General features: G+C 39.8%; 2 protein-coding genes and 2 non-coding genes across 6 annotated transcripts; 2 read left to right on the plus strand and 2 right to left on the minus strand.

Annotated features, from left to right (window-relative positions):
* Positions 1-5174: 5174 nt before the first annotated feature.
* GPD2 (glycerol-3-phosphate dehydrogenase 2) lies at positions 5175-149195 on the minus strand. Its single transcript, XM_068968988.1, has 17 exons — positions 149075-149195; positions 114962-115071; positions 92248-92419; positions 69244-69368; positions 67843-67940; positions 66677-66840; positions 34216-34380; positions 33280-33424; positions 26560-26753; positions 17472-17606; positions 17033-17208; positions 16343-16474; positions 15132-15290; positions 8630-8742; positions 8462-8540; positions 8174-8272; positions 5175-5300 (listed from the first exon to the last, which is right to left on the minus strand). The coding sequence occupies exons 2-17, from the start codon at positions 115061-115063 to the stop codon at positions 5175-5177; spliced, it is 2184 nt and encodes a 727-aa protein (XP_068825089.1). The 5' UTR covers positions 115064-115071; positions 149075-149195.
* A 40234-nt stretch (positions 149196-189429) lies between these two features.
* Positions 189430-189500, plus strand: TRNAG-GCC (transfer RNA glycine (anticodon GCC)). Its single transcript has one exon. It is a non-coding gene; the product is annotated as a tRNA-Gly (tRNA).
* A 265-nt stretch (positions 189501-189765) lies between these two features.
* On the minus strand, positions 189766-189837 carry TRNAA-CGC (transfer RNA alanine (anticodon CGC)). Its single transcript has one exon. It is a non-coding gene; the product is annotated as a tRNA-Ala (tRNA).
* A 59799-nt stretch (positions 189838-249636) lies between these two features.
* NR4A2 (nuclear receptor subfamily 4 group A member 2) lies at positions 249637-257695 on the plus strand. 3 transcript variants are annotated; one of them, XM_068969548.1, is made up of 8 exons: positions 249637-249819; positions 251499-251622; positions 252107-252972; positions 253754-253883; positions 254298-254461; positions 255355-255557; positions 255953-256131; positions 256258-257695. In XM_068969548.1, the coding sequence occupies exons 3-8, from the start codon at positions 252109-252111 to the stop codon at positions 256512-256514; spliced, it is 1797 nt and encodes a 598-aa protein (XP_068825649.1). In that variant the 5' UTR covers positions 249637-249819; positions 251499-251622; positions 252107-252108; the 3' UTR covers positions 256515-257695. The 3 variants fall into 3 exon arrangements, 2 of the variants coding, with proteins under 2 accessions (XP_068825649.1, XP_068825650.1); XM_068969549.1 differs by lacking the exon at positions 251499-251622 and having other exon boundaries at positions 252285-252972; XR_011144693.1 differs by lacking the exon at positions 249637-249819 and having other exon boundaries at positions 250782-251622; positions 256074-256131; positions 256258-256286.
* The last annotated feature ends 30663 nt before the right edge of the window (positions 257696-288358 follow it).

The following is a 288358-nucleotide window of genomic DNA, read 5'->3' on the forward strand; positions in this document are numbered from 1 at the left end:
GTCAGGTTAAAGGAAAGTGATCTGTTGATCGAGCTCATTACATTGACATCGCTTAGACAAACAGAGCAAGGGAGCTTTTAAAGTGAAATCATATATGCCTAAGTTGGATTTTTTAAAGAAATCTCACATACAGTAAAAGTTAGAGCCAGTTTTATAGTATGAGGTTGGATAAAGAAATCCTATGAGCATGAAAAAGCAGCCTCCAATTCAAGATTCTCCTTTTACCTGTTTTTTCAATAGGCACCAGGGCCAAAAGAAAAAAACAACTTCTACAGCTCCCAACTCCTTGAAACACCACACTGTAGGAATTCCAGCAAGCAGCCAATGAAGGAGTGAACCCTGGCTCCACAGGAGTTCCTGGAGGATGAGCGCAGAAGTCCTGAGGAAGACTCAACACAGCGGCCCTGAAAGGCTCAGAAGTGGATGGAACCAGCTGCATAGCGTGCCATGTTCTACCATCCAAGTGAGACTCAACCCTCCCGTCTCTCCACTGAAACATGAACTATTATCTGTGACTACAGGATACACACCTAAATCTACATGGATTCAAGCAACCCCCTTGTGAATACATGCAATGACAGGGAACGGATGGGGAGGTTTGTTAAGCAATGCAATTTGATGCCGCGGGCGGAGGACGAAGATAGCCTAGATCATTTTGCAAACGTACTTTGTTTAGGTCAAAGAAACCTTACTGTTCTGGATCAAGTATCTAACAACGTGCAAAGGCATATTTACTGATTTTTGCCAAGGGTCCACAGGACCTGCAGAACTACCTTTGGTGTCATTGTGGCTGGCGTATCTCTTTTCCTCTGTGTGTGTGTTTCACGCAGAGGGTAGTTAATCAGAGGCCTAAAATACAAGGTACAGGCACAGAGGGCTCATTGACTCCAGCTCTTGATACAGAACTTCTCTAGTTGCAAGGGTGCCACAACAATTGAAAATTTCTGTTGTCTGCTTCCTTCCTAAGTCAAATGTCATCAGGTGAAATCTGCCACGAGTGATAATGCAGTATTGACCAAGATTGCCAAGTATTGATGTAAGTATCTATTTCTCTTCCTTGGATTACCCAAAATTTTACACATTTTGAAAACCAGGAGCAATGTATTTTGACAAATCTTATGTTGACAAATTTTAAACTGCTATGAAGTGTGATGAGCTAAATCAATAAACAGCATTTTGAGCTGTTAGATATTTTTTCCAGGCCTTGAACAAACAGTTCATTGTTCCAAGTCTGTCTGGGGACTAGTGTTCTGTGTTATTCTATATGATTTCAAAGAACCTCAGAAGCTCACACAGGCCTTTAAGCACGCAAAACTAAGAGGCAGCGCTTCTAAACCACAAATGGAGACAATGCTCCATATATATGTGTAAACTTAAACCTATAAAATAACATAGGCATTATAAAATTTGTGTTAAAACTGGTAACAGCTTTACTGATTTACTGACAATGAAAATATATAGCATTTTTTCTGTCAGAGCATTTATCAACACTTGGCAACCCTACACTAACTTGACATGTAAGATGATCAAAATGGATTATGTAATCTTTCCCATTCATTTCTATTGATTTTGGTTATGATAAAATTCATCAGTGTGCCTGGGAATGCTCAGGCTAAAAGGCTCTGGTTGACAAAAGGAAAAAAAAAAAAGGAAAAAATTCAACAGAGTTGTAATTGGATGCATGTAATTTTAGAATAGGATTGCACAAATACAGAAGTCATGCCCTAAAGGCTCCAGCAACAAATTAATACAAATAAATCTGGCAGTCTCATAAAATTACATCAGTCTATGCAGGGATTCACTTTTGAGATAAAATTATAAAATTGCAAGCGAAAAGTATTAATGTGTGAATGCAATTAAAAATACAGTTTGTGAAAACATTTCCAAACTTTTTTTTTAACTACAAGTCATCAAAGTTATTTCTCTGACTGCAAGGTACATCAACATGCCAGTAAATGGACCATTTTAATCAGCTTTATTGATTCATGCTTTCAGTTCTTATTCAGTTAAAAACAAGGCACATTAAATACATCCTCTTATTGCTCTATAAATGCATGCAGCTCATTCTGTATATCAAAAGTAATAAATAATGGCGATAAAACACCAAGACAGTTATAAAAATGACAACCCAGCCTCAAACATAGTATTTAACAGTCCAATCTAGAATAACCCAACACAATACATAAAAAATGCCATATATGAAAACATGCAGTGTGTATATCGACTCCAGAACTGGGCTGATACTTGATATTCTTTCAAAGCACAGTAGGGCTTTTTTACTCCCTATAAAGGGTTGACATAATGCAAAACAGTGCAAGTTATTAGTGTCACTGACTTCAATATTATTACATTCATATGCCAAAAATCTTTACAAATACATAAAAAAGGGAAATACGATCAATGTTCATTCTTACAGTATCTTCAGTAAAAGAATGAAATTTTGTTGTTGTACAAAAGAGCAAACTACATACTTGGAAAAAAGACAATACAAAGCTAGAAACTAAAGCAGAATAGGGAGCATGCATTTAGTAGTGGAAATCCTAAAGTTAAACTGATTGAAAGCAAGAATATTGCAAACAGCAAGACGGCCATGAGGCAGACAACCTTGGCTTAACAATCTGGCATTATCGCTGTTGTTATGACTGTGCGAAGGGCTACTGAAGGGAACACTAAGCTCTCCACCACAGATGGGGGTACCTTCACCTGAACCCCATTAAAGGCTCTTTACACAAACTGCTTGACGACAAAAGACAGTCTCCTACACACCCCACACCCAGCCCAGCAGAATCAGCTAATACTATATTATACAAAAAAGAAACAAAATTCTTTTGGCGCTTGGAATAGATTTTGAATCACACTTACACCCAACCCCCCATTTCTTCTCTCCTTTTCTGAAATCAGGTAAAGAAGCTGCACAGGTTTAATTAAGAACTTTATACAAAATGCGGGGGTGCTTTATTCACAGTAAAGACTTGGAACCAGCTCATTTCCAAGACGAGACTCTGGGATTGGTGAAGGAGCGTATGTTTTAGAATTAGCAGATTTTAAGCAAAGGCAGATAAACTCAAAGGAAGAAAAGTGTGCTTTTCTTTGTCCTTAAAGGAACTTCACTCAAAGCAAAACGTGCACAAACAAGGCCTCTTTTCAAACACAGTTCTGCCCAGGCCACTCAGGTCATAAGCCCGGTCCCTACTGTAATGGATTCAGGGGGGATACAAGCCATCGTTATCTTGATTCAACTAGAAATGAAGAGAAAGAGAGAGAGCACAAATGTATAATACTGTGGTACATCATCTCTGATGTTTTAAAGGACAGCTTTCTATTAAGGGTCGCTGGGCTCTAAACAGTGAAATTGCTGTCTTGATAGAAAAACAAAATTACAAAACCACATGCGTCTATTATTTTAAAAAAAGAAAAAGGAAAAGAAACCAGTGCAAAAAAAAAAAAAAAATCACACCTTAAAAGAAAAAGTTCACAGTGATACTTGGGAGCCTCACTTGCTCTGTTTTAGGTTTTCCTTAAGGAAGTGGCAAGTCTAAACTTCATTTTAAAAGCAAAATGAGTTACCATGCTACCTTATCTGTTTCCGAGGTGAGGGTAGGGGCTTAGGTGAGTTAACCTCCAGTGTGTACATTACGACAGACAGGCTCATGTCCAACTCGAATGAGACATAAAGATATTCTACAATGTTGGCATATATAGAAATAACAGCACAAAAGTGTTTTATGTACCAGTTTGAAAAATTAAGTCTGCACAATGAACACCTGACATTAAAAAAGGGTCACATTTCCTATTTTATACACAACATGATCTTAAACATCAGAAGAAGCAGGTAGTTAACTTCACAAGAGGAAGCATGAAGAAGACATATTCAGACGACTGGCTATTACAAAAGGATGCCAAAATGGCCCTTTAAATTCAGTATATTATGTATTTACTAAATTCTGGGCAGATTGATCTTTTTGTCTTTCTGTGACTGTGTATGTGTGTGATGGTGGACATGTGTGAGTGTGTGTCAAGTATGGTTTTCTTTTTTTTCTTTTTCTTTTTGGTTGAGAACTTTTCCATTTAGTACACTAGGAGAAAGGCTTTAAGCAATTAAAATGACCATGAACATTGTAATTGTGTGCTTTTTACAAATAATTATAATTAAAGTTAACTAATAGGCTATTTCTATTCTCTTTTACTATCTGTTTATAAATATTCCCTCCGAATGATACAATAACCTAAGCAAAATAGGCCATGTTCGATGGTATCACATACTCCAACATCTAGGATTTGAGAATTGAAAACTGTGCTATTTATGTGGATATATGAACACAGGTTTTTTAATCCTTCAGTTTATTACAACTGTAAAGATTTGAGAAATCTAGTCCCATCCCACTGTATCCAACTTGCCACTTAAATGCTGGTTTTAAAATAAGAAAAGCAGGGATCTTCCTGGCAACTGTAATAGTCAAAGAAAAACTAGCAGTGACTGGGGGGAAAAATGAACTGCTGAGATGAAACTATCACTGTATCTCCCAGCAAATGTCAATGCTATCCTTATATCTCATACCTGTGATTCTGGAAGCTTTAAGAGATTCTCTTTGAGACTTGCTGTTATAACCAGATCTAAACTTTTTTTCCCTCTCCAGTTTTACCAGTCATGCTCTAGATATAAAGTCTGGATAAAGAAGGCAGACAAGCTGAAGGAAGAAGGGGGCTGAGAGGTCTCCAGAAATGCTATTGTTTTAATAGGTCCCACTCCATTTCTTTTAAGAACAAATACTATCAACAAGCTTAATGTCCAGAGCTTTGTGCATCTCACAAAATGCTTCCAGCTTCTCATTTCAATTTTTGCCAAAATATTCTGTCTCTCAAATTGACTTAGAATAAATGAATATACAAAAAGGGAGTATGTCCAGTCTAATAGATCACAAAATGAAGGCAAAACATTAAATCAGTGTGCACTGAAAATGAGAAAAGATGATAAAATACACTTTTAAGAAGCTAGACTGAGTGGCAAATACCAATAAAGGGTCTACATCGACATCCTAAAGCTTTGGAATGTTTCCCAGTGTTAAAGCAAGGCAGCTGTGTCTACTGTTTTGGAGTGGTGTTAGTCCTCTCTGGTTTGTTACAGGATCATTTGTTGTTCCTATGTTTGTCGGCTGTGGGTTCACTGCTCAGACTCACAATCCTCCACAGCTTCGGTCCACAGGGATGGGAACTCTTCTGTCGAGGTTTTCTTCGGCAGTTTTCATGAGTATAGCGAGCCGGCTTCCAGACACCCTTCCTTTTTGAATAGCACTCATCAGCTTAAAGAGAAAATAGGTAACAGATTCAAAAGGCCAACCAGCTTACTCCTGGTCTTCACAGCATTTTAATAGTAACCCTGCAGCAGGTGAGGATAATCAAGTGCCCCCATCAAAAACCATAGCAGGTATTACAGTTCACAGAAGAAACTACAATATTCAAGCATTTCAAAAAGGGGGGAAGGGGCAGGTATTTTGCCAGGGCTGCAAAAATTAACATCTACCTAGCAAATCAGTCTGCCTTTAAAATGCAGATTGAATACATCACATTTTGCCCCTTAATGAGCTCAGCACATATACATTTTTTTTGAGCAATTCAAATATTGAATCTTTAATTCCATTTTAAAATCTTAAAAAGGAATCTCAGGGATTGAACAAAGACAAACCATGACATATTTAACTACTCTTTTTTAGTGTTATTGTACTTGACAACTTCAAGTCCCCCAAATCCAAATTCCTTAAAGACTTTTAAAAATCATTTACATTTAAGTCCTTGAAAATGGACCCAGAGATCTACCTTAAGAAGTAAAAGCACTCCACAGCCCAGATTTTAGCTAATTCATTTTTATCCAGTGGATAAAATCAGAATTAGTCTTGAAATTACATGCAGTCGGCGGGCAAAGGCCTTTAATCTGGAAGGCACTGTGCAATTATGAGCGTGGGGATTTTTTTTTTTTTCCTTTTCAAGTTGATGTGGTTTTAACTATTTGCTTTTCTTGATCTCACTTCTTCAATATTTTTTATCTATTTTTTAAAGAACTGATTTAGTCATTCATCAGGAGTGTATATATATACATATGTAAATCCTCAAAATATTTTCAGGGTTATATTTTCTAGCCTACAGAGATACATTTCTTAAAAATGACTCTGAATAAGGGTCAGAGGCATCTGCCAAGGGGCTGGATCAGAATTTCATGACCTTATTAAAAGCTGTTTCACAAGCTATTGTTTATTAGAGATGGACTCCTACATACAGAAGTGTCATTAGAGTCCAAACCTAAAAATAAAGTCATGTAATGATGCAGAATCTACAGAGATCTTCCATGAAGATTATTTAAAAAGATCTATATTCAAAACTGTCTAATGGGATACACACAGGCTCTTCATCTTCAGAAAGGGAAACTATTTTAATAAAAATGAAACAAAACCCTGAAAAGATACTCTCCATCTATGAATGGTATAACAAAGAATGCTGACATCTAAAGACAGCAATGTCTTGTTTACTGTTTTGTCTGATTCAATGAACACCTTCAAAGTTTATCAGCACTAACAGAACTGAGAGAGCTGGAGTTTTGCTTTTGTTTTTTTTTTTTTAATCCATAAAGGTTGTGTGATGTATCAACTTTTAACAAATCAAAGTTTTCTTCAAACATTACATATATCTGAAAACCATATTACAAGAAAAAATAGCATTTGGATGTGAATATATTTCATAAGAAATATAATCAGCATTTTTAAGTTGAAAATTATACTATGTATGCACTTAGTAAAGCATGAATAGTCTCTTTCACTTAGAATTGGACAAGAAATAATTATATTAAAAAGACTATAAGAAAACTTGCAGGTGGTTTAAATTATTTTCTATTTGTTTAGCTCTACTGCACTCAAGAAAATTACTTAACACCCAAAATCCATATCCATAACATTAGACTCTTATTGTTTCTAAGACCTCAGGTCTTTGAACCCTAAATGCTGTTGTTTATTTACAACCTATATGAAATGAAGCATTAGCTATTTATTTGAAGAAAAGTTTTCTAAAACCCTGAGACAGACAAAAAAATTTCTCAAGGAAAATAACCAGACAAAAAATGTATGAAATGGTTTCTAATTTCCAAGCATACATTTTAAACTCAATTTCAAATGTCCACCTAGTTAAACAGTAAGCTAAAGAAGTACCATTCTTTTTTGTAATGCTGGACACAACCCGTGAAAATTTTCTGCATTTAGATTCAACAATGCTCTTATCTGCTGCTCATCTCCAGAGAGACAATTACCATTTCCTTTGCCTTGATCTTGTTTGTTTAACTTGACACAGTGAAGAAAGGGCTGACATTGACCAAAATCCCCAGCATTAATTTATTTCATGTTCAGCATTCATCATTGCCATGGTGCAAGCAAGACCTGGCATTCATTTGAAATACCTGCCCAAGAAGCACTACAGAAAAAACCTGGCCTGTCTGGAAACCAATACATTCTTATAAGAGCAGAGTTCTATGGACAGTTACAAATAATGTATGAGGTTGTTGAGTTTCCTTCTTTTAAGGAACTTTTAAGGATTCATGTGTAGCATCCATTTTGAAGTAACAAAATTTACTTTCTTCCTGGTTATTGTTAAACAACTGAACCTTGAATAAGTGGAAAATTAGAAATAAAGATGCTTGGATTACATGGTCTTGACCCTAGAATATAGCTTTCCTTTCTCTTGCTTTTCAGGTTTGTTATAATGTAGGAATATAACCATTGCATTTTGGGTTCTCAAGTGAACATGATTCTCAAATGAACACAACTTTGATTTCTTTAAACTTCCTCTATTAAAAATTAACTTTGTGCTTTAGAAGTAAAGAAGTGTTCAGCAGTGGTCTCCCACAGCGTACTTCTTTATAAAGCACATTTCTGATTTATCCTTTTAAGCCATAATCAACCTAGATTTAATCTAAATTGCCCAATACAACATAATGTATCTTATAAAAAGCAAAAGAACACACACCATGCAAAGTCATATCTTTTAAGACATATCAACCTTCGCTGCCTTCAGGCTTTCTTCTTTTTCAGAATGAGGTGACAACTGTACTGACTTTGAAATCCATTCCCGAGCATCTATTGATGACCAATAGATAAAAAGCAAAATACACTTGTTTCCTTTCACCACAACTCACCTGCAAAAATTCATTGAGTTCAACCTGTCCATTTTTATTCAAATCTACTTCATTCAGAATTTCATGTAGCGTATTTTCATCCATTTGGACGTTGATACTCTAAGTAAAAGGAAAGCACAAAATAATGAAGTTTCACTAAAAATTATGCATTTCCTTTTATTAACATTACTAGCCTTTCAAAAATTCAGAGAGAAATATTACTTATAGATAGCACTAGATGAGAAAAAAATTATCTAGGATAATCTTTACATTCCTCTGCTATCAAAGATATTGAACCATAAAAAATACCTCTAATACACGTTGAACATCAACAATGGTAATAAAGCCTTTCTGGTCTGCATCGAATTTATGAAATCTCTTCTTGTACCTGGAACACAATGTTAAATAATGGAAAAATATACTTAGGTAAGTGAAGACAAAAAGAGAGAGAGACACATAGAAACTTATTAGAAGTACCTGTCAATGTCTGAAGGCAGTAGGCTAATTTCAGACCGATCTGTTAACTGTTCTGATCGAGATTTATAGCCCATTTCATAATATAGAAACTTCCTGGCTGTTTCAAGTTCTTCCTAAAACACAGACACACACAAAGTTCAAAGATTTATGGAAAGAATTATTGATTTTTTTCTCCTTTTTTTCCACTTGGTTTTCTAAAGAGAAAGTTCATCCTCATTTTTCTGGCCAGGACAATTTTTTATTTCCTCAAGTTTTACTGAAGTATAATTTTATTCAATAAAATTCTGATGTATACACTACCACGAACAAGACAGAGAGCATTTCTATCCCCTAAAAACCTTCCTCATTCCTATTCCAATTGATTCCTTCCCTTGACTTCTACCCCTAGGCAACCACTGATCTGATTTTGTCATCAGAGTTTTGTCTTTTCTAGAATTTCATATTAAAGGGTTCATATAGTATATAGTCTTCTCTGAGAGTCATTCATGTTGTTGCATGCTTTAATATTGTTTGTTTTTATTGCTGAATATTCCTCCACAGCATTGACTAGCAAAATCTACAGGACCAAATCTTTGTGGTTTGGTGACCAAAGAGCAATTAAAAGTAAATAACTATTGTTATGTGGCATGCTGTATCAAGACAGACATCATGGGTTAACCAATTCTAACATTTTGTGACTTGGATGCTGCTAGTTGGATGGAAATGACAGAGCTTTGAGGAAAAGATAAAAAAAAAAACACGCTAGTCTATCGAATAGTTACTTTTCTTGTTTTCAGTGATCCCAGCCTCAACTGATACTACCTATTGCTGTGAACACTGCAATTCTACCAATTTGTATGGGATTAGTGAAACTTTCTGAGAGTAATTTTTTTTAAGTCAAAAGATTTTTTTTCCTGTCTCACACAGCACAACAAGTATTGAGTTGGCAAAAAAGTTCGTTTTGGTTTTTCCTAAGCTGTTTCGGTAAACCCAAACAAGCTTTTTGACCAACCCAATAGAGCTTTCCTTAACAATTTTCTTACTCTCCTGTATAACACATGATTTTAAATCCCTTCACCATGCTGGATAATTTCTTCCAAACCACAGCTAGTCTGTCATGTAATAAAATGGTCAGAACACAACACAATACTCCAACAGAGATCTGGCAAGTACCTAGAAAGAAGTTAACAATCAGCATCATTAGTCTCGATACATGATGTCTTTAGGAAGCTTAAGATTGTAATTGCACTTGGGGGCAGCCATGATCCACTGTTACCTGCTATGCATTTGCAGTTAACAAAAAATATATTTCTTTTTTGCATATGCTACTGTTGCTGCTGCTGCTGCTAAGTCGCTTCAGTCATGTCTGACTCTGAGAGACCCCATAGACGGCAGCCCACCAGGCTCCCCCGTCCCTGGGATTCTCCAGGCAGGAATACTGGAGTGGGTTGCCATTTCCTTCTCCAATGCATGAAAGTGAAAAGTCAAAGTGAAGTCACTCAGTCGTGTCTGACTCTTAGCGACCCCATGGACTGCAGCCTACCAGGCTCCTCCATCCATGGGATTTTCCAGGCAAGAGTACTGGAGTGGGGTGCCATTGCCTCCTCCGATGCTACTGTTAAGTCTTGTCAAATCTATCATGAATGGATGGCGTTGTTTTTCTGCCTAATACAAGGTCTGCCATTTGTCTCTATTAAATTATACCTAATGTAACTGCAATTTCACCCATTGCTTCAATCTATCACCAAGCATTTACTCTTCCTCCAGTTTCTTATGAGTACACCAAAGATGATCATTTGACTAGTTACAAATCCACCATTTTAAAAAGACATCACAGGGGGCTTCATAAAATGCTTTACGGAATCCAACTATATTATGTCTATAACATATCCTCAATCTAACCATCATGTGCTTTTCCTGAAAGGATATCTCTGAAGTGATTTTTTCTAAGTGATTAATTATTACCTTCCAGAGATCACTGCTGCTGCTGCTGCTGCTAAGTCATTTCGGTCGTGGCTGATTCTGCGACCCCATAGACAGCAGCCCACCAGGCTCCCCCGTCCCTGGGATTCTCCAGGCAGGAATACTGGAGTGGGTTGCCATTTCCTTCTCCAATGCATGAAAGTGAAAAGTCAAAGTGAAGTCGCTCAGTTGTGTCCGACTCTTAGCGACCTCACAGACTGCAGCCTACCAGGCTCCTCCATCCATGGGATTTTCCAGGCAAGAGTACTGGAGTGGGGTGCCATTGCCTTCTCCCCAGAGATCACTACTTCTTGCTAAATACTGATAAAACAAACTTAAATGCCATAACCTACAAAACAGCCCAAGACCAATGCCAAGACCACAGGCTTATAGGTTATAAACTTTATTTCTCCGCTTTCATTAGTTACTCAGGACCCAAGCAGCCAACTTAAGAATGTGGTACTACATTTGCCCACCTTCTGTCTTCTGATTCTATTCCTATTTGCCATATTTTAAACCTCAACAAGTAGTTAAATAAACCCCATCTGCAAATTCTCTGAGTACCCTGAGGTATATAAAATTTCTGAGTTGGCATAAAAATGCATTTAGAGCAGTCTCCTATTTAAATGTCTATTTCCTCTTATCAATATTTATTTTGCTTTTCTCACAATGAAGATCACTCTCCTTGACAAATAGGAGAAAAAGGATAAACAGATTGGAATTGAACTATGAGTTGAAAGGTTCCCTCCCTTCTCTGGCAATCAAAAATCTGGTGCTAGCTACCTTTGAGCAAGGATCTAGGTTAGACTTTCTTTGTTCTCTTTTCTAGTTTTAAAAGCTATTTTTAATGTTTTTAGGACTGCTGCCAGTTGCTGACACTATTCATATGCATTCTTATTGTCCTGGGTACTCTTCTGCTGCTGAGTGCCTATCTTCCCTCTGTTTGATATTTGGTGCTTATCAGTTTGCCCTGTCCATGGTCACTCCATTTCTTCACTTGCTTCCTCTTTATTCTTGCTGGAATCAATTTTGAAATAATTTCCCTTTGGGAGAGCCCCTCAATCTACTGAAGTGGTCTTCTTTTTAAAGTCTCTCAATGAAATGTATGTTTTGTCTGCAGGTTATAAAGTCTACATTACCCAGTATTACTGCAGCATTTCCCAAAATACATCCTAAAGCAATACTAGTTTCCCTTTCCATCAGCCCTTCCAACATATGAGAGTTGGCTCTGTCCCCAAATAAGCTGCCTTTGGGAAACTGACAATGCACATAAGCACTTTAAAGGCACCAAATTATCTGCACTAGAGAAAATGGTTTTATTTGCTTAACTCAGAATTTCCCAAACTCTTTTGACCATATAGTCATCTTTTCACTGTTATTAATTTAGACACTGATTATTTATTTATAATTATGTATTATTTTTACATAGAGCTTCCCAGGTGGCTCAAGTGGCAAAGAATCTGCCTGCCAAAGCAGGAGCCACAGGAGATAAGAGTTTGAGCCTTGGGTCTGGAAGATCCCCTGCAGGAGGAAATGGCAACCCATTCCAATGTTCTTGCCTGAAGAATCCCTTAGACAGAGGAGCCTGTCAGGCTATAGTCCAAAGGGTCGCAGAATCAGACACGACTAAGCACGCACACACACATATTAACATATATATTTAATTGTGTAAAACACAGTTTGGCAGTGTTGCATTCCTAAATATCTTCACCAACTCCTCTATCAATCCCCAGCTCTCCTAGATAATGCCTTCCTCCTTAATCAGTTCTAAGTTGGCTGCCTTTGGTCTTAAATAACAGTTCTCCAAATCATCCTATAAATTTTGGAAAACACACACATTTCTGAGGTATATTTATACATATATATGTTGTAACACTTGATTAAATTTGAAGATCCTTGAAACTATGAGCTATTTATTACTCCCCTAAAATATTTAGTATAATGCTCAGGATACAAGTCCAGTAAGTATTGACTGGTAAAAACAACCACAATTCATCTACAGAGAGTTATTTATCACCCTGCTCCTCTTTCACTTTTGCAGGTTACATAATCCCAGTGCTTTCAACCTTTTCTTAGCAGTCCAGTAACCTTTAATTCTTTCTCCCCTTCCTTTATTCTCTCTAGACTGCCTGCTGTTCTCATGAAGACTCCTATGTCTCAGATGCTGAACAATAACTTCAGGTTTCTTATTTCTGTTATTTTGTTTGTTTAGGGGACTGGGAGAATATTTCTGAGTACATAAATCTGCTCATAAAACCTAAACCCATGTAAATCTAGTTTCCTCGGGAGGGCTGAACACAGCCAGTTTACAGAGTTTTCTTCCTTCTTCCTACCTCCTACAGCCTGCATTCCTGGCACCAAGCACCTTCCTGCATGTTCAAATCACTCCACCATAATTTTTGCAGGAACACATTATCCCCAATCCTTCTACATGGTAGAAATGATTGGCAGTAGCACAGGAGTAGGTGTCACTCTAGTGTGGCCTCACTATATAGCTTTAAAACTGGCCAAACCCAAACTCAAAACCAGAAGAGCTATATAAACCAGTCCCGCCAAGGCAGAGGCAACAGGGCTGGGTAGGAAAAGGGTGTCCGGGATCTGGACACCTGGCTTCAATCCCAGTTCCACAATCTACTAGTTGTATGAACTCTCACCGAGACTTTCTCCCTGAGTCTATTTTCTCATCTATAAAATGAGGGTAAAGGTTATGCCTGACAGCACTGTGACCAGGATTAAGAAGTTCTTTTCAGTGATTTCTACCATCAGTACACTACACATGTGGCATGAAAATGACTGATGGAGAATATTTTAAATGTAGGGCTATGGCTTCACCCCGAAGAGTGATTCTAACAGTCTAAGTGTTAGTCGCTCAGTCATGTCCGACTCTTTGCAACCCCATGGACTGTAGCCCACCAGGCTCCTCTGCCCATGGAATTCTCCAGGCAAGAATACTGGAGTGGGTTGCATTTCCTTCTCCAGGGGATCTTTCCAACCCAGGGATAAAACCTGGGTCTCTTGCATCACCTACATTGACAGGAGGATTCTTTACCACTAGTGCCACCTGGGATATACTGCATGGACCGAATTGTATCCTCCCAAATTCATATGCTGACAGCCTAACCTTCAATATGACAGGATTTGGAGATGGGACATTGAGGAGGTAACTAATTTTAGATAAACCTTGTTGGGATTAGCACACTCAACAGAACAGACCAGACAGTGCCCCCTACCTGCATCTCCTCCAGAAAGTAGCTGTCTGAAAGCTAGGAGGAAGGCTCTCACCAGAACCCAACCATCTCACCCTGGTACCCTGATCTCAGATTTCCAGCCTCCAGAACTGTGAGAAACACATGTATGTTGTGTAAGCCATTCAGTCTGTGGTATCCTGTCAGAGCAGCCTGAATAGACTGAGACAGGCGGTGTTTAGGAAAGAGGGCGGAATCAACTATAGGAAGGCAACCACCTGGCTGACTAAAAGGATGATGAGAGCCAAGAACGCGGAGCAACGTGGCTGGCAAATGTGGCCAGGGCCACTGGCAGCAAAGCGGCCACGAAGGAGCCTGAATGGAGCGGGCTCAAGAAAGACTGGGCGAGAGGCCTAAACCAATGAACACAGGGAACAGTTTCTGAATAAGTAAAAGAAAATGTCTCTGCCTGAAACTTTGGTTTAATTAAAAATCGTGACGATCTGTTTATTACAAGAGGCCCTGGGCTGTATATGTGGACATCTGGGCATCGATGGCTTTCTTTTTTTAAATTTGGATATAAAGTTTCAAATGACACAAATCAATAAGCATTTGTGGTCAGGCCATAAAATCACGATTTCCTACCAAAGGCAAACTTGCAGGAGTGTGAATTTCACTGAAGAATACATTCTAAGAATGTTTTCAATGAAAACCAGAAAAGGTTCTACCCACAATCATTATTATCTTACTTTTTCAGGAATTATGACCACAAATTTTAGAACATTTTTCTATAAGGGATTTTCCAAAAACAACCAAGAATCATATTTGGTTACAAGGATATTTGTTACCAGAATTTGTTATGATGACATATTTGTTACAAGAATATCTTCCCAGTTTCCTAAGGCCTAGTAGTATTACACACACAGAAATTGGCAGGAATTATAAAGTCACCATCAAAATCTATGCTAGCCTCTGAACCTATTTTCTGGGCAGGAAAAGAGACACAGATGTAGAGGACAGATATGTGGGCATGAGAGGGCAGAGGGCTAAGGGGGAGGGTAAACTGGAAGGTTAGGTGTGACATATATACCCCACCATGAGTGAAACAGACAGCCAGTGGGAAGCTGTTGTGCGGGACAGGGAGCTCAGCTCAGCGCTCTGGGAGGGGGTGGGGGCTGGGAAGCAGGTCCAAGAAGGAAGGGGTGTATATATACATAGCGCTGATTCACTTTGTTGTACAGCAGCAACTAACACAACGTTGTAAAGCCACTGCCCCCAATCAAAAAAAGAGAAAATAACCGTTAGCCTCGACTAACAGATTAAGACATTTCATGTCTATAAAGGCAAATGTGGTTTTAGAGACTTCTATATAATACCTCTTTTTTAGAATCGTCCCAATTCAGTTCTCGGCCCATCAATTCAACAATCCTGGGTAGGGCCTCCTCTGCCGCCTGCACATTTAGGAAGGCCAGGCGAGTACGACGTGAAATCATATCCACAGCGGTACAAGCATACTCCTTAATCCCGTATTTCACCTAGGTTTGAATTAAAGTAAAATGATTAATTTAGGCCTTTTTTAAAAGGAGGGAAATAAAGCTTCACTTAAAATCCATGCTTAGGTACAGTGACATTTTTCTTCACATACTCTGGTTCCCTCTAGCAGGCATGAAGCAAATAGTGACATCACACAAGTTCCCCATTTTTCTGCCTGCCAAAGGAGATTTGGAAACTGGAACAATTTGGATGAGAGTTAATGTCTTCTCCTTGAATAGAAACTGGCCCAAACATGTAAACTGCATCACTTCTCAGTTACCGTCCACAGTAATCACTTCTTTTGTTTATGACAAGGATGTTAATACACATAGCTGAATAGGCAAAGAATAAGTTTAAAGTTAAAATTAAAAAGTTACAGTCTCATCTCTGAAGGCTGTCCACAGTTTTATGTCTCAGAGTAATCAGATGACGGAAGTCTCGCATTCAATCAACAACAAAATGCTTACTGGACACCCATGTTTAAGATGTAGTGAATTATAAATGTCAAGTAAAGACATATCATCAGGGACTTTCCTGGTGGTCCACTGGTTAAGACTCTGCCTTCTAATGCAGAGGGTGTGGGTTTGATCCCTGGTCAGGGAGTTAAGATACCAAACGCCTCATGGCCAAAAAACCAAAACATAAAACAGAAGCAACACTTGAAAAATTCAAAAAGACTTGAAAAATGGTCCATGTCCAAAAAAAAAAAACAATGTCATCAGGCAGAACATAAGTGGTACAAACTTGAGGAGCTACAAACTCTCAAAAGGGGCAAACAACTGAGTCAGTAAGACTTGGGATAGCTCTGTGGAGGAGAAAGGAATCCATATTTTCTATGATTATTGTTATCACTATCAATATAACTTCAGAGATGAAATTAAAATTAGGTAAATAAAAGGAACAGGAATGTGCTGGGCAGACATTTTGCTCCAGGTTATAGGTGATGTTTCTGCATTAACACTTAGCTATGTATAATTTCTAAAGAGGACAAAGAGTGAACAGATGAAAAGTATCCCAGGGCAGATGGGAAACTTCCACAGGGTCATTCACCTACCTCTGCTTCAATGTACGGAAATTCCGACACAAGACGCACTCCAACAATGGGCCACCGTTTTCCCGTCACACTTGCCATCTTGGCCACCTCAAAAGCCTTATCACCATAGGTGGCAGCAAGATGCTGGGCCACCTAAAGAAATGAAACTGCATTAGGCAGGTCCTCTGAAGTATCAATAGCTTCTGGATACAAAGCAAAAAAATGTACCTGCTTATCTCGTCAGGTTGTCTTTTTTTTTAACAGCCTGTAACTAATAATCCTAGGAGAGCATTTGATTTTGATTTCGTGGGAGGAAACCACATGGGCTCTGAATGCTTAGGCCAGCACAAAGTCTACTATACATGTATCACTGTACCAGTGACTGATGAAGCTTCAGCTTCATTGTGCTCCTGATATCACTTCTGAAGAACAGCCTTCCTTATGCTCAAGGGAGAAAGAATTCGGGAGGTCCTGTCTGCTAGGAACAAGCCAAACAAACGCTAGATTCTAAAACAGAAAGCAAAACATGCATTGCTTTTTAGCAACTAAAGCAAAATATTTTTTCCCATTAGTTCACTCCCACAGTACACTGTCAGAAACAAACTGAGCTATAGGAAACTCGAAATCACGGAGGCCCCGTGGTTGCTAATCCTGTTACTAGTAACAGTAAGATTAAGTCAAGAGTAAGATGATGTGGCAATGCACACCCACCTCACTTTCAAGTCCATAGTCCTGGACGAGCCTGATGTAGAGTGTGGGGCTCCAGTCTTTGCCCCCCTGAAGGAAAAGCCCAACTGTTCTACTTGGTCCTGCTTTCAAATTGTGTGCCTTGACTGCGGCATTTATAGTATCTTCTGCCATAGATCGATAGGTTGTCCACTTTCCACCTACAAATACATTGATAAGTCATTCGTCAGGTTACTACCCATTTGTCTTACAGTTAACCATTTCTCAACTTATTAATAAGAAAATTCACCTGTTGTTTATAACAAATGTGGTGAAACCATGGCTAAGATGTTACTCAGAATGATTAACGATAACAACAACAAAAAAACCCTTCTGTTCATTAGCATTACAAGAGATTTTGATATGAGAATTTAACTCAAGTTGCTATCTAAAGCACATCCAACAACAAGGTAGCATCCTGTACCTGCTATAGTGATAAGACCACTCTCGCTGATGTCCACGACATGGTTTCGGGAGATGGACTTCGTGTCTGCAGACTTGGGATCTGTCACAAGGGGGCGAATACCACTCCACGCAGCCAGGACATCCCCTCTTCTCACTGGGAAGGATCAATGCCAAGAGTTAAAAGGATGACTCAAAGACATCTCAACAAAACCATGAAATAATTAATAAGCAGAGAATAGTTCAGTAAAAGGAACACATAATATGTACTTTAAAAGGGAGGAAAAGCCCTTAAATATAAGAGCTAAATGAGTGGTAAGTTACAACGGGGATGGTGATATCCCCGGCATTTCAGTGGTTAGGCCCTTGGTTAGGTCCAGGGGTTAGGTCCGTGATTCCACCGCAAGGGGCACAGGTTTGATCTCTGGTAGGGGAACTAAGATCCTGCATGCTGTGCAGAGCAGCCAGAAAAATGGTAAAGGAGGTGAAAAAAAAGAAAAACACTGGAAAAAATCACTGATATAGGTTCTCAGAAACAAAACAAAATAAATGTTAGCAGCCCTCAGCTGGGACAATCTGCAGTAGTTACAAAGAACAACAACAGTAAAGCAGAAACAAAACCAAACCAAACCAACCAAAAGATCTATGAGTCGTGATATCTCCTCCAAGAACATATCTTGCTATCTCTTCCCAGAAAAGACAAAAATACTTATTAGGAGAAGAGGGCAATCTGGATTTCAGATCCCATTCACATCTGAATTGTGTGTTCTTATATAGTGAACCTTTTATATATTTAGACAAAGCAGACTTTGAAAAATATTTAAATATACATCTAGCGAATTCTTGTGTAAAGAATCACAAAGACTTTGAAATGACTAAATATTAGACTAGTCCAAAAAAAGAGCACATAACCAAGTACAGGGAAAAGACCCTAGGAAGTTATACTGGATGACAGATAATCTCTCCATCTTGATCTCAAATGAAAGATAGATGTCTGGTAAAGATAACTTCATCTAAGGCTAAGGTAATCTGACATATTTTGGTATAGCTCATTAAGGGCCACACTCTTCATATGACTACATCTCTACAGGGGTGTTTAATTAAACCCATATTCCAACACTGAATCTAAACAAAGGGAGAATAAAACTTATAAGCTAGTGAGGAAAACCTAAGGCTTCCAGTCTTGTTAACTGGTGACCATGAGGGCATCTTGATGCTGGGATATCTTCCCTAGATTTGCCCCCTTAAGGGGGCATCTTCTTAACAGGTTTAATCCTGATGGTTTCCATGGAATGGGGGTTAATTCTCACTCCACACAATTCCACAAAAGTCTTGTAAAACCTCAACACAAATCATGCAATATTTTAATCTTTACAAAATCTTAACTAGGAAATTACCACTATTTTCCATTAGGGTTCAAACTGCCCTCTGAGTCAAAAATAAAACTTAGCCAACCACTTAGAACGTCACTGTGGTCACTGCAAAGTCTCAAAGTGTGTCTCTGAAATTCCTCAGGCAGCCACACTGATCAGGAATTTGGTTTCAACTCTCACAGCCTTCTGACTGATCTTAAAATTATTTGGTGGAAAACTAAACTTTCTAAAGTAAATTTAAAGCACATGCAAATAATCCTTGTGACAAATGCTTTACCATTTCTGGTATAACAGGCAGAAAAACACATCTACGAATCTGTACTATCTGAAACAAAAAGACCAACCTAAAACATTTGAGTTTTTCATTTAGGGAGGAAAACTAAATGAAGCACAATATATACTGATATGATTTTTTTAATCCTTATTTTTGAAATTGATACTCTAAAAACAGAAAAGAAACATTATCAGAAAGAGTTCATAACAGGTCAAGAACCTTAATTTATTTTGCTTGATATCTTAGCATTCAGTTTTTTAGTCTGAGAATTATATCAGGTGAATACTGAGATAAAATTTACTTAAAAAGATACATTTAGGATAATCAAATCTTAGATCACATTTAAAGTAAGAATCAGGTTTTATGGCCTACAGCATTGTTATATTATTACATTAGAGTGTGGTTGGATCAGGGGATCTACTGTCTATCAGTTTTCTCCCAACCTTGAGATTTAATGACTTGTATGGATTATTCAAAATGCCATTTTGCAGGGGGTGGGGGAAGTTGATGAAGAATAAAGCACTTTTTACCTCTCTACCATCTAAATTAAGCAGTGACCAGTCAGGGCTGTGGGTATAATCTAGGCCCACAGGGAACAGCATAGCTAAACACATGAAACATGAATTCTAACCTCTTGTAGGAAAAACAGCAGCAAACTGAACCAACGTGTTTCTCTATTATTTATTCACCCACAATGGAAACCTTGTACACTGTTAAACTCTAATTAAAGTTCTCTTTGGTAACAGATTCACGAGCAGTGGACAGATAGCATAGAGGACCTTCCAAAACTGCTAGGAACTTCTGCAGCCACATTGTAACAAAATGGGAAACAACTGCAGGGCAACAGCAACCTGGAGGGTGGTGGAGTGAAAAGCAATAAGGGTCCTGCACTGAAGATTTTGCTCAATCACTAAATTAATCACCTCTTGAGACTTCTTATATCTAGAGATCTTCTTTTACAAGATAATATATTCTTTATTTTATAACAACAAAAAATACAAATTCAATGACTCTAATAAATTGAGTATTTACTCCTAAATTGTCTATGTAAGTACCTCTAGCTTCCGTAGAGTTGTTGCATAGACTTTTCTGCAGTGATGGAACTGTTTTGTACCTACACTGACTAATTCACTAGCCACTAGCTGCATGAGCTTATGCAGCACTTGAAATGTGGTCCATGCAACTGAGAAACTAAAATTCAAACTTGATCTCATTTTAACTAATTTAAATTTAAATAAGCACATGACATGATATTCACACATATAGGCTATAATTTTGCACAAGGCAGTTCTAGAACAAAACTGTCAAGTAGTACACCTCAGACTTGTCCTGGAAAATTGTCAAACTGGGTAACTTCCCCATGGCCACCTTGCCCATGTCTCCAATGGAGCAACCATTCAGTGAAATCTGACAGTGAGAATATAATCTGCTGTAATAGAATGTGACTCTCCAAAATACTTTACTGTCACAGCATGTTCCATAATTATCATTTCAAAGTATCCTTCTCTCCTACTAACCTCATCAATTCAAAGAAATGAAAATATTTTTACTAAACTAAGTACTCCTACCCTCAAGCTCTTACCCAGAAATTGACCCTATCATTCCAGCTATAGCCAAGAACGTCATCTTGGCTGTAGCCAAGAACTCACCATGGTACAATATGTGAGGAAAAACCTCAACTCTAGCTTGTATGCTTCAGAACTCAAAGATTCTATTCACCTTGATTTTCCTGGTCCTCATGCTGTCAAGATAGCTAAGCAAGATGGCACTAGTGTTGCATCTTTCTCATGTTGAAAGTCTTTGGCAGCGTCAATTCTAGTATTTCTCAGTACCTCAAATACTGTATCAAGTAGAAGTCATGAATACTGATCAATATATATGAAATGGCATATTAGAACATTCTCTGAAGTTTTTATATCAAACAAGAGCTGACATTACAAAATCAAAAGCAATAACATTTTGGCCTCTGAGCCAATATGCTACACTTTAGGTTTCTAATGATTATATATTTAAATAACTGGATATCCTCTTTTAGAATAACTGAAAACTTTAATAAATAAAGTAAATAAAAAGCACCAGGGCTTCCCTGATGGCTCAGATGGTAAAGAATACACCTGCAATGCAGGAGACCAAAGTTCTGTCCCTGGGTCACAAAGATCCCCTGGAGAAGGGAATGGCAACCTGCCCCAGTATTCTTGCCTGGAGAATTCCATGGACAGAGGAGCCTGGCGACCTACAGTCCATGGTATCGCAAAGAGTCGGATATGACTGACTGGTGACTTGCACTTAATAAAGCAAGATGAGAGGAAACAACACTACTATTAAAACTGAAAAAAAATTCTTGGTAAACACCACTTATGAGAGTAGCTCACCCAGATGGCACCTAGTTGATTTTTAAGTGCCAATTCCAAGTACTTCTGGAGTGTATAAAGGTTCTTGTCAATATTTTCAGAAGGATAGTAAAGAAATAACATAGTCCTTCTAACCACCATGGTTAAGAATTCTTTTTATTATATTATTTTTATTGTAAATAACTCATTCAGGTTTTAGTGTATAAATTATATAATGACTAAAATACAAATACTAAAGTTGAATAGACATTTTCACAGCTGGTTGAAAAGACTAAGTGCTGTGCAATTGTTTCCAATTATAATTAGTATTTTTATTCTTAAAAACTTGGCAAGAGAAGCGCTGGTTTTAAAAGCCAATAGAAAAGGCAGCCCACAGGAAGTGATAATTAAGAGCTAAATGTGAGGTTTTGCTTCACATCAGTTATTTAGCCATACGTTTTGGGGTGCTCTTTCTCATGTTTGCCACTTTCAAAAAAAATCAATAAAAAGCATGTGAAAATACCTAAATGAACACAAGGGAAACAGCGTCAGAAATCAATACTTCTCTACCAGCGTGTTTAACCTGCGGAAATGAAGTGTTAATCACAGAAATAAGATACCATATTACATTTATAAACTAATGAAACTAGAAAAAGCAAAGCGCGTGACACTATAATTAAACAGCTGGAAAACATCCAAGCCTGTGTAAGTTGATAACCCTGGTACAATCTCTGGCAGTGAAAAGGCAGGTCTGCAGTGAGTTGATACGGCCAGCTCCGTTGTTAATTGAATAACAGGCAATCTATAAACACTACTAATTGCATATGTGAAAGCCTGTGTACAACTAGAGAAGCTGCTTAGAGAAGCACTCCAGAAAACCTCCATGGATAAAGCACTCTGCAGATCCTCTGTTCCCCGCACCCCTTTAAGTCACAGCTTGGTTCGCCACTGCATCCTCCTGACCAACCTCTACACAGCAGACTTAATGATACATTTTTCAGAAGATCATTTTTCCTCCTAATCCAATACACACCGCACAACTATCAATTACCCATTTCAGGAAAGAACAAACAAGTAATCTAGAAAATTCAGCCTGTGAATGGTGAGCTTTCTAAATTGTAAAAGAAGACATGGTCTCCTTCCCAACAGACAAAATGCTTTTCAGAGTTGTTCCGACGCATTTTGCAGAAGTGTGGCAGCTGCTGTGAACAGCATGGAGTGTTAAGATTTGACACTTTTTTTTTTCTTAAGGATATAGCCATTTGGGGAGGCTCAGAAACTGTTGTCAGAAATTTACTTATCCATCTAATAAATCGTTTTTAAATGATTATTTCAATCCTGGTGAATACTAATCGTTTCAAAAACACGGCTCTGGGATCTACACAAAGTTTCTAATTTTTTAAATCTGTAGAAAAGACTGCTTGGCCCAAGGGACTGGTTATGAGAAATGAAACCTCTACTTTAACAGTCACATCCAAATAAGGCCAGTCACTTGAGAGCAAAGGTCACCGTCACTCTGAAGGTGTCTACCAGCTTCTATGAAATGAACTGAGAGAAGTAACCCACTCTCTAGTGGATATAATATCACACCATGCAACAAACCCAGGACTACCAACTGGAATATGCACAATATTTAAAAGCACAAATATTAGGGCTAGACTGACATACACAATATCAGGCTCCAACATGAATGACCTATGGGAAAGAAACTTAAGTCACTGGGCCTCAGTTTCTTCACCTATAAAATGGAAATTACAAAATAAAACTAATAAGGTTGTTATGAGGAATCAGACAATATAAGCAATAGGCTTAGCAGAACGTCTTGCATAAAAAGCTCTCCATGATGGTAGAGTTTTTAAAAATAAAGCACACATTACCTACTGAGGAAAAATAAGATTAAAATATGTGCAGCAACAGCATGTAGCCAAAAAGACTGAATGGGGCCTGAAGCTGAGTTTCACTTTCACATTTCATCAGTATAGAAGAGAATATCAGGTTTCACCAAAATTCCTTAGAAAAAATACAAATGAGAATGTCTTTACTTTGGAAATAGACATACTTTAGCTAACTAGGACTCTACCAAGACTGAGGGTACTTCATATACTCTGAGGACTTCAGTTCAATAAATAAGAATGAAAAGAAACCATGAAGAATCATTGTGGCTGAACTGCTTTTAAAAGGATAAGCTGATAAGGAGGAAAGGTGTGATAGATGGTGAGCACGGGGAAATAAATGAAGTACAAGCAAGAGCTGTCACTTCTGCTTTTATCCTGGATGTTTGCTACCTAGAGAATTCTTAATCTCAAGATTCCTGAGACCACCAGTGGAAAGGCAATTTACAGTGTCCACATGTTAATGTGATTTATAGTGTCCACATATTAATTTCAATCCACTTTTACAAAAAAGTCAAAGTTGACAAAAATTCTTGGTTAGTTTCACCAATTAACCTGACTACCAAAAGGTATGTTAACTGAAAAGCCCTCTACAGACCAAGGAGGTCCTAGCTGGTATTACCAAGTCCTCTATTTATTAATAAGCAGAATAAAAGTGAGGGGTATAGGCTTGGTGTCTGTTCTAGCCCAAGGCTCATTTCACTAGTGGAAATTCCTACCCATGATATGGGCACAGCAGCTTCTTGGAATCTATACCTGTTTCCAGCACATCCAGTCTCTGGGCACATATAAGCAGTTATATTTCTCATTCGTGCGTCTGAACTTTAAGAATTTGGAACCTGTCAACTATAGCTCTCTGCTCTTGAATTAATTTTGTTTCTTGCTCTAGCAATCTAAACTTTCTTCTCTTGGAATCCAATATAAACCCACTTTTAAAAAATATATCCAGGTAAATGTGAAATGAAGCAGGATTCAGTAACAGTAATCAGTTCATTAAAGTATAGTCATACCCAGGTAAAACTCCTTCTATCTCACAAAATGAGGGGAAAAAGTATCAAGCTGAAATGGCAATGGATATTAAACTGGGCATAACTATTTCTTAAATAACTGTGTGTGAGTGTGTGTGTGTGTGAAAGAGTATAAATTTAGCCACATAGATTTCAATTACATGTACTTAATATATTTATACTATTATTACAGATATCCAAAGAGACCCTACTCAAAATGAAATTACAACCATTATTTGAAATTAGAATAAACTAAAACTATATAATATGGATCAATCAATCAAACTAGGAGAATCCGCTAAACCACTTTGCAAAGCAGTTTGTTTTGTTTGATTGTAAATGTGTGATCACATAATGAAAAAAATTCCGTAGGGAAAAAGGATTCACAGATGCTAGTGAGTCACATTAAGACAAAAACTGTGTCCTTGCATGGCCTCCATTGAAGCCAACATTATAGGAGATTCCTGATATAAATAGATGATGATTATTTTTCAAAAATCTTAAATTTTGTACTTTCATATAAAAAGATTTTCAAATCGCTACTACTGCCGCTGTGTCACTTCAGTTGTGTCTGACTCTGCGCAACCCCACAGAGGGCAGCCCGCCAGGCTCCCCCATCCCTGGGATTCTCCAGGCAAGAACACTGGAGTGGGTTGCCATTTCCTTCTCCAATGCGCGAAAGTGAAAAGTCACAGTGAAGTCGCTCAGTCGCTCTTCGTGACCCCATGGAATGCAGCCTACCAGGCTCCTCCGTCCGTGGGATTTTCCAGGCAAGAGTACTGGGGTGGGTTGCCATTCAAATTGCTGCTAGCATCAAAAACCTTGTAAGTACCTAATTCGTTTTGATTTTAAATAATTATAAGTAGCATACCATATATATATCACAAGCTTTGAAACTGAATAAAGAATCCTTACCCATACGGAGCTCCAAGTGAGAATATATCTTACATTATTACATATTATACAGTGTTGTGATATATTAGCTCAGATCTAAGGGACTACAAAAGATAGGCAGCTTCTGAAGTATAAATAATATTTTGCCAAAATGAGAACTTGGGGGAAAGACTATCCAAGAGCAAGATTTCGACCTATATAAATAAAGCATGAAGATTTAAAAGTGCATGACCTGATTTGGAAATAATAAGTCATGCAATATAATTAAATGATTGAATGCACAGAGGTGGAATAGCTGAATGCAAACCTGCCAAGACAAGTCATGAAAAGCCTTAGATTCCGTATGAGATAGTTTAATAACTTTGCTAAAGTTAACGATGAGATATCAAAGGGATATTTTTGTGTAGGGATGTGGTGATCAGAATTGTGTTTTATAGAGTTCTGATGGAAGGACCAGACCAGGTGAGGACACAGACCTGATGCACAAAAGCTAGTTAGGGGGTCAGTGCAACTATTTAAGTGAAATATGACACAGGTTTGAACCAGGGCAATGGAAGCGAGAGGGGATTTACATGATACTTCAGAGTAGGCAGAGATGGGAAGTGGACTGAATGTAGAAAGAGAAGGATCAGCAAAAATAAGCATGCCATTCCAGCCTGGGTGACTAGATGGATGGTGAGGTTATTAAGGGAGATAGGAAATAATGTTGAAAACTTTTGAAACTACCATGGATTTAAAAAAATACATTATACCATATATATCGACTGGAGAAAATACTATGACATCCAAGTTAAAAGAAGGCATGTTCAGGTTAGCACTGGAAAGAAGTGAACTTTATCTTTTTCAATTAAAACAGCATACTTATTAGCTAAATCCACAGTTAATATTCCAGTTTCCACATAGTAACAGCTCACTAAATTTCTTAGAATACATTCCTCTATCCTCTCATTTCTCAAACTAATTCTTTCCTATAGGTATCCTAGATTTGTCAATCACACCTTCTCAAGCTCTAGAAATTGGTGATGCAAACATTTCATACTCTCCTAGAAAAGCATGGGTGCCGGAATGGCACTCCAGTCTTGCTATTAGAAATGACCAGAAGAGGATGGTATGCGTTTCATGTGGATATAGAAAGTGGAGGTGGAGAAAAAGGCAACTTCTTCCTATTGTGTTATGCCTCGGCCTTAATAAGGCTTCTAGAAGAAGTGGTCAGTGCCTAAGAGTCAGAGCCAGCCGGCTGTGAAGCTGAGTCAGTGGGGGCGCATGGCAGTTACCTAGTGAAAGCTGGGATGGTTTGGGAGACATAAGAGGGAGAGTAAACTTAAAGGAATGCATGTTACCTTCAACGTCACAACTCAAGTAGTTACGCACTTCATTCAAAATGAAGTTGATGTCTTCTTCGGAAGGAATGGGATGGTGTGTAACATCAGTTGGAGTGTCGGTAGTGCCAGCTATAGTCATCTTTTGCCAGGGCAAGAAGAAAATAACTCTCCCATCACTGGTCGCTGGGTCAAGAAGTCCCATGCTCTCTGGGCTGGGGTGAAAAGAAAGGGTCACATATTTCTGAAGTCAGCCAGAGTTTGATCTTAATCTGCATTCTAAAACATTTTATTCACTAATTCTCATATAAGCAAACTAGGAACACACGAACTATTACTTTGACTGCCGCTAACCTAATCTAGAAATTCCTATAAGAAAAAAATGGTAATACAAAAGGAATCAAGTAAGTGTTATTATAATAATATTCCACAGCAAACCAGCAATGCAAGGTGAGTTAAGTAGGTGGACTTCAATTCCAATTGTTTGGGTCCTTAGATCCCTTGCACCATTCACATCAGATAACATTAGCAGGATAAACGCCTATAATTTCTTTCATGATGGTCACTTAAGAATAGTTCTTCAACCTTTTTTCAAGCCCATGGAAAGTATTTTCCTGGAACATCTGACATTTGGTACATCTTTCAGTATAAGGTCTGAGAAGTCTGTGAGAAAAGTGAAGGGTCTAACTTTCTAGAAACTAAAATATAGTCCAAAAGTTCTTTACTCCTTTGTGCCTGAATAAGCTTATACCACTTCACCAAATATGAGATTTCTTACTTTATTTCAATTTTACTGAAATCTCAAGAAATGCATCCATGAGAAAAGGGCTCAGTTTTCTACTACTACCTGGATAACAGTGTACTTGGATAAGATCAAAAAGGAGAGAAAGATTTTAGCAACGAAAATCTTTAAATAGGCAGAAGATGCCAGTGTATTACACTACTAAATTAACCTTTAAGGACGCCTCTTCTGCCAGACCAAAATCTTCAAAAATATTAAGAATTTCTCTAATACCTACTTCATATTCTAAAACCAAATTGTAAAACACACTTGCAAGAAGAGGCAACTGAAAATAAACACTGACAAAACCTGCCCAGTTGTGTTATTGAATCATTAGTAACTGCTGTTTTAATGGATTCATTAACCACTCTAAAATTTTGGAGACGTTGTTAAAATGGCAGGAGGAATCCCAAAGTGTCATTTTCAAATAGATAGCTGAATATGACTGAATTCTCATAAGGAACCAATATTAAAGATATTTTCTGTAAATATATTTTCAGCTTCTATTAATAATATTTCTTAAATAGGAAATATAATTCTATTTGGCTTCAACAAATTCCAAAAATCCCTGTTATGCTCACACATTTTAAAAGACATACAGTCAACTATTCATAGTTGTCTTTCTCTTAAAATGAAAAAACCAAGAAACTCAAGATTCAAATGTGTAAGGATGAGAGTTTGAATATGTTTAAAAGCAAACCAAAAATGACTTTTTTATGAAAAAGAAATCCACAGTCAGTTTAGTTAATGCATCTTCTTCACTGAAACTACAAGGAGTAATAATATTTCTTTGCAAAGACTCGTCAGCCCCATGAAATGCCTGCCATGTCCATACAGCCTTTGTAGAAAGAAATCACTATCTGTAGTCTATGTGAGACACAGGAGAGAGTAGGCTTCAATTCTCCTATTTAGCACATGCAAAGTGAAGTTATTCAGTCGTGTCCTACTCTTTGCGACCCCATGGACTGTAGCCCACCAGGCTCCTCCATCCATGGAATTTTCTAAGCAAGAGTACTGGAGTGGGTTGCCATTTCCTTCTCCAGGCAAAAATCACCCCAAAGTGCGTCAGTCATTTAAACCTTCAGTGAGGATCTCATCTTCACTCAGGGTTACTTAAAGTAATTTTACTTTCAAAAAATACACTGAAAGCTATAAACATCGAGTATTTTCAGTCTCTGTATACCTAAAGTTTTCCTTTGTACTTGCCATAAAACTTGCTAAAGATCTTAAAAGAAACTAGTTAAAATATGGTTTGTATGCACCTAATTTGATCCTGGGTTGATATGCCCTTAGATTAAACTTGTCACTTTGTGATAGAAATTAGCTCATGAGTTCAAACTTTCAATTTGGTAAATAGTCCTATATTGAAACAAAAGGATAAATTCCATATTCTAAATTTTAAGGAACAAATTACATGTTGGTATAATATATATATGACCATTTTATGGGCCAGATACTATGTGATGTATCTAAGCAACTCAATAGACTTGATCAACTTCAGCATAAAATTATAATATTCAGCAACTGAGACATGAAATGCTGTTGGAAAAGCACAACTACTGAATCTTTTAAAACCTTTCAGTGCAATAAAAAGCAGTTTAAAGGGTGAACGTGATAGTTACCAACACACACATAACTGGAACCTGTAGAGAATCAACTGCTTAAGTGAAGACATATGTGTCAAACATAAAATTAACAAGCACAGAGGGAAGACAAAGCTATTAATGAATGGTATAAAAATTTAAGAATCCACTTGGAAATACTTCTCATCAGTTCTAAATTACCTAATTCATAACTCACCCTTAGGGAAAAGTTTGTTTTCTTACAAAGAATTAATTCTGCAAGGTCACACAAAAGTTTGAAAATGCCTGTTAACAATAGGGATGGTATATACAATGCGGTGAGGCATAGTCTAATTCACTTGACATCAGCAGAAGAAGCTTGCTGCTAATTTATGTGTGTGTCTAGGATTAGATGTAATGAAAATTTTTCTCATGCAGACCATTGCCATCCTGAAGTACCCTTATTTAAACTGAAATCAATTTATTGCTAACTACTCAGCAATCAGTGTTGGAGCCAGCAGTATGCACACATATTACGGGGAAAAAAAAAACTGACCTCTCATCATTAGTAAAAAAGCATCTGTAGGCTAAAAGGAGGAGACAACTATTTTCATGTATTTCAGTTATTTGATGTATTGTAGTTACTTTTTAAGATCATCTACCCACAACTCCGATGAAAATTCCAGATTTTTTAAAATTGGAGGATAATTGCTTTATCGTGTTGTGTTGGTCTCTGCCATACAACAATGTGAATTAGTCATAAGTATATATATGTTCCCTTCTGCTTGAACCTCCTTCCCAATCCTCTAGGTTGTCATAGAGCAGCACCTGGTTGAGTTCCCTGGATTATACAGCAACTTCTCAGTTCTTAATGTAAAGAGTGCCTTCAAAAGTAAATGATTTCTGTGTGTTGAGTTTTCTGAAAATAAAACAATCCAGAGATAGAAAGAAAGCTGCTACGATGGCATTAGATAATTCCACATGTGGAATGTTAGTTAGGGTCATAATAAGCTGAATAAATGCCATGAAGACTGCATACCTGGTCCTCATTCCCCATTTAGCTGCCTACACTAAATAAATCAGTGGCTCCTGAAGTCACTGTATTGTCAAACTGATCAGGTTCTAGTTGAAATGCTAGGCCTTAAGTTATTTTCAGCTGGCTTACAAGGGCAGCACCATGAGGTCTTACTCATCTCTGAGGACCTAGTAGAACCCTTGAGTTACAGCTGTTGAGTGAAGACTGACTGAGAAATCCAGAGAGCTATTTCAGTCTGAGATCTCTTGACCTCACCCACCCAGGAGAACAATTTGATATGGAGAGAAAAACCGTCCCTCGGATGCCAGCGATACAGCTGCTCAAAGTCAGTACTGAAAGAGGGACCAAACACTTAACCCAGACTGTAATCCCAAACCAAGGGACTCATCTGCAAACAGGGACTGAACAGGAACTGGGCTGCCAGATCACTCCTCTATGGTTCCCCACAGGATGTTTAGTGGTTGTGGTTCAAGGTGCTAAAAACGGAGATATTAATTTCTCCCCAAGTAGAACGAGATCACTTACTGCATCTTAAACAGACCCAGCTGTGACTAACACTTTTACAACTTACAGGCATGGGTCTGAAACTAATGCCTAATTTTTAGGATTAAGAAAGACTTTCTGTTTTGAAAGTATTACATGCAGGTGATATATATGTATATCTCTTAAAAACCACCTATCTGCTCTGTTGTTAGCATATTATAAAGCATAGTATAGAACATATGTATAGCATGAGTTCCTTCATGAAAAAAAGTTTAAAAGGATATACATTTGTGCAAGCATAAACATAAAATTTTATGGAAGAAACCAGAAGGAAGCATTATTGAAAACAAGCTGGGGACATGAGGAAAAGAGGGAGACTTTCACTTTTCATTCTATATCTTTCTATTTTTCTAAAGTGATTACTTTTGTTTATTTTTGTCTACAGGAGTTATCTGGGCAGTAGAAAGATAAATCATATTTTGTTTTATATTTTAATATCTATATATTTAAAATTCCCTTATAGGTATTAGATTAAAATTTTAATTAGAAAAAGGAACAATATCAATTTGGGCAAGTTAACACAAAAAGTTAGTAGAACTCATCAAAAATTTACTAGTCATTATTATGTACCAGACAATGTACTAAGAGCTGCGGATGTAGCAGTCAAGAAAATAAAGAGAAAATAAAGGAATACTGTTAAAATGTACACAAATTAGGAACTACCATGAGACAAGGAACCAGAAGCTGAAAATGAGCAGCTTCCCAAAGCTGCACAGTTAACAAGGGGTAAAGTGATGAACAAACCAGGAAGTTCTTTACCAAGGTATCACCTTATCTTACTCTTCATACTGTCTTTGTCTACTTCAAAGAGTAGACTGTCTTCATTTTAATGACAGGCAAACTAAGGTTTACAGAATGAAATGGCTTGTTCCAAACAGTGTCACTATGAAGTGGCAGAAATAACATAGGGAGTAACACGGACTACTACTGTGTCCTCTGATATCATGGGACAACAGTGAAGAAGACATGAAACACAGTGCTCAAGTAAGACCTAAGCAAATGTAAGGGTTGTGGTGATGCGTGTGTGTCTGTACTTTAGGTACTACATCTGTACTCTAACAGATGTTAAAAAAAAATGCTTCCAAAACCTTACAAACTAGCTGACCTTGCAGATTTTTATCCGACACAAAATAAATGCATATAATTGTGTCTGAAACTATATTTGAAAACCTCTATATACAAGAAACATTTCCAACATGTACATATATTTACTTCTCTCCTTTTCATTTGAACTAAACTTCTGCTTAACAGTTTTTAAAACTCTATTAAGGACCACTGCATAAGTTTTTATTATTGAGGTGCGAAGCACCATGGTCTCTATAGTTCTAAGTGAAAACACTAATGACTATCTATTAATTATATGTAGACATTTAGAAAACGACAAAGAAACCTTGGAAGCTGGTGGATACGAAATTTTGTTAATATTCTTCTTGGTAGCAGTGTGATATCTTTCTCATTAGAAGTGTGCTTGGTACAATATCTTGGACTCTTTTCAAGAAGACTTAGTGGAAAACTAATAAGGCAGCATCATCTATTACATAGTGGGATGGGATTTTAGAAGAATGCAGATATTAAATGAAATATCATGGATCTGTATATCTGTTTTATCAAATATTAAAAATATGTCTTTTATGGAAAATTATTAGAATATAGAAGTGATAACTCCCATTCTAACCATGTTACCTAGAAATTATAACCTTTTACTCATAATCATATCACCCAGAGGCAATCACCATTGATATTTAAAATACTTCTTTTCATCTTTTTCTAGATATTTATATAATGTTTGATCATGTTACACATACAATCTTGTATCCTCCACTCTAAATTAACACTGTATCTCTAAGGTTTTCTTAGGACACTAAAATTATTCAGAATTTTTAATGGCCATATAATACTCCCTGTGCAGATACACCATAATTTACTTATCCATTCTCCTAAGGTTAGAAACTGATGTGGTTTCTAATATTTCTCAACTACAAATGATGTCTTAATGAATACCTTGAGCATAAATCATGATTTCACCAAATTATGTACTAGTTTGCCTATTAGATTACCACATATGGGAATAAAAATGTTCCATATTCATTATGGACACATGAACTTTTCCCTAGATATCTTGAAATGTACATTACGGGTAATCATTATCAGTTTCTTGGGATCATGTTTGTTTTCAAATTTATTAAAAATAAAAAATACTAAAAATTCAAATGCACATAAAAATTGCAGTTTCATGTGCATCACCCCACTTAAAGGATTTTCAATTAATAGCTGTTCTTATTTCATCTCTATCCCTGCCCATTTCTCGACCTCTGATTATCTTTGCCAAAATGATAAATCAGAAATTACAAATTATTTTTCAAAATATATTTCAAAAATTATAAACATAAGAATACTTGGTCCTCATTTTCAGATTCTTCAGAATCAAGTCTGGGTATTTTATAAAATGGGCTTTTTAGTGTTTTCATGTAAATGTCTTATGGACATTTTTGAAAAATTAATTTTAGAGTTTTTATGAAAATTAAAATTCAAAAATACTAAAACTTAGCCTCTGATGATGAGTACACTGAAAAAAGGTACAAAAACAGATTCCAAATCACTAACTCATAGAAAGGAGTATTGCCATAAAAACTACGAAATTCTCAAGCCTGGTTTGCAATTTGTGTTTTGGAAGAGCTTTTTTTTCAGTCATTTCTCCTCATTTTGAACAGTGAGCTAGACCATCTATTATTAAGAAAGGTATGCTATAAGAATACGTGTAGACAGTTTCTTGCAGCCCTTCTTCTCTGGTGACGGTGCATGAGTGGGAACACGGGTACCTGTAGTAACCAGGCATCACGATGTGGACGCCAGCACTCGGCTGGCAGATAGCTGTGGTGTCCTTATCATCCATTTTGCGCACAGTGTCTGTGAAAGGTCCCGTGGCATTGATAACACACTTGGCTCTCACATCAAATTCCTCCCCTGTGAAAGAAAGCAGTGTCAGTCATACACCCCATTTGTTTCTCTGCTCACTGATGCTTTAGATTATTAACTCATCTATTAACTTATGGTGGAGTATACATTATCACTTAAGTAATACAGGCAACCAGAGTCATTGAGAAGCCACACAACAGGCCTGCATGTGAGTACATTTAACCAAAAACAAGTCCAAACTGCAGGAGAAAAAGCACGCTGCTTTTTCATTTCAGCTCTCATTCTAGTTTGCAAAATGCCTGGCATTAAAGTGCCAAATAAGAAGAAAGTGAGTAAATGAGCTGCTTTCTCCTTAAAACTCAAAAGTGTGAGCAGTGGTTTTGAAGGAAATGACATAATTTTGAAACTTTGCCCACATGGGCACAAAACTGGACAGGCAAGCAAATCTCACCAAAGCTAAAGTGATTGACCTGAATGGCACGTAAGCACACTGCCTCTGTCACCTAAAGGATACTTTTTGAAACTTGCCACGTTTATTGACTTTTCTTAATAATATGTTTTTGTAAAGAAAACATAAAGCATTCATAGCTGTGGGAATTTTGCAGACATTATTATCATGATCATCATTAATGTTTAACACAAAGAGGAAAAAAAATGGCCAGGTTCCACAAAGGAAAATTTTCATGTGAAACCAGATGTCGTTGACAATAAGGAATATAGGTAATAGGACTCTGAAATCTGGCTTCAATAAAAGAGAAGTGACAGAGAAATGATCATTCAGTCATTGTACAGACAAGGCAAGATGCTAAGAAATCTGCCCTGCCGGAGCCTTCGCATACCTGTGAGCACATCCTTACACCGTGCACCGCTCACACGCTCTTTCCCTGTCTGGGGGTCTGTCTTCTTGAGCAAACTCATGACCTCCATGTAATTGGCCGTGGCAGCCCCATACCTGGCAGCGGTGAGAGCAATGGCAAGGTTCATCCGTGCGTCGTTGTGTTGTCCTGCAGCGGGAGAAAGCATCAGAGGAGGGACAGGAGTCACCTCAGGCCACGGACTGGTGGTACAGAAGTGTGTCACCAGAGATAGGTCACATCTGCCCCTGTCACGTGGGATATGCTTGATGGCTGGTCAGCTTTACAGGGCACGATTTGGAAATACATGGTCATTCTCTGTCAGGCATTTACCTACCACTTCCACAACTGCACTTTGTGTACCACAAAACGATGCAAAGCCTCCCTTTCCTACAGAGCTCACATCAATTATCTGCAAGTTAAGAAATAAGTAATTATTCTCTCCGTTTGGGAACATATGCATATGTCAGGCTTTTCCTAATACAGACAACCCGTACACGTGAAAGCGCAGTAATTCAAAACTTCAGAATATTTGACACCCCAACTGGTGTTGATTAACAATTTTTATGAATACGTGCTCTATCTAATATTCAAAATCAAGAGCTTAATCTTCCATAGAGAATCTCTCAGTATTCTATAAAAGGAGTTTTCTGGGTTTGAATTTCAATCAGAGCTCCTTAAAATGTTAACTTTTTGTTTTTCGTCGTACATAAAAGGTAAGAAATTAGGCAGGGCAAAATTTAATTACAGAACAATTCCTACCTGTATTGTTAAAGATTTATTGCTGAAAAATCTTAGTTAAAGAAAACTGAGGGGGAGGTGAAGTGGGGAAAGATGATTAATCACTTTAAAATACTGGCATCACTAGAGACTTTTTCTATTTATTATTGCCAGTGGAGTTAACGCTGACCAGGAAGAATTACTCTACATCACAGGGGCCAGGTTCTCTGTGCCCTGAATAATTAATTACACAGGACTAGATGTATTGAAGCAGAGTTCAAATTCCCACACATTGGGATCAGTTCTATCAAGATAATACTGATAAAGGGATGAATTTATAATGGATATTGTTGTTGATTTATGTTGCCGGCATACCAAGCATTTAGTATAAATGGTTTATGTAAAGTTTCTTCCTTGTGATTCAGTCTGTGCCGGGTCAGAAGCACCACTGGTAATCGGCTGTAGCTAAAAGGGCACAGTTATAAAGAGAGAATCAATGACAGGACCCTGCCGCCCCTCCCCACAGACAGCTTATTCTAGAACTGCTAAACTAATGCAATCAGCCAAGACCCTTCCCTCAAAATTAAAGTCTCTATCAAGTTAGGAACATACATTAAACCTCGACACGCAAAATAAGGAGTTATTTTATCCAAAGATGAATAGAAGGAAAGTAGAAGAAAGGAAACAACAGCAGTGGCAGCTGAACTTTAAGTCGAAAGAGAAGAGGGGCAGCATTTCTATCAATTTCACCTAGCATGACCCTAATGGTGCAATTAAAATAGTAGGTATATTTAAAACTAAGTTTAAGAAACTGACTTTTATTAATGTGGCCATTTAAAATTGGAAAATATGATCCATAAAGTCAAAAGCATGCAAACAGATTATACATCTAAATTTTAAAAAGTACCCATCCCACCGAATCTTTCTAGTACGTAACAATGAAACATTTAAGGGGTAGTACAAGAAATCCAAGTCATGTTCTTAAGGTAGAAAAACTCTCACCAATGCAAGTGTGCCTCAACTTAGACACAGGGTGAGAAAGCCACATGTAACTCAATTATTTTAAATCCTATATGACATTATTGTTCCTAGGAACCAGGCAGAAATTCATTTATTAAATGATAGGTCCCTTTGTAAAGTGACATATTGTTGTTATTGTTTAGTCGCTAAGTAGTATCCTACTCTTTGCAACCCCATGGACTGTAGTCCAGCAGTCTCCTCTGTCCATGGGATTCTCTAGGCAAGAATACTGGAGTGGGTTGCCATTTCCTTCTCCAGAGGATGTTTCCGACACCAGGAACTGAACCCACATCTTCTGCATTGAAGCGGAATCTTTACCACTGAACCTCCAGAGAAGCCCCTGTAAAGTGATATACTGTATATCTATTTAACGATCATCCAGTAATGAAACTAACTTTTGAAAACACACAATTTTTCTTTTAATATATTTTCCAATTATAGAATCTCATTGGAACAATATTTGTATAGTTCATCAGGCTCTATTGTTTCTATACTAAGACACACCTCCTATTAGCTTCCAAACACCAATACTTTTGAAGGTAAATAAGATGAACCTCAGTTAAAAATGTGAGGTGGAAACAAGTCTCTTTGCTCTTTATTTTGCATGCTTACCCTGATACCCAGCAGCATGCCTTGACTCGAATCAGAAATGTCCCTTATTTATGAAGGCTCTCCCTGCAATCTTCTACTCCCTTTATTCTTGAAAAAAATTATTTACAACTTCTTGAACATCCATGTCATTTCATATCTCCTTGCCTTTGTCCACATGAATTCTTTTGGCTGGAAAACCATTCTGGAAGCTCTAGACAACTCCTATTTCTCTCCCATGAGCTGATTCAAATATCTCCCTGTAAAGACTGTAATTATCTGTATTGAACCCCTCCAAGGCCAAGTTGTTCATCCCATTTTCTGAATCCATATTGTACCTTGTACAGACCATTTCTACAGTCTTTATGAAACTAGTCATCCATGTATCCATCAACTTGAGAAAATGGTAAGCCTTAGTTATGAGTCCGGCACTGTGACAAACGCAAGAAACCTAATGGTGAGAAAGATACAGGGATGCTTCTGTTCTCCTGGAAGTAACATTCCACTGTAATTACCGTGTGATCTCCATGTCTCCTCGGCCTTGTCACTGGAAGGCAGGAAGTCTTACTTTTCATCTTTTTCTCTTTCTCATTAGTACCAAGCACAGAACAGGTATTCAGGAAGTGTTAAAATTAGCCAAATTCCATTTAATGTGTTAAATAAACAGGTTTATTTATAGTCTTAGATTTTTACAGTCTTCCAGACTTATATAAATCTTATAGCCTTTATAGATTTATAGTATTATCTCTAACTATAAAACAGAAGGCTTTGTCTAAAGTTAAAAAAAAATCAGTTTATCAGTAAGTTGGTGGCAATAAACTTAAGGGAAGCAGAGAAACCCCAGAAGTGTGCAAAATCTAAACTTAAATCCAAACTAGCCCTCATATTTAAGTTGAATAAGTGAGACAGAATGAGAAATAGATATGAATGATTCCCTCTAGACTTAACCCACAAGTTGCCCCATGCTTCACTGGGAAATGCAAACACAGTTATTATAAAAACTGAGGAATTAAGCAACCTGACTTTCTTCTGGGCCCAAGAGTTCACACCTCTACCCAAGAGTCCCCATCTCTGCAGTCATTAAGCTTAATTCAAGTACCTGCTTTGATTCAAGGCTGACCTCCCACTCCTCGACCCATATTAAATTCACCCTTTACCCTGAGATACCCAGAGGCTCACAGTGTATGCTTCCTGTGATAAGTGGTATATGTTCATTATTCTTAACTAAATTCCCCCAACTCCTTTTCCTGACATTCTGAAAGGTATCTATATTATATGCTCCTGTAATTTTACTGTTAAAGAAAAAAGTTTTTGATAACACTGCATGTTACTGGAATGCAAAACAATAATATCAACTCCCCCAGCCAATTGATCTGCTTATTAAGTTTGGATTTTCAAATCCTTTTCCTCAGAGCCATGCAACAGGAGACTATTCACTGATTCGCTTCACGTTGGCACTTACGCAAGGACCAGACTGGGACTGTGAAAATCTGTTTCCTACTCTGTTCCCCTTTTGCACTTGAAATCTTACATATGTGCACATACTGAACTTACAACTCAGACACGAAGAAGCACATAAGAGGTGGGACTATAACTGCTTTTCCTTGTTTAGGAAAACAAAATGTAAAATCTACCCACCAAAGAGAATGGAGGTCAGTAGTAACAGAGAAGGATTTTGCCTTAGTTCACAATGGCCTTGCACCCGGGATCATGAGAGATATTTTAAAGTGAAAAACATTTTTAAGATATAATTCTCTAGTATAAGATAGGCCTCAAATATAAATATTTTGGAGACAGAGCAATATTGTTCTCCTTAGAGGGTTTCAAAGTTTGGCAACTAAGTTAACATGAAAAATAGCTGGTAAAAAAAGGAGGCGGGGGGGAGAGAGAGAGAGAGAAACAAGCATTGAATGTGCAAAGAGTATGAAGAATGTATAAATATGAGAAAACTCCAACAAATTACCTGGCATTTTCCTGATCCTTCAGATCTAAAACTCCATGATGCCCTGAAATTCTACATACAATCTTCTTGTACAGCCTACTGTTAAATGGTCATTTACATAGATAGTCACTGACCTATCCATGGAGCCAGAAATCCATACAGTCTAATTGTTAGGAAAAAAACACTCTGATTACTTAAAATAATTAAATATTTATTAAAATAATGTGATCATAACTTTATCAATTAAAATAAAAAATGTGCTGAGAGTCTTTCTTTCCACCTCCCTGTGCCCTGACCTGGGTGTTAGGCATTCATGTGACTTAGTCTAGCAGAGAGAAAAAGCATGCAGAAGGAAAAAGAACACCTCCCTGAAGCATTAATCCCATCTCTAACAAAATCCACAGGGCATATGCTTCATTGTCTCAAACTGACAGTGATACAATGACCTCTCTCAGGAAGCTTTTTAACAGTCCAGCAAAGGTAATTAGAGGCTAAGGTACCAAACTCAAACTGATTTAATAGAATCATTATATTTAAAATACCCCTTTCTCATGGGAAGAGTGAAGTAGAGGCAGAGCAAAATAGGTGTGTGTGTATATCTGTGTGAAAAGTGATTACTAAATTCTCATTTAAGTACATAGGAAGAGTAAGCTTGCAAAGAAAAAGTCAAATGAGAACATACTTTTCAGGTAAATTATAACAACAGTGCAATCTTCCCCCAAAGTAAATTATTTATAAAAATGGTTATTTGTGTGGGAAGTGGAGGGGGTCAGAGAGACACATGAAGCAGTTTAGGAAGAATATACCTTACAAGACACAGCAGAGAGCCTTCCCCTGTGGCTGAGAGGATAAGAATTACCTGCCATTGCAGGGGACGTGGGTTCGATCCCTGACCTGGAAAGATCCCACATGCTAGGAAGGCAACTAAGTCCATTTGCCCCAACTATTGAGCCTGTGCCCTAGAGCCTGGGAACCGCAACTACTGAACCCATACCCTGTAACTAGAGAGTAGCCCCTGCTCTCTGCGACTAGAGAAAACGCCCAGGCAGCAATGAAGACTCAGGACAGCCAAAAATAAATAAATAAATAAATAAATAAATAAAATTATTTTAGAAAAAGAAAAGATATGGCAGAGAAGGCTCTGGATTGGGATAATGGGCTAACAAGCTTTGAGTGAATTACTAACCTGGTTGGCGGAATGCAGGTGATACACTGCATTCCTCTGGGTTTCAGCATCCTATAAACAAAGAGAAGCTAGGTGGGTACCTCTGAAATTACACAATGCATGCATTGCATTAGCCAAAAAGTTTGTTCAAGTTTTTCTGTGACATGCTATGGAAAAACCTGAATGAACTTTTGAGCCTACCAGGTAACAGCTACTCTTCAATAGCTACCTATCTCAAGATTTCACTTCAATTTTATCCTCATTTGTGATTTCTCTGACTTTGCTTTGAAAAAGCATAGGATTAAAAAAGACCAAAAGATAAGTGTTTTATAAAGACACCAGAAAAATGAAGGGAAAAATCATATTCATCTATCGGATCTAGAATTATAAGGAAATCTTGATTTGATTAGCTTTTATGAGCCACATACTATATTGCAAAAGTTCTCCCAATTCTTCACCCCTCCTGTATCCATGCCCATTGACAAAAAGTCTTCACAGTGTTGATTCCCACTCTGACTCTGGACCCAGACACGTGAAACTGTTTTGGTCAAGGGCATGTTAGCAGATGTGATTTGGGAGTGTTTTATCTAGGTGGTTCTTGTCTGGGGTTGGGTGAGCGATTCTTCTGGTCTCTTCTCCTATCAGCTGGTGTAGGATGGCTTTGCTGGGATGATTCACCACAGGCCTTCATCATTCTCCTGGTACCAAGCAGGTTAGCCTGGGCACGTCATTTCTAGCTGTGTCTTTTTTTAAATATCATTTTATTTATTTATTTATTCTTGGCTGTGCTGAGTCTTCATTGCTGCATGGGCTTCTTCTCTAGGTGCAAAGAGCAGGGACCACTCTCTAATTGCAGTGTGTGGGTCCAACAGCTGTGGTTCCCGGGCTCTAGAGTGCATGCACAATAATTCCTAATTGTTTTCATGCTACTCAGATTTTATAATATTATGTGGAATTGTGAACACACATAACTTACACAGGCAATATAGCCAATTTTCTAATAAAATTAGTCCCAGCTTAAAAGCAGGTCAATCTTTGAGACCGCATTCTAAGATAGCTATTAAGAATACAATTTATTTTCCTATATTAATAGAAATACTATAAACAGATTAGTGATTAGTTTGTGGCACAACTTGGACTACAAGAAGATGAAACCAGCCAATCCTAAAGGAAATCAGTCCTGAATACTCATTGGAAGGACTGATGCTGTAGCTGAAACTGCAATACTCTGGCCACCTGATGCAAACAACTGGCTCATTGGAAAAGACCCTGATGCTGAGAAAGAATGAAGACATGAGGAGAAGGGGACAACAGAGGATGAGATGGTTGGATGGCATCCTGACTCAATGCACATGAGTCTGAGCAAGCTCCGGGAGTTGGTGATGGACATGGAAGCCTGGCGTGCTGCAGTCCATGGGGTCGCAAAGAGTTGGACATGACTGAGCAACTGAACTGAACTGAACTATGCTCATTTGCTCAGTAGTGTCTGATTCTTTGCGGCCCCATGGACTGTAGCCTGCCAAGCTCCTCTGTCCATGGAATTTTGTAGGCAAGTATACTGGAGTGGGTAGCCATTCCTCCTGACCCAGGGATTGAACCTGCATATCCTGTCTCTTGCATTGGCAGGCGGATTCTTTACAATTGAGTCAGCTGGGAAGCCCAAATAAAGTGGTCATCCTTGAATAAAACTCTGCTCTTTCACACCTCTGACTTTTCACTCATGGTATTTCTATCCCATGGAACATCTTGCCTTATCTTATAAACTATTCAAACATCTGCCTGATGATAGGCATTAAGGATCCACTGAGTAGGGAAAATAATCTAACACTGGTCTCTGATCTATAGAACCACGTTCTAAGAGGGAGGACAGGTAAAATCAACTGAAACAAATTACTAAGACAGTTACAAACTGCAATAATGGCCACAGAAGGGAACATTCTGTGGGCAGGGAGAGCAACTCCCTGGGGAGTTAGGGAAAGCGGGCAGTTAGGGAAAATGGTCAAGATAAGCAAGAAGTCTGAAAACGCAGAGACCACCACCTGTAAACTTTAATCCCTATTATGCTAAAGCTGAAACTCCAGTACTTTGGCCACCTCATGCGAAGAGTTGACTCACTGGAAAAGACTCTGATGCTGGGAGGGATTGAGGGCAGGAGGAGAAGGGGACGACAGAGGATGAGATGGCTGGATGGCATCACCAACTCGATAAACGTGAGTCTGAGTGAACTCTGGGAGTCGGTGATGGACAGGGAGGCCTGGCGTGCTGCAATTCATGGGGTTGCAGAGAGTCGGACACGACTGAGTGACTGAACTGAACTTAACTTCATATAAGCTTCATATAAGCTTCGGATATAACTGCACATTCAGTTCAGTTCAGTTCAGTTCAGTCGCTCAGTTGTGTCCAACTCTTTGCGACCCCATAAATTGCAGCACGCCAGGCCTCCCTGTCCATCACCAACTCCCAGAAATGTGACTGTGGTATTAGGACCACCACATTTGATTAATCTCTGCAAAGTGATTTTTTTCATTATACTTTATTCATATTTCATATATATTTATCAGGAATTGGGTTTAAAAATCTTCCTAGGCTGATATACATTTTTGCAGGAAATATCTTCTAGTATAGACTGGTGAAATTCAAAACAAAAGCATTATATTCAAAGTTTATGAATTGAAATAATTTGCTGTCACTTATCCATACTAGAGTTCTCAGCAAATGACACCTGTTAGCCGTAAGCATGTAATCATTGTTATTATTAAATACAAAGGTACAATTAAATACAGGCACAGAATGTGACCTACATCATAATTCTACCCAGCCTTTCTCATTGCAATATCCTTTTCATTATCGTGGGCCTTTTGTTCCTTCATCTTTCTTTTGTCTCACCCTAGGTTCTCAAATAAGCTATTTACAATCTGAATAATTAGCAATCAGCATGGATCTGCGGTCTCTGGCCCCATGTAAACGAAACACTGTGAAGTGCCTTCACATGACATATTTAAGTACATAAAGTTTCTATACCCTCAGGGCTTTCCTTTATTGAAAAAGTTTTACATGAATTTAATGAAGAGTAAGTTTTGTACTTTTCAGATACTTAGGAATCTAGCTGGATTTGGATGAAAATAAACCACGTTTAAACTGCAAAAACAGAAAGCTCCAGGGATTCATTTGCTCTCATCTGTACAAAAATGTCTATACATCCATTTATGCTGCAGAAGCCCCTCACCTCCCATGCCTATCCAGACCAATTAATTCTCTCTCTAGCACAAGTCAAAAATAAGTTTTTATACTTGTAAGGAAGAAAAAGGGAAAATGTGACAAAAAATGGTTGAAATGCAATTGAAAAGTCAGGAAGCACAACACTCTGGAGACTCTGACAGACCACATAATCATGTGGCCTAAAGCCACAGGTCATCCTCCTTGGTTGTTTGTGACATGCGCCAAAGTCACTGATAAGCACCTCCAAGGATAAGGGTCTTTCTTTACTGAGAGTAGCCGTGTGGCATGCGTGGCATCTTAACCCAAAGTAACTGACTTGAGGATGCTTGATATTTATTTCTTTAACAAATATTTATTAAACACCTTATTATGCAACAGGCAGTGAGCTAAGTATCATTGTGAGGAGCAGATTGAAATGGATTGGCCCAAGACTGCCCCAAGACTCTGAGAACAAGAGCAAGTTTACAACCTAACTTGGAAAGGCTGCAAGTTCCAAAAACTCTCTCCATTTCTTAGCATTTTCCCTTTCTCTTTCCTCTGCAGGTTTCCTACAATATCACCCAGCATAGTGCTCCAGACACACCTCCTTTCCTCTCTTTATGTTACAGGAAGATTCACAAAGCTTCCTTCATAGGAGTGGGCTTAAGTTCAAGCCTCATCTCTACCAACCGTGAGACCTCATGCTAGTTGCTTCATCCAAGGTTCAAGTCACTATCCGGGGCGGATAACAGTGGGATTGACAGAGGGTGAGGAGTGAGGCAGAATGCATGTTATGACATCATGTGCTCAGTCCTGTCTGACTCTTGGCGACCCCATAGACTACAGCCTGCCAAGCTCATCTGTTGATGGAATTTTCCAGGGAAGAACATGGGAGTAGGTTGCCATTTCCTACTCTACATGACATCACAGTTCTCAGTGAATATTAACTATTATTATTAAAAGGTTAAAAAATGTACTGAAAAGTCAAGACCATTTTGTACCTTAATTGAAATGTATTGCTACTGTTCAAAATTCTTAAAAAATAAAAACAAACAAAAAGCTCAGTACATTTTCTAATTCTAAATAGTTTCTGCTCATCAACCCGGCAAACTTTTTCTGAAATGTGTCAACTAATCTCTAATCTCTGCATTTCCTGAACAATGCTTTTTGTTTCTCTTTTTTTCTCTCTCTCCACATTTTACCACTGATGAGCAAATATTCTTTTCTGGGTGCCACAAAGGACAGGAATTTAGGAGAATGGTTTTCAATCCAAAAGAAAAACTGCACTGACACGATAACAGAGTGTTTCAAAGTATCAGAATCACCAAGTCTTCATCCAGAGGACTTCATTTTCCTTTAAAAATGGGGAGCCTCTGCCAGTTTTTGCAAAGGAAGTCAACTCTTGCTATAAAATGAGAAAAGTCAAAAGGCCCAAGTTCTAATGCCTCAGAGAGTCACTAACTGGTTGCGTTTGTGTAACAGATACTGGGTTTTGCTTGTGTTTGCTTTCCTACATCCACCCATCACCCATTACAAATGCCTTGTAAGAGGCAGAGTCTATACCTCCACCCAGGGACACAGACTTCTAATGCCGCTCCACCAATCAGATGCTCTCCACGCAGATTTCAGTGCAGAGCTAGCGACACGGAGAACTGGACATGGAGCCTCCAGTCTGATGGTGGAGGCAAAGTAACAGCAGCAACACCCTCCTCCAGGGGAAAAAGACAGCGACGTGAACAGTGATGGCAGACGCACTGCACAAGGGGCAGTCATCAGCTTGAACATCTTCAGTGCACCAGTTCTAGGATAGGGTTTTGGCCTGTAGCTTTGATTGCTGCAATTATTTATGTCTTCAGCAGCTTTCCCAGGATTTCTGCCTCTTGTTCAAGGTCCTCTCAAAAAGTTCTTTTCTCCTTAAGTCAGCCCAATTTCTTTTTCTTTTGATGGTTTAGTTGTTAAGATGTGTCCCAACTCTTGCGACCCCACAGACTGTAGCCTGCCAGACTCCTCTGTCTGTGGGATTTCCCAGGCAATAACACTGGAGTGGGTTGCCATTTCCTCCTCCTCCAGGGGAATCTTCCTAATTCAGGAATCAAACCCAGGTCTCCTGCATTGCAGGCAGATTCCTTACCGATTGAGTCTTTTGCTTGTAACTAAGAACCAGGGCCTAGTACCAAGCCCTGTGCCTCAGTTTCCTCACTGCTCGAACCACAGAGTGGCACTTCAGGATCTCTCTGGTTCCTTCCAGCTCTACGAGTTTTATAAGCTGCCATCACAAAATGTCAAATAAGCCAACTGAGAACCAAATTCTGTAAGGAAGGAAAAGAAAGGCTTCAAGGGGGAACAATCGACCTCTCATAAAAGGATTGGCCAAAGTGAGTAAGCAAATCCTTTCACTCACCCAGAACTGCCTCCCAGGCTCTGTTTCCTCATTCACGTGTGAGCACATGCACACAACTTTTCACAAACCCGCTGAAACGGCTCCACCTGCCCCAGGGGTGATTCCGAGTGTGAGCTACATAATAAATACATGAGCTGTGTCCAAAGGACCAGCTGGGGAATTCTAACTGGAAGCAGTCTTTTGAGAAGCTTTATCTGTTGCAAGTGAGTAGTGTATCTTATCAGATTCCTCCCTCTAATCACAGGAAGATTCCACACCTTATCAAGTTGTTATCAAATCAGTCTGACCAGGGCACAACGTCCTGATTGAAAAGAATGTGCACTCTCACGTGAGCATGAAAAGCAGGCTAACTCTCAGCCCAGGCAGAACACTGGGCCTGGAGATCCAGAACGCCCAAGTCCAGTACACACCGCCTCACAGACCCACGTGATCGCTGGGCACATCTCAGAGTTAACACCAACTTCTTTGCCACTTACCCTGAAATGATCGGGTTAGAGCATGGTTTAGTTGCTAAGTCATGTCTGATTCTTGTGACCTCATGTAGCCCTCCAGGCTCCTCTGTCCCTGCAATTTCCCAGCCAAGAGTAATGGAAAGTGAAGTCGCTCAGTCGGGTCCACCTCTTTGCGACCCCATGGACTGTAGCCTACCAGGCTCCTCTGTCCATGGGATTTTCCAGGCAATAGTACTGGAGTGGATTGCCATTTCCTTCTCCAGGGGATCTTCCCGACCCAGGGATCGAACCCAGGTCTCCCGCATTGTAGACAGACGCTTTACTGTCTGAGCCACCAGGGAAGTCCAAGAGTACTAGAGTGGGTTGCTATTCCCTTCTCCAGGGTATCTTCCCAACCCAGGGATTGAACCCTGGTCTCCTGCGCTGCAGGCATAGTCCTAGTGCCAATCAATATAGCAGAGCCTTATCACTCTGAGAGAAGTGAAAAAATAGATACTGTGAATCTTTACAGCCAAGATCATGTGCTGAGGCAGAAGACTAAGGTACAAATACTGTGCGAAACAGCTTGACAGTGCTCTTCTTTTAATGTCATTACCAACTCCCTAACAGCTAGTAGAATATCTGACATCTCTCAGATTAAAAACAACAACAACAACAACAAAAAACAGGAAGTTTATACACAATGTATTAACAGTCATCAGTGAAATTATGTCAATTTTGCAACTGTATACATCCAATACTATGCCAGATGCTCAGCCATATTTTTAAAGCCAACAGATTTGCTCTTCTGGAAAGATGAACACAAAGGAGAAAAAAAAAAAAAAAGACTAGACACATAAGAAAAAGATCTACTTTGAGAAAGTAACTTGAGTTGTAACTGATTGATAGTTCAGGATGATTGTTCAGAAGACTAAAAAATAAATTAGATAACTGCATTCTATTATCTAATTTGAAAATGTAAAAGACAACAATCCACTTCCTGACACATGCATAGAAAAGTTTTGTTTCATTGCTCTAACCTTCAACTTCCAGCTGGCCAACCTACATCTCATACAAAATTTGAATTTGGACATTGGATTAGATGATATTTAAAAAATTGTCTTTAAATTAGTTGGGTATATCAGTAATAATGGGGTGGCAGCTTTAAATTGTTTTTAAAACAAAGAATAATTGTTGTCTCTTAAATATGCTTTAAATCTTCTAGGTATGGCCATACCTATACAGGCCATTCATTCTCTATTGTCCTCCTCAACTCTGCTGTTGGCAACACATAAATGAATTAGCGAGGCTGTGTCCCAATAAAGTTCTATTTTATGGATGCTTAAATTTAAATTTTATATAATTTCATGCCACAAAATTTAACCATTTAAAAATGTAAAAACAATTCTAAGCATACAAAATAAGAGGCAGGTAGGAACTTAACCTCTACTCTAGGAGGAAAAGCAAAAAGGAGAGAGGGGAGGGAGAGAGAAGAAGAGAGAGGGAATAGATAAAGTAAGAATACCCTTGAGTTGATAACTGTTATAGCTAGAGATGTACATATCAGCTCAAAACCCTACTTTTCTTTGTGTATGTTTGCATGTTTTGATAATAAAGAGTTAAAATTTATAAAACAATGAAGGGACTCCTTTCACAATGTAAATCAATCATCACATTGTATACTTTTAAATATCTTAACCATTTTATTTGTCAAGTATACCTACATAAGGGCTTCCCTGGTAGCTCAGAGGGTAAAGAATCTGCCTGCCAATGCAGAAGACCCAGGTTTGATCCCTGGGTCAGGAAGATCCCCTGGAGAAGGAAATGGCAACCCACTCCAGTATTCTTGCCTGGGAAATCTTGTGGATGGAGGAGCCTGCAGGCTACAGTCCATGGGGTTAAAAAGAATTGGACATAACTGACCAACTAAACAACAACAAATACTTAAATAAAGCTTGGGAATGAGTTAAAGTTTTTAGGAAAGGAGAAGGAAGGAAAAGAAGGAAGAAGCAGGGAGGAATGAAGGAGGGAAGGAAAGGAAGATTTGATTTTTGCTGCCACCACCACCATTATGCTGACTGAGCTCCCAGGGACAAAGCTAGAGTCAATTTGGTTCATGTGAAGTTTCCTTTACCTTGCCACATGTTATCAAACTTGCCACACCAATGAAACATTGTTTAGAACATTTGGTTGTTCTAAACATTGTTTGGTTGTTTAGAATGCCCTCTCTGGGGGAAAGAACAAACTGACTATAGATTTAATCAAGTACAAAAAGACATTCCAATATTCTACACAGTTTGATTCATACCTGCACTCAATAAATATTTAAGAGCTTAAACAAGACTCAATAAATAGGCTATAGCCTCATTTCTGATCAACTATTATATCAATTAAAATTAAAGAGTACCATTAAAATAGTTTTTTTCAAAAAGGTTTCAGTGAATGTCAAAAAATTTTCCCTTGCTTTCTGAAATTCTGGAGCATGGTAACATGAAGCAAGACTCACATGCCAAAAAAAAAAAAAACTAACTAAAAATGAATAACCACACCCTCACATCTCTAATCACTTCCTATAATATAAAAAAAAATAAAGTTAGATATTATACAATACCACAGTGAGTTGAAAATATATTTATTAGTTTTACTCTTAACTTTTAGATACAGGGCTGGGACATACCATAACTGTCACTAATATTTTTACTTTCATTTTAAAATGGAAATTAAAAAGAATACCATGCTCCAGTGAGAAGAGTTTCTTGCCCATATTCCTAGCAGTTCTCAAAGTCTTCCCAGAAATGCTAGACAGTGGTTACGGTCAAAGAAAGGTCATACTAGTTTCCATCTGAGATGGTCAAGTTACCCTCACCCAACTATACACTCATAACCTTGTAGATCAACTTGCAGGCTCAGCCCTAAGCAGTCCCTGAGTTAATCCCGATGGTACTTGCCAATATATGAGGAGTTCCAGTCCTCCAGAAATAGAATCTGCCCTCAAACTGTTATTTGCCTACCAGGAATCCCTAGACAAGGGAATTATGGTGTTTTCCGGGCTGCAGTCTCTTACGCCACATACACCAAACACAAGAGTCCCGGCCCAGTATCTGACTTGGACCCTACACTCCTACCCGGACTAGACCTCTGCACTCATCTCAGCTTGCTTCCCTGGAGTGCTGACATTGTGTCTAGCCCTTCTTTCAAGAACTCACTTTTCTCCCTCTATTTCGAGGAGATGCCTAGTGTCCTCCATAGAAACCCATTCTCCCAAAGAATCCCCAGAATGCACTTGACTTTATGGAGAATCACTTTCCTGAGAAAACTGCTTCCCTGCTCAGACTCACCATCAGTCTCCTGCACACTGATGAGGACTGGGATTTCTGGGGTTGCCAAACCAGCTGAGACAGGTGGTTAGGACTCCCCTCAGAAGACTGCTCACGGACAGGCTAGACCTTGAGCCTGCCTGTTCCTGGTTCACTTCTCTGCTCCTACCAACCTGGCCCTGCCCTCGAGTTACTGAAGGGTGTTCATTATTTGAGGGTAAAAAACAGTTTAGCAGATCTAGCCAAGGTTTAGTGCTGCCACATAAAGCTATCTCTAAGAGTAGATTCTTCTTACTGCCCATAGAGAATAAGGAAAAGTCACTCATCCACCCTTCATCAATACCATAGTTCAGGATGCAAATTCAAAGTCAATCTTACTTTATGGGCTTTAGGTTCACCTGGTCACAAATAAAAACTTCAAATGTCAAAAATATTCAATTCTAGTTACAAACCTAAGGCTAAGAATCAAAGACCCAAACAAACTCTTTACCTTAAGGAGAGGTCAAATTATAATATATTACTCCATTAAAATGCAACTTAACATGCAGCATATTAGGCTTCAACTTAACATACGTCTCAAAACTTCTGAGGAGCACTGCACAGAGACGCTTTTGTAAAACAACCTTTACAGCACTTTGACGTGACCGTATGTTCATTAAAAGGAAGTATTACTACGTACATACATAAGGTACATAATGAATTCAGTATGTGTCTAGAGTTGGCTAATACCATTAAAGCACACGCCAAAAGCACAGACTATAAATCAAAATGCGATTTGTCAAAGTAAGATCTTAATATGATACAGGTTAGAAATAAATAAGTAAACCACTGACGTTCTGACATGGAATTAGTGAGGCAAGCTAAGCCCAAACTGAGCCCAGGTTGCAGTCGACATCCCTTTGTTCTATCTATAGCTTTGGCTATTCCTCTCTCTCTTCCACCTGGGAAATACAAAATTAGCATGCATGCACCAGGCATCCTTCACTCCCCCAAGGGTTTACATCTCTTACACTGATTTAAAGACTGATATTCTTTCCAAAATGTTGACATAAGCCAGTTGGACAATTACAGATTTTTTAAAGCCCACATTACTTGAGTTTTTAAAACTCGAGATTTTTCTTAAAACAGAATTTGTAAAACACTTGACATTGGTTTATTAACTCACTTCCAAACTGAGGACAATTTAACAAAAGACCAGAAAGAGTTGGCACACAGTAAATAAAAAGGTCAAGCCACAAGACAACTATCAAAAATGTAATAACACCTAGTTGGTGAATACCGGAGGCATCCGGGAACTGTGAGCAAAGAGATGGATACTGCTGCATGTATTATACCTTCTCTTCCCCATGCCTTCACCTCACTTTCAGCCTGGGTTCCTCCAAATTAACATAGCAGATTCTTTACCGTCTGAGCCACATGGAAGCCCATTCAAGATTCAGCCACTAACCAAATATGGTCCCTAGAATCTGAGTTCCCTGCATCAAATGCTGTTTTCACTCACTAGATGCCCACTGCCCACACATTTTAAAGTTAACTCCTTAGCAGGGCATACCTGATCCTTCAGACCCTGGCGGTGTTTGTCACTCCACACCTCCACTCCCCCGGTGCTCACTCTCCCTTACAATGGCTTCCTGTACTCCTGTGTGCCTTCTTGCCTTTCGCCACAATGTTCCCCCATATCCTTCCCCCCTGGCCTCAGCTAGCTATGCTGCTCTTTTAAAATTTGGAAAAGTATCACTTCCTCGTGGAAGTTTTTCTCAATCCCCAAAACCACCTTAGGTATATGCCTCTTATAGAATTTCTCACATATACTGCAAACCATTGACTTCACTGTCTGCATTCTCCACAGAGCAGGAAAAGAAACATTTTGTGTTATTTTTGTGTTATTCTGTGTATCTCCAGGATCTGTCAAATTGACTGGTTTTTACATGGTGCTAATATATGGCTCTGGAGAAGGTGATGGCGCCCCACTCCAGTACTCTTGCCTGGAAAAATCCCATGGACGGAGGAGCCTGGTAGGCTGCAGTCCATGGGGTCATAAAGAGCTGGACATGACTGAGCGACTTCACTTTCACTTTTCACTTGCATGCATTGGAAAAGGAAATGGCAACCCACTCCAGTGTTCTTGCCTGGAGAATGCCAGGGATGGGGGAGCCTGGTGGGCTGCCGTCTATGGGGTCGCACAGAGTCGGACACGACTGAAGTGACTTAGCAGCAGAAGCAGCAATATGTGGCTCAGGGAAGCCCTGGTAGCTCAGTGGTAAAGATTCCACCTGCAATGGACACTGGGTTCAATCCTTGGGGTGGGAAGATCCCCTGGAGAAGGAAATGGCTACCCACTTCAGTGTTCTTCCCTGGAAAATCCCATGGACAGAGGGGCAGGGCAGGCACAGGGTCGCAAAAGAGTCAGACGTGATTTAGCAACTAAACAACAAAAAAATAGATACATAAATAAATAAAATTGCTAGTCACAGAAAAAAAAACAACTAAGAATACTATTCTAACTAGAAAGGTATGAATCAACGCTTTATTTCAACTTGCTGTACAAATGCTTCCTTTTCAGTCCTTCCAAATATCTCAAGACTAATAATACATTAAGGCCAATCCTGATGAAGAAAGTCAGAATTGAAGAAAAGAAAATCTTAGAAAGTGCTGATACACATTTTTACAGTCTATAGACATGGCAATAACACAGTGTAGGCCTAGACCTATAACAGACATACTTCAATTCCAAAGTAACACCGGTCAACATCCAGTCAACTCCTTTCCAAGAATCAGGAATTAGGAAGCTCACCAGTGTTTACATGGAAATTGTTTTCTGTTTTTTCACATCTTGGGATTTTTTACAAACTTCTGGGAAGAAGATTTATTAAAACCTACTAAGATTGATAAAGTACAGACTGGAAGCCCTGCTGATGGAATCAGATTTCTGGATGGACTCAAAGGTGTGAGGTGAAATGTAGGCTGGTCAACAAGTCCTGGAGTTTTGGGAGGCAAAGCTTCAGCAGAAAACACGAAGTGAAAATTCAACTACTGCTTTTTAAGCCATTTCCCAACATTTCTTCAGAAGCTCTCATAGCTCACGCATTGATGAGGGAAAACCAGGCTTTTCCCAGTTTCCCTTTCATAGATTAATCAAGTGTGCATACAGAGACTACCCAGGTGGATCCAAGGGGTCCTCAGTGCTACAATGGTACAGAATTTTCTGGAGGACTCCTGTTTTATTTTGGACACAAGGATTCTGGACATAAGGAAACCTAAAAGCAATGGAAGTGGTCACAACCCGCTGGACAGGAGAGAGGCACTCAGTGCCTCAGTGGTCACTGCTACCTCTGCCCTTGCAAACGTCCCCTCCTGTGGAGGCAGGGGATGGCTTTGAAGGTCTGGGTAACTCAACCATCCCGAAGGCTGACTTCAGGCCTCACATGCTGACAGAGATCTTCTCGTGCAGACTGACCACCCTACCCTAAGTGCTATGTGTCTCTCGTGAGTTAGGGAAACATTCATGACACCTTGTTTTAACACATGCCTCTGCCCAGTCCTAGCAAGGCACAATTTTTACACTGAATCAGATAGTAGAGGTGGAAATTAGGGAATTTTTCTTCTCCCCAGCTCTCTGCTACTCAATAGCCTTCTATGTCCCTGTCACTTTGTTGGTTCTGCTTCAGATTCCCGCGACTTGGTTTCACCTTGTTTCCGGGTGGCCCTGTTCTCTGTTTTGTAACTGTTATTACAGCCGGAAGAATGATTTCAATAAGAGATGACACGATCAGGCCCTTGTGGTGTCTCAGAAATTTCAAGTTCAGTATGTGTGAAATTCAAACAGAATTCAGAGGAGGAAATAGCTTGAGATTTGTAGCTCGGAAAGTGTTCATGGTGAGGGAAGACCACGTCCTCAAAATCGGAGAGTGGAGAACAGCTATGGGAAAGAGGGGTGCGTGCCACCCAGCACACACAAGGCCTTCCCAGGAACTCCAAGGAACTCAGATGCAATCAAAGGCTCGAAGAAACAAAAAGAGGGGAGGATAAGTTTCAGTGAGTGAGTGAAGTTGCGCAGTTGTGCCTGACTCTTTGCGACTCCGTGGACTGTAGCCTGCTAGGCTCCTCTGTCCATGGAATTCTCCAGGCAAGAATACCAGAGTGGGTTGCCATTCCCTTCTCCAGAGGATCTTCCCAACCCAGGGATCAAACCTGGTGTCCCTCACACTGCAGGCAGATTCTTTACTGTCTGAGCCACCAGGAGAGCCCTAACTTTAAGACAAAAGTCTAAATCAAAATGTATGGATTGAATTAATTCTATTCACACTTGAGGAGGATGACAGAAAAAAAGAACCAAAGTTACGTTAAACAGCAAAGGTAGCAAATTAAAATAATTAATCTTCAGCAAATGAAGTATTTAACTGCACCTAGGTACTTATATTGTGGGTTCGATCCCTGGGTCGGGAAGATCGCCTGGAGGAGGGCATGGCAACCCACTCATTTTTGCCCAGAGAATCCCATGATCAGAGGGGCCTGGAGGGCTAGAGCCCATAGGGTTGCAAAGAGTTGAACATGACTGAAGCAACTTAGCACACACGCACACACAGGTGTTTATATACTGTAAATGTTACTCTAAACTGTATGTTTGCTTCATTGTGTTTGTATTAATCATGTTTACACTTGGCTCCTTTTAAATAGGATCTTTTAGTACTTAAAAAAAACAGACGTAATTGAATGGCTTTCCCTCTTTATTCATATTGAAGGATTATGAAGACATGAGATTTACCCAAAAGAGATGAGAAAAGAAATATCCAAAAAGAAGCTAGAGGGAAGAGATAAAAATATGTATTAATCTTGCTCTACACAAAATATATTTCTTGTAACTCCCATGTACTTTTATTTTTTTAATGTTGTTTTAAGAGGCAACTATTAAAAAAGATAATTTGGGTTTATATTATTCCCTCCAGTCCATCCTAAAGGAGATCAGTCCTGGGTGCTCACTGGAAGGACTGATGCTGAAGCTGAAACTCCAATACTTTGGCCACCTCATGCGAAGAGTTGAGTCACTGGAAAAGACCCTGATGCTGGGAGGGATTGGGGGCAGGAGGAGAAGGGGACGACAGAGGAGGAGATGGCTGGATGGCATCACCGATTCGATGGACATGAGTTTGGGTGAACTCTGGGAGTTGGTGATGGACAGGGAGGCCTGGGGTGCTGCGATTCATGGGGTCGCAAAGAGTCGGACACGACTGAGCAACTGAACTGAACTGAACTGAACTGAAGGAAATGGGACTAGTGAATTTGTCTGACTTGTAAATTCCGACTGTATTCAGATTACTTTTTAAAATAATGATGTATTTACACCCTTTCTTTTGCCAAAAATAGATCTGAGTAGCTACTGAAGTACAACACTTTGCACACAAAAGATTATTGAGAGAGAGGCAGAGAGAACTCTCTGGAGCCTCTCCACGGTTGTCTTTCAGTCAGTTTGTTCTCTGTAAGGAAAAGTAAAACAGCATGAATTCCTAAGCCCACTCATTATTTTATTTCTCAGGTTAAAATTGAGAAGAATTTAAAACACCTGGAAAATAGGAAGTTCCTGGTATACTAAGAGACTTCAGAGTTACCTGCTGCCGCTGCTAAGTCACTTCAGTCGTGTCCAACTCTGTGTGACCCCATAGACGGCAGCCCACCAGGCTCCCCCGTCCCTGGGATTCTCCAGGCAAGAACACTGGAGTGGGTTGCCATTTCCTTCTCCAATGCATGAGAGTGAAAAGTGAAAGTGAAGTCGCTCAGTCATGTCTGACTCTTCGTGACCCCATGGACTGCAGCCTACCAGGCTCCTCTCTCCATGGGGTTTTCCAGGCAAGAGTACTGAAGTGGGAGTTAGAGTTACCTATCCCAAGTTAATTCAGCTATATATTAATCATCTTTGACATAAAGACATTACATACAAGTTATTTGATTTGTTCTTAACCTGATAGTTGTTCATCTAACCCCTATGTTCTCTGACCATTTTCTCATCAAAGCCTTATTCTTCTGAATAGACAGTAAATTACCACACTGGTAATACTTTTTCAGTGAATACAAGACTATCTCTTTGGTTTTCAATAGTAGAGAAGCAGCAGTTATACAAACTGTGTGGGAAGTCAGTTGTGTGTGTGTTGTGTATTTAATGTGCAAAGCTGAGTTGTTTTTTTTTTAAGTAAATGGTTATATGGTTCATATTTTCTGTGAATGGATATAATGATGTAAGAAGCGTTTTACTAATATGAAGAGTGATATGAGTAAGTATTAATAGTAATAATGAAACCAGTTTGAAATTCACATTCTAAAATAGTGGTCTATTTGGCGCTAGAGAATATAATCTACCAAGGTGTTAGTTTCATTTATAAGAATGACTTTTTTTCAGTTTTCTATATTATATTAGCAGAGCTTGGCTGTAGAATTTCTAGTTGCAACTGCCATAGGGGCTTTTTAAGTGAAGTGATACTTTTATTACTGCTATTTCTTGTGAGGGTAGACACCAGCCTGGCCTTCCATTACACTAAGAAAGCCACTGTGTGTTGTGTGAACAGCTAAATATTGATTTGACTTTTTTTTTTTTTCTCTCTTTCTTCCTTTTCCTGAGCATTTATCTGGGCAAAGGCTCTCAATCTCCCTGAAAGAATTCTAGAAAACATGCTAGAGTGCATAGATCAGTGGACACCTGGGGACTCTGCCAGTAGACAGTGCCAACAGACACTGTCATAGAGTAGAGTAGTAAGAAAACACAGTTCTAAAGACCAGTTACTCCGGCTTTTTTTATTTCCGATTTATTTATCCACATTCCAATGGTAATTATTTCTTTCCAAATATGATCTAAGAGACCGTATCTTTGAAGAAGAACTACTTTGAGACAAACGTACTGGGAGATAGTTACTTTAAGCTTCAATATATGGTACATTTAAACAGGGCTCCTGTTTCTTGGGAGTGTGTTTTCCCAAGGTCTCTAAAACAGAAGCAGAAAATAAAAATAGAAAGTCTTAACCATAAACTACAATTAATTAGCTTCATGTCTAAAAATTTTAATTCTATTACTATAAAGAATATAAAATAAAATTTTACTAAGAAGTGTATAATTTCATGCATTGGCATAAAACAGATCCATCTATTTAAAAAGACTGTACTTCACATGAATATTTAATCTGAAGATTGCCTTTAAACACAAACAGATGATATGTACTAGGTTTTAGCAAATTTAAACCAATCAGAGGATGACAATAAAAGCATTTGAGACTCACAGCCTAATTTTAATATCCCTATACAGATAAAAATAGTGGATGTGCCACTGTTTTGTGGTGTCCAAAGAAACAAAATTTCATTTTCACTTATAAAAAGAAAAATAATTTGGGACTTCCCTGGTGGTCCAGTGGTTAAGGACGGGAACTTGCCTTTCAATGCAGGGGACTCTGCTTTTATTCAGAGTCTCTGGGATAGATCTGAGATAGATCTGGGAACCTGCCTTTCAATGCAGGGGACTCTGGTTCTATCCAGAGTCTCTGGGATAGATCTCTGTGCTCCACAACTAGAGAGAAGCCCATACGCAGCAGCTAAGCCACCACAGCCAAATAAATAAATAATTTTTTTAAACAAAGAAAACTAACTTGAAAATATTGATGATGACTAAGGCTGTATGTACCAATGCATATATTTTGATCTAAGGAGTGAACATGACTATAATATTTAATTCCATGAAATTTGGTTCCTGGATTCTTTTTAAATTCACCTTTTCAAAACTTCGGGGCTCCTTATACTACCATGGAATGAAATAGTCATTATATTAGATGAAAAGAGAAAGGCATTACTATTATCTAAGGAATGGGAGGAGAAGCAAATGAAAGTGTACATAATATATACACATATGCATACACATGCACACAAGGAGAGGATAAGCCAAAATCCTATTTTTTTAAATGTTATCTTTAAGGAAAATGAGGAAATGGTGAGAAGGGAGAGAGACTAACCTTATTTTGAATAGTTTTTGTGTCTACTTTGACTTTGAAGCCCTATATCTCATAAACTTTTTTTAAAAGTACACTTTTAAAAAGAGAAATCCCTAAAAATAGAAAGCAAAATTAAAATGACTTCTTGTATCAAGCTGATGGCTTAGCCACACTGATAGAAACTATGTAAAGTAGCTTTAAAAGACAGTAATTCATATACTCCCATTGGCATATACTCTAGGAACAACAAAAACAACAGAACCGCAACAACTAAAACCTTAAACTGGTTTCAATAATAAAATTTCTGGAGGTATGATTGATGAGATTAAATAAAGTCATGTACACATGAAATTAAGTATAATTAATTATGTCTAAGAGGGCTTCCCAGGTGGCACTAGTGGTAAAGAATCACCTGCCAATACAGGAGACATAAGAGAAGCGAGTTCGATCCCTGGGTTGGGAAGACCCCCTGAAGGAGGGCATGGCAACCCACTCCAGTATTCTTGCCTGGAGAATCCCATGGACAGAGTGGAGCCTGGTGGGCTACTATCCATAGGTTTGCAAAGAGTCAGACCCAACTGAAGCAACTTAGCATATGTGTCTGAGAATGCATCATATTTTTCTTTTTTAAACAAAAATTTTTTCTTAACTCTTTCTATAGAAAAGCCTAGAAATGACCAAGTAGCAATGAATATTCCTAACAAATAGATTATGGTTTTTAATTATCATTTCCCACAGGAAGAAGTCAAAACTTATTGGAGAAACGAATGCTTTAGGTCAGATCTAGGTCAGAAAAGTTTATGAGATTAGGCTGGATTATTTTGTCATAGCAGATAACACAGAAGCCATCATAGACCACTGACAGCTCATCAAGAGGGATCAGAAGCCAACTTGAAGAGGTGCCCATAAGTCAGAAAAAGGGTAGTTTGAACATCAGCAACTCTAATAGACTGATACATTTCAAATATATTTAGAACCATGAGTTTAATTAATAATCTAAAAAAACATCACATTTGGAGTATACTAGAAAACTAACTCATTATTATTGAAAACTAACATATAAGTGAAAGAATCTAGCATTTATCCAGAAATTTTATACAAAAAATGCATCACAAGGTAGCCAAAAAGTTAATACTGGGAAATTATAACTATTCTAACTAATGAATGAAGTTGGAATAGCAGAGTTAGAAAAGTGCAATTTTAACCCTCTAACCTCTAATGACATACTGAAGTCAATCTAGAAATTAATCATTACAAAAGAGGCAAGAAGACCAGTGATAGAAATTCACACCACCACCTAAAAATTATTTATGACAAAACAATTTGATCCAGTCTCCTTGTAGCTAATCACTAAAGGTGTCTCACTAGTAAAGAATCCATCTGCCAAGCAGGAGACATGGATTCGATCCCCAGGTTGGGAATATTCTCTGGAGAAGGAAATGGCAACCCACTCCAGTATTCTGACCTGGGAAATTCCATGGACAGAGGAGCCTGGTGGGCTACAGTCTATATGGTTGCAAAAGAGTTGGACACAACTTAGTGACTAAACAACAACAACCAATCTCTTAAATCTGGGATGCCTCTGTGATTCACTTTAATTAACAGAATATGGTAGAAGTGACACTGTGTGCCTTCTAAGGCTAAGGCAGAAGAAGTCTTGCATTTAAGACTCGGTCTCTTGGTTCTCACTGGGGTAAGCCAGCCACCACATAAGAAGTCTGACTACGTAGAAGTCCAGCTCAGCCATGTGGAAAAGCCACGATGAGAGAAAGACGTGGGACCAGCCCTCAGCTATTCCAGTCTTCTCAGCCCAGGAGCCTGACATGTAGGTAAGAAAGCTTTCGGAAGACTCCAGCCTCAGCCAGCACCTCACTGCTTATAGGAGGGGTCCCAAATGAGTAACACCCAGGTGAGCCCATCCATCCTCAAAACTCTGAGAGAGTCCATTGATATTTTGAGTCACTAAGCTTGGGTGTTGTTTCTTTTGCAGCAACAGATTAATGGGACAGGCCTAAAACCACTGTACAGGAAACACAAGGGAAATGTTTCAAAACCATGAGGAAGGAAACAAAGGAAGGGATGGGAAAGTATTAGTTAAAAAGAATGAATTGGTATACAGAAACCTTAACTAGGATTTTGTTTATTTTATGGGTTTATTTTTTAATTGGGAGCCAATTAAGGTTTGATACTATAGGTGATATGGGATCATGATCAGATATTTGATCTTAAGGAATTACTGTTAAACATTTTAAGTGTGGCTATATTTTAAAGAAAACTCTTAACTTTAAAGCTATAGACTGAAATATCCAAGGATGAATATTTGTCATCTGGGGGCAGCAAACAGGCAGATAGATGAAGCTGGGCCATGAGTTTATTTGTTGAAACTAGAAGTTCATTTTATTACTCTCATTATTTTGCATATGTCTGAAGTTTCCTTTAGTTAAAAATGCAACTATTTGGCTATGTTTTGTTAAAGCATGTAACTGACTTAAAACCTAATGATAGCTGAAAGAAGACATAATGTTATAACTTTTTGTAAAGTTCTTTATGTTTAGCCAAGAAAAAATATTATTTTCACATCATTGCATATCCAAAATATTGATCTAGCTATTTAACTCTGGTTCTGAACTTCTCCTGGAAAACAAGAATCATGATTTCCATATTCCAATATATGCTGAGTTTGATCAACTAAGACAATTTATGGGGGAAAAAATCTTTTGAAAACCGTACTCTGCTAAGCAAATGCAAAACATTATTGGTAGTGGAGACCACATGTTTGCCCTGATATTTGGAATATATGCAGTGAGCCCTCTCAAAATCTGTAAGCTCAGAACTCTGTCCTTAATGCATTTGGATCTAATACTAGTCATAGTGCTTAGAAAACAGAACCTTCAGAAAGATTTTTTGGATGAAGGAGTAAACTGGAGGAAAGAGGGCGTGGAAATTTTTGATACACTTGCTTTACCTTTGATCCTGCATCTTTTTTAAAAGCTCAATTAAGCAACAGAATGTGAGAGAGAAGTTATCTTTCTGCGACCCCACCAGAAGTAGTTGTTCAAACAACATTTACATATATATCCTTCTACTGATGAATTTTAGCATTGTTTTTAAGCTTTTAGATGCAGAGTTATGAATTACTATCTCAAAATGAATTACTATCTCAGTATGCTACACCTGATCAAACCTACTTTTGTGTGCTTTTGACTTTCTTCAAAAAAAAAAAAAACTAATTATAAGAGAATAAATTTAATATATGATGGTATTTAATACATGATGGTCAAGTGAGCAGTAAACAATTGCAAGCTTTCCTAGGGGCTATTTTGCTCTGTCTCACCATCAGGAAGCTAAAGCATATGTTGGATGTTAGCCTGGGTGGACACAAATGTGCCCTATTTACTCAAGGTTTCCTTTGAAGCCACAATTTATAAGTTTTGTTTCTTAGGGGTACATGTCAAACTTCATTTAGCATTAGTTGGTATCCAGATACACTGAATAGCAAAAAGGCAGCATTGCAGGGCAAAATATATGACTGCTATATGAGCAATAATGTCAGTTTCATTTATGTATCTCACAAAAAACAAGAAGAGAAATACAATGGAAAAGCTGACAGGAGGAAATCAAGATAAAAATTATTCACTAAATTTATTTAAGTGTAAAACTTCATATAGACAGGGAAAATATTAAAACTAATAGGTTTTAAATCAACATCTAAGAAGTTGATAATTTTAGAGTAAGTTCTTTTAAAAAGTGTTCTTTAACCCTTAAATTTCAAATAAATTTCAAAGAATATATACTTACGTAAAACATATGTATGTGCACAATATTTTCCTTTTTCCTAAGAATGTTTTGCAAATTTTCTGGAAGAATCTGCAGATTTTAAATATATATATATATATAATATACATATATAAATATATATGAGGACATTTGTGGAATTGATGCTTTGCTTTAGAATATTTTTGTGAAAAGCTGAAGTTTGATGGTTGATACAATATGCATAAAATTGACCCAAATAAAACAATTAAATTTAAATAAATTTAAATTTAAATAATTTTATACTTAAAAAGCTATTTTTATTTATATTTATTAATATTTATTAATTTATATTTATTATTTGAGGCTCAAAACACTTCATGAGCAACACATTATAAACTAAATTCATAGATGTGCAGCTCAAAACTCAATAAGGTTTGTAAACTTAAGCCATCTAACTTTCATAGTATTGACTGCTTCAATTGCACTTCGTTGTTTAGTCGCTCAGTCGTGTCTGACTCTTTGTGACCCAATGTACTTGTAGCCTGCCAAGCCCCTCTGTCCATAGGATTTCCCAGACAAGGATACTGGAGTGGGTGGGTTGCCATTTCCTCCTCCAGGGGATCTTCCTGACTCAGGGATTGAACCCACGTCTCTTGCATTGGCAGGCAGGTTGCTTACCGCTGAGCCACCATGACAATCTGGAAAGCATTTTACAAGTATGATTGCTTACAAATGTAAGACAAGTTATCATACCATCTTCAACATATATTTTCTAAGACTCATCCCTGTTGTTCAGCTTAGCTTAGTTCATTCACTTTCAATGCTCTATTTTACTCCATTATGTGAATACACTATAGGTTACTTATTCATTTGTCTCTTGCTAGATATTTGAATTATTTTGCTTTTTGAAGTTATTCCCAGTGCTGCAATAAACTTTTTGTCCATATCTCCTGGTTGCCACATGTAAGAGTTTCTCTGTGATTTATACTTTAAATGATGACAAATTACTAACCCAGTGGTACAAAAAAGAAAAATCAAGTTGAGTAATCCAGAAGTAGAGTAAATGTCAACACATAACTCCAATATGGACATTTATTTATAAATTGCATACTTGTACTATTGTACATATATATATATAATAGCCATTTAAACTATATGTAAAAAAAGACATTTCTAAGGAATTTGATAGAAACAGGTCTAAGTAAAAGTCCAAAAATACTCTTCCTTACCCCCAGTCGAGGTCTTGTGCAACCCAGGAGGTTTACACAACCACTTTAGAATCACCATAACAACCTCACAAGAACTGTATTAAGAAGCACAGAGACAAACTTGCATAATGGCATGGCTATTTCATTTGTAAATCCATACTAGTTGGTTATTTATTGTATCTATTTCTGTTCTGAGGAAATCAATGTATCTGTCAGATTTAAAGCAGATAACACCCAATTATAGTTCAACAACTGTGTTTACAAATAATGTACATGAGGATTAAAGGCACCATCTTTAGGTTTGACTTATGCTCCAAAAACAAAATGAAACAAAAATGAAAACACAAGACCAAAAAAAAGAAAAAAAGATCACCTTTGTGTTACTGAGTAATTGATTTTTCTTTCCTTTTTTTTAAAGCTTTCAAACTAGATAAAACCAACACCTTAAAAGACTTGTCTTTAACCCAGGCTTTCTTTTATTAAAGTATACAATTGTGTGTACATGCCTAGAGGAATAATAGTTTGTTCCTAACAAAAGAGTCTGGATTCCACAATATGCCTTTAGCCAGAGGCATCGTTCCCCAAAGCACACAGCTAACTGCATCTCCTGCTGTACCTGTAACAATTTAATTGTATAAGTCAGCCTAGTCAAGCATCTCCAGCTCATGACTGGGAGACATGAAATTCATTGTCATTATTGTCCCTGTCATTTTGGATCATTATATCCTGCTGCAGAATTTTCCTCACTTCAGTGCATTTTTACCTCCAGGAGTCAGGGATTATAGCTGAGGTTGGGGTGGGGGCAGGACCGTGAACTACATTTACCTCGGGGGAGCCAGAGATTAAATTGGCTTTGCTCTCTCACAAGCTGAATTCATCTATTTGTATGCTGTGAGTTTTAGGCTGGAATAAAAATGAATATTCTAGTGAAACTTGGGTTTCAATTCCCCCTTTGAAACACGGCTGTAACCAACTTTTATTTACATTAGGAAAGCCAATGTAATTTCTCGTAGGTTGCTATTTTCATATGCGCATAAGGAATACTTAAGGGCATCATCGAGTATGAAATAACAGATATCTCTCTCTGTCACTGCCTGGACTCTCAGAAGGAAGTATTTAAAGCTGTAATTTTGTTCTCCAGTTGCATCTTAACAGAAGCTTAATGGGGGTATCTTCTAGTTTTAAATATTTAATGACTTTTAATTATATCTCATTTTCTGTGTACTGGATTGGATGAGTGAAGTTCAACTAGAATGGCAGCAAAGATCTCTGGGATCAAGCAGAGTAACGCTGACAGAGGAAGACAAGTAAGTTTCCGCGGAAACCGGCAAATCGTCCATAGCTGGCTCAAGAACCTCACAGCCCGCCAAGTCACCTGAGCCTGCCGTGCCTTAAGTACTTCTTGCTGATGTGGGAAGAGTTCCAACAGTCACCAACCTACACACAGAAACCCACGATCAGTGGTAATGGCCACAGGCCGGTACAGCTGGTCACTCTCTGGTAGGACGGGAACAGGGACAGAGGAAAAACACTGGGACTAGTCTCAGGCAGAAAACCAGTAAGATGGCTGTATTGCTTTCTCTAACGTAATACGAAAAAGAAAATATAACCTGGTATGCCACTTCCTACCCCAACTTTCACTTCAGAGGGATTTTACTGAAAAATCTGACATCTACTTTGTTTACACAGTCTGTGAGGTCACAAAGAGTCAGACACCACTGCGCATAGCACAGCATACTGAAAAAAGATGGTGGTTATTCCTCCATATATGTGAGTTTGTTTTTCAGAGGTTAATGAAATATGGCAAGCACAGAATAGCCACTGTAATTACCACATTAACAGAATCCCTTTGCTCTACACCTGAAACTAACATGACACTGTAAACCAACTCTATTCCAATTTAAAAAATTAGTAAAAGATACCCTCTGCCCTACAGCCATCAAACTCAAATCCTACCCTCTTTCCTATTCCTTGGCAACCAGAGTGTTTCCATATCTGTGTAAATATGCCTAATCTGAACATTTCATATAAATGAATCATGTGGAAAAAAAAAAGTATGTGGTCAAAGATGTAAACTTCTAGTAATAAGATAAATAAGTTCTGGAGATGTAATATGTAGCATGTTGTGCTGTGCTGTGCTGAGTCTGACACTTTGGATCCCATGGACTGTAGCCTACCAGGCTCCTCTGTCTATGGCAATTCTCCAGACAAGAACACTGGAGTGGGTTGCCATGCCCTCCTCCAGGGGATCTTCCCAACCTAGGGATCAACCCAGGTCTCCCGCATTGCAGGAAGATTCTTTACCATCTGAGCCACCAGGGAAGCCCAAGAACACAGCAGTGGGTAGCCTATCCCTTCTCCAGGGGATCTTCCCGACCCAGGAATTGAACTGGGGTTTCCTGCATGGTTATGTTGTTGTTATTGTTAAGAAAGGTTTATCTTATAAATTACAGTGTTCAGAATTCAACTGCAATGGTATATGCTTAAGTATTTTTTCCTTTCTGAAGTACTTTGGTAGCAGGATAATAATGCTATTTTTCTGGTTAAAGAGTAAGTCCTCCTTTCCTTGCTCTGAGCACACATTTATTACATTTAATTCCTTTCTATATGCTCCTTTCTACCTTATTTGCATGTTGTTATTTAATTTGCTCATCACACCATTAGTTGTAGCAAGAGTTGCCCTACCTGTGAATACAGCTGTGAAACTGGAGAGCTACACTGTTTCCCATGGCTGTTTTGTCTTGCCTCAAGCATGACATAGTTGGACCTACATCATTTCAGAACAAGATTAAAAAAGAAACTATTTCCAGTGACTAGAATGATTTTTACTTTTTCAAGACTTGGGTTTCACAATCAATTTTCAAATATCAATTTGAAATTCTTTTTAAAAATAATTTTTAAACTTTTCAGTAATCTTTGCTAAACTCATAATTTTTCAATCTATAACAAGCTATAAAAGCCAAATTGTAAATTAAAGAAATTCTCCTTCCTCTGATTTTAATATGATAATGTTTCTCCTGTATTATGTGACATAGATTTCCCTTGGTTTCTCTATGTAGAATCAATAAGAATCTATAATTCATAACAATATCAAACCAACATACGACAGGACACCACAAATTCAAATATGATATCCATTAATATTCCCCTCAAGGAGATTCAGATATGCACAAGCTACAAAATAAAAAGAACAAATAAAAGTAGTTTGTGTTCAGTAGGTCACGTGGTAGAGAAAATGGCCAAGTACTTGAGAGAGTTTGTATGGGAGGGATTAAAATTAAGAGGCAAAGGGCACAAACATTTTCATGGCAGGATGGGCAGGGGTCCATTTGCAGAATGCCTTCTGATTCCTCCTGTACCAAAAACCTCTTTAATGTAATCACCCAACAAACTACAATGGATTAACGTTAAGGGTTTGAAGAAGGGAAAGAAAATTCAGTTAAGATTGTCCTTTAACATGAGATTCAATCAGGGGCACCAAAAAAGTAGTTAAGTGGCCCCCTGTGGTGTTTAGATGCTGCAAGGCACTGTAAACTGCATTTTCTGGCTTTTAACGTTTGTCAAAGACCCTTAACATTTTTCTAACATTGTTGCTCCTAACATATCTTCTTGAGTTTGTCTCCATTGCCCCATCTTCATGTATACATTTTGCATTCATACATGAAAGCCTGACAGATAGCTAAATTGATTCAGAAACCTAACGCTGAGGAGAAACAAAGGGGGTAGCCTAAAAGATATCCCACATTATGAAGTATAAATATCAAAGTTTCCTGAAAAAAGAAAAAAACAAAATACATCTTCATACTAAGAGTTTAGATATCTAACACTAAATACATAAGATCACGTAGTGGGATTTTAAAAACTCACTGAGCTATAGGGCCTAAGCTATCCTTTGTGTTGCAAAATTTCTAAGACTTTTTGAATGTGTACAGTTATCTGTGTCCAGCTATTTATTTATAAACAGATATTCCTGGACTATTTTCCAATTCCATTCTCCCTTAAAAAACGCAGTAAAATTTCACAAACAGCTTTTCCTGTGATGTTTTGTGTTGTATTGTGGTTCATCTGGAGCTATGTTAAGTGGTTAGTTCCTTCAAATAAAAGTGTACAAAACTGTATTTGTTAACACACACACAAACACAATGAATTAACACTGAACACAAGGCAAATGGGTACTAGATAATGTCACTGTTAGAAAACATCTAATAACAATAAAATAAGCATTAAAAACTGAGGGACTGAAGGAAAAAAAAAACAACAGACTGGTTTAACAGATGCAATGTTCGTCTACCTTCATCACATAAATTATATGTTCAAGAATTGTGTCCTGTGCAAAATATGAACATGTCCATTTCAGCCCAGAGGCATTTTTCTCTAGGCTTATAACCCCTTGAAAATAGAGGTTTCATCTAGAAAACCTAACAGATCCTCAGCTGCTTTCAACATTATAATATATTCATAAGGCAAGCGTTCACTGGCAAACATATAACAAATTAAATGGCATGAAGGTTGGGGCCCAAAATGCACAATGATGGAAAACAGACCAAACCAACCATGAGATTCAAAGTCGAAGGAATATTCAAGACCGAGTGATGTTAAAAGCAAAACATTACTTGCAGAGTGCACATGTGTGTTTGTGTGTTGTGTAAGATTAGCATTAATCAGTATGCAAAACTATCTCATTAAGAATACACTGTAACGGTCATGAGTATCTTGAAAAAACAAAAATCATGTACCATCATAGTAGACAATTGCTCCCACCAGTTTGTCCTTCTGAAGCATTGGGAAATGCTCAAGGGCTCTTGATTTGCTGAGGACATAACTGCTTTTCAGGCAATTACTTCCAGCAACCAGATCATATAGCTTGATTCCTACCCAGTAGTATGGTAACTGCCACCACCTACAGCATAAAGAGGGGAAAAGGTTTCTTTACAAACAGGGTACAGAATGTCACTTTATATGACACTTTTTATTAAGAAAAGCCAAGTATATCTAGAAGTATACTGCATAAGAAACAAGAGAAGCGCCTTCCTGTTCTGAGACCAGCCCAGCTGAATTACATACATAAATGAATCATCTCGAAGGCAGTGGTTCTGGACCTGACTGCATATTAGACTCTCTAGGGAGGATCAAAAATAAACATAGATGCCTGGATCTTGTGTTCCTAGAGATCAACTGAACTAGACTAGGGTAAAGACCAGAGTGACTCTAGTGTACATCCAGGGTAGAGACTCATTGACTTCAGATATCTCAAGCCACCTATGACAAAATACAGACAAAAATTATAAAATTTGTTTCTAGACTCCACAACACTCATGCAGCTAACAGAGCTACATAATCCTATATGTCCTATTATCTGTATTCCAGTTTAAGTCAACTTGATGGATAGCTCCAACAATATTCAGAAAATTGGGTTTAATAATTTACAATTATCTGACACCTACAAACCAAATTTCAGGTGTGGTTAACTCAGAAATGTAAAATGACACAAAATGGCTTAGGGTTTGGAGTTGACATATGGCAGCTCAGGTTTTGCAGCAGGACTCACTCTGGCTCTGCATTTTAGTCTGCAAATGGCCCTCTTATGTTCCCCAGTGCAAGTGCAGCTGTTCCTCTATACACTCTCAGAAACTGGAGTTTAAAACGACTGATCATATAAACAGAACACAAGCCACTGTGCCTTCAAGATCTAGCCCTCAGAGGTGAGTTGGCAGAGAGTAATTTAGAAAAAGTCACACTTTTTAAAATACAACAAAGGAAAATATTTTTAAAGGATTATAAGATTAGGACCAATTACAACTACTTTAAGAAATATACATTGAGGAACTTCTGCCATTAAAACTGGGTTGTTCTATTGGCCTCGGATAAGCAAAGAGTATACTGATGATACCAAAAGGCTTACTTGTAAACTGGAAGCATAATAGGCAATGGAGCTGATAAATGGGGAGCAATTTCCAGCAGGTTGGCACGCTCATGAAGGGCTTCTTTTACCATCCTGTACTGAAAAGCAAAACAGAGAAAATTAGTTTGGCAGTAACAGATCATAATATTTTCAAATGGCAAATAGACACCCTGCCAACTGATTGATACACAGAAACCTCTCTACCTCTGAGTGAGGATGGCTCCCTCCTAATCAAATTTCTAATAATACATCATGCTGTCAAACTGAAAGATTTTTTAGAAATCTTAACTGTATTTGCATAGGAGAAAAACATGCTGTCAGAGTTCCCAGGTGTAAGATATTTTCCTGACTTGAGTTACAAGATTATTGTAACAATTTATCTTGCATTGTCTGTATTGTCCCTTTCTCAGTCCCGCATAATATTTTCTCATGTAAGAGATAACAGATTGTTCAAATTCATGTTAAACGTTTCTTCTTGCCTCCACTAGCCCAAGCAGACATAGTACTTAGGAGTTGCATGGTATTTTACAAATGATCATGAAAAAGCTTTTGTCTTTAGTTATCATTATCCCTCTCTGAAGACCTAGCATTACTATCATAATACTAATTTTTACAAATGAGAAAACTGAGGCTCATAGAAATTGAATACATAAGTTATAGCACATCACAAGCATCTGATTCTAAACCCTATGCTCTTTTCTTTACGTCCATCAAGGTCCTAAACAGACATGTAAGGAAAGGGGACAGAGTCAAAACTGACAATGTCAAGTTAGTGCTGGTGTGTTTTTCATGGACGAAAAGCAGATAGGGAGTTCAGCTGATTTTTTTTTTACCCCCTCTGGGAAATGTCATCTTCCACACTGCCTTGGCAGTTTTCAAATGGTGGCAGACTGGACACAACAAAGTGTGACATAAAAAAAAAAAGCATGACTCAGATCATCTTTTCCTTCAGAATATGTCAGTGACAATATGCAGTGTGACTGCATTTGCAGTTAAGATCAATTTAATACTCCTCATGTATTACAACAGAGCTCCCCTGAACCTGCTTGGGAAGTAGCAATTTGGTGGCCACTGGTCAGAAAAACAAAACAAAAAACAATCACAACTGTTAAAAGGTAACACATCCAAAAGTGATTTTGTAAATCTGCTACTTTGACATGTCTGTGTAGAAAAGGACCCTGGTTATTCATGAATGTGTTGCTACAGGAAAAAACAACAACAACAACAACAAAAAAAAAAACTGACACACCTCTCCTGAAAGACACTCCAGCAGAATATACTAACTAGGTAGTTCCAATAGGAAGAAATGTTAAAGGCCATTAAAAAAAAAAAAACTGATTTAATTGGGTAGAAAAAAAGCATAGTAACAATTTTTGTTTAACAACCAGCATACACAATTACCTGCTCAATATCCAACTTCATGATAGCCTTCTGAAGATATCTCACACCACCATGGATCAATTTAGTGCTTCTGCTGCTGGTCCCCGATGAGAAATCATCTCTTTCTACAAGGGCTGTTTTTAGTCCTGTGTAACCAGAAAACCAAATTAACTTCTTAAATTACACAATTTGTATGTAATTCATTAAAGGCACTTCTCCAGGGTAGAGACAATCACAAGAAAAATTACTCTGAACATGGATAAATTTGTATTCAAAGTGCAGTACACTGTCTATATTATAATGAAGAGATTTTAGTCTCTTCCTGGGGGAAAAGTCAAACCAGAACTAGAAGCATATTAAACTGTGAATGAATCACAACTAGAAAATATTACAGTGCAATTTCATGGCAGTAATATACTCTGGTGGGTTTTGAGGGTTGAAGGGAAGACTGGCACCCATCTTTATCCATGTAGAGTTAACTCAGTATTGTTACGATGCCTTCTGGAACTGACATTTAACTCCTCACTACAAGAGCCCAGACATGTGCCAGCCTCTCAACTTCAGTCAACTCTCATGCACGTGTGTTAAGTTGCTTCAGTCATGTCTGACTTTTTGTGACGCTATGGACTGTAGTCCACCAGGTTCCTCTGTCCATGGGGTTCTCCAGGCAAGAATCCTGGAATGGATTGTCATTGCCCTCCTCTAGGGGATCTTCCTGACCCAGGGACCAAACCCGCATCTCTGGCACTTCCTGCATTGCCAGGCAGATTCTTTACCACCAGTGCCACCCGGAAAGCCCCAACTCTAACGCATCAACCATGAATCTAGACTAGCCGTCCACAGGCACGTTCCTCTTGCCAGAGTGGTGTGAGAGTGGGTATAAAACAGGAAAAGAGATCAAAGACATCAAAACAGAAGAAAAAGAGGATAACCTCTGATGTTGAGTTTACAGTCTAACTGAAGACATGCAAGCACAATACTGTAGAATTACAAAGAAAAATACATGCCAGGACAAATTAACCCAGTACAGAGTATCCATGAGTAAAGACAATATTTTTGGGAAAGGTGAGGCTGAATAAGGACAAGTCATTCCACCCTCCTTTCTCTTTGAGAGTTGCAATATATCTCTTAGGAATGAAATAAGTTTTGTTTTGTTTTCTTGCAGACACACCTCTGCCTCTTCAGGATTGGGAGGACCAACAGTACTATGAGTCCCATACGCTAGTTACAAATGAAATCCAAAACTTCAAAAGACCCAAAGTATACATCAACAAGAAGCCAGGAGGAATTTTCATGGCTTGGCATACTCTTGGGGGATGAGAGAATGTCGTAGGGTCCAATTACAATGAGAATATGTAACTGGAGCAGTTTGGGCTCACAAAGCTCATATAAGAGAACCTGTGCATGCATTCAATTCAGAGCCATTTATTACATTTAATACCAAAGGGTCGTTTTTATAACTTTTTAACAGTTTAAATATCGTACCCAAATGTCATCATAAAATCAGGGCAATTCCCTTGACTCAAAAGGACAAAATATTTGGAAACTGTGGAGAGAAAAGTAGAGAACTTTGATTCAAGGGCAAAACTGTTAATGCTCTAATGAACTAGCAAAATAACACAGAAATTACAGGTATCATAGATCCAGATCACTCTTTTTAAGCATTTATGCCAGAAAAAGATACGTAGAGTTCTCAACTATGAAAATGCTAGCAATATTTAGTTAATTTGGTACAGGATGTATTAAACACATAAAAATATTTCATGTTAGTACATATTTTTGAGAGCCTAAGTGCCAGCGAAAGTCCTGGTGTTAGAAATGAAATAGACATGGACCAAGCTGTTTAGCAGCTCCCAACCAAAAGAGAGGCAAGTGAACAAAATGAAGCAAAGTTTCATGGGTGTTTCATTTGAAAATGCAGTGGACTCTTATCTTAAAGGCGGTCAAAAATTAAACTCAGAATATAAACCCCAAATTGCTTAGTGGCGATTACATTTGCAATCTCTTTAAGAATGCACTGTGTTGATGAGTTCTATCAACTTTACTTAGTAAATCCAACACAGACTTCTTCTTCCAGCACTAAAATATACCATTTTTTCTTCAGTTGAAGATCAGATGAGGGAGTTGACTTTCAAACGGCATTTAAGAGCCAGATTATTTAAAACACACCTCTCTTCCAGTCTTAGAAGCAGTCGTGGCATTAAGATGCCCACACCATGAGAGGCAGGGACATCAGACTGAGAGAAGAGAAGCAGTCTTCCATCCAGCCCCTGGCTGCCACCTACCCAGAGGTACCCACAGGCTGTGGGAGAAGATGCTTAATCCCCACTCAGCCTCCCTTCCTAGTATGTAACCCCCTCCCCTAGAGTGTGGACTGGACCTGGCATCTTATTCTAATCAACAGACTACAGCCTCGATGATGGCTGGCCACTTCCGTGGTTAGATTATGAGAAGCTGTGACCTCCTCTCAGATGAAGCAAGCTGTCTTGTTCTGAGTTAAGGAACCCATGGATCCCCCAGTCAACAGGTCACAAGGAACTGAGGCCTCAGTCCAATAACTTGTACGGCTCTGAATCATGTCAACATCCATGTCAATTGCTAGAAAGCACTGCAGCTTGTCAGCTTGTGAGAGACTGAGAGTCAGAGGGCCCAGGTAGATTCCTGACTCACGGACACTGTGTGGGAAAAAAATATTCTTGTTTGAGGTCACAAAATTTGGGGGGTATTTTATGGATGGGGCTTCCCTGGTGGTTCAGATGGTAAAGAATCTGCCTGCAATGCAGGAGACCTGGGTTTGATTCCTGGGTTAGGAAGATGGTCTGGAGAAGGGAATGGCTGCCCACTCCAGTATTCTTGCCTGGAGAATTTCATGGAGACAGAGGAGCCTGGCGGGCTACAGTCCATGAGGCTCCAAAGAGTTGGACACAACTGAGTGACTAACTTTCACTTTCTTTATGGATGACACAATTGTTGTGGTCCGGGCATGGGTTGGAAAAGAATTTCCAGACATGAGACAGAATGAGAGGGAAATAAAGTTTACTACAGTGGGAGACGCTGTTCTAACAGTGGGCCAGCTCAAGGGAGAAGCAACGTGGAACAAAGGTCCTTAGTCCACTTTTACACCCAGGGTACAAGGAGTGAGATGGGGGTCTTGTGGGTCATTTGCTGATTGGATGAGGCATGAATACTGGGTAGGGGAAGAGCAGGGCAAATAAATACCTTCTCCCTATGGAGTAGGAGGGGAGACAGGTTATACTGTCCCATTAATAGTTACCACATGGGGGAGGGAAGGACGATATGGGTCTGTTTTTTCCATTCCTGCATTCCAAGACCCTCCTTGGTTTTATCTGCTCTTTTGTCCTTGGGTCACCACGTTCCTCCCTCTCTTTATGTTTACGGCCAATTCTTTGGCCCCTTTTGATACCCTGCTCATGTCTAACTCATTTCCCTTCTCAGGCATTTGGGAACCCAGCCTCAGAGGAAAGGGGGCAGTAAGCTCTCTGACTTCTTCAGGCTGTACAGGGGCGTTGTGAGGCCCTGGGTTCCCTTGGCCTGGTCTCTGTCCAGGTGCATTTATGCAGAGAGATGAGAGGCCATGGAATGATAAGGGGGACTTGTTTCAGCATTGTCTGGGTGTTGGTCAGGGAATATTCTTGTTATAGTACCACTTGGGGATTTGTTGTATTCTAGAAGAAACAAACTTAACAAGAAAGTTAAAGGTACGTGGCCCAAAGATGAACAGAAGTAGAAAGCTGCTCAGGGGCTAGCCAGGAGAACCAGGCCCAGACAGTGGGTCGTGACATTAGTGTTTCTCTGGGTACGAGAAGGTACAAGGATTTGGGCTCATAAAATCTTTACCTGAAAACATCTGACTATCTGAAGGCCAGTTCTTCTGGTTTTATTCCAGAGCACAGAGTGCCTTATTTCTGATCTCCACCCTAAACTCCTTTCAGGGGGTATTGAAGGTCAGCAGCTTATAGTTGTCATGATGTAATCTTTGTAGAGGCAGCTGCCAAGTGCCAACTTCCAGTCAGCAGGGTCCCTTCACAGCCACATATTTGACCATGTTTTGGGGGGATTTCATGGCCATTGTAATCTGCAGTGCTGGGCAGGCTCATTCCCAGGTCCAGGGAAGATTCCACTCAGTGTGCTGTTATTGGAACAGGCCTTGCGAGCAGCAGAAGTCTCTGGACCATACCTGTCTTACTAGCCTCTTGGTCCAGGAAAATATTCCCTCTTGTTGCTTTTTCCCATATCTAGAGCTACATTATTACAATCACCGATCTCATATGGAACTGCATATCAGCATTTTATCACAGGCTCAATCACACAATTAGCAACGTAAGAAACAATCTTCTGAAACGAGCGACATAGAAAATAATATAGCTAGCAGTTATGAGTAACGTCACAAGCAAGAATTTAAGTCAAGAACTTTCCTTAGGTGTAGGCCCAGTATACCCCAGGTCATCTGACCTAGTTAAATGATTATAGCCAGGTGTTAATCTCCTGGTTGTACATCATGGAGCATCTGATCTTTATCTGAAGATTGCTTACTGAGGTAAGCTTTGGAAACAAACTTAAGAGTGTCCTTTTTAATAACTTAGTTCTATCTTTCAGCAATATACCATAACAACAAGGAACTGTCTCAGAAGTGAGTGTTAATAAACACTAGACCCTCACTAACAAAACTAGAAACTTAGTTTAACAATTAACAAAACTTAAGATTCAGTGACACATAATTTTTTCATATTAACCCTGTAGTCAGGGAAGGCTTTAGCCCATCAAAAAATGAAGTTTGTCAGGGAAGCCAAGGGATATCTTGGGTCTCCCATAGCCCTGACTCTGATTTAACAGCTTCTGTGCACCCATTTTTAATTCCCTGATTTAGGAGTAAACTACTTTGACAGTGTGGATAATAAACTGTGGAAAATTCTGAAAGAGATGGGAATACCAGACCACCTGACCTGCCTCTTGAGAAACCTATATGCAGGTCAGGAAGCAACAGTTAGAACTGGACATGGAACAACAGGCTGGTTCCAAATAGGAAAAGGAGTACGTCAAGGTGGTATATTGTCACCCCACTTATTTAACTTTTATGCAGAGTACATCATGAGAAACTCTGGGCTGGAAGAAGCACAAGCTGGAATCAAGATTGCTGGGAGAAATATCAATCACCTCAGATATGCAGATGACACCACCCTTATGGCAGAAAGTGAAGAGGAACTAAAGAGCCTCTTGATGAAAGTGAAAGAGGAGAGTGAAAAAGTTGGCTTAAAGCTCAACATTCAGAAAACGAAGATCATGGCATCCGGTCCCATCACTTCATGGCAAATAGATGTGGAAATAGTGTCAGACTTTATTTTTTGGGCCTCCAAAACCACTGCAGATGGTGATTGCAGCCAAGAAATTAAAAGATGCTTTCTCCTTGGAAGGAAAGCTATGACCAACCTAGACAGCATATTAAAAAACAGAGACATTACTTAGTCAACAAAGGTCCATCCAGTCGAGGCTATGGTTTTTCCAGTAGTCATGTATGGATGTGAGAGTTGCACTATAAAGAAAGCTGAGCACTGAAGAATTGATACTTTTGAACTGTGGTGTTGGAGAAGACTCTTGAGAGTCCCTTGGACTGCAAGGAGATCCAACCAGTCCATCCTGAAGGAGAGCAGTCCTGGGTGTTCATTGGAAGGACTGATGTTGAAGCTGAAACTCCAATACTTTGGCCACCTGATGCAAAGAACTGACTCATCTGAAAAGACCCTCATGCTGGGAAAGATTGAAGCGGGCAGGAAAAGGGGACAACAGAGGATGAAATGGTTGGATGGCATCACTGACTCAATAGACGTTGAGTCTGAGTAAACTCTGGGAGTTGGTGATGGACAGGGAGGCCTGGAGTGCTGCAGCTCATGCGGTCGCAAAGAGTCGAACACCACTGAGTGACTGAACTGAACTGATACTGACTGCCAGGTTTTAAGGACATCAGGATAGCAAAAGTCTAACCACAAAAGCTTATTTTTTTGTAGAAGCAAAATGAGCTTTGTCTACATGTACCATAATCTTAAATAATGTTTATTTACTTTATCAAAGTAACGAAAGATTTTAAAAACAAATATAAATCACTTAAAAGCAAAGAAATTCATTATATGTTATCGAAAGCTGCATTCTAAGAAAACTTTGTTCTCTTAAGATAGACAGTAGACTAAATTCCAGTCTGTTACCAGTTTACCAGATTAAAAAAATTTGTTTATTGTTTAATCTTAGAAGTCTTTTCCATAAATCTTGAAGTAGCAGTATTCTTGCAAAGGCATCAGAGGGAAACCATAGAAGACATGTTTAAAATCTGATTAAATTGCAATTAGCAAGGTAGGCTGGTCATAGCTGTGATACTGAACACTTTAATATGATAACTAGAATTATAACTGACAACATTTTACCAGAACATATCAGATTTTCATGAATTTCACATAATTTCTAGGATATCTGTATTAGTAACATCAACCATACAATATAATCTGAGAAGATACATCACTCCTCCAACAATACTTTCCATGTTATTTAACATGTCAAATGAACTCAGGTAGTTTAATATCTCTCTTTGGGATGTTTCAGGGGCCCTGTGAAGTATCCCAAAGTTAGTTAGAAGTCAAATGATTTAGGAAGTGTTTTCAATAAATATCAAAAAGGTTTATAACACTCAGATAGGATCATATAGATCACAGTGAAACAATACATTCACTTAGTTAAAGTTAACAAAAGATTTCAAAGGTAAACACAGAACAGATCATTTCAGAGGTAAAGAAACTTGATATCCATTATTGAAGGCAGTTCGGCATCTCAAGAAAACTTGTATTTATGCACAAAACTCTTCCTTTGGGGTCCACTTTCTATAAAACCTTCTTATCACTCTCAGTACCCATTACTTTGTTCTTCCATCCTGAAACAGCCACGTGTAAGTCAGACCTACTTCCTTTTCCCCTCATAAAATGTAATTTCATTTCTCATACTCTCCTTACTGAAAACACACATCCTACTTTCCTTAAGCAACCAAGAACTGACCTTTATATTAGCATTCTATTGATTGGTGAGCATAAATACCAGTGATAATTTCTAAAAAAAAAAAAAAAAATTCTAGAGAACATCTCAGGATGGCATCAAACATTATTCATTAATAGTTTTAAATCTCTAGTTTCTCTGCAAGAGGACGTTAGTGTTCAATAATTAATGTTTCAGAATCTTATTATATTTGAAAATGACCTAGCTATTCAATAAACTTCCGTCACTTAGTTTAGCACATCCAGAAATTTAGGTTACCAAAATCTAGAGAGACTGTTTTAGATAGAAATTTCTAAAGTATAATTACTCTTAATAGAGTTTATCTAAAAGCTCATATCTCATTTATATATTCTTTTGAAGTCTCTTCACTAGAGGTACTTTCCTTGCTGACAAACTTGTAACAGATACAATAATATAACAATATTTAACTTGTAATAAACCTAGGTACAATGAAAATACTATGCTTAATGACTCTTAGACATGTCTCTATTAGATTAGCAACCAAACATTAATACTAGATATTTAATATTGAATATTTCCCAGTTCATGTGAATCCGAAATTCTTTTAGGTTAATTCTCTTGTATTTAGAATTGTCTTATTTCTAAGCACTTATTTTTCTTTAGGCCAATTAAATTAGAACTCATTTACAACTTCAGCAATATTATTAAAAAACAACAACAACAACACAAAAGACACACACTGAGACATACATAAACCCAGATAGACAGACAGAGATCTCATAGTTTTCCGCTTGAGATTTAAAATGTCTCTGTGATCCCCCACCGTTGTTTTTTTTTTTTTTGAAATTCTAATTTTCCCACAGAGGATGAGATGGTTGGATGGCATCACCGATGGATGGAGTTTGAGTGGGCTCCAGGAGTTGGTGATGGACCAGGAAACCCGGTGCCATGGGTTCGAAGAGTCGGACATGACTGAGCCACTGAACTGAAATGAACTGAATTTATCCAAGGCTGAGGTCTCAGGCAACAAGGACATGAAGAGGGTTAACTTCAAGCTTTTTCCTGCTGCTGCTGCTAAGTCACTTCAGTCGTGTCTGACTCTGTGGGACCCCATAGACGGCAGCCCACCAGGCTCCCCCATCCCTGGGATTCTCCAGGCAAGAACGCTAGAGTGGGTTGCCATTTCCTTCTCCAATGCGTGAAAGTGAAGTCGCTCAGTCGTATCCGACTCTTCGAGACCCCATGGACTGCAGCCTACCAGGCTCCTCTGTCCATGGGATTTTCCAGGCAAGAATATTGGAGTGGGGTGCTATCGCCTTCTCCGAGCTTTTCCCCAGGCAGGCCTTTTAACAAGCTAGTTGTTTTTAATTGCATATGCAAAAAGAACTGGTTTTGCAGTTTCCAAGAAAAAAATTTCACTTTAACCAGTTTTCTCCAGAGTCTAAAGAGTATCATGGTCATCCTGTGTCAAAAAGTCATCTTTCCTTTCCTTAGTCATAGTTTTATAGCTAAAATACAGACCAAATAGCGCTCAAATTGACTCTGATATCAGGGGCAGATCAACTGATAAAAATCTTGGATTTTCCCTTTGGTGGAAAGTGAGGTCTTTGTCCCATCAGAAGAATCTGAAGGGTTAAGGGAATTTGCAGGAGTTGGGGAAGCTTGGTCCTTCCCCACTCTGAGAAGTTAGAGTAGTTAGAAGGATGTAGGAACTGGGGAAGCTTGGTTCCCTCCCCACCTGAGAGATAAACATAGTTAGAAAGGGATTCTTTAGACTGTTAGGAGAGTTTTTGATCCTTCAGGCTTTTGAATATAAGAGAAAGACCGGGACCAAAGGGAACCTCAGAATCCTTTCCTAGAGATCGTGTGGCTATGAAAGGTCAAGCATGGGTTGTCTAGGAAATCTGATGGAGAGAGACAGAGGGGGACAGGAGGCAACAGAAAGACACATGTGGCGTGAGTGGCCTGAGTTCCTCGTATCCGGATTCTGACTGAGGCCCACGAAGGACTGCGTGTAAGGAGATTCCGAGTCCTCTCCCTGCTTTTGGCAAAAGCTAGTGTGCCTCTGCTCTTTCATCCTTGGGTCACCACAACAATTCCTTGTGTGAACAATAACTACAGCCAAGGTGGATTTTTTTTTTTTTTTTAATTGTGTCAGTGGAGGGATCTTGGAGAAAGACTGAGTCTAGAGGGGAGGACGTGTTCAAATGGGTGGAAGGAGGTGGAAGGGAATTATCATCAGCAGAGATCAGCTTAAGCAAAAGAATGCGGATGACTGAAACAGCCCAATTTATGTAGGGTCTGCTTCTCACTGAGGGGCTGGAGTGCAGGGGACCATCTAAGGGACCACACAGCAGGAGTGGGGCGATAGAGAGTCTGCCTCACAAGGCAGAAGATGGTAACTGGAGAGTAATGTGAAGAGAGAATTTTATGGGCTGTGTTATCAGGATGGATTTTTTTTCTTTCCCAAACTGACACAGTGTGAGGCAGGGAACTACTCTAGAAATCAGCAAGCCATCTCAGGAGGATATTTCAGGATATTTTAAGTGACAGCTAACACTTAAAAGCCTCAAAACTGCTTTTGCAAGAATTGGACATTTAGAAAAGTTGCTCACATGTACTTATGTGAGAAACCCTAGTGAATACCAACAAAAGTTAAAACGGGCTTCTCTGTCAAAATAGGCTGTTTTTATCTTATTCCATTATTTCCAGTGGCATATCATCAAACTACCTACCGGAATCTCTGAAGAGAAATGATACTGCTCCTTCCAGAGCAAAAAACCCAAAATACTCCAAACAACAAAAAACAAAAAATTTTAATATCTATGAAGTTACAGCCAAATTGATAAATATTAAAGCACCATGTAACCTGAAAGTATTACCAAAAGTTTCCAGAACCTCAAAAACAAGGGGAAAAAAGAGACTCTAAGAAAACATTTCAACATTTTCAACTGCTTTTATGCTAAATGTTCTGGATTTCCCGTTTTTGTTGCAAGAGAAGGATGGAATGAGGAAGGAGGAAAGTAATGCAAAATCAAGACATTATTAGTAGTTAGAACTGCTTCTTCCTTTGATTAGCTGATGGCAGCAAAGACAATGAAATCTTGTAAAGCGTTATAATGATCTTGCATGGTTCCATTACCTAAGGTGTTCCTTTTGTTTCACCTCTCAAAAATTCAAACATTTTTTCCCCCACCAATCTGAAATAAAAAATTTAACTAGTTTTTTTTTCCCCCAGTGTAAAGCAAGAAAGTGACGAGAGAGTGATGTTTTATCGTCTCAGAGAGAATGAACACTACTTATAAGCGACATTCAGTGCTAACATTCTGGATCTTAGGTAAAGTAATAAAATTTGAAGAAGGTCAAAAATAATGCACCCAGGCTTCCAGTAACTGTACCTGGCTGTGGATCTAAAGCACCAGGGAAGATCTTTTCTCCGAGTGGAAAGAATGAGCAGCAGTGAAGGGCTGGCCTCTGTACATTTACAATAATTAGCTAAACTTGTTCAAGATTTTATGAGAAATAGTTTTTGGTCTCTTTCCAGAAGTTGCTTTTAATGGAAACCAATACAGTCTATCACTGCTGAGATGAACCTGAACATTTGGGAGTGGTATGATTATTCAGTTTTTTGTTTTTATAATTGATTGCTCTAAGTAGGTATTCATGTGAATTTCATGGTAGTGGTAAAGTACTAACATTGGGAGTGAGATTACTCTGAAACTCTTATGCGGAATAATAAGCTTAGTTACAGCAGTAGAAAAAAGTGAACTTGAAATCTACCTTTCAATCATCTTTGCCCATCTCTGAAGTTAAAATTGTATCTTCGAGGTACGGCCAGGGATATGAATTAAACACAGCTCATTACAGATTTGCCTTTTCTACTCTGAGTGAGAATGTCTAGCTACTAGGCACCTCCAACTAAACCAATTCGTGGATCAAGACAGTTGGATGAATTTAGAGGGATAATTACCATCTAAGGGGAAGAATGGTACGACATTTAACTTTCACAACATGAAACAGAACAGAAGTATATTTTAATACCTTTTACTGATTATCTTATTATACATGCAAACATGCTCAATATAATAAATGCAGAGAAATAAAGAGAACAAAATAAAACTCTCCTGTAATCACACCATTCAGAGATAACCACAGTTGACATTTGGGTGTTTAAATGTTCACATTTTCTGTGCATGTATATAATCACATATGCACATTTTTATCAAAACAGGATTGTATAATACATTCCTTTTTTTCATGTAACATTGTTTATTGTAAACATCTCTCCATGTCAATACATATTTTTCTATAATTTCATTTCTAATGTGTGAATAGTAATACATTAAATATTTACAATGATTTATTTATTCAGTTCCTTCTTTCTGAACATTTGGGTTATTTCCTACCTTCAATATCACAGTACTGCAAGATTATATTTTCATTTAAACTCTCTGCATCTTTATTTCGTTATACTAAGTTTTCAGATATGGCATTATTTAACTATTTTTATATAAAAAGGGCAGAGTAATAGCTATGAAATAACTATCAGAGGCACCCAGGTAATAACACACAAATCAAAAAGTACAGACACTCTGTACATTAGTACCATAAACATAGCTATTAAAGCCACATGCCCCATGAAGGAAAAATGATGTCATTTAAGGAAAGGGAAGTTTATCTTTCTTTAGAAAAGCTTTGGGCACTTACTTTTGGATTTCAGAAAGCCATTGAAATTAGTAAGAAAAGTGACCAACCCAAAGGCTGCGTATTTTATATGAAGGATAAATTTCTCTAAAAAATAACACTTCTGTAAAGCTGTAAAGCAATCCTGGCTTGTTACTCCTCATGATCAGGATGCTATGCTTTAAGCCTAGTGTTTTCTAACAGTAAATGCTAACATTATACAGAGCTATATAACATTGGATTGGTTATTATACCTATTTCTATTTTTATATTAGAAACAGATACACCATTAATGAAAATATTTGTTAAGTTAGAACATGTCATTAACATACTTTGTGCTCCTTACACACACACACACACACACACACACTTGATTATGGAGGCACAAAAATGTATTAAGCTATAACATTAATTATAGTTATACATAAATGGTTAGATAGTATCACTGACTCAATGGACATGATTTGAGCAAACTGGGAGATAGTGGAGGACAGAGGAGCTTGGCATGCTGCAGTCCACGGGGTCACAAAGAGACAAGATGTGACTTAGCAACTCAACAACAACAGCAATACAATTTCAGGGGAATAAGGAAGTTGCTGATGTTGCTTTCTCTTTTTACTATTTTATCATAAAACCAGCCAATGTTCAAAGAGAGAAGGACTATCCAAACAATATAAAATCATGAAAAGAGAGAATAATACACTGCTGGTTTCCTATTTACAAAATTCAGACATAACTAATTTTAACTATTAAAAACATACCATATATTCTCCAAAATCTTCCTATGCTTGTAAACCTGTGTACTTTTTTGCTTCAAGAACAAATACAATTAACAAATTCATTTTTCACAACTTGTTTTTCAATTTATAATACATTTTAGCCATTTTCCCTGTAAATACTTATAAACCTCTCTGGATAACTGAATGGCCCCAACTTATTAAACCAAACTACACTTATTTTGCTAATAAATACTGCTATAAGTAAAATTTTGATCAATATGGCACTGTAAGTTTAGCTTTACACTTTTCTCTAAACACAGAGAAAATTTTACATATATATATTTTTCAATGTATGTGTATATATACATATACGTATGTACACACACACCACACACATATTTAAGTCATGGTTGCCTCAAAAATAAACACCTCATGAACCACAGATGTAGTGAAACTCAGAGCTGAGTAGTTAGATCCAAGCCTCTGTCTTGGTGGAATTTGGGTCTAGAAACTGACAAAAGTAACCAAGATTTCAGTTCCTGAAAGGCAAGAGGTAGGGAGAGGGGAAGAAGGCAGACCAGTGCTGGAATGCCAGGACTGAAGAAGGGGCTGCTGACCACTGCCTGGTACTGTGGACCATCTACTGTGACATGCCCAGGAGGCAGGAAGAGGGACCCAGCCTGGAGGGGAGACCTGGGCCAGGGCACCACCAGCTGTCTGGGAGTTGGTCTGCAGGATGTCCGAGATCATAACAGGGCAGAAGCCTTGATTTGGTTCTGAGAAAAATCTCTGGGGGGACTTGAAGAGGGCCGTAACTTTATCTGTAGAGTTTAATGTATGGAAACAGAGAATGACGCAAAGCTGATTTAAAATGGAGAAGGAAAGAAGGAAATGGAGAAAAGTAAAACAAAACAAAAAAAGCTGTAAGGTAAAAAACACAATCTAAACACACATGACATCCAAATCAATGGAGATGGACCAAACATACCTACTGAAACATAGATTCTATCAAACACTAGAAAAATAAAGAAAAATCCTGCTATTTGTATTTTATCATAGACATACTAAAACAAAAGGATATAGAAAAGCTAAAAATAATATGAAACAAATTCTCTCTGTTATGGTATTTTTCCAGTTTCATGGGTGCTTATTATATTTATTGTATATATAATATATTGCTATGCTTAGTCACTCAGTCATGTCTGACTCTTTGCAACTCCATGGAGTGTAGCCTGCCAGGCTCCTCTGTCCATGGGATTCTCCAGGAAAGAATACTGGAATGGGTTGCCATGCCCTCCTCCAGGGGATCTTTCCAACCCAGAGACTGAACCCAGATCTCCTGCATTGCAGGCAGATTCTTTACCATCTGAGCCACCAGGGAAGTGTAAAAATATTACATTATATTATTATTAAATATATTTATATTTAATATAATATATAAATTACATTTATATTAATATCATATATTACATTTAATATAACATATATATATTAAATTTACACAGATAAATTTTAACTTTTATGAAATCAAGTTGAAACAGGATTTTCCAAAAGAAATGGTTTCACTGATGTCATGCTTAAAAACATTCTTTCTTACTCCATTTTTAAAAAATTTCTTCTAATAGGTTTGTGGTATTTTACTGTTAAATCCTTGGTTCACAGAGAGCATGATAAATAGAATATAAATATACATAAATATATATGTAAATATAAGCATAAATTTGGGAAAGTGGACACTTCAACAACACTTATTAAATAACCAATAATTGCAAATGCTGCCTTTATCATATCCTAAATTTTATGTATTCAGATCTACTTCTAGCCTCTTACTTTTGTTCCACTGGTCTCTCTTGTTTCTTTTGCAAACTATTTTATTTAAAGTAGCTTTAGTGAAGTGAAGTCGCTCAGTCGTGTCCGACTCTTTGCAACCCCATGGACTGTAGCCTACCAGGCTCTACACTTTAATATTGACAGACCGCTATCTCCTTTATCATTATTCTTCTTCAAAATTAATCTAGCAAATCTCAAAGTCTAATTTTTCCAAATACCTCTGGCACAGTTTCTCTAATCCACCCCACCCCACTCCTGACAAAGACAGTCACTCTAATGTAATCACTGAATTACATCAAATTTACAGATTAGTAGCAATTGCAACACAATCTAATTAGCAATGTCCAGGAAATAGCAAACTTTCATCTGCTGCAATTCTACTGCCCTAAAATAGGGCGGTGGTGGAAGAGGGTGAGGGGTGCAGGTTTGTAATTCCCAGAATGCGCTATTTTCCATGGCTCTCCCTATTCTGCATCTTTTTTTAATTCAATGCTCATAGTTCATGCTTTTCACAAATCTTTATTTATGCAGAAGAGTGTTGTTATCCTCCACTATGTCTGAGAACCTTAAGACTCTCCACAAGGTTAAGACACTTAACTGAAGTTCGTGGAGCTAGTAAATGATGAAGCTGACTGATCCCACTCGGTTCTACTCTCATAGCCTTCATCCTTCCTCGCTATCCCAAACTATCTTAGACTTCAAGGGGCTGCAGTGAGAATTCAGGAATTATTAGCCAGACACCATTCATAAGCTAGATGTATATATACATTTTTAAACAGGAGAACTACAATCTAGCAAGAGGCAATATTCTTTGGAATTTGAATTGAAGTCATAAAAGTTAAGTTTACAAACAAGATGTTAAACCAGAACAGGACTAGTTGATCCCTGATATATGCAGGTAGTCACATAAAAGAACAAAAAGAGCTGAAAGAGAAACAGCTTGAAGCCCCCTGAGGGGGTGACTATATCAGATTCTCATCATTTCAGTAGCCTGTATCCCCATGCTTCTAGGTTGTGCTCTTGCTCAGGGACTGGCCACGGAGGTGTTAAACAGAGAAGCAATTTCTATCGATCCTAGAGACCTGCCCAAGAACGTGAGGAGAATTGTGCATATTATGTTTATCAAATAATATTACAAATGAAACAAATGAAAATTGATTCCCAAGAAAATGCAGATGGTAACAATGCAAATAAATGTTCATAATGAAAACCTCAAGACTTTTTCTCTTCCTTCTATGGTCTTTGTTTATTCATTAACAAAATCACATTTGCGCACAGTATTTCATCAAAAAGCTTGTGCAAACATTTTTATACAAGCCCTATAACATCTAGCAGTTCCCCCAAAACTTTGATGTCCTGAAAAATCTAATTATTACTGGTAACTTTAAAAGATCACAGTAATTTATTTTTGTCAAATGTGACTAAAGATTAATGGATACAATCAGGAATAATTTGGTAAAAACATATCAAATGCAGAGAAAGCAAAATTTGTTGTTAAGTGAAGCATCAAATATAATAAAAGAGCAAATTCCATGAATGAACAGCAACAATGCACAATTCATTAACCAAATGCCCACAATCATTTCACACTTCAGAGGGCTACTGATATGATCAGAAATTGTTGTAAAAGAATAAATATAGATTAACTTCAGCATCTCTATACATTTTAATTACAAATGCTACCTTCAGAGGGCTACCAGCATAATAAAGGAAATATAAACTATGGATTTGGGCTTCCCAGGTGGCACTGTGGTAAAAAATATGCTTGCTGACGCAAGAGACGCAGGTTCAATTCCTGGGTCAGAAAGATCCCCGGAGAAGGAAACAGCAACCCACCAGTATTCTTGTCTGGAGAATCCCATGGACAGAGAAGCCAAGAGAGCTACAGTCCATGAGGTGTCAGAGCCAGACACTAGCGACTGACTAAGCATCAGTTCAGTTCAGTCATGTCCGACTCTGTGACCCCATGAATCGCAGCATGCCAGGCCTCCCTGTCCATCACCAACTCCCGGAATTTACCTAAACTCATGTCCATTGAGTAGGTGATGCCATCTAGCCATCTCATCCTCTGTCGTCCCATTCTCCTCCTGCCCCCAATCCCTCCCAGCATCAGAGTCTTTTACAATGAGTCAACTCTTCACATGAGGTGGCCAAAGTATTGGAGTTTCAGCTTTAGCATCAGTCCTTCCAATGAACACCCAGGACTGATCTCCTTAGAATGGATTCGTTGGATCTCCTAGCAGTCCAGGGGACTCTCAAGAGTCTTCTCCAACACCACAGTTCAAAGGCATCAATTCTTCGGCGCTCAGCTTTCTTCACAGTCCAACTCTCACATCCATACATGACCACTGGAAAAACCATAGCCTTGACTAGACAGACTTTGTTGGCAAAATCATGTCTCTGATTTTGAATATGCTATCTAAGTTGGTCATAACTTTCCTTCCAAGGAGTAAGTGTCTTTTAATTTCATGGCTGCAATCATCATCTGCAGTGATTGTGGAGCCCAAAAAAATAAAGTCTGACACTGCTTCCACTGTTTCCCCATCTATTTCCCATGAAGTGATGGGACCAGATGCCATGATCTTCGTTTTTGGAATGTTGAGCTTTAAGCCAACTTTTTCACTCTCCTCTTTCATTTTCATCAAGAGGCTTTTTAGTTCCTCTTCACTTTCTGCCATAAGGGTGGTGTCATCTGCATATCTGAGGTGATTGATATTTCTCCTGGCAATCTTGATTCCAGCTTGTGCTTCTTCCAGCCCAGTGTTTCTCATGATGTGCTCTGCATAGAAGTTAAATAAGCAGGGTGACAATATACAGCCTTGACGTACTCCTTTTCCTGTTTGGAACCAGTCTGTTGTTCCATGTCCAGTTCTAACTGTTGCTTCCTGACCTGCATAAAGATTTCTCAAGAGTCAGGTCAGGTGGTCTGTTATTCCCATCTCTTGAAGAATTTTCCACAGTTTATTGTGATCCACACAGTCAAAGGCTTTGGCATAGTCAATAAAGCAGAAATAGATGTTTTTTCTGGAACTTTCTTGCTTTTTCCATGATCCAGCGGATGTTGGCAATTTGATCTCTGGTTCCTCTGTCTTTTCTCAAACCAGCTTGAACATCTGGAAGTTCACGGTTCACATATTGCTGAACCTGGCTTGGAGAATTTGAGCATTACTTTACTAGCATGTGAGATGAGTGCAACTGTGCGGTAGTTTGAGCATTCTTGGGCATCGCCTTTCCTTGGGATTGGAATGAAAACTGATCTTTTCCAGTCCTGTAGCCATTGCTGAGTTTTCCAAATTTGCTGGCATATTGAGTGCAGCACTTTCACAGCATCATCTTTCAGGATTTGAAATAGCTCAACTGGAATTCCATCACCTCCACTAGCTTTGTTTGTAGTGATGCTTTCTAAGGCCCACTTGACTTCACATTCCAGGATGTCTGGCTCTAGGTGAGTGATCAGACCATCATGATTATCTGGGTCATGAAGATCTTTTTTGTACAGTTCTTCTGTGTATTCTTGCCACCTCTTCTTAATATCTTCTGCTTCTGTTAGGTCCATACAATTTCTGTCCTTTATCGAGCCCATGTTTACATGAAATGTTCCCTTGGTATCTCTAATTTTCTTGAAGAGATCTCTAGTCTTTGTACTGATCGCTGAGGAAGGCTTTCTCATCTCTCCTTGCTATTCTTTGGAACTCTGCATTCAGATGCTTATATCTTTCCTTTTCTCCTTTGCTTTTCACTTCTCTTCTTTTCATACACACACACAATGATTTATCCATCACTGTTATAAATTGCAACCTCATACACAAAAGATATTCAGTGGATTATTTAAAAAGACAGCAATTGATATGTTAGGAGGTATTAAACGAAATCATTTTCTTAGCTGCTACTATTTTAAAAATCTTGTCAACATTCTGGCTCTGAAAATTCTTACCTTTTCAAAATCATCATCATCGTCACTACCATCACCCACAATCAAATGCTAACGTACCAGTCAATGTTCTTACTGTCCACAGGAAAAATGTTTGTTCAGCAAATATTAACAAGCTCCTTGAGGGCAAGGCCACATCTTATTAGTTTTTATATTCCCAGAACTGGTTTAGTGGTTGACTCACTAGTAGTATTATTACCAATAGCAGAACAAAACACTGGAAATAAGTTAAAGAATCATAAAAAAATGAATTTATAAAAAAATGAATACCATACACATACTTGAAAGTAACACACTGCACAGTAATGACTACAGTATGATCTTGTCTATGTTTTCTAAAAGATATAAATATAAAAATTTCACAAAAGCAAATATAGGTGAGAGTTTTCAAAAGGAGGTACAGTACAAAACGGACTTAATCAGTAGCTGCCTTTTTACTACTGCACTCAAGATCTGCCAATGCACCCTAATTCTTTGAGAAGTTGACTCTACAACTTCCTTTCCTCCCTCTAGTTCTAGGTCTCCATTTAAACAATTTCTTGCCTTCATAGAATCTTTTCTCATTTTCTTCTCATCATTGATACCCAGTCAGTTCTCAATTTGGGATTCTACCCTATCATGTGTTTTCTCTGCCCCCACTCTGACACATAAGGGAACACACACACACATACATCCTTTTCTAACCAGAGCAAAGCAACCCCTATTCCCACAATGTTATCTTCCACTTTGTTTCTGTCTCTGAGAAATGCTTCATGCTTTCCTCCCAAAGCTAAGATACATCTTTCTTAGCCCATACCTTGTATTTTTCTAAGACCTTGTCCACATGCAGCCTTCTATTATTTGAATATCAAGGTTCGCTTCTGAATCTATAGAAATATTCAAATTGTGCCTATCTTAAACAAGTAAAAGACAGAAAAAAACAATTCTTGCACATATTGCCTCCCTTATTCATATCCTATGACATCAGCAAGTTTCATCCTTTGTCCCATGTCTAGATCTCTTAAAGTTTATACCTATGAATGCCTCTTCCTTATTTCCTACCCTTTCCTCAACACTAATGCTCTTCAGAGTCTCAGAGTGGCCTGTTGAGTGAAGTCCAAAGGCCTTTCCCTGGTAGGTCAGGTCCACTCCTGCCTGTCCACGATTCTCGCATACCCTCCCCCACACAGCCTGGGTGCTCCCAATTGAAACATCGGTTGTTTCCCACACATTGTTCCTTCACATGTTCCCTCAGATTGGCACACTTTCAGCAAGCAAGTTTGGCCTATTACAATTCCACCTGTGCTAAATAGCAGCTTGCTTTATCCAGATACAACAGTGCCCCCCAAGCTTCTGCAAGGCACACAGGATAACTCAGTCTCCACCAATAAGAACTACAGAACTGGGAGCAACCTCAGTGTGCTGCGTGGATCAACCATCTTTGTATTCACATGTAGTACCCTGAATATTGCATGCATAATACCCAGCCAATATTTGTCTGAAATGAAAGAAAAAGAACTGCTATATATTTCAGTACATAGCAGGAATATAAGTGGCAACCTGAAGAAACATATTTTTCTGAATCCTACTGGGAAAATGACACCCTTGGACACAGAAAATTGGCATCTGGTAACTTCTAACCTCTGGGGTAGTCCCAGGACAATTGGGGCAGTCCCAAACAAGATCTCCCATGACAAGGGAATGCATCCTTTTTTCCACTCTTTCTCCCAGGCCTCCAGGGGAGAGAGTTGAATTCAGATCCCTTGAGGGATCTTCAACCATTCTTTCCCTCTGACATACTGTGCCCCAGGATAATCTAATTCAAATTATAAACCATGGACGGAGACAGAATTATATAAAAATTAGGGTCTGCCAGGCAACAGAATAGGATCCAGGGCTTATATTGTGAATTTATCATTATCTGGAAGTGACAAAATGGACCTAGGCTATGATGTCTACATGGATCAAATCTCAAGTGAGGGTCCTATGCAATCCTAGTAAAATCTAGGATATTTTTTTGCTTAGGTATGCCTAATCTCATGAAATTTATTTCATTTATGTATGACTGAAATCTATCAGATATGCAAAGTAAGTCCAGAGTAGATGTGGTAATAACTTCATCTAATAAAAATTATTCCATGTAACAAATTATCACCATTGAGTATGAAACTGCAATGAATACTGAACCTTACATAGTATCTAAAAAAAATAATCCAGAGTCAAAATTTCTTGCAGCAGTACCCAGCCCAACGTGCTGTATCTAAGAACACCACAGAGGATGATTTCTCCAGGACGACTGGTTCTAAGAGTCTTTTTGCCTTTATGTCATTACTGTCAGCTATCATATTGCCTACAATTTATTGTTTTTTGCTTTGTGTGACAAGCCCTGTTTTAAATCTTCTTCATTATGCATTTAATCTTCAAAACAATCATCAAAAGAAGGTATTTTTTTCTTATTTGAAAGATGAAGAAACTTGGCGAAATTAAGTAACTCACTTAAGTGTATGTGTGTGTATGTGTGTATGTGTACACACACTTAATACATCTGATAAAGCACCTGAGCCAGAATATGCACTCATATTTGCCGGGGTCCAGCCCTGGTGGATCCAGGGAATTCGAATGTGGGGACAGAGTCGGCATCTTTGGAAAAATACATATTTAATCACGGATATAGAGAGATTAGAAATGGATAGTGTAGTAGGAAGATTAGTGGAGAAAAAGAGGCTGAATAACTTGGATTACGTGGAATAGCATCCATGCTCCAGATGGGAATTCAGCCAGAAAAAAGGGAGCAAGAAAGAAGCGACATGGGGGAATCAGTCTTTCCGGAAACTGATCCGATTTCTTTATTTTGGGGTTTGCTTATATACCTTTTGTTACACATAGGGATGAATACAGAGTCACTCGGGAGTCAGCAGTTCTGACCTTTATCAAAATCAGGTGCTTCACATAAATATATAAAAAAGGTACATCATCTTCTGGCCATGAGTGAGACCTGCTGACATTTTATGATCCTTTCTTTCTGATAACCAAAAAACTTATTTCTTCCAAGGGTGTTTTTTCTTAAACCAGGCACCACCCTCCAAATAAAGTTACATTCCTATAGGGTGAGGGTGTAGTGAGTTACAATCGAGAAAGGAATTTATTTAACCCAAGGTTAACATGATTAGTCTTAAAGGTTAATACTTATTTCTCCTATATGTTAGTTATATTCATTATAAGGGTAGGGAACATGGAGATTTAGCAGCAAACATCAGCCCAACAAATCCGTTCACCAATGTTCCCCTTAAGATCTATTTAGTCTTAAGATAGTGATAAAGTTACATTTTTACATAACAAGGACACAGTGATTTATAACAAAGCACAGTGTTCTAGTACAAAAGAGAAAATCCATTAACTCAAGAAGTCTAGTATTGCTAACATCAAAAACTACTGTATTTCCTTTTCTATAGTCCAAATACATTGATTAATATATTCCCAGGTGGCTAAGGATATGGAGGCCTGGCGGCAATCATTGACTCAACAAGAAGAAAAAGCCCTATGCTAATTAAGACTCTCAAAATACTCCAAAACTCTCTGTGCTGTTTATGCTTAAGAGGTAGTAAACAATCATGTGCATAGCGGCAGGAGTATGGATAATCCTGTCACACAAGCTAGTCTGTCAGCAGAGAGGTTTGACCTGAGACATCCTTGTCCCACCCAGAGCAGGGAATTAGCAGCAATTATTGACACAACAAATGAAAAACCCTTCACCAATATAATTCCTAACCAACCCACTATACTAATAATTTCTAACTCCCCAAAAGAATTTGCCTTAAAAAAAAGTCTAAAACATCTCATGCCTCTCAGATTGGGAGGCTGTAAACAATCACATGTGGCCGGATGAACCTATACAGGCGGGCTAGATAACCTTCAGAGGAGTCCGTAAGCTGAAACACTCTTGTCACGCCCAGGAATTTTTATTGCCTTGGAGATGCACGTTTACTCCTTCTCCAAGAGAAACGGTTATGGGGGAGAGCCCCCCGTAAAGTCAGAGGTGTATGTGAGAGCATAAAACAGACTCTGGTTTGGGGGTTAGATGCTCGGGAACAGGGGGTTTCCTGAGGCTTGATCATGTCTTTGCGTATGCCAAGCCTCGTTCCTCATGACCTTTGCCATGGGCGGAGTTCCTCACGCTGGTCCCCGGCACATATTTCTTTGATTCCAAACTCCACACTATTAACCACAGGCAACAGAATCAAATCATTAAATATATCATATGTAAGACCACTGGGGTTCCCTACTAAAATTTCTTTCTTTATATATCCTGTTGCTATGTTGAAAAAACTTCTCATAAAGTCTTTCCTAAAACTGACCAAAAGAGTGACAGAACTACAAGTTACAGGTCTTTTTCATTTTTTACACATAAACTAGAGTTTCGCAAATGGTGGTCCATATTTCACTGGAAGAGATGATTTTAATAGAGAAACAAAGAGATTTTAATAGATTGATTCATTTTAACACACTTTTTATTAAAGATAAATCACTGACATAAATGTGATTTTAAATGATACATAGATATTTTTATTTCACATACATGTACTTTATTATGTAAAAAAACACTAACCAGAACATCAAATCAACGAAATCACAGGAATATAAAGTTTTCTTTTTAGATAAACCCATTTCAATGTGAAAGACAAGCTATATTTAATTTTAGAATTTTCTAAGCACCTATATTTTAAAAATGAGAAGCTGCTTCACAAAGAATGGAAAATGAAGAAATGCAGTAGTAACGTGACTTTCCAGCACTGAGTGCACATTTGTGTCTACATCGGGAGGAAAGATGAAACCTCTACCTGTGTTACATCCATCCACGCCAGGACTCACCTCTGGTGACCGCATCCAGGGCACAGCCACTTCCTGTTGCTCCTCCTCCAATGACAAGTACATCGAACTCAGATGTGTTTTTCAAAGTCAGTATCTGAGCTTCTCTGGAAGGAGGCTCCCTGTTAACAGGTTCTGAAACGCAGTCTGCTGCTTCAACAAAGGCCAGGTTCACCTGAGATAAAAGGAGACCATTTTCAGATGTTCATCTGGAACGCCAATTTAATAAATTTTACATTACACTAAAAAAAGAGAGAGAGAGAGAGAGAGAGAGCGCGCGACTTGTAATGAAGATGATAACCAGAGCTAGACCAGAGTCCATAGTCCATATGGAATGATAGAATCAACTGCCTTGGAGGAAAAAAAAGTCCTTAAAATTCTGTGGGTTTTTTTCCCCATGAATCATAGCTATTTAACCATGGGAACACCTGGTTTCAGATTTGCTATCACAACTGATTGTTTTGATTCCATACCCAGCCAAGTTCAATTACTTTGCACAGGGCACAGCAGTTCCCAAATACCCTGTCTGAGACAATTTATAGGAGAACATAAGGAAATGTTTTACCTAGTAGCAGCCATTCATTCAGATAACATTTAAAAGTGTAGAAAGGAGGAAGAAAAAACACTTTATGCCTTTCTGCAATTTCTTAAAGGTATATGTTCTTAATTCCTTAACTTCCCTGACAAAAATACATTCTAGAGTTTGGGGATCTCTAAGTCAGTACAATTAAAAAGAATATGTTCAACAGAAGTTACTATCCAGCTTAATAAACAGCTATGGCCAATGGGAATAATATTATATAAAGATTTTAGTCAGTGGTTTCCCCATTAAATGCTTTAACATAAAATTATAGATTATATATTTAATACACACTATTTCAATTTGTGAAAGCTTTAACAATAATATAATTAAAGCTGACCATAGTCCCCCTAAAGGATAATGACCTTCCTTATTTCTATTAATAGTTCTTTCATTAGACTATAACATCATCCTAAATCAAGAATGACGCTCAGTTCAGTTCAGTTGCTCAGTCATGTCCAACTCTTTGCAAACCTCATGGGCTGCAGCATGCCAGTCGTCCCTGTCCATCACCAACTCCTGGAGTTTACTCAAACTCATGTCTGTTGAGTTGGTGATGCCATCCAACCATCTCATCCCCTTTCATGCCCTTCTCCTCCTGCCTTCCATCATTCCCAGAATCAATGTCTGTCTTTTCAAATGAGTCAGTTCTTCACATCAAGTGGCCAAAGAATTAGAGTTTCAGCTTTAGCATCAGTCCTTCCAATGAATATTTAGGACTGATTTCCTTTAGGATGGACTAGTTGGATCTCCTTGCAGTCCAAGGACTCTCAAGAGTCTTCAACACCACAGTTCAAGAACATCAATTCTTCTGCACTCAGCTTTCTTCATAGTCCAACTCTCACATCCATACATGACAACTGGAAAAACCATGGGTCCAACTCTCACATCCATACATGACTATCAGAAAAACCATAGCTTTGACCAGACGGACCTTTGTTGGCAAAGTAATGTCTCTGCTTTTGAATATGCTGTCTAGGTTGGTCATAGCTTTTCTTCCAAGAAGCATCTTTTAATTTCATGGCTGCAGTCATCATCTGCAGTGATTTTGGAGCCCCCAAAAATAAAGTCTGTCACTGTTTCTACTGTTTCCCATCTATTTGCCATGAAGTGATGGGACCAGATGCCATGATCTTAATCTTCTGAATGTTAAGCCAACTTTTTCACTCTCCTCTTTCACTTTCATGAAGAGGCTCTTTAGTTCTTCTTCACTTTCGGCCATAAGGGTGGTGTCATCTGCATATCTGAGGTTATTGATATTTCTCCCAGCAATCTTGATTCCAGCATTTGCTTCACCCAGCCTGGCATTTTGCATGATGTACTCTGCATATAAGTTAAATAAGGAGGGTGACAATATATAGCCTTGATGTACTCCTTTCCCTATTTGGAACCAGTCTGTTGTTCCATGTCCAGTTCTAACTGTTGCTTCCTGACCTGCATACAGATTTCTCAAAAGCAGGTCAGGTGGTCTGGTAGTCTCATCTCTTTAAGAATTTTCCACAGTTTGCTCTCCACCATGACCTGTCCATCTTGGGTGGCCCTACATGGCATGGCTCATAGTTTCATTGAGTTAGACAAGGCTGTGGTCCATAAGAATGACACTAGTCTTAAAAAATAAAGTTGTCAGAGTCAAAAGCTTAGAAAAACAGGTAAATATCTGTTTTCTTCCTCCAAAATGCTGATACTAGGTTCATTCACTGTTTTGAACAGTGCTCACCACTGTTGCTCTAACAGTTAGTTATCCTATCCTCTTTTATTTAAATCATAGCAGCAGCACAATTCATAAGGGTATGTTTCTTTTCATTCTGCTGTAGGGGCTACATCTGAAGCTCTGAGCCACAAGACCAAGCTTCTTCCATAAAAGGTAGCTCTTAGCTCTGATCAAGAGATTGTTCTGATAAGTGACTTTTTAATTCATTTAAATAAAGCAGACCACATTGCTCCTTACAATTTTATTAAATAATTATCAGGCCAATTGGATTTTTATAAAAATAAATCTAGAAGCCACAGAGTACATTGAAAGAAACCTGGATTAGAACTGGAGAGTCCTGCCTTTAGTCTTAGCACTTGTGTTTACTAGTAAAGGGATTTTTAACTATCTCTCTGACCTTGGTTTTTTTCCTCTGCAACATGGACTAAATCCCCTATGAAGTCTCTCTCTATATATCTCTGATTTACTCTCAGCCTGAATAATATAATGAATGAAAGTAGTTGGTAAACTATTAATTACACCAAAGAGGAGTTGGATTATTGCTAAATAGATTCCTAGTAGCAGGGAACCAGGAACTTTCAAAACATATTTTACTAGGTATCATAAAAACAAAAGGTTATAATCAGGTTCCATAATTTTTCAGGTAACTAATTCAGATTCCAAGCCACAAAACTCTTCTGCTTCCTCACTTAAGTCCTCCTAATTGTCTGCTAATAACCATTCCCCCATGCTCACCTTTACTTGCATTTAGGGTAACAAGCTATATAAATGTAACCAGCTAGGCTAGGTGCTAGGGAGAACATAACGCCTTTCAGTCATGGTCTCTGCCTCCTTTCATCTAAGGAGAAAAATATATACACACACTGCTACTGCTGCTACTAAGTCACTTCAGTCGTGTCCGACTCTGTGTGACCCCATAGACAGCAGCCCACCAGGCTCCCCGGTCCCTGGGATTCTTCAGGCAAGAACACTGGAGTGGGCTGCCTTTTCCTTCTCCAATGCATGAAAGTGAAAAGTGAAAGTAAAGTCGCTCAGTCGTGTCCGACTCTTCGCGACCCCATGGACCACAGCCTACCAGGCTCCTCTGTCCATGGGATTTTCCAGGCAAGAGTACTGGAGTGGGGTGCCATCGCCTACTCCGATACACACACACACACACACACACACACACACACACACACACACACACAGTAAATACACACAAGAGCAATTGACAAAATAGAGAAGGCGGGGGTGGGGGGAAGCACCATGCTATGACCATTCAGATCAGGGAGGGAGAGTCTTTCATTTGAGAGTTTCAACTGGGCCATGACAGATGGATAAGACTTGGACATGAGACTGACAAGTGACTAAACTGCTAGAGCATTTTCGCACATCAGAAGAATTGTGCTGACATTTGCTGCTTGGTAAGTTTCCTAGAAATGGCTGAAAAATAAAAGTAAGGACTCTACTACGGTAGCGTTCATTAGAAAAGCCCCCATTCTACTCTGCTAACAAGTGAATATTAAAGTCAGCTGAACCTCTTCAGCAAGTACACTAGATCAGATGGACATTCCTTTTGCCCATCTCTCCACCGTGCTGTTTCTCCTGGCCTCATCCCCTGCCTCATCTCAAGGGTACACTCTAACCTGTCTCATCTTAACAAACAGTAAAAAATGTCTCTTCATATGGTTCTATCACTTAGCCTAACAATTCCTGAAATATCTGTATACCCTTGCTTTTTTTACCACCTCACCTTCTATTCAGGCTTCCCAGGTGGCATCAGTGATAAAGAACACTCCTGTCAATGTAGGAGACCTAAAAGGCATGGGTTTGATCCCTGGGTCTGGAAGATCCCCTGGAGGAGGGCATGACAACCCACTCTAATATTTTTGCCTGGAGAATCCTGTAGACAGACAAGCCTGGTGGGCTACACCCCGTAGAAGCAACTTGGCACAGCACCTCCTATTCACTCCCCGTCTCAGTTTAACGTGGATTTTCAGGTGTACATCAGCACCACTGTCATGGCCTCCACCACCAGCACTGACCAATATCTGTCACGCTGCAAAATCCCATGTGCACTTGTCATCCCTCACTTCAGCCATCATCTCAACACTTCATCAACTGGAAGACAATTACCTGAGATGAACCGTCCTCTCCCACTCTCACTCTCTCTCTCTCTCTCTCTCCCTCCAGCTCTTGAACCCACTCTCTCCTAGTTTCCTTTGAATGTCTGTCTTCTGTGCAACTTTAGTCACTGAGGTTCCTCTTGGGTCTGCCTATTTACTCTTCTCAGTTCACTGATAACTCTATCTAGGGAATCTCATCTTTCTCCGTATCGTCAGATATGCTGTATACCACACTGACTCTCAACTGTGTTCCTCTGTTCCAGAACCTGGATACCAAACTACATAGATGGAACCTCCATTTCAATGTCTCACATATATCTCAAAATTCTACTGATACAGTTTATCTCCCCAAACCTTTTTCCCTATCAGTTTTCCTCATCTCGGTAAAGGCATCATTATACATCCAGTTGTTTGTGCCACTTTCTTAAGTCTCATATCTGATCAGTCACTGAGTTCTATAAATTCCAGCTCCTAAAGAATTCTCACATCTAGTGACATCATCTTCACTGCCCTCTTTCAATCCAGGTACCTTCCCTTTCCTCTGTACTATAATGATATTCTCCTACAGGTCTTCACACAGTTACCATTCTTCCCTCCTAATCATTCTCCATACTGCAGCTGGGGTAATCATTAAAAAACCCAAATCATGTCATTTCCATCATTTCCATGTGTAAAACCCTTCAAAAGCTTTCAACTCACTATGAGATTAAAGGTAAAGCATCTTCATGCTAGCTTCTAAGATCATTCATAGTTTTTCAGAGTAACTTAAAACGAACAAAGAAATGCACAATACTAAGGATTGGCGGTGATACAACACAACTGGAACTCTCTTATATTGCTGATGGAAATGCAAAATAATCTAGACATTTTGGAAACAATTTGAGAGTTTCTAAGGACTTTTCAGGTGGCACTAGTGGTAAAGAACCTGCCTTCCAATGTAGGAGACACAGGAGATGCGGGTTCAATCCTTGGGTTGGGAAGATCCCCTGGAATAGGAAATGGCAACCTGCTCCAGTATTCTTTCCAGTATTCTGGAAAATTCCATGGACAGAGGAGCCTAGCAGGCTATAGCCCATGGGGTCACAAAGAGTCAGATGAAACTGAACACACACAATAAAGGTAAAAATACACTTGCCATACAACCCCCCTGCCAAGGTGGTTTACTCAAGAGAAATCAAAATCTGTGTTGACACAAAAACCTGTAGGCAAATATTTACAGTGGCTTTATTTATAATTTCCAAAAATTAGTAAAAATATCCTTCAACTGGTGATGACTAAACAAACTCTAGCACATCTATGAGTTGGAACTGGCAATAAAAAGAACACTTCTAATAGATTCAACAACATGAATGGATCTTGAAAGCATTATGCTAAGTCACAGGCCGCCAAATTATGGTTTTCCACCCAAATGTGGCTACTACCTATTTTAATAAAGTTTTATTGGAACACGGCCACCCACAATCTTTCATGTGCAGTGCACGACTGCGATAGAATGGAATTTTTTACAACAGAGACGGTAAGGCCTGCAAACCTAAAACATGGACTACCTGGCCCTTTACAGAAAAGTTTGCCAACCCCTGTGCCAAGTGAAAGAAGTGAGACTCAGAGGTCTATATAGGGCACAATCCATTTACATGACATTCTGTAAAAGCAGAAGTATGGGATCAGAAAACAGACCTGTGATTGTCAGGGTTTGGAAATGGTGGTGTGGGGGAATTGACAACAGAGTATGCTTTTGAGGATGACAGAAATGTTCTATATCTTCACGGTAGTGGTGGTTATATGACCATATGCTCCTGTCAAAATTCACAGAACTGTGTATTATAAAGAGTAAATTTTACTGCATGTAAATTATGCCCTAAATGATACCTCAATGAACTTAAAAAATAAGTAACCATGTACACAGCAACTACGTGCCAGGCATTATTATAAAGGTTTTATTTTTTACTCATTTGAGAAGGCAATGGCACCCCACTCCAGTACTCTTGCCTGGAAAATCCAATGGATGGAGGAGCCTGGAAGGCTGCAGTCCATGGGGTCGCTAGAGTCGGACACGACTGAGCAACTTCACTTTCATTTTTCACTTTCATGCATTGGAGAAAGAAATGGCAACCCACTCCAGTGTTCTTGCCTGGAGAATCCCAGGGACGGTGGAGCCTGCTGGGCTGCCGTCTATGGGGTCGCACAGAGTCGGACACGACTGAAGCGACTTAGCAGCAGCAGCAGCAGCAACCCTCTCAATAACTCTTTGACTTAGGTACTACTAGGATCTCCATTGGACAGAAAAAGGAACCGAGACTCAGAAGTTAAGTCCCTGGCCTGTGATTATACAGCTGGTACATGGCAGAGCTAGGAACTGAACTTACACAGCCTGGCGACAGAGACTAAGTTTTTACATTGTTGCAACATAGTGTGTGTGTGTGTGTGTGTGTGAGTGTTTGTGTGTGTGTGTGTGTGAGTGTGTGTGTGAGTGTGTGTGTGAGTGTGTGTGAGTGTGTGTGTGCGTATGCGTTAGTCACTCAGTCATGTTCGACTCTGTGATCCCATGAACTGTAGCCACCAGGCTCCTCTGTCCATGGAATTCTCCAGGCAAGAATACTGGTGATTCTACATATAATGTGAGATAAAAATAAAGAAACAGACTAAATAGTTTTAATACGATGAGATATTACCAGTTGCCAAAAACAGAAAGCGTGGGGGCTTTTTTTTTTTCCAGTATGGTTCTGTTATGGAGGTTCTGCTGCATAGTCCTTCCAAAAATACTTTTTTTTTTTAAATATACGGCACTATTGAGGGTAATTTATTTAATTTCTGACACTACATTTAAAATAACATTTTATTTTTGTTTATTTTTTTCATAAAAGCTGGAAAGTGTTGCAACTGAGAAGCTAAGCACCAAGTTTATTTTAGAGGCAGTAAACACAGCCTAAGGCCCTCTTTATAATTATGACAAGAGAAAGACTCATTTGGGCTTCATATGGCTTTGAGTCACAAAAACACATCTGTACTCTACCTTCCCTAGAAATATGTTGATTAAGGAGAAATAAGAGAAAATCAGCAGGAATAAAACAGTAGCGGTAACAGCACGTTTTAAGAAAAGAGGTCTTTGGACTCCAAATTTTCCCAGACCTGCTAATAAAACTGCCTTGTTTAATCAAGACAGCTTGATTAAACAGAAATCTGGGAGACAGACTCCATTAGAAGACTGTTCCTGAGATTCTGGGAGAAGCCTTGGAAAAGCAATATGCCCTAAGTCACCTGAGAAGACACCTTACTCACCACCATGCTTCCTCATGCAATCAGTGTGTAGTGAATGCCCTCAAGGAGTCTAGAAATTAGAGGACAAAGCAAAGAGAAAATTATACTACTGCTTAGTAGATTAAAGAGAGAGAACGCTATAAGAGCCATAGGAGGTATCCCCCCTGATCCAGACCTGAGAAGGATTCATAGCTAAATCAGGTCAAGAAAGATTCACAGGCATTAGCTGGATGACAATACCAGATATGGACGTAGACACAGCATGTGATAGAATCATAAGTCACCACAGTGAATTGGTCAGCACACTACTTTCTTAAAAGCAAGAGTTACAATCCAATATTTAAAAATTGTTCTCCATATCTATGAGCCTGTTTTGCTACATTTGTTCATGTTTTTAGATTTCACATATAATTGAAAATATACGTTATTTGTCCTTATCTAATTTCAGTTAGGATAATACCCTCCAAGTCTTTAGGACTTCCCTGGTGGTTCAGACAGTAAAGAATACACCTGCACTGTGGGAGACGAGGGTTCAATCCTTGGGTCAGAAGATCCCCTGGAAAAAAAAAAAGAAGAAGATCCCCTGGAGAAGGGAATGGCTACCCACTCCAGTGTTCTGGCCTGGAGAATTCCACGGGCAGAGGAGCCTGGCAGGCTACAGTTCATGGAGTCACAAAGAGTTGGACATGACTGAGCGACTTTCACTTTCTTCCTCCAGGTCTACCCATGTTGTCACAAATGGGAAGATTTCAGTCTTTTTTTTATGGCTAATATTTCACTGTGTGTATGTATGTATGTATATATAGATATAGATATATATACACACCAGATCCTCCTTATTCATCTGTCAGTAGACACAGGTTGCTTCCATATCTCGGTTATTTTAAATAATGCATCAGTTAACACTGGAGTGCATATATCATTTTGAATTAGTGTTTTTGTTTCCTTCAGATAAATACCCAGGTCACCATAGTTCAGGTGGGGGGATAGTAGAAATAGGTGAAAAGGACTAGGAGGTAAAAACTACCAGTTATAAAACAAATAAGTCACAGAGATGCAGTATACAACACAGAGAATATCGGCATACTATATATGACACACAATACTGTAACAATTTCGGCACATAATCTGTATGTTGGCATACATCAGTTATTTGGCACATAATCTACAACAAATCACTATGTTGTATACCTGAATCTAGTATAATATTGTGTCAGCTATACTTCAACTTAAAAATGATATAAATAACAAAATTTGTTATATTTCATATAGACATTAAGATTTCTATCTGAGATCAATCTGCTAAAACTGAACAGTGGCTGCTGCCCTTAGGCAGGGCTCATGCACCCTTGTTAGCCCAGGATTCTCACTCACTCGCTTGACACTTTCATCCTACCAGTCTGATCCCTTCAGGCATATAGGCTTGCCAAGCCTGGCCTAAAGACAGGACAAGCCCAGCACCACTTCAGGATCTATTACCTAATTCAGACCCTGATATCTGCAGAAATGAGAGCCCAAGACACAAAGCAAACCGTCTTGTGCTTAGCCTAAGTCCAAGTGTAGCTCCCAAACAGAAAAAAATTCTTATCTTGGTACCATTAGGAGAATACTAGTATTTAATATTACTTTGGTGTTGTTATCTCTGATTATATTTAATTATAATGGGCTGCGGGGAAGGAGGTAGTTTTTTTTTTTTTTTTAATTCATAAGCAAAGATTCCTCTCCATGTTAAAAAGATAAAATTCCTCCAGCATTCTGATAGCAAACATATAGCTTTCGTCAAGAGACGGGCACATAAAACACTTTTATAGAATTGAAAGCCAAGTTCATAATCTTTGAGAGTTTACATCTCAGAGAACAGAATGGGATTCAGAATGAGATCGATTTTACTATATCTGTACACAATTAGACTTGCAAATTTAAAAAAATATATATCCCAGACATTTGCAACTTCAGGTGAGACAGAAAACAAGATCTAATAATTAGTATCTATTTCTGAAAGAAGTGCATATGTAAAGACCACAGGCAATTAACAGCGAGGTTGTCCTGTAATCATGTAGAGTAATAATTGGAGAATAAAGTAGGGTTTCATGCAAATCACTTCTTACAGCAACTATCACTCTCAATCTCATATTTTGTGGTTCAGTTCTATCCTGATAATGGAACTGTTAGATTTAAGGGGAATTGCTTCATGTTTTGTTGTCACTGAAAAATACTATATTTTTATATTCCTGGAAAGGAAATGCAATAAGCATCTCCTTAGAGTGACTCTTAAGATGTCTTAATGACCTTTCACCTCCTGAATCACTTTGTGATTCTAAACAATGATGTTGCTCATGTTTCTCAATGTTAACAAACTGGGTGAGGGATTCATGATTACTCTATAGAAAGAGTGGCTAATGGGTGGCCCCTCATCTCCACTGGGGACCACAAGACAAAATAAGACAAGTCCATCTTTCGGGGGATGGGGGAGCTGAGAAAAGAGCTCTGGCTCACCTTGAAGGTGCTATCTCGCCCTTAAGTGGACGTGATTCCTTTGAGAAATCACAGAGAAGTTATTTTAATACCAATCACAACCAGCCAAATCATTAAATTACAACACTTTTTTACAGCTGAAAAGCAGGGAAAATACCCTTTGGCTCTGTCTGAATCTACTTCAAATAAAATCACATCACTACATGATCTGAGGTCTGAGGGATATGTTTTACCTGTTAAGTACTTTAAAGACACAGAATATGTGTTCAGAGGTGTCCAAACTTGATATTGGGTTTCCCAGGTGGCTCTAGTGATAAAGAACCTGCCTGTCAATGCAGGAGACTTAAGAGACATGGGTTTGATCCCTGAGTGGGGAAGATCCCCTGGAGGAGGGCATGACAACCCATTCCAGTATTCTTGCCTGAAGAATGTAATGGACAGAGAGGCCTGGCGGGCTATGGTCGACAGGGTAGCAAAGAGTCAGACATGACTGAAGTGACTTAGCGTGCGCGTGGACACACACACACACACACACACACACGCAAACTTGATATTGCTTTTCAGTTGCAATAGCGTACTGACAATAAAAGGATCTGGAGAGGGAGCCTGAGAGCAGGAAGGGAAGAAGAGCTGCTGCGAGCCCACATACTAGTAAGTCAGGTCCCTTGGGTCTCACCATGACACAGCAGGGCACATCCTCTGACCAATGACGAAACTGAGTTTTGTTATTCCTTGGGCAAGTAACTGACAGAATCAGAATCCAAGCACAGGTTGGACTCCAAATCACCGGTCTTCATCTTTGCTAAGTTATCCTTCCCTACATGCGTGAGGTACCGAGGGCGCTAGATCACCAGTCTCACTGACACCAGCAATGCAGGGAGCCGCTGATGGCAGCCGGAGGATACAGAAGTCCGAGGGAAGTTGCTTTACCCAGGGCCAGCCACACTGGGCAGTGACACCCAAGGATCCACCTAACAGAAATTTTCCTTAAACGTTTCCCTGACACATACACTTGGAAATGGACCCAGAACCAAAACGGGACTCACTGGCCCCCATCCCTCTCAGGTGAATCAAATGCTGACCCAGTGACACAAAGGACCGCTTCCAAGTTCACAATCCAGATGGCCCTGGGCTGCATTTTAATTATATGTTCAAAATACTTTGGGGTATAATTTATGATGCATGCTTTCCATTTCTCTGTGAATTATTTCATCAGATGTATACATTTTTATAACTTTTCTAGTTTATACTCACAAGCATATAATTGGATCTCAGAACTCCTTTGTTGAAAAAATCACACATTTTGAAATAAAGCAAGCAAAATTATTTTGCCTAACACTGCCTAATATCTTAAAGCATCTCTACCAAAAGGAGGCCTACCTAGCATTAACACAATTTAACTGTTAAGCTGGAAAATGGGAAGAGGGTAGCTAGTGGACTTTTCCCAAAGCATTTACAGAAAGTTTCCTCAGTCCCACAATATTCCTAAAAAGTTTCAAGAGGCCTTAAAATGGATAAATAGTTGAAAGTGAAATGCAAAGTCAAATCAAAATGAATGTCAACGTCGCTCAGTGAGCAACAGCCTAGAAGCTCACCAGCTGTCAACGCTAATCATAGCTCAGTCGTTGACTCACTGTGTGACCTACCACAGTACAGTTAACCTCTCGGATTTTGTATGCCAGCAATAAAATAGCATCGCAAACTCCTCGAAGGCCTGATGTGAGTTATAACTCAAAGATATCGCCATGGCCCCACTTTGGGAGCTAAGTGTTAAATAAAAACCAAAATTAAAAGGAAGATGATAGGATGCACTTCAAAGAACATTTCCAGCTCTGTCTGCATAATTTCAGTGCTTTAATGAAACACGCCTCTGAGAAACGGTTAACCATATAGAGTTAAGAATAGTTTCAACTGGCCTCCTGGAAAATATAGTGTACTGAGAATCCTCATCAAACTTTAGATATATCAGACACAGTCCCAACATATTTGGTTGTGTTTTTAAGAGAAAAAGAATCTATGTACAGGAATCTACGTTAAGGATTCTAAACAAGAGAAGAAAACAGATGATACAGTCTTTGACATAAACTCTAAGGATAAAACTCTCACAAAAAGAAAAAAGCACACAGCTCATTTGTCAAAACTAGATTAGAAATTAAAGTCAGGACACAGATTTAATGACTGGATGCTTATCAAAACTTTTCTCTTCTTCCTGAGAACACTACGGGACTACACCTCCCACCTTCCTTATAGTTAGCCAGAAATGATCTAGTGAGTCGAAAAGCTACACAGCATGGCAAAACTACTGGAATAAAGGGATGCAGGGCCCTGAATAACTGCAAGAAACAACTGCCCACCTATCTACTTTGAAGTGTAATGTGAGCAAGAAGGAAACTTTCACTGTGATAAGCCACTGAGCTTTGGGAGATGCTTAATATACCAGTTAGCTTAACACACAGATATGAGATACGTTTAGCACTGTAACTCAGTATCTACAATTCCCATACTTTGTCTGTTCAGAATCATCTTCTGACAGGGTCAGTTCAGTTCAGTCCAGGTGCTCAGTCGTGTCTGACTCTTTGCGACCCCATGAAACGCAGGACGCCAGGCCTCCCTGTCCATCACCAACTCCCAGAGTTCACCCAAACTCATGTGCATCAAGTCGGTGATGCCATCCAGCCATCTCATCCTCTGTCGTCCCCTGCCCCCAGTCCCTCCCAGCATCAGGGTCTTTTCCAGTGAGTCAACTCTTCACATCAGGTGGACAAAGTATTGGAGTTTCAGCTTTAGCATCAGTCCTTCCAATGAACACCCAGGACTGATCTCCTTTAGAATGGACTGGCTGGATCTCCTTGCAGTCCAAGGGACTCTCAAGAGTCTTCTCCAGTACCACAGTTCAAAAGCATCAATTCTTCGGTGCTCAGCTTTCTTCACAGTCCAACTCTCACATCCATACATGACCACTGGAAAAACCATAGCCTTGACTAGATGGACCTTTGTTGGCAAAGTAATGTCTCTGCTTTTGAATATGCTATCTAAGTTGGTCATAACTTTCCTTCCAAGGAGTGTCTTTTAATTTCATGGCTGCAATCACCATCTGCAGTGATTTTGGAGCCCCAAAAAATAAAGTCTGACACTGTTTCCACTGTTTCCCCATCTATTTCCCAGTGATGGGACCAGATGCCATGATCTTTGTTTTCTGAATGTTGAGCTTTAAGCCAACTTTTTCTCTCTCCTCTTTTCACTTTCATCAAGAGGCTTTTTAAAAAGTTCCTCTTCACTTTCTGCCACAAGGGTGGTGTCATCTGCATATCTGAGGTTATTGATATTTCTCCCGGCAATCTTGATTCCAGCTTGTGCTTCTTCCAGCCCAGCGTTTCTCATGATATCTTCCCTGGTGGCTCAGAGGTTAAAGTGTCTGCCTCTAATGCAGGAGACCCGGGTTCAATCCCTGGGTCGGGAAGATCCCCTGGGGAAAGAAATGGCACCCCACTCCAGTACTCTTGCCTGGAGAATCCCATGGAGGGAGATGCCTGGTAGGCTACAGTCCACGGGGTCAGAAAGAGTTGGACACGACTGAGAGACTTCACTTACTTACTCTGCATAGAAGTTAAATAAGCAGGGTGACAATATACAAGGCATATACAGACTTGATGTATTCCTTTTCCTATTTGGAACCAGTCTGTTGTTCCATGTCCAGTTCTAACTGTTGCTTTCTGATCTGCATATAGGTTTCACAAGAGGCAGGCCAGGTGGTCTGGTATTCCCATCTCTTCAAGAATTTTCCACAGTTTATTGTGATCCACACAGTCAAAGGCTTTGGCTTAGGACCCACCATTTATATAAAAATAACCCACAGAGATGTCACTGTTGTTTAGTTGCTAAGTTGTGTCTGATTCTTTGCGACCCCATGCACTGCAGCATGCCAGGCTTCCCTGTACTTCACCATCTCCTGGAGTTTGCTCAAACTCATGTCCATTGTGTGCATAGAGATAAATCTCTAAAAGGATAGATAATCAAATGAAAGCCCCAGCAAACCATGAAAAGTGAAAGTGAAAGTTAGTCCCTCACTCGTGTCCAATTCTTTGCAACCCCATGGACTGCAGCCCTCCAGGCTCCCCTGTCCACGGAACTCCCCAGGCAAGAATACTGGAGTGGGCTGCCTTTTACTTCCCCAGGAGATCTTCCCAAGCCACTGATTGAACCCAGGTCCCCCACATTGCAGGCAGACTCTTCACCGTGGTCTGAGCCACCAGGGGAGCCGTCAGGGAAGCCACCAGCAAACCCACCAGCAAACCAAGGTGCAGAGGTATTTCTGCTTTCCTGGTTGCCATAATGCTGATGCTAGTGGCGCTCTAAGCAGGTAGGTGAAGCTTGAAGCCTATTATTCAACCACTAGTCCTTCCTCCTCTTAAATATACAGTCTTCATATGGTGTCTAACACCACCTTCTCTGTTCATAGAGAACTTCTCAGGCAAGAACACTGGAGCCAATTGCCATTTCCTACTCCAGGGGATCTTCCTGACCCCAGGGATCGAACTTGCGTCCCTCGTGTCTCCTGCATTGGCAGGTGGATTCTTTACCACTGCACCACCTGGGAAGCCCATCCAACACTACAGTTCCCACCTAAGCTTTAAAATCAAAAATTGAGACTGTTTCAGGACAGTTGCTGTTACAGCACTCTGTAAGATTTTTTTAAAAAAGAAAGGCTGCTCATGAACCTATAAAGAATGCCTCTGGAGATGGAGGACTATTTACTCAGAACAAGCAAGTCTGGTAGCCAGAATTGCCTCTGGTAAGCACAAAGCCAATGAATCATGTGATAATTGCAGCTATATCAGTGCTCAGGTAAGATTTCGACTGATTTCAAATCCACATACTCTTTAGCTTAGGAGACAGAAGTATGTTTACAACTGAGGTTAAATTCTTAAAGATAGTAAGCACATGCAAAAAATAGTTATATTCAACCAAAGATACTATTGAAAAGTGATGCTTAAGTAGAATCTTTGCAACTGACATTTTCTCAATTGACTTCATGTCTTGGATGGTATGCTTATGATTTTAAGTATAATTTTTAAAAATTAGAGCACTTTTAGTTTTATAGAAAAATTGAGGGGACATTCCAGAGATTTCCTACATACCTCCTGCCCTCACATAGGCAGAGCCTCCCCCATGATCAACATCAATCCCCGGAGTGGCACAATTTTTACCAAGGATAAACATGCACTGATACAGCATAATCACCCAAAGTTAACAGTTTACTTAAGGGTTCACTCTTGGAGTTAAACGTTCCATGGTTTTGGATAATATATTATAACATGTATCCATCACTGCTCTAAAAATCCTCTGTGATCAGCCTACTCACCTCCCTGCATACATCCATGGCAACCACTGACCTTTTTACTATCTCCACAGTTCCCCCTTTTCTGGAATATCATATAGTTGGAGTCACACAGTATGCAGCCCTTTCAGGTTGGCTTCCTTCACTGAGTAATATGCATTAAGGTCCCTCCATGTCTCTTCATGGCTTGATAGCGCATTTCTTTTTTAGTGCTGAATAATGTTTCACTGTCTGGATGGACCACGGTTCATTTATTCATTCACCTACTGTTGGCCATTTTAACTGTGTCTAAGTTTTGGCAATTAAGAATCTGTGCACAGGTTTTTCTGTGGACATAAGTGTTCAGCTTCTTTAGGTAAATATCATGAGTGTGACTGCTGGATCATATGGTGAGAATATGTTTACTTTTGTAAGAAATCACCCAACTGTGGTGTTACAAAGTGGCTGTGTCATTTTCCCACCAACAATAAATGAAAATTCTTTTTGCGCCACATCCTTACTAGCATTTGGTGTGCTTATGATTTTGCCTGTGCTCATAATTTTGATTTCTTCTTGACTGATATTCATCTTAACTTCAACTTTCTCTAACCTCTACCAGTTTCTCTGGCCAGCAGTGAATATAAGCAGCATTATGCCAATCAAAAACTCAGCTATTTAAAGAAACCTGGTGTTGTATCTTTCTTATTATTCGTAACAAAGCTAGGTCTGTCTATTTCAAACTTTTATATCGTATATAGAGGAAAAGAAAGAAGTATACTAAACCCTAAAGACCTGCTAACATGTTAGGTCCTGTGAAGACTGGCTTGTAGATTTTTGAGTTGGTTAGTGCTTGGAGTAAAGAGACATTATCTTTATCTTATAAAGAAACTAGAGTTTTGGAAACTTTCATAACCTGTGCATAATAACACACTCATCAAAACCCAGCCATACTTGTATAAAGACACATTCAGGGAATTAAGTATCTTTTCATTTGGGGAATCTATTCAGATAAAACCCAAAGTAGATCTTACTTCAACTGGATATAATCTTTCAATTTTCTGCTGTTGCCTCAATCTTATCTTTTGAATTCTGAATCATTGGTACTAAAAGTCAAAAGACTGGTCTATAAAATCTCTTACAAGTAATGTATTAAGAGGGAGATTTTAATCTCAGTGTTCTCAAAATTCCAAAATTCCTATGGATTTTAACTATTGATACATTGCTTTGCCTATCATTAGCATAAGTATTTTTACTTACAAAGGTAGTACAGGTTTACCTTTAATTCAACTCACCTAACACTATCAGCTCACTAATATCACCACTATCATTTTTATCTTATTCCCTCAATTAACCCTGCATAACAAAGTAAACGATAGCCTTCAGCAATTCATTTAAAGTATAATGAATTGCTATTTCTTACAAAGTGAGAGGCTATTTTGCAAAGCATGAAGATCCTGTCATTAACCAACACTACTACATCACTGGGCTTCCCAGGTGGTGCTAGTAGTAAAGATCCACCTGCCAATGCAGGATACAAGAGACTCAGGTTCCATCCCTGGGTCGGGAAGATCCCCTGGAGGAGGGCATGACATCCCACTCTGGTATTCTTGCCTGGAGAATCCTATGGACAGAGAAGCCTGGAGCACTACAGTACATGGGGTCACAAAGAGTCAGACGCGACTGAAGTGACTTAGCATACATGCACACACTACAGCATCAGCTTTGGGAAAATATGAGTCCAATTGCATTCCCTTCTAGCTAAATTCTGATTTATCCCCCAAAATCTGATTCTCCCCCTACCAAAAAAAAACAGAGCTTTTAAAATTTTTCACTATAGAGTAACAAATAGTGTCATATTTTATATTCATCAATTTATCAAAAATATTATATTTGTGTAACTTTTTAGGAACATATCACCTATAAACCAAGTCTGCCGTAACTGACATAAACTTACATACAAAAAAAAAACAACACAAATGACGGGAACATCACGGAATTTATTACTTATCACAGGAAGAGAGTTTAAGCCAATAATTGGGGTTGTCTACTTTGATATTGGCTTATATTCAGATCAGGAATCAAGGAAGAGAGAAAACAGAAGGGTGTTTGTGTGATTGTTTTCACCCATTCTACAAGCTCAGATGAAGATCATGTCACTGGCTACTAAACCTGAAAGTCTTAACACGGTGTCCCTGAACCCAAGGGTCTCCAGTGATGAGAGCAACCTTCCTGCTAACTGCAACCACACTTCATAATCAAATCACCTGGGAACAGCTAAAACTTTTGACAAGTTGACTATATTCCAGGAACTCTCCCATGCTTTAATGGTCTTCAACAGTCCTATGAGGAAAGTACCACTGTTTTCCCCCATCTTGTAGATGGTGGGGCGGTGCGGGCGGTGGTTGGCCCGGAGAATTTAAGAAAATTGCCCACCGTCACTCAGTTCTTCAGGAGCAGAGCTGGCAGTCAGACTCAGACAGCCTGCAAAGACATTCCCAAGATTGTGTTCCTGTCCTTTCTGTTGCTGATGAACAGAACATCAATGAGAATCTCTCATTTCCTGGATTCTAATAATATCACTCCTCACACTAAAAAGAGACTCCCTGCCTATGCGTGGTGCAAAAAAAAGTTCACATCCGGGCTTTGAGAAAGCTTCTGTGGTTCTCAGGCTTTACCTCAGAGCTGGCTCATGAAGCCCACACACCTCCAGTACGGGTAATGGAAGGAACACCCAAGCGCAGCGTACGTGAGAGGGCCACCCTCAGACCTAAATAGATCTTTGTTACATCAGCCACACTGCTGGGGTTAAAAAGAAGCCCACACTGTCACACCAGTTTCCAGCCAGGCCCTAGAAGGTATAAAAGAAATGTGGAGTTTAAATTTTTTTTAAGTTTCCAGAAAAAGACCCTCACTCTCTACTGCAAAGACAAACGTCCGAGGCAGCCCTCTGTGAAAACTCTGCATTCCTACCCTAGTTTTGCCCCCATTCTTCCCATTGCCCTGAGGAACCCTCTTGCAGCCCTGAATATAATGCTCTATAATATAATATAGAGCTCCTTAAGCTACCTCTTAGTTACCACCTCTTTAGCTCATAACTTAAACTCCATTCTCCCTCCAGCTTGGAATTAGAAAAGGAGGCTGTCCCATGAAGTGCCACTTACCTTTCACTAGACAGCAAGGAAACCCTAGAAGAGCAAACTGTCCTGAGAAGCAGACTGGATGTCTTCCAGGTCCCTTCCAATTAAAGTTTATTATTAAACAGACCTATACTAACCTCCCTCAGTCATGTCCAACTCTTTGCAACACCATGAATTGAAACCCGCCAGGCTCCTCTGTCCATGGAATTCTCCAGGCGAGAATACTGGAGTGGGTAGCCATTCCCTTCGCCAGGGGACCTTCCCCCCAGGGACTGAATCTGGGTCTCCTGGATTGCAGGCAGATTCTTTACCTTCTGAGCCACCAGGGAAGCCCCCTATACTATACAACGAATGATAAATACCCTGCTCTGGAAAATCTGCACACCAGTGCAGGGGTGTTTACTTGCTACATACTGGTGAGATTTAAGACAGTGCTGGGATGTTTATATCCCAATACTCAGCCTCCTATTCCTTGGTATATGGCTAGTCTGGGGAGAGAGAAACATCAAGAAGGTTTGTGGAAACTTGGTAACCTACAGGTGGGTGAGGAAATGAGAGGGGAAATGGAATGACTAAGCCTCTCTAAGACCACTCCAAAAAATCCTACAGACTTCCCTGGTGGTACAGTGGACAGGGATCTGCCTGCCAGTGCAGAGGACATGGGTTCAGTCTCTGGTTTGGGAAGATACCAAGTGCCAAGGAGCAACTGAGCCCACAGGCCACAACCTCGGAAGCCTGTGCACCCTAGAGCCCCTGCTCTGAAACAAAAGAAGCCCCCGCTCACGGCAACTACAGAAAAGCTCCCGTGCAGCAGCGATTACCCAGTGCAAACAAAAAGTAAATAAATCACTGCTCTAACAGCCAATATTTAAAAAAAAGAAGAAGAAGAAAATCCTGCATGCACCCCTGGAAGCAGCCTGGAGTATAGATGCCATTTGTGGTCACAAACCTCCTTCCCTGCAGGTGGACACAGTCAAAAGAGGCCAACCTTCCATTCATCTTCTCTTCCCCCATCAGCTTTCTCACTGGAATTGAAGATTTAGTTTGCCAGCTCCGAAATATAATAACAACAACCACAGCTCTCTCCCTAGGCCATGATCTCCACCTTTTCCAAATGTGATCTTATTTATCTCAAAAGAAGAAAAAAATTCTCTTGACTTAACAGTGGAGACTATTCACTACTGAAAAACATAAGTGTTAATAATATGCTTGCATGAAGAAAAGTCACACCACAAAGTAGGGTGGAACAAAAAAATCCTTACTATCACCTACAACCTCCAACCTGCCCCCGAAAATGCCAGTGTTCACAAATATCTCTATTTCCTCACCTACAGCAGCTTTTATTCAAGCAACTGAGTAAAAGGGAAGTGAATCACATTTTAGTGAATTTCACTGTTTTCCATTTAGTTAATCAAAAGACGGTATATGTAATAGTTCTCCTTCTATTCTTTTCCTTGCAAATAGAAGCTAATTTCAAAGAGTTTTGTGAGCGGACCCAGCACCAAACACTTAATAAAGTATCCACCACCAAAGGTGCTGAATCAGCCCACTTGTATTTAGAATACGACCTCTGTCTGTATTTTAGGAAGGAAGTTTTGTACCAGGAATATCAAATAAGCACCAGCTTGGGGCCAGTGGAAGCAGTGCTTCAAGTGCAGGATTGCCAGCAAAACGTGCCTGAACTTAACAGTCAACCAACTGCTTTCTCAACCGTCAGTACCTTGGGCTTTCAACACTAACTTATCATTAAAGGAGGACGGTTTATTGGTTGGCATCATCTCATAAACACTGGGGAAAAAAAAAAAGTAAAAAACACAAGCCAATACTTTTAAGCATTGCTCTCTAGAAGAATAAGAGCACACTTAGTCACATTTAAGGCCACAGCTTCTATAAAATGTAGCCAAATAAAGGGCATCAAGGGACAGCTTTTTCTTGACTATTGAAGTCAGGAAAATTTCCTCCCCTAGAACGGCTCTGATTGGCAGATACTCTCTGAAAGAGGACAGCTAAGGCCTGTGGTCATTTTATGTCAATGGTCAACTGAGCTGGCCTTCCCTCCACACGTACCCCTTTCTCTTTTTCTGCCAATCCCTATGGCTGGATCCAAACCTGCCACCAAAAGCATGCTCATGGCAGTGGCTTTAAGGGACAGGAATCGCCACAGAAGAACACATGCACTTGGGCGGGTGTCTCCTGCAACTCACTGACAGAGTACGCCTATGGTGATTTTTCTCAAAAGAACTTGTCAGATTAAAATTATAAATGACTCAAAACTGCTGGTATCTGTTTCAACTGGCTATTAGGGTGGTCAGGATGTCTAACTTAGGAAGGAGAAAATGACAAAATGTCCAGGAATCAACAGACCCTTGCTTGACTTAGTTTTCTTGACTAAAATTAACTCCTAATTTGATGGACTGGAGGCAGCATCGACTGCTTGTTCTATTGAGAAATAAAAGAGAAATCAGACAACAACAGTATTCCCTGGGTACAAAGTTAAGTTACAAATTCTGAAATAGAACATGCTTACTATGGTTAACAGACATGAACCATGGACAAACTTAGCAACAACTCATCATATTAGATATCGGGACTTTGGCACTGGCATTTTCCAGTATCGTTTCAGAGTGTACTGGTAAAGATGGCAGACGAAATCTAATCTGTTAAAGTCCATGTCCCAAACAGAACTGCACTTCTAAAATAGCCTCAGCAGAAACAACATCATCTTTCCACACTTATTTTTAAGGAACCAAGGAAACATTTTAAAAGAAAGAGTACATCAAGTGTGTTCAGGAGTGAGAATGAGCTTCAATAGAAAGCCAGTAATACTGCCACATGTATACTTAGGGAAACCGTAACAGCAATACGCTCACAGGGAACTCTGTGCAGTGTTATGTGACAGCCTGGATGGGAGCAGGGCTCAAGGGAGAATGGACACATGTATATGTATGGCTGAGTCCCTTCCCTGTTCACCTGAAACTATCACAACACTGTTAATCAGCTATGCCCCAATATAAAATAAAAAGTTAAAAGGAAACAAAAAAAAAAGAGTAATGTGCCCAAGTTAAGAATGGAAAGAAACAGCACAACCTATATCCAATACTGTCCATCTTTTGGAGGCAGCACTAAAAATTAGCTTCTTTTTTTTTTTTTTTTTAAATATACAAGCCAACAAGTTGATTCTTCCTAATATGTGTTTTTTACATGGCGGTTCCCATTCAGGACATGAGACTCCAAGCAGTGTGGCTGGCGCTACTACCTTGGAGCACAAAGGAAGAGAAACAAGAACAAGACAACCCAGGCAGGGCTGAAAGCTTCTCACAAAAATATAGGATATGAGTAGTTCACAGCCCAACTGCAAATAGTTTCCCAAATTGCTTCACCTTTGTCTTCGAATCTGGAATGAACCAACCAGCTGGTATCACAAAAAGTCCTAATGATGCTGGGAAGAGGGGACAGGAGATTAATACTAATTACTGAGTTAGTATTTCAATCCTGAAAAGAACAAAACCAAAAGTTATTTCCTGGCATCAGCTTGAACTATGGGAAGGCATAGTTGTAGTGCAAAGAGGAAAAAAAAGAAAAGAAACCAACACTCTGAATTATTTGGAAACTTCATGCCAATTCCATTTTCATAGCTTTCTCCCACTAAAAATTTTACCCAGTATAAGTAATAATGCGACATAAGTAACTAAACCTTTCAGAAATAAACCCAAAATTTTGAGTTGGGTCTTTTGTGTAGGCTCTTTCTTTTCCCATTTCCTTTCTCAGCTGTCTGCTTGCTAATAAGACAAACTCTTGGCAGGAACATAGAAGGTATCCAGACATTGGGATGAATTAGACAAAGAAAGTCTAAGTGAATAAACCATGGCACTCGGAAATGAAGCAGTCTTTTAAAAGCAAAGAGCCAAAGCAGAGGCTAAGTAATATAATGCTTTCTGATAAAGAAATCTACTTTTTAAAAAATGAGATACACATGAGTTCTCAATGATCATTAAGGCAATATTCTAAATTAGTGTCTTTCAGATCAAGCTGAGATAGTAATTTCTAAACAATACCATTACATTCGTTTCATATACAGTACTTTTAACAGACTTGTTTCATATTATAATCAATACGTGGATAATTACTTACTTGCTTCCTTTTGTAATGAGCAAAATGAGAGAGGCCTAGAACAGTGGCAAGAGCACCTCCTCCAACAAGAACAGTCCCTTTCACTGCCTTTTGAAATGCCATTTCTTAGCCTAAAAGGCAAAAAAAAAGGAAACAAAAAAGTTGCGATTTTTATCACATAATAATCCAATAATAAAAAGAATCTGTATAGATTATGAAATTATGTTAAACTAGAAAGAAAAACAAACCATAAGGAGTTTATTAACATACCAATTTGTATACCACAATTCAAAAACAGCACACAAAAACCCTAAGGAAACTGACAACATAAAAGTTACCGTCCAATAGGAATTACAAACAGGAAAACTCAGAGACAACTGAGGATATTTAAATAGTATAAAGTCAAGAGAGCTGTGAAAAGAAATGTCATTGTGTGTCTGACAAAACTGCAAGCTGTACTTGCAAATTTGTTCAACCACTAATCCCCTCCACAAAAAAGAACTAGTCGAAGTCTTCTGTCATTCAACATCACAATGAACCTCATGCCTGCTCCGCATTCTTTGGCAAGTGTTTAATTCCACCCTGGTACAACTCTCTTCCCGAGTTTTCCCCTTCCCAATAAACTTCTCACTAAATCTGAAAGCCAACACACTTACATTTCTAGCCCTGGAAGAGTCTACACTTTAGAGATTACAAAGTAAAGGAAAACCATGCTTTGACCCTTCTACAAAATGAAAGATCCAACAGTGCTATAATTTCTTTCATTAAGGGAACTTTAAGAAGAATGAAAAAGGTTTCTTCTAGTCAGAGTTTGCATGGCACCACAGTTTCAAGGGGAAACCCTCTAGACCCAGCACTCCTTCCTGCTCGCTGTATATTTCTAAATGAAGTCTTGCACTGTGTTAGCTATCGACTTTCTGTCTGCTCATTTTGATTGATGGAATTTCTTGATTTTTTGTTTGTTTGTTTGTTTCAGGCCTTATACAGTCTAACATTTTCCAGAAACCAAAAAAAATTAAAATGAAAATTCCACTGAAAAACCTATTCCCTTTTATTGTGCTAAACAAACAAAAAAGATAACACTGTGTGATCACTTAAAAACAATTCTAACTGAGAGTTAATATTGAGCAAATTTGACCCGCCTAAGTCTTCCACTTACAACAGCGGCTGGCACATGCAAATCTTACAGTGGAGCCACCGCCCTACGGCCAGACGGGTGAAGCTCTGACCTCTCTAGACTCGCACCTGCTACTCTACAGATCTCATTTAATGTGAGGCCAGTTTTTACCTAGGAGCGTCAAAAACATACACTGTCTCAATGTAAATTATGATACAATTAAAATGTTTTGAGTTCATGTCAAATGAATAGAATATTAACATAACTATCTTAAATCAAAGAATTTCAGTACAGTTGGTAACAATGACTCTACAGTAAAATCCATTTTGGAATACTATAAATTATATATGGGAAAAAAACTGGCATTTCTTAAAGTATTATTGTTTCTCTAATCTTCATTTTTTTTTCCTGACTAACTCCTAAATTCTAAGACTCATCTTTATTTTTAAGATTCTCGCCAGAAAATAAAAAAGATTCTCACCAGAAAAATATTTTACATGTGTATGTTCTCTGCAGCTGAAGGTCTTTTCTTTTCCACCCCTTCACTGCATCAACTGTCCCCTCTCTCCCAAGTTATGCAAAAGAGTTGCTGTATACTGGCTGAGGCTTCCATTCAACATTCAGTCAACCCTAAGAAAAACCTAATCCACGATTTTCTGACAGTGAAAACCACAACTTGACCAATTTGGAAGGCATCCGTTTGTCACAGCTGAGCATCACCATTCCCAGTATGGCTGTAAATGTTCAAATGGAGGCCAATCGCCTGCACGATGAAATCCTAGCAGCCCAGAGATAGCATGCTATCCCGTAATTGGACTAATTGGCCTTCCCTGTCACTACGAACAAAGTTAGTGGAGGTGATGGAATTCCAGTTGAGCTATTTCAAATCCTGAAAGATGATGCTGTGAAAGTGCTGCACTCAATATGCCAGCAAATTTGGAAAACTCAGCAGTGGCCACAGGACTGGAAAAGGTCAGTTTTCATTCCAATCCCAAAGACAGGCAATGCCAAAGAATGCTCAAACTACCGCACAATTGCACTCATCTCACATGCTAGTAAAGTAATGCTCAAATTCTCCAAGCCAGGCTTCAGCAATACGTGAACCGTGAACTTCCTGATGTTCAAGCTGGTTTTAGAAAAGGCAGAGGAACCAGAGATCAAATTGCCGACATCCACTGGATCATGGAAAAAGCAAGAGAGTTCCAGAAAAAAAATCTATTTCTGCTTTATTGACTATGCCAAAGCCTTTGTGTGGATCACAACAAACTGTGGAAAATTCTGAGAGAGATGGGAATACCAGACCACCTGACCTGCCTCTTGAGAAATCTTTATGCAGGTCAGGAAGCAACAGTTAGAACTGGACATGGAACAACAGACTGGTTCCAAATAGGAAAAGGAGTGCGTCAAAGCTGTATATTGTCACCCTGCTTATTTAACTTATATGCAGAGTACATCATGAGAAACGCTGGACTGGAAGAAACACAAGCTGGAATCAAGGTTGCCGGGAGAAATGTCAATAACCTCAGATATGCACATGACACCACTCTTATGGCAGAAAGTGAAGAACTAAAAAGCCTCTTGATGAAAGTGAAAGAGGAGAGTGAAAAATTGGCTTAAAGCTCAACATTCAGAAAACGAAGATCATGGCATCCGGTCCCATCACTTCATGGGAAATAGATGGGGAAACAGTGGAAACAGTGGCTGACTATTTTTTCGGGCTCCAAAATCACTGCAGATGGTGATTGCAGCCATGAAATTAAAAGATGCTTACTCCTTGGAAGAAAAGTTATGACCAACCTAGACGGCATATTAAAAAGCAGAGACATTACTTTGTTAACAAAGGTCCGTCTAGTCAAGGCTATGGTTTTTCCAGTGGTCATGTATGGATGTGAGAGTTGGACTATAAAGAAGGTTGAGTGCCGAAGAATTGATACTTTTGAACTGTGGTGTTGGAGAAGACTCTTGAGAGTCCCTTGGACTGCAAGGAGATCTAACCAGTCCATCCTAAAGGAGATCAGTCCTGGGTGTTCATTCAAAGGACTGATGCTGAAGCTGAAATTCCAATACTTTGGCCACCTGATGTGAAGAGCTGACTCATTGGAAAAGACCCTGATGCTGGGAAAGACTGAGAGCAGGAGGAGAAGGGGACGACAGAGGATGAGATGGCTGGATGGCATCACTGACTCAATGGACATGCGTTTGGGTGGACTCCGGAAGTTGGTGGTGGACAGGGAGGCCTGGCATGCTGTGGTTCATGGGGTCACAGAGTCAGACATGACTTAGCAGCTGAACTGAACTGAACAATTAGAAACACAGAATAGAGACCTAGTTCTATTTATCTGAAAAATGCCAGTGCCCATCCCATACAGATAGCAGCCTGACAGTCGCTTGGGTTTTACAGGCGGTTGACTTTAACTCAGTATCACTGCTTCTGTCCTCTTGATAACGTCATTGATGACCTCACAAAGGACACCACACATGAAAACAGCCAACTAAGGGATGTTATACAACACAGTCATCAAGGGTCTCAGCAGAAGTGGTCATTCAGCCAGTTAAGTCTGGGGTTAGCTTTTCCAATTGTGTAGATCCTCACATTCCCTGCTCACCTTATTATATTGCTTCAATTTGATTTTCCTGAAACCAAAACTTGCTAAGGAGGGTTATCTTCATGGATTTTCTCAGTGAGCCACAAACACTACAGGAAAACTGCTTTGACATATTGTTTTGCAGAATTAGTGATAATTGCCTATAATAAAAAGTTTCTTTTTTCAGTATTTTCATAAAATAACTGTGCTGAAGTAATATTATTTCTATTGTGATCAAATGTATCCATAAGATAATCTAAGTAGTAGATTTAATTTGTAACAGATTAAGTCACTCTTAGAGATAATTCAAAAATAAAAACATAGAAGCAATCGATTTTACCTGGCTCTCCTAAGATGATGATAATCATCACTGTCATTGTCATCATTATTAATGTTATAATGACAATAGCTGCCGTTTACTGACTTATTTGCTAGGTAATAGGTACCATGATTTTCATTCTTTACATAGATCAGCTACTCACAGTAAGTGACAAAACCACAGCGTAATTTTTGTCGTTAATCACGAGGTGGTTCTGCCCTGCCTTTGCTCTGAAAAGGTAACTGCTCCCCAAGACTCACACCATATTTTGCTACTATTCCTCCAAGAAGACCCTATTCTCAAGCATTCACCCAAAGTGTACAGAGCCTCAACATTAGGGTTTCTCTAAGGCAATGAGAAAGACTCTGACAAAATACTACTAGTATTAGTACTACTAGTAACCTGCCAGATAAGGTAAAACTGTCTTAATGTTGAAAGAAAGCAATGCAACACCAGATTAAAAATCATAAGCTGTGAACTACTTGTACCCATTTACATTCTATTATTTAAAAAAAAGTTTTCACAATGATTACAAAGAGGAAAAGATTACTTTCTTCTACATTAAAGCTGCAACCAGGAAGACAGCAAAGACTGAGAACAAAAATGCCAATAAATCACCTATTGCAATTAAAAGTGTGAGGAAACCGGAGATAGAAAAATCATCCAAAAATAAAATTAGCTTAGTTATCAGAGCATGATGTCCAGGTTTAATAGCCTATGAATAAATCATATATATGTTGACTCAGATCTGGCTCCTGTATTTGCACAGATCAATGCCAGCCCTCTAATTCTTGCAAGAAGAACACTAGGCCAACTAAAAAAAACCCTAACTAAAGTTACTCAACTAAATATATCTGTGAGTTTATCAACTGTCCTCAAGGAACTTATAATGAATTTGAAAGCTTAAATAACAAAATCTGTCTTATTACTGTCTTATAACTAGTTGTGTTACTCTGAATGTTTTTCTGCTCTGCATAGCCAAAGCAATCATGAGAAAGAAGAACAAAGCTGAAGGCACCCCATTATCTGATTTCAAGCTATATTACAAATCTATTGTAATTAAAACAATATGGTACTGGCATAAAAAGAAATACATTGGTAATCAGAACAGAATACAGAGCCCAGAAATAAACCCATGTATACATGGTCAATTAATTCAGAAGAGAAGATACTTGAACAGGCTCTTTAAGAAAAAGGATTTGGAGGGGAGTGAGTATGGGCAGGTCTGGACTGAGAAAGATCTGGAGGAGAAAGAGGAACCTCGTGGTAAAATTCAGGAGGCATGCAAGATGTTATCTGGTTTGCCTGGAGATGATGTTCATTTGCAATGAGATTTCCAAAAAAAGCTCACAGCAAGAGATAAGACTCTGTACATGTGAATAAGGTGTTTTCCTATGATATTCTGTTGATCATGAGCTGAGACTACAGATGAGCGAAGCTAGCTGTTGCATCTCATGACATGAAGAATGTTGAAGTAGATTGTTGTGTTGAAGCATATGATGAAGACTGAGGGACCAAGTGGAAGGCAGTAATAGTTCCCACATGAGAAGATGAAAGTCTGGTTTAGGACAACATCGAAAAGTACAAACGCAGCCGATGCTTTGCACAAATCTGACAACATCAAAAAATACAAATTCAGACAATGATGCTTTGCAGAAATCTGACAAGGGATTGTGGAAGGAAACAGGAAAAAACTAAATGGCATAAGGGGCTTTAGCCTGGGTAACTGGGGACTTTCCCCAACATTATAACATTAAGAATCAGAAAGCGGAGCAAGTTTAAGGGAGAAGAGGAGGTCATTTGGAACCGATGATATTTAAGATCTGGACAGAACACCTAACAGAGAGAAAACTGCAAACAGATAGGTGGGTCTCAAACTCATATGAGTCTTCAGAGCTAAAGCTATGGTGTGGGGAATCTTCTGCCTAGAACCAACAGACAGACATATCCGCTACAAAATAAAATGTACTTACTGCCAGCAAAACAAAAACTGGACTTGCTACTTCTCAAAGTTTGCTGACCCATGCTTTGAGCTAACCCTGCACCTTATCTGGCACAGAATTCCTGGCTGTCCTTGTAGGACTCCCATTATAGACAGTTGAGTGACTTCAACAATGCACACAACTACTCAGATATTATCTTAAATAGCCTGAGCACTCACCACTTCTGCCTCCTCCTGTTCAGAGGTAAGGCTACTCCACCAGTGAAATCATGCATTTAAATAACTTGACCACACACTTGCGATTTAAAAACAAGAAATAACCATCCAATGAAAAAGGTTGTGGGTCCTCTCGGCAACTACTCACAAGAGAATTTATTCCAGAACGAAAGCACGCTTTCTGGCCCCTAAATTCTCAAAATAGAGTCTTCAAACTCCTCTTCCTCTTTTCCAGTCCTAGCTTCTCTCTTAATTTAGCATAAATAAAAATCTCTCCAAAGAGAGTCTTCCTCCTCTACGGAAGAAGTCCTGGGTCCCTTCACGTCTACAAAAACTCCTATCTTCCTTCCTAATCTCCAGGCTCTACATTAATTTAAGAAAAGTTGAGGCATCTTAGGGTTTTCACTCTTAGGCGACAACAGTTGCAAGAATACTTCTCTCCATCCCTTTTAAGAGTGATCAGTGCGGGTGATGGGGAGTGGAGAGGATAGCTCAAAGATCATTTTTTTCAGAAGAGTCATTGCAACCACAAGCACTGTGGTCCCTGGCACACATGTTCTCTCACAAGATATAAAGGTATTTCATGCCCTGATCACTGAACAGAGAACCTCAGATGAACAAGGCATTTAAAACATAAAACTCCCAGCATGTAACCTAGATGTAGCATGTTAAGCAGATACAGGTCCAAAGGCAGCAAGAAGCTCCTGACACTTTAGTTGTGCAGCCACCACCCCACATTGTAGCTGTGCATGGAAAGCCTCCCCCTCATCTCGTTTGAGCCCTGACACTCTGTCAAACCCACAGATGGCAAACGTCAGAGAGCCAGGCCTCAAGGTCGATCTGCACACAAATTCAGTAGCTTAAGGGAGAAAGGTGCATGCATCTTACTAAATAAGGCCTCATCAGAGGAACTCCTACACAGCAAGTCTAGAATCATAGCAGTTGACAGCAAGTCCACAGCAAAATGGAAGAGGGAGTGAGCACAAATGGAAAAAGAGGGAGGGAGTGCTTCCCACTCAAGCAGTTTTAACTATAAAAGTCAAGATTTGGAGGGTTGCTCTGAACTAGGCATGTTTCAACAAAGTAGGCCCTTTATTCTACAATTGATATGAGAGCAAATGTTGTGCATACTTTCCCATAAGAAAGAACATCATGGTTTAGGTACACCAAGCACAAACTGATAAAGAACTTACACGCGTACCAATCAAAGCACATCATGTACTAGCACCTCTTTCCCCAAGGTTGACTTTCCAGAAAGGAGAATGATCAACACTCTGCCTACAAACAGATCCTCCCGAGCCAAGCAGAGAGGCACTTCTGCACACATACATCTCACGGAGCAGCCTGTGATCCCTCAAGAAACAGGCAGCCCTCAGGCATCCTTCTTGAAAGCTGTCAGACATAAATGAACAACACACTCAACATCAGGGGCCCATCAACCTGTCCTCTGCAAACAAAGATGAGCCCAGCCTATAAACTGAAAATGAATTGCTCTTTTTTCGGTTGCTTTAAACATTTTTGAAAAGGATTTAGGCCAAGCCCAGATAGAAAACGGACCCAAAGGTTATCCACAAAAGACTATCCCAAAGTAAATAAGTGAATACATAAAATCCTGAAAAAACAGAGAATACTTAAGTGTCTTCACCTTCTTCTCTAGATTTGCCTTTATTTTGTGCATCAGTTCAGTTCAGTCACTCAGCAGTGTCCGACTCTTTGCGATCCCATGAATCGCACCACGCCAGGCCTCCCTGTCCATCACCAACTCCTGGAGTTTACGCAAACTCATGTCTACCAAGTCGGTGATGCCATCCAGCCATCTCATCCTCTGTCGTCCCCTTCTCCTCCGGCCCCCAATCCCTCCCAGCATCAGGGTCTTTTCCAATGAGTCAACTCTTAGCATGAGGTGGCCAAAGTATTGGAGTTTCAGCTTTAGCATCAGTCCTTCCAATGAACACCCAGGACTGATCTCCTTTTAGAATGGACTGGTTGGATCTCTTTGTAGTCCAAGGGACTCCTCAAGAGTCTACTCCAACATAACAGTTCAAAAGCATCAATTCTTCGGCACTCAGCTTTCTTCACAGTCCAACTCTCACATCCATACATGACCACTGGAAAAACCATAGCCTTGACTAGACGGATCTTTGTTGGCAAAGTAATGTCTCTGCTTTTGAATATGCTATCTAGGTTGGTCATAACTTTCCTTCCAAGGAGTAAGTGTCTTTTAATTTCATGGCTGCAATCACCATCTGCAGTGATTTTGGAGCCCAAAAAAATAAAGTCTGACACTGTTTCCAGTTTCCCCATCTATTTCCCATGAAGTGATGGGACCGGATGCCATGATCTTTGTTTTCTGAATGTTGAGCTTTAAGCCAATTTTTCACTCTCCTCTTTCACTTTCATCAAGAGGCTTTTTAGTTCCTCTTCATTTTCTGCCATAAGAGTGGTGTCATCTGCATATCTGAGGTGATTGATATTTCTCCCGGCAATCTTGATTCCAGCTTGTGTTTCTCATGATGTACTCTGCATAGAAGTTAAATAAGCAGGGTGATAACATACAGCCTTGACACACTCCTTTTCCTATTTGGAACCAGTCCATTGTTCCGTGTCCAGTCCTAACTGTTGCTTCCTGACCTGCATATAGGTTTCTCAAGAGGCAGGTCAGGTGGTCTGGTATTCCCATCTCTTTCAGAATTTTCCAGTTTCTTGTGATCCACACAGTCAAAGGCTTTGGCATAGTCAATAGAGCAGAAATAGATGTTTTTCTGGTACTCTCTTGCTTTTTCCATGATCCAGCAGATGTTGGCAATTTGATCTCTGGTTCCTCTGCCTTTTCTCAAACAAGCTTGAACATCTGGAAGTTCACGTTGCACATATTGCTGAAGCCTGGCATAGAGAATTTGAGCATTACTTTACTAGCATGTGAGATGAGTGCAATTGTGCGGTAGTTTGAGCATTCTTTGGCATTGCCTTTCTTTGGGATTGGAATGCAAACTGACCTTTTTCAGTTCTGTGGCCACTGCTGAGTTTTCCAAATTTGCTGGCATACTGAGTGCAGCACTTTCACAGCATCACCTTTTAGGTTTTGAAATAGCTCAACTGGGATTCCATCACCTTCACTAGCTTTGTTCGTAGTGATGCTTTCTAAGGTCCACTTGACTTTACATTCCAGGATGTCTGGCTCTAGGTGAGTGATCACACCATGGTGATTATCTTGGTCATGAAGATCTTTTTTGTACAGTTCTGTGTATTCTTGCCACCTCTTCTTAATATCTTCTGCTTCTGTTAGGTCCATACCATTTCTGTCCTTTATCAAGCCCATCTTTGCATGAAATGTTAGATATATTTTTTTCCATAAGCCAAAAAGCAATAATAACAATGAAAAAACTATAGTTGTAAAAAATACACACACTGAATAGGATATCAAAGGACAAGCAAAAAGATTTTTCTGAAATCATTGAGAAAAGCTTTCTCCTGGAAAACAAGATAAATGAAAGAACCATGTCAAAGTCATCAGAAAACTTAGAAATAAAATGAATCTTCAGACTCTGGATTTCCAAAATTTTGGCTATGGTGGATGAGTAAGCCCAGGCAATGTTCACATGCCTAGCACAGCATCCAACCCTAGCTTGGCCCTTGTCTTTCACATCCTATCTAAAAGTCAGAGTACTTTAGGGCAGGGCAGGTTCCATTTCCAATCAGTTTCCCCAGGAAATCCCTCGCCAGAGGGTCTAACCCAAAAGATGGGAAAAGAAAATGAAGGGAGAGTATTTTAAGAAAGACCAAAGAGGGATTTCCTGGTGGTCCAGTGGTTAAGATTCTGCGCTTCCACTGCAAGGGGGTGCAGGTACCATCCCTGATCCCTGGTCAGGGTACTAAGCTCCCACATGCTGAGGAGATGGGAGGGATCAGGTAACAAAAGAGAAAACGAAAGAAGACAAACACTATAATATCTACATTGGTCCATAGAGCTGCCAGAAGGTACTTGAAAATGATTTCTACTCGTCTCTCGGGGGCATCTTTAGGTCAACTATAACACTTTAGAACAAACACAACACACAGCTACAGATGACTCAGAAGAGGTTAGCCTAGGACCACCCCTCCGGTTCAAAGAAGGGCAGGCGCCTGGAAGCTTGACAGGAGAAGCTGGCACAGAAAAGGGGTTGAGCTGGTTTCAGAGGTTCAAAACAGACTTTAAGAAATGTAAGCAAATGGCACCTCTCCCAAAAAGAGAGAGAAAATAAGGTCAACCATTTAAAATGAGCCAGTTAGAAACCTCTGTTTATAAAAATTAAACTCAAAACATTATCACATGAATTCTTTTGGTGTAATTATTTTTTTTAATTTAAAATGCAATGCCACAACCAGTTAAAGCATTTACTTCACAAAGTCCTCTAAAACAAAAACATATCGAAAGGGAAGAGAGCCCCAGAGGAACAAGATGATATATGCTCACACTTAAGCTGTCACTTATTATGTAAGACCTGGCTTAAAAAAAATAAATAGGGTTTCCAAGACAACTTCCATATTGTGTATTTATGCCTTCTGCCATTTATAAAATGCATATCAAAACTACAGAGTCATAAATTTGACCCTTTTCTCTAATTTTCATAAGGTTCACTGTAGAATTACAAGAAATCAATGAAGCCCATCTCAGCTAACAATAGCATTACATTCATTAAATGCAAATGATTGTAGCTTAATTCATAATGGGATAATTTCTATTGTATCTGCTTCCCGTAGAATTGCTATTAAAAATCATAAAGAACTACAGTTATTTCATGTAGGTGAACTTGTTTTCCATTTTAAATTCGGTGTAAAACCAAAAGTAACATATATTTCTATCATCTTAGATACGTTAATGGATTTTTGTTTACTGCTGTAAAATCCTATCATTGATTTTCCATAAAAATATATGATTGCCTCTTTCTTTACCAAATATGTAATTTAAGGTAATCCTGAGAGGCATAACATAAAATGTCCCTTACAAGAGAGTCTAAAGTGTTCCTTCCCCAAAATGCCCACCTCTTATAAAGACACAAGTCAGCTGAAGGAATTGGGCAGATAAGATCCCTACTATGAAATAACAATCTCGTGTCAACAATAACATCTAATAACAAAGACACAAGTCAGCTGAAGGAACTGGGCAGACAGGATGCCTACTATGAAATAACAATCCTGTGTCAACTAAGAAATGCCTCACTTAAAAAAACTTTAATTCTATCTTGAGGAAGAACAAATGTTATCAATCAATCACCAGAAAAAAAAAGTTCTTTAGGCAAACAGGCCACACTCATCCTGGGCTTCTTGCAAGCTTTCTGACCCTTTGCTGACTCTGTTGTTGGGTTAGGAAAACGATTCACATTTCTCTAGCAGCACAAACCGCCTTTTTTTTAGATTGTACATGTTGTTATAGAGTCTACTTAAGTAATTAAGACAAGAAAAAAATCCTTTACTTTTGTTACAGAATAAACTGCAAATCAAACAACAGAGCTCAAAATATGTCTTTACACTAAAATATATCAAGCCTCTCAACCAGATTTATTATAAACATAACCGTTATGAAGTAATCACAATCATGGTTGCTAATTACACACCCTAAAACGTTTCATAAGAAAACATCTATTTCACCATATAAATAAATGTACTTTATTAAAAATGTCTTAGATGTTCTAAAATAGTGCACAAGCACTGTGATTCAAATGATTGCTCAGTTGGTAAAGAATCCTCCTGCAATGCAGGAGACCTGGTTGGATTCCTGGGTCAGGAAGATCAGCTGGAGAAAGGATAGGCTACCCACTCCAGTATTCTAGGGCTTCCCTCGAGGCTCAGCTGGTAAACAATATGCCTGCAATGAGGGAGACTTGTGTTCAATCCCTGGGTTGGGAAGATCTCCTGAGAAGAGAAATGCTACCCACTCCAGTATTCTGGCCCGGAGAATTCCATGGACTGTATAGTCCATGGAGTCACAAAAAGTCAGACACGATAGGTGATAAAGAACTTTAATCAAAAGAACTATACCCTAAGAAAATTTCAATTAATTTAGCATGTTCAGAAAAAGACACACTTAAGATAATTAAGCTTGTATTTGCCTGGATCTTACTCAGAGATCTATTTCATTGTTACCCAATATCAAATATTTTTAAGAAATATAGCATTGTTAATTAGAAAAAGCTATCTATTAAAAATGGGCATTTTTCTAAGACTCAAAAAAATCTTAAAGAAACTTAAGATCATTATTCCTAAATCTCTTTTTTTTTAATAGCACAGATGTAGAAGGTTTGAGCATCTGCCTTCAAATGTTATAAGCACAAACAAAACTTTGAAAAAATAGCTTTTTAACTTCAAAATGTTGATGCCAATTGAGTTAACTCAGCCTTATTCATTATTTTTGTCATCGAATACAAGGAAAATGTACCAATTCTTTCAAAAGCTATAGTAGCAATTGCATTATATACGTCATTAAAAATGCATTTTAGGAAATATTTGTTGAAGATAATTTATGAAATCCTGAGCTCATAAAAAACTATGCATAATTTTTATGATAATTAGTTATAGCACAATAATTTAGCTAGTTTAATTTACTTACACTGCAAAGAAAAAAGTTCTATATTTAATTACAGCTCTATTACAGCTCTATCAATCCATAAGCCATGACTGAGAGTTAAAACAGAGACCAAAGAGTATATGGGTGGGGAGACCAGTTATTCTGCTTTCTTGAACTGGAGAAGATCCCCAGGAAATAAAGCTAACCACTTTTTACATCCTGTAACCTTTTCTTCCACTACAGCCTGCTGAAATTTGCATTTAAAATTCACTCCCCTACATATCTAATAATCTATTACATGTATAAATCTAACTATCAATAAAGGGTCAAATTACATACAAAAAGAACAGCTGCAAAGAAAATCTAAGATGCACTACCTTGAAATAATCATATATCATATTATCTAGCTTAGCAATGACACTCCTTAAAAATCTCACCCTGAAGGAAATAAGAATCAGACAACAGGAGAGATTGTACTAATTCATATTTTTAACCATTTCTTTCAAAAGTATGGAATACATATCATAGAACATTTTGTAAATGCTCTATCCCCTGACCCCTCACAAAAGGAGAAGAAAAGATAGTAGATCTTTCATCTATGCAGAAGTAATAAACAAAGCTGTATTTCCATTTCAGTCATCTTGGCTAAAACAGTCTTGGTCATAAGATTTTACTCTCCCCACTTGAATGAGGCGTCCTCTGCAAGCCTCTGTTTTTTAGATTTTTCTTTTCTTCTTTAAAAGAACTGGCACATACCCAAAGTTTTCAAGGACCAGATCATAAGCAAGTCTAGTCATTAAGCATGAGATACTGTGTACCAACATTACACAGCTAATACCCTAGCACCTGACAGTCTAAATTTTAAACAGCATGCAGAGAAGATCAAGGGTTCTTACTCAACATTCTTGCTAAAACTGTCACCCCCCCAAAAAAAATGTACACACATTCCAAAAACCACTATATTCTTTTAATTCTTGAAATACCAAGCTAAAAAGAAAATCACCAGCAGATATTCTGGACGGAGAAATTAAGGAGACTTGCTGTGTAATTCTGTCTATACCATTAACTTGCTTTGTGATTTCAGGCAAATCATTTGAATTTGCTAATCTTCACTCCAGCTACAAATGAAACATCTTCAGAAAATGTACAGATCTATTTTAACTTTAAATTTTTATTATTTTATGGTTTTTCTTCATTCAATAGACACACGGGAGGCGGGTGGAGAGAGCGGGTGAAGACGTTCAGCATTAAAGTTGGTGCTATGTTAATGTTTTATTTTTTTAACATTGTGGGCTGCTTAAGACTTGCATTCATTCTTTCATCCAGTAATTATTTGCTGATCATTTAACATGTACCGGGCACTGAACATAAACCCGAGGACAAACATAACAAAATTCTGCCTTCCAAGCCCCAAACCACAGACTGTTCCCATTTGAATTCTACTTGTATCTGCTTTATAAAGTTTTCCTGTTTCTTCCAAACTTTCAAGCTGATAGTAATTTTCCCTTTTGATCTTTGAGCTCTCCAGCTCACTTTAACTTGTTGCCACCATGGTCAGAAAAGAGACAGCCAAGTTAGCTAAACCTGTATTTACAATACAAATAAATAACTGTGAGTAAGGCAAAAGGAGGAACTTATTAGCATTCTAGTGGTTGGATTTTCAACATTCTGGCTCTATCTGTCTATTCAAGGGCTTTTTCCTGCTTCCTTCCTTTGTTCTAGCTCAGAGGATCTTACCAGATTAATGTCTGAAGTTTGCGGTACACAGTGTGGATGAAACGAATCACACAAGTCTCTCATGAAGATTAAGAATCTCAAACCATATACAAATACATAGTCCAAGATAAGAAAAAGAAAACTCTTACTTCAATTCTGCCTCATCTGAGCAAATTCACATTGCATATATGAAAAAAAAATACAGCAAAACTGTGTGCTTCTGCTCTAGAAACAACTAGAAAATTTGTGCTCTCTTGGATTTAAAGAAAAGTTTACAGATAAATGGGCCAAAAAAGAAGCTATCTGCCACTCCTAAAAAACTTCAAAATTCGTTGATGGAAACTGGTTTACAAAACACACACCTAACATTAGTAAGGGAAAAATAAAAACTGTACACTCTAAGAAAGTAATGAAAGCAAGAGTTCAACAAATCCTCAGGACAGTGTCACTGAAGGAATCGCCCAACCAAGGAAGGTGAAAAGAGAGGTGTTCATTCCCACAACATGGGTTTGATTGGGACTGACAATGTCTGCTAACATCCTCAGCACTGCTCTAGGGGCTGGAAATTTCTCTGCTCCCATGGATTGGGAGAAACCTATAAACAAATCTAAAAATTGAATATTTTGATAAGTGCTATGAAGAATTTAATTAGGTCAGAGAGTGACTTGGGGATCTACATAATTTTTTTCAACTTTTTATTTTGTATTGGGGTATAGCTGATTAACAATGTTGTGAGTTTCAAGTGAACAGCAAAGGAAGAGACTCAGCCATATATATATACACGTATATATATACATATATATATATACATATACACATATATATATATATACACATATACACGTATATATATATATACATATACATACATGTATCCATTCTCCCTTGAACTGCCCTCCTATCCAGGCAGCTGTGTAACATTGAGAAGAGTTCCACATGCTATTCAGTGGGTCCTTGTTGGTTATCCATTTTAAATATAGCAGTGTGTACACGTCCACTAACTAACTATTTCCCAACTATCCCTTTCCCTCACCCTTCCCCCACAGCAACCATAAGCGCATTCTCTAAGTCTGTGAGTAGGTGGGATCTACTTTAGACAGGATGTCCCCGCAGGTTCTTTGGCACAAATATAATTGAAGAGGAAGAGCTACCGGGTAGAGCCCTAAGAGAAGGGCCTTCCACACAGAGGGGACAGACATGCAAAGACACACAGGGTGTGTAAGCTTGGCCTCTCTTAGACACTGAAAGGCCACGGTGGGGGCAAAGCAGTGAATGATGCGGGCACTGGGTTCCAGATCAGGTCAGGGAGCCAGACAGGTGCCAAATCACATATGACTTCCTTCCAGCAAGGTGCTTCTTCTGACATGACAGAGACACAAAAATCAATGGAAGGTCCTAATCAATGCAATGATATGATGGAATTTATACAGATGGAGGAAGGAAAGAAGATGGATCCTAGCTACAGCATAGAGGATGCTTCCCAAGGAAATAAGAGTAACAGCAGTTGCTTTTTCTTCAGGACACCATTAATAAGCAGGTTAAAGTACGAAAAAACGGATGTAATGTGGAGAGATGGGGGGAGAATTAACAAATCACATAAGAAAATAGTAAAAACTCTAAACCACAATAAAAAATAGGAAAACAAACACTTCAGTGATAATCCTGAATATAAATATCTGTTGAACTCAACACACTTGAAAGTCTGTTCTAGCCCATTCAGTCTAACAAGGTGGTAACAAAGAACAGAGAGTGTCAACTGAGAGAGCTCTCAAATGTCAACAGCAGAAGTCTTTTTTATATTTCTCTTCTCCCTAGGGCTAGGGTATGTTGCAGGTGACTTTCCTCCTCACAACTCATTATATCTTGAACTGATTTTGAACTCATATTGGAAAAGAAGCCCAGGTCACATCTCAACATGCCGAGGAACTCAGAATATTCCCCACCAACCGCACAGCAGGGCGTTAAGGAGCTGTGTGAAACTTAACTGACACACTGAGTATAGACGTAAAAGACAAGAGAGACTGCATATGATTAATTATGGTTATTTATATTTATGGGTATGAATCTTGAAGATGCCTGGCCTCTCCCCATTTTATTTCATAATTTTCCCCCTGCTGGAACTGAAGAGCAAAAGTCAATTGCCTGAGTGTCGGCTTCATACTGGAAACTAAAGGGCCATGCATTTCAATTCCAGCTCAAGAAACACTCTGGCTGAGCACATGTAATTCACCAGACCCCAGTGGGCTAGGCTCGCACTGCTGTCAGTCAAAGCACACAACTGACGGAAATCAGCAGAGCATATTAGCAATTTATACTAAACAGCCTCTTCTCAACCGTAAGTTTTGAGATAATGTGAAGTGAAACCCCAAGTTAATCCAAAAAATTTAGCCCATAGTTTGAGCCTGTGATCTTACCACGAGGCCATTAGGACTTACAAAACTGACTTCCAAAATGACATTTCTAATAGGTCTCCTAAAACTCCAGCCTCCGACATCAACACAGCGACCTCCAGGCATGACCTCAGCCACCCCACTTGCGCCCATCTCCTTAGTCTTGCACCCATCTCCTTAGTCTTGTGCCCATCTCCTTAGTCATTAGTTTGGCGGCGGCCAGAAGCATGGTTTGCTTCTCAGGCTGTCTCCTAAGGCTCTGCAGCATCACAGGACAGGCAGTCAGCAACCAGAGCCAGACCCCTACCCCGTGACAATCTCAGCCTCAACAAAGCCACCTGTCCTTTCAAAGTCCTCACATAAGAGATAGAGATCATCTGGATCGTTCCTTTTTCGAGGTATTGCTAGATCCCATAACCCTGGCCTTCTGCTCCCCAGAGCCTCCTGACATTCTTCCCATCTAAACTGGACCACAGGCATAGGTCACTCACTGGGTCCAAATGACTGCAATCCTCTTAACCCATTCAGACTTGAAAAGCAACATTTTTATGCTGGTAGTAATTATAAAGGTCTAGAAATTAGTGGACAGTCTTAAATAAGTTACACATCCTAAAATTTCTTGACTGCTTAGGAATTCATTCTTTTTGGGTTAATTACACTCTACATAGAGATGAGGTACCAGGAAGTAGAAAATTAATCATGAAGAGAACAAAAGTAAATAAAATGGTATCTGTGTGTTTCTGTTTTAAAGCATATGTGTGTACACACACACACACGTGCACATGAGCGCGAAGGCTAGAAGGACACACCCGAAAATGTTTAAAATCTCATCTTTGAATGGAAGGGCTGTCATTTTTATTATCATCTTTATGTGTATTATTTTTTAAATTTTTAAAATGAGCATGTGTTATTCTCGTAATAAGAAAAAAGGACCAATCTAGTGTGTGAATATGCAAGTGAGAGAAAAGTGGGAAAAAAAAAATAAGGACTAAGAGCACAGTGCAGATAGATAGCTGACATTTGACTAAATCCCCTACCATCTGACCACTACTTGAGTGATTTTCCTGTTACACAACTTTTCTCACCTCTAATGAACTAGACAGAGTAAAATAACCCACACAAAGACAGGAAAAGAATAGTTTGCCTGTAGAATTTATTGCAAATCTTGGAATAAGAACTAGAAAATATCACAGAATTATCTACTTCATTCTGAAGTACAGTCTCTACCCTACCTAGGATCAATGTGCCTCAAGCATTGGACACAATTAACTATTTAAGCCTGAATTAAACTACCCCTGAACTAGTTATGCATATATGGTTAATTTCACATTATATTGTCTCGGGGATTTAAAGTTTAACACAACATCTGAAATCCCAACAACTAATCAAACTAATGACTGCAAAGCTGATCGAACTTACTGGAATTTAGCGTTCCCCAGGCTTCAACTCCATAAACATAAAAACGCTGCAGCCAGCAATGCACTCAGGGGGCCCCTCCGCTGTGCCAGCCCTGAAGGAAGCCCACAGGTACAGGGAGAAAGGACAGACCATCCGAGATGAAGGCCAGCACTCGCTCCCTGTGCCTGCCCTGTGACAAGTTAGTGCTTATACACAGGAACACAGCCACTTCTCTAGGCACGGCTGGGAATGTTCTCATCACAGGGTGCTGTCCTTGGCAAATTCAGACACCAACACTGACCAGTCAACAGACCATTCCCTGTGGGATGCAGTCGGTGTAGAGGTCATCAGAGACACCCCTGGACTGAACTCCAACTCAGCCACTTACTAGTGTGTGACTGTGAGTTTCCATCCTCTCATACATAAAATCTCATCTAGTTCACAACTTATAGATCATGTAAATAAGGTGTACCCCTAGAGAAGGAAATGGCAACCCACTCCAGTATTCTTGCTTGGGAAATCCCACGGACAAAGGAGCCTGGCGGGCTACAGTCCACAGGGTTGCAGAGAGCCAGATACAACTGAGTGACTGAGCAGGCACACAAATAAGACATAAAAATATATCTGCGTCAACAGTTCCCATTGCTCATATATAACTACAACGGGCTCCCACAGAATGGATACTGTGATTTGTGGAGTGTTCTATCAAAAATAAAAATCCAGTAAAGCCCCTCCTCTAATACAGACCTCACTCTAGGCCACAGGTTATCTGTCCCAGAGGTCACAGGGAGACAGCAGACTTTTTGCTTTAGGTCAGACTCTGATCACACAGGATCAATTGTTCCTAGCCTATCTCTAGTACCTCAATTAGTCAGCAGATTGAAAACAATCCCCATGAGAGGCTTGATGGAAGGTTTGTGTCCTGAGTTAACCCAAGTCACTGTGTCGACTTTGAGCCGTAAGAGTGTTGGTTTTTTTTTTTTTTTTGTCCTCTCCTCACAATATTTCCTGGTATTTATTTTTAGTTCAGATAGGGTGAGGAATGCATGCCAACCACTAGCCAATAGTCTACTGTGTCCCCCAAACCACCTTTACCCATGTCCACACAATCCTCTCTGCTCCCCACAGATACCTCCACCAGCCCTCAACCCATCCTCGCCCTCTTACCACCACTCCCAGTCCACCGACAGCCAGGGGTGACTCACTCCTGCCGCCTCATCTCACATTTGCTCTCCCCACCCTTCTCTGACTAGACTCTGATTGCTGATGTCATTCCTTATTAGGTATAATTAATCAGTTCATCCATGTAGGATCAAGGAAACCAAGGTCTGAAGAGACCTAAAAGGAAATGAGTGTGTTAACACCAAGGTTCTAAAAGGTTCCACACACCAATCCTGCACCTGGAAGAAGGACCTGCAGGCTGCCCACTCAAGCATACCTAACCAATACCAGAAACCCACATTTGCTTGATGTTTGTATTCCCTTGGGCGAATAACTGGAAAAGTTAACGATTACAACTCAACATAAAACAATGACAATGGTGAACAAAATAAACAAAAGTCAGTTGGTAAAAGAAAAAGAACACAGGTCTAAGTCTGCCTCCCATGCTAACTACCTACCTGGTTACCCATTTTCTTCTGCATTCATCCTCCACCTCATCAAAAACTTTGCCTCCACTATTAAAGAAAAAGAATGTGTACAAAATATAATTTATATTTCATAACAGAAAGGCAATATGAAAACTTAAACATGTACCTGATTTTCATTTATTCAACAGATTCATCCAGCACCTACGGTGTTAGACTATGAGTAAACAAAGATGAATACTTCAGTTTCTGTTTTTAAGGAACTTATTACTTTGAGAAGAGGATTCTAAAACAAACATAAGTGATACAAGTAAAATTTGGAGTAGGGGCTAAGGGAGTAACTACATATGGGGTTAAGAGGAGGCAGGAAACACCATCAGGGCAGATTTGTAGAGAAAGCAATAATTAACTCGAATGTTGAAGGTTCAACAGATCCAAGGGAATGTGAGGGAAGTCATGACTGTATGAATGAGTACTGCATTTTCCAGAACAAGGAGGTGTGAAACGTACGCCTAGAGAACAGGATGGTGTACAGTGGTCATAAGTGAGGCAGTGAGGAGACTGAACAGGCAGGCAAGGAGACGTTACCTACAATTTCATAGGACTCTGGTCTTTGTCCAGTAAACAATAGATCACCAATGAAGGCTTTTAGGCATATTCTTGGCTGCATACTGTGTTACAAGGACTGTTGCTAATTAGTTGACACACATTATGTTAATCCTCACAATATTCCTAATCGGCATGATAGAATCATATTTAAATTTAAAAGCCCATCCTCCCATTCCCAGAAGCAGTGCTGGAAGATAAACTAAAAGGACATGCATCTGGGAGAAGGGAAATTAAGAGACTGGTTGTAAACACAGGTCTGTACTAAGCCAGTGACAACAGAGCGGAGAGCAGTCTAAATACACTGGACTCTGACAGTGGTCCCCAGAAGCAGCACTCCTTCGCTTCTGCCAAATAGGAGAAAGCATCTTCCCCAGGGGTTGCACCATCATTTTGGCTGAGAACAGGCCCTCAGAGCACCTGATGCTTCTGGCCACTTAAAAGCAGTCCCCTAGGAGGGTTTTATACTCCAACTGGCCACCAAGCCAACAGGAGATGCCCTAGGGCTACAGATACTCCAAGGAGGCTTTTGTTCACCCTTGGCCACCACTTCAACAGGAGCTGCCAGAGGTCTGCACCAAGCTTCATCTAGGACACCACTGGCACTGATCCCAGCATGTTTTTTAATCCCCTTTACCTCAGTCATCACCAGAAGCCAAATCTGCCCCATCTCTCACCTCCTCAGCCCTCCCTCCTTCCCAGTTAAGCCCTCTAGAACTCCAAACTACCCTTTTCTTCTCCAGATGTTCCTTTCACCAGGTAATATCCTGAAAACATGGAGAAAGCAAGATTTAATCTGAATTTTGAAGGCTGAAGCCTACTAACGCTGCTTTCACAGCATCCCTCAAGGGGAGGTTGTTTATACTCACATATTTAAGTCTACTGTTCAGCCAGTATAAACAGGGATGGCTGTACTACTGCTAAAATACCGAAACATCCCTGAGCCAGGTGATAACTAGCCCCTTTCCTGGGAACCTCCATTGATTAAGTGACTGAAGGGTTACTGTCCAGGTTCACAGAAGGCTCCCAGGGCCCCTGCCCAGGCTAAAAATCTGTACCTGCAGTACCCACTCCATTTCAGTTGTAAATACTTTAAGTCAGACTCCTGCTTCCATTCTGCAAATCTCACAGCCAGAAGATCTAGCGTCTCCCCATTTATCTTCCGATTTCTCCTCAATCCTCTCTCGATCCTCTCTTACCTGTTTTGAAGTTCATGTCACTAGACTTACCACCCTTCATCCCTTCTTGCTGCCATCTACCCACCTACTGCTGTTTCTTTTCATTCGCCGATTACGTAAGCACCTGGCTATTTCCCCTCCCAAGCTCCTAACTGTCTTCATGTCTTTTGTGTCCTGTATATACAAGGAGGTCCCAGTTCCTAAAGCCCTCCACCTCTGATAGTGTTCTCTTTTACCTTGCCTCAGCCACCTGCTCTCATTGTCATAACCTTTCATTTTAGCATCATTATTACTTGCACCAGCTCTGAGACTTCAGCTTCAAGCATCTTACATGTGAACACCTCCTCTTTTTCCAGCTTATCTACTCTGGTATTTCCATTCCAACATCTTCTTGGCATTACCTGGTTTTCCAATCCATTGGCGATTTCCACTACCAAGTTACATACTCTCTTCCTTTTCTGTCCAGCTTATGGTCAAGGTCCATCATTGTAAACTGTCCCTTACAAGTACTCTTAACTCCCTTGCTCCTCTCTTTCTGCTTCTAACTTACCAGGCAAATCCTCAAGTTGATGAAGCCCAACTATCTGCCTGCTCCACACCTCTACCTAAACAGCTAAAGAAACTGCCTGGAGAAAAAAACTGCGTCTACAAATAGCTCAGTTAAATTTGTGGCTACAGGTCTCTAATGGACAATACATACTGACCAGCAATCCTATCATTTCATTTCCCAGGATGTTTCAAAATAGCCATTTCACATCAGCTCTTTTCCCACCACAACCTCATCACACATCACTGGGAAAGTAGAACCCATGAGGTAAGAACATCTTCCCACCACCCAAACTAAGACCTCTCAGCCTCTCTATGCATTCTCTCTGCAGAGCTTCCTTCCTTTCTTCATTCATCCTTTCCTGAATGAAATGTCCCTGACCCTAGTGAAAACCACCCTCTTTATCTGTCCCTAAATCTCCCTTCCTATCTCTTCAACAATTGTACTCCAGCAGGCATCCATCACTCTCACCTGCCTTCACTAGTTTTTCCTCTCTAGTTAATCATTCTATTAATATCATTTCCTCTCTACTTAAACTCATCCTATTACTCTCTGGTTCTAAGAAGCCCTGCGTTAGTCAGTAACTCCTTCCAGGAATTTTTCCATTGCTCTGCTTTTCTTCATGACACAATTACTTGAAAGAGTTGTCTCTATGCACTGTCTCTACGTTCACAATGCAATCCTATAAACTTTTAAAAAACATTTTAACCGCTCCTTTTAAAAACACGTTGAACTTTTTTTTTTTTGCTTTGGGACTTCCCTGTGGCACCAGACTCAGTAGCTGTGGGACGTGGGCTTAGTCACCCTGCTGCATGTGGGATCTTGGTTCCCCGACCAGGGATGGAACCCACGCCCCCTGCACTGGGAGGCGGATTTTAACCTCTGCACCACCGGGAATGTTAAGTTTAAGGATACCACACTTTCCTGGTTTCCCTCATATCCACTGGCAACTCCTTCTCTTTCACATAATACAGTATTCCAATGGCCCTCTTGGGGTCCTCTCTACCTACACACTCTTCACAGGTAATTCCATCCAGCATCAAATACAGCCTATATGTAAATAACTTTTAGCTCCTCATCTTCAGCCAAAACCCCTCCTAGAATCTCCAGATTCCATTTATCTGATTGTCTAACTGACATCTCCAGAGGAATGTCTAAGAAACATCTCAAATTTAACACAACCAAAACAGAACATCTTACCACTTCCTTCAACAAACTGCTTCTCTCCCAAATCTCCCCTTTTTGGTTTTATGGTCCAGTAGCTCAGTTTAAAAATGTAAGCCTTTGTCTTGATTCCTGTTTCCTCTCTCCAGATAATTAATCTGTCAGAAAGTTCAGTCAACTAACTCAACTACAAAGACAAATCCTAAATCCATGCACTTCTTTCCATCTTTAACACATGCTTGTCTATACAACTGTAATCCCTTAGTTAGGCTACTAAAATAGTCTCTTAATTAGAGTTCCACTTCTAATCTTCCCTCTCCCCCCTACCACAATCCAATCCACTGTGCACACCCAGGTCAGTCTTTGATAGCCCCCATGCTCAGTGGGAACAGCAACACCTACAAGAGACAAAGTTGGTTCTTGGGGGATGGGGGGAGGCAAAGAAAAGTCTCACATGAGTGTGGACCTTCAAAGCTCACCTTTGACCAACAAAATCTTATTTTTTAATATTTAAGGAATATACTCTTGCTGGAGAAGGAACTGGCAACCCACTTTAGTACTCTTGCCTAGAGAATTCCACGGACAGAGGAGTCTGGTGGGCTGCCATCTATGGGGTCGCACAGACTCGGACACTACTGAAGCAACTTTGCAGCAGCAGCAGCAGCAGCAGAGAAAAATTAATTTAAAATTTTAATTAATCAACTTCAACTTAATTTTGCTTCTTGGAATGATATAATGGGAAAAAAAAAAAAGTTGAGAGACACTGTTTTATAGCCAAACCATAGTATTTCATTTACCAGCACATAATCCTTCAATGGCTTGTACAACCTTAGAATGAAATCTAAATATTTTATCTCGGCTTGTACAGCTGTATAAGATCTGGCCCTTGCCTACTTTTTAAAGCTTCTCTTGGACACTATGGTAGGTTGAATTTGTTGTTGTTTCATTGCTAAGTCATGTCCAACTCTTTTGTGACTCCATGGACCATAGCCCACCAGGCTCCTCCGTCCCTGGGATTTCCCAGGCAAGAATACTGGAGTGGGGTGCCATCTTCTCCATGGGATCTTCCTAACGCAGGAATTGAACCTGCTCCTCCTGCATTGGCAGGGGGAGCCACCAGGGAAGGCCCTATTGGCACACAAAAGATGCCACATCCTGAATCCCGGCACCGATGAGTTATCTTACACAACAACAACAACCAAGACTATGCAAATGCGATTAAATAAAGGCTCTTAAGTGGGGAGATTATCCTGAATTATCAGAGTGGGCCCTAAATGCAATCCCATATACCCTCACAAGAGGGAAGCTGAGGGAGATCTGATGCACACAGAAGAGAAGGAAGGCAGTATGACCACAGAGGTGAAGACTGGAGTAATGCTGCCTGAAGCTCTTGAATGCTGGGAGCCACGAGCAGCTGAAAGAAGCAAGGAACAGCTTCTCCCTTAGCGCCTCAGAAGGGGGCAGAGTAACTGCCCTTCTGGCCTCCTGAACTAAGAGAGCATACATTTCTCTTGTTTTAAGTCACCAAGTTTGTGTTAATATGTTTAACAGCCACTGGAAACTAATACATATACTAATATGTATTAGTATATGTAACTAATAATAAACTAATACCTCTCCCTCTCACGAAGTTCTGGCTATATTTACCTTCTCGACCCCATCAGATTCATCAAGAATACAATTAGGGTTTCGGCACCGGCTGTCTCCTCTGCCTGGAATGCTTAGCTCATCTCTGTACAAGTTGGCTTCTGCTCACTCAGGGCCGGGCTCAAATGTCAGCTCCTCAGAGGCCTTCCCAAACCATCCACATTCAAAATAATCATATAGCTTCCATCAGCTCATATGTCTCATCTTTATTTAATCATTACTATTTCTTTCCTCTACCACCTAGAATGTTGTTGGGGCTCAGGACAGGCCATCCCCAGAACATATAAAATGGCATATTGATTATTTTGGATTCAAGTTACTTAAGAAATGGTGAATGCAAGAGGGACAGTCTTACTCTCCCTTTTGTCTCTCTAAAAAATAAATAAATAAATCTCATGAGGGATTTATTTCTTGCTTTCAGGAAAGATACACTCCTTACATCTAGAGGTAGGACACCCTTTTGGACAAAGATAGGAATTCTGGCAGAGATTCCTATGTGAATAAACCTTGTTACTTCTTTAGTACTACCTCAGGCACAAACTGTTTATGTTCCTTACTAATTGAGCATCAAAACCTAAATTTCTTTGCCCTGTTGACTTCTCACAAATTTATTGTTTCTTTGTCTAAAAAGTACAAAAGCTGCCTGCTTTGGCTATTTCTTAGGTCCCATTTCAATGAGACCTCTGTATGCACAAATTAAAATTTATCTCCTGTTAATATCTTATGTCAGTTTTATTATTAGTCCAGCCACAAGAGCTCTAGAGATGCAAACTCTACCAGAGAAGAGACTGTATCTGTTTTGTATACCAGTATACTTTTTAATTTGTAGAAAAATGTCTGGCACATAGTAGGTGACTGATAATGAATGAGTTAGTGATATAGATGGGAGAAAGGATAGTGGTGCTCTTCAATGAGAGGATAAATAGCATGAGAGAGGAGTGGTGAAGAGGAACTATCAATCTTGTCTGGACTGTGGGACATCCAAGTGAAATACCTATTGAGTCTGAACCCAGGGAAGAGGTCTGGTTGGGGACGCTGACTTGAAATTATCGAAAGCAAATACACAGATGTACTCGATAGTGCAGAGAAAATCTACAGCAAGAAGACAGTGAACTAAGAACAGACCCTGGGAGCTACAACATATCAAGCAGAAGGACCTGCAGAGAGACCCAGAAGGACTAGTCCAAACAGAGAACCAAGTGTCATGGTAGCCTAGTGAAAGTTCAGTTTCACAAAGGAGGAAATCAGCAGAATCACAAATGTTTCAAGCAGTAAGATCCCATGTATTTGCCAGTCAGGAAGACACCAGTAATCGTAAAAGGAACAGATTCCTCTGAGGTAGAGCCAAATTTTCAGCAGTTGTGGGGTGAATGGAAGACCAGGAGATAGAAAGACAACATAAAAAACTTTCAGGAAGCATAGCTTGAAAGAAAAGAGAGAATAAGCACAAGCAAGAGAGGAGGGCAGATCAGAGGAATGAATAATTTGGGGTTTTGGTCTTTTTACTACTGTGATGGGAGAATCCTGAACATTCTTGTAAATATTTAAAACGCAGGTAAGGGACTTCCCTGGAGGTCCAGTGGTCAAGACACTGCGCTGCCAGTGCAGAGGGCATGGGTTCAATCCCTGGTCGGGGAACTAAGATCCTGCATGCTCCTCGGCATGGCCAAAATTAGAAAAAATAACAATAATAATAACAATACAAAATAAAATAAAAGGCAAGTGAACATGGAGAAATTTCACAGAGTAAGTTTCCTGAAGAAATGGGGGATCCAGAACGTTGGGGAAAGCATAAACTCTGGAAAACTCTAAGTTGGTTGTTAATGATAGAATTAATGGATTCAGATACAGGGAAGATGTGGAAAGGAGGACAAAATTTTAAAAGTGGATGTGATATCTCTGTGTTCTCAGTACAACAGGAGGCAAGGACACTATAATGGAGACAGCTAACTTTTTACCAAAAACCCACAGTCTCTTCCTCTCCCAGCCAGGCTACACTTGCGAGTCTCCGTTCGTTCATAAGTGACTGTGCATCTAATTTCTGGCTGATGCTATGTGAGTGGAACTGTTATCTTCATTTCAAGACTAACTATTTAGAGAGTGAATAGGCTTCTTCTCTTTTAGAGAAGCTGAAGACAGTTGAAAACACAGCCCTAAGGGACAGCAGAATCACAGAATGAAAGGGTCCAGGGTGCCTGAGTCACCAATTAGAGGAAGTCATCCTCCAACCAAGAATATAACATGATTGAGAAATAAACGTCTGCTGTGTCTGTGCTTTTATCTATTTTCAGATCTGTCAGGACAGTTTAGTCTGTTCTAACCACTAACGATCATCTTCTGGTAAGGAAATGCACAGTGGGGTAAGAGGCTTAAAGAAAACAGAAAATATGGGAAGTTTGGGAAAATTATGGGGAAAAATCATAAAAGGAGCTGTCTAGAAACAGGCAAAGATAAGAGAACTGCCCTGTGGCTAAAACTGGAGAACATAAATTTGTGGGTGCCTCCAGTTTGCACGACCGTGTTCATTTTCCTAAGAGCATTTTACAAGCCCAGGTGTAGAAGCAGAAAAAGCAGACTGATATCAAGTTGGAGGTTATTTCCACAGCCATAAAGACCAAACAGGATTTTAATAATGTCCCTGATGCTGCGAAGGACTGAGCACAGGAGGAGAAGGGGACAACAGAGGATGTGATGGTTGGATGGCATCACCAATTCAATGGACACGAGTTTGAGCAAACTCCAGGAGATAGTGAAGGATAGGGGAAGCCTGGCGTGCTGTGGTCCATGGGGTCACAAAGAGTCAGACACAACTTAGCAACTGAACAACAACAACATCATGGTTCCCAGAAGATAAGTCAAAAGGAATATCATTTTAGGCAGACATACTGTGCTATGCATTCAATGTCTGAACAAGTTTAGCATCACTGGCGGAAACTGTTGAACCACAGCATCAACTATTAGGAAGTACAAAAGGCAAAGTTCAGTGAGTTGAGAAGAGGAATCCAAGGTAGCAAAAAAACAGGAAATATATTACAGAAATATAAGCGGGACTATCTCTTGAGTCTATTATTTTCTTTACACAGTTTTCAAGGGAGTTTCTGTCCGATCAGAACTTTGCTGTGGCTTTGAGTGAGTCACTTATGTTCTCTGGAACTCAGTTTCCTCATTGATGTAACAGAGTTCACTGCTGATGTATGAAATAATGTGTGCAAAGTGCTTAGCATAGGGCCTAGAAAAGGGTGATTGCTCCAAATGATACTTAACATTACCATTACTATTTATTATCAGTAATAAAAAGACAGGGTTGGGTTAGATCTTTAACCCCCTTCCTATGTTAAAATTCTGTGAATCAATATTTTTTCAGATAAATATCACAGTTTTTTGGATAGGGGAAAGACTAAGATAATGAAAGAGAGAAGTGAAAAGATATCTATTTTAACAGATCCTATGTGCACAAGCCAGGAGGGGGATACAGGGAATGTAGTATCCTCCCGCTGTGAATGCTACATCTGAAAAGGCTGAAAGGACATTCCAAACTCCGGGAAGTAAGAGGAACAGTTACACCAGGTCCAGCAAAGAACAGAGCCCATGTGTGCTCCCCTTGGAAGACATGACAAGAGAAATAAAAATACCTCTCTCTTTTATGGTTTTAAATTCATATAGTTCTGTCACCTTATTTTACAGAGGAAGATACTGACAGGTGCAGAGAACGACCAAAGCCACAGGTAGGTAGCTATAATATGACTTCAGGGATGCGCAGAACTAAACACCACCGCCCAAAAGCTCGTTCTCCCTATCCTACATAAATGGTTTCAAAAGTTTTGTCCCCTTAGAATCCAGAGACTTTGGAAATAGTGACAAGCAAATTTTTATCAGTTGGCTTCCCTGGTGGCTCAGTGGTAAAGAACCCGCCTGCCAATATAGAAGATGAGGGTTCGATCCCTGAGTTGGGAAGATCCCCTGAAGAAAGGAATGGCAACCCACTCCAGAATGCTCCCCTGGAGAATTCCCATGGACAGAGGAGCCTGGTTAGGCTACAGTTCATGGGGTCACAAAGTCAGACATGACTTAGCAACTAGAAACAACAGTTTTATCAATCTTCTTGTTATAAATTAAATTGCTGGACTCTTTCTTAAAAGAGACTGGATTAGTTGGGCAGGTGGAGAAGAAGGGAGAAGTTAGTGAAGAGAAAGGAGCCCTAAGGGCTCTGACAAAGGTGACTCTTCAGTGGTTAGTGTATGACCTTCCCATTTGCAGATTCCTCCACTGATGTTCTTCGAGATTACTTTTATAACTTTGGTTCAAATTCAGCAATTTCCCTTTCTTGTTCCTAAAACTAAAATGCTTTAGATACAAAATCTGCCAAAATGTATAAAGAGGATGCCTGAGAAAAAGCTAAAGATTCCATTAAACTCATTAGCTGAAATGTATCTGCCTGTGTGTCACCTGCTGTCCAATCACATCCCACTCATATCTATCACTTACTCTTGGTAATTAAGGGATGAGTGAATTATGAGTCAATCACTAATTCAACAACTATTTACTAGGTGTCCCCCAGTAAAGGTGTCCCCTTTCCAAATACACGCAGGGACTTGGCTTGGGCACGTGAGGGCCATAAAATTGGGTAGGATCCAGCCCTTGCTCTGCAAGACCTTCTGCATGAAAGGAAGTGATGCATGTTTTCAAATAATCACCATACACAGGAGTAAAAGAGACATTTAAGAGTGGCATTAAAAGAGTAGTTGAAGGATTTAGGACATGTACAAAGCACTTCTGACTGGGGCAGGGAGGGAAAGCGTCACAAACTGGTAGCCTTTGGTCAGAACATTCAAGAACTGCTAGGATTTCAAACAGGTGAAGTGGAAGGAAGAGCAAGAGCATTAGGGGCAGCACTAGGATTAAAACACATCTAGGGAATTCTGCGTTGTTTCACAGAGAAGAGAGAGGAAGAACTTTAATAATGGGGCAAGACTGGAAAGGCCCATGAATTCGAAGACAAATATTTAGAATTGAATGCAATAGAGCAAAGTGATCCATGGAAGGGTGGAGCAAGCAGTGATATGATCAAAGCAGTTTGGTTATTTCCAGAGAAACACAAAACTTCCTTTCTTTCTTCAGTAGAAACAAAAGGAAAACAACTTTGGAGAACCTAATACTCTGAGCTGCACTGTTTTTATCACTTTCCAAATACATTTAGAAGTTTATTGCGTTTTATTGAAACTCATAAAATCCTAATGAAAATTTTCCTAAAATGTTTACCTTGAACATCAACTTCTGTTCCTACTGTGAATAACCAACCAGACTTAGCCATCACTGGTGCATATAAGGCAAAGTGATACTGCTTTCTAAGCATGTATCACCCACAGTTATAGGCCATGTCGTTTGACAGTAGTAGCTTCCAGAAATCTCATTTTCAGAAACAGCTTATCTGTTATAATTCGTGGGGTTTGAAGCATATAGGTGGATTATCAAATATGGAATTCCACAGAAGACATATCACTATTTAAAGAATATGAGGCTAGAAACATCTAAATGAAACAGTTGTTGCTCATCCATTAATAGTCTGACTGTTACAGAATAAAGTACATTAGTAATCACTTCATTTTGTCAGAAAAAAGTAAAAGCCCCAAGTAATTAATTTTGTTAACACATTTTGTCATAATAAATTTTTACTTAGGAGAGCAACAACTTAATTAATTTTTCCCAGTAATTTTAGCAAACTAATAGAACCAGAGCTTGATCTAATTAAAATCAGAAACCATGTTTTGTCTGCTGCATGAATCAGAAATCTTATTTTGAAAGAATCAATATAAAATTTTCAACTGAAATATGGAAAACAAGAATACAGATATGATGTAGGAAGAAATATTTAACCCAAAGAACTAGTAAGAACTGCCAGCAAAAGAGGAAAATCTTGGAAAATAAGAAAAAAGAAACACATTCATGTCAGGACACAAAATTAGAGTTCTGGACAAACTCTGACCACAATCGTCTTTAGGTATTCAAACCATCTGCTCCTCGTTCTTCCTTTTCCTAAAATGCTCCTGAGATAAATCTCTGGTCAGGTAATACAGGAAGAGGTCTGAAGTTATTAGAGGTTTCCTGGCTTGTAGCCATGCTAGCCTTTGTCTCTCTCACTTGGAGTTGAATCTGATCATCTCTCCCTCCTACATTTCTTTCTCCCATCATGTCAACAACTATAAAACAAGGAAATACACAACATGCCCTTATTACATTCTGCTTTCTCTATAAAACAACTTCCAAGTTTCCTTCTTAACTCCAGGTGATGAGCCCTGATAGAACTCCTGAGTTTTCTGAAGAGTATCTGAAACCACTTTCATTACACCATCTTAGTTCCATTCCATCCCTCCTTATCTCCCAAACTAACAGTCTAAAATCAGCCAGTGTGGGGGTCCCAAACTTAATGACTAATAATTTTCCCAAAAACTTCAGATGAAAACGATATACTATTGTACACAACTGAGTAACAGAGTAGAGTAACAGAAAGGCCATTTGACACTTTTTTTTTTTTAAAGCAAGCATGTTAGAAGTGGCAAGAATGAAGACTTCCAATTTTTAACTTGAATCCTGGGCTTTAAAACTTGAGAAAAGTATTATTTAGTTCACATACAGAATGTAGGTTTCCATATGCTTTTCCATAGATAGTTTATTTTTGAAAGCATATGATTGTGCTGGTTTTTTAATACACTGAAGTACAAAATAGCAAACATTCTTAAAACAAAGATGATCTGCTGTAGTCTTCAAGAAATTCTAAGTCTCTTTGTTGCTGAAGTGACATTCTCTTCACCACAAAACGGTCTCCAGCTACTTGAGCCCATGTTAACCTCTCCCTCCATAACCACAACAGTTCCAGCCAACATTCTGCCATGGGGTATGGACAAGATCTTATGTTGGTCTCTGACTGTTTGGCATTTGTATGTTTTTCCTTGTTGAATGAATTCTCACCTTCTCAAAATTAGGATGACCATACTTTTGCTTTACCTAGGACTTGTAATGCTACACAAAGCTACAGAAAATTTCATTTAAGAAGTCAAGCTTTACAGATATTCAATTTCTAATGCTCTTACTAAAATGCTATTTATGCACTTAGGACAACCTAGTGAGTCTGGCTGTTGACAAGAAGAAAGAATAAAGTTTTGGAAAACGTGAGCTGAAATTTTATCACATTAAAAATATAAAGAGGAGAAATTAAATAATAACCTGGAAATTGTTTCCCTTCTGTCATAACCATAGCTGCCATTAACCTCCCCTTCCCCCCACCTCCAGCAGACACACCAAATTTATGCGGGAAAAGCCTAGATAATTCATTCACAACATTTAAGAATAAATTATCCAACTAACTGCATTTTTTACCCAAGTGATCCTCTTTTGAATATAAAAAAGTAAAATATGTAAGAAAGAAGAAAGCAGTATTTTGAAGTCTACTAACAGGAACATCAGCAGTGATTTTACCTGTGTGATATCACATATTACCTACATTTTGTCAGTGAGACGGCTGAGGCTCAGTGAAGTTGAATAGCTTACCTAAGGCCAAAAATTCTGGAGTTTTTCTCCCCTACTATATCCAGCTAGAGTTTGTCCCACAGTTCAGTCACTCAATGAGAAAACATTTATTGAGCCTTTATCATAAGCTAGTCATCACTCTAGGTATTAGAAATACAAAGATGTGTGAGACAGACCAAGCCCTCTCATAGAACTTACTTACATTCTAGTGATGAAAGCGGAAAACTTATACCCAAACAGGATAATCTGAGAATTATAATTGTTTATCAATATGACTTATGTACAATAATAGTCAAATATTCTAAATATCTATGGGATTAAATAGTTACAAAAACAAAGGTGGGGGGGGACACTGACCACTGATAATACTGTGGCCCTCTCGTCAATTACTTAACTAAAACACTGCATCTTTTAATAAAGCAGGAGAGAGAAGGAAGCAGAGTATTTAAACTGCTCACAATGTCCTTTGAAAATAAAGTGACTATGTGAGATATAAGAAAGGGCAGCTCCAACAGTGCTGGTTCTCAAACCCCAAATTCCATCTTTATCCATTATTACTAGAGTACGATGCATTATTTGAGGAGTTGATTTGGAAATGTCAAGGGAGTGCTGTAATTTGACATAATCCCCCTATGAGAAACACAGGAGGGTTTCAACATCCTCATCATAAGATTCCCCCTCACTGCACATGATACCCCTTGAGCAATGGCATCCAGCACTCAGTCCCAGTTCATGGCCAGCAAGAACTGTGGCACTCATACTCTATGGAGTGGTCAGCAGTTCTCAGGAAGTGCCTGGCCCCAATGTGGGTTCCCCTTACCCTCCACCTTTCAAAACAAACTTCACTTCTCTTAAACTTGGGAACATATGCAAAATTCTAAGTTTTGTTTTTAGTAATGAGAATTCAGTGGAACTCTCCCATCCCCCACCTATTCATACAAGGATAAAAGTCGACCAAATTACTATTCCTATAGCTGCCCCTACCCCCTCCCATGGTATTTATAGTGTTGTATAATGTGGGTTGACCCCTGTCACTAAGATATAGTGAGAATTTGCATTTGTAAATTACTTCAGAACTCCTGAGGACAGTTCCTGGAGTGAAGGCTCCTTTTCAGAAAGTGGAAGTCAGTCTAGAGACCAAGAGCTAAGATCAGCACTTCATTCACAGGGCTATACCTTCCTGCCAAAGCACCCTGCAAATCTATTTTTACTCACAAGTTACTACGTGGGGAGTGGGGGCTGTTTCGAGTTCATCATTGTAAACCTGTTTCCTCCGAGAACTATCACACTCCAGCAGCTAAGATCTCAAAGTAGCCTCAGTTCCCTTCTAGAATCTCTACCTCTCTTGCTTCAGAGAGGAGCAACAGATCTTCCTATCAGACGAGCGGCATCCACAAACCAAAAGTTTGCAGCAAACTTTCAATAAGATACCAACCCTCACCCAAAAGTCCTACCACTTAACCATCCTCCAAAATGTATATAGCTAAACCCCATAGGAACAAGCCCACCTTCTGTCGGTGGGGAAAATTTTTTAATCTTTCCCCAGATTCCGCCACCAACCCCAACACCGACTCCACTGGGTCAGAGAGGGACCTCTCCCCGCTATACCCAGGGGTCGGGGGTCGGGTGGGGGGGGTCTCCCAGGAAGCACACACCTGAGATTGATCCTCTCGCACGAGGAAAGAGAGGGCAGGAGCACGGGTTCCTCCGGCCGGGGCGGAGTCTCTGCCTCCCCCGAATCAGAGTCTCGGCCCGGGTACTCGCGGCGAGACGCGCCGGGATGTCACCCCCGGGCAGGCAGGGCGAGTGTAACCCGACGCGCCCAGCGCCGCCGCGCCCCCGCCTCCCGAGCAACTTGCTCCTCCCGCTCCCCGCCCCGAGGGCCGCCCCGGCGGCTCGGCCGCCACATCCAGTCGTAGACCTCACGCCCAGGCTCCTCTGGCCCAGCAGGGAAATACGGAAGTGGAGGCGGGGGACCCTGCCGTGAAAGAGATGGGGGGGCGGGGGGCGGGGAAGCGTTGCGAACCAGCAGGCAGAGAACGATCAAGGTCTCCGCCTCCCAGTGAACGTGACTAGACGGGGACTCGGGGGACGCAGGGCCAGCCGGATAGGGCCGCGGCGCGGCGGATCCCTGGCCCTGGCCCCGAGCTGCGGGTTCTACCCTGCGTCTTCGCCTGGCCACACTCCAGATCTTTGGCCCAATCTCGGCTGGTTTAGGCCCGGGGAAGACGGTGGAGGTGTACGATTTCCTCGGCCCTCCCCCTTGCGGGCCGCTCTCTCCACCTGCCTGGGAGACAGGAGACACTCGGTCGCCTGCACGCCGGCGGGGCTGGCATACCTGATTTCTTGTTTCCGGCCTGAAACTGGCTTCCCCTACTCGGCAGGCAGGCTTCCTTGGGCCTAGAGACGCGTCTGGGAGGCTGTAGGACCCCTGGAACCGGCCGACAGAGCCCAAAGCCTTGCCCCGGCTTCCCCCACCCCAACCCCCGACCCGGGCGCTTGGAGGCGCGCCTGGCCTCCAGACCCCTGCCTGAATGTCAGCGAGGAGACCTGCAGGGAAGACCGAGTCCAAGCATCAGGGGGTGGGATGCTGAGCCCCCGCTCCTCTGGCCCAGCCTTCTACAGGTGGGGGGAGGGGAGAGCCCGGGCAGCAAAGCGGCAGGCTTCCCGGTTGCACCCCCAAACCCGACCTTGCCCACTGAGCATGCCCAGCTCACTTGCTGGAATTGCAAGGGCTAGGCGAGGCCAAGGGGGCCCAAGGAAGGGACAGATGGGATTCAAATGGACCCATTTCCTTAAGGTCTTTTCCTCCGAAGATCTCTGGGAGCTTTACACACAACTTTTCTACCGTGGCATTACAAAATACCCAGGCAGGGAACAGCTGGAAAGGCCTTTCCAAAAAAGGCAGCCAAATTAGTTTGAATCAAAATCGCAGGGGTAGGTTTTTTCAGCCAATTATTTATTAACTCACGTACTAATTTCTTTAAATACCAAATAATTATAATTGACCCAGAGGAATGTGTAGACTCACTGAGTCCCACACTTGTAGTAACAGGAAAGCAGCCTACCCAATAGGTAGTCATTCCAGTGGAACAGTGGTTCTCAGTCTTGGATACACATTGCAGTGGGGGTGGGTGGTGGTGGTGGTGATTTAGTCTTCTAAGTCGTGTCCGACTCTTGCGACCCCGTGGACTGTAGCCCAACAGACTCCTCTGTCCACGGGATTTCCCAGGCAAGAACACCGGAGTGGGTTGCCATTTCCTTCCCCAGGGGATCTTCCCAATCCAGGGATGGAACTCTTTCTCTTGGGTTTCCTGGATTGCAGGTGGATTCTTTACTGCTGAGCCACCAGGGCAGCCCCGGAGCCGATAGGAAGCTGTTAAATGATCAATGCCAGGTTCCCATACCCACACCAGTTGAATCAGTCTGCGGATGGAACCTGGAAATTTCTATATTTTGAAACTGTTGGTCTCAGAGTGTAACGGGGGAGTCAGCATCTCCAGAGAATCCGCTTCTTGAACTCTGGGACCAGGAACTGAGCTTTGAACAAATCCTTCAAGCGATCCAGATGCACGCTACTGCTTGAGAGCTATTGTTGAAAGCCACCCAACCTCCAGACGCTTCAGGTGTGCACCCAAGCAGGGTTGAGAATCTCTGTAATAGACCATTGCTCTCTCATTTTTTAAAAATCCTAAACATTTGTCTAGAAGAGCAACACGATACACAGAAAAGGAAAAACCTGGTTGCATTGAGGTGCCATTAGTAGGATTTATTTCCTACTAATTCTCCCAGGATAGTTCACTGCTTGGACTATGAAAACCACCTACTATTATTCACTTTTGTACCTAGCACAGTGCCTATAACATAATAGATGTTTGATAACTGTTCACTGATATGAAATGAATGCTTAGGTGAACAGTTTGTTGTGAGCCCTGTTATGTCTGCTATTTATGTTCCCCACAAGTTCTGGTCACCTTGCTAGCTAACAAGCCAGCAGGGATTCAGTTCTCATCAGTAACCCATGACTATCCATGATGGTCTGATCCAAGTCAGACCTGATAGAATAGGATATGGGAGGAGGCAGACAGTATTGGGGCTTCCCTGGTGGCTCAGTAGTAAAGCATCTTCCTGCAATGCAGGAGACCATCTGCAATGGTTCTATCCCTGGGTCTGGAAGATTCCCTTGGAGAAGGAAGTGGCAACCCACTCCAATATTCTTGCCTGGGAAATCCCATGGACATAGGAGCCTGGTGCGCTAAATCCAAGGGTGGCAAAGAGTTGGACATGACTTAGCGACTAAACCACCACCACCAGAGAATTTTGAGGTGAGAAAACTCAGAAGTCTCAGATATGTTTTCACTTGCCAAGGTTGGGGCCCAAAGCAATCAAAGGAAAGCAGGACCCTAGGCACCAGTGGAATTCAGGAAAGGCATCAGATGAAAAAGTGTGTATGGAAGCAGTTAGGAGAGGAGAGATAAAAAGGTAACATGATAAGCATTCAGCTTACTCTGGATCTTCTTTTTCTAAACAACTCACCTCAGCCCTCCTCTTCCCCATGCTCCATACACATCTAAACTCAGCAACAGCCTTGACAAAAAAATTAATTAGAAATTGTTGTGAAATAATTACTTCCAATTACTGCATCAAAACATAGCTGATTTGTAGTTTTTCAACATAAATTACACATCCACTTTTATTCAAGGCAAAAGTGGTTAAAAAAATTAATCCTTAAAGATAACACCGAAAGTGAAGTGTTAGTCGCTCAGAAATGTCCAACTCTTTGTGACCCAATGGACAGTAGCCCACTAGGCTCCTCTGTCCATGGAATTCTCTAGGCAAGAATAATGGATTGGGTTGCCATTCCCTTCTCCAGGAGACCTTCCTGACCTAGGCATTGAACCCTGGTCTCCTGCTTTGCAGGCAGATTCTTTACCTTCTGAGCCACATGCAGTAGATAATTTCCAAATGCAGAGTTTTATGATCTTTCTGCTTTAAGACTGACAGACTTACAGAATCAACAATTATTCCCTATTTACTCCATCAGTATCTTCTAGAAGGAAGAAAGTATAAAAATAATTTTTTCCTTTTAGCCTTAAACATAATGCTTTAAAACTTGTTACTATTTATGAGTACCTAAAGTAGCTTTCCACCTCTCTATCTCTGCCCCTGTGTCTTCTTTATTATGATAAGAATTCCACTGAAAGAATTTGGCTGCTGATTGTGGTATCTAATACAATGTAATTTCCCATATGCCTAAGCAATTTCTTTTCATTTTTAAGATAATTTTGTGGGGAGGAGGGCAATAATCATTCATTTAGGAATTACTCTTCGGAATTAAGTTAGATACACAAACAATACTTAAAAACATCTTTCCTACACACATACACTTGCTACAGCTTCTCAAGGAATTAAAACCAAACAAACACGCTGAGGGTTAAAAAGGGAGAAAACTGAGAGCATAAAGGGTGTGGCACTTAGAACTAAATTTAAAAACATGAAGTAATTATTTCAGCAGAAGGAGATCTACCGATCTGACCAGCACCTCAGGAGAATTAGAGTCTTAAGTGTTTCTCCTTGTCATCATAAACATGACTCAGCATTTGGAATGAAACTATGTTTACTGTCTTTCAGATTGAAGGTGTCAAGTAACTTTAGTGCCACCTCTTTCCTCCTGTGCCTGTGAAAACTTCAGGACTATCATAGGTTTTCAGGCTCACTTAGCTACCGAAATTTGAAAAGCTTTTCCCTTTTCATTCCTTCCTATCCAAACAAAATCTAAATTTGCCTGCCATTAATTTATCTTGCTTTTATAGTGCTGTCAGGTAAATCTGGGTTATTCTCTATATTCTAGTGTAACAATACAAGCAAGAAGTTCTTCCCTTCCTCAGTCGGCTGCTTAGACAACTTAAATCCAACTGCTGGGGATAACCTTTCTCGAGCATGGGAAACCTTCCATTGGTGATTCTGTTACACACTTTTTATGATCATTCATCACCTGCGCAGGGTCAACTCTTTTAGTCCTTGCCCATTTCTAGAGAGGAACACACTTTCTGCTAGTGTTCATTGATTACCAAAGCTCATAATAAAATTCATGGACGAGAAGGACTGAATGGGGCCTTTGTTGTTTAGTCGTTCGGTTGCTTCCAACTCTGTGTGATCCCATGGACTGCAGCACGCCAGGCTTCTCTGTCCTTTACTATCTCCCAGAGTTTGCTCAAACTCATGTCCATTGAGTCAATGCTGCTATCTAATCACCTCATCCACTGTCACCCCTTCTCTTCCTTCTCTCAATCTTTGCCAGCGTCAGGGTCTTTTCCAGTGAGTTGGCTCTCCATATCAGGTGGCTGAAGGACTGGAGCTTCAGCTGCAGTACTTTGCCCATCTGATGCTTCCCAGGTGGCTCAGTGGTAAAGAATCCACCTGCCAATGCAGGAGACACCAGAGATGCACATTTGATCCTTGGGTCAGGAAGATCCCCTGGAGTAGGAAATGGCTTCCTACTCCAGTATTCTTAGGGAAATCCCATGGACAGAGAGGTCTGTCAGGCTGCAGTCCACGAGGTCAAAAAGTCATACACCACTGAGCAACTGAGCACAGTACATAAGACAGCACATGAAAACAAACACTTTCAGCACAGTATGTTAATAACTCTAAACGGGGACCTCAAAGCTCTGTGTTGGGATGGAGCATACAAGTATTCCGGGGAGCATCTCTTGCAGAGAAAGTAGCAGCTTACTTCTAAGACAAGAGGGAATATACAATTAAAGGCCTAGAAATACGAAAGGGCCTAGGGTTTTCTGGGAAATGCTGTCATATAAAATCTGAGGGAGAAGATATTGGCAGATGCAGTTAGATTGATAATCAGAACCTGGGTCATACAAAGTCATACAAAGGAAAGGGGCCATAAATATTATTAACTCAGATTTTTGTTTTAAAAATGACAAAACCAAGGCTCAGAGTTATTAAGTATTTTGCCTAAAGTTACAGAGTTGTTCAGGCATGTCCAACTCTTTGCGACCCCATGGACTGCAGCATGCCAGGCTTCCCTGTCCTTTGCCATCTCCAGAAGCTTGCTCAAACTCATGTCCATTAACTCTGATGCCAGAGTTAGCCTAACATTAATGCATGTAGTACAGATGCCCTCCATCAAATCTGACTCTTTGTGACCCCATGAACTGTAGCCCACCAGGTTCCTCTGAACATGAGATTTTCCAGGCAAGAATACTGGAGTGAGTTGCCATTTCCTTCTCCAGGGGATCTTCCCAACCCACGGATTGAACCCATGTCTCTTGTGTTTCCTGCATTGGCAGATTCTTTACCACTGCACCACCTGGGAAGCCCCAGCCTAACATAGTGTTAAGACTAAAATGAGAAACTGCTTGGTGCAGAGAACAGTGTGGGAGCTTCAAATCTATCCTCTTCTAAGTTCTTTAACCTCTAACTTCCCAGAGCCTCTGTTTCCTCATCCAGGGAGGATGTTAATAGCGCACATTCAATACTAACTCTCTTTCAGGCACTAGTCTTAACAAAGAACTTGTAATAGCTAATCCTCAGAATAACTATGAGTTTTTTGGTTTCTTGGCTTTGCTTTTACAAATGGGGGAATTGAGGCATACAGTAACATGCCCAACACAACACAGCTAGCAACAGCCACACTGGGATTGAATAGGATAATATATGTAAAATGCCTGACTTATAGGCTATCTATAAAATTATCACCAATGTCGTTTCCCTTCCCTGAGGCCCACACATTCTGACTCGTGGTCCAATATTGGGCAAAGACACTTTTGTTCTGAGCTTTGAATGCTATGTATACTCACATCTTTTTTTCCATTCTATTATTTTAGTAGTTTACATAATTTGGGAAGCACTATTAATATATTCACCCAATAATCTTAATCATTGTTACCAATAGTTACAAATTAAGAAGATAATCAAACATTGAACAAAGACTACAAGTTTACCACTTACAAAAGAAAAGAAAAAAACTAATATAGAATTTCTAGATTAGCAAACTCTTTCCAGAAAAATTAAACAAATTCTTCAAAATTGAAACAAATTCTTGATCTGGACTGGTCCAGTACCTTTGAGGCTCGGAGATTAGACCAGGTCATTTATCATTTAGTTGGTCTCCACCTCCTTGTTACTTGAATTCTTAAAACCAGAATTATAGACATCTAATATCCAACAGAAAATCTTCCCACATCAGTGATTTTCAAAGAGTTAGGATCAAGAATGAGGTAAAAACACAGGATATGATCTTCATCTTGAAAAGATGAAAATGCTAAGTATATTTTTAATGGGTACTTAAAGTTTTATCTCTGCTTTATAAGAATCTGGGGGTGGTGGGGGGACTTCCTTGGCAGTCCAGTGGTTAAGATTTCACCTTTCACTGCAGAGGGGTAAGGGTTCAATCTCTTCGGTCAGGGAGCTAAGATCCAACATGCCTCACAAACCAAAAAACCAAAAAACATAAAACAGAAATAATACTGAAAGAAATTCAATAAAGACTTTAAAAATGGTCTACATAAAAAAGAAATTCTGGGAAAGTACCTTCTAAATAAAAATAAAATTTAGAAAAAATGACATCAATAAAAAGTGACACCAGGAAACTTACTTAGAAGTAAAGGTTTCGAAGGTAAAGGAAATTCAAACTCCTCCTTGGGCTGGCATCCACTCTGTTCCTAAGACAGCACTAAAAACAAGTGTTTGTGATGTAAATTGAGTAACAGTGTCTCTGGAACAAAGCCTCTCATTTAATAGCAGGAGGAAGGTTGCAGGCAAGTGTTGTGTCCTAAATAACTCATCTGGAGAACATGAATAAGTATTTGGTTCTGATGTGGGAGCTGAAACAAAATGGAGGACTGGACCCTTCAGAGCAACTCTGGTTATGATTCAGTTAGAGAAGTGACTGAGCCAAAAGTAACCAGCCCAGGAAACTGGAGATGTGTTCAGTTCCATGTCTAAGAACCTGTTACATAACATGGAGATTATTTCAATCTCAGCAGTAAATACTTAAAATAAACTTGACCACAGTTTGTAATATTTTGATGCGATTTTTTTTCTAAATGAATGAATCTGAACAGCAAAAAACAGAGCAACAATAGCAAAGGACAGGGTTTATGCCTGTGCATGTTTAGCCTTTAAAATAAGAAGAATACTGTGTCTTAATTCAGCAGCCTTGAAACACATGGGCATTGACCTACTTTCTGCCAAGCCAAGAGGGAGGCCCTCTACACACAAGGGTATAGGCCAGAGTGACAGGTGCTGTTCCCTCAATAAATAGCTTGGACTCAAAAGGGAATCTCCTGCATTCCTCCTCTATCAGTAAAAGCATCAAGCAAAGCCAAAAAATGAACCAGGGAAATGCAGAGACTCTTTGTTCTGTTATCTTTGAGTTACTTATTGAATAGTTTTTTTAAAAATAGTCTTTAAAATACTTTTTAAATAGCTTTTTTAGGGGTCATAAGACAAAAGAAGAGAATGGTATAATCTAAACTTCATCAAAGAGAATTTGAAATCTTAATGAGAAGTCTATTAACATTCTCTAGACCACACTGTAAATAGATAATCCTATTTCCTTTCCACCTAATTTTTAATCCTGGTCATTTCTGAGAACTGAGATAACCTGACTTATGATTTAAAAAAAAAAAAAAAGGCTAGAAACTGATGTCAGGGTATCTGAAAAAAAATATTTTTTTCCTAGTAAATTTAGAGTATATGTGTTCTAAAAATATCTTTCAATAGTCAAATGTAGAGGAAGGCACTTTTTCCTGAGCACGTGTTCTTCAACCTGATCCTCTTGGGGTTTTGCAATAGAGAAGTCCAGTCCTCACAAAGAGTCCTTCCTCCAGTGGGTCTCAAAGTGTGGTGGGGTGGAATTCTAGCTTTTCCATCATTTTCCTCACCCAGACATAATTTACATTCCTGCTTTGGGGCTATGTGAAAGCAAATTGTCCCTAGGCTTAATGAGGTAAAGTGAAGACTTATAAGCTGAATAGTGACCTCCCTGGAACCTTTGAATGTCACTTTACATGGCAGGTATGGAGTATTAACAGATATGATTTAACCAAGGATTCTGAGATGCAGAGTTTATCCTGAATTATCAGGAGGGACCCTAAATACAGTCACATGTATCTGTCAATTTAAAAAATAGTCACAACGTAGAAATTGAGAGCTATGTTTTATTTGGCGGGAATTTTTAGAACCGCAAGCCCAGGAGACAGCATCTCAAGTGACCCGGAGAGAACAGTTCCAGTTCCGAGGAGGCGGGGGGAGGAGCCAGGCTATGTAGAGGTTTGCAGCAAGGGGCACGTAGTCTCAACATCAAAAGATTATTGTTAATTAAGGAAATCCAAATATCTCAACTTAAGGAATTTGGCACTCCTCTGTGTTTAGGAAGATTCAAGAGTCTGGTCTAATTGAAGTCACCCCTTTCATACGCATGTCAGGTAACTGGGATCAGCATCCTGCTTCCTGATTTTTCACATCCTTAGTTCCTTGCTTATTGTAGGGAGCAGCAGTAGCTACTAGATTGCAAGCATTGTTCTCCCTCTTGGGCTCAAAAATTCACTTTGAAGGCACAAAATCGCTGTGACATCTTTGTTTATTGATGCGGCAGGAAATATTCCATTTCACATATCTATAGAAGAGAGCAGTAATAGGGAGGATTTATAGGAAATGGCAACCCACTCCAGTATTCTTGCCTAGAGAATCCCAGGGATGGGGGAGCCTGGTGGGCTGCCGTTTATGGGGTCGCACAGAGTCGGACACGACTGAAGCGACTTAGCAGCAGCAGCAGCGTACAGACACAAGAGTAGAAGACAGTGTCATCATGGATGCAGGTTGGAGTAATACAGACACAAGCCAAGGAATGCCAGCAGCCACCAGAAGCTGGTAGAAGCAAGGAGTGAATTCTCCCAGATCTTCTGGAGAGAGCTGGCTCTGCCAACCCCAATTTCAGTCCAGTGATAATAATGTTGGACTTCTGACCTGCAGAAATGTTGTTGTTGTTGTTGAGTCGTGTCTGACTCTTTGCAACCCCAAGGACTGCAGCACTCCAGGCTTCCCTGTCCTTCATTACCTCCTGGAGTTTGCTCAGACTCATGTCCTTTGAGTCTGTGATGCCATCCAGAACTATGGGAGACTGTATTTCTTGTTTTAAACTACCAACTTGTGTTAAATTGTTAAAGCAGCAATAGGAAACTGATAACAGTTCCTTCAGCACTTCCTTCATTTATTTTCCTTTGACACCAACTCCAGTCTATCTTTGTAGAGCTAGCCCTTCAGTACATCACTGACATTTGTAACATACTCTTTATTCACAATGACAAAGCAATTTACAGCAATGTAAATGGGCTCAATTTTCTGTCCTGTGGGACATTCAAGTGATACTACAGACTTTAAAAATTTGAGAAATGCCTTGTTTTGTTTTGTTTTAGCTTTCTAACAAGTGAAGAAATACCAGAACAAGGTTAAAAAATTATTTCATAGTTTGAATGTTACAATTAGGCAACTAACGTTTAGCAGAAGGATGTCAGTAATTGCCCTTTTAGCTTTATTTAGAGATAAGAGCAAAAATTTTAACATGAAGTCTGTACCAGACAGATTGCTGTGCCACCCAGATCCTTCGTTAAGCAGATCTTCTTTCACCAGCTGCTGGAAGCATCTTCAGCTGGCAACTCCTCTAGAATTTGCATCTCCTGCAAAGAGCAGCCTCATTTAAGGCCATCCCTTTCCTGAACTGATCCTTACCATGAGATTGAGTGAAGCAGGAGTATAAAGACCCAGCTAAATAACTGGGAGATAACACTAATGGACTGTTCATACTCCAGAACTCCCTTAGCGGGTGAAGGAGGTTTTGTTGACCTTGCATCACAATTCACATTTTCCTCTGCCCACTTCTGCTTCTGTGTTCTCTTTATCACAAGTGTCCCTAAAAATAACATGCATGTCAAGTTGAATCAGAGACCTTCACAAATAGGAAGCACAGGTAACCCAAACCTTGAGTTCCACAGAATTTTTAATTCATTCCTTCTCCTTAATCAGATTTCTCCCCATTTCTACCTATCTCAAATAAAGAACCATTCCCCAGAGCCAGGAGCCTTTGTAATGTTTCTACATATCTGCATATCCAAAGGCTATCCAAGGGTTTCCTTTCTGGCTCAGAGATAAAGAATCCTCTTGCAAAGCAGGAAATGTGGGTTCGATCCCAAGGTCAGAACGATCCTCTGAAGAAGGATATGGCAACCCACTCCTATATTCTTGCCTGGGAAATCCCATGGACAGAGGAGCCTGGGGGACTGCACTCCATGGGGTCGCAAAAAGAGCTGGACATGCCTCAGTGACTAGATGACATCTACACATTCAAGGGCACAAGGCTTCTCTGAAGCACACAGAGTTTAGAAGTATGAGTTGCCCAATTTCCTCCCAAACCATACGTCCTTTGTTGCAGGAACGGGGACCCCTAACAGGACAAAAAGAGGGCTCTTGTCTAACACTCAGAAATGAATTGTCCGAGGAGGCACACATTCTGACAAAGTAAGAGAGTTCATTGGGAAGGGGGTGCCCAAGCAGAGAGCAGGAGGGTAAGGGAATCCAGGAGGACTGCTCTGCCATGTGGCTCACAGTCTCGGGTTTAATGGTGATGGTTTTAGTTTCCAGGTTTTCACTGGCCAATCATTCTGGCTCAGGGTCCTTCCTGGTGGCGCATGCATTGCTCAGCCAAGATGTATGCCAGCGAGGACTTTGGGGGATGGTAGACATGTGACATCTCCTTTTGACCTTTCCCAAACTCTTCTGATTGGTGTGGCTTATTATTTTCATGTTCCTTACTGGGACCTCCTGTGACAAAATTACTCTCCAAATGGTTACTCTGGTACTTGGCCAGGATGCATAGTTTCAGTCAGTGTGTTTCCCCAAAGAATTTTTGACAACCAGTGGATATTTGTTGAGCATCCCCAGGCTATTGTTTAGGGATACAGGCAACACCCAGTTGTGTATGTGTCTGGTGGTGAAACTAAAGTCCAACGCTATAAAGAACAATAATGCATAGAAACCTACAATATTAGGTTCATGAATCAAGGTAAATTGGAAGTTATCAAACAAGAGATTGCAAGAGTGAACATCGGCAGTTTAGGAATCAGTGACCTAAAATGGACAGGAAAGAGTAATTTTAATTCAGATGACCATTATATCTACTACTATGGGCAAGAATCCTTAGAAGAAATGGAGTAGCCCTCATAGTCAACAAAAGAGTCTGAAATACAGTAGTTGGGTGCAATCTCAAAAACAGAATGATCTCAGTTTGTTTCCAAGGCAAACCATTCAATATGCCCTGACCAGGAATGCTGAAGAAGCTGAAGTTGAACAGTTCTGTGAAGACCTACAAGACCTTCTACAACTAACACCAAAAAAAAGATGTCCTTTTCATCATAGGAGATTGGAATGCGAAAGCAGGAAGTCAAGAGGGACCTGGAGTAATAGGAAAGCTTGGCCCCAGACTACATAATGAAGCAGGGTAAAGGCTAACAGAGTTTTGCCAAGAGGACACACTGGTCATAGCAAACACCCTCTTCCAACAACACAAAAGATGACTCTGCACATGGACATCACCAGATGGTCAACACCAAAATCAGATTGATTATATTCTTTGCAGCTGAAGATGGAGAAGCTCTATACAGTCAGCAAAAACAAGACCCGGAGTTGACTATGGCTCAGATCATGAACTCTTTATTGCAAAATTCAGACTAAGATTGAAGCATATAGGGAAAACCACTAGGACATTCAGGTATGACCTAAATCAAATCCCTTATGATTACACAGTGGAAGTACAAATAGATTCAAGGGATTAGATCTGATAGAGTTTCTAAAGAACTATGGACATAGGTTTGTAACATTGTACAGGATACCATCTCTGAGGAAAACCATCTCCAAGGGAAAATATGCAGAAAGGCAAAATGGTTGTCTGAGGAGGCCTTACAAATAGCTGAGAAAAGAAGAGATGCAAAAGGCAAAAGAAGAAAGGGAAAGATATATCCAGCTGAATACAGAGTCCAGAGAATAGCAGGAAGAGATAAGAAAGCCTTCCTAAGTGATCAATGCAAAGAAACACAGGAAAAAATTGGAATGGGAAAGACTAGAGATCTCTTCAGGAAAATTAAAGATACCAAGGGAATATTTCATGCAAAGATGGGCACAACAAAGGACAGAAACGGTATGGACCTAATGGAAGCAGAAGATATAAAGAAGAGGTGGCAAGAATACATAGAAAAACTATACAAAAAAGGTCTTCATGACCAAGATAATCATGATGGTGTGATCACTCACCTAGAGCCAGACATCCTGGAATACGAAGTCAGGTGGGCCTTAGGAAACATCACTACCAACAAAGTTAGTGGAGATGATTGAGTTCCAGCGGAGCTACTTCAAATCCTAAAAGATGATGCTGTGAAAGTGCTGCACTCAATATGCCAGTAAATTTGGAAAACTCAGCAGTAGCCAGACTGGAAAAGGTCAATTTTCACTCCAGTCTCAAAGAAAGGCAATGCCAAAGAATGTTCAAACTACTGCAAAAATGCACTCATTTCACATGCTAGCAAGTTAATGCTCAAAGTCCTTCAGGCTAGGCTTCAACAGCACATGAACTGAGAACTTCCAGATGTTCAAGCTGGATTTAGAAAAGGCAGAAGAACCAGAGATCAAATTGCCAACATCTACTGGATAATAGAAAAAGAGAATTCCTGAAAAACATCTACTTCTACTTCATTGGCTATGTTAAAGCCTTTGACTGTGTGGATTACAACAAACTGTGGAAAATTCTTAAAGAGATGGGAACCTGCCTTCTGAGAAACCCATACTCAGATCAAGAAGCAACAATTAAAACCAAACATGAAACAACAGACTGGTTCCAAATCAGGAAAGGAGTATGTTAAGGCTCTGTATTGTCACTCTGCTTACTTAACTTATATGCAGGGTACATCATGCAGAATGCCTGGCTGGATGAAACACAAGCCAGAATCAAGATTGCAGGGAGAAATATCAATAACCTCAGATATGCAGATGACACCACCTTCATGGCAGAAATCGAAGAGGTACCAAAGAGCCTCTTGATGAAGGTGAAAGAGGAGAGTGAAAAAGCTAGCTTAAAGCTCAACATTCAGAAAACTAAGATCATGGCATCTGGTCTGGAAAATAGATGGGGAAACAATGGAAACAGTGGCTGACTTTATTTTCCTGGGCTCCAGACTCACTGGAGATGGTGACTGCAGCCATGAAATTAAAAGACACTTGTTTCTTCTAAGAAAAGCTATTACCAACCTAGACAGCATATTAAAAAGCAGAGACATTATTTTGCCAACAAAGGTCCGTCTAGTCAAAGCTATGGTTTTTCCAGTAGTAATGTATGGATATGAGAACTAGACAATAAAAAAGGCTGAGCCACGAAGAACTGATGCCTTTCAACTGTGGTGCTGGAGAAGACTCTTGAGAGTCCCTTGGAGAGTCCCAAGGAGATCAAACCAGTCAATCCTAAAGGAAATCAACCCTGAATTCATTGGAAGAACTGATGTTGAAGCTGAAACTCCAATATGTCCATCTGATGTGAAGAGCCAACTCATTGAAAAAGACCCTGATGCTGGGAAAGATTGAAGGTGAGATGAGAAGGGGATGACAGAGGACGAGATGGTTGAATGGCATCATTAACTCCATGGATTGGATGTGGAAATGGTGAAGGACAAGGAAGCCTGGCATGTTGCAATCCATGGAGTCTCAAAGAGCTGGACACGACTGAGTCACGGAACAATAACCAGTATTGGTGCTCTTATCACACAGTTCAGATTGTAGCACGTTATTGACTCTAAGTTGACCTTTCTTCCAGGCAAGGTAAAATGAATTAATTAGGCTAGATATAAAACAAGGAGTCATGGGTCTGGGGAAAATCAGAGAGAGCATACCACATGCTAAAGAGATTACCTCTCTGCCTAGGCCTGGTGGTCAAACTTTGTCCTACCAGCTAGAACAACAGATATTATATCCTCCCTTCTGTGATACAATATGAAGTCTGCGTTATCATCTCAGAATTATTTTTGCCCCAAGTGTTTAATCTAAATTAGTCAAGCCTTTAAATCTGGATCCTAGTCCAATAGATAACTGACCCTTTTAAGACAATGTCATAGAAGAAAAGGGGGCTAGGGAGAGAGAGACTGATCTAGAATAAAGGTGACGTGACATAATTAAGTGCAATAAGTATGTTTTAATTGGATTCTGGCTTGAAAAGAAAATGAATGTGAAAGAAACTTTGGGAATGATGGGGAAAATTTGAATATAGCTTGAGTAAAGATGAAAAACAGAAAGATGACCTTAGGGAGTTATGATTGATTTTTTCTTCAGTGTGATAATATTGCAGTTATGTAGGAAACTATCCTTGTTTTAGAAATACATGTTAACATATTTAAGGATGAAATAATATAACCATGGGTTACCCTGGTAGCTTAGCTCATAAATAATCCGCCTGCAATACAGAAGACCCCAATTCTATCCTTGGGTTGGGAAGATGCCCTGGAGAAGGGATAGGCTACCCCCTCTAGTATTCATGTGCTTCCCTGGTGGCTCAGATGGTAAAGAATCCGCCTGCAGTGCAGGAGATTTGGGTTTGATCCCTGTTGGGAAGATCCCTGGGAGGAGGGCATGGCAATTGACTCCAGTATTCTTGCCTGGAGAATCCCCATGGACAGAGGAGCTATACAGTCCATGGAATCACAAAGCGTCTAACACGACTGCACAATATAACCACTTTCAGATGATTCAGCAAAGTATAAATGTACAGATATAAGTATTTATTTTATAATAAATATTGGAAAACATTAACAATTGTTGAATTTAGAAGTAGGTGAATAGATATTTATTTGTATTTCTAGCCTTAAGATTTTCATAATCAAAATTTTGAGAAAAAATAAATGGGGCAGTTTTTACACAACTTTGGCCCACTGCTATCATGGAGGAATTAGGCCCAGCGTTACTAGATATTCTGAATTTTCAAAAGAACCCTGAAATCTGGAATTTTTTGTAATGCTTCTCCCACTTAAGAAAATATCATCCCACTACTGGGCATACACACTGAGGAAACCAGAATTGAAAGAGACATGTGTACCCCAATGTTCATCACAGCACTGTTTATAATAGCCAGGACATGGAAGCAACCTAGATGTCCATCAGCAGATGAATGGATAAGAAAGCTGTGGTACATATACATAATGGAGTATTATTCAGCCATTAAAAAGAATACATTTGAATCAGTTCTAATGAGGTGGATGAAACTGGAGCTGATTATACAGAGTGAAGTAAGCCAGAAAGAAAAACACCAATACAGTATACAGCATATGTATGGAATTTAGAAAGATGGTAATAATAACCCTGTATGCAAAACAGCAAAAGAGACACAGATATATAGAACAGTCTTTTGGACTCTGTGGGAGAGGGAGAGGGTGGAATGATTTGGGAGAATGGCATTGAAACATGCATAATATCATATATGAAACGAATCTCCAGTCCAGGGTCAATGCAGGATACAGGATGCTTGGGGCTGGTGCACTGGACCCAGAGGGATAGTACAGGGAGAGAGGTGGGAGGGGGGTTCAGGATGGGGAACATGTGTACACCCATGGTGGATTCATGTTGATGTATGGCAAAACCAATACAGTATTGTAAAGTAAGTAGCCTCCGATTAAAATAAATAAATTTATATTTAAAAACAAGAAAATATCAGCAACCAATTTTAAAAACACATCAACAACAACAACAAAGCCTCTGTGCAAGCCTAATACAATGTATTTGGATGCTGAAGCTCTAAGCTCTTATCACCGTCTCTGATTCAGATCCTTTGCACCTTAATCCTTACATCTTGCCTCTGACTCTCTGCCTCTGATTTTCTTTTTTCTCACAGTGGCATCTAGCTAACTTAGTCCTTTTCTCACCCTTGCTCTTTTTTTTGCCCAACTGGTCTCTACCACTTTGTAGTTTCATTGAACAGTTAGTGGATAATGTGAGAATGAATCAAGCTATGGATTTCTCTAGCATACTGGATGATTTGGCAAACTGGAGAATTGTTTAATAATTATCCTAGGGCATTAAACATTATCCTAATGATCTAAAGTAGTTATTAAACCTTCCCACTTAAGGTTATTAAATTGTAACATCTGTCTTCAGGAAGCATTTCTAGTACATGTAATATTCGTAAAACATTTACAACTGCTTTTAGTTGTATCGCAGATCCTATGATAAGTTTACAGGTTCCCCCCGCCCCTTATTTAATGGCTAAAAATACTAGGCATGGAGTCCTAAAGGCAACTTGAGTCCTCTGTAGGAGAAGATATTATATGCAGGCAAGCTTCCTGGATGACAGGCTGCTGTTTATCCAACTGCACCATGTTCTCTCCAGGCCTTGTTTGCTTTATTAGCTAATTACCAGGCTGCATATTCAACCCAGGTTCCAACTATATTAAGGGCTATTTACTAGCTAAAATCAATACTGTTTCGATTAGACACCTGGCGTGGCTTTTGGTAACTAAGCATTATTTGGGCTTCACTGCTTTTACTCCATCAGGGAGATGGGAAAGCGCTTTGTTTTGATTTTTTACACTTAGTGGCTACTGCTTTTAGCAGTAGGAGATAAAAAGGCAGTAGAGAGGCTTTGTCACGGCCAAGACTAGGAACAAATATGTAGTATTTACAGTACCAGGAAAGGGGCAAAGAAAAATACAATGATGGACAGTGATTTTACTATATTAAGATTCTTTTTTCATTAGATAAATCTCTTTGGATATACGTCTGGTGCACCAAGCACTGTATTACCCCTAAAATTAAAAAGATAAATGAAATACAGTCTCCAACCTTGTTAAGTTCGAAAGAAAACTGAAACAATAATAACTATTAAAGAGTGAAAACAGTAAACAGCAGATGTGGAACTGGGTTTGGACATAGCATAGGAAATGGAGTGATCTATTTTGTTTAGAAAGAAAAATTCCCCCAAAGGCTTTTTTGTTGGTGATGTTGGTGTAGTGAACAAAAAAGTCCCTTTTTAGGTATTTTATTATGAATATACAGTAATTCCCTTTTATCAGCGAGGGAACATTCCAAGCTCCCCAGTGGATCCTGAAACTGCAGATATATTACCAAATCCTATATATACTATGTTTTTTCCTATGCATGCATACCTGCAATTTAGGTAAAGTAAGAGATTAACAAAAGTAACTAACACTAAAATAGAAGTTATAAAAATATACTTAATAAAAGTAACATGAATATAGTTTCTTTCTCAAACTATCTTACGGTACAAATTTAATGCCTTTTTCATCTTAACTAAGTGCTTACCATACACCATGGCTGTAACTTTTTCAGTGTGAGATGCAAAACCAGCGTGAATTTCTTTTTCTCTCTTCATAAGCTCACAAAGAAGCTTCCTTCTTAGGAATCTTGAGGTTGCAGATCTTAGCAACCTCAGCTCATGATTTCTTTTCCTTTCTGTATTAGGTCCAGAACTTTCAACTTACTTTATGGCTTCTCTTTGATAACTCTAAATTGCTACCATCACTCTTGAGCTTTCGGACCAATATTAAGTAAAAAAGGGGTTACTTGAGCACAAGCATGCAACAGCCTATCTAATCTGATAACCTATATAGCCACTAAATGACTACTAGGCAGACAGGATATACTAGGCAAAGGGATGATTCATGCTTGGGGAAGGACTGAGAAGGATGGCTTGAGATTTCATCACATCACTCAGAACAGTGCACAACTTAAAACTTATGAATTGTTTATTTCTGGAATCTCCCATTTACTATTTAAGAACCTCAGAAAACAGCAGGTAACTGAAATTGTGAAAAGCAAAACTAGATAAGAGGGACTACTACTGTAATCCATGGTCATTTTGTAAACATGAAAATATACAGACAAAATAGAGAAAGAAATGCCTATGATCCCACTACTCAGATCACAAACTTTGCTAGTAGGCTGCTATAAACATATTATGAATTTTCTATTATATATATATATATGTGTACAACTTTCTCAAACCCAAAAAACATGTGAAAATAAAGGATTTGAGTCAGATTGTTCCAAACCAAGGTCTTGTAATTTATTACTGTCATAACTTTGGGCAATCTGCTTACTCTCTCTAAGAATTGGTTTTCTTATCTATAATAAACAGGTAACAATACCTACCTTGGTGGGTTGTTGTAAAGATAAATGAGAAGACAGAAAAAGTATAATTCTTAGAACTATAATCTCAGAGGCATATAAAGCACTCAACATATTCATTCATCCAAAAAATATTTATTAAGAGCTCTCCATATATGCAATGACACCACCCTTATGGCAGAAAGTGGAGAAGAACTAAAGGGCCTCTTGATGAAAGTGAAAGAAGAGAGTGAAAAAGCTGGCTTAAAACTCAACATTCAGAAAATTAAGATCATGGTATCCAGTCCCATCACTTCATGGCAAATAGATGGGAAAACAGTCGAAACAGTGGCAGAGTTTATCTTTTTGGACTCCAAAATCACTGGAGATGGTGAGTGCAGCCATGAAATTAAAAGACACTTGTTCCTTGGAAGGAAAGCTATGACCGACCTAGACAGCATATTAAAAAGGAGAGACATTACTTTGCCAACTAAGGTCCATCTAGTCAAAGATATGATTTTTCCAGTAGTCATGTATGGATGTGAGAGTTGGACTATAAAAAAAGCTGAGCACTGAAGAATTGATGCTTTTGAACTGTGGTGTTGGAGAAGACTCTTGAGAGTCCCTTGGACTGCAAGGAGATCAGTCCTGGGTGTTCACTGGAAGGACTGATGCTGAAGCTGAAACTCCAATACTTTCGCCACCTGATGCGAAGAGCTGACTCATTGGAAAAGACCCTGAAGCTGGGAAAGATTGAAGACAGGAGGTTAAGGGGATGACAGAGGATGAGATAGTTGGATAGCATCACTGACTCAATGGAGATGAGTTTGGGTAAACTCCAGGAGTTGGTGATGGACAGGGAGGCCTGGTGTGCTGCAGTCCATGAGGTCACAAAGAGTTGGACACAACTGAGTGACTGAACTGTACTGATACTAAGCACTTAGAACTAAGTTTAGTATTTAAGTATACTATTTTTTAATAAATATTATAATTAGTATATCCTGTAAATCCTCTTCCACTTAGCAACATATAGAGAACATCTTTTCATGAAAATAAATATATGGATGTAGATTTATATCATCCTTTTTATTGGCTGTATAATATTCCAGTAGGATGAATCTATTCAGTCAATCACCCATTCAGGGACCTGCAGGGAATTCCCTGGGAGTCCAGTGGTTAGGACTTGGTTATTTCTCTTCAGGGGCCAGGGTTTGATCCCTGGTCTGGGAACTAAGACCCTGCAAGCCACATGGTGTAGCCTATAGATGTGGCTTCCAATCTATTACAGACAACATGCATATCTTTGTATTCATGCTTCGAATATCTTTGTATTCATGTCCAAATGATTCTTAAGGATACATTTTTAAAGTAGAATTATTGAGCCAAATTTGATGAACAAATAAAAATGTTTTAACACCCTATGATTAGCTTGTACAAGGAAGGCTTTCAAGTAGAAGAGATATTAGAGCTGGGTGTTAAAGACTAGGCATAAGAGATTAGGGAAGAAAAGTGAGAGAATGATGTCAGTAGGAATGAGCTCATTATCTTTCAGTTAATCTGAGGTCATACTCTAAACCAGGCATCTTTGGGGACTAAACAAATAATAAGGAATAGTAGTTTTAAAGAGTGACTAATCTAAAATATATAAAGGACAAGTTTTTTTTTTTTCCTTTCAATCCTCAAGAATATGCTCCTGCTGCTGCTAAGTCACTTCAGTTGTGTTCGACTCTGTGCAACCCCATAGACGGCAGCCCACCAGGCTCCACTGTCCCTGGGATTCTCCAGGCAAGAACACTGGAGTGGGTTGCCATTTCCTTCTCCAATGCATGAAGGTGAAAAGTGAAAGTGAAGTCACTCAGACAGTTGGAACACCTTCTGGAATGCTAATGTGAACATTTTCATGATCCACAACACCAGGCAGAATTTTCAAGGAAGGAAAACCATTGTTACCTCTTAGCCCACTCTTCCAATGCCCACTTAATCCTCTTTCTGCTCCCAACAAAAGTATAGAACTACAAGGCTCCTTGATACAAAGTTGTTGGGTTTTTGTTTGCTCTTTTTAAAATTTAATGTATGTAAAATTAGGGCTTCCCTGGTGGCTCAGTGGTAAAGAAACTGCGTGCCAAGGCAGGAGACGCAGGTTTGATCCTTGGGTTGGGAAGATCCCCTGGAGGAGGAAATGGCAACTCACTCCAGTATTCTTGCATGGGAAAACCCATGCATAATAGGAGCCTGGCCAGCTACAGTCCATGGGGTTGAAAATGAGTTGGACATGACTTAGCGACTAAACAGCAATGTAAAAACAAACTGGGCCACTTATTTGAAAATGCTTTTCTGTAGAAGTAGAAGTACCTACATAGACTTTTGTCTCTGTAAAATCAGGTTGAGGACTAAGGATTTGCATTCTAATGAGCACCCCGCTAGTCTGGATTTAGGGAGTCCTCCAATTCCACCATGTTGAGCATCTCTGGTATAGTCCCTTGCCACTCAGAAAGCAGTTCCAGTATATACTTATGCAAAAGCATTACCTGGGTACTTGTTATTGTTGTTGAGTCATTAAGTCATGTCTGGCTCTTTGCAACCCTATAGACTGCATCACACCGGACTTCTCTGTCCTTCACCGTTTCCTGGAGTTTGCTCACTCATGTCCACTGAGTCAATGATTCAATCCAACCATCTCATCCTCTGTCAGCCCCTTCTCCTTCTGCCCTCATTCTTTCCCAGCATCAGATCTTTTCAAATGAGTCAGCTCTTCGCATCAGGTGGTCAAAGTATTGTAGCTTCGGTTTCAGCATCAGTCCTTCCAATGAATAGTCAGGGTTGATTTCCTTTAGGATTGATTGGTTTGATCTCCTTGCTGTCCAAGAGACTCTCAAGAGTCTTCTGCAGCACCACAGTTTGAAAGGATCAATTCTTTGGTCTTCAACCTCCTTTATGATCCAACTCTCACATCCATACACGTCTACTGGAAAAACCATAGATTTGACTGTACGGTCCTTTGTTGGCATAGAAATGCAGACTCTCAAACCTCACTTGAGACCTACTAGACAGAATCTGCATTTCATATATTTTCCCGGATGATTTACATGCACATTCAATTTTAATAAATCCTATTCTCTAGGTTAAGGGTCAATAAATAAACTGAGTAGATCCAACAAAGAAAAACTTTCCCATGAAAAGTTAGAAGACCCATCCATTTGGTTTTGGGGAAGACCTAAAATTCATATACTACTGAATACTGAGAATATGCATCAAGAAACCTTGTGTCTCACATTTTTTCCAGTGACTAATCTGGGGAAAAAAATCCCAGAAGGATAAATCAGTGAAACCAGTGGCATGTAAGAATCCAACACTAACATTTCAGGAAAAGTGATGAGGAAAAATAAGATCTAAATGATTTATTCATAGTTATCATCCTCTATGTATATATCAATTCCTAACTCTTTTCTAGGTATGAATGGCTTTATGAGGGAGTTGCAGCGAGAAGGATTTAAATAGCTTCAAGTATCATCAATAGATGCAAAATGAAATAAAATTGGTTTTGGTTTTATTTCTCTTGTCAGTTTCTACTGAAGAACTTTTCAAATTATAAAATTATGCAGCTGAAATCAGAAGCAAATAAAAGAAATGTTGGAATTTTTATTTAGCATTGCTAATTGATATTTTAAGAGGTTCAAAATTGGTCGAAATGCATCTTGTTGAATCACAAATGTCATTGTACTAATCTCTTATAGGGCTTCCCTGGTGGCTAAATAGATGGTAAAGAAACTGCCTGCAATGTGGGAGACCTGGGTTTGATCCCTGGGTCGGAAAGATCCCCTGGAGAAGAAAAAGATTACCCACTCCAGTATTTTTACATGGAAAACCCCAGGGACAGAGGAACCTGAAGGGCTACGATCCATGGGGTTGCATAGAGTTGGACACAACTGAGTGGCTAACACTTTATATAGGAATCTGGCTGGAGACAACCATCTTGTAACCAAAGCTGAATATTTATTAGGATGTTCAAAGTTTTACTGAATAGTTAAATAATTATTTCAGATAGATATTTCAGATAGGTAGGATTTGGAACAAATCCAAAAAGAAAAATATATGTTGGATCAAGTAACAATTTTGTATCTCCAAATTTCTTGTTTTTCAAATATACTTTGAAAAAAGCTTCAAAGTTTGCTAAACCTTAAAGATGCAAAGAAGTTTGGCTGTCCTTATCTTATAAGTTTATTTTAAATAAGGAAATGTTTGGTTTTAACCAAAGAAGAGAGGCAGACAGACACAATTAACCATAGAGCCATAGACCGCTTATTTACAAGTTTTTGATTAGTACTCAAAAGCATATGTCTCAAGGCATGTTTCACTATAAAACTACTCAGCTAAAATTTCTCTTATGCAAATTCAACCACATTTTGCCTCTTCATACTTGTTCGTGTTGATGATAACGGGAAGGGTGATTTAAAAAAAAAGAGGTCAAGAAAAATAGAAAAGCAGAATGGAAGTGGGAGAAATCCAGATGAAATCAGTCAGTAAGAAGGTTTTATATCATTCAGATATATAAATTTAAAGCCAACAGTAACAAGAAGGAAAAAAAAGCTTAAAAAAAGAGCTAGCTCTTTTCTCATTAAAGAAATGTTATTTTTCCTGAAACTAAACTTTATTATCAGCTATAATACTTCATGGGCCATTTGAATAGTCTCTAGAAATTTCTTTGTTGTCACTTTATGGCTCACTGTATTATATTTCTCAAAGTTTCAGTATTTGTACATGTCCCTCACTATTATACTTCCCTTGTTACATTTTTCTTCAATTTACTTTTTTAAAAGTTTAACTTCTTCCTAAGAAATAAATTTCATGAATTATATATTAATATAAACAAATTTAAAAAATTAAATGTCCATATGCACCTAAAAGCATTTCATGAACCAAGAGCATCAGCAAATCCTGATGTAATAGGTCCTCAATAAATATTTGGTAAATTAAGGAACAATCTTATTATTAATAGTTTGCTTATGAACTTGAATACATAAACAAGTACAGATTCAAATAGAAAATCATTGCCCATTCATCAGGGTTTTGCTCCAAATCATCAAGTCAATCATAATTTTCATCTTCTGTCATTTGTTTAATTTTATACAACCATTCACAGAGCTTACCTAATTACTGGTATTAATCAAATACTATTTTCTAACTTTTCAATGTTCCTTTCTATTGATCATTCACCTTGCAAAGAATGAGATCTAAAGGGAAGAAAAGAAAAAGAAAGTGATCCTAAACCAAATTCTGAGTAAAATTGTTTGATTCATCCTTCAGTGAACACCTACAACTCATGAGGCATTGTTCTAGTTTCTTAAAATGGAAAGACAAATAAGACTTAATTCTGAATTCAGATCGCTTAACATTTCATGAGAAAACAAGTCAGTTAAACAGATAAATGTCATTCAGTGCAATAAATGTTACAAGAGAGATATGCAGAGGAGTGAGTGACCAACAGTGCCTGAGGACACCCAAGGTGAGGTTTCAGTGGAGTCAGGTATTAGATAAGCTCCAGTATCTGGCACCATACAAGACACTCACGAATCATTCAGAAAACTCATGAACAGTGAAGGAACAGAGTCAAATGTTGACCACTTGGATAAACACGGGGAAAAAAAAAATCAGTCCAGATCTAAGCTGTCCAGTATGCCAGGCAAATTAGTTTCACCTTTAGAATAAAGTGATATAAAATATGCGGAGACTTTGAAATATTCTCATTTAATTTTAAACAATTAATCCTAATACACATAATCCCAATTACATTTAAGTAATATTTTTCATTTTCCAATTTGATTTCAAAAGATAAGTTATTTTAACTCTTATACAAGTGAGATTATTGGGAAAGTATAAAATGGAGTAGAAGACCTGTGATCCGATGTCAGCTCTACCAGTTACCTAGTTCCTGTCTTAGTCAACTACAGCCTCTCTGAGCCTGAATGCTTTTCACCTTTGAAAGCACCTAACATTGAGTTGTAGTTGTAAAATACATTCAATCTAACTACTGCTAACCATTGTCATTGCTATCATCTGTCCCAGCCTCCATCATGTTTTGCATGGATTATTGAAATAATTTCTTACCTTGACTCCTTGCTATCTTTCTTGCCCCCATTTACCCTATTGTCAACTCAGCAGCCAGACTACTTCTGCTAAGTACTGTTAATTAAGTAAAACCATTCCTCTGCCGAAAACCTTCCAGTGGCATTCCATATCATTCAGAGTAAAATCCAAATTCCTTGCCTAGCCACCACCTGCCCACCTGTCTCCCTAATCTCATTTTCCATCACTTTCATCCACCTTCATTTCATTCCAACCACAGGAACTCCTTGCTGCTTCCTTAAAAAATCACCTTCCACCTCAGGGACTTTGGAATTTACACTTTCTATTCTCTCTCAAAGAATACCCTTCCCCCTTGACACATCTTCCCTGGAATGTCACTTCCTCAGTGGGACCCATCCCTGACTACATTATTTACAATTTTAGTCTCTTACCAACATTATGGTTTACCTTCCAGATGGCTCAGCAGGTGAAGAATCTGCCTGCAATGCAGTAGACACAGGAGATGAGGGTTTGATCCCTGAGCCAGGAAGATCCCCTAGAGGAGGAAATGGCAACCCACACCAGTATTCTTCCCTGGGAAATCCCATGGATAGAGGAGCCTGACAGGCTATAATCTAAAGGGTCACAGAGAATCAGACACGACAGAGCACATACACACGAACATTATATAACCCCTTTCCCTGTTCTATTTTCCCCGCAGCTCTTACAACTATTTATAGAACTATACACTGTCTTCTTATATTGCATCTTTTTTTTTTAATCTTCCCATTTAGAATGTTAGTGCCAGGAGGGTAGGGATTTTTGTCTCTTTTATTCAAGGATGTATCCTCAGTGACTTGAAGAGGATCTGGCACATGATTTAAAAGCTTCAAAAAATATTTCATGAATGACCAATTAATGAAAAGTAAAGACTTTGAATTAGACTTTCTTCTTGTTCTATTCTTCCACAGTTAAATAGTAGAATGTATGTTCATTATACTGTCTAAAAGACAGAAGAAATAGCAGCATATTAACTCGTCATCATTATATCTAGATAGATATGATGTAATATCTTCATGTTCTTATTTAACAACATATATTAAATACCTACTGATCCTTTCTGGGGCTGTCACTGTTATTTAGAATATATATGAAAAGACTGATGGTATCCCTTGTTTCAAAAAATGCAAATGTCATTGAAATTATAATCATTTGAAGAGTAAGTACTCATTAAAGAAATGCTGGTACTAAATAACCTAAGAAAAAGTTTTTAATACATCATCCACTTTTTTGATTCTTTTGGCCATGCTGTGTAGTCTTAGTTGTTTGGCCAGGAATCAAATTTGTGCTCCCTGCATTGGGAGTGCAGAGTCTTAACTGTTGGACAGCCTGGGAAGTCCACTTTGAATGTAAAAGTTAATTTTTTTAAATAAAGTTTACCAATAATATGATGCCAATAAAGCCACAGAAATGTGACAGAGCTACAGAGCTAGAAATTAACTTGAGATAATTTGCTTCATACCCTTTCCATCAAGCATGTGAATATCTAGACTATTTGTGTGTGTGCTAAGTTGCTTCTGCTTTACTTCTGCTTTATTGACTATGACAAAGCCTTTGACTGTGTGGATCACAACAAACTGTGGATAATTCTGAAAGAGATGGGAATACCAGACCATCTGACCTGCCTCCTAAGAAATCTGTATGCAGTTCAAGAAGCAACAATTAGAACTGAACATGAGACAACAGACTGGTTCCAAATCAAGAAAGGAATACATCAAGGCTATATATTGTCACCCTGCTTATTTAACTTATATACAGAGTACATCATGAGAAATGCTGGGCTGGATGAAGCACAAGCTGCAATCAAGATTGCTGGGAGAAATATCAATAACCTCAGATATGCAGATGATACCACCTTCATGGCAGAAATCAAAGAAGAACTAAATAGCCTCTTGATGAAAGTGAAAGAGGAGAGTGAAAAAGCTGGCTTAAAACTCAATATTCAGAAAACTAAGATCATGCCATCTGGTCCCATCACTTCATGGAAAATAGATGGGGAAGCAATGGAAACAGTGGCTGACTTTATTTTCCTGGGCTCCAGACTCACTGGAGATGGTGACTGCAGCCATGAAATTAAAAGACACTTGTTCCTTGGAAGAAAAGCTATGACCAGCCTAGACAGCTTATTAAAAGGGAGAGACATTACTTTGCCAACAAAGGTCCATCTAGTCAAATCTATGGTTTTTCCAGTAGTCATGAATGGATGGGAGAGTTGGACTATAAAGAAAGCTGAGCACTGAAGAACTGATGTTTTTGAACTGTGGTGTTGGAGAAGACTCTTGAGAGTCCCTTGGACTGCAAGGAGATCCAACCAGTCCATCCTAAAGGAAATCAGTCCTGAATATTCATTGGAAGGACCAATACTGAAGCTGAAACTCCAATACTTTGGCCACCTGATGCGAAGAACTGACTCATTTAGAAAGACCCTGATGCTGGGAGGGATTGTGGGCAGGAGGAGAAGGGAATGACAGAGGATGAGATGGCTGGATGGCATCACTGACTCAATGGACATGAGTTTGAGTAAACTCCGGGAGTTGGTGATGGACAGGGAGGCCTGGCGTGCTGCAGTCCATGGGGTCACAAAGAGTTGGACACAACTGAGGGACTGAACTGAACTGAACTAAGTTGCTTCAGTTGTGTCTGACTCCTTGTGACCCTACAGACTGTAGCCCACAAGGCTGCTCTGTCCATGGGTATTCCCAAGCAAGAATACTGGAGTGGGTTGCCATTTCTTACTCCAGGGAATCTTCCTGACCTAGGGATCAAATGAATCCGTGTCTCCTGAATCAGCAGGTGAGTTCTTTACCACTAGCGCCACCTGGGAAGCCCATCTAGACTATTTAGGATCCAAGTATTCCTTAGGATGGGGCTTCCCAGGTGGTATAGTAATAAAGAATCTGCCTGCCAATGCAGGAGACTCAGGAGACACAGGTTTGATCCCTAGATTGGGAAGATCCTCTGGAGTAAGACATGGCAACCTACTCCGGTATTCTTGCCTGGAAAATTCCATGGACAGAGGAGCTTCATGGTCTACAGCCCATGGGGTTGCAAACAGTCGGACATGACCGAGCACACACGCATTTCTTAGGATAGAAACACACTTAGATATATCTATAAGAAGCATTAGAAATACTTTCATATAATAGATCTATTTCATATGTTTTAAGGTGAATGTTTGACCTCACATGTTGACTATCTGTACTTGTGCTTTAGCATTAATTATTACAGAACTGTTGAACTTAACTCAGTTTATATACAATTTGAAGAATTAAAAACACAGGTAAGTAGTACATTATATGTTATTTATGTTTTAGTCTGCTTTAAAATGTCAGTTTTGAAAGCAGTTTCACTTAAAATGTTAAAATGAAAGTAGATTAATGACACAGGTTCTCTGTATTTTTTATTACCATTTAAAAATTTGTGACAGCAAGATTGACATCAGGGGTTTCCCAGGAGGTAAAGAACCTGACTGCCAAGGTAGGAAGCACTCGTAAGAGACGAGTGCTTAATCCCGGGGTCGGGAAGATCCCCTGAAAGAAGAAATGGCAACCTGTCCTAGTATGCTTCCTTGGAAAATTCCATGGACAGAGCAGCCCCTGGCTCATGGGGCCATAAAGAGTTGAACACGACTGAAGGAATAAGCACACACAAGAATGACATCAAGACCCTATCCTTCAATTATAAGGAAAATCAATATCTGTCTCAAAGTAATCTGTGCATTTGCACCAAAACTTTTAAATTTAACACTGCAAATTATTTAAGTTGAAGTGACTGAATTTTTGAGGCAAACTAAATCCAACTGAATACTTCCTGGTGATTCACTAATTGTGTTAAATAGATAAATCACTTAATCTGCATTCTCCACACTCCCATGGAAGAAAATTCAGCAATTTAGAATTAAAAAACCTTCTGCCTATTTAAAATGGTAGCTTTAATTTTTTAACCTTCACTTTCTACACTATTAAAACAAAGAAATATTAGCTATCACGGAATTGTTGCAAAGGAAAATCACTGTGAAAGTGCTTCATGTTATAATTATACTATAAATATAAAAGGTCATGAAGAGTAGTAGTTTTGACATCATCTCTACCAAAATAGCCAGAAAAAGTATAAGCAAAGATTATGAAATATTGATGAAATAAAAACTGCTTTTTTTTTGATAACGCAGCAGCAGCAAAAATATGTAGTTTTTGTAGTTTCTTCTCTACTACTATGTAGTAGAGGAGTATGTAGTTTCTTTTTTATATTTACTGGTCCTTATAACTATGTTGCTCATCTTTATACTGATTATAAGGATATTTTATAATTGTTTTAGTTGTTTGGTCGCTCAGCAGTGTCCAACTCTTTGTGACCCCACAAACTGCAGCATGCCAGACTTCCCTGTCCTTCACCAGCTCCTGGAGCTTGCTCAAACTCATGTCCATTGAGTCAGTGATGCCATTCAACCATCTCTTCCTCTGTCATCTCCTTCTCCTCCTGCCTTCAGTCTTTCCCAGCATCAGGGTCTTTTCTAACGAGTTCACTCTTTACATCAAGTGGCCAAAGTATTGGAGCCTCAGCTTCAACATCAGTCCTTCCAATGAATATTCAGGGCTGATTTCCTTCAGGACTGGCTGGTTTGATCTTCCTGCTATCCAAGGGACTGACCAGAGTCTTCTCCAGTACCATAGTTTGAAAGCATCAATTCTTTGGTGCTCAGCCTTCTTTTTGGTCCAACTCTCACATGGATACACGACTACTGGAAAAACCGTATCTATGACTAGACAGACATTTGTTGGCAAAATAATGTCTCTGCTTTTTAATATACTGTGTAGTTTGGTCATAGCTTTTCTTAGAAGGAACAAGCATCTTTTAATTTCATGGCTGCAGTCACCATCTGCAGTGAGTCTGGAGCCCAAGAAAACAAAGTCTCTCACTGTTTCCATTGTTTCCCCATCTATTTGCCATGAAGTGATGGGGCCAATACTATAATCTTTGTTTTTTGAATGTTGAGTATTAAGCCAGCTTTTTCACTCTCCTCTTTCACTTTCATCAAGAAGCTCTTTAGTTCCTCTTCACTTTCTGCCATAAGGGTGGTGTCATCTGAATATCTGAGGTTATTGATATTCCTCCCCACAATCTTGATTCCAGCCTGTGCGTCATCCAGCCTGGTATTTTGCATGATGTACACTGCATATAAGTTAAATACGCAAGGTGACAATATAGAGTCTTGATGTACTCCTTTCCCAATTTTGAACAAGTTCATTGTTCCAGGTCTGGTTCTAACTACCGCTTCTTGACCTGCAGACAGTTTTCGCAGGAGGCAGGTTAAGGTGCTCTAGTATTCTCATCTCTTTAAGAATTTTGTACAGTTTGTTGTGATCTTGACTTTCATTTCTTAGTATTAATAACTAACATTTATTGATCTAAGACAAGTGTTCAAAACAACTGTCTAAAGGCTGATGGATAAAGCTTACCTCTTTATTACTCAACACTGCTAGGAGAAGCTTCAGGTGTGCTGTTTTAGCAGTGCTCTCAACTGACTTGGGCAAGCAGTTTCACTCAGGCTGGCAAAATGAGCCAAAGGAACTGCTTAGTATCTGAGCAGACTTAGTTTTTCTGGTCAGGTATAATATTCCTCAAAACCATGAAGGATTCTGTAGGAAGAATTCCTATCAGTGATCCAAACATTTGAATGTTAGTTTAACAGTATGTAGTAGTTCTGTAACAGGGGATCGTTGTCAGAATATTATATTTTATAATATATACATTACATCAGAATATTCCAATTATATCTGGAATTTTTTACCCTTCTGAGGGACTTCAGGTTTAATGACCCTTAAGATCATAGTGGAAGCTACTTGGTGCTAAAGGAAAAACTGCTTAGTAATATCCATTGATGCAATCATTTAATATATAGAACTTAACTGAAATTTATAGAAATGAAATAGAAAGTAAATCTCTTGTGGGTCTGTTATAGACCAGTTGTCAAGCGTGTAAGTTCTAGGGTCTTCCCTGGTGGCTCAGTGGTAAAGAATTCTGCTGACAATGCTGGAGACACCGTTCGATCCCTGATCTGGGAAGATCCCACGTACAACTAAGCCCATGTGCCACTCTACTGAGTCTGTGTCCTAGAGTTCAGGAGCCAGAGCTACTGAGCCCACATGCCACTGAGCCCACATGCCACAGCTTCTGAAGGCCATGCATCCTAGCTCCTGTGCTCCACAGGAAGAGAAGCCCCCTCAACGAGAAGCCTATATACCACAACTAGACAAAGTCTGTGCACAGCAACGAAGACCTAGCATAGCCAAGAATAAATTAATTAAAATTTAATAAAAGATATTCTGGAAGGGAATCTCTTACTTATTTATTTTTTTTAAAGAGTGTAAGTTCTAGAGTCATATTTCCAATTCTCCACTTACTTTTTAAAGGATTTTAAGCAGTTACTTAAACCTTAATTTCTTCCATCTGTTAACTAAAAGTGTTCTAGTTTATGTAATTACTTTGCTGTTAGTTCAAGCTGAACAAAGACTAATTTCCTAAAAATACTGCATGCAGTTTTAGTTATTTTCACCTACCCTGTTATTTTTCTTCCACTGCTAAAGGTTAGTGTTAGAAGTGTTAAAAAAAAAACACACACACACACACACACACACATTAAAATGGAAATAATTTGTCTGTTAGACATTCAGTTAATTGACCAAATAGAATACTCCTCTCACCAGTGCAATACCCTTTTTGGGTAAACATTGTGTATACACAACAGAGGAAAGGGGAAGAGTGAAGAGGTCTCCAAGTAACTAATAGCAGTATTAACATTTTAAGCATAAACTCAAGATAAGATGGTTCATGAATGTTAAGGAACAAAACAAAGTCAAATGGTACATGACTTTGCAATACAGCCTCTTACAGTAAATGAAGGTAAAGAAAAACAAGGAAACATGTGTTAATGGTTCTTAGTGTTCAAAGTTAAATCTGTAAATTTCTATTAAGATACCTTACTCACTTTTACAACTTCTGTGCTGAGATGATTCAATCTTCGATGGAAAAAGTTCAAGATATTTACAAACAATTCAAAAAACGGATTTGTCTATTATATTAGGACACACAGAAAATTAAATCTGTACAAATTGCTCAGGAGACACAAAATTAAGATGTTGCTTTGGCCCTATTCTATAGGCCAATGGCATCTAACTTGTGGCCTTAGGGACTTAGATTAACTGAGCCTTCTGAGTACTGACTTAAAGGAGGTAAATGCCCCAAAGAAATACCAGGAGGCAAGGGAGCTGAGAGTCATTTCCAAGAGCATGTCTGCAGGCCACAGGGACAAGGACACAATAGAATACACAACAACAACAACAAAAAAAGCCAGAGGGCTTTCCTGGTGGCTCAGTGGTAAGAATCTGCCTGCCATTGCAGGAGACACAACAGACTCAGGTTCAATCCCTGGATTGGGAAAATCCCCTGGAGAAGGAAATGGCAACCCACTCCAATATGCTTGTCTGGGAAATTTCAAGGACAAAGGAGTTTGGCGGTCTACGGTCCATGCGGTGGTCACAGAAGAGTACGACACAACTTAGTGACTAAACAACAACAATATATTATATATGTGTGTTTGTTGGATTGTGATGTTTAAAAAGAAAAAACATCTAGAATTTGAGAGCAGAGGCTCTGTGGTGTGTCAGCATTTGCAGGGTTTATCATAGGATGTGCTAGTTCAAAAACAAGAAAGTCAGATCTTTCTGTGAACCTGCTGTACCATAATTTGTCATGAGTGTGCTCTAGTTTTGAACAAAGATGCTTGAAAGATAATTCACTCCCGGTCATAGAGGCTTTCTTGCCCCTATATTTTAAATGTAACCTAGAAGTTACCGTCTGAGCCCTTCTTATCCGTAGATGAGTTGCATAAAGCTGTGTTCCTCCCTATTCCAAACCGAGTATCCCCAACCAGAAACACACTTTTGTTTTCTTTTATATATTAACAGCCTTGATAAAGTGACAGCTGGTTTTAGCTCTTCAGCTGCTTGCTTAGGAGATCATTTCTGCTGCATATAACATATTTTCCTTATGATTTACATCCATTATATGGCCAGATATCTTTGTTCGAAACTAGAGAGAAGGTTACTTTCCACATGCAATTTTCAGTATCAGTCAGAATATCTGAACACTGACTTTACATACAACATTGCTTTAGGGGCTACTGAAACGCAATCTGCAGCAGTGGCCACAGGACTGGAAAAGGTCAGTTTTCATGCAAACAGAACAACTATATAAAACTTCCTCTGACCAAAAGTATAATGTTAGAGGAAGGTATGAATACAGTAAAAAAATAAAATATTTTTGGTAAATATTTAAGAGGTAAGTTTTGACAGGGACTAGAAAGAGCTCAGAAAAGGTGCTTCTTCAATACAAGGAGCTCAGAAAAGTAAAATACAATTGAGGTTTGTTTATATACAAATAACCTAAAAATCAATCTAAAAATGAGAAACATTCTAGCAAACAGGGTCCATCAATAGAGGATTGATTACATTATGTTCTCTCCCTGTCTCTCTCTCTCCCAGCCTCCACCACTCCCATGACTGTGCTAGAATGGAGGAAAAATCTTACTTCCTACTTTGTATCTTTTTGTGTTGTTTGCATTTTTATAACATATATGCTTTGCTTTTTACTTTTTATGATTTTTTGAGCTGGGGAGAGCTCAGTAGTCTAGAGTTGAGCTACTCATACTTTCTGTTCATGATTATTCTTATCAGACCACACCTCTTCATTGTTTTGTTCATGTATTTATTCACTTTTATCCCCATATCCTATTTAATTCCCTTTGCCTCCCCATAAGCCATCACTGCTGCTGCTGCTGCTACGTCACTTCAGTCGTGTCCAACTCTGTGCGACCCCATAGACAGCAGCCCACCAGGCTCCCCCGACCCTGGGATTCTCCAGGCAAGAACATTGGAGTGGGTTGCCATTTCCTTCTCCAATGCATAAAAGTGAAAAGTGAAAGTGAAGTCGCTCAGTTGCGTCTGACTCTTAGCGACCCCATGGACCGCAGCCTACCAGGCTCCTCTGTCCATGGGATTTTCCAGGCAAGAGCACTGGAGTGGGGTGCCATTGCATTCTCCATAAGCCATCACTATATTGTGCTAAATATACATCTTTTGTTTATATGTGACCTTACAAAAGATGTATCATTTTGCTTACATTATTTTAAACTCATATAATATTGTCATCTTTGTAGCTTACATTTGTAGTCTGCCAGGCTCCTCTGTCCATGGAATTCTCCAGGCAAGAATACTGGAGTGAGTTGCAATTCCCTTCTCCAGGGGATCTTCCTAACGCAGGGATCGAACCCCAGGTTGGAATCAAAGCCGAGTCTCCCACATTGCGGGCAGAGTCTCTACTGACTGAGCCATCAGGAAGGCCCCTACATTATTTACTATGTACTATGTTTTTGAGAGCATCCATGTTACTCTGTAATACAACTGACCCAACGCCTTCTACATGCTGCATACAAGCCATGGTGTGTCCCATCACCATCCAAGTGCAAGGCTCTGGGCGACTACACAGGACACACTTCTATGAAGCTGGCCCTGAATCTAGCAAGGTTTAGAAAATGTGGTCACACCTGGGATCCACTGAGGTTGGTGAACAAAAGAGTAATGTAATTAAACCAGTGTTTTTAAAAATATAGACCTCTCTTGGGAGTAATTCTGCAATATGTATGGAAATTTTAAATGCACTTACCCTTTGACTTAGCAGTTGCACCTCTAGGAATTTATTCTGTAACATGTCCTACACATGAGCAAAATGGTATTTGTTCAAGGATATTCACTGCAGTTTATTTCCACTAACAAATTTCCACTAACAAAAGATCAGAGATAGTCTGTCCTCTGTTAATGACCTGGCTAAGGTAATGATGGCTTCTTCGTGTAGCGGACATTCTCATCATCTTCATGCATCTAGCATTACAGCTTCAGTCTTCATTTCCTTGCCTTGACTCAGTCCTTAGGAAAATTGGCCTTGGGGTACTATTTATGATTCTGAGATGGAATAAATAAAGTTTTAATTACTAACCAGTAAAAGGCAGTTAAAAATGATAGAACCATTAAAAAGAAAGAAGTATCTTCCCATGTACTTGCAAAGAAATTTTCCTGAGATAAATTTTTCTGAAAAAAAGAAAGAAGAGAGAAAAGACAATGAGCACAATAGTGTGTATTGTAAGTACCGTTTGTGCATAAAAGTAAAATGCTATATGTGTATCTACATAGAATATCTATGGAGGGAAACACAAGAAACGAATGACTGCAGGTTGCCTGTAGGAATGAGAAACCGGGAAACTGATCACAGTGGGGTGAAGACTTAAGTTTTTTTTAAAGACTTACTTTTTAATGCATATTCTTATACCTTTTGAAATTTCTTACCATATTCATGGGTTACTTCTAATATATATATATATTTTAAGAAACCAATTGACTTGAGAGGAGGAAGAGAGCCCTTGAGAAAGGAAGAGAAAGCCATTTTTGCCATTAGATAGTAGGTGGCCAAGTGGCACAGGTCAAGAATATATTAATAAATGCTGTTCCCAGAGATGGCTGTCAAAAGAAAAGGATAAAGAATTCCCACCCATGAACCTGAGGACTCGGTATGGATTTGAAATTAATTCAATTATTGAATCAGCAATAAAGGAACAATTTTATTTTCAAATATTAAGGAAATAAGAAACAGAGGGAGGAGGAGAAGGAGGGAGAAAATTCAACTGGTAACAGCATGAAGGAGAAGGCAATGGCACCCCACTCCAGTACTCTTGCCTGGAAAATCCCATGGACAGAGGAGCCTGGAAGGCTGCAGTCCATGGGGTCGCTAAGGGTTGGACACGACTGAGCGACTTCACTTTCACTTTTCACTTTCATGCATTGGAGAAGGAAATGGCAATCCACTCCAGTGTTCTTGCCTGGAGAATCCCAGGGACGAGGGAGCCTGGTGGGCTGCTGTCTATGGGGTCGCACAGAGTTGGACACGACTGAAAGTGACTTAGCAGCAACAGCATGAAGGATGGCCAAGGAAACCAGGGGTTTCCCAGGTAACCCAAGAAGTGTGCTGACAAGGGTCTGCATGAGGTAGGAGAGAGGGATGGGAGCAAGAATCAGTGCCATTTTAAAAGGGGGGATCAGATGTGGTGACTGACTGGACATGCTGGAGGACTAGGCTTGAGCATATCGTGAGCAGGAGGATTTGGCAGTGACAGCTTTCTAGGAAAAATGGCTGCATTCTCAATATCTGCATGCATCTGAGAATTACACCTGGATTCTTCATTTCCATGCCTTGATTTTAATCCTTAGGAAAGTAGGCCTTGGGGTACTACTTGTGATTCTAAAATGGAGTAAGTAATGATTTAATTCCCAGCCAGTAAAGGGCAATCCAAATGACTGGCTCCACCATTTCCCCAGGGCTAGTTTGTAACCTGGGACAGAAATAAGCTGTGTGTATTAAATCAATACAATCACTCACAAGTTAAAAAAAAAAAAAAGAAGTCATTGCTTTGGTGGCTATGCATCCTATGAACTATTTCTGTTTCTTAATGGTTTGCTTTCTTCAGCTTTAAGCTTGGCCAGATTTCCACAGTGAGCCAGCATCAACCAGGGACTAGGTGCCTTGAGCAAGTGTCCCAAGGTGCCATGATGCAAATTACAAGCTCCTGCCTGCCCCATGGGGCTGTCACAAAGATCAGGTTTCCTAAGAGACATGATTGTGTAACCTTTCACGGCACTCCCTGCTTTCTTCCTCTCGGCCACCCTCACTGGGGCTTGCTCATCAGAGCTTGGGAGCACGGTAGACTAGGGAAAGTGTCAGGGTGTGCCATCTGGTGATTTTTCCATGCTTAACCGTACCAAAGGGGAATCACGGCCTACCACAGCATCTCTGATGTGAAACAGGGTTAATATAGAGTGTATCTCTGGAACAAAATGATAACTATATTTGTCATGATGTGTCACTAACAGCTAGCAAAGGAGGAGGATTCTGCCTGCCTGATAAGCCATGTCTCCACAGATTCCAGACACCTCACTTCTGTCTTTGACCCCTCAATTCCTGCTGCTCCCTAAAATAGACCTTCCCAAGGCTCTGCTCTGAACTCTCTGGGATTGCCTCCATATCTATGTTCTTACCTTCCACTCCTGAGCAGCTGAAGCCCAAGTCACCTTGGAGCCTTGATTTCTTCAGATCTGGATGACAGATACCTAGTAAGATTCTCCTCTGAGTTATCTCAGTCAGTACTTCCAGAAGTGAACACTTGACTCCACTCTTCAGTTCCCATCCTTTCTCCTTCTGACTTCCCTATGCTACACCACTCCTCCCAGTCACTTAAATTGCTTGTTCTTCCATAGGTTACTAAGATTGTAGTCTAGATTTCTTTATTCCTTAATCTCTCAGATTCATTTTCCTTCTTCTTCCTGCCTTGCCTCGTTCTAGAGACCTCATCCTAATTCAAGAACTCGTTGCTTCACTGCTCCCATTGTATTCACGTCCTGGGTGAATTCCCCTACTTGTAGTTTCTCTTACTTCCATTTTTCTGACACATTGTTGCCAGGTCAACTCTTCAGATACTCTGATCTTTTATCTACTCAAAAAAATCTTTGGTGGCTTCCCTTGCTACCGAATTAATACTAGTCCAACAAACTAAGGATGGGTCCTTCAAATTTTTCATATGGCTTTTATTGGTGATTCAACCACTGATGATGAATTTCTCTACATTTTCCTTAAAATTTCATATTTGCATCTTATAGCACATTCTAGAGTAAAAAGTTCTCTAAATTTACTGTTTGGGGGTAAAATAGCTTCTCAACGTGTGTTTTTCATTTGCAAGCAAAATAAATACTACTTAAACTGATTTAAAAAATAAAAGGCAACTTATTGCATAAGGACAACTTACTGACTCATATAAATGCAAAATCCAGAATTTGTTCTAGTAAGGCATGACTGTCATACCAGGGTCGGCCTCTCTTGCTCTTTTGTACAAGCAAGATAGCTATAACCAACAATACCAGCTAAACATTCAACCTGCTTGACACCACCCCTGCTCCCCGCCCCAGAAGAAAAAAGTCTCGGCTTACAACTCTAGGAAGAAAGTTCTGGTAAGGATTTGATTTCCCTTGCTATGGTTATATATTGTCTTTAATTAAGCACAATGGTGAGGAAAACATTTGGGTAGACTTATCACTGTGAGAAAAGGAGATGAAGGGCCAAGTTGTCTTACTCAAGTCTCAAGGTATTGGTTCTCTACAGAGTAGAAGACTTGTACCAGAAAGGGTATAAACTGTTGGGAGACACACACACACACACACACACACACCCTACATGCCCTGGCTGCATGTAACAAAATACCTAATTCAAAGGGGCTTAAACAATAAACAGCCTGATTTATTTTACCTAACCAAAAATCTGAGTGGAGAAAATTTCAGGATGGCACAATGTCTCTTTTTATCTTTCTGCTGGGTCATCCTCTGTCTCCCTGCAAGTTACTAGATGACTGGGGCAGCTCTAAGCATTATACCTCACAAGATGGTGTTACAAGCAGGAAAGAAAGGGCAAAAGAGACACCAGCTTTCCCAGAAGCCCCTAGGTGACCATTCTTTCTGTCACTGGCAGGAACTGTCACAAACCCATCCCAGCTCAATCCTTGGAAAGGGGAATGGAATAACTGGCTTAATGCACACAATTTGTCCCTGGAGCTAGGTAGCCTTTCAGGAAGAAAAAAAGCAAAGTAGTCATTGGTGGGTCACTAATAATGTTTGCCATTAGATCATACTTCTTATTTGATTCCTGCCACCTGTTTAAATTTTTAAATTTGTAGTGTTTCTCAAGAAGTTTTAGATTGCCTTTTTATTTTGAATCATAACATTTCAGAGTTCAGATGAACTTACGTCATCCAGTTAGGGCTTTTCAATGTTTTTTATTCCAGACTTGTAAGCCATCAAACAAATGTAAATAAATGGGAGAGGTTATAAATCAGCTGGTGAAGTGTGGAAGCCAGGTAAAGAAGGTGAGCTCCTCCCATCCCCCTCACGTGCCCCACCCCCACCCCACCCCGCCTGCTGCTGGCTAGGGGCCCTGAGACACTTCTGGAATGCAATTTTAAAACCTCATTTCTCCTCTAGTTCTCTTATTTTAAGGAACTGAGGTCCTAAAAAGTAAAATGATTTGCACTTGCTCCCCCATATGTTACTAAGACTGTAGTCTAGATTTCTTTATTCCTTAATCTCTTTGTATCTATAACATCTTTATAATTCTGTATTGTATTTGCTTCAAATTTTGCTTTGTATGTACCCACTTAAAAAAAAAAATCCTTAAAAATAAATCTTGATATAGACGTCTCACCTTATTTCAGCAGTTTGTTATGTTCTTTCTTTAACCCCAGTCTTGATACACAATATTCCTGAGCTACACAGGAAGTATTTCTGGTGTAACTACACACTGTTTTATTCTGTTGTAGGCAGGCGAGTGGCTAAGCAACGAAATATTAAGCATGATACCACTTGTGTTCCAACCTTGACTCTAACAGCCTCGCTTTTTCTCATTTGTTAAGTTGAAGTAATTATAACACCTACTTCAGTGGGTTGAATTTCATATGTAATGTACTTACATACCCCAGCACATAGCAACTGCTATGTGTTTACTGTTATTTCTCAGTCATCCTCTTCCCCTCAAATTCTTTTTGGCCTTCAAAGATCCTATAAATTGCTGGGAACTTCCCTCTCAGAGATAAAGGGGCAATAATGCCTAAATCCAGAGTCTTCTATCTTATGTTTAGATTCATTTCCATGAGTGCATTTCCTTCACTTTACTTTCTCCTCCTCATATAACTTCACTGTATGGTTTGCAATTTTGCTTTCCGTGGAAAGGAAGGGTAACTCATACTGTGGAGTATAAAAGAGTCCTGGAATCAAGTTTCTCACTATCAAAGAAGGGACATCTTACTGATTCTAGGTCACTTGTCAAGAATCACCAACATTCCAAAGATGCCTGCTCACACCTCATAGTTCCAAAATGCTGCTGCTACTAAGTCGCTTCAGTCGTGTGCGACTCTGTGCGACCCCATAGACGGCAGCCCACTAGGCTCCCCCGTCCCTGGGATTCTCCAGGCAAGAATACTGGAGTGGGTTGCCATTTCCTTCTTCAATGCATGAAAGTGAAAAGTGAAAGTGAAGTTGCTCAGTAGTGCCGAATTCTTAGCGACCCCATGGACTGCAGCCTACCAGGCTCCTCCATCCATGGGATTTTCCAGGCAAGAGTACTGGAGAGGGTTGCCAATATACTTGGATCTAAGTGCCAGTTCGCCTTCACTGACCCGTCAATCCTACTCCCAACCCCTGACAAATACCCCATGTATTTGCCTGAATTAGATAAGAAAAGTAAAACAGGAGTGGTTGTTTTAAAACAGCTAAACATCTGAACACACAACTAAGTAATTGTGTAATTTTGTGTCTACATAGTAATAAAATTTTTATTTGCCTCATTTACCGAGGACGACTTCAGAAGACAGAACCTCCTCTCAAGGTTCAACAGAACTAAGTATAATAAGATTTTTGGGTAAATGTTAATTCAATTTTTATAGTTATTTAATTTAAAAACTCCATTGCTTTTTCTGATGTTGAATTAAGGACTTCACACTTTTCTAGCAGAAGACTCATTGCACATTGACAAATCTACTCTAGTAAGATGTGGAAAACCATTTCCAGGAAGAGCATTGGTGGTTCAGTGGTAGAATTCTCGCCTGCCACGCGGGAGGCCCGGGTTCGATTCCCGGCCAATGCAACGAGATATTTTCCTTCCCCACACGTCTCAACTCCTTAAAACGAGTTCATTAGAAAGTTAGGAATGGTCGTTTTATGCAAATAAAGATGACGAGCATAATTTCCCGTTTGAGTTTCTCGTGGAGCAATTAAAGGCTGATTCCCTGAGGCGGGCCTTATTTTTCTTTTATATATTTTTAGGGCGCCTAGAGTACACATGTGAAATGTAATGGGACATACATTTACTATATTATATGGATTAAAAAAAAAAAACACCCTTGGCTGTTTGGAGATGCCGGGGATTGAACCCGGGACCTCACACATGCGAAGCGCGCGCTCTACCACTGAGCTACATCCCCCAGCCGAGAGTTCTCTTTCTGTAATAGGTATTCATTCAGGCTAGCGCTAGACCGACAGCTCTGGTTAAGTTTCAAGACTATTTTGGTGAGAGCTTCCACGGCATCCTCTTTTCTACCTTTGCCACTTCCTTTAGAAACTGTCTCTGGGATGTACCAAAAGTCCATGCAGCCAGCGTTCTGTGACGCAAACCTGACTGGCTCTCGAGCACTCCTGCCGGGCGCCTGGACCCCGAACTGACACCCTACACCCTGCCGGGCGGCGGGGCGGGGCGGGACGTCCCAGCGCAGAGTGACAGCCCGAGCCCGACTCCTCCGTCGGCTTACTGCGCAGGCGCTGCAGAACGCCGAGGTGGGGGTGCATCCGGCGCTTTGTTGCGGAGAGGAGCCCCCAGTACCCGGTACGAGGGAGCAGGCGGGAATCGCCGCGAGCGCTGTCCTGGCTCCAAAGGAGACCTGCTCCTGAAGCAGAGCGGTGGGGACCTTCTGTGCACAGCCGAAAACCTTTCGGATTTACCTGTACAGCCGCCCCTCCCCCACCAAAATAAACTCACATCTCAGAAAAACATGTTCACGCCAAATCCCCATAAACTGGCTTTGTAGGGCTTACAGCCAACTCTTGGAGGAGAAAATGACTTCACAGCATGCTTTTTATGTGGGGTCCAAACTGAAAGAAAATGACACCGACACCCTCTTTGTAGCTTAATTTTACATAAATGATAAGGTTGATGGGAGGTACCTTCTCATGATGCACTTTTCTCGCCGGTATTTACACCTTGGACCCATCTGACTGATACGCTGTGATAGAAACACGTAAGGCACTTAACACTATTTCACTGTGTCCTCTGAACTCTTCGTAACCGCTAAGCCTACTCCCAGCCCCAAAGGAAGAAATGTACTCCAGTCGTGTTTTCTTGCAATAACCTCTCTCTCTCTCAAATATGAGTGCTGGGTAATACGTTGAACTAACTTTCCTTATAATGAAATGATGTGTTTGAGCCTTCCCAATGCAGTTTACCCCCCCAAGGAAGTGAAGGCTGACTGGGAAAAGCCTCGGGTGCCCTGATGGGAAAGAACAGGGGAGCGATTTTTTGTCGGGGTAGTTGGGCTACCTTCTCTTCCAGATGACCTGTAAGGCTGACCCAAAGGGCACACGGTGAGGGCCTAGAATTTCCACTGTTTTCCGTTGCAGCAGAGCGCCCCTCGTAAATTGAAAAGTCAGCAGGCCAACAGCCAGAGCAGAAAAGCAGAAGTTTCAAAATAACTCTGGGTAAACCACAAGTTTCATAATCAAGTCCTAGATTAAAAATAAGTTACTGTGTTTGCTTACAGTAATTTCAACAAATAATGGCGCAAAATCATAATCAGATTTTGTTTTTAATGAGAACAAGCCAGAACAAGCCACATACTGATTTAATGCAACTTCAATGCAGAATGTCTTAAAAAAAAGATAAAAGCCACGTCACTGAACCGTCATTAAGGAGCCCCGCTCCAAACTGAAACATTTCCAAACCAACCCCTGCTTTCCATCCAGAGTCACTAGAACATGAACCTCTTCAGTTGATTGAGTCAAGAAACAGAGAACCATTTTTCACCAACCAGGGTTTTCACCAATGCAAATGACAAGTGTAGTATTCAGTTAGTTGTAAAGGAAGCATGTTTGCCTTTGGTGACCGCACCTTGACATCCTCTTTAGGATCCCTTCCTCATATTAAGAGATTTCTCCATCATCTGAGGCACTTCCTTTCTGGGACTTCATTTTTAGGCAAGAACTTTGTTCTTAAGGTTCAGAGCTAAGCCTCAAGAAGTCTCCTTCTAAACTGTTCAGTCCTCCTATTTATTCTACGAGTCCAGGATGTAACATGGTGAATTGGGTAAAGAAAATGAAGTCAAGCTCTAATGCCAAGAGAGGATGTGAAATCAGTTTACTGGCCTGGCATAACCCAAGAGAAAGATGGCTTTTTCAGCTACTGTAGTAGATGGGAAAGATGAGAGAAATGGCACACTTTAAATTAGGGACTACTTCTTGGATTCCATTTATTCTGTATGCTCTGCTTACAGATGAAGATAGGCTGACCAAGTGTCGAAAATCATGGAGTATTAAAAAGACACTTCTATCTTCCACCTTCCCCACATTTCTCTTGGTGGGGGACAAATTTTCCCCATTCTCAGTCTCTCTGTCACACATCGTGCACACCTCCCCCCCATTCACAACAAGCGACCTTACACCCCCACTTTGAGGCAGGTGACTTTTATCTCTGGTACGATTTCCATATTTCCTTTCACATTCTTGCTTCAGCTCCTGGCAGTCTTTGTCCAGCAGGTATAAAGCATCTTTCCCTCTAAGTTGACAACAAGTTAAGATGCTTGTTCCCAGTCCAAGCAGCAGTTCTTACTCTTATCGGCACATTAGAATTACTTACAAGAGTTTTGGAAAAAATGCTGATACTTGCTCGAACCCACTTCCAACCAATGAGGTCAGAATTGCTAGGAATGGGTGTAAGCAACAGTACCTTTTTAAACTTTCAAGTTATTCCAAGGTGCAGCTAAGCCCAAGAGCTAGTACTTAAGGTCTATTTTTTCATGACAACAACAGATGTCTAGTAATGGTTTTAACTAACCTTACTGTGTTAGTCATTTCACAAGATATACATATATCAAATCATGTCATTCACTTGAATCTAGTACAATATTATATGTTAATTGTATCTCAATAAAACCAGGGAAAAAACCAAGAGATATCTGTCACCAGTCCAGTGATTCTCAAACTTGGCAGTAGATTGAAAGCACCTGGCAGACTTTAAAAAATCTCTGATGCTTGAATTCCATTCCTAAATATACTTATTTAATTGGTCCGAGAGTGATCTGGGCATAGGAATTTTAAAAGGTGATTCTAATATGCAGCCAAGGTAGAGAACCGTAGTGTTCAAGTACATGCTTTCTCAAGATCTTCACCCAGTTATGTGAGCAGCCAAGCTTGCTAAAATTCTGACAGAAGAGGACTACTCACTGCCCAGGGGCTCCCACATTGGGAAGCTGGCATTGCTAGAGGATGAAAGAAACTATCTCAGTCCAACTTCTCTTCACTATTTTCCTTCATATAAAATAAAACTGGTGGAGGCAGGTGTTCAAGTGCTAAAAACAAACATGCCTTACCCTTGCATATCCTGTCTCCTCTAACCACCTCCACATCACATGAATGAGTTCTTCCAACCAGCTGTCCCTGCTGATTTGCTGGCCATTAGAAGGGCTCAAGATGAGACTAAGAAAGAATAGGAGTGGAGTAATCTACACCTGGCACCTGGGAATGCCCTGTGCTTGTGGCTTCCTGGATGAAAAAGGAGTGCTTTACTCAATACCTAAAGGAACAGGCAGCTCTTTGAAATACATTCTTTTGCTTCTCAGGGTCATAACTATTAGTAATTCTTCATCACCACAGTTAATTATCATTAATAACAACCCAAGGGCCAAAAAAACTACTGGTTACATTTAATTCAGAGACAGCTAATAAACATTAGTCTTTTCAATAAGTACCCCTAATGTGAAAAATTATAGTGATCATAATTTGCATTTAGAATTAGAAGTATTTATTGAACAGTGTTAGATTCTACTTGGAAAGATGCACATTCTATAATTTAGATTCTGGTTACAAATAGATGGAAGCAGAAGGAGGTACACATTTAAGGTGACATTTAAGAGAGAAAAGATGTTACAGAAAGCCCATACTTCTGGAAACTCAATGGTCAGTTTCAGAAAGGGTGTTATAGGCCTATAGGGAGAAAAAAAAATTTATCTGTATGGGATATGAAAGATTTTTCCAAATTTAAATTATCTGCTTAACCATAGGAATCCCTGTAGTCTTATACTGGCCTATTCACAAAAGCTGGAAATAGGGTACATATTCACTTGTGGAGGCCTCTGACTGAGGTCTTATTTTATCAACTAGTTAGTCCCCTGGAGATTAGGTATCATATTTTATTCTATATGAACTCCCCATAGCATCAAGCACTCACTGGGTTCTACTGAGGCACATAATACATCCTGGCTTTACAATGTCAAGTGGGAAATCAGTAAAAAGGGTGTTTAAGGGTAAATGGACATAAAGGATTCTATTGCACTGATGAAGATATTCTAAAGGATATTCTAAAACTGGATTATGGTGACTGTTGCACAACTCAATAAAATTAACCAAAATTATAATACTTAGTTTGGCAGTTAAAACGGTTGTTTTATGATATGTAAATTAGACCTCAATAAAGCTTTAAAAGAGGGGGTGTAAGGAAATAGAATGGGCTAGCAGCAGCAGCAGCAGCAATGGAATAGAATTAAAGTGACAATAAGAAGTTATACATACAGATTGCGTAACTGATCGGAAAAAGAAAAAGATGCACAAAAGAGGAAAAGTGGAGAATGAAAGGCAGCGATTTCCTGCGATGTAGAAAGGAACAAACAGCTGTTACACAGATAGGGAAACTAATGTTTCCAATAACTGTTACAGGACAGGCAATGAATAGCATTTAGATAAATGTTATGTGGAGCTTCAGAAATAATTCCATAGTGTTGCAAATATAGATGTATACATTGCATGAATACAATAATATAAAATATATAATATATGTGTTAAGGACTCTGTACATATTTGTTAATGCAAAACATCTCTGATATTAATTCACTATTGATTTCCTTACAGATATATTGAAAATTGGGATTATGAGAGGAGGAGGTGTCAAAGATAATTCCCAGTATTCTGGCTTGAAAAATTACATGCATCATGGTGTCATTCAGTGAAACAGAAAACATGGGAGGGAGAGTGAACTTTATAGGTAGTCATTAATTCCATTTTTATTCTGTTCAAATTGGGATAATTCATCTCTCTCAAATGGAATTTTAAATGGACACTTAGATGATGAATTTGGAGACAGAAGAGAGGTTTTGTGTTGAAATATATATTTGAGAAACACTAGTGTAGACAAAACAAAGTCATGGATTGGATGAGACTACTTAGGGAGAGAGCAGAGAATAAGACAAGAAAGGACTGAGGGTCTGGCTTTGAGAAACCCTAATATGTAAAGACTGAGAAAGGAGAATGAAAAGGAACAGCCAGCGATACAGAGGAAAGCCATAATATTTCAGGGATCCCAATGAGAAAAGAATGTTTCAATACAGAATTAAGTTTAAAAATACTGGCACCTGAGAAATCAGGTAAAATTTCAAAGATATAAAATGTCCCTCAGATTTAGTGACATGGAAGTCATTGGTTAACTTTAATAACAGTTATTTCACAGAAATCAAATGTTAATTTTTATAATATATGCCATGTGATTCATAGTTACTCTCTCTGGGAAGTTTTCTTGTTTTCTAGTGAAAAGAGCTCTGTCAAGTTCTTTACTTTTAATACCTAAACTTAAAGAAATTATTTCTTTTGAAGCAAATTCATCTGGAAATTCATGAGACCCTAGGAATCAAGAAAGGACAAGAGACACAACTACCTTTAATCACAAAGAAGTTTGCAGATAGGAAAGATTATTCTTTTATTCTTTTCTGGTCTTAAAAAAAGATAACATTTACTCATTTTCGTATTCATTGACCCAGTGAGCATCTATTGATCACATACCATATGTTAGGCACTATGCCTGGAACTGGGGCTAAAAAAGTGACAAAGTTAGCAATGCCCCCAAGCTAATTGTACTTAGAGGTAATAACTGAGGAAACAGCAAACATAAAGAAAGCATTGATTATACAATAAAGGCTATGAGAGAAGGAACTAAAGAGTTCCATGTGAGCACAAAAGAGGAACACACAGTCCAGACCAGGGGATCAGGGAAGATTTCTGTGGAGACTTTAAGTATGAGTAGCAGTTAGCCTAGTGTGGATCGGGGTGGGGGATAAGGAAGACGAAGAACAAACTAAGCAGGAGGAACAGAGTACAAAATGACCTCGAAGCCAAGAGGATCATAAACCTTTCAGGGATGGAATATATTTAGTGGGGTGTGTGTGCTATGCTGAGGAACATGACAAGGAGGAAGCTGGAAAGCAGACAGGTCTACTTTACACAGGGTCTTGTAAATATCCTAAGAGCATGGAGAGCTGTGAGAAACCATGCAGAGTTCTACAGAGAGAAAAAACATGAGTCTTATTTTTAGAAAAAGCATTTTGGCCTTAGATTATAGAGCATATGGAGTGGGTCCCAGCAGGAAACAAGGAAACCACTGGAAGCTTCCTTCTGGCCTCAAGCAATGGAATAATAGGCAAGAAATGATGATCTAGAGTTGCATTCTACAATATAGTAGCTACTAGCAGCATATGTCTATTGAAATATGGCTAATGCAAATTGAGAAGGTAAAATATATCATTAGAAGTTTTTTTCATGATGACTACATGTTGAAAATATTTTGATATACTGGATTAAGTAAAATATATCATTAAAATTAATTTCACTTTCTTTTTACTTTTTTCATTAGTAGTTCTATTGGACAACACTGATTCTGAGACTTTGTATTGGAAATGGAGAAGGAGAAAACTGAATTAATAAAGAGATATTGAGGAAGTGGGTTTGGCAGAACTTTCATAATCAACTGGACAGTAGGGATAAGGAAAAGAAAGGAATAAATGATTCCAAAGTTTCTGACTTGAGCAACTAAATGAAAGAATGGTAGACTAAAGAGAGTCAAGGATAAGAAAGTTTCTTTGTTTTGTATCTTATTTTAAGGTAGAAGAAGATTCAGTATGTTTGAGTGAAAATATGGAGTCAGAAAAGAGGGAGATGACAAAGATATAAAAGAGTGAAGAGTGGTTAATAAAGATGAGATGTTCAAGAAACTGAAAGACTTGAAATATTCGGGCTTCCACAGGGACATTAATTCACCTCAAGAAGAAGGGTGAGACCTGGGTAAAGTAGGCAGTGAGCCCAATGCATATCTTTAAGAAATGGAGGGACTTTCCTGGTGGTCCAGCGGCTAAGAGCTGAGTTCTCAATGCAGGGGGCCCAGGTTTAATCCCTGTTAGGGAACTAGATCCCCCATGCCACAACTAAGAGTTCAAAGGCCACAATGAAGATCAAAGATCCAGTATGCCACAGTCTGGTCAAATAAATAACTATAAACAAGGGGTTGGGGGTTGAGGGTTGGTGATGGGAAGGAAGTAGATTTATAGCATAGTAGTTATCCAATAAATATTAGTTTCTTTAAACAGTTCACATACAAAGTAACAGTTCTATTTTGTAATTTCACATTAGAATATCTCATGTTTCTTTCCACAAACATATGAAAACACAATAAATATCTACCCCTTTTCTCTCTCTCTTTCAACACACACACACAAACACACATACACATTTACATATGCTCCCCACTACAGATATACATTAATCCAGTTTTTTAGACAAAAATGTTACAAAAATTGGGACTATCCCCTGAAGGAGGGCATGGCAACCCACTCTAGCAGTCTTGCTTGGAGAATTTCCATGGACAGAGGAGCCTGGTGGGCTGCAGTCCATGGAGTCACAAAGAGCCAAACACAACTAAGTGACTAAGCACAGCACAGTTACAGAAATTGGAGGTAAATGTGTTAAATTCTGCAATTTCTTTTAGTGATACAAACAGAAAAAAATGATGTACTGTTTCTTAGCATCATAAACAATAGAAACTTCATAAAAAATAGCTTCTAAAGGTTACATGCAGGCCATGCTGGTAGATGCTGAAGAAGCATCTTTAGACAGATTTTTATACTGAAGAGAGTGCTGAACAGGAGTCAGAAGACCTGGTATCCCCAAAGTGGGCAAGGGAGGGTGGGATGAATTGGGAATTTGGGGTTGACATATATACACCACTATGTATAAAATAGATAACTCACTCACTTTCACTTTTCACTTTCATGCATTGGAGAAGGAAATGGCAACCCACTCTGGTGTTCTTGCCTGGAGAATCCCAGGGACGGGGGAGCCTGGTGGGCTGCTATCTATGGGGTCACACAGAGTCGGACATGACTGAAGTGACTTAGCAGCAGCAGCAGCAACAAGAACCTACTGTATAGCATAGGGAACTCTACTCTGTGCTCTGTGGAGACCTAAATAGGAAGGAAATCCAAAGAAGAGGGGATATATGTATACATATAGCTGATTCACTTTGCTGTACAGCAGAAACTAACACAACATTATAAAGCAACTATACTCCAATAAAAATTAATTAAAAAAAAAGAAGACCTGGTATCCAAGCAGACTGGTCAGTTATCAGTTAGGTATCTGGGGCAAAACATTTAACTTTGTTGAATCTCCACCTTCTCATCTGTAGAAGACAGATGGCTTTTATAGCTCCTACAACTCAGTAGGGTTTTTGTGAGGATTCAGTAAGGATATGTACTGAAAATTCTTCTGTGACTTGACAAATGCTCATATAAGTTATCTTGACCTAGTTCCAATAAAAATTTATCACAGTCACTACAGTACTGATAATATTCATATTCATAATGGGGAGTTATGAACTGAGTCAAATTTACAATTGCTTAAGGATGGTTACACTACTTGTTTACTGATTATTGATCATTCTGAACTTTCATGGGATTTCTTTTCTTGTTTAGAGGAAGTACCAAAATACATCACTTCTTTTAGATTTCCGTGAAAGTGTGGCCCTTGAATCATCTCATCCGAGTCACCTGAAATATTTGTTTAAAGCAGAGTTGCCTGAACTCATCATCCAGAGATTCGGCCCTTTGGGCTAAGATTCAAGAACCTGTATTCAAGTGTGACTCTAAAAACTATAAAAAAAATTTAGAACAACTTTGTTGAGACACAGTTTATCCATTTACAGTGTACGATTCATTGGTTTTTTTGTATATTCACAAAGTTGCACAATCATCACCATAAAATCTAAAGTCTAATTGGGTTAGTTAAAAGTTTCATGGAAGTGGCTATTCTGTGGGCCCAAGTATAAAGGGCCCTCCCCTACCCCCAGATAATGACAAATAAAATAATTTTTGCATGCCATCAGACCGCTCTGCTGGTCTGCTTTCTGAGCACTAGTGGCCCCTCGCTAAATAAATTTCCATTTTACAAAAGGGTTAGGAGATAGTATACAGACAACATGCAACTGTTGCACGGCCAAGTTGCTGAGCATGATCAGAAAGTGTTTGTAAGGGGAATAAAACATGATTAGGCTAAGGCTCCTCTCAGCCCCTCTTCAGATTATGAGACTGACGCGCTGCCTACTGTGCTAAGAGGGCAGATCTCTCAGGCCCTCTTAAGGCCTGCATTCTGATCTAAAGGTCTTTTTCTCTTAAGAATTCATGATCGATGCAACTTCCTAGTATCCTTAGACAGAGCATGTTGTTAATAGCTTATTGATATTTTCAGTTTGTCAGCTTCTAGAACTCCATTGTTGATTCAGTTTCATCTCTGTTTAATTTGAGGGGAAAGACTTTTAAACAAAAACACTTCATTGTTCTGGTAAATGGTAACCTAAACCGTGACGTGTGAGCCATAAATACTCAAGACTTTAGAAGAAGCCACAGCTCCAGTTAGGCTGATGTTTTAGGAAGTCTGCAAAGTGCTTTTCTTACTCTATGGGGAGAATAATGTTCTATAGAAGCATATTTGGAAAGCTAGGTAAGTTTCTTTTCTGGTTTTTACAGAGAGGTCTTCTTATTTAGTTTACAGTGTTGTAAATTTCTTGAGCATCATATTCACTTAAGAGCATTATAGAGACTTCCCCAATGGTCCAGTGGCTAAGACTGCACTCCGAATGCAGGGGGCCAGGGTTCTGTCCCTAGTTGGGGAATCCCATGTGCCACAACTAAGAGCTCACGTGCCACAGCTAAAGATCCCACATGCCGAAACTATTACACACTGCAGCCACATAAATAAATAAATATTTTTAAAAGGATAATAAAATATTGCTTTACCAAAAAAAGTATTATATGGGTAGGTGTGTCTGATACACACACATATATTTTTTCTTATCCCCCAGGCTTCTCTTCTCTTCTGTTGAAACTGATAGTCACTCTAGGGAGGTCATATCAACAACATCTGAATTTGATTATGAAGATTAAAAACAAAAAAACCCACAAACTCTTACAGGGGGTTTAGACCAAACGTTCCTTTTTATAGATGAGAAAACCAAGGGTCAGATCAGATGGTAACTTTGAACTCAAACACACTTTTCTGCTTTCCTTGGAGTGGGTGGTCATATCTCTAGAGGGAATTGTCTTGAATTAAAGTTGAGTTTAATGAAATATGATTTTCAGGGTAAATTCTAAAAGCTGTCATGAAGTTAAGTAGTCCTACTCTCTGTTAAGAGCCAAGTATTATATTTTCAAGATTATGACATTAAAATGAAAGCAGAGTGGAAGTTATGTTTTAAAATTGGTTATCTTCCAGTATGTCAAAATAAAAGCAGAGAGCAAGTTATGTCTTAAAGTTGGGTATTTTCCTTTGCTATATGCAAAGACTGTCAATTCAGTATAAAGCTCAGCTCAAACTATCTACGAATGGTTTCTTAATTCCAGAAACCTCTCTGGGAACATTGTTCAAACAGCTGGTGATATTGCCACATATAGATCCTGTCTTGATTTAAAGCATGGGCCCCCACAACATTACCCTTGTTTATATGCCTTGAAGCAGCCCCTAGTTCCAGGAAACAATTTGTCATCATGCACTTGACAATTTTTGGTTGCCATCAGCCACGTCACAAACTTAACACTCAGCTTTCCCAGTCAGTCTTTCCAGGGACCTAACTCACCTCTGTCTGTTTGGGTTTCCATGCTGACATTTAGGAAAACAACAGCCACTCGACTCAGAAAGCCCTTTCTCTATATTCGTACTAATTTTAATATTGACTCTCCTAAAAGCTTCAAAATATTTTAAGGATTTTTCCCTCCTCTTTTTTTTTTTTTTTTTCACAGAATCGAGCTTCCAACTTGTATTTTTTAAGTGCTTCCAAATTTTTTCTTAACATATGTTGCACAAAGTCTGTCCTATTAACAGAACCCACTCCTCTTCCAAATAGTATAAAAATCCAAAGATTTAGCCTTTCAGTGAGTGTTTCTAGGTTGTACCATTAATTTGAGCTTTGTGTTTAGCTCAAATCCACTTGTTTAAATTCAGTTCAGTTTAGTTCAGTTGCTCAGTGTGTCCGACTCTTTTGCGACCCCATGAACTGCAGCATGCCAGGCCTCCCTGTCCATCACCAACTCCCGGAGTTCACACAAACTCACGTCCATTGAGTCGGTGATGCCACCCAACCATCTCATCCTCTGTCGTCCCCTTCTCCTCCTGCCCCCAATCTTTCCCAACATGAGGGTCTTTTCCAATGAGTCAGCTCTTCACATCAGGTGGCCGAAGTATTGGAGTTTCAGCTTCAACATCAGTCCTTCCAATGAACACCCAGGACTGATCTCCTTTAGGATGGACTGGTTGGATCTCCCTGCAGTCCAAGGGACTCTCAAGAGTCTTCTCCAACACCACAGTTCAAAAGCATCAATTCTTCGGCACTCAGCTTTCTTTATAGTCCAACTCTCACATCCATACATGACTACTGGAAAAACCATAACCTTGACTAGACGGACCTTTGTTGACAAAGTAATATCTCTGCTTTTTAATATGCTGTCTAGGTTGGTCATAGCTTTTCTTAGAAGGAACAAGCGTCTTTTAATTTCATGGTTGCAGTCACCATCTGTAGTGATTCTGGAGCCCCCAAAAATAAAGTCAGCCACTGTTTCCACTGTTTCCCCATCTATTTGCCATGAAATGATGGGACCAGATGCCATGATCTTAGTTTTCTGAATGTTGAGCTTTAAGCCAACATTTTCACTCTCCTCTTTTACTTTTATCAAGAGGCTCTTTAGTTCTTCTTCACTTTCTGCCATAAGGGTGGTGTCATCTGCATATCTGAGGTTATTGATATTTCTCCCGGCAATCTTGATTCCAGCTTGTGCTTCTTCCAGTCCAGCGTTTCTCATGATGTACTCTGCATAGAAGTTAAATAAGCAGGGTGACAATATACAGCCTTGACGTACTCCTTTTCCTATTTGGGACCAGTTTGTTGTTCTATGGCCAGTTCTAACTATTGCTTCTTGACCTGCATACAGGTTTCTCAAGAAGCAGGTCAGGTGATCTGTTATTCCCATCTCTTGAAGAATTTTCCACAGTTTATTGTGATCCACACAGTCAAAGGCTTTGGCATAGTCAATAGGGCAGAAGCAGATGTTCTTCTGGAACTCTCTTGCTTTTTCCATGATCCAGCAGAGGTTGGCAATTTGATCTCTGGTTCCTCTGCCTTTTCTAAAACCAGCTTGAACATCAGAAAGTTCACGGTTCACATATTGCTGAAGCCTGGCTTGGAGAATTTTGAGCATTACTTTACTAGCGTGTGAGATGAGTGCACTTGTGCGGTAGTTTGAGCATTCTTGGGCATTGCCTTTCTTTGGGATTGGAATTAAAACTGATCTTTTCCAGTTAGGCTCTCCCAAGTCTTTTTTCTATGATCAATCAAAGATTCTGAGTTCAAATTCATTTCTGGAACACCCAGTTTGGTGTTATATTTGGATGGGGACACATTTCTTTGTACTTGTCAAGGTAGTGAAAAATTTTTTTTAGTGAACACAGCAGGATATTTGCTTCTAACATTTTTGAGCAGCTGTCCTTTGCTTCCTCTTTCCACTCAGAAAAGTCTATTTGAAATCAAGATTTGATAAATATGTGTAACAAAGTAAGAATTTTAGACAGATATTATTGTGTGTGATTAAGCACTTTGATGCTGGAATCAGATTGCCTGGGACTGCATCTTGGTTCTCTTACTTCCTATATGAAAAACCTTGAGACAGTTGCTAACCTTCCTGTGCCTCAGTTTCTAAAAGGAATAACAAAAGCTAAGTGGAAACTGAGTAGTAAATACATGCAGATCTCTTAGAAGTCAACTTGCCACAGAGAAGTAATAAATATTAGCCATTTTTATATAACTGAATTAAATAGAATAAAATTCAGAGATCAGTTACCAGGAATACAGGAACCATAGAATTTGGAGGACACACAAGATCTCTGGGATACATAAATAGGAAAATTCTGAGAGGTATTTGTGAGAAGTTCCTTATTTTTTACTTAATGGTTTGAATTTTTACTTTATTGTTTTATTTATTTATTGCCTTGAGGAATATTACTTATTTCCTTGGATTTCAACTTGCCTCATAAAGAAATAATGAGAGGTGGTATTTAAGGACTCAGTCCTTTATGGCTATTACTGTGATCATATTCCATTTTGATATCCATTTCATGATAGGGTTAGGATCTGAATGCAACCCTTTCCAAATGACTGTGACTAATCTGAGCCATTATGACTTTGGAATTCTTCTATAACAAAGGTACCAGAAAAGACTGGAAAGTCTGCAGGGGACAGAGGGCAGGAAGGCTGCTTGCTCTCACCCATCAAGAATGTCATCCATAAACACTAACCAGATCTCCCACAGACTTGTGACAAGACTGAAAACTGAAACAAATATTTAGAGTGTAACTTAGGATGATTAATTCTTGATTTACCTTGTTTTGGTTAGATAAAGGCAATGATCCAGCTATTGCATAGAAACTTGTGCTTATAAAGCTTACTTGACCATTGTTGAACTACTCAAGCTATTCACAGGTTTTCACTTGCTCATTAAAGGAATGGTCAGAGACCATGATTTAAGAATTCACTAGAGAAAGGAGATTAAATAGATTTAACTCTTTGGTGTGGGTAAAATATTTACTATACAGATGTATATGCCTGTGAATATGAAGAGAATAGTGATGTCCCTAAAAAATTCAGTGCCTAAATAATGACGAAGACTCATTTGGGATATATGAATTCAAATTCTTTATGTTCTGTGCCCAGGAATTCAGCTATTCTTCATTTGCTGTCTTCTGTTCTCCAGCTCTGCCATCCAGGTAAACCTTACCTTCCTGAGCAGGTTTCAGGACTTGCATTTCTTTCCCATCTCCTTCAACACTTGCACTATATGAGGCTGTTCATTTAACTGTAGTACAGCTTTACAACAGGTATCCTAGCCTCCATTCAGCCTCTCAGATGTCATCAGATATGCTGTTGGCAGTGCCATGGGTGGCATGGGCAACAGACCTCCCAAAGGCAAACATCCTGTGTATGTTCAACTACAGTCTATGCCTCCAGAGAGGAGGTTCACAACTAAGGCCAGAGGGCAGACTATCTGCTCTGGGAGGCTGAGAGCACTGTGCAGTGATAAGAGGAAGGCCTCTGTGACTCCCTGCTTAAACATACACTCTAGTGTAAACGCACAACCGACACTTCACCAGCACTCTGCATCCTTCAAGCTAATTGTTGGGCTTGGCCCTGCAAATATAGAAATGGATGTATCTGACCCTACCTTTAAGGATGGAATAGCCCCAAAAACTGACATTCTGAGACAACAGGGTTAGAAAGAAACAAAACAGCACTTGTCATTTCAGGATGACAGTTTTCATCTGCTGCTGCTGCTGCTGCTGCTAAGTCGCTTCAGTCATGTCTGACTCTGTGAGACCCCATAGACGGCAGCCCACCAGGCTCCCCTGTCTCTGGGGTTCTCCAGGCAAGAACACTGGAGTGGGTTGCCATTTCCTTCTCTAATGCATGAAAGTGAAAAGTGAAAGTAAAGTCGCTCAGTTATGTCTGACCCTTTAGAGGATGTCTATTGTCAAAGTGAAAAAAAAAAAAAAGAAAAAAGGTGGAGGGGGGCGAGGTGAAACGACAATTAAATCAGCTGAAATAGTTTTTTGCCTATAAAATGACCAAGTCCACTATGTAGTAAAAACTAAGTGAAATGAAGTGAAAGTCGCTCAGTCATGTCTGCCTCTTTGCGATCCCATGGACTATACAGTCCATGAAATTCTCTAGGCCAGAACACTGGAGTGGGTAGCCTTTCCCTTCTCCAGGAGATCTTCCCAACCCTGGGATCTAACCCAGGCCTTTAGCATTGCAGGCAGATTCCCCACCAGCTGAGCCACAATTAAATGACAATTAAATCAGCTGAAATAGTTTTTTGCCTATAAAATGACCAAGTCCACTATGTAATAAAAACTAAAGCTCTACATATATGTCAGCTCCTACAGAAAGGGTAAACACTAGCCTTTATAGCTTTGACATTCTGAAATAAGGAGGGTAAAAGTAGTTATATAGATTTACACAGATCTTAAAGTAAGAAATTTCCAGATAATTAAGTGACTCAGATTTTTACTGGCCTTTAATTTATAATCCCACTCATGGATCCATGGAAAATCTGATTTAAAAATTAATACAGCATTTAATTAGGACAGATCATTAAGTAGGACCATCTGTATTCCATTCAAAGAATCCTTGTTCCATATTTTACCTTAATCTCAGAAATGTGTCAATATGCATAAGTACCTTTCACTGTTCATTTAGACAGTCAGTGGTATATAATCCAAATTTGTATACATTTATGATTTTAAAAACTAAAAAATAGACTCAGAAGCATCTAGGCAGGCTATAGAAAGGAACAAAAAACACATCTTCATGTGCCTTACAACACCGTCCCGAGACAATGGAGAAACATCTGAAGAGATTTAAAGAAGAAAATAACTAAAAATATTTACACTTGGAAAGTTGTCTTTCAGGCATGAGGGAAAAGGAAGAGATTCTTAGGAACACATTCTCTCACAAAATATCATGTCCTGCAGTTATATTCTGGAGAATTGAGAGATGATTCAAAATTAAGATATTCAAAATGCAGTAGTGATATGAAAGAACTTGCATAGTTCTTACTTAGTGTGGCTTTCTTTCATTAATCCCACTGAAAATGTGATATCAGATGAATTCTGAAGTTTTGAAACAACCTTAATCTTCAGTGATGCTTTAACCTGTTCTTTCCTCTTTTTCCTTTCTCGTTTCCAACTACCTGAACAGAAATGTTTATTTGCAAATCTGTACCTCTCAATTTATAATGAACCTCTCTCCATGTTTAGTGATAATATAAAATAATATCTGTTGTTCTCCAGTTTTATAACTTGTTAAAAAATGATAAACAACTTCTGGTTAATGATTATATTTATCTCTGATCCTTCTAAAAATCTCAGTAAAATAAACATAAAAGAACAACAACAACAACAACAAAAACTCACAGGAGGAAAAATCATGTGAGACAAAATTAGCGAAAAGAGGATGCTGACAAATTAGAAAGAAAGAATGCAGATGGACGAATGCTGAGAAGGCTTAAGATTACACCGGATACCTAAAATGATGAGAGTAGTGGCTGGAATTGAAAATAGAAAAAAGAGCCATTAGCCTCTCACATCTTCATGCCACACTACCCAACAACATAGCTACCCATGCACATGACCACCCCCATTCAAGGAACTAATACCTTCTCAGGCAGGTTCCTGGCTTATGCATGGATTTCCTTCTATATTTGGCATGAATCAGTGAATCATTTTCCAGACAAATTAAACTATAGGGAACCCACACTAAGATATCAGAGAATGGGAAGTGAACTCCTGCAGAAAACAGAAAGCACGGCGAATATATGAAATTGCTATAAAATATCAAGAAATCTCAGTTCTATTCCCTGTTCTGTAACTAGGAGGGATCATTAGATAGGAACCTGGAACGTGTGGTAGGCAAAATAGTGACCACCACCCAAAGATGGCCATCTCCTAATCCTCTAATTTTGTGAATATGTTATGTTACATGGCTAGGGGGAATTAAGGTTGCAGATGAAATGAAGGCTGTTAATCAGCTGACCTTAAAGTAAGAAGATTATCCTCAATTATTTGAGTGGCCCAAAACAGAGTGTCTTTTAAATGCGGAAGAGGGAGGTAGAAAAGTAGAAGTCAGAGTCAGAGTTATAAAATGTGAGAAAGACTTGAGCTGCCGTTGGTGGTTTTGAACATGGAAGGGGGCCATGAAGAAAGAAATGCGGTCAGCCACTAGAAAGTGGAAAAGGCAAGAAAACCAACTTCCTGTAGACCCTCTACAAAAAAACACAGCCCTGATTTTAGCCTAGTGAGGCCGGTTTAAGAGTTCTGAACTACAGAACTATAGGATAAATTTATGTTGGTTTAAGTCATTATTTGTGGCAATTTGCTACAGCAGTCATAGAAAGCTAATAAGAGGGTCTGGCCCAAATAAAAGGTGAACAACACTGACATTTCGACAGCTTGGTCCCTCTCCTTTCACCCTGCAGCAGTGAAGCCTCAAAGCAGCCGCAACCTTCTCACTGCACACTGTCCTCTGCCCCTACATGTACACGCACAGAGCCTCCAATCAGCATACAGAGCTTCCATCTAGAACCTGAGAGACAGCCCACTAACCCCAGGAATGTGAATGCAACCTCCAAAATGCAAAATAGGAATAAATATTTTTTAAAAATAAAATCGAATGCTGAAGAAACAAATGTGGAGGACAGAAAAACTGTGTTTAAAGTATATAATCTATATAATCAGAAAGACAAGTAACACTGTATCTGTAAATCAACGAGAGTGTTATCGAAGAAAAAGTAGTGGAGAGGAAGAATGAAAAAGTTTAAAGTACATAGAAATTATAAAATAAGTCAGCAGAATTTTTTTAAATTAGTAGAATGTTTAAGGACTTCCCTGGTGGTCCAGTGGCTAGGACTCCGAATTCCTAATGCAGGGGACCTGGGTTTGATCTCTGGTTGGGGAACCAGATCCCACATGCTGCAACCAAGGGTTCACAAGCCTCAACTAAAGATCCTGAGTGCCACAACTAAAACCCCACACAGCCAAATAAAGAAAGAAATTAAAAAAATATATTTTTTAATTAGTAGAGTGCTTAGAACATAAATTTGGAGAGGTCACCCCAAGAAAATAATTTAAAAGACAAAAAGATGAGCTATAGGAGAGGAAAAGTAAGAAAATCAAGCATGCCAACACAGGAAATACAAAATTAGAACAGTAAGAATTTGAGAAGGGAAGGGGAGAAGGGCACATTGATAAAAAGGAAATGATCGACGAAACAATATAAGAAAATATCCTGTTACTGAAGAACATGTTTCTGTAGAGTTCTTGGTACAATGAATGAAAAGAGACAGACATCAAAGCTCATGATATGATTTCAGAACACCTGAGACAGAGGTAAGAGCTTCCAGAGAGAAAGCGGAGACCACATTCAAGTAAAGGGAACTGCAAGCCCAGGATGCCAGAAGAGTGGAGCAATGCCTCTATTATTCCGAGAGAAAGTGTTTAGCTTTGAGTTATCTCCCCACCCAAACTATCAATTGAATGTGAATGAATAAATATTTGTCAGACAAGCAAGTTCTCAAAAAAATGGCCTTCCAATGCCTGATTTGCTCTACCAAATGAATAAGTACAGTGAAAGAGGGAAAAATTTTCAGAAAATGGTCAACACAGAGTGGTGAGGAGAATCCCAGAATGACAGCTATGCAGAGGACCTGGAGAGCAGTCAGTCTGTGTCCCTGGAACATAAGCAAGCAAGCCAGCAAGCAACTTCATATGTTTGCCTCTGTTGATATGTTTTTCACTTCAGTGAGAGTTGGATTTTTAAAAATTAATATTAAGAATTTGGAGTGGTTAAATAATGCTAGGTGTATAGAAAATAAAGAAAACTTGTAATAACAACCAAATCAGACAGTAATCAACTCTGGAAGGCAAAGTTATAGAAGAAAGGAAGTGTAATCAAAATAAATTACATATTCATCTATAAACAATATTTATATGGACACACAAATACAAACAATTTATGCTGATTTAACAAAAAATTGTGATATAGTAATATTTGGAGGATGAGAAGGAGAGTGGAAGGTTGCTAAATACTCATATTCCAGAGTTAGAGGTAATAATTCATGTTTAGTACCATAACTACAAATGGCATTAAAAGCACTGAGACACACAGCAGGAGAGTCCAGAAGATACAGCAAAAAGAAATGAGAGTGGTTATCTCAAGGGAGATGCGCTAGGAGTGGATCTACTAGGAAATCAGAGCAGAAAACTTCTGTGCTTGTATTTATCTTTTACAATTATATGCATATACTACTTTGATTTTAAAAATTAAAATAAAAAATGGCTAAACTGTTTACTAAATTGTGAGCCACACTGAGAGAATTATTATATGTAAGCCCCTTCCATAAAATAGAGCTACGTAGAGCAAGAGTAATCATTTTTATTGCTAGGAAACTTGAGTTATGAGTTTCCACATCTTTAAAACTCATATTGATTACCTGAGTCACTTTTTTTTTAATTGGGAAAGACTAATAATCCATCCAGTGGTAAATATTATCCATCATCTAAAACAAATGAGCATTTCTTTGTTAATTATGCTTAAAACACAAGAATAAATAGCTTTACCTCAACTATATAAAACAAATATTTGGTGCATACTAAAACTTAGAGAATGTATTTAATGAGATTTCTATTTTTTCTTCCTTCCTTCCATCCATCCTTCTTTTTTATTTATATTTCTGTATTTTCCCATTTTAAAAACATAACTAGATACTTCTCTTGTAATCAAGAAAGGCATATATTAGTTTAAAACTCAATTTAAAATAATATACAAAATTCTGTATATAACATAATATACACACAGATAAGAGAAAGACAATGTTGATAACATTAAATTTTAGGGACAATTATCTTCGCTGGAGAAACAAGTCTTTTCTCTCTTCTAATTTTCTATATTTTTAAACCTTCAGTAACAACATTTTAGTACTTCCAGTATTAAGTAAATAACACAAATAACATTTAATGCTGGAAGCTTTTTTCATTTTAACCCAAACTACTTTAATGCAAGCAGTAAGGGTAAGTCTAGGCAACTGCTGTATGCAAGTAGCCAATAGTAAGTATATTTAGAAATAACTCTATGGAGGGGACTTGGGGTAATTCCTCCAACTTCAATTCTCCTCCAGCACATTGCCTGGCAGCCTGTTGGTTTTAATGGTATTTGCAGCATCTCCAGCTTCAGGGACTGATCTTTGTGTGTTAAATTGATTAGGATAATCCCATTTCCCTTAGCAATGGCATTGGTTCAGGAACAGACGAATCATGGCTGAGCCAGTCAACGCATGGCAGGTGGTCCAGTCTCCTTAGGACTGGAATTTGGTAGATTATCCAAGGTCAACATCCAACAATAGTTTTGCTCATTTTAATTTTGCTAAGTACATTGTTTTAAAGTGCCATGTTTTATTATAATTTCATAAAAGGAAGAACATCCCAGTAAAAATTAAGATAGCCAATGGTCTGAAAACAAATGACAGTCTTTCTCAAGAAAGGGCTGTTGTCATCATGACATGAATATTTTCACTGCAGCAGGTGAAAGCTTCATCATGGGTGGGTTCTGGACCAGTTGCATAAAATGTCATATTCTCAGTCAGCAGGACTTGAGGTCTGGAAATGGGATTTTTCAACTGTACATGCATACATGCTTCGTTGCTCAATCATGTCCAACTCTCTGTGACCCTGCCAGGCAAGAACACTGCAGTGGGTTGCCATTCCCTTCTCCAGGGTGTCTTCCTGACCCAGGTATCAAACCCGAGTCTCCTACATTGCAGGCAGATTCTTTACCATCTGAGCCATCAGGGAAGCCCTTTCCAGAGTGTTTCTGGTAATTCTGTGACTAGTCTTGGTGGAGAATTTCTATTCTGGGAGACATTGGTTTTCTTCAACTAGTGTGTGCATGCCAAGTCACTTCAGTCGTGTCCGATTTTTTGCTACTCTATGGACTGTAGCCCACCAAGCTCCTCTGTCCATGGGATTCTCCAGACAAGAGAAACCACTAGAGTGGGTTGCCATGCTCTCCTCCAGGGGATCTTCCCAACCTAGGGATTGAACCCACATCTCTTACGTCTCCTGCACTGACAGACAGGTTCTTTACCACTAGTGTCACCTGGGAAGGCTATTCTTCAACGAGAACAAGGCCCTATTGCCTGCTTTCCCCACAGGTATCTTTCCTGTTCTCCAGTCTGCTTCTATTTGCATTTCAAGCTAAATTCCTCAGCCTTGCAGATCCATGAATCAGGTCTCCTCTGGCCCTTAGTTTCTAATAACTAACATCATTTCTCTTTCTCTTGTTGCCTCAGAGATTACCTGGTTTCATTTTGATGATTGTTTTCTTATTCACAACTATTCAGGGAAAAAAGGATGTAAGAACCATTGATGAACCTCTATAAACCATTAATCAAAGCTCACAGAAAGAAAATAGTGGCATGGCTCTTTTCTGAGACCTCACACATTAGGTACTCACCCTGAAAGGTGAACATCAGTTCAACCTGATCCAATATAACTTATGATTGCAACCTTAATCAATAATTTTACCTGGATATATCATATTCTTTGGAAGGATGGGATTACACTGTGTTTTGAAAACAGATTCAGTCATTCTCATGGCCTGGTGATAACACAATTCAGCTCCCTAAATAACTGTTCAATAGTTAACATTTTCATGTCCCTTTTCCACCAGTTTCCAAGATGATGACTTATGTTCATTTCTAGAGTTCAGCTATTGTTCCCTTTCCCTTATTCTCTCTCTAGCCCTTTTTCTCTCTCCTCCCTTCTCTGCACCCTGCCTCTGCTACTGATATTTCTGGCATCTGTCCCTCATGCTGTTAATCTTCCCAAAGTGAGGAGATGTGATTATGTTTGTCTCTCATTACCTAATAATGTACATTCCTGTTGGGGAGCTTTTGGGTCAGCTTTTGACTGATCCCTTGGTTTATTCAATAATGATCACACTAGTAGCACTGGTTTCATTCTAGGCACTCAGCTTCTTTTCTCCAAAGGTTTTAGCACAGGAACTATAGCTGGCAAATCCTCTGAGGCTCCATCATTCACTGAGTAGTCTGGCTTAACAAACACCTGAAAAACCCCCAAGCAAGATTTGGCTAAGGACAGAAAGAGAGAGAGCAAGTAGTCTTGTGTAATGACTGCTCTTTCCTCTTTGCAACAGGGAAATGACAGTACCATCTAGATCTTCTCAACCACAAGCGAGTTGGGGGAAGCTCAGACAGGTTAACAACCTCAGAATGGATAAGGGCTTCCCTGATAGCTCAGTTAGTAAAGAATCTGCCTGTAATGCAGGAGGCCCCGGTTCGATTCCTGGGTTGGGAATATCCTCTGGAGAACGGATAAGCTACCCACTCCAGTATTCTTGGACTTCCCTCCAGGCGCAGCTGGTAAGGAATCTGCCTGCAATGTGGGAGACCTGGGTTCAATCCCTGGGTTGGGAAGATCCCCTGGAGAAGGGAAACACTACCCACTCCAGTATTCTGGCCTGGAGAATTCCATGAACTGTATAGTCCATGGTGTCACAAAGAGTCAAGACACAACTGAGTGTCTTTCACTTTCACTTTCAGAATTGATGCCTGAAGGTGTCCCTGCTTTCATGCTGCAGCCTCTGCAGCCTCATCTCTCAGTTCAGTTCAGTTCAGTTCAGTCGCTCAGCGTGTCCGACTCTTTGCGACCCCATGAATCGCAGCACGCCAGGGCTCCCTGTTCATCACCATCTCCCGGAGTTCACTCAGACTCACGTCCATCGAGTCTGTGATGCCATCCAGCCATCTCATCCTGGGTCATCCCCTTCTCCTCCTGCCCCCAATCCCTCCCAGCATCAGAGTCTTTTCCAATGAGTCAACTCTTCTCATGAGGTGGCCAAAGTACTGGAGTTTCAGCTTTAGCATCATTCCTTCCAAAGAAATCCCAGGGTTGAACTCCTTCAGAATGGACTGGTTGGATCTCCTTGCAATCCAAGGGACTCTCAAGAGTCTTCTCCAACACCACAGTTCAAAAGCATCAATTCTTCGGCACTCAGCCTTCTTCACAGTCCAACTCTCACATCCATACATGACCACAGGAAAAACCATAGCCTTGACTAGACGAACCTTAGTCAGCAAAGTAATGTCTGTGCTTTTGAATATGCTATCTAGGTTGGTCATAACTTTTCTTCCAAGGAGTAAGCGTCTTTTAATTTCATGGCTGCAGTCACCATCTGCAGTGATTCTGGAGCCCAAAAAAATAAAGTTTGACACTGTTTCCACTGTTTCCCCATCTATTTCCCATAAAGTGATGGGACTGGATGCCATGATCTTCGTTTTCTGAATGTTGAGCTTTAGGCCAACTTTTTCGCTTGCTTTGCTGGAGCAGCCGTGAAGAGATACCCCCACGTCCAAGGTAAGAGAAACCCAAGTAAGATGGTAGGTGTTGCAAGAGGGCATTAGAGGGCAGACACACTGAAACCATACTCACAGAAAACTAGTCAATCTAATCACACTAGGACCACAGCCTTGTCTAACTCAATGAAACCAAGCCCTGCCTGCGGGGCAACCCAAGACGGGCGGGTCATGGTGGAGAGGTCTGACAGAACATGGTCCACTGGAGAAGGGAATGGCAAGCCACTTCAGTATTCTTGCCCTGAGAACCCCATAAACAGCCTCTTCTCTCACTCTTCCTCATATATAGAATGTGCAGCCCTAATTATTTGCAGTTCCCTGATTGTTCCATGCACTTGCAGATGCAATTTCTTCTGCCTTTTTAACCTTTCCAACTTAATTCACTTGGCCAACTTCTACTAGAATTCCATATTCAACATAGACATGATCTCCATGAAGCCTCATGAGTATTCTTGGGTAGCTTCTGCAGGAGACACTATTCCTTGCTAAGACAAAGGTGATTCCTCTGTTTATTCTTTCAAATGGAGCCCCAAATTTGTTCAGAAATCAGGTCACAATCTCTAGTTCTTAGGAAATGAGGCTTCAGCAGCAGGTCAAGGACTATTGTGGGACCAATTTGGAGCAAGCTGATGTAAAGAAAAGTCTGTTGAAGTGTTTCCTCTCCTTTATCAGAAGATAATATCCAAGCAGAAAGTCACTTGCCCACATACCTCCTGCCTCCTGCATTTGAAACATGCTTTTGCTGGGACAGGGGTGCCAGAACACTTTTATGCTGCTGCCATCATTTGACACTGAAAGGAAGGTCAGTAACATTGCAGAGATAGCAGCCTTAATGTCATAGAGCTACTGAGCCAAAATTTGTTGAAGCCACTACTAGTTGGTTCTTCTGTTGCCTGCATCTGAGAGCATCCCTAACTGCTACCTTTTCTGTGTGTATACACGTGATTCATGAAGTGACCCCATCATCTCCTTAGAATTAGTTCTACCTGAGAGTGAAAACACAGTCACTATAGAAGTACTCTATCAGTGATGACAGGAAAGCATCTGTCATTGAGTATGTTTGGACACATTTTTTTGTTGCATAGTCGCTAAGTCATGTCTGACTCTTTTGTGACCCCATGGACTGTAGCCCACCAGGTTCCTGTGTCCATGGGATTTCCCAAGCAAGAATACTGGAGTAAGTTGCCGTTTCCTTCACTCGGGATCTTCCTGACCCAGGGACCAAACCTGTGTCTCCTGCATTGCAGGTGGATTCTTTACCACTGAGCCATCAGGGAAGCCCAGACACATACTTACAATGCCAATAAAAATACAGCAGCTACACTGGCAAAAAAGATTCATGCTTTCATTAAGTGGTAGAATTTAATATAAATCCAAACTGACCAGGCAAATCATCTTTGCAGTATGCCTGCATACAGAAATACAAGAAAGAAAAATTTTAGCTGAGTAGAAATTAAAAAAAAATTTCTCATCTAATGATTTTCAAAGTCTCACAATAAGAAGACCAAACCTCACATTACGGGAGCCAAAAATCATCCATCATCAGCTATATATGTTTCTTGGTCTATATTATTTCTGTCCCAGACACTGGAAGTCTGGACTTCTCCCAGAGAAGAGAACTGTCATCCTGTCACATGATTGCAATTGGCAAGTCTTACCAAGAAAGTTTGGCAGATTCTTAGAACAGGACTAACATATGTTTTATATATGTGTGGGTAGGTGTATATATAGCCATTCATCTACATACATATATGTACACTTATTTATTTATAAGTCTTAGTTAAAGTTAGAAAAATTAATTTAGATGCATATGGGTAAGCCACACAAATTAGCACTAGTTCTAAAGGAATTAGTATAAACCTAAAAGAAATCATTCTGATTTTTTTAAGTAAAAATGCCAATGCAAATTTTAAAAGTAGAACATTATGTTAATAACTTTTATCTTTAGGTTATTGCTCATTTATATCAATGATTCACTCACTCATTCAACAAGTGTTTATGAAATAAATTACAAAGACATATATAAAGATAAAGTCCTTGCCCCTGAGAATCTTATGGTCTAGAAACAAACAGAAAAAAAGGAAACAGTTCATTCATTTCAATTATTTGAGAAATCATTATTGAGGATCTTCTATGTCTGTCCTATGTACTGATAATATGAAGGTGAAAGGACAGAGAAAATACCTGCTTTCACAGAGCTTATGTAATACTGGGGGGAAGAAAACAGTAAACACATGTCATCAACGTATTATGACTTTCAGCATGCAGCAATGAAGATCCACCACAGCCAAAATAAATAAATAATAATTTTTTTTTAAAAAAAGCAAAGAGATGGAAGCTAAGGATGCAGGCAAGTCTGCTGATATAAACTGTTCGCTCCAAGTGGCAGAATAGATGTGACGGCAGCAGAAGGTGAAAGAGCAGGACGAGTGGATATACAGAGTCAGATGAGGATGGTCTAGGCTAGGGGTCAGAAGATTTTTCTTAAGGAGCCTTCTAGTAAACATTTTAAGTTTGCAGGCCGGAAGGCTTCTCTCACAATCACTCAGCTCTGCCTTTTTCATGTGAAAGCAGCCACAAACAATCTGTAAAGAAATGGACACTGCTGTAGTCCAATAAAACCATTCACAAAACCAGGCAGCAGGCTGGATTTGGCCCATGGATAATAAAAGGAGAAAGTAATAAAGTGAGCTTGAGCTCCTGATGATGTTTGAGGTAAGAGGTAAAAATGCGGGTCAGAATAGGTGTTGGACACCTTCCTACAGAAGGAGGATACTTTAAGATGGGAGCTGTGACGCTACGGAGCTCCCAGGTGTGCCAGCCAGGGATAAGAGAAGTTGTCCTGGAACTGCTGAGATAGGAAAGAAGCATTAGTTTTGGTAGGGACACTGCTTTTGAGTGACCTCAGTATAATCCAGGATGGTGAATGGATCTCATTTGGAGCTAGAAGCTGGAGACTCCCTCTTCTCCAGTATGCTCTGTGCTGTGGACTCCAGTGAGCTGACTCCAATTCAAAGAGAAAGCACAAAGCAAGGCTTCATATGGGTAGAAACACACTGAGTTTTTAAAGAAAGAAGATATAGTCATTGGTAAATATGGGGATGGACAAGTTTTCTTACTCCATTCATGTCTGTATCCCCAACACAGTCACTAAGTAGGTTAACCTGGGTTCTTCACTGCTTAAAGATAATCCAGCAGCTTCCAAACAGGCAGGCTTTTAGATTTTGTTAGACATCAAATTGTATTTTTGAGGGCCTGGTATTTTGCATCAGACTCATTTAGAGTTACTGATCAGTCACTCATTATGACAGCATTTTGAACTCAATCTATAGAAACAATTTTAAAAGATACCTGGCCTGATAAAAAAAAGAAATGTCATTTGAAGCAATATGGATGGACCTAGAGATCATCATGGGCTTCCCTTGTGATTCAGCTGGTAAAGAATCTGCCTGCAATGTGGGAGACCTATGTTCGATTCCCAGGTTGGGAAAATCCCCTGGAGAAGGAAATGGCAACCCACTTCTGTACTCTTCCCTGGAGAATTCCATGGACAGAGGAGCGGGACAGGCTGCAGTCCACAGAATTTCGAAGTCAGACATGACTGTGACTAACTTTCATTTCACTTTCAGAGGTTATGATACTAAGTGAAGTAAGTAAGACAGAACAAGACTAATACTATATGATGTCATTTACATGCGGAATCTAAAAAACAGTACAAGTGAATTTATTTACAGACACAGGCTCACAGAATAGAAAACAAAATTAGTTACTACAGGGGAAAGGGCGAGGGATAAGTTAGGAGTACACGATTAACAAATATAACGACTATATATAAAAAATATACAATCAACAAGGATTTACTGTATAGCACAGGGAACTATTGGGCTTCCCTAGTGGTTCAGCTGGTAAAGAATCCACCTGCAGTGCCGGAGACCTGGGTTCAATCCTGGGTCGGAAATATCTCCTGGAGAAGGGAACAGATGCCCACTCCAGTATTCTGGCCTGGAAAAGTTCAGGATCACAAAGAGTTGGACACGACTGAGTAACATTCACTTTCACTTTTCACAGGGAACTATATAAATATCTTATAACAACTGTAATGGAAAATAATCTGAAAAGAATATTATATGTATAGATACTGACTGACTTTATTATACCCCTGAAACTAGTACAGTATTATAACTCAGCTATACTTTAAAAAAATTCCCAGGACTGAAGTTCACTGCAAATAACAAGTATACTTTACCTAGAAATGGTCGTTTGGATGATCATTTCTAATGATTCTTGAACAACAGGTCTTCACCCTCATTTCTAAAAGATTTTCTAAAACTCCCAGCTCACTAATTGTACCCTATAGAACTGGACCAAACATTATTGATGCTGTTGGTTATTAAAACAGATTCTCCAAATGTTTAAATTCAATTCAGTCGTGTCCGACTCTTTGCGACCCCATGGACTGCAGCACGTCAGGCCTCTCTGTCCATCACCAACTCTCGGAGCTTACTCAAACTCACATCCATCGAGTTGAAGATGCCATCCAATCATCTCGTCCCCTGTCGTCCCCTTTTCCTCCTGCCTTCAATCTTTCCCAGCATCAGAGTCTTTTCAAATGAGTCAGTTCTTCACATCAGGTGGCCAAAGTATTGGAGTTTCAGCTTCAGCATCAGTCCTTCCAATGAATATTCAGCACTGATTTCCTTTAGGATGGACTGGTTGGATCTCCTTGCAGTCCAAGGACTCTCAAGAGTCTTCTCCAATACCAAGTTCAAAAGCATCAATTCTTCAGTGCTCAGCTTTCTTTATAGTCCAACTCTCACATCCATACATGACTACTGGAAAAACCATAGCTTTGACTAGATGAACTTTTGTAGACAAAGTAATGTCTCTGCTCTTTAATGTATTGTCTAGATTGGTCATAGCTTTTCTTCCAAGGAGCAAGCACCTTTTAATTTCATGGCTGCTGTCACCATCTGCAGTGATTTTGGAGCCCAAAAAAATAAAGTCTCTCGCTGTTTCCATTGTTTCCCCATCTATTTGCAATGATTTTAGTTTCCTGAATGTTGAGTTTTAAGCCAACTTTTTCACTCCCCTCTCGCACTTCCATCAAGAGGCTCTTTAGCTCCTCTTCACTTTCTGCCATAAGGGTGGTGTCATCTGCATATCTGAGGTTATTTATATTTCTCCCAGCAATCTTGATTTCAGCTTGTGCTTCATCCAGCCTGGCATTTTGCATGAGGTACTCTGCATATAAGTTAAACAAGCAGGGTGACAATATATAGCCTTGACATACTCTTTTTCCTATTTGGAACCAGTCTGTTGTTCCATGTCCAGTTCTAACTGTTGCTTCTTGACCTGCATACAGATTTCTCAGGAGGCAGGTCAGGTGGTCTGGTATTCCCATTTTTAAGAAATTTCCACAGTTTGTTGTGATCCACACAGTAAAAGGCTCTGTCGTAGTCAATAAAGCAGAAGTAGATGTTTTTCCGAAACTCTCTTGCTTTTTTTAATGATCCATTGGATGCTGGCAGTTTGATCTCTGGTTCCTCTGCGTTTTCTAAATCCTGCTTGAACATCTGGAAGTTCACAGTTCACATACTGTTGAAGCCTGGCTTGGAGAATATTGAGCATTACTTTGCTAGCATGTGAGATGAGTGCGATTATGCAGTACTTTGAACATTCTTTGGCATTGCCTTTCTTTAGGATTGGAATGAAAACTGACCTTTTTCAGTCCTGTGGCCATTGCTGAGTTTTCCAAATTTTCTGGCATATTGAGTGCAGCACTTTCACAGCATCATCTTTTAGGATTTGAAATAGCTCAACTGGAATTCTATCAACTCCACTAGATTTGTTCCTAGTGATGACTCTGCATTCCATGATGTCTGGCTCAAAGTGAGTGATCACACCATTATGATTATCTGGGTCATGAAGATCTTTTTTGTATAGTTCTTCTGTGTATTTTTGCTACCTCTTCTTAATATCTTCTACTTCTGTTTTAGGTCCATACCATTTCTGTCCTTTATTGTGCTCATCTTTGCATGAAATGTTCCCTTGTTATCTCTGATTTTCTTGAAGAGATCTCTAATCTTTCCCATTCTATTATTTTCCACTATTTCTTTCAATTGATCACTGAGGAAGGCTTTCTTATCTCTCCTTGCTATTCTTTGGAACTCTGAATTCAAATGGGTATCTGGTCCCATCACTTCATGGCAAATAGGTGGGGAAAAGTGGAAACAGTGGCAGACTTAATTTTTTTGAGCTTCAAAATAACTGCAGATGATGACTGCAGCTGTGAAATTAAAAGATGTTTACTCCTTGGAAGAAAAGTCATGACCAATCTAGACAGCATATTAAAAAGTAGAAACATTACTTTGCCAACAAAGGTCCGTCTAATTAAGGTAACGGTTTTTCCAATAGTCATGAATGGATGGGAGAGTTGGACTATAAAGAAAGCTGAGCACTGAAGAATTCATGCTTTTGAACTGTGGTGCTGGAGAAGACTCTAGTGAGTCCCTTAGACTGCAAGGAGATCCAAACAGTCTATCCTAAAGGGAATCAATCCTAAACATCCACTGGAAGGACTAATGCTGAAGCTGAAACTCCAATACTTTGGCCACCTGATGCAAAGAACTGACTCAATGGAAAAGACCCTGATGCTGGGAAAGATTGAAGACAGGACGAGAAGGGGATGACAGAGGATGAGATGGTTGGATGGCATCTTCGACTCGACAGATATGAGTTTCAGTAAACTCCAGGAGTTGGTGATGGACAGGGAAGACTAGTGTGCTGCAGTCATGGGGTCGCAAAGAGTTGGAGACGACTGAGCAACTGAACTGAACTTTCTTTTCTCCTTTGCCTTTTGCTTCTCTTCTTTTCTCATCTGTTTTTAAGGCCTCTTGAGACAACCCTTTTGCCTTTTTGCATTTCTTTTTCTTGGGGATAGTCTTGATCACTGCCTCTTGTACAATGTCATGAAACTCCGTCCATAGTTCTTCAGGCACTCTATCAGATCTAATCCCTTGAATCTATTTCTCACTTCCACTGTATAATTGTAAGGGATTTGATTTAGGTCATAACTGAACGGTCTAGTGGTTTTCCCTACTTTCTTCAATTTAAGTCTGAATTTGGCAATAAGGAGTTCATGATCTAAGCCACAGTCAGCTCCTGGTCTTGTTTTTGCTGACTGTATAGTGCTTCTCCATCTTCGCTGCAAAGAATATAATCAATCTGATTTCAGTATTGACCATCTGGTGATGTCCATGTATGGAGTCTTCTGTTGTGTTGTTGGAAGAGGGTGTTTGCTATGACCAGTGCGTTCTCTTGGCAAAACTCTGTTAGCCTTTGCCCTGCTTCATTCTGTACTCCAAGGCGAAATTTGCCTGTTATTCCAGGTGTTTCTTGACTTCCTACTTTTGCATTCTAGTCCCCCATAATGAAAAGGACATCTTTTTGGATATTAGTTCTAGAAGGTCTTGTAGGAGTTCATAGAACCATTCAGCTTCTTCAGCATTACTGGTCAGGGCATAGCCTTGGATTACTGTGATATTGAATGGTTTGCCTTGGAAAAGAACAGAGATCATTTTGTTATTTTTGAAATTTCATCAAGTACTGCATTTTGGACTCTTTTGTTGACTATGAGAGCCACTCCATTTCTTCTAAGATTTCTTGCTCACAGTAGTAGATATAATGGTTATCTGATTTAAATTCACTGGTTCCAGTCCATTTTAGTTCACTGATTCCTAAAATGTCGATGTTTACTCTTGCCATCTCCTGTTTGACCCACTTCCAATTTGCCTTGATTCATGGACCTAACATTCCGCATTCCTATGCAATATTGCTCTTTATAGCATCAGACTTTACTTTCATCACTGGACATATCCACAACTGGGCGTTGCTTTTGCTTTGGCTCCATCCCTTCATTCTTTCTGGAGTTATGTCTCCACTGATCTCCAGTAGCATATTGAGCACCTATCCATCTGTGGAGTTCATCTTTCAGTGTCCTATCTTTTTGCCTTTTCATGCTCTTCATGGGGTTCTCAAGGCAAGAATACTGAAGTGGTTTGCCATTCCCTTCTCCAGTGGACCACATTCTGTCAGACCTCTCCACTGTGACCCACCCGTCCTGGGTGGCCCCACAGGGGCCAGTTTCATTGAGTTAGACAAAGCTGTGGTCCATGCGATCAGTTTGTTAGTTTTCTGTGATTGTGGTTTCCTGTGATTGTGGTTTTCATTCTGTCTGCCCTCTGATGGATAAGGATAAGAGGCTTATGGAAGCTTCTGGATAGGAGAGACTGACTGAGGGGGAAATTGGGTCTTGTTCTGATGGGTGGGGCCATGCTCAGTAAATCTTCAATCCAATTTTCCGTTGATGGGTGGGGCTGTGTTCCTTCCCTGTTGTTTGACCTGAGGCCAAACTATGGTAAAGGTAATGAAGATAATAGACTTCCCTGGTGGCATCTGTCTACAATGCTAGAGACCCGGGTTTGATCTCTGGGTTGGGAAGATCCCCTGGAGAAGAAAATGGCAATCCACTCCAGGACTATTGCCTGGAAAATCCCATGGACAGAGGAGCCTGATAGGCTACAGTCCACAGGGTTGCAAAGAGTCGGACACAACTAAGCAACTTCACTTCACTTCAATGAAGATAATGGTGACCTCCTTCAAAAGGTCCCATGCATGCTTTGCTGCACTCAGTGCACCCAACCCGGCAGCAGGCCACCGTTTACCCATGCCTCCGCTGGAGACCCCTAGACACTCACGACTCCTGGACACTCATGGGCAAGTCTAGGTAAGTCTCTTGTGGGGTCACTGCTCCTTTCTCCTAGGTCCTGGTGTGCACCAGGTTCTGTCTGTGCCCTCCCAGAGTCTGTTTCCCAGTCCTGTGTAAGTTTTGGTGGCTCTATGGTGGAGTTAATGGTGACCTCCTCCAAGAGTGAAAGTAAAAGTGAAGTCACTTAGTCATGTCCGACTCTTTGTGACCCCCTCCATCCATGGGATTTTCCAGGCAAGAATATTGGAATGGGTTGCCAATTTCTTCTCCAGGGAATCTTTCCGACCCAGGGATCGAACCTGGGTATCCCACATTATACGCTTTACCGTCTGAGCTACCAGGAAAGCACTCCAAGAGGGCTTGTGCCTTACTCAGGTCTGCTGCACCCAGAGCCCCTGCCCCTGCATCAGACCACTGCTGACCCGGACCTTTGCAGGAGACACTCAAATACAATTCTGGCTCAGTCTCTGTGGGGTCACTGAGTCCTGGTATGTTTAAACTATTCCTTGATAATAAGCCAGGTTGCACTTTATAAGGATAAATTAACTCTTTAGGATCCCAGAGTGTAATATGTTGTACCTTGCTAGTAATCTAAAGGTATCTAATGTGCTTCTTAATAGTAAATTGGGCCCTAGGATACTGGTTTATTGCTTATAATTTGTAAGGTTTCTGTTTTACTGATAAGAAAAGAGATGGTGCATATTTCACTTGATCTTAGCGAAGAAAACCACAAAAAATGGTTTGGTTCAATTAAAGTACATTGATGTGAAAACCTATCTTTTTCTTTATTTAAACCATTTCTTTTATATTTTCTTTTGAACTTTTTATTTTATATTGGGGTATAGCCAATTAACAATGTTGTGATAGTTTCAGGTGAACAGCGAAAGGACTCAGCTTTATATATACATGTATCCATTCTCCTCCAAACCTCCCTCCTATCCAGGCTGCCACACAATATTAAGCAGAGTTCCATGTGCTATACAGGGTCCTTGTTGGTTATCCATTTTAAATATAGCAGTTAAACCATTTCTTCCTTATAGGAAATACATATTGTAAGCAAAGACATTTCATGGTGAATTAAATAAAATTAGATATTTGTTTAATGATTATTATAGGCAAAGTCTTAAAGAAACAAAGCCTTACATATTCTTGGTTTATTTAGGTATATTTATATAGAACCAGTATTTGAGATTAAGAAAAATCAACAATTTAGAAGAATATGTTATATATTAATAAATGAATTATGCAAATAATAATAGCAGTCCCAATTACTGAACTTCCACTATTTCTCAACATTACAGTGATAATTTTATATGCATTCATTTACTTACTTCTCACTTACATTTACATTCATTTACATCTCACTTACATTCATTTACTTACATCTCACTACAACCCTAAGGGATAGCTATTGGTATCCCATCTTAAAGACAAGTAAATTATGACCAATAGCTAATAAGTGTCAGAGCTTAGTTTCAAAATTAGATCCATTTGACTGCAAAGCCCTTGCTCTTAATCTGTATCTCATTATGCTTCAAAAACACACATTTTAGGCTGGGTAGAATCAATAAGTAAAAGCCGGTTATTGTAGGATATGGATTTTTGCCACTCTTGACAGACAGAAGGATGTGACATTTCTACTGCTGGCAATAGGTCTTCAAGAGTTCCTCTTAAAAATGCAAATCTGTACTCCTAGAAGGATAACATAGTAAGAAAATAAACAGTTTTAAGCTCTTAACATGTGTGTCCTTGCAAAATCTTAAAAGAATGGGACAAAGGGCAGATAAGTTTTGATAAGGTTGAGGAGTGACAGGTATGGAATAAGGGAGGAGCAAGCCTGAGCAGGGGTTTGGGAGCAGTACCACCAGGAAACAGGGAAGCATGAAAGAATGGGAGTGGAGGGGTGGATGGTGTGTGTGTTGGGGGGCTTCTAACTAGGGACAAGAGAAGAGAACATCTAAGACAAGATTTCATAGCTCCATAATTTTCAGTAGGCCAATACTGCTGCTTCTATTAAAAAATTCAACAGCATTACATTAGCAAGTATGATAAAAATTGACTTGTATGAATTCAAAAACTATAGTAGTTGCTTGAAGCAATGACTGAGTTATAATTGCTATTGTCAAAGAGCTTATAATCAAAGAAGCATTTTTTCCCTCTTTCACACCTATTTGCTTCACCATTCTTTATATAATATCAGATGTTACCCATAATCTCTTGCAACATGATCTGAATTAGTCTTATACACAGAATAGGGATGCTAAGAGAATTGATTGCTAATTAGTTCTGTTGCTTCTTTTCATTGCAGTCATATTCTTAAGTTAGTATACTCGTCAATATATGACTCATTCACAAAACTTAACTGCAGTTTTAGTTAAATACTTAGTTACCATCATTGTAGTGCTAATATTTATAAGGATGACAATGATAATAATAATGAACTGGAGTGGTTTTAGGGTTAGAAATGTGAATCTAAAAATGCTATCTTCATGATCTGCGTTTATCCTACATAAATAATTTTGCATCACATTTGCTCAATTTACAAATCAAAAATAGATTTTTCTGTCAGCAAAGACTAGGCTTATATCTAAAAATCAAGCACAGCTTGTACATCATCATTAACCATAAAGGCTCTGAAATCAGAACCTAGCTGCCAATTTTGTTGATGATGCATAAGATGAAATCGAGTACAGCTGGCTCTTCTGTCCCATGCTAGCTCTGCAGTACTGACATTAGTGAAAAATCTGTTTTGTTTTTTGCTTCAGGAAATTAAATAGCTATGACTAAAATGAAGCAGAGGGAACAGATATATTTGAGTAATAAACAGGTGCTATTTTTATTTTTAAGTTTATTTCACTTCCATTAGGTGCGACACTACTTTGACAAACTGCAATGACCTCAAAGAAAATATGTGAATCTTAAAAAAAAAAACCCAAAAACTAGAGGAGCCCCTTTATTGTTAAATGGGAACCAAATTACCCAAATAATTTATAATTTAAAATTCACCATAAGTAAATATAATTCTCTTAATGATTATTACTCCTAATAGAGTGTCTATGGACTGATTACACTATCAAAAAGGAGATTTTATTTCCTGACATGTCAACTGCCTTAGTAGAATAGGCACTTCATGATTTAGGTCCAGGGTGAGTAACTTAGTGGTGGAGAAATAAACCAATTTCTAAATATTTCCTTAAAATGAGGAAGTGAGAGAATTTTCAATGAGGCAATATTAAGTTAATGGTATAAAACTTATTTCCAAATCCCTACATTTATTGGAAGCTTGTTGAATCAAGGAGATCCTTATCCTCTTTTTCCAGGCAAGCATTAAATATGCTGTGCCAGGGTGGGTAGAAGTAAGGACTGAACACACACATTAACTGCCAACACTTCAGGAAATCCGGTGAAAGAAATCTTTTTAAAGACACACACACAAGGATGGGGGGGGAAGGGATAGTTAGGGAGTTTGGGATTGGCATGTCACTCTGCTATATTTAAAATGGATAACCATAAGACCAGAAACTATAAAACTCCTAGAGGAGAATATAGGCAAAACACTCTCAGACATAAATCACAGCAGGATCCTCTATGATCCACCTCCCAGAATTCTGGAAATAAAAGCAAAAATAAACAAATGGGATCTAATTAAAATTAAAAGCTTCTGCACAACAAAGGAAAATATACGCAAGGTGAAAAGACAGCCTTCTGAATGGGAGAAAATAATAGCAAATGAAGCAACTGACAAACAACTAATCTCAAAAATATACAAGCAACTTATGCAGCTCAATTCCGGAAAAATAAACGACCCAATCAAAAAATGGGCCAAAGAACTAAATAGACATTTCTCCAAAGAAGACATACGGATGGCTAACAAACATATGAAAAGATGCTCAACATCACTCATTATCAGAGAAATGCAAATCAAAACCACAATGAGGTACCACTTCACACCAGTCAGAATGGCTGCGATCCAAAAATCTGCAAGCAATAAATGCTGGAGAGGGTGTGGAGAAAAGGGAACCCTCTTACACTGTTGGTGGGAATGCAAACTAGTACAGCCACTATGGAGAACAGTGTGGAGATTCCTTAAAAAATTGCAAATAGAACTACCTTATGACCCAGCAATCCCACTGCTGGGCATACACACTGAGGAAACCAGAATTGAAAGAGACACATGTACCCCAATGTTCATCGCAGCACTGTTTATAATAGCCAGGACATGGAAACAACCTAGATGTCCATCAGCAGATGAATGGATAAGAAAGCTTTGGTACATGTACACAATGGAGTATTACTCAGCCGTTAAAAAGAATTCATTTGAATCAGTTCTGATGAGATGGATGAAACTGGAGCCGATTATACAGAGTGAAGTAAGCCAGAAAGAAAAACACCAATACAGTATACTAACACATATATATGGAATTTAGAAAGATGGCAATGACGACCCTGTATGCAAGACAGAAAAAAAGACACAGCGGTGTATAACGGACTTTTGGACTCAGAGAGAGAGGGAGAGGGTGGGATGATTTGGGAGAATGGCATTCTATCATGTATACTATCATGTAAGAATTGAATCGCCAGTCTATGTCTGACGCAGGATACAGCATGCTTGGGGCTGGTGCATGGGGATGACCCACAGAGATGTTATGGGGAGGGAGGTGGGAGGGGGTTTCATGTTTGGGAACACATGTAAGAATTAAAGATTTTAAAATTAAATAAAAAAAAATTAATTAAAAAAAAAAAAAAGGATAACCAACAAGGACCTACTGTATAGCACAGGGGACTCTGCTCAATGTTATGTGGCAACCTGGATGGGAGGGGGTGTAGGGCTGAGTCCCTTCTCCTGAAACTATTACAACATTGTCAATTGGCTATATACCCCAATACAAAATAAAAAGCTTTTAAAAAAAAATAAAAAAAAACAGGAGAAAGAGAGGAGATGACAGCAACATACTTTTGAAAACTGGAAAATAGGTGAATGAAATCTGACAGACTTAGCAGATCTCAAAGAGAGGAAATTAAATTAGTTAGGGAGAAAGCTGAGAAACACCCCCATTAACACAACAGAATCTTCCAAGAAATGACAGCCCTAGGGAATTCTGAAACTGAAAATGAAGGAGGGACAGTGTCCTGGAAGATTGGGTGAAAGCTGACCAGGAAGCAATTCTCTCTGTGAATTCCTTTTCAAACTGATGCCAAAGGAAGATTGACTCTCCCCACTTTGGAATAAGTCCCTCGTGTTATTTTGGACGTATAGAGGCCAGGCACATTTGAAGACCTAATATTCTATTGAAAACATCCCTTCAAGCCCCTTTTCCACTCAGCTCCCAGGACACTGGCAGCCAAATCTTGACCCTCCACAAAGCAGAAAGGTGGACTTTTCCCTAATATCTGGCCATTCCATCTGGAAAGATCTAAAACTATAGCTAACCAGGATATCCAACAAATAGTCTTTCCAGATCACCTTGAAGTAAAGCTCATGATCGGTGAGTTCCATATGGGTGTATGCAAACTTTTAGTCTTTCATTCTTACCTGGAAGCAGAAAATCAAGGATTATAAGACATCTGAGGAAATCTCTAATGCAGAGGGGATAGGAGACTTGGGGAAGGAAGGAACAGGAGCTGTAATTTAATGGGTACAGAGTTTTAGTTTAGGAAGATGAGAAAGTTCTGGAGGTGAATGGTAGTGATGGTCGCACAACAATGTGAACTTACTTAATGCCACTGCACTGTACACCTAATATTGGTTAAAATGGTAAATTTATGTTATATATATTTTGCAAACATAAAAATAAGTTAAAAATTAAGTTTATGAGACTGTCAATTGGAAAATACAGGGGCGGAATTTTCTTTAAAAATATAACAGAAACAAAATTAAATAAAAACAAGTAGAAAAGTGGTAAGAAATTAAAGTACTAGACCAGAAGATCTAACATATAATATATAATGAAGATATTTCCAGAAATGGAGAAAAAAGAAAACATACAAGAGGAAATCATTAGTGAAATAATCCAAGAAAATTCCCCATAACTGTAAGATATTAATTTCCAAATTGAAAGGTCTATTCAGTGTTCAATATGATGGATGAAAACAGAATCACATCAAGGCATTAACACTGGAAAATTTTTGAATAATGAAGACAAAGGAAAGATCCCCAAAGTTTCCAGAGAGGAAAATATCAGGTCAAGAATCACAATACTGTTGCATTTCTTAACAGTAAGATTGGGACTGGAGCAACGACTTTAAATTTCTGAAAAAAAGTATTTCCCACCTAAAACTGTATTATCAGCCAAACTGTTAAATAGGTTATAAGAAAGAATAAAGAGATTGTCAGAAATGTAGGATCTTTAAAAATTTACCTCCTATATACTCTTGCTCTGAGTCTACTGGAAAATATACTCTGAGAGAAAGAAAATGTATGTTGGCAGGGAGGAGAATTTGGGGGAGAACACTAAGAGAAAGAGGAGTACATGGGCAGAGAGAACAGAGAATCCAACACAGAAAAAGGGGTAGAGAAGCCCTAAATAAGAATACAGAATTACAGGGTAACTATGGCTCACCATACGCACAAGTCAAACTCCATACCAGATCTCCTTAGACAGTTTTTGGCTGAGGACAGTGCAAGGCTCTTTATTCCATATGCTTCCTTCCCTCCACACAGAACAGCTGTGCACAGATAAAAGTGGTAGAATTACTCTAAATGCTGATGGTGCATGAGGCAATAAAAATATGTCCCTGACTTAAATGGTTACACTGAATGCTGTCAGCCATATTAGCAAGAGTCTTATGATCTCTGCAGACTACAATTTAGAAGAAAATACGCATTTGCCTAAATACATTAAATTCTCTCATGTGGACATTCTCCTGCATAGGAGTCTGTACATGTGTGTGCTGGGTGTGTAAGTCTCTGAAGGGATATATAAGAAGCTGGTGACATATTGGTTTCTGGGGAAAGGAAGTGTGGGGTTGGGCAAAGGGGGCATGAGGAAAACTTACTTTTCAAGATTTATCCTTTTGTTCCTTTTGAATTTTTATCACAATTCAAAAAAATGAATAAATTACATTCTTTAAAAATGTATAGTTTTAAGCAAGAAATTCAATGTCTACGAGTTTATACTAAAGAAATCTCTATCCTTAAAGCAAATGATGTAGGTGCAGGGATTTCTTTGTGTTAGCAAAACTTTAGAAACAGCTTACATATTCATTTACTAGGTACTGATAAAATAAATTATGTATATTCCTGCAAGGGAATAGTATGCAACCAGAAAAAATAAAAGTCCTTTATGTACTGATACAATACTATCTCCCAAATAAGCTGTTAAGGGAAAACATACTTAAACAAATGTGCGAACTCACATTTGGTTGTATACATGTAGACTATCTCTGGGAGAAAACACAAACATTTTAAAACATTGGTTTAGCCTGAACTTCATGGCAGGGGAACAGGGATATGACAGAAATTATTCTCTGGCTGTAATTTTACCCTTTGAATTTTGAGCCATTTGAATATGTTACCTTTGAAAACCAAATGGAATTAGTTTTGAAAATGTGGGGCATTTTAAAATAGCCTAGATTCTTTTCATCTCAATTCTTTCTTTTTTCCCTATTGCAAAGCCAGTATGAGATCTTTCATCTAATAATAACACTCTGGTTGTAGTTCTGCAATGTTTAAGAAATGAAATCTGTTACTCCTGCTGGGATCAGAAGAGTTGTCAGCATACGTGGGCAGCAGTGGGTGAAGAAGAGCTTTTGGATTTAAGGCATATAAACTAAATACCAATGTTGAATGTATTATAACAACATTGTTAATATAAGGAGAAATTTTATACCAATGTCACTTATGAAGACATCAGTGATATACTTCTCTAAGATACAGACAGACCATTCAAGATAGACCAAAGGGACTTTGCTGGTGGTCCAGCAGTTAGGAATCCACCTTCCAAAGCAGGGACACAGGTTTGATCCCTGGTCAGGGAACTAAGATCTCACATGCTGTGGGGCAACTACTTAGCCTGAGCTCTCCAGCGCCTATGCAAAGTTAGAGTATTGCAACAAAGACCCAGCATAGTAAAAACAAAAAAAGACCAAAGATAGGAAAAGAGAGGGATAATGGGAGCTCCAGACTGGATTTCAAAGCTATATCTGGGTCGCTTTTCAACAGTATGACTTATTGGGATAAGGAGCATATTTTCTGTTTCCTCCTTCCTCTTCCATGTTTTTATAAACCATCACACATATTAGAAATGTGGGTATGAATTTAACTTCATAGAAGACTTTTGAAAATGCTATAAATAACTAACTTCCAGGAAATTAAGTGAGCTTTGTGTATAATAAAGCCCCAGATGTAATGTGATAAAGACAAGACGCAGTGGTAAAGATCCTTGCGCCCCCAAATTGGTCTATTTGTATTCAAAATCTGTGTTCAAAGACCCCACCATGGTCTCTAGCACGGCCCACATTACCATCTATAGATTCATCTAGGACCAAAAATATTTGATGAGATTATGGAATTATCTAAAAAAGCCTTTGACTATATGAACATTTACTTTCCCAAACAAAACTGACAGATTCTCCAAGACATCACATCAAGCTTCTGCTGTGTTGCCATCTGTCTCAATACTGAAAACTTGAGTAATCTTTAAGTGGGTAAATCTTTAAATGAAATCATCTTAGCATGACAAATGACTCTAATGGCATCTCTTAATGAACAAATGGCTACCAGCTTGAAAAACCTACGTCTCTGAAAGAAAAGTGCAACTTTCAATAGAAATCCCAAGGACAGTAAACAAGCAGAAGGAAGGTTTTTACTGGAGGTACTGGCCAAGCACTGGGGAAGGTCAAGGGCCAACACTCTTTAGAAAGACAAGCATGGCAGTCCCATGGCAGTCTTGTGGAGCAGAACCTGACTAGGGCAAGGAAGCACTAGTGGTAGGAAACAATATAGGCAGCTGTTGTCAGAATTCAAGTGAAAAATGATAAAAAGTGAAGGAAGAGGGAGGAGATAGATTTTGAGGGGAAGGAAATAGGGGTGAGGGGATACAATGTTTAGAGTTAGAATGGACAAGAAGCTCTGACAGCTTTGGCAAAGAAAGTTTCTGCCCCCTCTCCTGAGTTGTCTGTGCATCTACAGCTCTTTCAGGGCCTTGTTCTCCTCTTTTGCCTTCAGAGGCCACCATTCACTCGCCTGCTACTTGCCAGACGTTGGGATCACATTCCTGGCCTCAGGGAAGTGCGATGTGCAGAAGGTTATAATTTGCGGTGCTCTTCTTTGCTTTGATTGTCTCATACTCCCCCCGTCCCCCACCACCACTCAAGTCTGTGCAGATGTTAATACTGACTGAAGGTGAGAAACAAACCGAAGAAATTGCAACATAAAGGATAGATTATAAACTGTTCATGAAATAAAACTTTCCAAAAGTTTAAAGGAAAGGAGCAATAAAAAGCTTACCACTTACAAAGAGATCCCTTTAAGAGCACACCCTGATTCCTAGTCTTGCTTCCTAGCCTCAAGTCCCACAGTAATTGACTCTCTTAGAAAATGTGGTGCTGGTGCTTAGTTGTGTCCGACTCTTTGTGACCCGTTGGACTATAGCCCACCAGGCTCCTCTGTCCAGGGGATTCACCAAGCAAGAATATTGGAGTGGGTTGCCATCTTCCTGACTCAGGGATCAAACCCACACCTCATGTGTCTCCTGCCTTACAGGCAGATTCTTTACCCACTGAACCGTCAGGGAGTGCCTGTCTTCAGGTCTCTATACTATACATCTTTACCATGGTTTGCCCTACTCATGGTAGTTTAATTTCATGAAAGATCCAGCCCTCTTCCCAATCAATGCAACCCACAGGATATTATTATATTTGTATATTTGCAGCAACATTTTTCCCAAGCCTGAGTTAAGCATTATGAGATAACACTATTGAGGGTCTCTAAAAGCACAGCCCCTTGTAGAGTTTGCATTTCAACTTGTGCCCACTGGTAGCAGTGAAGATTTGCCACCTTATTCTTCTTGGTCATCCACTGAATTCTACACAAGCATATCTCCCAAAGGCAAATAATAATATCAAACACAGTTCATGTTAAGGAAGATAAAAATTTCCCTAAATATAACATAACCTGCACCGAGTCTACCTTAAATGGAGATAACTGGCTACATTTTTATTCAGTTATGTCGATTCTCACTTTGTTCATCCTCCTGCTTCTAACCATGCCCAGATTCCTATAGGTCTGTAAGAAACAGGATGCATCACAGTAACCTTTTCAAGTGACAGCACCTCCCTTCCTACACAAAAATGTTGAAATCATGGAATTATTAAAGAATATAGATATAAATGTCATGTGTTTGTGTGTGCACGCGCACGTGTGTGTGTGCAAAGTGAGTGGAGGGTCTTTTTCCAGGTATAATTAACTTGGCTCTTTTAAGTATCTATTTGAACTAATGTTTTGGTTCTTGGCTATACTAAAATATTCTGTAATCACAAATATTGCATAGTTCTAGGAAGCAATTTTATACCCTGGGGTATAAAATACTTATAGGTATAAAATACTTAAAGGAAAAGAACATCTTAAATTTAAAAAAGAGAAGTAACTTAGCCAAAGTTTAAAAAGTGAGAATTCTTAAACTTTGTAATATATGGTTACAATTTGCTCAAGAATAAAGAATGCTATCATGTGATGGGTTCCAATAAAATCAGTCTCTTAGAATTTATTTCTTTGCTATTCTTGTTACTATGGTAAATGTTTTCATTCACAAGGATAAGGTGGACTCTAAGATCTCAGCTGTAAAAATGTATGACTATTTCTGCTTCCACATTCATTTCTTTAATGTAGTCTATGATTTCCACTATTTACAAATAACTGTAGATAGCCCAATGGCCAGGTCCTAAAAATTTCAAGATAAATTAGAGAGAATTTTTGCCCTTATAGAGGTCAGTTTAAGAGGGGAGATAGAGAAATAAACAAAAAATTGAATATGAGTCACAACAGAGTATGACAAGTAACTGATCAATTTTAGAGTGTGTAGGTGGGAGATGTAGGGAGCATGGCAGTGTTTTGGTGTCAGGCAAAATTTCACAGAAGCTAAAGCCTCTGAACTGAGTATTGAAGGGTAGAGTGTATGGGAAGTTCATTCCAACCTGAGGAAAGAGCTTGTGCAAAGGTACTAATACATGAAGCAACACAGGCAACTTGGGGAACCAGTTTTAACTGACTAGGACAGGGAGCTGAGGCTGGGTGCATCAACAAGTAAAAAGGTGGGAGATACACAGGGACCAAAAAGGTTGCCGTGTTTCCTGTCTCCAGCTTTTACCACTATACTCTCTGTTGTGATGGTAGAAGGGTTTAATGTCTCTGTGACAAGAGTCTCATCCTCCCTGGAGTTAGTTGCTGTCATGTATGACTCTTTGCGACCCCATGGACTGTAGCCCGCCAGACTCCTCTGTCCATGGAATTTTCCAGGCCAGAATACTGGAGTGGGTAGCCATTCCCTTCTCCAGGGGATCTTCCTCACCCAGGGATTGCACTGCGGGTAGATTCTTTACCTTCTGCCCCCCAGGGAAAGACGTTTAACCCAAAATGGGCATTCCTATTTGATTTTGACATGCCACTCCCTATGTAACAATATGAAATGTTCCCTCCCCCCTGCCCAGGAACAGTAACATAATAAATTATATCCTATGTGTATTCATCAAATTCAGTCATCCAGTAAGTTCTGTACGTGCACTTCTGTCCCAGCACTAAGGCCTTGAACAGGTAGGTATTAGAGACAAGTATATCTCTTTCCAATTCAAATCGCAGAAAATTCAGTCCCAATTGACTGTAGCTAAAAGAGAACTGATTTACTCACATGAGAATCTGATAGGTCTCATGAGCTTCAGGAACAGTTTGATCCAGGCTCAAATGTCTTGAACTCCCAATTCCCCTCCATCTCTTGGATCCATTTTCTCTGTGTCAGCTGCATTTGCTAGCAGTTTTGTGGCATTGTGGCATTGCTGCATTTGTGGTGGTTTTCATCTTTTCATGCTGAAGTGCTAAGAACAAAAAAAACGAAGAGATCATTCCTGGTGGCTCCCACACATATCCTGACTGTCCTCGTGGCTACTTGGCGTGCTGACTGGCCAACATAAGGAAGAACTAAGGTAAGCACTGGTACAGATGAATGAGGTCCAGGTGGTATTTGTGTGATGATTCACCTGCCAGGACACATCTGGATACTAGAACCATGACCTCAAGGGACTGGTTTGCCATCTACCCTTGATTCCGTACTTCAACAACTCCTCCAGTATCAGCTCCCAGCTCCTTGTATCTTCCTCAGGAAACATCCATCACGCTGTTTCCCTCTCCCCTTCTATGTGCCTGTGGGTATCCTCTTCCTACTTTCAAGGAAACACTATCTGCCTCTGAAGCTCCTTCAGGATATTTAGTCCTGTCCAGAAACCCTTTTCCCTGAGAATTCAGGATTCTATAAAACAAAGCCAGAAGCATGCATAGATTACTTTTGTTTTGCCTTTTTTTTTTTTCCATGTCTTGGGACAGTGAACGTTTAGCAAGAGACCTGCTTACAGACGTGGGGAGGAGAGAAGCAATAGCAGAAAATATGAGGAAAAAAAGTGTAAACATAATTAAGATTTAAAAATATTATTCAAGGACTCACTCACATGGCATTTCCAATTGGTAGTACAGAAAGTTCTGGGTTTTTTTCTTTCCTTCTCTCCCCCTTCTTTCTCTCTGATATGAGAAAACAAACAGACCACTGGCAAATAAGCTGGTAAATGAGTAGCCCTTATATAGAATGTGTGATGTAATTGTCCTGACAGGTATCACATGCTACTTTTCTTTTTAGGATGGAATTTATATATCAGTCTCAGCTAAATATAGCTCTGATCTGACTTATATAAGCTTATACTATTTTGTATTTACAGTTTTGAATACTGTGACCATGGAAAATTGTTTTTAAATGTGTGGGGTTTTTGCTTTTTTGAGGACTGAATCCTTCATTAGCACTTTTAAATAGCACATTTAAAATAAAGAATTTCCAGCAAAAGAAAATCAAGGAGTAACAGAGTTTTTCATGTATATCATTGATGCCTTTCAACAGGATGTACAGAGTCAGGCTCCAAACAGAAACTGCTCCAAGAAGTCAACTCAGGGAGAATTTAACTCAAGGAATTTGTAAAAATAGGTGATAAAAGGGAGAAGAGAGCCCTCAAAGAAGGCAGTGACTCTAGGATAAAACAACTGAAAAATAGGATAAAACAACTATAATTCTTAAGTGGGAGGAATAAAGGGAAAAGGCGATGTTACTGGAGCCCAGGGTCAAGGGTCACAAGGCATTCAGGCTTCCCTGGTGGCCGAGAGAGTAAAGAATCTGCCTGCAATGCAGGAGACAAGTTCAATACCTGGGTGAGGAAGATCCCCTGGAGAAGGGAATGGCTACCCATTCCAGTATTCTTGCCTGGAGAATTTCATGGACAGAGGAGCCTGGTGGGCTACAACCCACTGGGTCACAGATTCAGACAGGACTGAGCAACTTAACACTTTCACTTTTCAGAGCAGGGGGCAGATGAGGAATATTATGCTTGCCCCATCCTCCAGTTCTCTCCTTTCCTGCTTCCCACTGGTCACACCCAGCTGGCACTAGTTCCTCAGGGAAGGCAAGGCAATGCTGCTCACTGCTTGCAGGATCAGCTCCTCTGTGATTACAAACCAGAGATGGGGAGAGAAGAGCCAGGAATGAATCAGAGAGCACACAGGCCTGGGACCCTGAAGCCTCCACTAAGAAGTTTTAGAAATTCACTGTTAACAAATCCAGGTTTGATGTCATAATTTATGCAGGAAAAACAAAGTTGTCTATAATGGGTCCCATCAAGGAGTTACCAAAGGCTCTACAACTTGGGGATAAATCATTGAAATCAGGAGAGAAAAAAAAAAAAAAAGAACCGGTTATATATGTATGTTCATAATTTGAACCGATGTTGGAAGCCATTAATTTTGCTGAATTTAGTCAACCTTCTTTTAAGAACACCACCTACCTTTATTTCTTGGCTTTTTAAATGCAGAAAGCTCCTAGCTCTATAATCTTGCTTACCCCTTTCTTTTCATTTGGAATACTGAGAATCCAGTAGCTTTTTATTGTTAGGCTTCTGTTTATCCATTGAAAAGTTACTGCATTTGCTTATTTTAGGACTTCAATGATAGTGTCCAAAATGAATTTTCTATCACCCAAACTATTTTCCATCTCTACTGCACTACTGCAACAGGAAACAGCAAATGTTTGTGCTCATTTCTTTGAATCCTCAACCTGGCTGGCACACCTCTCTAAACATAGATCAGGATTAACTGAGTAATAAGGCAAGACTGCACAATAGTTTCTCTAATAAATTCTTCAATACTGTTACCTTAGAGAAGTCTTTTCAAAGGATTTAACTTCAGGTACACAGAAACTTTGGAAATATTGAGAAATGTCCACATGCTAAAACATTCAGTTAAAAAAAAATGTAACAAGCTTTATGGTGTCAAAGAGATCCAAACAAAAGATTTCCAAATTTTTCAGTTTCCTACTTTTACAAATTTAAGCATGATGGTTCTGTTTTTTTTTTGTTGTTGTTGTTGTTGTTTTTTTGCTTTTGAGAAAACTGATTGCTTCACTTCTACTGGTCCTAGAACTAAGGTTTTTTTCACCTCTCTAAAATTGGGCATGTTCCTGTTTTAGTCTGGATACTCTAATTCTCAGTCTGTTAAACTTTTTTTTAAATTAAAATTTATTTATTTTTAATTGGAGGATAACTGCTTTACAATATTGTGTTGGTTTCTGCCATATATCAACATGAACCAGCCATACATATAGGCATGACACCTCCCTCTTGAAGCTCCCTCCCACCTCCCACCCCATCCCACCCCTTAAGGTTGTCACAGAGCACCAGGTTTGAGCTCCCTGCATCATAGTGCAAATTTCCACTGGCTAATTTTACAGGAGGTAATGTAAGATCATGGCATCTGGTCCCATCACTTCATGGGAAATAGATGGGGAAACAGTGGAAACAGTGTCAGACTTTATTTTGGGGGCCTCCAAAATCACTGCAGATGGTGATTGTAGCCATGAAATTAAAAGACACTTACTCCTTGGAAGGAAAGTTATGACCAGCCTAGACAGCATATTAAAAAGCAGAGACATTACTTTGCCAACAAAGGTCCATCTAGTCAAGGTTATGGTTTTTCCTGTGGTCATGTATGGATGTGAGAGTTGGACTGTGAAGAAGGCTGAGTGCCGAAGAATTGGTGCTTTTGAACTGTGGTGTTGTCTAGAGTCCCATGGACTGCAAGGAGATCCAACCAGTCCATCCTAAAGGAGATCAGTCCTGGGTGTTCATTGGAAGGACTGATGCTGAAGCTGAAACTCCCAATACTTTGGCCACCTCATGCGAGTTGACTCATTGGAAAAGACCCTGATACCGGGAGGGATTGGGGGCAGGAGGAGAAAGGTCCAACAGAGGATGAGATGGCTGGATGGCATCACTGACTTGATGGACATGAGTTTGGGTAAACTCCGGGAGTTGATAATGGACAGGGAGGCCTGGTATGCTGTGATTCATGGGGTCGAAAAGAGTCAGACACAACTGAGCGACTGAACTGAACTGAACTGAATGTAGGATGTATGTTTCAATGCTACTCTCTTAATTTGTCCCATCCCCCCACACCCCCAAATCTGTTCTCTTACTCTAAAAGTTTAAGTTCCATTCCACGGCTGCATGAAAAAAGGATAAGAAATAAGCAAAAGAGTTTAAAACTATGTGAGAAATTGAAAGTTTCAGAAAAGTAGCAGTGAAAGAAAAATACCTCTTTATAAGCTCCAGAAGAAAGAACTTTAAGATGAAATTAAATCAGAGATACAGAACATTTTATGGAAACGGGAGACAGATGTGCTTTTGGAACCGGGAAAATACTGGTTAACTTTTAGTTGCGATCACACTTTGGTGGTGTCTATGTGAAGCAAATGCTTTGGCTCTAAACTTGTTTCTTCTGCTTTTATGTTTTCTGCCTTCCCCAACCTGAAGACAGGAGAATGAGGTAAATTTTGACTCTCTGGTGGTCAACGAGCTAACTTTTGCTTGTCTCATAAATACTGCTGATGGATAAACAATTTAATGTCTTTCAATTGAAAACTTCCTCCTAAAGACCATACAAGCCAGGTTTAGGGGCAAAATTGGAGAAAGTGGTCCTTGAATATTTTGCTACTCATAATTTATTCACTCATGTGCTGAATATGACATTGGAAAGGGCCTAAGACATCATCAGACCATAACTGTGTTTGCTGTCATTTGTACAAAGCAAATAGTGACAACTATTTTTTCCTCTTAATATAGTTTTAATGATAGAGATGAATTCATTCTTTTTCTTTAGTAGTCCTAATATATTTTCTTTCTGAAAAATGTACGACATAATAAACTACAGGAAGATTGAATAATTCTGTATTTGGTTACCTTTTTTCCATAAGACACATTAGTAACTTTACACCTGAACCCAGTTATAGCCTTTAGAATCCTACAATGCTAGTGTTGAAAGGGGCTTAGAAACCACTTGTCCTTCATTTTGGAGATGAGGAATCTGAAGCAGAGACAGACTAATTTCTGCAAGAAGGCATAGAGAGAAGCAATGAAAATATAACTAAAACCTGAAAACCGGCTCAGGCAATTCTTCACTGTATTATTTTGTCCTGATTGTGAGCCAAGAACCACTTTCTCAGCCCCTTTAATTCACTCTATCCATGCCTGGTCACTTCAAAACTTTGCTGGCTTCTGCAAATTACGTATCAGCATCCCAGAAAATGTGGAGTTCATACACCTGAGATCTTTTGCTCAAGAAGAACTACTATTCTTATTTAATAGACTAAATGGTGGTTCCTGGAACAAACAGACGGCCTCCAGTTGTATATGCGCACCATGGTAGAAAGCAGGAGTGTCCAGATGTGGGACAGAATGGCCTAAATATGGTAGCTAGAACAGAAAGTCCCAAGGGCCAAAAAAAAAAAAAAAAATTACTTATAGAGAAAGCCCCCTTTAAATGGCAGCACTGATGAAAGCTAGGACGTTGAAAGATTATAGACTTTGGAAAATTCAAATGTTCAGTGTTCAAGGCCTATGGTATGTTCAAGGCCAAAAAGAGTACGAAGGCTCTAGGACTAAATGCATGAGTCATGGAATTCACGCCCACGCTGATTCTACTGCACACTTTATACAACTACCCAAATGAAAACAGTAACACAGGCCTGGCCCCATAAAAACCTATGTAAGTAATCCCGGTGGAGTTTAGGAAAAAAAGCATACTGCCCAGATAGGATGTAGGCAGGACTCAATGAGATGCAAACATAGGTATATACTTTAAAATACGCTAGATGAGGACGTTTAACGGGGAAGTTTTTGTTTTGAATAAAGAGTTTATTGCCATAAACACACCGGACCTGAACTAGAAAAGGGTGTGAGAAAGCGGAGCAAGCATCAAGTTGTGTAAATCAACGTGGGAGTAACTCAGCGACCTGTTAACTCGTTGCCAAGTTCCCAGCGCCAGCCCTTTCCCGGGTGTGGAAGGAGGCCTCCTCGTGCCCGGGAGGAGAGGCATGGGTCTCGACCCCGGCATCTTCCCGCCGGCTCTGCTAGGTCCTTCCCACACGCGCGCGCGGCTCCGGGCTAGGCAGGCCGGGGCGGGGACAAGAGAGTACAGAGGGAAGGGCCGAGGGCGGTCAGAGAGGGCGGAGGGAAGCCGAGGAGGAGGGCGGCGGGCGGTTTTATTGTTTCCTTTCGCCCTCCTCCTCCCGCGCCTCGCCCCGGCGTCACTGGAAAGCAGCCCGGGCCGCCCGGCGGCGGGTTATTTATAGCGCGGGCTGCGCGCGCGTCACGGAGCCCGGCCCGACTGACGGGGCCGCTGACGCGCTTGGCCGCGGGGCCGAGTCCGCGGGGCTGCGCGCCGGGCGCCGGCGACAATGGGGTTCTGTGTGTGCAGCTGCCGTCGCCGCTGGGGGCCGGGGGAGGGGGGCGGGCAGCCGCTCCCCGACCCCCCCTTCCTCTCGCCCGCGACCCCCCGAAAGGTAACCGGCCTCTTCTGCCCCTGGCCGGGCCCCGCCAGCTGCTTTTCTCTTTTCTTTTTAAAAAATTTAATCAGTAAGTTTCCCTCGCCCCAGCCGCTTCCATTCCCCCCCCCACCCCGCTTTCCCTTCTGGCCCCGCAACATGACGAGACAGGGGGCTTTAGCCGGCCGGGGGCGACCGCTTTGTGCGTCCCGGGGAGCGAGACCCGCCCAAGGCGCGCCCAGCGGGGGACGCGGTGACCGAGGGGCCGGGAGCGCCGGGCAGGTAACGTATCCTGGACCAGGAGCGGGGGCTTTGTTTGGGTCGGGGGAGGGGAGCTGGGGTGGGTGTGGACGCCGGGCAGCCCTTCTGGGACCCTTGTCTCCTCTCCACTCCCCGTTCTCCGCCCCGCTGGCCGGCGCGCAGGAAGCCAACCTGGGTGTGTGGCGCGAGAAGCGAAAGAGAAACTTCTGCGTGACTAGCTGAGGCTCCTTCGAGAGGCCAGGACGCTAGAGGCCCCCACCCCCCATCCGCCGCCGCCCCTCCCCCTCCCGCTCTCCCTCCCGCTCCCCCTCCCGTTCCCCCTCCCCCTCCCGCTCCCCCTCCCCCTCCCGCTCCCGCTCCCCCTCCCCCTCCCGCTCCCGCTCCCGCTCCTCCTCTTCGCCGGGGACTTTGGAGCCCTCCCCTCGCCCTCCCCGCCCCCGCCCCGCGGAAGGAGGGGCTGGCGAGGATTTTAGGGACTTCCTGGGACACGGAGACCGGCTCTGAACCATCCCCTTTCAGCCGTCGGGAGCTGGGCAAGCTAGCTCTGGAGCCTCTCGCACGTGGCAGGCAGGCAGAGAACTTGCTGTGCCTTCTAGGAAATTGCAGTCGATTTGTAATGCAGTTTCGCTAATTGGGAGTTCAAAATTAAACTTTAATAAAGCATTTGTGTCGTCTCGTCTAATTGTGAAAGCTTCCATCCGTCCTGGTAGATAGACTCTGAGTCTCAAGTTAATGGCGCTAAGCTAGATTTCCCCCCAAGTACAATTCCGTCAGCCGGCGTCGGCGCAGCTGGATTTCCGTTAGGTACAGATGTTGCTAATGGCAGCTTAAGCACGGATGGGCAGATAGCATACGGAATGCAACATGTTGCCATATGGTTCCGTTAGCCTTTCACCTCCAGGGATATCAATCACATATATTCAGGGAGGAACTTAATGACTCTCTGAACGGCAAAATGAATTACCTGGTACAATTTATATCCCTTGACCTGATACGTTATAACAACAGGAAGATAGCATCCCACAGTTTCTGTGGTATGAATTGAACTTCAGAGCTACATTTCAAATTTTATAACATCTATTTGTAGTGTGAGGGGCTCTGTGAAACCATTCTGGCTGAAAAATCCCTTTCTGTATTGTCCTTCCCCCGCCCTCCCCCCTTATAGTTTATAAAAGTTTAGCGAAACTGTTGTCTTGGTAATTGCCAATCAGCTGACCAAATACTAATTGAGAGAGTATGGAGAAATAGGAAATACGATTTCCAGAGCTAGTTACTTAAGAGCAATCATCAGGAACACCATATTTTCATAACTCCCCAAATTAAAGTTCTCCCAAGAAAAATCTATTTTGTGAATCGTTCCACTATAACTCCTAAATCCATTTACTAACTCTTTGAAATTCTGTTTTTTTAATACTTCATTCTTAGGAAAGTAACTTGCAAAAATGTACTCAAAAATATGAAATATAGGGACCTCAGCAAAGTTTCTGTTCCCTCCCCGGCAATCCACACCCTCAACTATGCGGGTACCTGAACTTGAATTCTGTCTGTGGTGGTACTGGTGGTTTGTTTTTTTTTCTTCCGAACATGTCAGTGACAGCATACTGAAGTCACTGTTAGATCCTAGTAGAATGATTCTGTAATATTTCCCAGGTCTTTTAAAAAATATCCTGGTGATTAATAAAATGTTTGACTGGCTCTAATTTCAGATTATAAACATGGTTGTCTTTTCCTGTATCCCTCCTTTTTCCTTCACTAATACAGAAAGGCAACCTTGCAAGACAAGAAACTTAAGGGTAAACAAAGTAAAATGCTACAACTCTTAAAAAACTTTTTCCTATTAAGGGATATATGAAAGCTGTGGGTGTACTATCTTTTAAAAGATTTTGCTTCCAACAATACATAAACCACATTAATTCATGTGAACTGATAAACGGGTAATACACAAAATAGACATAGTCTGAAAACATTTTGAGTCATATAAGTTTCATAATTCATTTTTAAATTACAAGATAACATCTTTTTTTTCTTTTTGTAATAGGTAATGATTTGCTTGAGTCTGGGCAATGATTTTGATAATTATGAAATAATATAAGATCTTTTGTGTATGTAAATAGAAAATTTTATACAGAACAAAATAAGATATATCTGAGTTATGACAACCCTTACCGGAGACTGTTTTGGGGTAATCTTTTAATGGTTGAAATTGTATTTCTCTGTAGCATCAGCATTCAATGAGTTTTAACCTTGATCTGTAGTGAGGCTGTTAATCATGACTACATCTCCATGACTTCTGAATAGGTTGTGAGTGTGTCCTTTAATCAGTCACACAGAACTCGCCTTATAAAGCTGTTATTGTCATGAGCAGATACTGCAGGCTTTTGTCAAGCCCAGTGATTATTAACGTTTTCGTTCTTCAAAAGCCAGGCTGAAAGTCCTGCTGTGCTTTATTTCACAATTCAAGTCCATTAGTACATAAAATCCTAAGCAGCAATATTTGCCTTTTCTCAAGTTAAAATATTACATACATTGTTCATAATTTCAGGCCCATTTGTGGACAAAAACTATGTGTGTATTTGGTATACATATATAGTAACAAAAACAAGATGTGCATCTTGCATCATGACTTATTTGAAGTGAAGATTTGATGGATGTCCATTGTTACTCTAGATGAGGTGGCTGGCTGCCAAGGCGATCCCTCTAGCTTGAAAGTACTGGCATTGTTATTGTCGATCAGGGAATCACTTTCTAATTTTTAAGCCCCTAACTTCACCTCCCTCTTTCAATATGGCCCTTCCATACTGCTAATCTGAGAATTTGTTTGAATGTGAAAACTTTTGAAAATGTGTTTATATTGGCCAAGATTTTCATCAGTATTTCTGGTTGCCTGCTGGTTTATCTTGAGCTGGCAAGTATATTTTAACTGAAAGTGAAGAAATACTATCAGGACAAGCTATATTCCCCATGCTCTGAGTAATTTTAATTGTGATGTAATCCTCGGTGCTTTCTTATCTTTTTTACTTATGAATGTATTTTAAATTATTTAAGATAGGACAGATTTACGCCTTTCTCAAGGTAATATGGAACAAGTTATGGATAGGCATTAGGCCTCTATTAGAACACGTCATTCGAGTGGGTGGGGGTGGGGAGGAGACCCTCAGGAAAGAGTATACAGGCCCACTGCACTGGCCCTGTTTGCTTTTCAAATTTAAAACCCATATTGCTGTGTTGGAAACTTGTTTCTCTTTTATAACCTTTCATTTAAATTAAAAAAAAAACTGTCAATCTGTAAATATTTAACCAGCCAAGCAGGAAACAGTCTTTTATTCTCAACTATATTCAGCTTTGTTTTTATCTGGGTTAGTGTGAGGGCCATGTAAATACATAAAAATTTGATTTGGTTTTCCTTACTTTGAAGATTGACAGAGGCTTCTTTAGTTAATCTTGTTCTGTTTCATGTTCTGTATTCAGATATTGAAATACAGTATTTTTATACATTTATAAGATTGTGTTTGCATTTATTTATGTTTCTTTTTTTAAAGCATGTAGCCTTGAATGTTTGTTCTACTTTTTTTTTTCTTCACATCATTACTCTGGTACTGCTTGATGTAACTTGATTAGCTCCCTCCCCAGTCATGATTGGTAATTAAAATAGGCATTAAAATTAGTCACTTAGCAATTTTGCTGTTCAATTGGCAATTAAATTACTTAATTGCAATTAAAGTCCTAATTTTAATTGGCAAAATGATAGATGTAGATTTAAGATAATATGTATAAATACTTTAATAAGTGTCTATATAAGGATTACTTAATTACTCAACTTCAAGTTTATGCTGTTAACTTTAGAACTTTTAAGTGAGCAATGAAATTTATATTACATCTATTCAAAGAATATGGTAATTAGATTTATTACTTATCACTATAAGGGTCCTTGCTATAAGTTACTTTTGTAATGTTAAAATTGTAGGCTTGTTAATTGCAGAATTATGTTGAAGAAGAGGGCATATATGTCTTTGTCATAATATATCAATAACATGTCTTCAGTTTTTATAAAATTGAAAAGTTCCTATAAGCCAGGAACTGGCTGAGGAAAAAAAGGTGGTTATTTTATCATTAAAGGTAAAATTAAAAACTAGCTAGCTGTTACATACCATGAAGAATCTTGCAAAGTGTATGTGTTTTATCTACTAAAAGAAAATCCTACATAGTACTTTGATAGTTACTGATGTTATTAGCTACTGTTACAATTTCAAATGCCCTTGGTGTTTTCTTAGCATATAGCACCTTATTCTCAGAACCTTTAAAGCATTTTTCAGGACTTTGTACCTTTTAATGACTCCCATGTTTAGTGAAATTAGCAATAAAATTTAAAACCAAAGTAACCCTTCTTTACTTAATCAAAAAGAAGTCTTACATAAGAAAATATTGGAGGTTGCTAGGTGTGGGAGGAGGGGAGAATGGAGAATTATTGTTAAATGGTTACAGAGTTAAGAGTTTTATAAGATTAAGAGTTATGGGGGTGAGTAGTGGTGATGGGTACACAACAGGATGACTGTATTTAACACGACTAAACTGTACATTTAAAATCGTAAGATGGTAATTTTTATTTGTGTTTTACCACAGTAACAAAAAAAAGTATTAAGTGGTTAATTTAAAAGTATTTAGGAGTAGTTACTGAGAGTCAGGAATTAGAGAAAAGATGAAGGATTTTTATTATGCAAAATACTTTTTGAGTGGCATGAGGTTTTACCATATGTTCAGTTTTATAATTTTAATTTACAAGTAGATGCTTCTAGAAAAAATGAGAGCTGTTTTCTTCTGCACATCTTTACACATTTCTAGAACTGAGTTCTATATCAAAGTAAGAATCAATTTTTAAAATCTTTGGATTAAGTGATTTGGGGTGAAAAATGGGCTGGGTAAAACTGAGTAAAAGCCACAACTACCCAAAATGTAAATTACCAGCTAAGCATTTTACTTATTCTCTAAGCATCTCATAGAAAAGGAAAAAATAATTGGTTGATTAATATCTTTTTAATGCTAGTGAAATGGCAAAGTAAATAACCAGAAACCTCCCATATTAAAAAATGATTTTGTATTTTCAGAAACTGAGATTTTTTTTTCAAAGTGAAAATTTCTATCACTAATATAAAACTGAATGACAACAAATGACATGAAATTTGTCTAAATATAACCTAAAATAATTTCATTTTTATGCTTAACATAGATTCCATTAACTAATGTTATGAAATTTCTTCAAGTTGATTCTTATAGCATAACAGTTGTGTGTGTTTACTATATTTTAACCGTGAGACCTAAGGGCTACTCTGAGTACATTTGGGGAGAATAGTGAAATAAATCCCTGAAGATCCCTTTCCCATGAATTATGATAGAGAATCCTTATGGAATTAAGGATTCCATAGAATTAAGAATTCAATCCATGTTTGCTTTCTAAATCATACCAGAAATCTCAGTTTTATTAAATATAATCTGCTTAGCCTTGCATAAAATAAAATGCTTAGATTTAGATTTGAGTATGTATCATTTACATTGTTTTTTATGAAAATGTTATATATATACACCAATATGTTCTGCTTCATACTGGCTAATATCATAAAAGATAATATTATTTTCCTATGTGCTTTTTCTGAGGTCATATAATACTGTATATTGACAGAAATAATAATATTGTAATTTTAGTTGGTTTCAAAAAAGGAGCTCTTACAGGTAGGATCAGTTTTTATTCCCATTTATTTTAAATTGTTAAAAATACTGACCTTCATTTGGGGTAACTTTATGTATTTATACATGGCAATAATTTAAGGTTATATCAGATTCTGGGCCCTGAAAGAGACATTGTTGTCATTTTAATTGAGTTATAAAGTAGTTTATATTCAAGAATCTATTTACGTTCAAGAATCTTGTAGGATTGCAGTCATATAAATGCAGAATTTCAGTTTCTTTTAGCCTAGAGCATCATTTGAACGTTTTCTAAAAGGTTGTTCAATTCTACATTTTGATTCCATTATATGTGTAATTAAACCTCTATGCACAAAAGCATTCTCTTATGTACTAGCAAATACACCCACAGGAATCCTCTTCTAAACTATAATTTATTTAAACATGTAATCATAGGATTTTAAAACATGCTTTCATTTTTCCAAACTATATGCCAATTTGAACTGCTTGGTGATAAAATGAAACATTTTATTAACATTTTGATTTTTTTTTCCTCTGTGACCTGACAGTGAGTTAAATACGGGTGGGCGGAAATAAAGAAAATCTATTGTGAACCTAATTCCAGTGTTAAACTGTTTCCCTTTTTGAGAAAAATAGAAGAGAATCAAAGATTTGTAGTTATTTATGAATTCCAGCAGAATATGAATGTCTGGGCCTGCTGCAGGATCTCCTGGAGCTTGACTAAGTAGTAAATAGCTAGGGGTGTGTGTGTTTGTGTGTGTTCGCGCGCGCGCTTGTGCGTGTATTTGTATGACGGTGTGTGCTTGTGTGTGTTTGTGTGATGGTGTGTGTGTGCTTGTGCACGTATTTGTGTGATGGATCATCCTGAATGTTGTGGAGTCAGGCCCCCTACTGACAGCATCAGTCAATTACAGACATTGGCCCTTCTACTGAGACCTGTTCCTTTCATGAGAATCTGTTGGGGACACAAGAGTCTGGTGTTTTGAGCGTGGTGGTTCTCTTTTACACTTTCTAATGTCTACCGGATCCTTTCCACCCGGAGCACATCTGAGCCCTACCAAAAACGCCAACCCAAAAAACAGCTTACCCAGTAAGTGGTTTAAGAGAGTATCGGTCTTGATTCTGATGTGTCTTAATAAGAAGACACACTTCCTAGCAGCTATTGTAGAATAGGGATTGAGGAGGAGAGAACTCATATGGATTGTAGAAAAGAAGGCCAAAAAGCCACTTCTTTCCCCTCGCATGTTGATGTTATATTCGATTCATTCCCAGTTACTAATAATTGTTAACAATAAGCTGCTGTGAAAACTGCGTTTCGATCTTGGGCGCATAAAAGACTTGAGCGAAGGCTGTTACCAAGAAGCCAGACTCGACAGGTTGCTGTGACAGAACAATGCTTCATATTACAGTGTTTGTCTTCTTGGAGTTCACTTTAAGAACTCCAGCACACCTTTTCCATTCACTGGGAGAGAAGTTTCAAACTGTCCGCAGACTCACCCCGGGCTAAAGCCAATTGTTTTTAAAAATGGTTTAAGGGAGGAGGAGCGTGTGGAGGGAATGCACCTCCTTAAGATCTGCATATTTGTGTTTGGAGAGTGGTGGTTACAACCTTAAAGTTCTCCTGGCCCCCGCCTTCCTAGAAATATATTAAAAAATAATAACTGCCACCCCAGCATGGCTGCACTTGAGTTTCCGACTGCCTGAAAATAGCTGCTGGGAGCCTGGCCCACCGCTGGGATCAAGGAAAGCACCCTCAGGCCGCGCCCTGCTCCCTTGCGGAAGGGGAAGGGAACCCGGGAGGGCGCCACAGAGCTAGCGCTGCTGCTATTTTGGGCCCAGCTGGGCGGGTGCGTCAATGCCTGCGCCCCTGCGTCACCGCCACCCCCACCCCTTTCCTTCTCTCCGGCTCTCCAAACTCTCACTTTTTCCCTTTCGTTCGCGTGGAATCGCTTCTGCCCACAGGGCGCTGACGCTACCCAGCTCATGCTAATAAGCTATTCCCCCTCCTCCCCTCATCCCCCTACTTGCACACCCTCACCCGCCACCACAACACGCCCCCTCCAACACACACACACACACACACACACACACACACACACACACACAGTCTCACACACTTCCTGGTTTTATTTTTTCTCTTGCCCGCTAGGGCACCGCCGAGCCGCTACGGCGGCAGCAGCGGCAGTCGCAACATCTGGGGGAACTTAAGGTGGTCACGTAGGTTTTCCCGAGGCTGCAGCGCGGAAGAGCCTGTGGCTTCTCCGGGCACTTGATGGCAATGCCTCTCCGGGCACTTGATGGCAATGCCTCTCCGGCCGCCGAGGAGCAGGAGCGGCGGGAGCGGGCAAAGGCGGGGGCTGGGGGTGCAGATTAGGACTGAGCGGCTCCGGGACTTGGAGAGTTCCCAGGCACTTTCGGCCCGCCTGTACTGGGAACATCGGGATGAGGGGTGCAAAGGGGTCCCGCAGCCACACCAAGAGGGAGGGGCGGCTGCAAATCTTCGCGGGCGGATGAAGGGGACACCTCCGAACCCTCCCTCCCCGGGTGGCTCCCCCCGCTCCACTGGAGAAGTCCCAAAGCCGGGCCAGCTCGGGTCCAGGAACCAGGAAGCGGGCTGACGCCCGGGAGAATCTTGTTTCTTTGCTGGAGAGCGCCTTGTGCCCTCAGTCTGGAGGGTGGATTGCCTTGCGAATGGGAGTCGGCGGAAGCTAGGGCGACCACGGGGGTGCGGCGAGCTCCGGCCGCCTGCCGGGCCCTCTCCTGGGAGAGCTGAAACCACACAAAGTGCGCTTCGCCGAGATCCAGCCAGCTTCGTCCTGTGTGTCCCCGGGTTTAATCTTGCCCCCTTGGCTCTCAGATTGTGGCTTCCAGAGCCCTGGTGCTTCAGAAGAGGGTCGATTTATTTCCCTAAAACTCGTGAAAAGGCACGAGTTGATGGGCACCCAGGAGTGTCGAAGTATGAGAGTTGATAAAAGGTGAGACTAAAGCACCTTTCTGCAGAACACACCTGTTGCCCGTTGCTCGGCTGCATTGTCGGCGAAAGAAAAGAGGGCGACGCTTCACTCTGACTTTTGGGGTCCCTGAAGGGCTGGGTCACGGGTACCCTTTCCTTTTCCCTCCCCTCCCCACGCACCACGTCCTCCCTCGCACGTGAGCCCTGCCAGGAAAGAAGGGAACACAGAAAATAGGCCCTCCTTACTCTTCCCCTTTGGAGAGTGTGTGTGTTGGGGCGCGGGGGTGGGATATGCCAGAGGAGAAGGCCAGGGACAGGAAAAGAGAGAAAAGGGGGATGCCCTGGACTAGGGAAATCCCACGCCAATTGTAGGAGCCCTCTGAGCGTTTCGTGTCATGGGACATCTGCACTCACTTCCGCTAACGGGGGTGGCAGTCGTGGGTGGATGAGGTTAGGGCGCTGCCAGGCACGCCCCATCTCGTGCGATTCCAGGTGCGGGTACCTGGCCCACGCTTGGGTTCCCTTCCGCCGGGCTTTTGTTGCACCTTCCCCCACGTGTGAGCTGCCGGGCGGTAGCGATGGCGCGGGGGGGGGGTGGTGGGGGAAGGTGAGGTGAGATGTCGAGGCGCTGCGGGCTGCGCGGACCTGAGTGGAGAGGTCACACCTCTTTCGGAAAAAGAAAAAAACCTAGCTGGCTACCAAGGTGAACCCTGAACAGTTCCCACCTTAAAATCGGCCCTGCTCGTGACGTCAGGTCGGAAATATACCAAAGCGAGCGCTGGCCAGGAGTCTGGGGAGAGCGGCCGCGCGGCGATTGGGCGGCGGGCCGCTGACGCGCGCTGACGCGCGGAGACTTTAGGTGAATGTTGGCAGCGGCAGCGCGAGCCACATAAACAAAGGCACATTGGCGGCCAGGGCCAGTCCGCCCCGTGGCTCGCGCTAAGCTCCGCGGTCCCGCTCGCTTGCCCAGCCGGCCGCTTTCTCCTGCTCCCTCCCCGCTCTCGGTGCCGCGATTCCCTTCGCCCCTCTCGCCCACCCCTCCCCGACCCTGCCACCCAGACTCCCGGAGGGAACTACACTTCGGCCGAGTTGAATGAATGAAGAGAGACGCAGAGAACTCCTAAGTGAGTAGGTGCGGCTGGCACAGCTCGCCTTCTATTATCCTTCTTTCTTCTTTTGCACGTCTCTTCTTTCCGTTTGTCTGGTGCAGGTTCTCTGGAAGTGGGCGCCGGAGGCGCGGAGTGCGACTAGGGCCGGAGGATGGGGAGTAGGTGTGCGCAGCTCCAGAGGGCATTTGTCGGAACTCCTGCTTTGCCACCCCGCAGAGGCTTCCTGGCTCCTCATTGGTGGACGTGAAGGGAGCTTGCACAGTTTGGGGAGCTGCGGACTTGCCCGCGGAAATGTGCGCAAAGTTTGCTCTTAGTGCGGAATTGATTTAGGTCTTTGGACACGTAGACTCCCAAGTCCTGTGTATAAGAGGGGCCTGGATGCGGCCCAGAAGGTGACACAGAGAGAGAGTTCTTCAGTTTATGTGTTGCTTGGGAACTGTGTCACCGCGGCTGGACAAGCGTGCCCGTGTTTCCTGGGTATTGTTGAGTGAGGAGAGGTGGTTGGTAGAGTGACCTGTTATTAAGTTGCTTGAAAATTTCTGGTTTCCACGTGTGCCGCGTTTGTTTGTGAGTTTGACAGAGAGAGAGACAGAATATTTAGAGTAGTTATGAAGCTGCGGAGTTACCAGAGGGTTAATATCCAGCACAGGCATATCTGTCAAGGGCTGGGGGTGGGGGGTGGTCAAGAGTCCCTTTCTTTCTACTTTTTTCTGGTTACCCTCCCTCCTCCATGAAGCAAGACTATGACGGGGGTGGGGGGTGGGGGAGGAAAAGAGACTTGGATGTTTGGCTTTCTGTTTCATTAGTAATAAAATTGTCTATGCTCTAGAATGCCTTCCAAGTGGGAACATCTGAAAATTACTAGGACAGAAGAATGCCTTGTTCCAGCAAGTAGGCAGATTGTGCAAGGCTGGATAGGGAAGGTGCTCAGCTTGCTATGCTGAAAGGTGCTTCTACCACTGGTGCCAATATTGGATAAGCAGTATTTCCCTCTCTCTGCAACTCACCTAAGATGCTCTTGACAAAATATGGTCCCCTCTTTCCGCCCCTTGGCCATTAAAGATGAAAGACATTTCCTGGAAAAGTGAATGCCAATTCACCTGTATCCCCAAACCCAGTGCTCAGTCAGAAGCTCTTAGGAAATCCAGATGCTTCCATTCAGATTGCCTTCAGGGCTCCCCAGGCCTTACTAACATTTTGTACCTTCCTAAGGGTGGAGGGAGAGATTGTTTTTACATTTTATATTCTTGACTTCTACTAGATGAAAAGCCAATTTCACCACAGGGGAAAAAAAATCAGGAGAAGGTTCCAATGCTGTGTTTTATTAAACCCTAGTTTCTTCTTATTTAGTTCTGAATTAAACTAAAGTGGAAATGACACTCCCTCCCACTGCCCCACACATACCCAGCAAAGGGGCTAATTTATTTCATCATAAGTATTAACTAAGTACATGGAATAACTTTCCTCCTTTAGAATCCTCTCTCTGCCAAGATTAACACAGTCCATGGGTGAAAATTTCTGTTTCCAGCCATCTCTTTTACACATTCATTTTAACTGCTAAGTTTGATAAAGGCTACAGAGTAATTTCTAACTAAACAATCAAGAAGGGCACAGACGGGCCTGCCTAGTGATACAGATGTCCGGCCAAATCAGTCCAGAAATTCACCCTAAGGCTTCCTGTGTCTTCATTTCAGGGAGGAGATCTGACAGGCTGGGCTCTCCACTGCTCTTCTAAAAATCTTGGAAACTTTGTCCTTCATTGAATTACGACACTGTCCACCTTTAATTTTCTCCAAAACGCCTGTAACTCGGCTGAAGGTTAGTGCCACTTCATTTTTTCCCCCTCCCTTGAGTTCCTTAAACGTCAAGAAACAGGGCAATGCGAGCGATCTTTCCCCGCAAACCCTGCAACTTAAGTTTTTTCCCCAACCCATCGCCTTCGGGAACGAGTTTCTCATTGTGCAATTCAACTTCATTTCTGGATTGAGCTTGCTGAACCCGAGCTTCAGAGGAAAGGCTCCTGGGAACGGGAATACTCCTGAAAGGGGTGAAGGGGGAGACGTTGGAAATATCCGGGAATGGAGACCCTAATAACTTTCCAGTTCAGGGTCTTTATTGGGTCAGCCTTTCCTTGCCCCGCACTGTTCCGATCCGCAGTAATCGCGCTCTCCGCCGTTCCTCTCGCGCCCCTTCTTTCTCTCTGACCGCTGCGGGCTGCCGGTGTAGCTCCAGGTGTACCCGAGCCCGGGAGAAAGTGTTCACTTGACCAGGCTGAGTGTATATTACCCTGTTTCATTTCCAGCCATGCCTTGTGTTCAGGCGCAGTATGGGTCCTCGCCTCAAGGAGCCAGCCCCGCTTCTCAGAGCTACAGTTACCACTCTTCGGGAGAATACAGCTCCGATTTCTTAACTCCAGAGTTTGTCAAGTTTAGCATGGACCTCACCAACACTGAAATCACTGCCACCACTTCTCTCCCCAGCTTCAGTACCTTTATGGACAACTACAGCACAGGCTACGACGTCAAGCCACCTTGCTTGTACCAAATGCCCCTGTCCGGACAGCAGTCCTCCATTAAGGTAGAAGACATTCAGATGCACAACTACCAGCAACACAGCCACCTGCCCCCCCAGTCCGAGGAGATGATGCCGCACTCCGGGTCCGTTTACTACAAGCCCTCCTCGCCCCCGACGCCCACCACCCCGGGCTTCCAGGTGCAGCACAGCCCCATGTGGGACGACCCAGGCTCCCTCCACAACTTCCACCAGAACTACGTGGCCACCACCCACATGATTGAACAGAGGAAAACGCCGGTCTCCCGCCTCTCCCTCTTCTCCTTTAAGCAGTCACCCCCCGGCACCCCCGTGTCTAGCTGCCAGATGCGCTTCGATGGGCCCCTGCACGTCCCCATGAACCCGGAGCCAGCGGGCAGCCACCACGTGGTGGACGGGCAGACCTTCGCCGTGCCCAACCCCATCCGAAAGCCCGCATCCATGGGCTTCCCTGGCCTGCAGATCGGCCACGCGTCGCAGCTGCTCGATACGCAGGTGCCCTCCCCGCCGTCGCGGGGCTCCCCGTCCAACGAAGGGCTGTGCGCTGTGTGTGGCGACAACGCGGCCTGCCAGCACTACGGCGTGCGCACCTGTGAAGGCTGCAAAGGGTTCTTTAAGGTGAGCCAGGTCGGGGGCGGAGGAGGCAGGTAGGGGCCCCCTACTGCCCAGAGCCTCAGAGTGCTTGCTCCGCTGGGGCTCAGGCTGCGGACCCTCACTGGTCCCCGGCAACTCCCTGGGTCCTTGGAAGCTGCCTTGCCTCCGCCCCTGGGCTGTGGCAGGGGTTTCTGGGTGCCTGAGAAGGGCAAGTAGGAAGGCGGGGAGACCCGGGGTCGCATCTCCTCACGAGGCCGACCCTGGCCGCCCCCCGCCTGAAGTTGCTGGAGCTGAGCTGGAAGAGGGTCATTTGCATGTGCTAGGAGCTGTCTTCTTGGTTCAGATTGAAATTGGTTAGGACAGAGAACCGTGTCTGAGCTAACCAAGTGGAACAGAATTCCCTGTGGTCAAATTAAGTGATCTCTTTATTTCGCCATCCTGATTGAATAATCTTATCATTTTAAATAGAGAAGGTCTCTAAGGAATGTAAATAATATGAATGCCCACGAATTTGTATTTACTGAGCGTCTCCTTCTCCTTCTCTTGGCATATAAAACACAGCAAGGAGCGGAAGGTTAGCTCAAATGTTAACGCTATCAATTTTCTTCTGTTAAATGCCCTGGGGGAGGGGAAAGAAAAGAGAGAGAAAGGAAAAAGGGAAAAATAAGGAGGAGTTGTGTATGTGTTTGTTTATGGTGAGGGAGTGTGGACCCTGTCCTCTCAGAAATTGTCCCTGGATTCCCTGAATTGTTGGACTTTCAAGAGAAAAAAAATTTTTCCCGGCCTTTATTGTCTCCTTTTGCAGCGCACGGTGCAAAAAAACGCGAAATACGTGTGTTTAGCAAATAAAAACTGCCCAGTGGACAAGCGGCGCAGGAATCGCTGTCAGTACTGCCGGTTTCAGAAGTGCCTGGCTGTTGGGATGGTCAAAGAAGGTAGGTTGGGACAAACAGCCCACTCCCCAGCATTCGCCTTTGGGAAACTGCTGCCCCTATCCTAACCCGGCTTTCTACTTCCCAGAGCCGGGCGAGGGGAAGTGGAGGGTCTCTCCGGCTTTCTCCCACCCGCCTCTGGCCTCTATGACCAGGCAGCTGCATGCCAGCCCATTCTGCCCAAGAGAAAGCCGCCGGGACCTCCTCGCCTTTAACTATACGACCCATTTGGAAGAAGACATAAAACAACCCCGCATTTTTTATGCTTCTCGTCAGTAAAGGCTTTACAAGCACTGGGCCCCTGTGCTGCCCGATGCAGGGGCGCCCCCGGCGGCTGTGGCCTTCCCTGGGGAGGGGTCCAGGCGGCAGCTGGGTCCCGCTTGGGGGAGCCGCGCTCACCCGACTGTTCCTTTGCAGTGGTTCGCACCGACAGTTTAAAAGGCCGGAGAGGTCGTTTACCTTCCAAACCGAAGAGCCCCCAGGAGCCCTCTCCCCCTTCGCCCCCGGTGAGTCTGATCAGTGCCCTCGTCAGGGCCCATGTCGACTCCAACCCGGCTATGACCAGCCTGGACTATTCCAGGGTAAGAAGCTGGAGGGGGTTTCATTTGGACAAACCGACAGATGGGCAGGACCCCTTCCCCACACCTGTCAGTAACCCCTCAGGCCCCTCAGACCCAAGGGACAGAGGAGGCATGCAAGGTTCCGGCTTCACTGCTCTGGGCAGGGCCACAGAAGATGGTGTTGCTAGGGGTGTGGACATGACAGGGCAAGGGAAGGAAAAGAAGATGGGCCACAGTGGTCAGATCTCTTTAAGGCCCCTTCCCAGTACCTGGGTGCACACACATACTCAACACACCAGTGCCTCTGATGCCCAAACCAGAGGTGATGCAAAAGCCCCCATTTGGGCTCTACCCCAGTCCTCCAAGGAGAAGCTTGAATCCCCACCTTCTCTGGTGCTGTCAGGGAGAGGGCCACCTGCTTGGGGTTGGGGAAGGGGAAGTGAGAGGGTGTCAGGAATGGCAGTGGGTGGGGGAATCAAGTGGTCAGATTCCTCTTTTACCCCAGCTATGAGGTATGTGTGGACTTTAATTGGAGGAAGTATGCCGGGCAACCTAGACGGCACTGCAGTTTTATGAAGATTTGCAAAGGGTGACTCTGCTCAAGACCCACTCCGGGACTGGCATGAATACTAACGTGTCAATTGTTTCGTGGAGATAAGAGTGAACATTTCCCAGGGCTGGTTGGCACTGTATTTAGTCTGTATGAAAATGGTAATTTACATATTTAAAGCAGCGACCTCATAGCACCATCCCTAATTGAATTAATTGCCCCGGAACATCTAATTTCCTTACTGGTCAGAGAGAGGTTTAATTGTTATAAAAACCTGGCTCCCCTACTAGAAATGAGGTTAGCAATTTCACGGGTTATATATTTTAGAGAACCTCATTAAGTGCTTTTTAAAATGAAATTCCAGTTCCAGGCGAACCCTGACTATCAGATGAGTGGAGATGACACCCAGCATATCCAGCAATTCTATGATCTCCTGACTGGCTCCATGGAGATCATCAGGGGCTGGGCAGAGAAGATCCCGGGCTTCGCTGACCTGCCCAAAGCCGACCAAGACCTGCTTTTTGAATCGGCTTTCTTAGAACTATTTGTGCTGCGATTAGCCTACAGGTAATGGAAGGCTGGGAATGAAGGAAGAGAGGAATCAAGGAAAAGAGAGAGGAAAAGGGGGAAAGGGGTGGAGGGAGAAAGAGAGGAGAACAGATGTGAAATAAAAGAGAAGATAGGAAGGAAAGGGGAATAGATAAAAGGAAGAGAAGGGAAGCAGTGAGCATAGAAGCCTTGTATCAATAGAATGGAGGTGGGATAGGGGGCGTTCTTGATTGTTATGAAATTAAACCCTTTCAAGGTCCACTGGTCTATGTTTTATTAACTCTTGGGTAATTAGGTGCCTCTTAAATCCCTCATTTATTGCTCTTCAAGTAATTAGTTGTTTAGCCTTTTTTTTTTTCTCTCTCTCTCTCTCTCTCTTTTTCTCCCCTCTCTCTCTTTGGTATTAATTGCAGGTCCAACCCAGTGGAGGGTAAACTCATCTTTTGCAATGGGGTGGTCTTGCACAGGTTGCAATGTGTTCGTGGCTTTGGGGAATGGATTGATTCCATTGTTGAATTCTCCTCCAACTTGCAGAATATGAACATCGACATTTCTGCCTTCTCCTGCATTGCTGCCCTGGCTATGGTCACAGGTCAGTACCACAGGCACAGGGCATTTCTCCTCCTGAACTTTCCTTTCCCGCCGATCCTCCCTGGTCCTGTCAGCTAGCTAACTGCTTAGTGCATTCCTCTTTTGTTTCTGATTGTGTTTTCTGCAGAGAGACACGGTCTCAAGGAACCCAAGAGAGTGGAGGAGCTGCAAAACAAGATTGTAAATTGTCTCAAAGACCATGTGACTTTCAATAATGGGGGCTTGAACCGCCCCAACTATTTGTCCAAACTGTTGGGGAAGCTCCCAGAACTCCGTACACTTTGCACACAGGGGCTACAGCGCATTTTCTACCTGAAACTGGAAGATTTGGTACCACCACCAGCAATAATTGACAAGCTTTTCCTGGACACTTTACCTTTCTAAGACCTCCTTCCATGCACTTCAGACAAACTGGAAAGAAACCTAAAACTGTCCAGAGGGGACAAGTGACAAGGGCAGAGAGATCCCCCTGAGCTGTCTCAGCTCTAGTCAGCCCCTCCCCTTCCATACACCCTGACCCTTGATTCCTAAAGAAAAAAACAGAAACAAAAAAAACAAAAACTGTTGCTATTTCCTAACCTGCAGGCAGAACCTGAAAGGGCATTTTGGCTTCCGGGCATCTTGGATTTAGAACACGGACTACACACAGTACTGTGGTATAAACTTTTTATTATTAGTTTAAAAATCATTTTATTGTTCAGAAGGAAGATTGCTAATGTGTGACGGAAAACATTTGGCCACATTTGGTTGTTGCAGTTAAAATAAATGTAATACACATACACACACACACACACACGTTGTAAGAGGACCCACAAGTATTGCCCTTTAAAAGATTTCAAAGTTTTCTGCTGTAAAGAAAGCTGTAATATATAGTAAAACTAAATGTTACGTGGGTGGCATGAGTTGAAGAAGGCAAAGGCTTGTAAATTTATCCAATGCAGTTTGGCTTTTTAAATTATTTTGTGCCTATTTATGAATAAATATTACAAATTCTAAAAGATAAGTGTGTTTGCAAAAAAAAAAAAATAACTACACAAAAAAGGGACAAGCATGTTGATTCTAGGTTGAAAATGTTATAGGCACTTGCTACTTCAGTAATGTCTATATTATATAAATAGTATTTCAGACACTATGTAGTCTGCTAGATTTTATAAAGATTGGTAGTTACCTGAGCTTAAACATTTTCTCAATTGTAAAATAGGTGGGCACAAGTATTACACATCAGAAAATCCTGACAAAAGGGACACATAGTGTTTGTAACACCGTCCAACATTCCTTGTTTGTAAGTGTTGTATGTATCGTTGATGTTGATAAAAGAAAGTTTATATCTGGATTATTTTGTTGTCTAAAGCTAAACAAAACTTGCATGCAGCAGCTTTTGACCGTTTCCAGAGTGCTTATAATATACATAACTCCCTGGAAATTACTGAGCACTTTGAATTTTTTTTTAACGTCTAAGATTGTCAGTTAATATATTATTTTATGTTGGAGTAAGAATTTTAATATTGCCATATTCTGTAGTATTTTTCTTTGTATATTTCCAGTATGGCACATGATATGAATCACTGCCTTTTTTTCTATGGTGTATGACAGTTAGAGATGCTGATTTTTTTTCCTGATAAATTCTTTCTTTGAGAAAGACAATTTTAATGTTTACAACAATAAACTATGTAAATGAACAGAATTTTGTCTTCTTTCTGGGTTAGGTAAAAATGATTACTAAACAGCAGTATACAATAGACAGAGTTGGAGATTGATTTGGGATAGGTCATTTATTCAACATTTGAGTTTCAAACTGACAACCTAGACCTATTCTGGCAAAAGGAACTGGAAAATTGAACTAATTATCCAGAGAATTCAGAACAACATTTTTCCTTAACCAGAACTTTCCAGTGTGGCAGCATGCATTTATCAGAATCAGGTGAGAATATCTCAACTCTTCTATTAACTTTGCTCTGAAAGCAAACTCTTCTATTAACTTTGCTCTGAAAGTGCAGCTTTCATAGAAGTTCAAAAGACTCGATAGCATTTGAACTTTTCCAGTTTTGAAGTCCTGTTGGGTTTTTTTGTCTTGCATAATGTTTAGAAAGTATCTTTTTAAGACTCAGTCTACATGGATTTGAAGTGTATTGTATATAACCTCTGGTTTTTTCCAATTCCTTGTAAAAGGTCTTGGAGGAAGAGTAAAGCATTTTGGTCCCTTTGGGTCAGTGGTCTTTGGCATAGAACAGAACTCAGGAAAGACATTTCTTACAACTTTTGTTCCTACTTCAGTGAATAGTGATGAGGTTCAGTTTGCTGTCTTAGAATAATATAGCTGTCTTAAAAGTTTCTCGGATAAGGAATAAAATATCGATTTGTCAGATCCTGGTTCTTTTTAGGCACGAACAAACTGTGCCACAGTATCTAGGCTTCCATTTAGCACCAACTTTTGGCAAAAAAAGTAGTAAGATCACTTTTGGTCTCAGCTTCCTCTCAGTAACCTGGAGGTCCAGCTAGTCATAAATTCTGGTAAGTGTAGGATGGGGATGATTTTCTTCCTTGATCCTAGTGAGTTACAGATGGCCTCTTGGTCACTGAAATTGACAAAAGGAGTTATTGTTTTTAAAATGCAGAGTTAGTAAATTGCCAGAAGAGTTCTCAGGTTTTATTTTTAGTTTACCTTTGCTTACTTTTTTTTTTTTTAAGACATGTTTTGCGGGTCGAGCAATAGAGAGAAGGCAGGTCTCCGTGGTAATTTGAGGTTATTTTCACGTGATGCGCTTCTCTACAGGTAACTGAGAGGCAAAAGTTGGTGGCCACATAAAGCGATTAAAAAATACGCGAAATGTTTGACGCCCTTGCTTTCTTGAAAAGATGAGGCTTGCCATTTCCTTTTATTTTTCACAACTTCTGCCCACTAATAAGCAGAGAGAAAGAGAAAGCTCTTTAGAAATGCTAGGAGTCTACAGAGCCGTCAGCAGTCTTCTCCCAGGTGTCTGCAGCCCGGAGACAATTACATCCCGACTCGGAATCCTCCAGAGTTGAACCCAGAAACGAACTCTGTTGCAGGTTCTCCCTTAAGGCAGCGGCTGCGCATCACCCAAGGCCAATGTGGTATCAGGTAGTGCGCCTCCCGAGAATTTGGGGTGCAAGGAGGGAGGGGTGACTCTCTCCCGTGTCCGCTTGCAGACTGAACCGGCTTCGCGTATATTTAGTCGTAATTCCTAAACTGAAAAGTGGCTAGTGCTTTTTCTGCTTCACAGTTACCGAATCGGTTTCCAACTCCCCGCTGAGCACCGGGGTGTGCGGTGGGGGGAGCCTCGGGGGTATCTCTCCCGCTGCTTCCGGGATCCGTGAGGTTGAGGACTTGCTTGTCTTGGTCTTGCTAGGAGTAAAGGCCAGGAAAATCAACAGACACGCTGTTTTGCCAGAGACAGACGTTGTGTGGAACTTCTCTAGAAAGAGATGAAAACTTTACACTGGGGGCTTCATATTGCCCTCTCCTTCCCAAGTCCCTTTAAGAATTTCAGTTGTTGTGTGTCGTTTCAGCAGTGAAAAACGTTTTATCATTGTTAGAAGACAAGACCAGACACTTCTCAGCTCTGAAAGAAGGTCTAATTGTTTAGTCTTCACAGTTTCTAGACCCACGGTGAGGGGTTGCTTAGAATGCCCTGAATTTATGGAGAGTTGCCCTTAATACCAAACACGGATGAGCAGTGCTACAGCCAGTTACTTGGTGGGCTCCGCTTCTTTACCGTCCAGGCGACTGCCGAAGTCTCTCGATCCGACCTTGCGCTTTCGGAAAGGGATCAAGAGAGGGAAAGAGTGTTTGAATTTCTGGTCCTGATTCTAACAAGAGTGATAGCCTGGTCCCGGAAGCTGATAGCACCCTGCAGTGACAGCGGCACCCAACGACCTTATCCTGTGTATTTCTTTTTGCTGCTCCACTCCATCCCTCGAGAGTCGATGTGCCCCCTCCACTAAAAAAAAACATCATAAGTCTTATTGGACACTGGTTCTCAGAGTGCAAGGAGCTGGACGAGGAGAAGCAGATATTCCTGCCAACTTAAGAATGTCGCTTGAAGGTTCAATTTCACTTTGCTATGAGACTCTCTTGGCTTTATTTGCGCTTCCACGCTAATAGTCAATTATCTAATTGTATTTTAAACCTAGGCATCGGCAATGAATACTTTCAAGATACAAAGTCTGTGAAGGAAAAGTTTCATTTCATTGTAATATTTTGGTCAAAGTTTTAAGAGTGTATATCCATCCCCGCGGGCCCTATCCCGGATAGCGATACCACGACACTTTTCCAAGCTTCTCCAGAGTTGCGCATCTGTGCGCCACCGTCTCCCCACTTAACTCCGTATTTGCGTGGGTTTCCTTTTTTATCCGCCGCGCCGCAGCGCGCGGAGAGTGAGGGCTGGGGTCTCCCCGGACCGGCCTTGCTTCTCGGTGTGAGAGAGGTGCTTGTTTCTGTCTCCAAGCCGTGTTGCCCGCCGTCACCTCAAAAATGGAGACAGGTTCTGTTAAGGTTGGGGTGGGGCGGGGGGGGGGGGGAGAGAGGGTATCTAGTCCTGCGGATCTAAAAACTTTTTTTTTCCCCCCAGTATTATTTTGTCGGCTGAACAAGAGGTCTGAGAGTAAGTATCTCAAACATTCTCCTCCGAAAGGGGTTTTAAGGCTTCCTCCATCCACACCTGTGCCCGCTATTCATTCGGGAATAGAACTGTCACTGAGTGGGCGCGCCTGGAAATTTCTCAGCCGTCTAAGTCTCCTGTGCACACCGCGAGTGGGACTTGACTCGGTTTTAGAGTCCCACGGGGGAGGGATGGAGTTTGGGGTCCCAGCCAACGCCCAGTCAACCGACCCATCCCCCCACCCCGAAATGAGTCTCAGCCAGGACTAAAAGGAGCGCATCCGGTTGCAACAGTCTTCGAGGAAACGTTCTGCCTAGCTCTGTGCATCTGGCAGAACTCAACCAGGGGACCGCGTTTTGCGAAGCTGCGTTTTTTTGGGTTCAGTCAGTTCAGTCGGTACTGGCTGACTTTACTAGTGAAGCGAGATAAGAATTTCAAACAGGGCCGTCATTTTCTGGTAATTCGTTTTTAATAATAAAACAAACACATGCAAACCCTATTTTCATTTTTACTTTTGAATTTTACCAGAAATCCCAAATTGGATATTACGCATAACCATCTAGGATGGTGAGGCTGTCATTTAAATCCATTTTCACTCGGTCTTTCCGTTTCCTGAGCACGGCTGGAGACGACAGCTGGGGCTCGCAGGATCTTTGCTCCGACTTTAATTTGGCGCTTCTTTAGGGAAATTCCCGCTTCCGTCCGAGGGCGCTTCGCGGAGCATGACAGCGGGACCCCACCCCACGCCACGGGCGTAAGGAAGTGGCTGCACCCCTATCTCCTAGCCGCGACGTGCGCTCCCTGCCTAACAGACAGAGGCGGGAGAACTCCGAAGAACGAGATTCCAGCCGATTACTCCCCACCCCACGCCTTCTCACTAGGTCCCCCTCCCAGCGTGGTCTGATTTTGAGGTCCCAGGATTACTGGAGAGATGCGTGTCTGTTTGTGGCTCGGGGATGCGAACGTGGGTAGGCACGCGCTCCAGCTCTGCCCGCTGCATTTTGGAGACAGGATTTGACTCCGCCGGTTGCACCAGGAGACTTTGTCCTGGGAGCCCTGGACCAATTAGAACGAACTCGCCCGGGTTAACTGTTTCCTCCGTTTCCTGGCCTGCCCTCGCAGCTGCTCCCACCTTCCCTCCCAGCTGTTCGTGTCCCCCCAGGGCCGGAGACCGCAACAGGTTCCAGTCGCCGCGTGGCCAGGTCCCGTGCGATCGGGGGAGAGCACGTGCGGCCGAGCGTGCCCCCCGGCTTTCGTTGCACCCACAGATCAGTGGTCAGCCTTGGGTCTCCCCTAGTTGTGAGCGGGGCTGGAGCGTTCATTCACCCTCACACTGGGGAAAACCTTTTCACCTAGTTGTGGAGCGCACAAATAGGCGTGGCAGAGCAGCCGGGACGCGAGTCAGAGGCGCACCCGCGCTGCGAGCCACAGGACCGGGGAACGTCCCCCTCCCCCGCCCCGCACCCGCCGCACTTGTGTGCCCCGCACGTGTGCTCTCAATTCCGAAGCTCGGAAGAGTGATTGTGCGCATCCGGCTCTGCTTACAGGTCTCCTGGCACCACAGGTTATGAGCCTTGGGCCCTCGCGCTGGGGTATGCGAGTCGTCAGGTGGCCAGAGGATTGCGGCGCCTGAAGGGGCCTCAGGGTAGCCGGTCCGCCTGTCTGCCTGCGGCGGGAGTCCTTCTTCCTCCCCTGAAGACTGCGACTGCGGGGTGCTGGCTGCCCTCTGCTCGGTTTAGCCGAGCTCTGTCGTGCTCAGCTGGACCTGACATAGAGCCGAGCAGGGACCCGGATACTTGGAGAGATTGGCCTCCACGCTTCCCGCCGCGTTTCTTCTTCCCCCGGTTGATCTCTCTTACTCCTATTTCTATCTAAACTTGTTTTTAGAGCAACTTGAATTTCCAGGGTACGTGCCACCTGTCCTAACAAACAATGTCAGAGTTTCTGATAGATTCCCCAGGGCAGTAGAGGGTGGTCGAGGGGCAGCTGCGCGTGTGGGAACTCCATCGGACTCTAGAAGGGCTTCTATAGGGACTACTGCTAAGAGAAGGTCGTGTTAAAGAGCTCAGATTTTCAGACCTTTGGAAAGGGTAAGAGGTAGAGGTAGAGAGGACTTTAGTAAGCTACAAGTAGGTCAGTGTTTTTCAAACTGAGGGTCCTGACCCATTAGTGGTGTGTAAAATCAATATAATGGGTTGCGATCAGAATTTTCTTTCAAAGAAATATAATAACAGACAAGCAACCGCGAGTGCTTTGCACAGAATAGCCGAAGGGTAAAATGTCTAAGCACTGTTGGCTGAAACTTTGGATAGGCCACAAGTATAGACTGTATTTATGAATGTGGGTCTCAGGCAAAAAGTCTGAGAGCCACTGCTGAGGGACCCGTCTATGCCAGAAGTGAAGGAGGGGTGTTGCCTTTACTGAGAGATGCTGATAAGGAAATTTCAGCAGTGTGGTTTTGTGGTTAGTCTTCACTTTTCTGTGTATCTTATTTTTTGTTCCACATCTCCTCCCCAGCCGCACCAAGATTCCACGTTTCTTTACCCTCTGGCTTGGCTAAGTGCTTGGAGCCCCGTTGGGGCATCGTGAGGACCAGAAGGCAGGCCCACAAAGCCACTCCCTTTTCCTTTCCCTCTGTCATTTAGCACCTGGGAAGAGAGTGAACAATGAAGCTTCCTGGGGGAAGCCAGAGAGAGGGTAGGGGAGTGACCCTCACATTGTCCATTCACCATGTGCCTGGTCTTTTCACTTATTGCCCAACACTAGGAAAGAAGCAAAGCTTTTGAGGAAAATAGGTAGAGACAGGGATGGGTAAAGATAGTGAAAATACTGAGAAAGATCAGATAAGTGGGGGCTGAGGGGATGGAAGAAGAAGGGAAGTCTGAGGATTTATTTAATCAGAGTACTAGAACTGAAGGCCAGTAGAGATGGGAAGGAGAGGACTAGAATGCCCTAGAAATGCAGGATGCCAGGGAGCCAACAATAATGTGGATGGGCTTGGAGGAAAAAGAAGTGATCAATAAGAGCAAACAGAAAGGGCACATGAAGGAGGCTGGAGGTGGGGTGAGATGGGCAGATCCAAGATGAAAGTTGGATGTTGAAGCCATAATAAAAGGAATATGTAAGAGGAGGGTGGCTAGGTGTGGGAAACCTTGGGTTAATGGGGACCACACAGCAGTTTCAAGTTATGTCAGAAAGAAATTTAAAAAGAAAAAAAAAAAAAAACACATTGGCACAGAAAAGTACTTCCCCTGTTATTTCATTCTAACTAAGGAGCTTCAAAGGCAGGCTTGTTTCCAAAGGGGTGCTGCCATCTCCAGGCTGAGGGGATATGGATTCCTTTGAAGATTCAGGCCAACGTGAAAGGCAGAACCAAATGGCAGATGCGGGAGAACCAAATGGCAGATGAGTAACTTCCACGGTTACTGAGATTCCTCAATCACAGTGCATAACTGCTTGTCTTGCTGCAAGGCTAGGTCTCAGCTCATGCAATCCTCTCAACTCCAACCGGTGAGGTTCAAATTGTTGCTTCCGTTTTACAAATAAGATAAGGCTCAAAGATATTGTTAAGTATCTTGGCTTCTAAGTACTTGGAATAGCTGCAATTTGAACTCAGAACCAAGACTGTAGTCCCAACTGCCTTGCTCTTGTGCTACCTGGGGAGAAGGATTGTACCATTTCCCTCAGCAACTTTTAACAAAACTATGAATTTCTGCTGAGAGTTGAAGATATTGTACTTAGACTTCTACAGGGGAGAACTGACTAAATCATAGTGGGGTAGTGATAATAGTGCATTGCTCTTCTTTCTTATTTATGAGAATAATTTCTTTGGATTATTCTGACTAGGTTTTGATTGCTTTCATAGTTAATGTGTGAAGGAGTTTTGAGCTGTTTGCTTTGCTGCCCATGAAAAGAATAGGAATGATTGCTGTATTTGTTTATGTCACTGAGAAAGTCATATTAAAGGTAGTAAAGAGGAAAAATGATTTTGCTCCTCAAGTTGTTTGAATTTCCTTTTAGTAGTCATTTGATTTTTAGCCAGCTTCTACGTTTCCTCTCAGAAAAACCAAATTGCACATCAGTAAGCTCACTGCAGCCACAGCCCGGAGCAGACCACTCTGTAAAAGCGGGCTTTGCACGAGCCATTCACTCTTTCTCCTACTTCTCCTGTACTGTGGTGTGCAGTGTTTAACTGTTATGAACATTTTCTTAAAAGCTTCTCTCACAGTCCACCCAATGGCAAGAATAGATTTTGCTTAGAGTGTCCAGGGTAGCATGGTATTTCTCCAGAAGACTATCTGTATCCAACTCGGCATGGTCAAAGGGCTGCCAAAACAGTCTTATTCTATTACACAATTTATTAGAATATAGCACTTGACAAACAAAATATGGTGGATTTAGATCAGCTGTTTGCTTATACAATAGATTTTGTTTGTCTTTGACATTTAATTTAAACTTCGCTTATCTGAGGGCTGGGAATAGGATAAGTATGTTCTGCATGTGTTCTGCTTCTTGTTTTATAAAACTTGCCTGTCTGAAGCTATCCGGAAATAATTCACAATCAATGACTTAGGACAAGGAAGCCTTGTGACATGTTCTGAAAGTGGCTTTCTGAAATGAAGTTGTGAAAAGTTGAATTATGGAGACCCTAACAGAGGGTTTTATATTTGAGGAATGAAGATAGCTACATTTGCTTTCCTGGTCTTTTGCTGAATTATCCACCCTGTACAGTGAATTGATAGAGCTCAAAACAAGCTTCCAGAAGTCCATAATGAATCTATTTGATGCCACGGATCTGTGTTCTGTGTAACTGTCCCACTCTTGGTAGCGCTGGGCAGAATGTGCCTGGGCCACATGTGTGGAAACATCAAAAACGTTTGACAGATCAGTGACCTATTTTTAATATATTGGAGAAAAATAAAGTCTGTTGCTGTAAAATCTGCACTTGCAGATGTGTTAGCCCTAAATAGCCTTTAAAATTGGTCGTGGCGTGGTGGGAGATCTTGGTATTCATGAGTGTTTTGACATGTTTGACATTTTATGTATGGTGTATTGCTCTGTCTTGCATTTTTCCCCCCCAATAATGCATGTTTTCCTACTAAAATGCAGCTCTTGGTGTTTATATTTGGCATCTATAAGTTTCCTTATTGGATGGTTTGTTCTTATTTATGCAAATCATGTTTTAATGAATTAGGTTAAAACTACTTTCTTTACTATGGCCATAAAAAGAGAGCCATATAAAGAAGAGATAATTTGATTTTTAGTTTTTAAAGAAAAAATATATTTGATATATGTCAAACATACTAAATTTGCTACAGTCCTGGATTATAACATAAGGAAAAGCTATTCTATGGGATGATTATGCTTTCAGAAGCTGAGGAATTTGTATGCTAGAATCTGGTGTAATGAATAGAGGTTTTGAAGTCTGTCTGAGAAGCATTTAAAATTGTCCTCTATTTGTTTATTTTTGGAAGGAATGTAAAGGATTCTTAGTAGGGAATTACCAATTGAACTGAGCAATTTAGGTAGCCTTTAGGTAAGTATATTTTTAAAAAAAATCTACATACTTAAATATAGAGAGAATCAAAGATTTGGATAACAATCTCTGAATAAGATATAGGTTTAACACTCATGGTCATCTTTCCTTTGTATCTTCTATGTTAGTTCTGCAGGTAGAGCTGAGTAAATGAGTTCAAAAGACTTAGCTAATCTTTGGCGAGGCATTTTTCAAATTTATGAATACCATGTTAAGAAAAGAATTGCATTTTGTGTGTGTGTGTTGGAAAAGGCAACAACTTTGAAAAGATTTTGTTACCACTTTTCACCTTGTGTGATAAACATGGGTGCTACGCAAACTCTGCTCTAATGTCTGTTCAGACTTGTTGAAGAGGATGGCTGGATTTGGCTGAAAGTATTGTAATTTAGAACTAATAAATCTCTAATTACTTTTTCCCCCTCTAAAGCTGATGTTGTTAATAATGTGACTTCCCTTTGAATGTTATTCTCGTTAAGACTGTTACTGACTCTAAGGCTTTGACATTTTTTGTCCCAGATACTTCTCCTGTTCTTAATCTTCACCTGTTGTCATCTGCTAGGACCGCACTGTACCTCCAGGGGGAGGACAAAGGGGCAACTTCCTCTGTCCAGGATGTCATTGCTGCTTTTCTTTTGGAGTGGAAGTTTTATGTGCACTTTCCTATGTTCCCTCTCCCTGGGGACTAGCACATCACTTCCATGACACGCACAACGATTGTGGCCTGGGGTTTGACAAGAATACCATAAGTTTACTTTTGGTTAGCACAAGTATTTAATGTTGCATCTTGCAATTCAAGTAGTATCAAGAGACCAACTTGCACACTATCTGTTATCTATCGGGATCTTCCAGTTTCTCCTCAGGACTCTCAAAGCCTTAGGTCTTTCACATCCCTTTGAGGATTTTTCTGAGGAAAATTTCTCTCATAAAACACAAGACAACAGAAAACTTTAACATGAAAGGTGAAGTGCTGTTCTTTTAAAAATAGTATTTTGACTTGTAGAGCAAAGTGGATGACAGAGAGTAACACTAACAAGATTGTGAATCTCATTTCCAGTGTTATGAGTTAGGAAAAAAGTGAAACGCTCATCTTCAATGTGCAGTGTTTTGTATGCTTAACATTGCTTCCATCAAAATATGTATTGTTGATTCATTCATCACATATCTTGTATGTACTTAACAAAAGAAGCAAGAAAAAGAAAATCAAGTGCTTGTCTTTCCTTGAGGTAATTTCCCTTAACATGTATTCAAAGTAAGCATTCCAATGTGGTATAATATAAAATAGTTGTGGAATTTGATGACGATAGGAAAGTTGCTGTGAGTGAGAAATGCACCACTCATTAGATTGCAAGTAGCAATGTATGATACAGAAAAGGCAAGGTACTTTAAACAGGAAGCTGTAAATAAGCATTTTTTTTCCTTTCTGTAACTAGAATGCAAATACTTGCATTATGTAGACATATTCATAAATTTTGATGATAACTTAGTGAAACAGGACCATAAATATGGAAACTAGGCATATTATTAAATGTATATGATTTAGCAATGAATGCTTATTATTTTTAAAAGTCTATGTCCCTATAGCTTTTACTTAGAGAAATCAATCTCCCACTGTTATGAACAACCTAATCATTTTTTTTCCTCTAGCTAATAACGGTAACTTCCAAAATTGAAGACTGAACAACAGTCGTCAAACTTAACAACCCGATGATCAAATTACAAAACTGATGACTAAAAAGAGCATGATACCTGTGATACAATTTCACAAAATCTTTTTTGAAATATTATTCAGATTAACGTGAGCACTGTCACATGTGCTGAACATTGATTGAAAGAACATAAATAAAATGAACTGTTGTCTGGCAATAAGCTGACTTGTGTGGTATGATTCAGTGGAGGTGGTGTTATAAGGTTTTTATTTAACCTTATTATTAATAATCCTTATAATGGGCAAAGATCACATTAATTACAGTCACAAATGTACTGAATGGAGCACTTGGTGAGGCCAGAGAAATACAGAGGCACAAGGAGAGGTCAGCCATACATGGAGAAAATGAAGCACTTCTCAGCTGAGAAAGATAAAAGCAAATATATCCACTGCAAGTCTCAACATAACGGGTTTGAAATACAGATTATGAGTGCAAGGGAAATATTTGTAAAACGCTAATGCTTGGAGTGAAGGCTAGATAAAAAATTTGGAAGAAATAGTCCGAATAAAATTAGAGCAAAAAAAAGAAAAATCATATATGCTTTTAAAGCTGCATGTCCAGGGACTTCTCACCATCAGAACAAGAGAGGTGCTAATCTTTTCCTGAAGAAAGCTTTAAGGAGGCAAGACCAAAATCCTGCATGCAGTCCTGAATCTCCCAGCACCAGAGGGATGTTGACAAATTGGACAGATTTCGAAGAATCACAACAAAAATGATTAAGGGCTGGAGCAATTGACTTTAGAGAAAAGATTAAAAGAACCAATTATGTGTTGCTTATCCAAACAAGACAAGCAGTAGACTGGGGAGAAGACACAGAAAACCATGTATGATTATTTGAAGAGTATAAATATCAAGGTAGAAGATGAACTGTTTAGATTGGTCCAAGGTGGTGATAACTTTGAGATAAGAGGAAGGAAATAAGTAAAGAGGGATTTAGAAAAATAATTGCATAGTGTTATTTGTAAAATAATGGGACCAATTTTGAGGAATTAGTAAACTGTGTTGCATTATGATTATTTTAATGCAAAAAGATCATTTATTCACTACTAGGAAAACTTTGAGATGAGAAGAAAAAAACAATAGTTTACTTCAATTTAGAATGGGAAGAATTTTAAATGTAGTTTAAATGAAATATGACACATTTGAATAAAGGTCAGAGTGAATCTTAAATGAAGCTATCCTAAAAATAGAATCTTTCCTACTTTCAGAGGTCTTCTGAGCAGTAGCTGATTTACTCTTCTTATAGTATTCTAGACTAGGGTAATCTTACCTTGGTCAATGGAATAAGAGGATTTTAATAAAATATTTCTTTCATGGAATTGTTTCCCCTTATAATGGAAGCAATGTTGATGGAACACAACGTGCTAAACCCACAAATACATAAAAGAAGCAAGAAGTGCTCTCTTTTGTCTTTTATTAGTATTTTTTCTGGCATGTCCCTCTGAAATTTGGTGCAGCTTGGAAGGGAAGAGCATGAATGGAATGAAGTAGCCACTTTAAATTATAATAAGCAAGGAAGTGAGGGAGAGAATATTACAAAGCATCCTGCTCTAGAAGCCAAGAAAGGAAATATTTCTTCCAGCATCAATAAGAAGTATAAATAGATCTAAAAACATTAATAGTTAAAAAAAAAGAAGAAGAAAGGTAACTCAAGACTCAAAAGGATCGCCTGCTTTCCCTGCCATAGGAAGGGAGTGATTTTTCTGTGCTGAAAGATGCGGTCTGTGAAGTAGAGAGAGATGCAGAAAGAGAATCTCATTAACATGAGCTCTCCACTCCCCATGCACTTTGAAACTGCCTGCTGTCAGGCTGCTGAGAAGCCAACATATGCAGGCTTCCAGGGCGTGCCTGCTGCAGAAGGCTGCGTGTAATTATTTCTGGATAGGATCCTATATATGATTCCATGATAATACTGACTTATAGTCTGTCTTTATTTGAACTGATAGTTCCTATATGCCTAAGCTTCTGACACTAAGGTATCATGTTGGGAGCACACAGGTATTTTCTCTTAAGCTGCATCGTAAATGTTGATGCCTGAAATCTGGTGCACTTAGTGTGCTGATTGGAGGGGAAAAAAAAGGCTAACATTTATTTTTACATTTTTGGAGATGTTTATATCCAGTACGTGATAGTTTGTGTCAATTATAGTGGGTTGGTTTTATCTGGAGTAACTTTACATTTCTAAAGTGTATCTTTTATACCAAAACTCACCACATAATTTTAGTTTCAAGATAGCATATAAAATGTCTGTGTGGTACCTTCTTAGTCTGCCGCAGAGGATCCCAACTATTTTTCTTTATTATTATTATTATTTGTTTTAAAATGTTTAAAAAAACACATTCCCCTTATGAAAGTCAATGAACTATATTTACTGGACAGTTTTATTAAGTGAAGAGGATGCTATAAGATTTCAGTATATTTTTAAATTCATTTTGTAAGCGGTCATAATTTCTGTTTTTATTGTAGCAAACTCCTCAGCCCAGAGACTTAAGCTAATCATTTTTGCCTTAAAAAGGTGATAGAAAAGAGATTACACAGGTAGAGTATGCTGTAAGCAAACATTTATGATCACTAAACTGCTTTACTTTTGTTACTGTGCTAATGATTTAATGGAAAAAATGACCTTACTTTTGCACAAAAAATTAATTAAAGTAAATAAAGCTGCTATTATTGACTTTTCTTGTAAAACTAATGATAAACTTTTCTAACAAGGAACATTTCTGCTGTAACTGTGCATTTAAAAATACCACTGTGGATAAAGGAGGGGTTGATTTTTATTTTCAGTGTTGTGATAAGCTTATTTCAAATACTCTTAATTCTTCTGATCATTTATAGGAATGTTGAATTTTAGATTATTCTGTTTAACCTAGGTTCTACAACTAATGTCAAAGTCTGTTTATTATTCTAATTTATTTAATAGCCAAGAATTTGTTCTAAGTGCTATTAATGTTTTTTTAATGAATTAATCATTTCTTTTTTCTTTTTAATCTTGTAATGGCTCCAAAGTAGAATCTCAGTCCTAACACTTCCATTTGCATGCTAAACCTTTCATTTAGTTTACTTTTTACATGATTTTGAGCTCAGGTTTTTGACCACAAAACTTCATGAATTTTTCTTTTTTTCATGCATTTTTCTTTTTTTAAAAAAGTTTTCTGCATGTGGACCATTTTTAAAGTCTTAATTGAATTTTTTACAATATTGCTTCTGCTTTATGTTTTGGTTTTTTGGCCATGAGGCATGTGGGATCTTAGTTCCCCAACCAGGGATCGAACCCTCACCTCCTGCATTGGAAAGTGGAGTCTTAACCACTGGGTGACCAGAGAAATCTCTGCATTTTTCTTCTTCCTGTGCTGTTTGTGGTTCCTTTCTGTCTGTCGTTTAAAAGCAAAGGATAAGTCCAACCAGGCCAGAGGGGTCATGTTAAGGAAGCTGAGGGGCAATGACACTGTATAAATGAATTGTCTAGATCCTTACAAATTCACTAGATCATTGCACAACATGTAAATTTTCTTTAGGTACAAGAACATTATTATTAACCATGACATGGCATGCAATATTTATAATGTCTATTTTGTGAATTAGATTGATTTTTGAGATGGTTAACATTTATTGTCTTCTTAGGAAGATAAGCACTTGTCTTTTTATAGAATTATCAAATGAACTTAAAGTGGTCCCACAAGGTTATCTAAGGCCACCTTTCTCTGGGCCAGTCTTGTCCTGTTTCCCTTGCATGTCAAAGACAATATTCTAGTTTATATCTAAGTACACATAGGGATTTATCATGGAATGGGGATTTGGAAAAGAATTTTATGAGCACTTTAATATTAGATGCTAACTACTTTGAATATGCCATTAAAAGCAATGAAAGATTTATCTTTTGATAAATTTCTGGGACCTAGTGAAAATCCTTAGGCACTCAAATGTTTTACCCCATAGTGCATTAACACATTTATATTCCAGATAAACGTTTCAGAAATGACTGTTTTTAGGCCCACTTTAGGAAGGGCATATTTTGCATATAAAATATTATGATACAGTGACAGAATATTATAGCATTTAGTGAATGATTTTGTGAATACTCTCCCAAGTGTTTTTAGGATGCCAAGAGTATCTAAATTACATTATGTACATTTGGCTTACTTATACAAAATGTATTTATTTATAGAAAAAGTAGTTTTTTGAGATGATTCTTTAACATATGTGAATAACTTCCAGTGATTTTTTTTCCAAGGAATAAGATTTGAGTTGGTATGAACATGAGAGTTCCTGACAATGGTAAGCTTTGTTGCTTAACACTTTCTTTGTGGATTTATAAATAAGGACTTATGTTCTAAAGATGTGCACAGTGCAGAGGAAACGCTTGAGGCAGTAGACATATACTGTTACATATACAGATACCCGATTGCTTTGACACTAATTAGGGCATAAATAATGGCATACCTAACCAAAGGCAAGCAAAACATTTGTGTAGTCATTAAAGTAAAATTTACTTCTTCACAGGTTCAAAGTTTCTGTTTAAAGCAGTCTAGGTCAGTTAGACAAAACATAAACTAGTAGACATATGCACAGTGCCCAGCTGTTGGTCATACTGAGTGCACTGAACTCCCTTTGAGAGTCTAGGATCTGGAGCCTTGTGGAACTATGAAGTGTTGACATATTTAATAGGACAATCCTTGTCTTAGAGCTTTTTATTTTCCGTCAGTGTATATAAGATTATCCGTACCTATCTTGCTCCCCTTGTTCATTTCTATTTAGAGTTTTTAAGGGAAGAATGAACCCATATTATCCTGATATCAGGAGCCCTTCAGGAATTAGATTAGTTGCTTAAAGCTCTCTGTTTTAGAAAAACAAAGGGAAGAAGCACTCTCCCATGAAATGATAGCTTTAGGATCCTTTAGGAGTACCCTGGGGAATAGTTGTGAACAGTTGGATATAAATGTGAGAGTTGACTAAATACAAGATGATTGTTATTCCATCACTCAATAATTTAATGCATTGTATCATGTACAAGATAGACTGAGATTCCTGGCACTTCCTGTGAGCATTGAAATAAAAGTAGCAATCGTTGTAAGTAACCAAACGCTTAAGTTGGCTGAGAGTTGCAGACTACTAGCTGTTTTAACTTTGAGCAAATTTACCTAGCCTATCTATGCCTCAGTTTCCTTTTCTGTAATTGTGACAAAAAGTAGTCTGGCATATGATGAATTCCCAGTAAGGTATGGTTACTTCTATTGCCACCATCTCATTAGGTCCTGAGAATATAAGCAGTTTTAATTTCAATTTCATCTTCCATTCATTCTTTTTATAGTTGTACTTGGTACTTTGTAATATTGTTCAATCTGAAGGGCCATTTTTGTGTTTCTTTAATTGACAGCAAAGTCTCTATGTTGGTACTCTAGGAACACAGAGAATACAAAGAAGAAAATCCATATCATTTCTGTCAAGTCTCTTACAGTTTAATAAGAAGGACATGCAGGAAAACAGGGCTTCCCAAGTGGCTCAGCAGTAAAGAATCTGCCTGCCTATGTAGTAGATGTGGGTTTGATCCCTGGATTGGGAAGATCCTCTAGAGGAGGGCATGGCAACACACTTCAGTATTCTTGCCTGGAGAATCCCATGGATAAAAGAGCCTGGTGAGCTACAGTCCATAGAGTGGCAAAGAGTGGCACGACTGAGCACAGCACACAGCACAAGAAAACAAACACTTTCAGCACAGTGTTAATGGCTCTGGCAATGGCACCCCACTCCAGTACTCTCGCCTGGCAAATCCCATGGACGCAGGAGCCTACACAGTAACCTACGTAGGCTGCAGTCCATGGGGTCACTAAGAGTCAGACACGACTGAGCGACTTCCCTTTCACTTTTCACTTTCATGCATTGGAGAAGGAAATGGCAACCCACTCCAGTGTTCTTGCCTGGAGAATCCCAGGGACGGGGAAGCCTGGCGGGCTGCCGTCTATGGGGTCGCACAGAGTCGGACACGACTGAAGTGACTGAGCAGCAGCAGCAAGCCATGTGTTGGGATGGAGTACTCAAGTATTCCTGGGAGCATCTCTTGCAGACAAAGTAAGAGTTTACTTCTAAGGCAAAAGGAAATGTAAGATTAAAGACCTAGAAATACGAAAAGTCTTAGGGTTTTCTGGGAAATGCTGGCATATAAAATCTGTATATATTGGCAGACGCGGTTAGATTTGATAATCAGAACCTGGGTTCTGCAAAGCGATACAAAGGAATTTATATTTTATACTTTGACTAATTGTCAATCCATGAAACTTCAACTGGGAAGTGAAATCATTGGATTAACTTTTGATAAAGATCACTCTGCCTAGACATGGAGGATGGACTGAGGGTGAGAAGTTGCTTTAAGAATTAGAGAATGTTGCATATATCTACGTAGAAGGCAATGGCACCCCACTCCAGTACTCTTGCCTGGAAAATCCCATGGACGGAGGAGCCTGGTGGGCTGTAGTCCATGGAGTCGCTAACAGTCGGACACGACTGAGCAACTTCACTTTCACTTTTCACTTTCATGCACTGGAGAAGGAAATGGCAACCCTCTCTGGTGTTCTTGCCTGGAGAATCCCAGGGACGGGGAAGCCTGGTGGGCTGCCATCTATGGGGTCGCACAGAGTCGGACACGACTGAAGTGACTTAGCCGCAGCATATATCTAGAGAAAAGATGGGTCTCTGAATTAAGGCAATACAGCAAAGGAGACTGGCATGCAGTTTGTCTTGGTCTCCGAGGTGCAGGGGTGGTTCAGGCTCCCCTCCTCCATTCTAGAATTCTTTCAGCGGTGTCTTGTTCTTGAACAAATGTTAGCCATTCTTGTGAGGGGGGAGCAAATTCAGGAAGAATCTGTGTCACCATCTTGGTGGTGTCACTCTCCTTACTCTTTTGAAAGTGGTTACTGATGGGGAGATGAATAGTATTGAGAGAGGATGAAAATTTTTTTTCCATTTTATTATACATATTTCTGCACTGGTAATTCCACCCCCCCGCCCCCAACACACACCCAGGTGCCGTGTACTCATTGGTGAGTTTTATAAATTTTAAAAATTGACAAAATTTTCTCACTATCAAATAAAATTAACCAAAAGGCACCTACTCCTCATTGTTTTCTTATGGGTTTGAAATGTTTTCTGTCACTGAAATGTATACCTTGAAAGTTGTGAGTGTCTTAACTTGAAAATAATTTTATAATCATCTAGCAAGCTGTATTTTATTTCTGATTGTTTTATACGTTATCAAAGACATATTTGTCACTTACTACTTAATAACATTTTTTGCTTTTCTTAAAGAATGTATAGAGTACCAAAAAATTCATCTATCAGGATTATCGCAATAGCCTTTGGCTGTGAGAATATCAAGAAATGACTGATAATTAGTTTTCATTAGAGAGAAGAGAGAAGCAAAGAAGAATAAATTTGCTACCATATATGTGAGTCAATCTAGGATTGAGAATTCTATTTTTTCTTCTATGTGAATGACTTTATGTTTTTAAATTTTAATTCTACTATAGAAAGATAAATAGCACACGAATACTTCAGATTTGTAACATCCTTGGAAACTTTATTAATGATAAAATTTGTTTATTTAAAGAGGAGCAGTATTTAAATTAAAAATATATACTGCTGCAAAGAGTATAAATTTGTTTTAATGGGTTATGAAAAGAATACTTGTTCGTGACTTACATGTATCAGGAAGACAAGAATTTTAATGGATCTTGGTGTCCTTTGTTGTTGTCTTAAACATTATGTTAGTTTCAGGTGTACAACATAATTATTTGATGTGTGAATATTTTGCAAAATAAATATATACTCGTATTCTTTCTTCTCATTGCAAATTACTTGTGAATAACACGAGGTTCTTTGAAAATATACTATGTTTCCTGGTTCCCTTCAGAAAAGACCTATTCGGGGTTCTTGTATCACCTCTCAGCTTCAGACTCTAAGTTCAGAGTCAGGTTTGCCTTATATCTTGTTGCTGACCAGTCTTATGCAAAGAGTAACCCCAGCATCACAAGTGATGATGTGTTCTGTTTTTAAAGGCAGTTTCTGGGTGTCTAGGTCACATTTCAAAGCATCAGATTGCATGGTCCACTCCAAAGCTATGAATTCTTCTATGGACAGATGTTTGTGGAATATGACTTCTTTTTTAAAATTTTTGCTGTGATTATTTCTTTGAAGTTCCTACAAAGGTAAGCAAAAAAAAATCAGGGTTGTGGACTATTTGGGGAGAAGAGTCATTGTTATTCCAACAATATTTTATTTATAAGTCAAGAAATGTCTCTTTTATACCATTCTTCTTTTTCGAGTTGTTGTTTAGTTGCTAAGTTGTGTCCAACTCTTTTTGCAACCCTGTGGACTGTAGCCCGGCAGGCTCCTCCCCATAGGATTTCCCAGACAAGAATATTAGAGTTGGTTGTTATTTCCGTCTCCAGAGGATCTTCCCCATCCATGGATTGAAGCCATGTCTCCTGCTTGGCAGGCGGATTCTTTACCAAATCAGCCACCAGCAAAACCTCCTTTTCAAGTAGAGTGATGTAAATGCTCAATCTTTTTGAAAAAAAAAAAAAAAAAAAAGAAAATACGCATGCTGTAAGACAAAAATTGTACATTTAAGTTATGAGCTCTTATGCTAAGGGAAAGGTGTACAAATGTTGATGCATATGAAAATACAACTCATTAAAATGAGCATTTGTTTTTACAAAGAATTAATACAATAGATTTGGCAAAAATAAGGATTTCATCCTTTAAAACAATAGGTCTGTATAAATCATAATTTCATGCAGAAGTGTAAAGCACCCATGTATTGCTAGAAAGATGCAACTATGTCTATGAAAAACATACTTTCATGTTTTATTTACATTTTGGGTATATTTTACTGAAAACTTAGGGGTAAAAATCAAACATATTGCTTATTGTTAAAAAATCATGCTTGTAGCCTCCCAAATATCTATTTCAAGGTTATAAATATTTACTAAAAAAGACTCAATCTGTAATCAAAATAAATTATAATTCAAGGACAAGATACTATCATGTTTAGAACTTAACAATCAAAAATCAGACAAAAGAACCATCACTACAGATGCCCTTGAAGAGTGAACGGTTTTTTTTTTTTTTTTTACTGATTCCAACCAAGCAAATAAGTTTTACCTAAAATAAATTTTTTTTTCCAATTGTAGATTAACTAGGCATGGCAACCCACTCCAGTATTCTTGCCTGGTGAATTCCATGGATAGAGGAGGCCGGTGGGCTACAGTTCATGGGATCACAAAGAGTTGGATACAGGTGAGCGACTTTCACTTTGGGGCTTCCCAGGTGGTGCTAAGTGGTAAAGAACCCACCTGCCAGAAATGGAGACTTAAGAGAAATGTGTTCCATTCCTGGGTCAGGAAGATCCTTGGAGGAGGGCATGGCAACTTGCTCATTTTTTTGCCTGGAGAATCCTGTGGACAGAGGAGCCTGGTGGGCTACAGTCCATAGGGTTGCAAAGGGTTGCAAAGAGTCAGACACAACTGAAGTGACTGAGCACGCAGTCCTGAAGTTTTTGTTTTTAATCCTTGTGAAGATTTCCTGGTTAACCAGTTCATAAAATGCAGCTCACTTGGGACATTGTGAGGTAGAGAATGACAGGATATGGGTCTGAAGACAAAAGCAAGAGCTGGATCACCCAGGATCTTTAAGTGGCATTATCCTTATCCTGAGGGCAATGGGTCCCCAGCAATATAAATTACCAGTAGATATTATCATTCTTATTGGAAGATGATGGCTTCTTTAAAGAAGACTTTTCTCTGGGGTCAAAAGTGCCTAAAGATAAGGTATTCATTAATTAATTAAGCAAATACTTAGATTTCTATTAGTACCAGATAACATGAGGGATGTAAAAATGAAAAACACAGATGCTTAGTCTAATGGAACAGTAACAAAAAGCAACAAATATGCTATATAGTAAGCAGTGCTGGAATAGATGTATGCACGTTGTGTCACAGGAATGCAAGGCCACATGTTTATTTCACGTCGTTAGGAAATGAAAAAAATCTATGAAAATATATAGTTTTTCTTTACACATAAAGCTTATAGAAATTATTTTAAAATACTTTTAGTGTTTGTGTGTGTGTATGAAATCCTCAAAGGTGTGTAAGCCTTTTCTTACTTACAAAAAATATTATACAAGTGAACTTGATATGAGCTTGACACATTCATTGTTCTGAGGTGGCCTAAAACATTTTAGGCCTCGATATAATTTGATATATAGAATGACTATATTACAAATCCCTCCACAGAAGAAATTGCTGAGACGAATATAGATTTATCTGCTCTGTTACTCAAGACTCTTAGTGTTAATTCATTAAAAAATGTATGGAGTACCTAGTATGTATCTGGCAATATGCTAGGGCTGGGGATCAAAATGGAAAAGAAAGACATAGTCTTGGCTCCTCCAGAAAATACAACCTAGTGGGAAATATAGATAACTAGACAGTCAGCCTCACATTGTTGTGTTTTTCTAGTTGGCGAACATTTTCCTCGTCACTGGTAGTTGTCACTTCTCAGTATTGAGTTGTTTCAAAATCTGATTTGAGGTGATACTAATTAGTAGTTGTGAATGAGTCATACTGTCTTTTCTCATTCAGGAGCAACCTGCTTTGTTTCTTATTCCTAAAACAATAACATCATAAATATGGACTTGATTTACATATATAATATCTTATTTATTCAGTTGGCTTGTTTAAACCTTTTGGGAACAAGCCAGTTACAAATGAATAAATAAATATTTACAACTGTCACTGATGAATGTTTTCTATGTATCCTTTACATTCAGTAACTCACTTAATCATCAGAACAACCATGTGAAGAGGATCTTATATTCCCCATTGTATTGAAAAGGGATCAGAAGCACTGAGAGGTTAAGTAACTTGCCCAAACTCATGCTGCTGCTGCTGCTGCTAAGTCGCTTCAGTCGTGTCCGACTCTGTGCGACCCCATAGATGGCAGCCCACCAGGCTCTCCCATCCCTGGGATTCTCCAGGCAAGAACACTGGAGTGGGTTGTCATTTCCTTCTCCAACACATGAAAGTGAAAAGTGAAAGTGAGGTCGCTCAGTCGTGTCCGACTCTTACCGACCCCATGGACTGCAGCCCACCAGGCTCCTCTGTCCATGGGATTTTCCAGGCGAGAGTGCTGGAGTGGGGTGCCGTTGCCTTCTCCGGCCCAAACTCATACAGCCAACAAATTGGAACCAACATTTAAGCCCTGGTATCCAGGCCCCAGAGCCTTTGCTCTGATTCAATACACTATACTGACTCCAGCATGAATTAATGTATAAACATTCCATTGCATATAAGGGAAAAATTTTAATATCAAGAGTTCTAAACTATAAAGATTTGATTGTCATTGATCATGATATAATCTGATTGTCACAAAAAGATTAGGGGATCTTTAAAATGATTTCATTTGACTATAAGTATAAAATACAAAAAAAGGTAAAGTCAGTGATAATGACATATTGTAAGAGTTTAATAAATATTTGTTGAGTGACAATTATGAGACATGTATCAGATTTACCTGGTAAGGTCTAAGCCAGTGAAAACTTAGTGCAGTTCAATAATACTATGATTTCCCAACTTTAACACTTATGTTTAGAGTCAAAAGTAGGCAAAACTGATACAGGAGATACACTTCTTTGTAACTTCACAAGCTTTCTTCTCTTCCAGGAATTATAAACATATTTCAGGACTATTCTGGTACTATCCTAAAAGGATTTTCTTTCTAAACTGGACATCAGGTGTTTGGAAATCAGCCTGAAACCAACAAATAACCCCATGCTTCTATGCTTTAAAAAAAGTAAAATTTATTTCTTTGAGTTTATTTCTAGATTCATATGCAGTTATAAAAATTAACAGTGAGATGTCACATGTATCCTTTACTCAATTTGCCCCTTTGGTAACATCTTTCATAACTATGGTGTAATATCACACCTAGGAAATGGACATGAATATATAATCCATTGACCTTATTCAGATTTCACTGGTTTTACATAAACCCCTTTGTGTATGTGTGTGTGTGTGTATTTTGTTCTATGCTGTGTTACCACATGTACAGATTTGTAGAACCACAGTCAAGATAGAGAACAGTTGCTTCAACACAAGAATCTGTTGTGCTATCTTTTAATAGAACCTTTCCTCTCCCCAACCTGTGTTCCTAACTCTTGGCAACCACTAATTTGTTCTTCATTTCTATAATGTTATCTTTTCAAAAATGTTATAAAATGGAATCCTGTATTATGTAACCCTTTGAGGTTAGCTTTTTTCACTTAGTAAACCTCTGAGACACTAACTTTAAAAATTCAGGAAAATGACCGTGTAATAATGATATGAAGAAATGGATATTTTTGAATAAGAATTCCTATGTGTTGCCTGTTTCTCCAACCACACCCCCTTTGCTGAATTACCTCCTTCCTTAACTATCTACATCAATTCACATCATGTCAGCAATCTTTTAACTTCAGTAAAAAGATTTTACCTGAGAAGGTAGAAATCACGAAAAGGGAATTGAGCCTGATCTATCCTCTACCAAATGTGTAGTTTCTGACAATGAGCTCAAATGAAGGAGTTACATTTAAAAACCGCATTTTCACCTTGGAAATTTTATGATTAGACTTATAAAGATCCCATAAAAATGAACGTTTGTAACCATTTTGGCCTGTAGAACTGAGAAGGCTGAGGGTAAATGCTTATTAAATAGTAGAGGATCAGAAACTGCAAAGTAACTAGGGCAGGTGGAAAAACTAATAAAATGTTGATGTCTTCACACAAAATAAAAATAGGTCTTATTATTATTGTTTTACAAATGAGTAAAAGAGAGCTCAAAAACTTAAGTAATTTGCTTAAAATCACACAGTTGGAGGCAGGTTTAGAATCCAAGTCTATTTTCAAAGAAATCTCTTCCTTACAAAGGAAACCACACCAGTGCTATAAGCAGAGACAATGAAGTATAAGCATCAGGGGAAGGGAGTTTTGTGTGGTAATGTAGTCTGTGTGGACTGTATGTTGACTGGAGTGCAGTGACCATTCTAGCCAGTTTGTAGGATTGGAGAATACAGATTTATATTTTGGGCTTCCCTGGTGGCTCAGCTGGTAAAGAATCCACCATCAATGCAGGAGTCCTGGACTCAATCCCTGGCTTAGGAAGATCCCCTGGAGAAGGGAATGGCTACCCACTCCAGTGTTCTGACCTGGAGAATTCTTTGGGCTCACAAAAAGTTGGACATGACTAAGTGACTTTCACTTTCGTATTTCAGAGACAGCAAGATGAATGCGTTTATGTAGGGAACTGATTCTCAAAGTGGGATCCCCAGATCAGCTTCATTAGCCTCACTTAAGAACTTGTTAAAATATGCCTTTTCTGGCTCTGGACCTACTGACTTAGAACCCTTGAGGATGGAATCCAGAAATCTGTTTTAACAAACTCTATGCATACTTCAGATGGGCAGTATGGTCTGAGAACCATTAGGAAAAAAGCTTACTTATGGAGAGCTTATTTTGAGTAGTATATGAAAGTAAAGATTTGAAAACTTTCAGTGGCCCAAAATGGTGATCCTATGTTTGAGGGGATTTCTTAGGAACTGTCCTTATTCCTCTGTTCCTTGATTCTGATCCACTTACAGTGATCTCCACTGACCTAAACTCTAAATTTTAGTGTATTTGACCTTGATTCCCGCCCCTTCAAATCTACTAGTTACTGAATTTGAGTATATTGTATTTTACTCTGACTTACCTCTGGTAGAGGTAGCTCATACAGGTCCTGGGAGGTTTGGGAAAATAAGAGAAACTTATGTGGTATGAATTTTGGTGAAATGAAAGATTTTCCAAACTGGCAAGTTTAAACTATTGTTTTTACTATTGACTATCCATAAAAGACTTTCAACAAAGGGGTGACATGATATAATTATATTTTTGGAAAATTAGTTTGGAAGCAATTTGTAGAGTAGAAATTATTTATGGCGCTCACGTCATAAACTAGGCATGAAATAGCCAGAGCTATTTGGCTATTTGGAAGGGAATGATGTTGGAAGAGAATGATAGAGAAGGGAATAGAATATGAGAAATGTTTAGAGAGAAAATCCAATGTAACTTGGGAACTAATTGGTGATGAATAACAGGGAGGAAATAGCAACCAACAAATTAAGAGACTTGATAAATGGGAAAATGATGCTGTCGACAGAAATCTGACACAATTTCAATTCAAGAATCTTGTTTTGGAGAGTTAAGCTTCTAATTTGAATGTATTCAGTGTGAGACAATGGTGAAATACTAAAGTGTTACTGCTCATTAGATAAATGAATAGATGTTTTTCTCAAGGATCAAACGAGAGAGTTGGATTGTGTTAGGGAAAATTGTGATTTTCTGCCTTAAATTTTATTTATCCCGGCATGATTAAATATATCTATGTGATTTTGAAGGCAAGTTATTCCAGACAGCTCATCCACAACTGCAGTAAATGAACACGACAAAGCTAACTCTGAAAAAAGCATGGCTCTGCGCAGTAGTCTTCTGTGACAGGAATTGTAATGGTCCTGGTCATGATAGGGCTTTGATGGTACAAGGGAGTGGATGTGGATATTGGAAACATGGTGGTGGTGTAGTAAATGAAGAATGGATCTATCTGGTATATTTTCTTTATTTCAATAGTTTGCTGCTCAATCGATCTCGCTGACCTTGGATGCCTAGAATAATGCACAGTAGAAACAGATGTGAAAATCAGTGGCATATGATTGTGGTCTTGTGGAACAATCTGTTAGAGATCCCTTGCTTATTTAGAAGTTGATGATAGCTGAAAGATACCAGCTACTCTGAGATGGGGAAAGGTTCCCAGGTTCTATTTTCTTATCTTGTCAAATCATGATAGAATTTAGAGTTTGGAAAATAACATTATGGACATTATTTAATTACATGGAAACTATATGAAAGGAAACACATTTTTTTCTTCTGCAGATATTCTATATGCTACTACACTCTTTACCTGACAAGCCATATTTTCTTTTTTAATTCCTTGCAGTTTATAATAAGCTTGAGAATAATATATGAAATAGAGCCTGGGGATCCCAAAACACTGAAGACAAGGTTCATAAAGCATTTATAAGAAAAGGCTGATACAGCTCTTAAGGCCATCTCTGTTAATCCCCTGTTACTATAGATGTCTGAGGAGCATATTAATATGCCTATTGGCAGTGTAAGTCTGTTTCATTTTTGGGTCAAACAGCCAAAAGACTATTTCTTTTCTTTTCTTCTGATTGCCCTACCTGGGCTGTAACTAGCTGAACATTAACAACTCTGAATGATATAATGCAATTAAGACTCTCTATAACATCTAATTTGCATATCTCATTATATAGAGTGACACCATTAGAAGACATGTGTTGAAGCTTTCAAAATGATTATGATATGTGAATGCATTATGGGATGAATATGTTTTGCTGAACCAAGATTGTACAGCATTCACAGGCATACTTAGGCTAGCAAGTGCTTCTTGAGGAAGTGATTTCTCTGAGCAAATGTCAAACACATTCTTTATTTTGCTTGTCTTCCTTATGAACACAAGCACAAAAGGCCAAAATAAGAAATAAATACTGTAAAACAAGTTTTGGAAGACAGGAATTATTCAAACACAATTAGTTAGGCTTCTTATACTGTTTGTCCCTCGAGGTCTGCCCTTCCACTTGGCTTTGGCCCATTGGAGGCACCAGCGGTAGGGAGAGGTAGAGGTATCAGTTTTCCTGGGCTTCTTCCATGGTGGGCCAAGCTTTAGCAGTAACTGCATTTGGAGGAAGATTTCCATGAAATGAATGAAGCTTAAGCTTCAGAACCACTCACAAATTCAGGCTCTTTCCAAGGCCTAGGGCGTGGCTTCATCAATATTTGCATGGTTGTACGTTTTTGTTAAAAGGAAAAAAATATTCTGACATTAAAAAGGATATTTGAAAAGAAATTTTAGAATATTTCCATAATACATCATAGATTTTCAAAATCCAAACAAGAAATAGATTCCTGATTAGGAGACAAATGAAGGATACTTTCTTTTATCATCTCTAAATATATTATTTAAAAAACTGAGAGATAAGCAATGAAATATGAAACAAAAGTGATAAATTGAATGATTAAATTAGCAGAAACTATTTTGATAATGAGAAATAAAATAAAATTTATTTTTAGATTTTACTAAAAGCTATAATTCATTAAGAGGAAGAGATAAATTATGAATGGAAAGAATGAAACTGCTCTTGAATTGTTTGATAATCTAATTAACAAAGAGAAATGAATCATACAGACATATTGGAGAAAGATATAAAGTTGCTGATGGTTTGACATGAAGACATCGACAAAGATAATAGAAAACTCACAATAAGATCCTATAATGAGGACAGTTAGGACAAACTAGTTAATGACTATTGTCAACTCAAATAGTATTTAATATTAGTTGCTACCCAAGAAAACTTGAAATCTTATAGCTTAGATATGTCAGACACTTAATAGATGGTTTCCAAAATTTGAATACAAAACAAAAAATTTACATGACAGTAATAATAGGAACTGTGAAGCTACATATTGTAATAGCTGATTCTAAATTCACAATGATGAAAAATTTCAATCCATAATGTTAGAGAAAATACTTATTTTCTCCTTATAAAAATTGATCTTAAAATTATATGAAGAAGCAATCAGAATGTGCAACAAAAGAAGTCAGATAAAAGATGTATCAGAACTGTTTCTGGTAGTTAATAAAATAATTATTTTCTAGATTTTGCTATGTTTATGATATTTATTTGATTTTTAAAATTTGAGCTTTTTTTAAATTTTAAAATATTTACATTCATTCCTAATCTTATACTTGTAATTTTACTTAAGTTTTTCCTAAAGGGGGTACTTTAAATTATGTAAATTGGAGCCCTGTAAAACCTGAAGCATGGCCCCTCTCTACACCACAGCTCTAACTGAGATCTGATAATAGCTCTCTCACCTTGACCCTTTGCGCCTAACGGTAATGAGTGTAAGACACTCAGTCCTATTGACTCTTTGTGACCCCATGGATTGTAGTCTGCCAGGCTCCTCTGGTCCATGGGATTCTCTAGGCAAGAATACTGGAGTGTGTTGCCATGCCCTTGTCCAGAGGATCTTCCCAGGGATCGAACCCTGGTCTCCTGCCTTGCATGCAATTTCTTTACTGTCTGAGCCACCAGGAAAGTCCAAAGGTAGGAACAATAGTAACCCCTTCTTGATTTTATGATTCCCTGAGGAATGCATCATCTTTTTTGGTTTCTCAGCCTTGGCACATTGACATTTTGGCTGGATAATTCTTTGTCATGGGGACTGTCCTGTATGGTGTAAAATGCTTACTATCACCCTTTGCCTTTACACATTAAATTCCAGTAGCACTTCTCATGTTCTGAAAAGCAAAAGTGTCTCCAGACATTACCAAATATCTCCTGAGGGGAAAAAAAAATATCATCCTCAGTTGAGGACCCCTGTCTTAAAAGCTTATCAATGGTCCCTTTATTAAAATCCCTTTGAATACCCCTTTTGGCTTGCCATATTTTTTTATAAAACAATTATCAAAATAATAGGAACATAGTTACAATTTTGAGAGGTTAAACATATGTATTGTACCATTTCTTCCATTAAAAAACTATGCATTACATTTCTGTAAATATAATGCATAGATTTTTAAAACATATAATGCATAGTTTTTAAATGAAAGAAATGATATAGTACACATTTTTAACTTCTCAAAATTTTAAATCTGTTCCTATCATTTTGATAATTGTTTTAGAAAAAAGTGGCAAGCTGAAAGGGATAATGAAAGGGATTTTAATAAAGGGGCTTCCCAGGTGGCACAGTGGGAAGCAATCAGCCCGCCAGTGCAAGAGATACAGGAAAGGCAGGAGACAAGGGTTTGATGCCTGGGTCAGGAGGATCCTCTAGAGTAAGAAATGGCTACTCACTCCAGTACACTTGCCTGGAAAATTCCATGGACAAAGGAGCCTGGTGGGCTGCAATCCATGGGGTCAGAAAGAGTTGGACACAACTGAACGACTGAGTACGTGTGAAGTAATAGTCTGAAGCAAATTATTTCTAAATGCTAAGTCGTTTTTAAAAAGAAAAATATGCAAACATATATAACAAATATAAAAATGAGAAAAGCAAAATACATTCTAGAGAGTGAAAAAAATAACGTCATTAGCTAAATGTGGTGAAGAAAAAACAAAACCCTGAAAATAGTTGAAACTGCTCAGAAGATTTAAGCAAAAACAAACAAACAAACAAACAAACAAAACCAAACCAACAAACAGGGAGTATCATAGGAGAAACAAAAGAGAGGTAGGTGTAGATGGCACTTTCAGTGATGGAAAGTGAAGGGTGTTAGCAAATCCTCTTTTTTCAAATCCAACTGACTTCTTTTTGCTACTGAGTTGAAGGAGTTCCTTATAGAAAGTTGACCTTTGAACAGTGTGAATGCTGGGGACTCCAACCGTCTGCACAGTAAAAAATCAGAGCATAACTTATTGATGGCCCTCCTTATCTTCATTTCCCCATCAGTGCAACCAACAAACTGTGGACTGTGTAGTACTGTAGTATTTCCTATCGAAAGAAAAATCCGTGTATAACTGGACCATGACAATCTAAACCTGTGTTGTTCAAGAGTCACTGTAATTCAGAAATTATGATCAGGTATGTGATTTGCAAATTTTTTTTCCCATTCTGTAGGTTGCCTTTTCACTCTTGACAGTTTGCTACACAGAAGTTTTTTGTTTTTTTTGTTTATTTTATTTTATTTTTTTATTAATTTTTTTTAATTTAATTTTAAAATCTTTAATTCTTACATGTGTTCCCAAACATGAACCCCCCTCCCACCTCCCTCCCCATAACATCTCAGTGGGTCATCCCCATGCACCAGCCCCAAGCATGCTGTATCCTGCGTCAGACATAGACTGGCGATTCAATTCTTACATGATAGTATACATGATAGAATGCCATTCTCCCAAATCATCCCACCCTCTCCCTCTCCCTCTGAGTCCAAAAGTCCGTTATACACAGCTGTGTCTTTTTCCCTGTCTTGATGTAGTTCTACTTGTTGTATGTATTTGTTTATTTGCTTTTACTATCTGTGCTTTTGATGTTGAATGCATGAAATCATCACTAAGGACAATGCCATTAAGCTTTCCCTATGTTTTCTTCTAGGAGTTTTACAGTTTCAGGTCTTACTTTTAAGTCTTCCATCTATCTTGAGTTGATTTTTGTGTATGGTGTAGGATAAAGGCCCAGTTTCATTCTTTTGCATTTGGTGTCCAGTTTTCCCAGCACCACTTAAAGAGACTATCCATTTTCTACGGTGAATTCTTAATGTCCTTGTTGAAGGTCAGCTGAGCTTATATGTGTATATTTATTTCTGGACTCCTCAATTCCATTGTTCTATATGTCTGTTTTTATGTCAATATCATACCATTTACTGTAGCTTTGTAATAATATATTTTGAAATCATGAAGTGTAATGCTTTCAGCTTTTTCTTCTTCTCAAGACTGTTTTGATTATTTCAGATCTGTTATGATTTTATATGAATTTTAGAGATTTTTGCTATTTTTATTAAAAAACATTGGAATCTTGATAGAGATTGCATTGAGTATGTTGATCACTTTAATTTTTAAGTTAATTTATTTTTAAATGAAGCAAAGATGAATATTTGTAATGATAAAAGGTGCAATTCACAAAGAAAATAGATGCTGTAAACCAACAGACAACTAACACCAAAGAAACAAGGATACATAAAGCAAAAATCAGAAGACATATAAGAGAAAAGAGAAAAATATAATCATAGTGAGACATATTAACATTTCTCTGAGAATAGTTTACCAAGTACAGAAAAGATAAGAATAGAAGCATTTTGAATGATGTCATTAATAATTTAAATATGTTTCTATTTATATTAACTTGTATTAATCTTATATCCTACACAAATATATTTAAAATTTTACATCTCATATGTTGTTATTAGATGTCCGTAGGACATTTAGAAAAACTGGCAAAAAGATAAGCATTACTAAATTTTAAAAGAAGAACTCTTTTTTTTTTTGTAATTCATTTATACATATATACATTTATCGTTTTTGAAAATTTCCACTATACGTTATTAGACGATATTGACTATAATCCCCTGTGCTATATAGTAAAACTTTGTTGCATATATATTTTTTAAAATTAGAAATCTAGAATTCTATTCAAGTTAAGTCAAACAAGTGGAATCAAAATATCATAAATTTTTTAGTCAAGCAAAAATTCATAAGTTTTCTAAAATATATATTATCATATTATT

The sequence above is a fragment of the Capricornis sumatraensis genome, chromosome 3 (assembly GCF_032405125.1).
Source record: "Capricornis sumatraensis isolate serow.1 chromosome 3, serow.2, whole genome shotgun sequence".
NCBI lineage: Eukaryota > Metazoa > Chordata > Mammalia > Artiodactyla > Bovidae > Capricornis > Capricornis sumatraensis.

Coding starts and splice junctions, on each gene's coding strand:
- GPD2 (XM_068968988.1), bottom strand. CDS start 115,063: ATGGCATTTCAAAAGGCAGTGAAAGGGACTGTTCTTGTTGGAGGAGGT. Junction 66,841..67,842: donor ATTATGCTTCCAGTTTACAA/GTAAGCCTTTTG, acceptor TTTATGCTGTAG/GTGGTGGCAGTTACCATACT. Junction 17,209..17,471: donor TGGTCTTATCACTATAGCAG/GTACAGGATGCT, acceptor ATGTATTTGTAG/GTGGAAAGTGGACAACCTAT.
- NR4A2 (XM_068969548.1), top strand. CDS start 252,109: ATGCCTTGTGTTCAGGCGCAGTATGGGTCCTCGCCTCAAGGAGCCAGC. Junction 253,884..254,297: donor TGTTGGGATGGTCAAAGAAG/GTAGGTTGGGAC, acceptor GTTCCTTTGCAG/TGGTTCGCACCGACAGTTTA. Junction 256,132..256,257: donor TGCCCTGGCTATGGTCACAG/GTCAGTACCACA, acceptor TGTTTTCTGCAG/AGAGACACGGTCTCAAGGAA.